Source organism: Parasteatoda tepidariorum, chromosome 8, assembly GCF_982258835.1.
Source record: "Parasteatoda tepidariorum strain Cologne lab strain chromosome 8, Ptep-v5.0, whole genome shotgun sequence".
Taxonomy (NCBI): Eukaryota; Metazoa; Arthropoda; class Arachnida; order Araneae; family Theridiidae; genus Parasteatoda; species Parasteatoda tepidariorum.
In genome coordinates, this window is record NC_141762.1 from 49,055,989 (window position 1) to 49,344,346 (window position 288,358).

At 29.0% G+C, this 288,358-nt stretch overlaps 6 protein-coding genes across 8 annotated transcripts in view; 4 read left to right on the forward strand and 2 right to left on the reverse strand.

Annotated features, from left to right (window-relative positions):
• Nucleotides 1-45,660: 45,660 nt before the first annotated feature.
• Nucleotides 45,661-144,002, reverse strand: LOC107446930 (cytochrome P450 2J4). The gene is made up of 8 exons (XM_016061714.5): nt 143,480-144,002; nt 118,257-118,384; nt 89,429-89,535; nt 81,481-81,782; nt 65,294-65,412; nt 56,696-56,951; nt 49,319-49,506; nt 45,661-46,088 (listed from the first exon to the last, which is right to left on the reverse strand). The coding sequence occupies exons 1-8, from the start codon at nt 143,725-143,727 to the stop codon at nt 45,910-45,912; spliced, it is 1,527 nt and encodes a 508-aa protein (XP_015917200.2). The 5' UTR covers nt 143,728-144,002; the 3' UTR covers nt 45,661-45,909.
• Nucleotides 144,003-148,210: 4,208 nt separating this feature from the next.
• Nucleotides 148,211-170,813, forward strand: LOC107446940 (cytochrome P450 2J6). The gene is made up of 8 exons (XM_016061725.5): nt 148,211-148,529; nt 149,020-149,147; nt 156,853-156,959; nt 158,273-158,574; nt 160,459-160,571; nt 162,839-163,094; nt 168,237-168,418; nt 170,380-170,813. Exons 1-8 carry the CDS (start codon nt 148,312-148,314, stop codon nt 170,553-170,555), a joined length of 1,482 nt encoding a protein of 493 aa, XP_015917211.2. The 5' UTR covers nt 148,211-148,311; the 3' UTR covers nt 170,556-170,813.
• Nucleotides 170,814-200,290: 29,477 nt separating this feature from the next.
• On the reverse strand, nt 200,291-275,202 carry LOC107446915 (ninein-like protein). Its single transcript, XM_087150270.1, has 16 exons — nt 274,908-275,202; nt 272,364-272,545; nt 270,596-270,695; nt 267,751-267,917; nt 267,318-267,605; nt 264,615-264,844; nt 240,430-240,502; nt 212,463-212,602; nt 211,516-211,656; nt 210,020-210,194; nt 208,963-209,079; nt 208,775-208,867; nt 205,792-205,966; nt 204,202-204,264; nt 201,636-201,685; nt 200,291-200,702 (listed from the first exon to the last, which is right to left on the reverse strand). The coding sequence occupies exons 1-16, from the start codon at nt 274,930-274,932 to the stop codon at nt 200,496-200,498; spliced, it is 2,226 nt and encodes a 741-aa protein (XP_087006396.1). The 5' UTR covers nt 274,933-275,202; the 3' UTR covers nt 200,291-200,495.
• On the forward strand, nt 240,393-259,553 carry LOC122268804 (XK-related protein 6). 2 transcript variants are annotated; one of them, XM_043039205.3, is made up of 4 exons: nt 240,393-240,533; nt 247,052-247,586; nt 257,030-257,262; nt 258,828-259,553. In XM_043039205.3, exons 2-4 carry the CDS (start codon nt 247,057-247,059, stop codon nt 259,430-259,432), a joined length of 1,368 nt encoding a protein of 455 aa, XP_042895139.1. In that variant the 5' UTR covers nt 240,393-240,533; nt 247,052-247,056; the 3' UTR covers nt 259,433-259,553. The 2 variants fall into 2 exon arrangements, with proteins under 2 accessions (XP_042895139.1, XP_071037520.1); XM_071181419.2 differs by lacking the exon at nt 240,393-240,533 and adding an exon at nt 240,633-240,705.
• A 198-nt stretch (nt 275,203-275,400) lies between the features above and the next one.
• Nucleotides 275,401-277,763, forward strand: LOC107446929 (transmembrane protein 209). Its single transcript, XM_016061713.4, has one exon. It carries the CDS (start codon nt 275,581-275,583, stop codon nt 277,339-277,341), a length of 1,761 nt encoding a protein of 586 aa, XP_015917199.3. The 5' UTR covers nt 275,401-275,580; the 3' UTR covers nt 277,342-277,763.
• A 5,162-nt stretch (nt 277,764-282,925) lies between these two features.
• LOC107446937 (uncharacterized) overlaps nt 282,926-288,358 on the forward strand; it is an 8,633-nt gene continuing 3,200 nt past the window's right edge. Inside the window, exons 1-2 of one of the 2 annotated variants that reach the window (XM_043039203.3) lie at nt 282,926-285,096; nt 288,165-288,358. The exon at nt 288,165-288,358 is cut by the window's right edge and continues 3,200 nt beyond it. In XM_043039203.3, coding sequence (XP_042895137.2) covers nt 288,339-288,358 — 20 coding nt within the window. In that variant the 5' untranslated portion in view covers nt 282,926-285,096; nt 288,165-288,338. Of the gene's footprint in view, nt 285,097-285,128; nt 285,289-288,164 lie in introns of those variants that run through there. The other variant, XM_016061723.5, reaches the window with a different exon arrangement.

The window sequence follows — 288,358 nt, forward strand, 5'->3', positions numbered from 1 at the left end:
TATATCTTCTGCATCTGAATCTATTTTTCAAACAGGGCTTCTGCGTTTGACATGAATTGGTATTTTCTTCCCATTTCATGCGGTATTCATAAAAAATATTCTCTAGTTTAAAATAGATTTAGGCTATAAGTTGATTCGCAGATAAAATGCATAAATAAAAACCAAAAACTAATCTTTTTCAACATGTAAGATTTGATTCGTATTCAATTTAATTCATTTCTTGGAAGTCGTGTAAGAATCTTATTACATTTCGTTGATAAATAGAATTCATATAAAAAAAATCATTGGTAGAACAGGTTTTTTTCAGTGTCGCTGAAATTCAATTGACTGTTTATTTGTGTATTCCAAAACTTATTTTCGAACTCTATATCACAAAAGTTAAAACCTTTTTTCTCCCATTTTGTGTCGAAGCTTCACGCATATCATCATTCATCGGGAGTATTGAGAATTATTTTTTTTTTTTTTGTTGATATTCCCGTTGAAAGTTTGAAAAGAAGATGAAAAATGTTTGAAATTCATGTTTGAGACTTTATATTTCTCAAAGCAGAAAAGAATATTTATGAAATAGTTTTCAAAATTGAAAATATTTCATATTATTTAAATAATACTATATTTTAGGAGCGTTCTCATTGATATTACAAACTATATAAAGTCGTTTACAATATTTCAGCAGTTAAATAATAACAATAACTTCATACATAACATAGTTTCAGGTCTCATTAGAGTTGGTAGGAACACTAAACACTATAGAAAAGTAAACCATCACTATAACTTTTACTATAAACAGTTCCATTTGAAAAATTGTTTTCAAACTTCCTTTCATTAAAATAATGGATTTAATTGAAATAACTAACGCTTTTCATTCAAACAATTGATTTTTTTCGAAGAATATTATACTACAAACTATATAAAATTGCTTACAACAGTTAAATAAAGCAAGATTTTGATAAGTATAGTTTCAAGACTCATTAGAAATTGGTATGAACACTAAACATTATAGAAAAGTAGACAACCACTATAACTGTTACTATAAACAGTTAAATTTCCAAAAAGGTTTTCAAGCAGGTTTTCTTTTAAATAATGTATTAATTTCAATAATTAACGCTTTTCCTTATTTAAATAATTTAAACAATGGATAACTGTTATTATAAACAGTTCTATTTCCAAAAAGGTTTTCATTTAAATAATGAATTTTATTTAAATGACCAACGCTTTTCTTTATATAAACAATTTAAATAATGGATTTTTTTCGAAAAAATTTCAGTTCCACACGAAGACTTAAAAAAAAGCGAAATAATATTGTTTATGATCTTGTAAACATGCAAATCGCAAAACGTTCTGAAGTTAAATAGTTTTAATATAAATTTGCTCGTATTGAGATTTGAAAACAGAATCATGTCATTCTTTACATAAAAAATATCTGCAATATCTTAGAATAAATGCGCAAACACTGGAACTCAAAAATTGCATTACTCGGCATGTCCGGGCATGTTTGTTTTTTCCTTCATGCCATGCTTCATCAGCTGCAATTTAAGATAAGTTTTTTTACACGAAAGAAAGTAGGCATGATGAAGGTCTTGCACTTGCTAGTAATGTCAAATACTTCTGATTACAATAGTTTGTTGTTGATAAAAATGAAGTTTATTAACTTCAACAAATGTTTATTCGAGCGAAGAAACTAATAAACAATGCAAAACAACCCATCAAAACTAATTTGTACTTAATACTTTTTCTTAATCAAACTTAAGGCTCATTTGTTCATAACACTAGTATATCTGATTTATACGAGATGTGATGTAATTATTGTCATTTTTATTAGCAGTTTAATAATAAATGCGTTTATATGCTTTTATAAATATGCATTCGAAAAATAATGTTTGGGCATTTAAAAGTTTCATTTGGGCTATTGGTTTTGGAATAATAATGTCAAACAGGGCATGAAAGAATTTTGAGATTTTTCGAGCTAAGGGGGGGGGATACGAGTTTTTAATTGCTGTTCTGTCCAACAAATGTTGAAATTCTTGAAAAACGCATTTTTATTTTGGTCGGATTTCAATTTTCACCATTTTCTAAAAATCGTTTTGAGCCAGTTAAAGAAGGAGGAAAATTATATTATTTTAAACAACTATAGATTGGTATTAATATAAAATGTTATTTTAACCGACAATGTTTCTATTTTGGAGATTAATAAGAAAAAAATCAGTTTTCCATCTATTTCAAAGGGAAAAAAATTCAAATGAGAAAAATGCTAATTTAACTGATTCAGAAATTAATTTACAAATCATTAAATAAAATAACGAAAATAGTGAAATTTTCAATAATTTTGTGTTTTTAATAAGACAAATATAAAATTATTGTCTTGATTATTTTTAAGTGTACCAAGTACACTTAAAAAAGACAACTGGTCTTTTTTAAGAACAACTGGTTTAAGGGTACAGTGCTCTTTTATTCCTCTTTGTGCTATATTTTAGTAAATATTATTGGAATTATTTATTTTAAATGGTTTTATAATTAGATTTTCGGATGGATATCTAACAAAACATACAGCAAAAATAGATGAATTATTTCAAAATAATAAACGAAAATTCTTAGAGAAAAATTATGTCGACTTTTGATTTCGTACCGGTTTATTCAGTAAATGAGGCTCATGCTTCTTTCTGGTAGAAAAAAAAGCACACAAGTTTTGATTTTCATTTATTTATGTTCTTTTTCAGAGAATAATTTAAGAACCACCTAAGTATTTTCAAAATAAATGCCATATTCCAGTTCATTGCCTCAAAATTTATAAATCATTTGATGCATAAGTTTTATATTACATTTCATGCTATTTCTTTTGTTTGATTTCTCTAAGTCAAAGTGAAACATAACAATAAACAGTAAATACCATTATCCAAAACATAAAATCAAAGCCACACAGATTAACATTCTTTATTTGAAGACTTGAAAGCATCGCGTTGCTTTTCCCTCACTTATAATTAAGAAATACATTAGGATAAAAGAGAATTAACCATCTAACTTCTATCAAATTAACTATACCGAAAGGCATAGTAAACAGACTCAATCATCATTCTAATTAGTAAAAGGAATTTTTATCAAAGCCCTAAAATTGCATAATCAATGGTAAAATAAATGATACGTACTATAGAATAATCTGATAATTTTATAGTGTTTTTTTTAAAAAAAAAGTAAAATATTGCGTGCAAAAAAAAAAATTTCCCTCTTAAATTTACTTTTAAGCGTTAGATTTTTAACCCTTTCGCTACCACCGAGACATATATGTCCCGCAGGCAGTTTCAAATGACCCTATGGGCTAAATATGCTTTGTATTATTGTGAATGCATGTCCCACTGGTATTCCTTGATATCACTGACAATTCAGGGTAATTTTCTCCCAATAGATGGCAGTACAGCCCTTTCCTAATACATTTTTCCCTCGCAAAAATACATTGCACGGTATTTTCTCCTGTCTGGCCGCCATTTTAGAGCACTGTGCGACTGAGTGAAGTCTCCAGCGCTTGTAATATTAAGTATTATTATCAAAATAAGAAGTTTAGTTGAAGTAAGTATATTTTCATTTGTTCATTCATTGTAACTATTATAGTAATAGAAAATACGGGACCTATGTGTCCCAGTGGTATGTTTTACTTGGACATAATTGTCCCACTGGATATGAGAATTTTACTGAAGCTCTTACCTCAATCATTATTTCAGTACCACTGGGACGCATGTGTCCCAAGAAAAAATACCAGTGGGACATATATATCCCACTCATCCTTCTCCCTCTGGTAAGTAATTTTTTCCCTTTTTCAGAACTTTATCGATATTTGCATTGTAACTGATGTTTTCAAGTACTTATTTCATTTTTTTCTCAGAAGAAAAATTGGTAGTGAAAGGGTTAAAATTAAAGTTTCTAATAAACTATTACCCTAACGAACAAAAATATTTTCAAATAACCTATATTAATACCGTGAATTTTCATATTTATTACAAGGATTCTCGTTTTGCTAATTAGAAATGTCTTTAAGCTAATATGGCATTTTTTGTAAGAAATTCTTTCTCGGTGCTGGGAGAAAAATTAATGTAGGAATGAGGACGTATGATATCAATTAATTAAGAAATTACCTAGCAGATCTTTTATTAGCGGAGGGAAAACTAATTATGATTTGGTCACATTTTTTTGTTTTAGTGTCTTTTCTCTTTTACAAATTGATTAGTACTGGAATTAATATTGATGAAATTTCATTTTTTTACATGGCAGTTGATACAGTTACGGATAATTCAATGAGACCGTTTAGAAACGTTATTAAAAGTTGGAATTGCGGTTTCAAAAAAAGTGTAAGTTACTATATTTCAAGGAGTAAATAAAATTTCTTCTGGGACTTTTTTTAAAACGTTCATGAAATAAATATTTTTTTTACTGCGTGAGTCTCAAAACTGCATAATTTAATACTGAAACAGGTGACAGAAATTTCTATAGGCTTTTAACAGTTCCATTTATAAACATTTTTATTAATATTACGTTATTTATTAAAGTAAATCACTCTAATTAAACACTCTAATTAAACATTAGAAATAGTTTTATCTTAAGAAAGAAAATTTTTTTGTAAGCACTATTATTACATCAAACTCAAAATTTTTATACTTTGGAGGTTGCCAATGTTCTACAACGAAAGTAATATGTTATATGCATGTAATATTCTAGTAGCTTTTGTATATTTCCATGATAATAAATGGTAATTTGTTGCTGTTTTGCTTTGTAGAATTTAACATGAACTGTATGGTGTGCAGTGTATTCTATTTTCAAATGTAAACATTTTGTACTGAAAGTTACTTACAATAAAACAAAATTGATCATTGATGGAAGGATAAATGGATATTATTCATTATTTTTTCTAGATTTTTTTCTCAAAGCAAATAATAATATGATTAATTTTCGTATTTAATTTTAAATTACTATAAAAAATTTTTTGACTGTATAAAAATATTAAAGACGTCAAAATGTGCATAGTTTTTTTTAAAAAAAAGGAAGAAAGAAATATCTTTCAGAACAATAGATATTTTATCATTAACTTATATAAACAAACTTCTTTTATAAAAACATTATGCGCAAATTTTACTTGTCCGCCGAAGTATTGTTAGACAAATATTATTATTTCATTAATTGGTTCCTAGCGAAATATAACGATTTAGCAACAAAACACTCTACATTGTAAAAAAATTTGCCTGTGTCTTGAAATTAAAAAGAATAGCTATTAATACTTTACACTAAAGCTGTGAAATGAAACAGTTTCGTCCAAATGAAATGAAATGAAACAGTTTCCAAGAACCAATGGTAGTTCTTAATATAGTACACTACTACTACACACTACTTGTTGTTAGGAAGCTTCCACCATTTTTATATTCAACAAATCTAAAATTTTTTAATTACAGTAAGATAAAAAAGATACATACAAGAGTCAGTTAAGATTCCACTAATTTAGTTATTATTGGTCACTAGATACAATAACAGACAATAAATGCCCACTTAAGAATATTTAAGGTAGCTTACATATTAGGTGGAGTCTGATAACTTACGAAACTTTCCCAGTTTCTGATGCTGACATAAATCTAGAACTCAAGTAAGCAGAAAGTGTATTTTATTTTTTATCAAAAAAGTTTGAAATTTTACAAAATATTTTTCTTGTTTAAAATACAAATTAAATTATTTTAAACAATACATGCTTTATCAAATCATTATTGTTGTAGATTTAAATTATTTGAGGCAAAGATGTAAATTTTTGTGTTCTAAATCCTTCCTTCCTTCCTCAATGGCACGACAGCCCCGGGTGGGCCCTGGCCTTCTCAATCAACTTCCTCCAGGCCTGTCTCTGCCTGGCAGTTGTCTTCCAGTTTGAGACTTTTAAGACTGAAAAGTCTCTTTCCACGCAGTCGGCCCATCTCAGCTTTGGTCGACCTCTGGGCCTTGATCCGATGGGCTGAGCCGAAAAGATTATGTTTGTCGGACGCTCTCTGTTCATCCGAATGATGTGACCAGCCCATTTAATTCTTTGAATTTTTACGTACTTGACAACTTCAGGCTCTCTAAGGGCCCGATAGAGTTGTGAGTTTGAACGTCTGTACCAAGTACCATCAACTTGTTTGCCCCCAAAAATGGATCTTAGGATCCGACGTTCGAAGATTCCCAAGGAATTCTCATCTTTCTGTGTTGTTGTCCAAGTTTCTGAGGCATATGTTAGGATAGGTCTGATCAAGCATTTATAAATTAACAGTTTAGTATCTCTTTTTAGTAGGTTTGAGTTTAAATATTTTTTTAATCCATAGAAACATTTACTTGCACTATTGATTCTTCTTTGTATTTCGGGTGCGATATTGCCATTAACGTTGACTTCAGAACCAAGATAAACAAAACTGTTTACTTTTTCAAACTTGTATTCACCAACTTGCAAGTGAGTTGTAGAATCAGTTATTTTGGTGCATTGCATGTACTTGGTTTTCTCCTGGTTAATAGTGAGATGCATTTTTTCTGCCTCTTTTTCCATGGATAGAAAGGCTTGCTTTAAGTCAGATTGTGTTCGAGCTATGATGTCAATGTCATCGGCAAAAGCGAAAATTTGGACAGACTTATGAAAGATATGTCCTCTAGTATTGATTCCTGAATCTCTGATAATTTTTTCTAATGCCAAATTGAAGAGTAGGCATGCCAAAGCATCGCCTTGCCTTACACCATTTTTTACCTCCATTGGTTCCGAGAAGTCATTTTGGATTTTAACTTTCTGCATGGTCTTACACAGTGTAAGTGTGGTGAGTCGTACAAGCTTGTCCGGGATATTGAATTCTCGCATAGCTTCAATGAGTCGCTTCCGGTTTACACTGTCGTAAGCAGTTTTGAAATCCACAAATAGGTGGTGGGTACCAATTCCAAATTCCCTGGTCTTTTCCAGAATCTGTCTTATGCAAAATATTTGGTCAGTTGTAGACCTGCCCCTCCTAAAGCCGCACTGGTAATCACCAATGATGTTTTCTACATAGGGGCTAAGTCTGTTAAATAGAATTTTTGAAAAGACTTTATATGCAGTGCAGAGCATGCTGATACCCCGGTAGTTTGAACATTCAAGAATGTCTCCTTTTTTGTGTATAAGACAAACAGTGCTGTGTTTCCATTCTTCCGGGAGTATCTCTTTTTCCCATACTGATGTTAGAATATTATGTATGGCCTTTAACCCATCTGGTCCTGAGTTTTTTAAGAATTCTGGTGATATCAAATCTGGGCCAGGAGCCTTGTTGTTCTTAATTTTGTGAACTGCTTCTTCAACCTCAATCATTGAAAGAGGTGCTATACACTCTTGGTTAACGTTTGGTGAACAGGACTCTGTCTGAACGCACTCTACATTAAGTAGGTTGTCGAAGTGTTCATTCCACCTATTGAGAATGTCTGTTTTATCGCTTAAAATATCTCCATCTTTATTTCTGCAAAGGTTAGTTCTAGGTTTGAACTCTTGACGACCAAAGTTAATGCCACGAAAGAAAGCTCTGCTCTCATTAGACCCTCGGAGATGTTCGACATCCTTAAAGAGGTCTTCGTGAAAAAACTTTTTCTTCAACCTATGAACTTTCTTTTCTTCTCTTCTTGCAGTTTTGTATTTCTCTACTGATGTTCTTGAGTGTTTTTTACTGAGCATCATATTATATGCATCGTTTTTTCTTTGGGTCGCGTTGCGACATTCTGTATCAAACCAATCCTTTTTCTCAGCTCTTTTTATTTTGCTTATTACATTATCACATGTGTCCAATAGGGCTTCTTTGAAAGAAGTCCACTTTCCATCTATGCAATCAATATTTTCGATTGCTTTTTCATCAAGCTTCATAGTTAGTTGTGACTGAAAGTCATCCCTGACTCTAGGGGTCTTTAATTGTTCGCAGTCAAATTTCTCAAGACGTTTCCCATGACATTTACGTGCATTAGATAGTTTGGCCTTGATCCTGCTCATTACCATGTAATGGTCTGAGTCAAAGTTGGCCCCACGATAGGTTCTAATATCTTGTATGTCCGTCATATGTCTGGAGTCTATCAATATATGGTCGATCTGGTTGGAGGTATCTCCATCTGGTGATCTCCAGGTCGTTTGGTGAATTCTCTTGTGTTGGAAAAAGGTGCTGGATATGACCATGCTATGTTCTGCAGCGAAGTGAATGAGCCTCTGTCCATTGTCATTTGTTGTTTCGTGCAGGCTGTATTTTCCAATAGTGGGCCTGTGCTCAGCTTCCTTTCCAATTTTAGCATTTAAGTCACCCAAAATAATTTTGATGTCGTTTTGTGGACAGGAGTTATATAGAGAATGCAGGTTCTCATAGAAAAGTTCTTTCTCGTCTTCATCCTTGTCTTCAGTAGGTGCGTGGGCATTTATAAGACTGTAATTAAAGAATTTTCCTCTTAGCCTAATTTTACATAACCTTGGAGACTTTGGCACGAAATCCACGACAAGATGACGAATGTGTTTGCCCACAACAAAACCCGTTCCAAAAAAATGCCTCTTCTTATCACAGCTATAGAAGATTGTGTGATTTCTCTTCTCGATTATTCCATCGTTAAGCCACCTCATCTCTTGCAGAGCCATTACATCAGCTCTGTAATTATCCAGCTGTTCCGTTAAGAGTTGCAGCCCTTTGCTTTTATACAAAGAGCGAATGTTCCAAGTTCCGATTCTCAGTTCCATGTAAGATTTGCCAGGTCGTCTTCTAAATTTCGGTCCGGATTCATTGACTTGAGACTTCGCAACAAGATTTTTTTACAGGGTAGAGTTGTTAGCCCTACGCCCAACCCCCAACTTGGAGGACCAGGGTGTTCCTCTTTGTCTGGTGTCTCCCCTCCGACCTGTCCGGCTTGGGTGACCCTGCCAGTAGCTAAGCTACCGCCGGCATAGCTCTCGGGATCGACAACACACACAAACCACACCACCACGATAAGGTGGGAACACCGACGGGCGGGTTCTAAATCCTTAACAAACAAAATTTACATTTAACCATATAAATCGAATCAGACACAATTTTCAGTAAAGGAGAAGATTTAATTATATTTTTAGAAAAAATTTGGCTTTCAGTTAAACGTAATTTGTATGTATAATTTGTAATTTATAAGTACATTTCATAAATATTATTTGTATTAAAAAGTAAACATCCATATATTTAAAAGCACCTTCACATGTAAAAAAACTATTTATAGAAATTAAAAGAAAACCTTGCTTTGTCCAAAACACTTAAAGTTCCAAATATATTATCACTAACACAGGGTGGAAAATTTACGTATGTTTCTTTTAGTTTTTTGCAATGTGGAATTCATTTGAAATTGATTTTATGCTTAAAAGTAATCGCCTATTTGTTTAAAAGAGCATACATATGTCAAGAAATTATAATAGAAATTTTTAAAAAGAAGTAGTTATTTTGCTAACATAAAGGTAACCACTTTGAGATTTTTTAAAAATAATTTTGCTATGCGAAAATCATTTGAAACTTATTCTGTATGAAAAAGTAAGTTTTAATTTGTTTGATAACATGTCAATAAATAATAATAAAAATTAAAAAAACGAACTAATTTTGTTCAAAACGCTCGAAGTTTAGAGTACGCATATCTGTTACATAAATGTGAATATTTAACGAAATTTTTCATAATTTTTTGAAAAGCAAAATTTAGTTGATATTGATTTTATATTAAAATGTGAACGTCAGTTCGTTTCAAAACACCTATTAATGTCAAAAAAAATTGCAGAAATTTTAAAAAGCGGTACTTGTTTTGTCCAAATTATGCACAGCTGAGAGTATGTATATCGTATATAAATGTGAACATTTTTCAGATTTTTTAATAATTTTTTTTTTGCAATGCGGTGTTAATTAGAAAATATGAGCTTGGATCCAAGTTAAATCGTTATTACTGATAGACTATTACTTTGTGAAATTCCTCATCAAAACGTAGTCTAAATTTGAAAAACATACTTGCTGTTGACATCTTTGATATATTAATTAAATAGCTTTAACATTAAAAGTGTTAGTAGAATTATAAGCAATTTAAGAATTAAAATATCACGTGGTACATAGCATTGTCTTGTAGGCGAAGAAAATTTTTATAATGCCCAAATGTTAAAAAAAATCCGATAAAAATTCTCACTGAAAAAACAACCTACTTTATTTCAATTCAGGATATGAATTTTTTGTGAATTTGTTTGCGTAATTAATGCTCAATATTTGCAACCCAAACGCTCCTACTTTAAAAAGAAAGAATATCTGTATTTTTTTACATCTCTGCAGTTTTTGTAGGATCATATTGCAGTACTTGTCAATATTTAATGCACCAAAATAGCATATTCTTTTAGTTGTACGAAATTATGCATTGTTAGTTTTTGATAATTTCTTATATTTTTTAAGTTACATTTTTATAAATTTTAATAAAAAACGCGAATTCTTGGTATATTAGGAACAATTTTCTTCGAGTTCATAATGTTTGGAAAAAGCATAGTAAACAATTGTAGCAACACTAATAAAATAGTACTAAAATAAAAATATATTTAAAAAAGCCTATTCATACCCATGTCAAAATTTTACTAAATAGTATCATAAATACTTAAAACATGAATTAATAAAACTTGAATTTAATCAAAACATATTAAACGCATGTCTTGTGATTAGTTTCGTAATATTGTCTGATCTTAACTATTATCTGAGCCAAACAAACATCTAAAATGTTTCATTAGTTTCCGTATTATTTAGCAACTGATAAATATTGATTTCGATTCACCGGTGCATTTTCGATAATAAATTGGGACTTGTAAACTAAGATACTTCATCTTCGTTTAATTCTTATTTTCTACAGCATAAAGGAAATCGGGTAGAAAATAATATTGATGTAGAGTATTGGAAGAACATTGTTTCCTTTAAATTTTGAATAGATTTTATTCAACTTTTTTTCACGTTTGTTAATTTATTTATTGCACGGAAAACCGGTGTTTTGTTTTTACTTTCTGCTCATGAAATTTTTTAACAGATTTTCGATACTTTCACGTCGTTCATTTTAAATCTGCAATCAGTTTTTCTCTCCAAGCTACAGTTTTTTTTAGATGACATTTCTAGTCTGTTTTTTCTCGAAATGTATTGTTTAAAAACGTGACACATAAAAAGAGATTCGCCTAAATGATGCGACAAACTTCTAAGCGATACATCATCAATATTAAAATTGCATAGGAACTCATGCCCGGAAATGTCGCCATACACCGGTAGGAGCACTGTCATGAACTTTTTCTTTATGTGCTTCTTAAGAGGTCCTAATAGGGGGAAAGGGAAACGCCTCTTGCAGCGTACGATGACATTTTATGACATAGGTTCTTATGCAATTTTAATTACGATGCTCCAAGCCTATCGTAACATTTATGCTTCCTTCTGTTACATACAACGCTTTTGAACTTCTACATTTCGACAAAAAAATAGACTAGAAATATAATTTAAAAAATCTCGAGCCTTATGAGTATAAGTTTGTGTATATATATATATATATATATATATATATATATATATATATATATATATATATATATATATATATATATATATATATATATATATATATATATATATATATATATATATATATATATATATATATATATATATATATATATATATATATATATATATATATATATATATATATATATATATATATATATATATATATATATATATATATATATATATTTCTTCTGAAATTTTAAAGTACAAATAAGAAGGGATTGCACCAAGAATAAATGCGTTGGTATTTCCACAGCCAAATATCGTAAATCTATCGAAAAGACGTTTGCTTTTAAATTTGAATCTAGTCGAAGAATCGAAAAATAGTTGCATAAAATTTGAATGATGAAAGGGAAATACAAAATGGTTCTAACAAAAATATCAAGACACTGGATACAAAATATCAATTCTCTCTCTCTTTTTTTTAAAGTTTGTATCTAGTTTAATTTTATTAGGGAAGTAAAAATAAATTATGAATACTTGGGCTATTTCCATTTTTCGCGTATTTATTTTTAAGTTTATCTCAAAAAGAAAACTCCGGTTGTGTATAAAAACTTTTTACTTAATTTTGATGCATTCATTCACTTTCATACATGTCATGAAAATTGCATACCAAATAATGCTAGTCAATAAATGCAAAACTAACATACATACACTGAAAGATATGCAAATTAGTTTAATATCTATTTCTACGTTTGTGCAAAAGTTAAAACTGGTAATGTAGGAAAACATTTTATTAGATATTCATGGATTCTTTTATCTTAAACATAACTAAAAAAATGCACTGCGTGAACTGATACTACTGTATAAATACTGTATCAACTTATCATAGTGAAAAAAATTTTAAAAAAAGTTTATATATGTACTATAAAACAGCCTCAAAATAGCCGACAGAAAAGGCTAGATTTTAAGAATTCACACCGAATTTTAAAGTACCTCTGGAATGGTCAATAAAATATTGTACAACTTGTATCAATCAAGTATTGCACATTCGCAAAATTTCTACGTCTTGTACCTCATTGTTAAAATTTCCTCCCAATCTTTAATCTTAATCTTTAATTTTAATCTTAATCTTTAATCTCAATTTTTAATTTTAATCTTTAATTTTAATCCTTAATCTTAATCTTTAATCTCAATCTTTAATTTCAATCTTTAATCTCAATCTTTAACCTCAATCTTTAATCTCAATTTTTAATCTCAATCTTTAATCTTAATCTGCAGATCTTAATCTGCAGTTCTTAATCTGTAATTCTAAATTAATTATTTACTTATTATTTTCCGTAAATTTAAAAGTGGTTACAAAATCAATAAAACTAATTTTATTTTCTCTCAGATATTAATTTAAACTACACTCTCAAATGAATTATTTATGACTTACGTGTAAACTTATTATAACCTTTCAAAATACTCTCTTCAATAAATAATAAAATCTTAAAAGTACCTCAGTTGTTACATCTCAGAGCATCTATGGGTGATTCTCACGAAACATGACAATTCGGACCGAAAAATTTCTTCAAATTTAAAGTCTTCAAAATAATCTAAATTTTTTTTGTATGCTTCTTTAGCTTCACTTATTAATATCTTATAGACAGCAGTGTAGTTTATTGACATTTGCTCGAGAAAAAAAATAAAATAGAAATTCACCAAATCTAGAATGCCTGGAAAATGACATATTACCTTAGAAGTTTAAAAAACAGTCATTTTAAGTTAATAGTACAAATATTACCTTTATTTTTGTAAGCATAAGATATAGCATACGAGTAAAAAATGTGAAAATTTATCACATAAAGCAGCAGTAGATAAACATTTAAATTCTGTAAACTGTTTCATATAAACTCATTAAATTGTAGGCCTTTGCCATCAGTAGATTTCAGAGATGCATTAAGCTGATTACAAAGAAATATATCTTTATTTTTTGAGCATAATGAAATCTTGAATGTTATATAAAAGTGAAAAAGTGAAATTTCTTTCACATAAATCAGTGCAATATAAGCATTTAAATGATTTATGATGCATCACACAAAGCCATTAAAATATAGTACATTTGTATTCAGAAGGTTTAAGAGAAGCATTATGCTCATTAAAAAGTAATTTTATTTTTTATTAAAAAGCAAAAATTATGAAATCTTAAATATTGCATAAAAGTGAAAACGTAAAAACTTTTTTCATAAATCAGTGCAAGATAAACATTTGAATGATTTATGATGTGTCACCTAAAGTCATTAAATTATATACATAACCATTTGTTGTCAGTAGGTTTAAGAGACACATTATGCTGATTAAGAAGAAATATTATTTTTATTTTTTTTTTAATATCATACAAACATAGATGTAGCGTACAAATAAAAAACGCGAAAATTTGTGACAAAATATTGCATAAGATAAGAAAAAATTAAATGATTTAAGCAATAGTTCATATAAATTTAATAAACAGTTCTTTCATTGAAATGTACAAATGGGAAATTTTTATTCACTTCTTTAAATTACAACACAACACTTTTATTCTTAAATATTTCCTTATTTTATACATTTTCTATAGATTTTTCATGACATGATTGAAAAAGTTATACGAGGTATAGTTGAATTTCAAAAACTTTAAACACAAAGAGAAACAGCAGAAAATGTAAAAGTTATAATGTTATATGCTTAACAAAAGTTCAAAAAAGTAGGAAAAAATAGTCTTTTCAAATAAAATGCATAATAATCACATATCTGCTATATTATACGCAATATTTATTCATTTTTTTAAGTTACTAATTATAGCTGGAATTTTAAAAATTATAAGCGGAAAAATTACACCAATTTAATTAAGACATAAAAGGCAAATTAGGTATGAAAGTTTAAAAAAGCTCTTTAGTAAGGAATGACTTAATATTCTTAACACATCATAACATTCTTTCCTTTAATTTTGACTCCATTTGAAAATTAAAATCTCTTTAATTTTTTTTTTTATATATTTCAATAAAGGTGAAATTTTTACGCCTTAAAACTTTCAACATGATGTAAATTTTAACATTTTTGACTTTTCAAAGACTAAAGTTTCGAAGTGCACATATTAGCTATGTTTGAAATCAAAATAAAATTAACGCTGATACTAGTTTCTCTACTAAAATGATTAAGAAGTTTGTATAGTAAAATAAAAATTTTCTGCAGCATGAATTTAATCAAAATCATATGAAATTTGTAAAAACTATATTGCTTAGTTATCGTTTGCGAACACTAAGATTAATTTAAAAAATTTAATAGAGAAATTAATCATTTTAATATCTACATTTAAAAAAAAACTATCAAAGATATCAACGCAAATTAATTTTTTATACAATATGAATTTAACTAGAAGTATATAAAAAAGTTTAAAAATCCTCATAGTTAGATTTGACTTTATTTATTGTTAGGTTTTCATATAACAAGAGTAAAAACTTCAATTTTCAAGGTTATTTCAAAGTTTACAACTTTTTCAATTTTTAAATTAGGTCATTGTGCGTAAATATCAATTTTGAGCAATACTTTTTAATTGTAACAATACATCTTAATTTCCTTTTAATGCTTTAAATTTTTAGTATAATCAAGCTTTACCAACACAGCACTATTTTTTCCTTTTTCTCCTACGTTGTAAAGATTTTATTACTTGTTCGGTATTGCCAAGTATGGATCCTAATCCTGCAGAAAGACCTGTGCCTATTAATCCAGCGTAAAGTCCTACACTATCCAAGTTTTCTTTGATTTCCTGTTGATTGAGTACTTCAACCAGTCTCGTTTCTTGTCTCGTTTCTTGTTCTAAATTTTCACCAAGTCTGTCAACCACGCCCCTTGAAGGCCCAGACTGTGATGCACCATAATGAATCAAGGAAAATATTAAGTATACAACTGTGACTGCTTTCATGATTAATGTCACAAATAATGGATCAAACGGATGAAATAAATCACTCACTGAAAATATTAAAAGTTGTACAATAAATAAAAAATTGAATCAAGTCAGAGAGATGAATCGCAAGTTGGATCAAGCCAGGGAGAGGAATCGCAAATTGGTTCAGGTCAGTGAGAGGAATCGCAAATTGGTTCAGGTCAGTGAGATGAATCGCAAATTGGGTCAAGCTGATGAAATCAATCAAAAGATAGGTCTAGTCAATTAAATGAATCGCAAGTAGGATCAAGTCAATTAAATGATTCCCAATTTGAATCAAGGAGATGGAATAACTCACATTGGATCAAGCTGATGCAATGATGAATCAGAAGATAGATCTAGTCAACCAAATGAATCACGAGTAGGATTAAGTCAATGAAATAAAATACACGTTTTATAAAGTCACTGAAGCAAATCATTTGTTGAAGCAAATCAACTTTATAAATCGCAAGTTGGAACAAGTCTGTCAAAATTATATGCTTTAGTAAGTCACTGTAATAAATCACTTGTTGGATCAAGTCAACTTAATAAATCACTTGTTGGATCAAGTCAACTTAATAAATCGCAAGTTGGATCGAGTCAATAAAATAAATCACGTTTCATCAAGTCACTGAAATACACCATTAGTTGGACTAAATGAAATAAATCTAAAGTTGGATTAATCCGATGGCATAAAGTGATATTGAATTTGATTCCGATATTTTCATTCAAAATAATTTCTTAAATGATAAAAAGAGTCCATAAACATATTAAGGAGTTTTTTCACTCAAAACTACTGAAAGAGGATTTTGAAATATTCAATTTACTTTTATACCATTTCCTAAATATATAGCTTTGCTTTAGTTCATTAAAATCCCTTAACAGAGTGGATATAGTAAAGCAATCAATTATATTAGACTGTCATTTCCAGTATGAATGCATAATGGAGGATATTGTATTCCTTATCCCGTTATTATTTAGTTGAGAGTATTATATTCCAGTTTGCCATTTTGGAGCGTCTTTGTTGACAAAATGGTCTAATTGAAATGCTCGCCATTGTATTATAAAGGGAAACGGATAGGAATAAAGAGTAATTATCTCTAAAAAGATGAATAGAGATTCAATTACAAAGAACTTCTGTATAAATGAAGATATTTACTTCTACGTAATATTCTATATTATAAAATACCATAATGACAACATTCATCCTACTCAAATTTTAAATACATTATTCTGATAGAATTTGATATAGTGTAATCACAATGTATGCGTGTGTACATTGCACAAAGCAAAGAGGAAAAGAAAACGAAGCATCTTTAATAGTTTCTGATTTAATGATTGGATTTTCTTGCACTAGGATTTAATCTTCATGATTCGAGAAGATTAGCTGATATATTCTAATTAGTTAATATGATAATTAGTTAATATTTAAAGTAACGAAATAAGACACAAAAATTTACCCCCTCAGAATAAATATGCCTTTTTTTCGACGGATTATGATCGTCAACTGAAATAAAGGATAATTCCTATCAGGAAAATATGATCCGAATCGTTTGATTAGGAGAGGAGTTGAAAGCTAGGACTCTTTACAGTTAATTTTGCTTTCCGCTTATTGCACCATACTTCGAAAACATTTCTAACGAATTGAAATATTTTGCACGCATCTATAAATTTCGCTTATCCAAAGATAATTTCATTCAAAAAGCAAATTTAATAACTGCTCATTATTTGTTATTTTTTATTATTATCTTTTAGTATTTTATTTAAAAATAATAAAAAAAAACTTTTAAATTGTAGTTTCCGGAATTGCAGTTGACGGAAAACTTTGGACACTTTTGTCCAAAGTTTTCCGTAATTTTGAAGATGGCAGTTTTAAATGATAAAATACGAAATTTAAATGAATAATAAATAGTTCCTAAGAAGTAAAATTTTAAATATGTGAGATTCTTAAAATTCAATTTCTCAGGCACTACTCGTACAATATCGTTATAATTTTGCATTTTGACATTTAAAATTACATTATATGATGTAAAAGTTCGTATACCTTTCAATTAAAAGCATTTTCGATTTTTGTATAAAATAAAAAAATAAATAACTATCAAAATTATTTTTTTCAATCTTTAAATCAATGAATTTTACTATTGAGTTCAAAAATTTTTTCAATTTAATTAAAAGTTTTCGAGATTGAAAATTTCTGAAGAAAAGTTCGGAACTGCCCTTAAGTCAGAAGAAATAAGCTGGAAGCTTACTAGTTTTAAATTGAGCTAGATATTACTTGCATGAACTCCCCAGTAAAACTAAATCCATTTTCTCTGAACTAAATCCAATAGCGGTCAAAGTGGAATCGGGCAGTTATTTAAACAAATCTTTTATTTTCATTTACCGGTAAGAATAAGAAATGAAATATCAAAGAAGTGCAGTATGTTAATTGAAAACATGTAAACTGATTCTAAATTTATGCTAACAATTACTTCTAATTTCTTGTGTACTTTCTAAAGCATCGTTTTTAAAATTTAAAAATTTAATCCAACAATATATATCTAATTTCAAAGCTGTTTAAGTTATGAACACAATTTCTGACGAATTTTTCTTCTCATTTTTCAAGAAACACTCTGTGACCCATGAATTTCAATACATATTTATTATTAATTTAATTTAATTCTACAAACTTGAATTTATATATGTATTTAAATACACTTTAGTACCCACAGATAATAATGCAGGTAAAATTACTGTATTTGATGGTAATGATATCTTTAGTAAAAGAAAAAAAATTTTAAAAAAAAACTAAAATTCTGATTAGCAAAACCAAAATATACGGTATTTAAACTATTCGTTTCGTTAATTTTTCCGTTCATATGGTAGCGATTTACCGGAAGCTAATTTACTTCTCAGAGGTGTTTTTTTTAAATGCCTAACAGGAGAGCCGGTCGTTTTGAAATCGCTTTCAGAAAATTTTAGTTTTCAAAATTATAGTTCTTGTTACCACTGTACAGTTAGTTAAAAATACATAACTGAAAAGCAAATTTAACTTATTGAAGTATTTTTATACCACGCTCTATGCAACATTTTAATGATAAGTTTACGGATTCAGTACTATAAATTTTGCACATTTGATACTTTCGACGAAACTTATTTTCTCAGCATGCTTTTATACTTCGTTTTAAAATTAATATTTCTATTTTAAAATATAATATATTTTCTATGTACGTGAAGAAGTTTTTTATCTATTGATTGAGATAGATTTCTTTTTATTTAATTTACAATAATAAATTTGTCAACAGATTATACTTATTGAATTTAATCTGTTTTCCAAATATTTCGGGTATTTTTCAATTAAATTTCTTTATTAAATTCTGACATTTCTTACTAAAAATTTTATATTTTAAATGAAATTTTTTGTTTTTAATGAAAGTAAATAATACTTCCTTTACTTCATACACACGATTAGGAACTAATATTATAATGAAACACTATTACAAATTAATTTATTTAAACAACTAAGGATATAAATTATTGTTGAGAGAAAGGCTAGCTGTTTAAGCTATTAGTTTTTCTGAGGCTTTTATAATGTATAAAAAATATTTAGTGGCAATTGCAATGTAAAAACAAAACTTTATAATTATATTTATCACTTCATTAGTTATAAAAATAGAACATTACAATTTTTTAATTAGAACACAAATTATATATTTTATAATATAATCTTAATATATAACAGTATAATATAACAGTTTTATATATTGTACAATATTATGAATGAAAGCAATTTTATGCGCATACAGAAACTTTCAAGTTAAATTTGCTAGTAATGTCTACATAGCAAGGAAAAACTAAATCTGATTAAATTTTTATTAAATATTTCTTTACATTAGCATTCATATATTCTTTAAATTAACATTATTACAGTCTTCGTGAATCTTGAGTATTTATTTCAGCACGGATTTAAATGTGAACATTTTATTAACTCATACAATAGCTAATAAAATTGTTTAAAAGAAGCATTGCAAAAAATAATTACTTCCAAAAAGTTTTTCAGTTAGTTAGATAATCTAGTAAGGCAATAGAAAAATAAAAGAAAATATTATGCTCATTAATAAGAATCTCAAAAAGGTAAAAAAAATTTACCATCTTTGACAATGTATTTCAAAATTTAGACAATTTCGAAACTATTATCGCTATCAAAAACTATAATTTTAACTTTTCAAATGTAAATAAATAACATATAATAAATGCAAATATATAACGTATGTTAATAAATAACACAGGAATATAGTGTTATTTACACTTGAATGTTTAAAAATAAAAATGCAAGAGGCGTAAGAAATGTAAGAGGTAATAAATAAGGAAAATAATCACTGTAACGTGATTTAACGAGAAAAAAGACAGAAAATGTAATATAAAATAAAGCAATAACTAATTATTTTTAACAGCTTAAAATTATTTAAACAATTTTGAATAATTAGTTTTAAATATCAATTAAAAATGCATGATTTTAACTAGTAATTAAATGGTTTGAGAAAGTGACTTTGTTGGTTAATGGCTCTACTGGTAAAATGATTTTGCTGGTTTGAGAAAACAACAAAAAATTTCTTTCCTTAATGTATGAAACAAAACAGTTTCACTTACTTTCATTCGAATTTCATTTACTTTCTTTTCTTTATTAAAAAGATTTCTTCTTTTCCAAACATTTTTAGTTGGTAGGTCATTAAGTTCTAAGAAAGATGTAGAGCATATTTAAATTTCATAAAAAAAGAGAAAAAAAAGTTAGCTTTGTGTTGTATTTTCCAATTATCATTTTAATTACCAATTATCAATTGTTCAGCATTTTGCTGTTTCAAAACTGCCATTAAAAATTGCATTTTTTTTAATGGAACAGTCACATCATTATTGCGAAGTTGTAATTTCAAATCCTGCAAATTTTTTATTATTTTTTATTTACAAAAGTAATAGTATTCTTTTTGATATCCATGTAATTATTGATTTTTATTTCCCTCATTAAATTAATGAGTGTAAAGTTTGACTGCAATAAAAATCAATACGAAAATTTGTAACTATATCAATTATAAAGTTTTTCAAAACCTAATTAGGATCTTGATATTTAGAATCAAAATTTTTTTTAATAAAATTAAAATCAAAATTTAAAGATTAAATTGAATTGAAATAATAATTTAAATAATAATTAAATATAAATTATATTAAGTAAATTTAGAACGAAAGTTTAATATTTAAAACCAGAAATTAATAATTAATAGTAATTCAAAATTTTAATAATATAATAATTAATTTAATTAATTGAATTATACGCTTAATTTTTAAATCTAAAATTTTTCAAAACGCATAATCAGTATTATTTTAAATTTTAAAACACTATTTTAGTGAGTTTTGCTCATTTCAGTGATAATTTAGGCAGGTAACACTTTGAATTCAAAATCAGATCGATACATATTCTGAAGCTTATTTCCGAAAATAAAATATATTTCCTGTAAAGGTCTTAAATTTGAGTGAATGTTTTTATTACTTTTAGAAAGAACCAAGAACCATAAAGGTTGCAAGACATTTTTTATGGTTGAAAGCATTTTAGTTTTACGTGAATTCAAAATATTTTAGATTCAACTCAATTTAATACAAACGAGTCGGGTTTTTTTTTGGACTTTTGTAGAAATCGTAAGTTTATGTTTTATTTTCTGGTCGTGATCTGTAACTATAATTATAAGAAAAATGATTGTATTTTTATAAAAATTAAATGTTTAATTGTTAGATCTTGAATAGATAAGAATAAAATTAAAAATTTTTCGATAATCATATTTCGTTTTGAAAAACTAAAAATCCTAAAAGGTTGAAAGTATAATTAGAAATAAAATCTAGCAGAAAAATTATAATATATTTTTAAAAAAATCTTCGCAGGTATCGCACAAGTAGATTAAATAATGCAGAATGCTGAAAACACTGCACAGAAAAATTTAGTTACCAGCAACATAGAGTAGCCAGGAACAGGATCTAGTTGGTTTTAGATAATTTCTTTCAGCTCTAGCTTGCGTTGGACAGCTGGTTTTAGATCTAGCTGGTTTATCTCTTATAAATTTATCTGGAACAGTCATCTGATAATGTATTTGTATCTTTTAATTTCACTGAACTATTGTTATTAAATTTCTCCTTAAAAATTTACAAAACTTCAAACCTTGCTTTCAAAAATAATTACACTGACAATTACTGACTTTTCAAAACTGCTTTACTTATGAAGCATGCTTATTGAACACATTATATATTATAACCAAACATATTATATATTGAATATAATACGATCTAGGCGGAACTGTAATTCTGCAATATATTTGCATCTGGAACTATCAATAATATATCTGGAGTTATCGATAATATATCGGCATCTGGAGCTACCATTTGATGATATATCTGTCTGTGTATGAAGTTGTTATTGTTTTGCTATTGATTGCGATGCATGGCTATCAATAAAATTCTCAGAACAATTTAAACTTATTGACTTTTAAAATTTGCTTTATCTCCGAACATTCAATTGCTGCTGTACGTAGCGGATTACGGAATGAACTAGGAAGAACAATCAATTTACAATATATTTGTATTTAAGCTTTCATCTGATAAAATAATTGTACCAGGAGTCATCCTTTGATATTATAGCTGTATTTGGAGCTATTATTTGGTAACATATTTTAATTTTTTAACGTCTTAGAATGATTAAAAATAATCATTGACTTCTGCAGATGAAATCATTTAATAGTAGCAATTTATTGAATATCGAAAAATAATGTGGCAATGTATTTGTATCTGATCTATTTCTGGGGCTGTCATATTATTATAATCTATTTCAGGTACTATTAAATTACATTGTATCTGTATCTAGAAATATCATCGGGCTACTATATGAAGCAAAAATCCAAACAAAATATGAACCAAAAAAAAATCAAATCTAAATTATTGATGATTTCCATATTCAAAAATTATTCCATTCAATTTCAGTATTTTTTTCTTGATTAAAGTAAGAGTTGGTTTTATAATTTTTAGCAAGAAAAATGTTTTAAGATACAAACAGGACACAGTTTTAACCTAGACGACCAGTTGCACCAACGAGAAGACGCCCAGCAGCGTTTCCCACATTAATAACTCCTCTTGCCACGCCACCGACTGTGTCTCCTACCAACCCAACAACACTGTCAACAAGTCCTGGTCTCGGTCGATTTCCGAATATTCCATTGTTGCTTCCAGGTAATAATCGAGATCCAAACGATCTGGAATTTTGATTAGAGCTTTGAGTTTCACCGCCACTCAACTGATAGAGAACTAACAGAACTAGCAAAAGTGAATGTCGCCAAATCATTATTTTGCCGTCACACGTGAACTATAGGCTATGCACAATAGCTGTGAGTCTGAATTGCATTACATTCTGATTTATATATAAGTGGGTGTTGTAAAGGGACAGAAGTGGTCCCGCGGTGAAGTAGCAGGTGTGGAAATCTAGTATGAATTGTTAGATCTACACGCTGGGAGTGTTTCCTGTTTTGTTAAAGGACAAGACACACATAAAAGCTATTACGGTTGTTTATATCATATTAACAAAATAGAAAATATGTCATATCTATAATCTAGCAATATTTTCCAATGAAGTATTTGTAAACCGTTTTGCACATGAAATTTTTACATAAATTTTTCTGTCAGCAAAATATCGTATATGTTATTTATCTCATTTTAAATCTATGTTATTTAGATTTATATGTTTAAAATGGCATTAAATTTGCTTTCTAAAAATAAAGATTTTTTTTAAGTTTTAGTTTTGACCTAATTTTTGAGAATAAATAATTTAAAATACAGCCGGAAGAGGGAATTTTTTTTTATTACGCTTAAAAGTAGTGTTATTTCGAGAGCCAATCTAATACCTTTTGTCCTATTAAAAATTTCAAACAACAAAATTTTTCATGAATAAGAAAGCGTAAAATTTGGAAAAGTGAAAAAGCTAATTTTTGGCATCAGAGGTATCTAATTTTTTTTAAAAACGCGTTTCATGCTTTCGTTCCATTGTAGATAAAAAACTGTACCTGATTATTATAATGAACCATTATGCTCATAAGCATAAGAAATTATGACATAACAAAGGAAGTATACAATTAAATATTGTCCTATTATCGTTATAAAACATATAAGCACAAATGCGAATAGTGCTAAAAAGAATGCTATCTCATACAAGAGTACTCTGCAATAAATTATGGATTAAAGTATGGTGAAAAAGAACCGGTACTTTGGAGGCCAGTAATTTTTACCGTAAAATCCATTTTTACCAGAACATGTTATGGAAGAAAAAATCTGATACACCGTACTTTTACAGTAATAATTATTGTAAAATCTTTGTCTCACTCTAATTAAATAAATATTACTGCAAAAATTGGGGTATAATATTTCACGGTAAAAATGGATTTTACGATAAAATAGATTTTATGTATGATACATCCAAAGTGCCAGCACTCTATACAGTAATTTGATCCAGAATTTCTTACAGTGTATAGCGTATATGGCTTGATAGAACCTCTTTTCTGGATATAATTTCTGTCTTTAGACGCATCAAAATATTTTCCTCTAAATAGGTTGTTCACTTTTTACACTATTATACTATCCTGTTATATTAATAGGACAGTTTTACAGAGGATAGAATAGGAGTGACATAAAAATTGTAGGATATTTTTAATATTTAATTGAAATTACGTCACATTTCAGTAATATAATCACAAAAAAATTAAGTAAGTTCAAAATGCCTGTAATGTGTTTGATCTCAACAAGGGCTCCCAGTGAAAGTGGGATAGTAAATGATAGGAAGACATGATAGGGAGTAATACTTTCTCTTTAAACTAAACGTTTATGAAAAGTACCAAACACTAAAAAATGACAATATTTATCAAGAATTCATAACTCTGTCATCTTACACGATCATTCAACTCACTCCATAATTTTGTTTTATTGTTGCAAAACTATGGGAAGAACAACCACGTTATTCTTTTACTAGCTAAATATTCATTTTTTGTGATATAAAAATATCGTTTATTTCCTCTTCAGTAGTTGTATTTTAAAGACACACGGCGTTTCAATACTGTCATGCAAGAGGGCAGAGCTAAGAATGTTTTAAAAATCGTTTTCACTCTCCTTCGTTCAGAGAGAGAAGAAATTTAATTTTTACTTCTATAAAACTATTAACTGCCATTCCTTCTTTAACCTAAATTTTTATCTATTCAATGATGTCAGAACTAAATATTCGTTTATAATTCTCGTATCAGAATTCGTTTATAAAAGTAAGTGAATGAGGTTTGAAATTTATTAAGCTATAAGTCGTGATCATGTTATTATGTAGAAATCTCTGTAAAAACTGATTTTAGCATTTCACAATTAAAAAAAAAGTTTTATACTTTTTAAGGAATTTTAGGATCGTGGGCTGAAATTACTCTTTTCACCCACTGTTTAAAAATCAGGATTCTTTCACAAATTGAGTAATAAAAGATTAACACAGACGAATATGCACTAAAGTAAAAAACAACGTGAATAAAAGCCAAACTGAAAGTATATAAATTGAAATACTATAGTTTCACTTCTATAAACAAGAGCCTTCTTTAGTATGTAAACGTCATTTTTGTCAAAGCCTCAATACCAGGGTATAAAGCGTTCGCCTTCCAGTGAGGTAAACTGGACTCGAATCCCAGGGATGGCTGGTCGATACGAATTCCGCATCCGGCATGCACCGACCACAGTGCTGAAGTGAAATATCCTCAGTGGTAGACGGATCAGGGGTTTGAGTCCCCTTGACGTCAGGCTAACCATGGGAGGTTCTCGTGGTCTCATTCTGTATATAACGCAAATGCAGGGTAGTTCCGTTAAAAAGTCCTCAACGAAGGCAGATTTCGCCCAACACTTGATCCAGGAGTTCCCTTGTCTTCTGGATTAGGTTCAAAATTACAAGGCTACGGAGTTGCACATTAATAGTCGTGAACCCAAAACATTGTGTAAGTTGTTCAACGACGGTTATATAATATAAAAAGAAACCTCAATAAATGCGTTTAGACATTGAAGAACGTCGATGTCGACACTGAGGAAGGTTCTTGTTTATAGAACTAAAACTACAGTATGTTAGTTTACATGCTTTCAACTATGTTTTATTCACGCTGTTTTTTTTTTTTTTTTTAGACTATATAGCACAAAGTATCGCATCTTTACTGTTAAAAATACATTCTTTTATTTTTACTTTCCTGCTATTTTTGCTGTTGCAATTAATTAATTCACAGCACTTTGTTAATTCAGAGAATGCAAAGACATTTTTACACATAACCGTGGTTTGTGATTAAAGCGTAGGAATGGTAATTAAAGTGGATTAATTTTAAACCACAAATTTGAAACTTCTACAATTTTTTTTAAATTTTATAACCGTTGTTGAATAGCCGACCCACTTTTTTAGGTTTACGACTACTCATATTCAACTCCGTAGCCTTGTAATTTTGAACTCAATTCAGAAGACGAGGGAACTCCTGTATCAAGTATTGGGAGATTTTTGACTTCGTGGAGAACTTTTGCCGCATTTGCGTTACACGGAGCGAGAGACCATGAGAACCCCCCACAGTTAATCTGACGACAAAGGGACTCTAACCCATTATCCGTCAACCACTGAGGATATTTTACGTCTGCACCGTGGGTGGTGCAAGTTAGATGCGGATTCGATTCGACCAGCTCCCGCTGGAGATTCGAATCCGGCTCACTTCATTAGAAGGCGGACGCTCTATCCACTGACCCATCGTAGGTCAAACTTCTACATTTGAAAAAAGATCTATATGATAGAAAATCTCAGTAAAATCTATTTATATCTTTGACTTCTAAAGATAGCTTTGAATTTGAAGAGCTTCGCCAAGATTGATAAAAAATTTTAAAAAAAGTGAAACATAATAAAGGTAAGTCCATTTGAATCCGCTACTCGACTTATAGATTTCGCTTTGTGTTTTGTTCTATATTTTCTGTTTTTTGCTTGATAAGTTTTATTTCGTATTTATTTTTTTGCTTAATGTTTTCCGTTTCGTTTTTTAAAAAACATGATAAGTTTTATTTCGTATTTATTTTTTTGCTAAATGTTTTCCGTTTCGTTTTTTAAGAAACATGATAAATTTTATTTCGTATTTATTTTTTTACTTAATGTTTTCCGTTTCGTTTTTTAAAAAAAACATGATAAGTTTTATTTCGTATTTATTTTTTTTACTCAATGTTTTCCGTTTCGTTTTTTGAAAAATATGGTAAGTTTTATTTCGTATTTATTTTTTTACTTAATGTTTTCCATTTCGTTTCTTAAAAAACATGATAAGTTTCATTATATCTGACCAAAAACGTATAAACTAAATACAATTAAACATTATAAGATGAAAAAGAAATATTTGAAAAATATTTAAATAGTTTAGAAGTATATGTGCTTCATTATCCTTAAAGAATATAAATTTTTTTTAGAATATGTTATGTTCGGAACATAATACGTAACTTTTTTTTGTAAAGTCACAAAAATAATAATTAGTAATAGATTAATAATACATTAAATACCTAATGTTTTCTGAAATCTAAAATTCAATTATGGATCGTTGATAGAGCATTGATACATTTTTCTACTAGGTTTCACGTATTCAACAATAATTATAAAAGTAATTTAATTTGAAATTCAAGATTATTAAAAAAGGAAAATAGAAAAAATTTTAATCGAACATTAAAAAAATGTTTAGTATATTAGAAAAAAATTTTTTTTACATATGCACATACATAAATAATTTTTAGGATATCCAGCCTGTTTTTAAACAAGCAATTATGAAAAGAAAATTAAGAAACTATTTTTATAACGTGAATTTAATAGCACAAAGAATTTTACTTCGAATAATCAATATGACTGCTTTTCTATTTAAGTCTAGACCAAATAAAATATTTTCTTAAGAAACTAAATTATATTACTTTCCATAAAGTAATAACAAATTCGACAAAATATTTTAGTTCATTAGAAAGTAGTGTTTATAATGCATTAAAACTTTTATTCAAAGTTGAAAATAGTTCTACGAATTTTTCGTATACATAACTAATTTATTGAAAGTCTAGTTATTGTTTAAATATTTTAATTTTATCCAAACACCGGAAAGTTGGATTTTTTACTAGAAGTTCCAGTAATGAGATTTAAGAAGTATTGCAATATTTGCTTAGCTGATAACGCAAGCATTGCATTATTTTGCAAATCTAATTACGAATATTTCTGCGTTCTGTTTTATTTTCGAATAATAATACTTTAAAAATGTCTCTAAAGTTTTATCTTTGCAACTATAAAGTTTTATTTATCATTATATCTGGCCAATTATGTATCAACTAAATATAATAAAAATAAGAATATGATTAGTAAAAAACATTTAAATAATATATAAGAAGTATATGTGCTTGATTACGCTTCAAAATTACATATTCTCATTCAGCATTTTTGTTTCATTTTTTCAGCTTCCAAATGATGCCGAATTTTGAAAAAAAAAAGCCAATTCAAAAATACACTTAAACATTTTTTGTTGCTGAATTCAAAATAATAATAATTAATAATATCTACATTAAATACATACACGGAGATAAGAAAAATTATTGTAAAATTATTATACTGTATGGTAATAACATTTCTGATAAAAAAAATTCTGGATAACAAAAACAAAACACACGGGATTTAAACCATTAACTTGGTAATTTTTTCTTTCGTATGGTAACGGTTTACCGTAAATTCTGATTTTTAAAAATATAGTTTATATCACCACACAGTTGGTAAAAAATGCAAAACTAAAATGTAAATTTAACATAATAAATGGATTTAATGCTATGTTCTAAGGTATTATCATAAAATTAATCAAAAATATTACCACAATTATCAAATTTTCTCACATATTAAATAGCCATATTCCATTTTTAATTTTATCGAAATCATTTAGGCACTTTGATAAATATTTCCGAGCTTTCTTGGTGCTCCAATTGAGCCGAAAACAAGGTAAATTTTACCATATTCTGATAGCCTTGACCTGTTTTCCGATACTTTTTTCTCAGTGTAATGTTTTCTGAAATACAAGAAAACTCGATGATGGATTGTTGACAGTCCATTAATAAATCGTTCCACCAGGTAGACGATTCATCATTGATAATAAATGTAATTTGGTTTGAAATTTCAAATTATTGAGAAAGGAATGTTGAAAAAATCGTTAATCGAACATTCAAAAACAAAAATGTCTAGCAAAATAATTTAAAAAAAAAAAAAAACATATAAGACATAACAAGCTATTTTTTTGTTACGTTTGCATGCATACATAAATGATTTTTATGCTGAACTTGTTTTTAAACAAACAATTACGAAAAGTATATTAAGAAACAATTTTTATGAAGTGAGTTTAACACTGCAAAGAATTGTATCTCGAATAATCAATGTGACTGCAATTCCATTTAGTCAAAACCAAAAAAATTATTTTCTTAGGAAACTAAATTCTAGGACTTTCCATAAAGTAATTACAAATTCGACGAAACATTTTAGTTCATTAGAAAGTGGTGTTTATAATGCATTAAAACTTTTATTCAAAGTTGAAAATAGTTCGACAAATTTTTCGTATATATAACTAATTTATTGAAAGTCTAGTTATTGTTTAAATGTTTTGATTTTATCTCAACACCGGAAAGTTGGATTTTATATTAGAAGTTCCAGTAATGAGATTTGAGAAGTATTGCAATATTTGCTTAGCTGATAACGCAAGCATTGCATTATTTTGCAAATCTAATTACGAATATTTCTGCTTTCTGTTTTATTTTCGAATAATAATACTTTAAAAATGTCTCTAAAGTTTTATCTTTGCAACTATAAAGTTTTACCTATCATCCTATCTAGTCAATTATCTATCAACTAAATATGATAAAAATAAGAAGATGATTTGTGAAAAACACTTAAATAATATATAAGAGAAGTATATGTGCTTGATTACGATTTAAGACAACATATTCCCATTTAACATTTTGTTCTATTTTTTAATTTCCAAATGATGCCAAATTTTGAAAAATAGCCCCTAATTAAAAATGTTCCTAAGCATTTTTTTACTGAATTCCAAATAATAATAATCAGTAATATCTACATTAAATACATACACAAAGATAAAAAATTCTAGTAAAATTATTATACCGTATGGTAATAACATTTCTGACGAAAAAATATTCTGGGTGACAAAACCAAAACATACGGTATTTTAACCATTAACTTGATAATTTTTTCTTTCGTATGGTAACGGTATGTCGTAAATTCTGGCTTTCAAATATATAGTTCATATCACCACACAGTAAGTTAAAAAAAAGCATATAAGACATAACAAGCTATTTTTTTTGTTGCGTTTGCATACATACATAAATGATTTTTATGCTAAACTTGTTTTTAAACTAGCAATTACGAAAAGTATATTAAGAAACAATTTTTATGAAGTAAGCTAACACTACAAAGAATTGTATCTCGAATAATCAATGTGACTGCAACTCTATTTAGTCAAAACCAAAAAGACTATTTTCTTAAGAAACTAAATCCTATGACTTTCCATAAAGTAATTACAAATTCGACGAAACGTTTTAGTTCATTAGAAAGGGGTGTTTATAATGCATTAAAACTTTTATTCAAAGTTGAAAATAGTTTTACAAATTTTTCGTATACTTAATTTATTGAAAGTCTAGTTATTGTTTAAATATTTTAATTTAATCCAAACACCGGAAAGTTGGATTTATTATTAGAAGTTCCAGTAATGAGATTTGAGAAGTATTGCAATATTTGCTTAACTGATAACGCAAGCATTGCATTATTTCGCAAATCTAATTATAAATATTTCTGCGTTCTGTTTTATTTTCAAATAATAATACTTTAAAAAGGCCTCTAAAGTTTTATCGTTGAAGTCAAGGTATTTATTTTTCTTAAATTTCAAAGCCAATACTTTTAAGAATTTCTGATATATTTATTTACGTTACTTTTTTTTCTTCAAAGTAAACAAACTGTAAATAATATGCAAAATTTGAATTTAAAGACGCTGACAACTTACTCAAAAATTATTTCAAATATTTTAACGGGATTCAAAGTTTAAACAAGGTAGATTCAATTTAGTCATCTTATTGAAAAGTTACATTTAATTATGAGAATGACAACGCGTAAGCTACGCATTTCTTATACAAACTATATGAGAATCTGTTAAGTTTACAGAAGAAAAAAAAAACTGTTAGCTAGTGTTCCAGCATAAAACCGTTTATCTCAAACGGACGCCTGTTTTTTAGAAGATAAGTATTGTTATTTCAACAAAAAGTTAGATAAATATTTATTATTTATTATTATCTTATTTAATAAAAGTTTGAATGGTACACAATTTTTAACATCACTTTGAAAAATGCAATTTTAAATGGCAAAATATAGAATTTAGCGAAATAGTTCATATAGTTCCCACGAAATCAAATTTCAAAATTATCACTTTTTCAAAATTTTATACCTCAGAAACTAATTGACCGATTTCTCTCAAATTTTGCATTTCGTCATTTAAAATTGCACTCTTTAAAATGACATAAAAAATTTTATACCTTATTATTTAAAAGTTTTTCGACTATTATTAAATAAAATGATAAACACTTACTGAGAGTTATGTTTTGCATGGAATTATCTTTGAATAAAAGAATTTTACATTTGAGTGTAAAAAAACTTTCAAGTTGTTTAAAACGATCTTGAGACAGCGTGAACTACGCAAAAAATAAAATTATCATTATAGGGTCCAAATTTTAGACTGTTCTCCCGACCAAACTATTGAGACCATACTTCTCAGATTACGTCTACCTCCTATATTTTGGGGGTCAGAAATCCGCATCCGTCAAAAAAAAGGTATGCTTATTCAGAGAAAGTACGTTTTTCTGTCTGATTTTGTAAATATCGTCTGCATTAACTGATTAGCATATTTGAGATCCCCTCTTCGAGCCATTAAGATTCAGTCCTAGAGCGGGAAGATTTGATCATTCGATCAAAAGTTATACAGGGTGGTTCGCTTTGTATTTTGCGCATTGTACACCCCCCCCTCCTGCAGGGAAAGTTAGGAAGCAATGACGCATCACGACATGCATTTCATTCACTTTAAAGTTTTTGTGATACAGCTAAAAAGCAAAATGTGAAGTTTAAATTACCGATCTCCTGTCCAAGCTATTGAGACCATATTTTCGAAATTGCAGCCTCTCGTACCATTGGAAATTGGAAGTTAGCATGTCGTGATGAGTCATTCTGGCTGTTACTATATAAAACGTTATATTCGCGCGCAGGTCGTTGGGCTACCGAAGCAGGGGTGCCATCCCCTCTGCAGAGGATCAAAATTGTGATGGCATGTCTTCGGATCATCCTCAGGGATGTTTCCCAGACCGTCGCCAATAGCCCATTGTGCAGCTCTAGTGCGACGTAAATCAACAACAACAACAACAACATATAAAACGTTACTGTTCCTGGACTGGGGTGTACAACTATGGTGGTAAGAACATCCTACTGAGAAGCTGGAGATCATTGGTTCGAATCATGCCGGAAGTCAACGAACATCACTCTGACACATTCCTCCCTGGACATTATACTATGACTTTTGCTGTAAAACGAGTATGTGCTGTTTCAATTTTAAATACATGGATTTTCAAATTCGACTATTATTTGTTTTGGAACTATTTTGATACATTTTTGCCCCATTTTAAGAAACACTTCTTTACAGTTTAGATTGAAACATAATTCGAATAATCAAATCAAAATAGTTCGAAAGTTATTGGTCCCGCAGTCGACTGATCGTTAAGACACGGTTCCCAGCAGATCACCGAAGTCAAGCATCACTGGTTGCTGTCTGTCTGCGGGTGGGTGACCACTTGGATTAGTCTGCTTAGGGACTGAGGGTGTACGGTATCGGTCCTCGTTAAATTGTTCTACAGTAAAGTGCTCGACTTCGCGTGCATGTCATCGGGCTAACGGAACGGGGGGGCCATCCTCTCTGCAAAGGATCAAAATTGTGATGGCGTGTCTTCGTATCATCCTCTGGGATGTTTCCCAGACCGTCGCCAATAGACCATTGTGCAGCTCTAGTGCGACGTAAATGAACTCCAAAAACCAACCAAATGAAAGGTTATAGAGTCCCGTTGTGGATTAATCGCAAAAACTCGGTTCCCAGTAGAACACCGAAGTCAAGCATCACTGACTGCTCTCAGCAAGCGGGGGGGGGGACCACTTTGATCAGCCTGTGTAGGGACCGATGGTGTACGGTATCAGTCCTTGTTAAATTGTTCTACCATAAATTGCTCAAATTCGTGCGCAGGTCGTAGACTACCAAAACAGGGGAGCCATCCCCTCTGCAGAGGATCGAAATTGCGATGGCATGTCTTCGAATCATCCTGTGGGATGTTTCTCAAACCGTCGCCAATAGCCCATTGTGCAGTTCTAGTGTGACGTAAATTAAGTGCCTACCTACTTACCAAAAGTTATTGAGGTTTGTCATTTTTTCACTGTGCATTTTTGTTTTTTTACTTTGCATTCATGTATTCTTTCATTTTTATCGCTCATTAAGATATATATATATTTAAGTTTTTCTCTCAGCTCTTGGCAAATTTGATGTGATGATGAAAATGAAGTATCATTTTATTTATTAAATTTACTACTGCTATTTGTAAATAATTCAAAACATCCTTTGTTAGCGTTTTGCAAACGTATTCGACTATGCTGGTTTAAAATTATGAAAAGCTCAACGTAAACAAAACTGAAACGTTCTTTTTCTCAGTCAATGATAATACGCCATTTTAAGGAACATTTGTTATTGGCTTTGTTTGATTCACAAAACGTGACATTGTATGGATGAATGTAACAGACCAGATAGTTTGAGCATCCTTCTATTCAAGAGGGTTCTTCTTTGTGATAGGTACAAAACAGTCATTGTGTGTTTCTGATTGGTGATAAACAGTGGGATGTTTTCCTGTACAAAACGGAAAAGATCGCAACGTGTCACTTGGGTAAATGAATTATTTGACCAAGGTTAATGTGATCTGCTCCATAATACAAGTTGTTCTTTTGTTCGCAGGAACAAGAAATGTACTTAACTTGTGACCCATGTTTCTGGCATGTGTATCAACAAACGGTTCCTGCTCTCTGCAGACAAAAGCAGGGGAAATGGAATTAAAAATAGCTTTTGGTTATGTTTTTATCAATAGGCTTTTAGCTGATTCCATGAATTTTGCTTTTGAGATTTCATTAAAGCAAAATGGAATGTTAACCTATGCATTTGAAAATTAAACGATCATGATGATAAGTAAAGAATATCAAAGAATAAAGTATAGTTAAATCTGTAAGATTTTAAGATTAAAGTTCATTTGAATGTTTTTTGAGCAACAGAAATAAATTGTAATGAAATAAAGTTATAAAAACTGCTTTCTTAAGTAGCATTAAAGGATGATGGAATGTTTTTTTTTGGCACAACTAAAATTAAAAAAGGTAAAGAGCAGCATTTGCTAAAAGCGTGAGGAATTTCGGGAGGTCGTAGAAGATAATTGTTTTGTGTCTCATGTTTTTTTTGTATTATTTTTATTTATTTAAACTTTCATTGCATTTTTGTCCTTTTAATCTTCTTTAAAAAAGTTACTTTTAAATATTTTGATTATTTTTATTTAGTTATATTTCTGTTAGTTTATTTGTGTGTGTATGTTGGATAATGGTGTATATTTTTATGATCGATAAATATTATTTGCAGATAATACGGTGATAAATTCTGCCTATAAGGATCGAACGATTGAAATTGTTTTAGCATCCAGTGCAGATCTCCAAAAAACTCTTAGTGGGAAAAAGGTTGAAATTTTGTGTGCAAACTCCCGTCCTGCTACACTAAAAGCGAGTTAATAAAAACGCTATATTTCCTAAAAACTATCTTTATGATCAGTGAAACTATTTTTTTTATTTTATTTTGCTGGATTGTATAAACTGGACAATGCTAATTTTATTTTTGAATTCCAATTTTGTATTACATTCTTTTAGAATGCATTAAAGTGTACATTTTAGAAAATTTAGTGAATAACTACTTTGTAACGCCTGTTTTTGGATTTTTTCATGAATTCTTGAAAAAATAAAGGGTGATACTAAAAAGAATTATATATAATGATTGCAATTTCTAGATAAATCTTTTGTATGCAAACACTACTTTGTTTCCAGAGGATTATTTAGCAAACTCATAATTTAAGAGAGAAACATAATTATTAACAAATTATGTATTTCTTTATGAAACGCAATCTATTTTTTTATCATGAATTATCAATTCCTAAGTTTCGATTGTTTAATTTAGTAACTTTTTATATTCAATTTCTAAACTAATATTATTTTTTTTAATATGAATTTAACTTAGGTTTGTGAAATTTTATGTAACATAAAAAACTACAGCTTCATAAAAGATTTGTAACACATTTTTTGTCAAATTTGTAAATCATTAAAAAATGTTTTTTTTTTTCTTATACAGATAAGCTTCAATTTTTAATATTTTTAGAACAAAATTGATCTTAGCTTTCACTTTTTAATTGAAAAAAATTTAAGTTCTAGTCATATAATTTTTTATTGCTTAAAATCATTTCAAATTTGTGTATTGCATTTTCATCCTTTTGAAAATAATAACTACATACATTCACTATTTATTAGCACATGAGAATCATTTCATTGCTTCTAATATTTGAATGTTGCCAAAACACTCAGAAACTAACTTCTTCTAACTTCTAACTTTAAAAAAGAAGAATGAAGTCCTAAAGTCAGTAATTTTCATAAATCATCAATGCTTTATATTTTCAACGCATAAGTTTTTAAACTAATCCAATACAATAGTAATATTTTGATAAAATTTATTAATCTGTTTAGGTTTTTATTACGAAAATAGGACATATATGACAAATTATAATGCTAATTAGAGTAATTTTATTACTAATTAGAGAGTACCAATTGTAGACAAAAATTGATCTATTTGGTACTTTTCAAATTAATTCGAGTGAATTGGCAGCTTTGTTCAGGTCATTTTTCTCTCATTCATAACAAAACTAATTTTTATAATGAATACTAAGCAAATTTGCATTTAAAATAACATAAAAGCTATTAAAAAACATAAAAGGTATTCAAAACTACAATATGAGAAATAATTTATTACATTCGATGTTCAATCCTTTATTATTATAAAATTTTAAGAAATTATGTTAACTTTTCGTAAAATTACGTATTTTTGGCAAAACGTGCTTCTTGTAATTTATTATTTCTTTCTTTATTTATAATGTAATATTTATTTATTATACAATTCAGTATGCACCGTACAGTTTAATATGTATTACTGTAAATTTCAAAATATGAAACGGATTGAATTTATAAGAAAAAAATTAAAACAATGACACAGTATCACAAGCTTCTTATTTTTCGATAATTTACTTGTATTCATAAAAATATATATTTCTCACTTAATTCAAATATTTAAATATTGATGCAAAAGGCTTTAAAAATCTTCCAAAATTAGGTTTTACTTCAAGGTATTTTAAAAATATTAAAGAAAATCTTAAAGTGTTTTCTACTGCCTAGCATTTCAATTTACATTTATCATTTGTTTCAGACAAATACTAAATAATTTTTATGCTTCAACAAACGCAAGATAAATACGATTATAGTTTTATTAATTTCTCGACATTAAACATGAAAAACATAGTTAATAAAAAAAGAGCTCAACGGATAACTCAAATTTGTATAGGTAAATTGCAATTTATAAACTACGAAAGTAATTAGTTAATATCATACAAAATAAGAGTTATAAAACAAAACAGAAAATTTTAATTTTCAATGAAGCATAAAAATAGAAATAATTTTCAGTTTTATTATTACATGTGTTAAAAAGAGCTTTCCTATATAAGAAGTTAATATTAATTTATTACCATAATTTTTCCTTTTTGTCTGAATTAATGTAATTTATCATAGTCTGAAGTTGTTAACATTTTCCATTAAATTCTAGTTAGTTGTGCAACTCCTAATCATAGTCTTTCATGAGTTTAAATTGCTAATTTTATCTTATCAAGTTTAAAGTTTAGGTTGCACAAATTTCGAAGGAAACTTTATAACTTAAGATTGTGGCTAGACGGTGGTTTTCGATCAAGTAGATGTTGGTGTGGTGGTACTAATTTATCAAAAGTTTTATCCGACATTTTGATGTGATCTCACTAAAAACATGTCCCTGGGAGAAAATGAATGTTTAATTAATTATAGACAAGATGTTGATTAATTAATTTTTAGAATCTTCGGAAGTGTAATGGAGGAGAATGTCAAATTACTCTTCAAACAATAATTAAAAAACAATTTTTTATTATTTCAGAAAATGTTGAACACTTTTTAAAATGAAGTATTTAAAATTATTGGATCACTTAATTACAGGTATAGTACAAATATTTTGAAACAATAGTCTCCTTACAAGACAGTAAATAGTATTTTTTCTTTCATAAGTTTAATTATTGAATTAAGTTTTACTTACTTACAGAAAAGTTATTGAATTAGCCACACAAAAAAAAAACAGATATTTATTAAAAATATTTGAAATGTGGTAAAAATACAATCTTCGTGGTTAATAAGAAATAAATTGTAACCGGGGAATTAAAACTTCTCCGCATGTATTTATTTTCCATCTTTTTATTGACTCCTAAAGTTTTAATAAAAACTTAAAATATAATATTCATAATCAATAAGAAATGTTAATAAGTAACCTGGTATTCGAAGCATCAACTCTATTATTGTTGTAACACACAGTTGGTAAAAAATGCAAAACTAAAATGTAAATTTAACATAATAAATGGATTTAATGCTATGTTCTAAGGTATTATCATAAAATTAATCAAAAATATTACCACAATTATCAAATTTTCTCACATATTAAATAGCCATATTCCATTTTTAATTTTATCGAAATCATCAAAAGCGCTTCGATAAATATTACCGAGATTTTTGGTTCCCGAATAGAGCCAAAAACAAGGTAAATTTTACCATATTCTGATAGCTTTGACCTGTTTTCCGATACTTTTTTCTCAGTGTAATGTTTTCTGAAATACAAGAAAACTCGATGATGGATTGTTGACAGTCCATTAATAAATCGTTCCACCAGGTAGACGATTCATCATTGATAATAAATGTAATTTGGTTTGAAATTTCAAATTATTGAGAAAGGAATGTTGAAAAAATCGTTAATCGAACATTCAAAAACAAAAATGTCTAGCAAAATAATTTTAAAAAAAACATATAAGACATAACAAGCTATTTTTTTGTTACGTTTGCATACATACATAAATGATTTTTATGCTAAACTTGTTTTTAAACTAGCAATTACGAAAAGTATATTAAGAAACAATTTTTATGAAGTAAGTTAACACTACAAAGAATTGTATCTCGAATAATCAATGTGACTGCAACTCTATTTAGTCAAAACCGAAAAGACTATTTTCTTAAGAAACTAAATCCTATGACTTTCCATAAAGTAATTACAAATTCGACGAAACGTTTTAGTTCATTAGAAAGGGGTGTTTATAATGCATTAAAACTTTTATTCAAAGTTGAAAATAGTTTTACAAATTTTTCGTATACTTAATTTATTGAAAGTCTAGTTATTGTTTAAATATTTTAATTTAATCCAAACACCGGAAAGTTGGATTTATTATTAGAAGTTCCAGTAATGAGATTTGAGAAGTATTGCAATATTTGCTTAACTGATAACGCAAGCATTGCATTATTTCGCAAATCTAATTATAAATATTTCTGCGTTCTGTTTTATTTTCAAATAATAATACTTTAAAAAGGCCTCTAAAGTTTTATCGTTGAAGTCAAGGTATTTATTTTTCTTAAATTTCAAAGCCAATACTTTTAAGAATTTCTGATATATTTATTTACGTTACTTTTTTTTCTTCAAAGTAAACAAACTGTAAATAATATGCAAAATTTGAATTTAAAGACGCTGACAACTTACTCAAAAATTATTTCAAATATTTTAACGGGATTCAAAGTTTAAACAAGGTAGATTCAATTTAGTCATCTTATTGAAAAGTTACATTTAATTATGAGAATGACAACGCGTAAGCTACGCATTTCTTATACAAACTATATGAGAATCTGTTAAGTTTACAGAAGAAAAAAAAAACTGTTAGCTGGTGCTCCAGCATAAAACCGTTTATCTCAAACGGACGCCTGTTTTTTAGAAGATAAGTATTGTTATTTCAACAAAAAGTTTGATAAATATTTATTATTTATTATTATCTTATTTAATAAAAGTTTGAAAAATTTTGAACTGGTACACAATTTTTAACATCACTTTGAAAAATGCAATTTTAAATGGCAAAATATGGAATTTAGCGAAATAGTTCATATAGTTCCCACGAAATCAAATTTCAAAATTATCACTTTTTCAAAATTTTATACCTCAGAAACTAATTGACCGATTTCTCTCAAATTTTGCATTTCGTCATTTGAAATTGCACTCTTTAAAATGACATAAAAAATTTTATACCTTATTATTTAAAAGTTTTTCGACTATTATTAAATAAAATGATAAACACTTACTGAGAGTTATGTTTTGCATGGCATTATCTTTGAATAAAAGAATTTTACATTTGAGTGTAAAAAAACTTTCAAGTTGTTTAAAACGATCTTGAGACAGCGTGAACTACGCAAAAAATAAAATTATCATTATAGGGTCCAAATTTTAGACTGTTCTCCCGACCAAACTATTGAGACCATACTTCTCAGATTACGTCTACCTCCTATATTTTGGGGGTCAGAAATCCGCATCTGTCAAAAAAAAGGTATGCTTATTCAGAGAAAGTACATTTTTCTGTCTGATTTTGTAAATATCGTCTGCATTAACTGATTAGCATATTTGAGGTCCCCTCTTCGAGCCATTAAGATTCAGTCCTAGAGCGGGAAGATTTGATCATTCGATCAAAAGTTATACAGGGTGGTTCGCTTTGTATTTTGCGCATTGTACACCCCCCCCTCCTGCAGGGAAAGTTAGGAAGCAATGACGCATCACGACATGCATTTCATTCACTTTAAAGTTTTTGTGATATAGCTAAAAAGCAAAATGTGAAGTTTAAATTACCGATCTCCTGTCTAAGCTATTGGGACCATATTTTCGAAATTGCAGCCTCTCGTACCATTGGAAATTGGAAGTTAGCATGTCGTGATGAGTCATTCTGCTGCTACTATATAAAACGTTACTGTTCCTGGACTGGGGTGTACAACTATGGTGGTAAGAACATCCTACTGAGAAGCTGGAGATCATTGCTTCGAATCGTGCCGGAAGTCGACGAACATCACTCTGACACATTCCTCCCTGGACATTATACTATGACTTTCGCTGTAAAACGAGTATATGCTGTCTCAATTTTAAATACATGGATTTTCAAATTCGACTATTATTTGTTTTGGAACTACTTTGATACATTTTTGCCCCATTTTAAGAAACACTTTTTTACAGTTTAGATTGAAACATAATTCGAGGAATCAAATCAAAATAGTTCGAAAGTTATTGGTCCCGCAGTGGACTGATCATTAAGACACGGTTCCCAGCAGATCACCGAAGTCAAGCATCACTGGTTGCTGTCTGTCTGCGGGTGGGTGACCACTTGGATTAGTCTGCTTAGGGACCGAGGGTGTACGGTATCGGTCCTCGTTAAATTGTTCTACAGTAAAGTGCTCGACTTCGCGTGCATGTCATCGGGCTAACGGAACGGGGGTGCCATCCTCTCTGCACAGGATCAAAATTGTGATGGCGTGTCTTCGTATCATCTTCTGGGATGTTTCCCAGACCGTCGCCAATAGACCATTGTGCAGCTCTAGTGCGACGTAAATGAACTCCAACAACCAACCAAATGAAAGGTTATAGAGTCCTGCTGTGGATTAATCGCAAAAACTCGGTTCCCAGTAGAACACCGAAGTCAAGCATCACTGACTGCTCTCAGCAAGCGGGGGGGGGGGACCACTTTGATCAGCCTGTGTAGGGATCGATGGTGTACGGTATCAGTCCTCGTTAAATTGTTCTACCATAAATTGCTCAAATTCGTGCGCAGGTCGTAGACTACCAAAGCAGGGGAGCCATCCCCTCTGCAGAGGATCGAAATTGCGATGGCATGTCTTCGAATCATCCTGTGGGATGTTTCTCAAACCGTCGCCAATAGCCCATTGTGCAGTTCTAGTGTGACGTAAATTAAGTGCCTACCTACTTACCAAAAGTTATTGAGGTTTGTCATTTTTTCACTGTGCATTTTTGCTTTTTTACTTTGCATTCATGTATTCTTTCATTTTTATCGCTCATTAAGATATATATATATATTTAAGTTTTTCCCTCAGCTCTTGGCAAATTTGATGTGATGATGAAAATGAAATATCATTTTATTTATTAAATTTACTACTGCTATTTGTAAATAATTCAAAACATCCTTTGTAAGCGTTTTGCAAACGTATTCGACTATGCTGGTTTAAAATTATGAAAAGCTCAACGTAAACAAAACTGAAACGTTCTTTTTCTCAGTCAATGATAATACGCCATTTTAAGGAACATTTGTTATTGGCTTTGTTTGATTCACAAAACGTGACATTGTATGGATGAATGTAACAGACCAGATAGTTTGAGCATCCTTCTATTCAAGAGGGTTCTTCTTTGTGATAGGTACAAAACAGTCATTGTGTGTTTCTGATTGGTGATAAACAGTGGGATGTTTTCCTGTACAAAACGGAAAAGATCGCAACGTGTCACTTGGGTAAATGAATTATTTGACCAAGGTTAATGTGATCAGCTCCATAATACAAGTTGTTCTTTTGTTCGCAGGAACAAGAAATGTACTTAACTTGTGACCCACGTTTCTGGCATGTGTATCAACAAATGGTTCCTGCTCTCTGCAGACAAAAGCTGGGGAAATGGAATTAAAAATAGCTTTTGGTTATGTTTTGATCAATAGGCTTTTAGCTGATTTCATGAATTTTGCTTTTGAGATTTCATTAAAGCAAAATGGAATGTTAACCTATGCATTTGAAAATTAAATGATCATGATGATAAGTAAAGAATATCAAAGAATAAAGTATAGTTAATTCTGTAAGGTTTTAAGATTAAAGTTTATTTGAATGTTTTTTGAGCAACAGAAATAAATTGTAATGAAATAAAGTTATAAAAACTGCTTTCTTAAGTAGCATTGAAGGATGATGGAATGTTTGTTTTTTTTTGGCACAACTAAAATTAAAAAAGGTGAAGAGCAGCATTTGCTAAAAGCGTGAGGAATTTCGGGAGGTCGTAGAAGATAATTGTTTTGTGTCTCATGTTTTTTTTTTTTTTTGTATTATTTTTATTTATTTAAACTTTCATTGCATTTTTGTCCTTTTAATCTTCTTTAAAAAAGTTACTTTTAAATATTTTGATTATTTTTATTTAGTTATATTTCTGTTAGTTTATTTGTGTGTGTATGTTGGATAATGGTGTATATTTTTATGATCGATAAATATTATTTGCAGATAATATGGTGATAAATTCTGCCTATAAGGATCGAACGATTGAAATTGTTTTAGCATCCAGTGCAGATCTCCAAAGAACTCTTAGTGGGAAAAAGGTTGAAATTTTGTGTGCAAACTCCCGTCCTGCTACACTAAAAGCGAGTTAATAAAAACGCTATATTTCCTAAAAACGATCTTTATGATCAGTGAAACTATTTTTTTTATTTTATTTTGCTGGATTGTATAAACTGGACAATGCTAATTTTATTTTTGAATTCCAATTTTGTATTACATTCTTTTAGAATGCATTAAAGTGTACATTTTAGAAAATTTAGTGAATAACTACTTTGTAACGCCTGTTTTTGGATGTTTTCATGAATTCTTGAAAAAATAAAGGGTGATACTAAAAAGAATTATATATAATGATTGCAATTTGTAGATAAATCTTTTGTATGCAAACACTACTTTGTTTCCAGAGGATTATTTAGCAAACTCATAATTTAAGAGAGAAACATAATTATTAATAAATTATGTATTTCTTTATGAAATGCAATCTATTTTTTAATCATGAATTATCAATTCCTAAGTTTCGATTGTTTAATTTAGTAACTTTTTATATTCAATTTCTAAATTAATATTATTTTTTTATAATATGAATTTAACTTAGATTTGTGAAATTGTATATAACATAAAAAAGTACACTTTTTTGAAAGATTTGTAACAAATTTTTTTGTTAAATTTATAAATCGGTAAAAAAAATTTTTTTTCTTATACAGATAAGCTTCAATTTTTAATTTTTTTAGAACAAAATTCATCTTAGCTTTTACTTTTTAATTGAAAAAGTTTTAAATTCTTGTCAGATAATTTTTTTTATTGCTTAAAATTATTTCAAATTTGTGTATTGCATTTTCATCCTTTTGAAAATAATAACTACATTCATTATTTATTAGCACATAAGAATTATTTCATTACTTCTAATATTAGAATATCGCCAAAACACTCAGAAACTAACTTCTTCTAACTTTAAAAAAGAAGAATGAAGTCATAAAGTCAGTAATTTTCATAAAGTCATCAGCGCATAAGTTTTTGAACTAATCCAATACAATAATAATATTTTGATAAAATGTATTTTTTAGGTTTTTATTACGAAAATAAGACATATATGACAAATTTTAATGCTAATTAGAGTAATTTTATTTTTTAATTTTCCCAATTTGAGACAAAAATTGATCTATTTGGTACCTTTTATTTTTTTATTTGTTAAATTATTTTTTTGACGTGAAAGAAAATATTATAAAACTCATACAATTCAAATAAGTTCAAGTGAATTGGCAGCTTTGTTCAGGTTATTTTGCTCTCATTCATAAAAAAAAACTAATTTTTACAATGAATGCTAAGCAAATTAGCATTTAAAATAACATAAAAGCTATTAAAAAACATAAAAAGTATTCAGAACTGAGAAATATGAGAAATAATTTAGTGTCTTTAATATTTAATCCCCTGTTATTATAAAAAGTTTAAGAAATTGGGTTAACTTATAGTAAAATTATGTATTTTTGGCAAAACGTGCTTCTTGTAATTTATTATTTATTTCCTTATTTATTGTGCAATATTTCATTTATTATACAATCCAGTATGCGGCATACAGTTTAATATGCTTAATTGTAAATTTCAAAATATGTAAAGGATTGAATTTAAAAGAAAAAAATTAAAACAATAAGACAGTACCACGAACTTCTTATTTTTCAACGAATTACTTGCCTTCATAAAAAAATATATTTCTCACTTGATTCAAATATTTAAATATTGATGCAAAAGGCTTTAAAAATCTTCCAAATTTAGGTTTTACTTTAAGGTATTTCAAAAATATTAATAAAAATCTTGAAGTGTTTCCTACTGCCTAGCTTTTCAATTTACATTTATCATTTGTTTCAGACAAGTACAGAATAGAATAATTTTTATGCATTAACAAATGCAAGAAAAATACGATTATAGTTTTATTAATTGCTAAGCATTAAACATGAATTCATAAAGAAGAGCTCAACAACTAACACAAATTTTTATAGGTAAATTTTAATTTAAAAACTACGAAAGTAATTAATTAATATCATGCAAAATAAGAATTATTAAACACAATAAAAAATTTCAATTTGAAATAAAGCATGAAAATACAAATAATTTTCTATTTCATTATTATATGTGTTAAAAAAAAACTATCTTATATAAAAAATTAATATTAATTTATTACCATAATTTTTCCTTTTTGTCTGAATTAATGTAATTTATCATAGTCTGAAGTTGTTAACATTTTCCATTAAATTCTAGTTAGTTGTGCAACTCCTAATCATAGTCTTTCAAGAGTTTAAATTGCTAATTTTATCTTATCAAGTTTAAAGTTTAGGTTGCACAAATTTCGAAGGAAACTTTATAACTTAAGATTGTGGCTAGACGGTGGTTTTCGATCAAGCAGATGTTGGTGTGGTGGTACTAATTTATCAAAAGTTTTATCCGACATTTTGATGTGATCTCACTAAAAACATGTCCCTGGGAGAAAATTAATGTTTAATTAATTATAGACAAGATGTTGATTAATTAATTTTTAGAATCTTCGGAAGTGTAATGGAGGAGAGTGTCAAATTAGTCTTCAAACAATAATTTAAAAATAATTTTTTATTATTTCAGAAAATGTTGAACGCTTTTTAAAATGAAACATTTAAAATTATTCGATCATTTAATTACAGGTGTATTACAAATATTTTGAAACAATAGTCTCCTTACAAGACAATAAATAGTATTTTTTCTTTCACAAGTTTAATTATTGAATTAAGTTTTAGTTACTTACAGAAAAGTTATTGAATCAGCAAAAAAAAAAAACATTTATTAAAAATAGTTGAAATGTGGTAAAAATACAATCTTCGTGGTTAATAAGAAATAAATTGTAACCGGGAATCAAAACTTCTTCGCATGTATTTATTTTCCATCTTTTTATTGAATCTTAAAGTTTTAATAAAAACTTAAAATATAATATTCATAATCAATAAGAAATGTTAATAAGTAACCTGGTACTCGAAGCATCAACTCTATCATTTGTTTCATCTTGTTATTGAATCTTAAACTTTTGTATTGCTGCATTTATGCTTTGTTAAACTTTAGATCATATGCTAATTACTAAACTATATTGTTAATCCTCCATTAAGGACTATGTACATTTACAGTTTTACTAACATTTATTACCATAATTTTCATTTTACAAGCATTCTAGTTCGAAATTTAATGTTTTAGTTGAAGCAAAATAACGATCTTGGGCAAGATGACATAGTGGTTAAGGTACTAGGCTCTCACTTTGAAAGACAGGGGTTCAATTCCCAGTAATAATATGAGGTTACCAAACTGGACAGATTTCAGCTAATCAAGGAGGAACGAGTGATCGGTACGCAATACTGACCACATTTCCAAGAGCAAGCTGTTGGTCATTAAATTGGGGAGTTTTAACCTTTATAATACCCTTGGTCGACTACTAGCTGCTGTGGGAGTGATTATATTTTCTTTTCCTTAATTAAGACTATTAACAAGAACTTTCTCTTAAGATTCATGAGCTTGAAGAAAAATTTCAAAATTTAAACCCTGTATTAAAATATTAAATACATAAGCAACGTACAAAGACTTTTTTATTTGTTAAGAAAAACATGGAAAAGTTCATTAACATACATGTGCATAATGGTTTCTTGAAAATGAATTTTAGATGAAAACAAAACTAGAAAAAGTAGAAAAAAAGGAAATAAAAACAAGTATTAAGCTCAAACGCCAACTGCTAAAATGGAGGAATATAAATGGTATGAAACATTAGAAGCGAGAGATTTTTTACAAAAAGTATTCTGAATATCAATTTAACTGCTCAACTATATTCTTGGAATCATGCAAAGTTCGTACGGTAAAGGCTCGAATGTCGCTCCAACTCTTCCTTGGAAATTGTGCCGCTTTCCTTCCGGAAATTTAATGTGAAATTTATGGAGAATGTTTGTCGCATAGAGGAAGACTTCTACGTTTGCCAATGTTTCTCCCGGACAAGCTCGTTTACCTAGAGATAAAATTAAAATATATTAAGAATTTTTGAAATTGCAATATTTATAAGTTTATATATACTTGTACTTCAAAACATATTTTTAAATCCCCTTCAATCCCTTTAACTTCTATATACATAAAGTTCAGATGAAAGTGATAATCAGTTCGTATATTCTCTTTATTGGGCAGTTAAATCGCATAATTTTATTTTTAGAAAGCTAAAAAAAGAACTTTTTGATCATTTTTTAAATGGTCACTTAACAAACTTTAATTAAGTAACCAATAAAACAAAGTTATGCAGCAACATTTTGTGTAAGGAAACAAGCTAACTTTATATCACACGCAAGAAAATTTAGTGCATAAAAAAAAAAAAAAAAAAAAAAAAAAAAAAAAAAAAAAAAAAAAAACGGTGCAAATACATTGTTTTTAAACACACAATAGGAGAAATCATACATAAATGAGCTTAGATGTTTATCCAATAATAACTCAATTTACAAAACGGAAAATATTTATTTTGAAAAGAAATTTAGAGTAAATCACCTTTTAAACAAAAAATAAATAAAATAAAATAAAAGGACATTACACAAAAGAGCCTTTTATGGAAAATAGCTTACTAAATGACAGTTTCGTCAGACAAGAGGATAAAAAATATTACACTATTCGTAGCAAAGTAATACTCCACGCCACTGGTATCAAACAGAAATGAATTGATACAGTTTTGAATACAACGATGGCAAGTGCTTCGCCTTTCATTTATCGTTTTCAGTTTCAAAACTGAAAACGATTTATATGGAATTGGGGGCGGTTTCTTCGAAGTTTCCGTCATAAAAGATTCAAACTGTCAAGAGAAAAATGCCTTCTGATTCATTGTGATACAATATTTTAATATTTATGACTTTTCCTCCCTCCCAGAAATTTGAGGCATAAACCTTTATCGTTACTCGGATTGTCGAAGAAAACGTTAAGATAATGCATAGAATGCTATTCTTAAAGAATTTGACAGAAGAATATAGATTTTTTGATATTTTTTGTCGGATAAGGAAAAAAGATTGAAAATGGTACTATAAATGTGATGTTTTGCTTTGAGCGATAAAGCTTCTTTCGTCGTAACATACTAAGAAAAGAGGTTGATATTTTATTTAATAAATCACCTTCGTTTAGATTTACAGAAGATGTTTTCGGAAAATAGTCAATTCCAGAATTTGACAGAAGAATATAGAAATCGGAAAATGGTCATTGTTTAAGAATTTATTCAACTTCCTTTAACAAATATGCAAATTTTTTAATTTGTGAGGTTGTTTTTTCTCCATTTAACAAGTCATCTCATAGATTAGTTGCACCGTTAAAAATTCCGGATCAAATGAAGTTAAAAAGTACCGGCACTTAAGGTGCCTGAACTTTTTACCGTAAAATCCATTTTTATCCGAACATGCTACGGAGTAAAAAATCAGATATGCCGCAATTTTTACAATAATAACTACCATAAAACCACTCACTCGAATTAAGTCAATATTACTTAAAGTATGGTATAATCATTTAAGGTAAAAATGGATTTTACGGTGAAAAATGGATTTCACGGTAAAAAGGATGTTACAGATGATACATCCAAAGTGCGGGTACTTTATACCGCATTTTTAATCTGGAATTTTTTTAAATACTATGTGTATAATTTTGGAGTTCTATTTAATTGATTTTAATTCTCAATTAATTGTTTTATTCTAAATTAATCGTTTTATTCTAACTCATTTGATACAGCATTTTAATGTTCATTACTTTTATCCCTTCTGGAAATTTGAGGCATAAAGTTTTATCGTTACTTGGATTATAGAAAACACATTAAGATAATGTTTAAGATGCAATTCTTAAGGAATTTGACAGGAGAATAAAGATTTTAATATTTCTTGTACAAATAAAAAAAAAGAAGTAAAGTGGTATTATAATTGCTTTACTTCGAAAAATAAAGCGTTTCTAATCCAAATCATACTAAAAAAAAGAATAGGCTGATATTTTATTTAATAAATCATCTTTCGCTTAGTTTTTAGTTTCTGGAAAGCAGTCAAATTCATAATCAGTATACTGGAAATTAGTCAGTCTTCAAGAATTTATTCAATTTCAGTTGACAAATATGCAAATGATTTAATTTAAAAGATAGCTCTTTTACTTCCGTTTAACAAGTCATCGAAAAGGACAGTTGTATATAATTTTGAAGTTCCATTGATTTAGTTTGAGTTATAAATCAATTATTTTATTTAAGCTCATTTGATACAATATTTTAATATTTATAACTTTTCCTCTCTTCCAGAAAGCTGAAGCATAAAACTTTATCACTACTCTGATTATCTAAGAAAATATTAATCATGTGCATAGAACTCAGTTTTTAAGGAATTCTTCGCAAAAATGTAAGATTTGACATTATTTGCCTTATTTGTTAAAATAAAAAAAAATTGAATTTTTTTGATAGATATGGAATGCAGCATTTTGCTTGAAAAAATCAAGCTTTTTTTGTAGTTAGTTAAAAAGAAGACTGTTATTTCATTCAGCATTAAACTTCTTAGAATTTGTTTAAAAATGAGTCAGTTTGATGTTCCTATAGAAAATTGAAATGATTTCTATGGAAATCATTTACTTAAAAATTAATGAGCTATCACTATCTTTATTTTAAGTTTACAGCTGTTATCTCTTATATTAGTATAGCTATTTCTTATATTAACGCAGTTATCTCTAATATTGGTTATTAAATTAGTATAGATTAACTCTGCATTCATATTTTATATTGTCTAATTACAGCCATTGTCTCCTCGTGTTAAAGAATAAACACTACATTTGCAACCTTATTTTCCATTTTAAGCAGTTGTCTCTAAGCATTAAAGTATAGGTAAACTAAGTGTTCATTCTTATATTCTCCATTAACTGCAGTTGTCTCCTAGCATTATAGCATAAGTAAAAACTGCACTTATATTCTTGTTTTCCATTGTCAGCTATTGTGATTAGTGTTAAAGTTTAAGTAAACACAGCATTCATATTTTTATTTTCCAATCTAAGATTAAACTATAAGTAAATTCTGCATTAATATTTTTATTCTTCATTTACGATTGCTGTCTCCTATTGTTAAAGTATATGAAAATATTACGTTCTCTTTTTTTTCCATTTACAACAGTTGCCTCTCCTAGTGTTAAAGTGTAGGTAAATACTGCTTTCGTATTTTTATTATATGCAAATAATTATGTAAAAATTATGCGTTCGAACCCAGGGTGAAGGGAATCCAAGATTCATGCTTAACCAGCTCTTTGCCATCATCTGTGAGAAAACGTTCTGACTTGAATTTATGAGGTTCATCCCAATACTCCGGGTCATTGTGTACGGCATTTAGATTGGCAATTACTGTCATACCTTCAGGAACATCATATCCACCGACTACTGCATCCTCAGTTGTACTGTAAATAAATTATTCAGTTTTATTACATACATATTTTGCGAAATTATTTATTTTTCATCCATGAAAATATAAAAAATATCGATTTCAGGTTAGTGTTTAATCTTTTTCAACAATTCGTTAATCTATAATTATAAAATGAAGACTTTGCGTGTTGTGTTTCTCTTATAACTCATGAATCATTTGTACTAAGATCCAGAAATTTAGACAATTAGTGAAAGAGGTAATTTCAGCCCTTTATACTAAAAATCATTCAAAAATTTGAATGGAATCACTTGGGAGTGACGCCTATTTTCATTGTCTTAGCATTAGCTATTTTCATAAATTAAACTGCAGACGATTTTTTTTAAATAGTTAGAAAATAACGCAAATGATGCTCACTAGCTTATAGCTCTTTTTAGTTTAAAAAAAGGAACTTAGTACAAATTCTTTAAAATTCAAATATTTTTATTCGTTATTTCAGGTAATCTCACTGATGAATCAGGAAGGCATGGTAGGGCTACGTCACTAAACTAGTATTTCTAAATTTATCTGTAATCACGTGTTTATTTCGCTTATAGTAACGCTTCTGCAATTTTTTGCAATGAAACTAAATAATTTAAAATCCACGATAATTTAAAGAAACTAAAGTTATGTCCTAAAAAGCGAAATTAATAGAGAAGAAGTACTCATTCGTTTCTGATACTCATTCGTAGTTCCAAACTGTTATGTATGCCAATAATTCATAATTAATTTTGGTAACTAGTTCTATTGGTATATAGGTACTGTTTTAATATGTACTAAGTATACAAATATGTATACCGTGGTAATACGTTTCTTATAGGCTCTCGAAAGGAATAAGTACCAGAAAAAATTACTTGATTGTGGTAAAGTTGAATTATCTTGAGTTTGGTTTTAAGCAATAGCATCATGCCAAATGGTGATGAACCTAGATAATCTTTATTTTGATGGAAAACTTCTAAATATGCGTTTTGCTCGTTTTGATAACAGAATGGCATCGGGAAGTTCAAAAATTATTATAAATAAAAAATATGGAATTATATTGTCAAAAATTCTTTGATTTGATCTACATATGCCTTTCACTTTCGGGAATGATTTCATATTGTTTTGTTTATTTATTGATAAATTGGTTTTCCTCCATGCGGAAAACGGGCATTGAGTATCTTTGAAACTGACGTCTAAATATGATTATTTTTAGTTTCTCATCTCTTAAATATTACATTATTATCGATATTTTCAAAATGTCAGTTTGAGCCGTGATGGCTCAGGATTCCAATACGGTGAACCGGGTTCGAATCCCAGTCGATACGAATTCCGCATCCGGTTTGCACCGACAGCAGTTCTGACGTGAAATATCCTCAGTGGTAGACGGATCATGGGTTAGAGTCCCCTTGCCGTCAGGCTAACCGTGGGAGGTTATCGTAATCTTCCTCACTATGTAACTCAAATGCGGACTAGCTTCATCAAAAAGTCCTCCACGGGGGCCAATTTCTTCCAATACCAGATCCAGGAGTTCCCTTGTCTTCTGGATTGGGTTCAAAATTACAAGGCTACGGAGTTGAACATAAGTAGTCGTAAACGAATAAAATTGGGTTGGCTGTTCAATGACGGTTATATATTTTTAAAAAAATGTCAATTTGTAAAAGTTTGCATAAGGAATAGTTTTATGCAATACTTCCTTTCTAACACTTACATATTTAGATTAAAATAATGTAATTAAGCATTACCACACCACAGACTAAGCTTTCAATCAAAAGGATACTCTGTTTGTTAATAAACATGAAAAGATGCTACAACAAATTAGACTACTTTTTATGGGGAATAATACTTTATTGCTACAGTGTAACTTTTTTAGTTTTCAAATTCCGAATTATCAGAGCCAGTTTTTTTTTTCGTGGATTGATTGTAAATCCATTCGCAGTTAATAAAAAATAAAATCAAATTAGGCTTCTTAAAAGTGGAGAAGGAAAAAAAAATCTTAAAAAAGATGAAGATTTTTTTTAGTAAATTTTTTTACAGAACGAATTTATTTGTTGGAGAGAAAAAAAGTTATTGATAAAGTAAAGAGACGCAATTGATTTATTCTTTTGTTTGTACTTCTTTATTCAATTTCAAATTTCTCTAATGCAGCTCTTTTTGTTCCTACATTAAAAAAAAATTAAGAAAAATCACCTAAGTAATTTATTAGAGACCTGATAATTTAAAATTTATAAAATTTAAAAATAATTTAAATTCATTCACTATAATAGTAAAAAAAAAGGAAACAAAGAAAAGAATTTAAAAAATTGCTATAACCTAAAGGCAATATCAGTGTTTTCATTTGCTGCAAATTGAACTATACAGAAAGTCTTATTATTGCTTAATGTAGTAAGCAATTCCCGCTAATACCACGCAAAATAGGCCCACAAATCTTTCTGCAGATTTTAAACATCACTGTTTAATTTTGCAGTAAAAATTCATTTGTTAGAGGCAAAATCTAGTTTGTTAATTTACAAATATTAACTATTAAAATATCAAAAAAAAAAAATAAAATAAAGATATAAAGATAGCTATTACACGAAGAAACAATTCCGGTAAAATTACCGTACTGTATAGTAATGACATTTCTGATAAAAAAAAACCGTAATTCCCGTTAATAAAACCAAAATATAAGATATTTTAATCATTTATTGATAATTTTTCCGTTCATACGGTAACGGTATACTAGAAATTCTAGTTTTCAAAACTATAGTTCTTATTACCACTTATTTAGAATAAAATACAAACCTAGAAAGTAAATTCAACCGAAAAAATGGTTTTAATATCATGCTCTAAGGTATTACATAAAAAATTACTAAATTCATATATAAAAAATATTTTATTTTCAATTTGACCAAAATCATTACCAAAGCAATTCGGAAGAAATTGCCAAGCTTTTTGGTGTTCCCATAGAGTCAGAAGCACGGTAAATATTACCATATTCTTATAGTTTTGACCATAATTTTTTCTAAGTGTAGCAACGAAAAATGCATTATGATTTAATATTTCTTAAAGCAATTATTTTAGAAATAGAACAATGTTATGAATTATTTTATTGATGTAATATGTCTTATAACTTCAATACCGTCAATGCTAGGATCGAGAAATTCTATAATAACAAAAGAAAAAGTTTATGTATCGATGCAAAAAAAATGAAAAAAGAAAAGAAAAAAGTTATACGAGTATCTTTACTTAAAAGTTTATGTAAAGATACTCTTATAACTTCAGTACCGTTAGTGCTAAGATCAAATACAAATTCTCATAGCGAGTGCAAACGATAATTTTAGTCTCCAATCCTAAAAATCATTAAAAGTTTTTAATTTTTCTGATTGGGAGATTCGAGTGAAAAACGAATTCTTTTAGACGAATTAACATTATGAATAATTGAAACTGCTGAACTTGTCTTTCAATTATTTAAAAGATTAAATTAATGGTATTTGAAGTCTTATATCCCTTTCAATCAAAAAAGAGTTTCCCTGAAAATTTTTTGAAAATCGCATAATAATCATTTTAACTTACTTTAGTTTCTTACGTCACGTAAGCAGACGTGAAATCAACGCGAATCTTATGGGGATGGTGGTGTTACTGAATTAGCATTTTGAAAACTATCTGAAGTCATTGTTCATTTTGTTTGCGTATGCCTTTCTGGAATATGTTTCGATAAAACAAAATTATTTTAAAGCAACAGTAATGGAATTTTTAAAAAAAAAATTTTTACACCTGAGTGAAAATTCAACCGGCTTTTGATTGTGCTAAATCGTGACAAAAGATATTGTCTGTTATTTAGTGAACAAATTAATTATAAGCGACGAAAAAGATGTTTTTGTTTGATATCAGTAATTAAACACTTTGTTAAAAATGTGAATTTCATCGTCTGAATTAAATCTTTTTAGATCACTTGTCACTCAAGACATCAAAAGCATAAAATTTATAAATTTTGCATTAACGAAAAATAAGTCATTCACCAAAATAATTTCATATTTCTTAAATTATTGATTTTTGATAAGTAACATCAATATAGATTGCAAAAACATTGATATATATATACCTAATATTAGAAATTAAATAATTTAAAATATTGTAAATACATGTACTTTTTGATACAGTATAACAGATAGAAACTTTTGATAAGAAGTTATACAGAATAATTAGTCAGACAAAATTTGATTTATGTCAAAAAGACCAATTTTTTTCAAGTGACTAAAAAACTATGGTTTTGTTTTAAATAAGGAATGCACATTCAATCTCTTGTTTCTAAAAATTCCTCCTAGATGGCGTGGGTTATATCATCCCAAACTTTTTGATATATATCTAAGAGTAACGATGAAATCTCACTGTGAGTCTTCTAATCAATATATTCCTCGTTCTTTCTTCCTTTTCCCTATTTCATTGCCTTTTCGAATCTTTCAAAGAACAAAATTAGGTTCCGCAAAGCAATGAAAAAATGAAATTCAACTATTTGGTATAAGACTAAAAGTACTATTCCTCCTATACGAGGGTGATTCGTAATCAAAGTTTTTTAAACTAATTTAAGATTTTCATCAAAAAAGGTCAAAAGTATACTGAGAAAAAAAGTGTGGTCAAAACCTCCGGAATATGGTAAAATTTACCATGTTTCTGGTCCTATGACTATACTAAAAAGCTCAATTTTTACTGAAGCGCTTTGGTTATGATTTGGGTTAAAATTAACAGTAAGATGTTTTTTATAATATGGGATGAAATTTATTAATTGAGGTAAAATTTGGTAATATAATCGTGATACTTTAGAGCATTGCTTAAAAACTGACCATTTATTCGGTTCAATTTAGTTTTCAGTTCTGCATATTTTACAAATTGCTTGGCTCTAAAAACTATAATTTTGAAAACCAGAATATCCGAAAAAAACGGAAATTGAACGGAAAAATTACCAAATGAATTAAAAAATATCGTATATTTTGGCTTTATAAGCTAGAATTATGTGTTTTTTTCCTTAACCAGAAACGTCATTGCCATACAGTAAAATAATTTTCTCCGTGTATTGATACATTAGGGACCGTAAAAATTGTAATATGTATAACATGTGGGACGTTATATCTATCTATCAGATACAGTGCACAGTGAAATCTATAAGTTAAATACTTCAGTAAGTTTACCACCTGTCTATGTAGATCTTATTGATAACGAACTAAATTTTCAAAAATAATTAAATTCCCTACTTAATAAATTAATCACTTGTTGAAATAACGCATTTAATTATAATTCCAAGAAAGCGCAACCTACACAGGTTTCTGTACTGACCAAAAAAGTGACAGCCAGAGGTATACAGTTATAGTCAGAGGTATACAGTAATAGGTTTGTGTAAATATTTAGCGAATTCGATTAAACTTGCGTAAGTTGACAACATGTGGCGCTACATTTTAATGGTCTACTTAAATAGGTAAGCAACTCATGAAGAGAAAATTTAAATGTTTTTGCCAATTTGGTTTGGTTGATTTAAATTGACCTAATCAGGTGACAAACATACAGAGGTGGTCAACTTAACAGCTTCACTGCATCTATAATTACAAATGAGATGTTTAGCAAAAGAACGAAATTTCGTGCTGCATTAGCTGAACTTGAGTCGAATTCTATTTCGGAAAACAAAAGTAAATAACAATAATGAATATTTCTTTGCTTTAATTTTCTGTATAATTAAAAAAATTTGAAATCAACCCTGCGTCGAATAAAATTCCTTGTCCAATAAGGGGTCCTAAATACCAAAATGTAAAGAAATGTAAATAATACTGTGAAACCTACGAACGTTAACCACTTATATACAAATCAAATCCTTAATATTAGAAATGTTAAAAATGCAGTGACACCTTTGTAAGTTGACCACTTGTCCAACCACAATTTTATGACTTACATAAGCAAGCCGTCTACTTATAGATGGGAAATTTGTTTTTGCCACTTCGGTATTTTGAATCACTGAAATCAACTTAGACAGGTGATAAACTTACGGAGGTGGTCATCTTAAATGACTTCATAGTATACATTTAAAATGTGTCAAATATTTTCGGCATTGTATTGTTAAACTATTTTTTATTTAAAAAACAACAGAACAATACAATCATACAACCACTACTCTATCTATGAGTGTGTAAGTGAATGCAAGGAATGGAACTATTTGTAATATTGTGAAATGGAGCTATAATGACAAAAGTAATTAAAAGTTTATCCCCATAATCTAAAGATCTCTCTTTATCTGTCAGAGTGTCATTAATTTCTTTAATTCTCAACCTCCTGACTCATTGCTTAAGAACCCTTCATCAATCATTCATTAGTTTGTTAAGTTTAGGATAGCGGCCAAGAGAAGGGCATTTGGATTTGATGATTTTGCAATATTTGTATGAGTTTAAGTTAAGTCGCTGTTCATTTCAGAAAAATTATATATATACATAAAGACTTGCTTATTTTGTGTAAATTGTTCACTTTTTAAAATGTGTAATACAACAACTGTATATTGAAGCTCATTTTAAAAGAAATAAAATTTTCAAATGTGCATTTTAGCAAAAGCGCAAGCATACGAATGCTAATTGTTAAAAAATATTGCAAATATTGAAAAAAAATATTTAATAAATTTACGTAAACTATTGAAACTAGAAAACTATTGTATTTATTGTATTATTGTATTTGTATACATTATATTTGTATTGTAAAATTATTATATTAAAAAAACTATTTATTTATAGCATAAACTATTGCGAAATAAGAGATTTATGACTAAAATGAAATACCTGAATCGTACAATAGTTCAATAATATTTTAAATTTGAAATTTCTAAGCATCAGTAGTTTTTATTCTTATATCTTTACATAGTAAAGCAAATTATAACTTAATCTGAAAACAAAAAAATTATATAATCAGTCTTGCTTTTAGCAATTGAATTATTACAAATTTTTGAGGCTGGACAGTTTTATCTCTTTGTGTTAACTAATCCAGTTTCTTCTTAAATTATCAGTATAAGACATTTTTTTCGATAACCTTCTTCGCGCGGAATTTTTTTATATTTTTATTTAAATTAATAATTTTTAACTATAACTTTTATCTATTTAGCAAATTAAGGAGCTTGAAGTTTCAAAGAGACTATTCAAAGAGTTTAGAAAAAAGCCCTCTTAAGCTTGACCACATGAACTGGTCAAATATAAACTTACTATCTGAGTAGGTTGATGGGTACAACAGTTTTCCATCGCTGTACTTCCATGAGTACAGCCTGTGTGTAGATTAGTTGTGTATTATCAGCCCAGCATGGCATTCTCTCTCGACCCACTACTTCATCTATTTCGGCTTGAATTCGCTTTTGTACGTCTTGGTACTCAGCCATAGTCAATAGAGTCCACTCTACAGTCGCCCTTACAGTCGTACTGCCTGCACCAATCAAAGATGGCGCGTTTCCTTTCAACATAGCTCCTATAAATTACCATTAATATATAAAAATAATAATAACAAATTCAATATCTATATAAATATACAGCTGTGCTTATACACCGAAAAGCCATTACATTGTGACCACCCTGCTAATAACATGTAGGACCACCTTTAGCCCTCAAAACTGTGGCATTGATTCCACAAAAAGCTGATAGGTAGTCTGAAGTATCTGGTACCAAGCGCTCCCCAACTGGTCCTGCAATTCCCTCACATTGCGAGGGGGTAGCGTGGCAGCACGAGTTTGGTTTTCCAAGTAGGACCACAAATGCTCTATTGGATTAAGGTCAGGTGAATTTAGGGGCCAAGACATGACTTGAAAGTCACTGGAATGTTCCTCGACGATTCGACCCTTATGATATGGAACAATGTTGGTAAACACCATCCCCCGCAGGAAAAACTGTTGCCATGAATGGATGAGCCTGGTCTGCAACTATGTTCAAGCAGCTTACAGACGTCAGGGATTGTTCTATGAGGATTATGGGTCCTAATTTTCCCCATGAAAACATTGTTCCTGTGCGAGAAACCGTGAAAGCCTGGGCGAGCCCATTTTTATAGATGGAGGGTGGTCAAAATGTAATGTTTCTTCGGTGTATATTGATGGTGTATTTTCCTTAAACATAATACACTGCTAGGGGTGTTTAGACTGTTGTGTTTACGGAAACGATTTTTTTTAAATTTACGGTTTTTAAGCCGTTTTTAACTAGTATGATTAAAAAATTATTAAAAAAAGCTCTGAGTGTTTTTTAACCATTTATAGCTAGCATGGTTTTAAAACAGAAGAAAAAGAAATTTAACTAGATATTGGAGTTAGGCTCCAATATGTAGTTTATAGGTACTAGGCATTCGAGTTAGGTAGTGGTTGAGTTGTGTTTTATCAAATGAATCGTGGAATGTGGTTTACTTAGTTCATCTGGTTGTTTTACCTATCGTCAGAGATTGGAAATACTAGACTTTTTAATACTAAGCAGCTTTATGATGCTTCCATCTATGGGTGGATGTAAGTATCGTTATCTAATAGTCCAGAGTCACAAATTGGAAAGTGCAGGACACTGGGAACTTTTCGTGAATTGAAGGGTCAGAGGAAATATTGTGGTGTCAGTGCTGGGGCTTAAACCTCCGTCTTGTCGATCATGAGAAGGGCAGATTAGCTCTCTCAGCTATAATATATACTTCCAGAAACTAAGTGGCTTCATTAGTCGAGCTTAACTGGTGTGATAAATTTTTGGCTGTTTAATCCTATTAGGTCTAAGCAGTTAATAAACGGTCTTCTGACAGTTAACAGTTTGAATACTATCTTATTTATGGTTATTTGACGGTTTTGTTCGAATATGGCAAAAGAGCAATTAAAGACATTGCTATTTAACCCTTTTTTCCAAGAAGTTTCTTACAGTGAACACGCCGAATATCATTTATATATGAAACTAAAATAAAAATTAATAACAAAACTATAATTTGAATTAATATGTAGTTACATATACGCAAAGACTATACACATTTTTTTTAATATAATCTCCGTGAAATAGTAGTAATTTAAGAAAATAAAAAAAAACACAAATTTACTCGCATACTCATCAAATATTCAGTTATAGAATTGATTGGGTACATTTCCGTTCAATGAAGATTGCGTAATTATTGTAGAAATGGTTTGTTAGGTAAATATTTTATTAAGCCTAAACATAGAACTGAAAAGATGCAAAAATGAAAGGAAACAGAAAGAAATGCTCAAAACTCTTGATCTAATGGTTGAGTTCGGATGTTTAACTTAGTCTTCTAAATTGCAATAAAAATTTCCACTCTCCAAATTTCTTAAATTAGTTTAAAACTTGTTCCATAAATATTGAGTTCTCGTTGAATTTAAATTCTTATAGAAGTTGTTAAGTTGTTAATGAAATAGAGTTTTATTTTATTTTATAAATTTTGTTGAACAGCCAATCTAGTTTTTTATGAGTTTAGAACTACTAACGCGTAATTACTTAGCCTTGTAATTTTTAACCCAATCCAGAAGCCAAGGAACTGCTGGAAGAAGTACTGTGAAACATTTGCCTTCGTGGAAGACTTTTTGAGGGAACTAACCCGCATTTGCGTTCCATGAAAAAGAAAACCACGAAATGGATAGGGACTCTAACCCATTATCCATCTACCACTTAAGATATTTTACGTCAGCACTATGGTCGGTGCGAGTCGCGTGAAGAGAATTTGAATTATTACGAAAGTTAGTGTGTTCTGAAATAATAATTGTTTCTTCGATGCTATGACGCGAAATACCACAAACTATCACTTTTATTTAATATTCAAGCAAATCATAAACAAAAAAATAGTAGAACCAACACGCGCGAATGAATTTTTAAAATATATTTTTTTAACGTAAAGTTATTCAAAGCTTGTAATATTTTAACGGAGGAAAGAAAAGCAATTTTTGAATGTCCCTTTTCAATATATTTCTAATTTCGTCCGTGCTCTAAAAAGCTATTTAAATCTTTTTCAAATAAAAAACCGTTTGCTGGAAAAAATGATATATGAAATATTCATTTAAACTTCGCTGACAGCAGTTGATTAATGACGTTTATAATAACTTATATGATTCAAATGACCCAGTCAGGCAAGATATAAGCGAAATCTTAATGGCAATGCGATTCATTCTAAATCTCATATTCTATTGAATTCAAAATTTCATTTTGAAAAACGCTTTATTAGTTTTCTTGATGATCTGAATACTTTACGCAAAGCGTATCATAATTTATTTAATTCAAAATTAGAAAACGCTTGTTTATCAAAAAAATTCAAAATTTATTGTGGCATGTTTTCAAGCTTTAATTGCATTTTTTAAATCATTAACGTAGCAATAACAAAATTTAGAAATATTCAAAAGACCATACCTTTTTTTCGTCATTGAAGTATGAAATTAAAGTAGAGTTTGAAAAAAATATTTTGAAATGATACATACAAATCACTGCGCTTTTACCCGTTAATTACAGAGCGAATTCTTCTAAGCTAAATCACATGGGCCGAGATAGCCTGGTTGGTAGGGCACTGGGCCCATGTCCAAAGGTTCAGGAGTTTGATGCCAGGTAGACCAGGTCGGTAAATGGTGACTGATGCACGCTAAATCTGTCAAGTCGCAAAGTCCTCTATGTTACCATAACAAATCAATACCTCTGGGGGTACTGATCCAGGAGTTTCCTTGTCTTCTGGATTGGTTCAAAATTTCAAGGCTACGGAGTTGAACATTAGTAGTCTTAAACCCAAAATTGGGTCGGCTGTTCAACGACGGATATAAAATAAGCTAAATCACGGACTTTTCAAAAGCCAGATACAATACATTTCTTAGTTTCTGCCCAGTGCAGCTGTTTGCCCTACAAAAAGTATCATTCCAAATTAATTGAAAGTTTTTTTTCACCACTAGGATAAAAAAGGGGATTTTATCTTATGAAAAATTCCAAATAACGTCAATGAAACTATAACTGTGAAAGCTGAATGAATGGTCTTTAATACTATTTTTGAATTCTTTGGTGTTCTCAATCAACCAGAGGACATAAGAGCAATAAAACCAAAGTGCAAAATAAAATTTCTTAAGGGTGAAAGAGTACATATGACCGTGGTGATCATATGTACCTTTTAACCGTTAGGGATCGACAATCAAATTTTATACTATATATTTAGCAATCGGTGATTGGTGAATAAACGCCAATCACCGATTGGGACTTGGATTACGAACTAAGCAATTTGTTTTGAGTTAAAGCAGTAAGTGCTTTAAACGATCTGTTGAATTAGATCTAAGATTGTCTAATCCTAATCAAGTTCTGCCTCGTTGAAGGAGCCACCAATTTTTCGCTAATCATCCGTCAAAGCATGTTTGAACTGCTTTCAACTGTATTTTATTTATGCATTTATTATTATTATTATTGTGTAAATTTCGAAGCATTTTATGATTGTGATTTTGTATCAATGGTTTTCAATATAAGTTCTGGTGTTTTCCGTCTTTATGTAAAAGGAACTCCTTTTGCCACAAAATGTTAAGCCGCTCTCTGCTATATAAACTGCTCGTTTCAATGAGGGGAGCTCGCAAATGACCGAAGAAAAATTATACCCTTTCTCTTGTTAAAATATTGATTGAGCATCCTTTCTTGAAATGAGTAAATCTCATAGCCATAATCATAGTCACCGCCACTGCTCTCGATGAATGACGAGGGAAGCTCTTTACATAGACAAACTATTGGAACTGAATGTAAGCTTCCATCCAGTAGAGAAGATCCTGTGGGTCGGGATGTTAGTGCTGTCCTTCTGCTGTCGACCCAAAATGTATCGGTCATCTACAATGTGTAGAACTTTGTCCACAAGTCCGAAATTCTCGGTGTTCTCGTGCTGCTGTTGTCGTGGCGCTGGGTTTTTATGCGTATAAACCGCTGGCCTGGGACAAGTTAAGAAAATTGCTCAATATCATTCTGGAGAGCATACCTTATAATACATTTAAACAGAATTTTATAATTATTATTTGAACGTTACTCTCACAAATGGCTCGTATGTTGGCAAAGTCATTTTACCCTCACTATTTATGAATAAATTTTATTATTTTAGAGCCTCTCATATTTTACAACTTATAGTTAGTATACAAAAACAATATGCCGTATTAATTTTAAGAAACAATATTGTTTCTTAAAATTAAGTCCTGAAAAACTAATTTGTCAAAACTGTTAGCATATTTTAACAATCAAGTAGTACCAATTGTATTTTATCAAGAGATTAACCATCTAATTAACAAAATTTCTTAACAAATATGCTGATAAATTTTACACACGATGCATATTGATTTAAGATGACGCTTATAAGCGTCACAGTTCGAGCATTTAGTGTGGTTATTTTTGTCTTCGCTTTCCACCGCTAAGACCGAGGTTCGATTCCCTGTAGCTTGGTGAATGAAAATACTGCACTTTTCTTCGATCGTATCTTAGTGGCTCGGAATGAATTTACGCCTAATATCGGTGGTCCCCTGTTCGAATCCCAACTTTTGCTGCTTGATATGAATTCTGCTCCCGCCTTGCAGTGCTGACACATAATATCCTCATGGGTAGATGGATCATGGGGTAGAATCCTCTTGCTGTTAGGATAATCATGGGAGATTTGTGATTTTTCCTCTCCATGGAGGGCAAATGCGGATTAGTTTCACTAAAAAGTCTTCCACTAAGACTAGCTTGTCCCAATGCTTGATCCAGGAATTCCCGTGTCTTCCGGATTGAGTTCAAAACTACAAGGATACGGAGAGGAGCGCTTTTTTTAAATGGCAAGCACTGAATTCTCGTTCTTTTCTATTGAAAATACCGGAAGTATTGTTCATTTAACGTTAGCTTACGTAGGACGAGCAACATTACTTACACCACAGACCCACCCATAGGGAGGATAACTTTCACATTTCACACAACAGAAAACACTGAAAGAGACATCCATACCCTGAGTGGGATTTGAACTCACAACCATTGGCTTCACAGCCAAGCACTCTAACTGCTCGGCCATCTTTGGCAGGACGGAGTTAACATTAATATTCGTAAACTCAGAATTAAATCGGCTATTCAACGCCGATTAAAAAATAAAATGAAATATCCCTGGTGGACGTACATGCAATGGTCTGGGAGCACGGTGAGAAAAACGGGTGATTACAATCATCGTCTGCTTTCCGATCTAAATTGTGGTAGTGTTGAGTCTAATATTGTCTACATGTCTAATGTAGTATATGTAATAGTGTGTAATATGTCTAATATTGTCTAGGAATCCATTATTAAGGATGAATCCCAGACCGTCACCAATAGCAAATTAACGTTGTTATAGTTAACAACCAAATCATTGATTTTTTACGATTTTTTTTTACTCCAAATGAAGAATGGGTATTCAGCTAGTCTTCCATAAAATTAAGAAGAATAAAGTAATCTTTTAAGAGAAAAACTACCGCATTATGCCATTATACAATTAATTACTAATTTAATGAATATTTTACAATAGTTTTAAATAAATAAAAATTGCATTGGACATGGAAAAAAGCATTCATTCGAAATTAAATCATATTAGCAATATTTCTTCTTCCTTTGGTAATTACTCCCCTTTGTTTCTTTAGAAATTTATTGAGTTTTTATTTTTATTTTTTTCTATTTTTTGTTGTTGCCATTCTTAAATTGACAACCTCAAGGGGGAATTTTCGATTAAGAGAAAAATCTTTTCAAAGGAAATTAAAAAAGAAAAAAAGATGGAGAGAGAAACACAAGAAACACTCTCCGACAATGATGTTGAAAACTTGATTATTAATTTGGACTCGTTCAAAATAAACGAATTACGAACCGAAAAAAAATGTCCAACTTCTTTTGGACAAAAAAAAAATACGATTCTTAAAGAAACTATGTTCACTGAAAGGGATTCATTTTTAATTTTAAAACAAAATAAACAAAACCGTTGAGTTGCAAGACGTGGGTTCATTTCTTAATTAAAGACAAGAAAATAAGTACAATTTATTTCACAACTGATTAAAATGCCTTGTTAAGTAAATATTTATCCATATTATCTTTTCTTAGTTTATTTTTATGCTATTTTTTACAGACATTATTAATATTAGACTATTCTCGTTGTTAGTATTCCTAAGACACTAATATTTTAAATTTTTTGTCGTGGATGGACGATTTTAAAAATACCATTGCCTTAATTTAAGTTTAATGAAATTAAACCTTATAAAGAGAGATAATATGAAATGTACAGTTTTTAATTATGTTTCAAAATTTAAAATAGCTATTTACTCATACCAGTAAAGAATATATCAATTAAGTGCAAATTAGTTCCATCATTTATTCAGACACAAAACGCATTTTCTATGCATAAACATACCTATTTTGACGAAATTATATTTTTAATGATAAAAGTGACAAAGGAGGACACAAAATTTCTAAAAAATATGGTTCACGTAGGTCCCTTTAATGTTTACAATACATTAAGGGGCCCAAAATTATTTACAGTGAGTCCATGTTTTTATAAATATAAAAACATGTTTTAAAACATTTAGAGCCAAATGATTTTTTCAATATTTTCCTATTTTGATTAATATAATAACAAGTTTTAAAACTTTAAATAGCTTAAATAGGTCAATATTTAATAGAAATAGGCTGAATTGCTTAATGTTGTAAAACTTAAATAGGTCAAGAGATCTGTCGAAAGTTTGAGCCACTAAAGTTTACAATACATTAAAGAGCTCAATAATGTTTATAATGTTTTCATGTTTCGAATAATTAATTATTAGTTTTTATTGTATATTTCAGTGATAAGAAGAAATTACTTGAAATGTAAGATATAAATGTTTTTTAACTATGCAAATTTAAATGTCAAATTACAAAATTTTTATGTAATAATTTTTAAACTGTAAAACTTTTGAAAAAATCCCGTTTTTTAATTTTACTTTTCGAAAACTATTTGACCAATTTCGTTCAAATTCAGCCAGTATATGAAAAGAACTCCTCTCGCCACAGGGTCTGAGATAGAGATGGCTAATATTTTCTGGTACAGGTATTTTGTACTTGTTATTGAATCATACCTGTTAAAAAAATAGCAGGTAACTACCAAAGGCCTGTTCCAGAGTACTAGGCAAAAATAGTAATTCAATTATCATGCCAAAAATTTATTTTTCTGTTTTTTTTAAATCATGTTTAAACTGTTTTTTAGCCATCTTTGTACAGTTTAAAATAAGAGGAAAAAGAGAAAAAATGACGTTTTATTTATGTCATTGCTACAGGGCCGTCGCCAGACATTGCGAGGGGCAGTGCACGTTTTCTACTTCTGCAAAGTCTCTAAGAAAGCAGATCTGAGATTGTATGTTGCTATGGAAACAAGAAGGAGCACATTTCAAAGAGGAGAGCTTTTGATATTCTTCTCGCTGACCCCTGTTAAAATCTTTCCCTAATGATCCCTTCCTGAAATAGTTCAAACTCGCAACAATAGTCACAGACGAAGCTCCAGATAACTATGAGAGGAACTCTTTTCATAGACAGATTGTATCAATTATAGTCTATCTATGGAAAGAACAACCCTCGCTATTCCTCTGGAGCAGGGGTGGTGACTATAGTTACGAGGTTTTACTATTTCATGTAGAGGAGTTGGTTCAAAATTTGAAACTGGTCTTTTGCTTGGGTGTGCAAAAGAAGAAAAATCAGGGGGGGGGGAACCTACCTTTTTTGAAATGTGTTTCTTTCTCGTTTTCATAGTAGCTGTCGGCAATAGACTTTCTGGGCAGGGAAGTTCTTTCCATAGACAAACTAAATGTTATTCAATGTGATTATATATATAAAAATTGACATTACTTGTGAAGGATGTGTTGGGCTCTCTGTATTCTCTCTGCTTTAACTGAAGAAGGAATCCATCCATGTAATCCTGGATTGAATTTGGGTCCAAGGATGCTTCGTGTTCATCAATTTCTTTGCTATGTAAACAATACAAAAAATAAGAGTATAAAGTTAAGATTTGAAAATGCAGATAATTTTTTTTGCATCCTCTACTGAGATATTTTCTGGATAAAAATATTTTGATTTTTGTATGTGCTTAATAATCGTTAAAATCTAAATTAAGTATCTAAATTAAATTCCAAAAAAAAAGAAGAAGAAGTTAATAGATTTGCTTTTTAAAATTTTAGTGTTACTGTTTGACAAGACACTCATATTTTCTTATTTTCAAATTTGTTTAAGAGTAATAACAGATTATTGTTGTTAAAACCCATATTTTAATGTAATTAAGCTTGTATTTTAACTGTATTATTTATTGTAAATCCAAATTATTTTTATTGTTAAGAAATTATTCTAAAAATAAATAGGAAATTTTGAAATTCTAATTTCTTTGCAAGTTTCTACATCTTATGTAAAAAGGGAGCACACATTTTTTGTTGGATTTCTACAACACAATCAATTGCTGTTTCCTGTTATCAGTTGTTTTATCTTTGGATTATACTCGTATGGTGTACAAAGCTTATATCTACAATGTACGAAATTTCAAATTAAATTTGTGACTTTATTTGAGGGACTTATTCGCTTGCTGAAGATGCTGTATTACTTATCTGATTTATATCAAATTTCGAGCTCGATATCTAAACTAGCATTCGTTTGTTGAATTGCTGCTATTCTATTACTGTAAATAAAATTCGCTTGATCAACAGCTGTTGGCATTGCATCATTGTAAACAACATTCACTAGTTCAATTGTTGTTGGCTTTGTATCGTATATCTCCATTGTATTAAAATTCAAAATTTGCTCCTGAACTTATAGTAAATAACATTCGCATGATCAATTTATGTGAAAATAAAGCTAAGAAAAATTGTGATGTAATAATGTCCCTTTTGGAAAAAGAGTGGCTTATCCCTATAATGCCACAAACGCTTCACGTATTTAAGACTCCAAATGTGGAAAGGATTATAAATTCTTTTGTTAACTGGAATTCTAAAAATTTATGGCGATGACGATTTATGCCGATATAAATAACATAAATTACTCATATTAAATTTAACTACTTACTAATTTGAAATATAAATTGGCAACAATTCTAGATCTTTTGATAAAACATGTGGTTCATACCGGTAAGTGACGAAGTGTGGTTATCCCTGCTTGGTTGTTGAAACGCGGTATTTGTTAACGTTAGCATCTGGTTTTTCCATTCTATTATGAGCAACACATTCTATATTCTTTCATAAAGATTCTTTTAGAAAGATTTCAATTCTTTTACTATATATTTCATACTTAACACAAAGGTAGGCACGAAACAATGCAGAACATAAACAAACTTATTATGCATTCAATTGCTGTTATTGCATTAATGTAAATAGCATTCGCTTGATCAACAGCTGTTGGCATTGCATCATTGTAAACAACATTCACTAGTTCAATTGCTGTTGGCTTTGTATCGCATATCTCCACTGTATTAAAATTAAAATTCTGTTCCTGAACTTAAAGTAAATAACATTCGCTTGATCCATGGCTGTTGAAATTGCATTATTAAAAATAACATTTATTTGTTCAATTGCTGTTGGCATGGTATTGTATATCTACATTGCGTTAAATTTCGAGTTTTATTTCTGAGTTTATTGTAAGTAACATTCCCTTGTAGGCGTTGTATATTGGATTACTTATTTAAATCTATATTGAATTACATTTCGAGTTCGAGACCTAAACTTTCAGTAAACTAGATTTTTTAGTTCGATTGCTGTAGTATTTAATGTTGTTTTAAGATGAAAGTAAAAAAATTACTATTATTAATTTTAATTTTTAAAAATTTTGCAATTGTAAAACGGAAAAAAAAATTAAAGGAAATTTTTGCGCCGTAACTGAAAAATTTCATCGGCCAAGTTGCCACAGTGCTTTGAATTTTTTCAGCTAATTTTAGAAATGCGCAAACTAATGATTTATCCATTTTAAATATGTATTATAATATACAAAAGCACATTAATAATAAAGAAAGAAAACAGGGAGGTTTCAAGCGAATAGCAAGAAGAATGCTGAGAATAACAAGAATAATGATATAAGAATAAAACGTAATGATATTTTTCAGTCAGGTCAAATAAAAGTTTAAGATATCCAGATGAAAATAAAACGAATAACTTTCTTGAGAAGTTAAAATCAATAAACAGTCTTTGGCAACAAAAGAATAAGACATCGCCCCTTTTGGTTGAAAGGTATCGTTGTTATGTCCCGAAATGACCTATTATCTGTACCTGTTTCCTTCTATTCATGCCTGTTTCCAGTTGCTGTACCTTAGGATTCGAAGTCCATTGTAAGACTTCTTTTGTTTGTAATCACTGAGTTTCCCCAATTGGAGCACATTTGTTACACATCTTTTCACTGGATCAAAGGAAACATTTTCCGAACAGAAGCCAATCGAGAAGACAAGTAACAATCACAATTGCTTTCAAGTATTTTCGAATTTTATACAACGTTCTATAATAGCTTACAAAGAAAATGTTGAAATGTAACGTCGCTGCAAAGGGTTATAAATGAAATGGAAGTTTATTTTATTGGGTTGCTGACTTAAATTCCATCATAAATTTTGGGCTTAGAATACACTTATGTGCATTTATCTTTTAGTAAGGCGTTTTTTAAAAACTAAAATTTTCCTTATTTTTTTTAAAAAACCAATTTATAAGAAAAAGTTTTTCTTAACATTTTTTTCCCCTCTTTTTGAAAATGAAAAGTAAAAATAGCTTATTTATAATAAAAAAAGTTATTTCAGTAAAAAAATTATTTTATTTCTTATTTGTTTTGGTTTAAAGGCAAATAATCAAAGTTGTTAATTTAAGCGAAAAAATGTCTATTTTAAGTTAAACCTTTAATGAGAGGGAAAAACTCAATTTTAGTTCACGTTTACTAATTCGACTTCGAAGGTTCGTCTATCGCAATGTAAAAGTCTTCATTAATCCGATAAAATACGCGAATCGATTAAAAAGTTGACGTTTAAAAGTAACAAGTAAGTACATACGCACTAGTTGTTAAATCTAAAAAAAATTTGCCTTCTGAATATTTGGTTTTGCACAGAGAGAACCTGTTTCCTTCTATTTCATGCCTGTTTCCAGTTGCTGTGTCTTAAGACCATTGTAAGACTTCTTTTGTTGGTAATTACTGAGTTTCCCCAATCAGCGCACATTTGTTACACACCTCTTCATTGGACTAACGGAAACATAAACAGGGTTATTATCATATCAGCTAAGTTTCATACCATATCTGCAAATTTCATTGAAACTTAATTTCTCTGTTTATTTTAAACTTTATTTAGTCATAACTTCCTTACAAGCAACCACAAAAAAAAACTGCGATTTAAATAGTTAAATTTTTTTTTCTTCATAAAAAGTACTTTTTTTTATGAGGTAAAATTTTTATTTCAAATTTTAACTGTAACTGGACTCTATTGTTTCCCAACTATATGATAATTGTCATCTTTGAATTGTTTGAAGATCATATTGTTTTTTCAAAAACTACTTTTTACGCTTTTTCAAAAGGTTCTGGGATTTTTTAGAGCACCCTGTACAATTTTTTTTGAAAGTGTAACTTTTGTGTACAAGAAAATTTTATTCCAATCATGAGATGTAGAAAAAGTAACTAATCATAAAATGTGAAGAAAGTTGCCTCAATAACAAATCGATAATATCGGTGTATTTTTTGTTTAAAGGTGAACGATCGTGAAGTCAAGGAATAATTATCTTGAATGATAATACGATTAAATTTGGTTGTGTATTAAGGTTACAGCAAATTTAATCGATATTATGGTTCAATGCATTGCAAAATTTTTAACAGAGCAAAAAATAAATAGTTATAAATGGAACAAATAGAACAAATTATTTTGTTTCATTTCTACAAATACTACATTTTGCCTAATTTAGGTGTGGTGATTTTGTTATCAATAAAATGTTTTGAAATTGTTTTTGCCAACTGTGCAATAATAACGAAAGAATATTAACAATGGGGAACAAATATTTCATGTTTTATATTGAACGGGATTTTTTTTTAACGGATCTTGATATTTTTAAGTCACTGATTCCAAACCTGCTATCGGTTTCTCCCTAAAAGTCAATTTTTTAAAAATAGCATTTTTACTCTCCTTTTTGTCGAAATGCACAAGTTTAAAAATATTATATTCAACAAAGGGTCGCATAAATGTTTTGATAAGCTTCTAGGGAAGTCAGCACACATCATCAGGATTCAAATTAAATAGGAACCCATGACAGGAAAAGTCATCATACGCTGCTATGCAATGCAGAATACGTATCTAAAAAAACCTTAACAAACGGTTATATTCGAATTTGTTTGTAATAAATCTGGTAAGATGGTACTTTTGCAGCCTGTTTCAGAAATCAGAAGAAACAGGAAGTGTATATATTTACACATCTCCCCATGTAAAATTAGAATTTCGAATTATATATATATATATATATATATATATATATATATATATATATATATATATATATATATATATATATATATATATATATATATATATATATATATATATATATATTCTTTCTCAGATTCATTGATGATCTATTAGTTATTAATTTTAATGATTTCGATATTCTAGCAAAACATATTTATCCAAATGAATTAATTCTTAATAAAACAAATAATAGTAATTCTTCAGCAAATTTTTTAGATTTGACTCTTAATATTAATGCAGATAAAAATATTACATTTAAACTTTTTGACAAAAGAAATGATTTTAAATTTCCAGTTAAAAAATGCATAGATTTCAACTCTAACTTAGCCAATAAGGTTTTTTCTAATATTATTGCCCATCAAATTCATAGATTTTACAGGAATAATTCTAACTATAACGAGTTTTTATTAGATACTGATATATATAAAAACGATTCAATTAATAGCCATTTTCCTAGTTCATTTCTTAATTTCTATTTTAAAAAAATCTTAAAAAACTTGGTACATTAATTTTTAATTTTTATTTAATTTTTCTGTTTTAAGAATAAGCTCTGATTTTTTCAAGGTAGGAACTAACTATGATAAACTATTCCTAAAGCCACTGGACGGAATAGTTTGGATGTATGACCTTTTATACTGGATTAGTTAAATATTTTTTAGTTACTTCTTAATATTTATAGCCTCTTAAAATTATTTAATTTTAATTGCCCAGTATAATAAACAGTTTATTTATTTATTTATTTATTTATTTATTTATTTATTTATTTATTTATTTATTTATTTATTTATTTATTTATTTATTTATTTAATTATTTATTATTTTTGTATAAGTGGAATGGGCTCTGGTTCGTAAAGAACCACCCCAAATGAATGCAGGTGATACGTGTATACTTTAAAATTATGTAAGGTTGTATGAATGAAGAATAAAACCTATAAACGGTTTTCTATTCCTGTATGCAGGCTCTGATTTTTAAATAAGTCACCCTATGAAAGATGGATATGTGTATTCTGTAAAATTATGTTAGATTTTATGAATGAAGGATAAGTCTATAAACGGCTTTCTATCCTGACAGACTGACTTTTAAATTAATTTCCCTATAAATGATTTTTTTTTAAGACTGCTAATTTATTCAATCAGTTAAACATTTTTATTATTATTTCAATTTTATTACCTTTTTACTAATTGTTTCTCACAGATGGCAGCACTAATATTTTACCTAAACATTTTTTTTCCTTCTTCTTCGATCAAATGTTTTTTTAATTTTATTATATTCGATTCAAGCTATAAGCAATATTTTACATCTTCGCGATTTTTGTTAACTGTTTTATTATTGTACTTTTAAACCTAAACCGCGTTTTAATTCACGCCGGTTAGTTTGATTTCCTTTTACATTTTTCTTTTATTTCATGATTTTTTACAACATAAGGTTTTTTGCGATATCGACACATATAAAGAATAATTTTTATCTTAGGATAATTATTCTTTATTCAGAAATATCGCATTTATAGCAATAGATGTGTCTTGACAACGACTATTTGCTTTTACCATTCTTGTTTCTCTACCATTTAGTTTTTTATTTTATTCATGTTTTTCATGTTAATTTGTGTTTATATATATATATATATATATATATATATATATATATATATATATATATATATATATATATATATATATATATATATATATATATATATATATATATATATATATATATATATATATATATATATATATATATATATATATATATATATTAGAAAAATGTGTTCCTAATTAAATAAACAAGAATCTTCTGCAGTGTCAAAACACAAAAAAAATATTTTATTACATTTTATTTTATTGTTTTACTACATTTATTTACATATATTTTTTTTTATATGTTTATCATATTTTTTACTTCAACATTGAGTAAGATACTTATTTCTATAACTGAAACTACAGTGAATTTTTTTTGCTTTATTTACATAACGTAACGTTAAAAAGCAAGGAATCACACCGATTATTTTATAATGATCTTCAATAAAGCTCATTTTCTTCCTCTAACACTTATCAGGATCGGAGGTTTACTGAGCTATTTTTCATTAGGGTAAGGAATGTTTATTAATTTTGTAAATAGTTCAATGTTTCTACTTTTAAAATTTATATGTTTGCACAATTTAAACTTTCCGAGATACTCTGAGTTTCGTTAGTAGTTGATATAAACGCGATCTGTTTACTGCATAAGCCCTAACTGGATGAAAGTGTACTATGTTGTACTGGTTTATTGTGGAAAATACGTAAGTAGTACGTAAAAGGAAATCATTATACGTATTTCAAATTTTTGTTAAGAAATAAGCTATTTTAATCATTTCAATTGAAAAAGACCTAAAGCTTTGCCTTTAATCGATTTAACTACTGATTGACGCTTGAAAAATGTTAATAAATTAAAACATGAATCTGATAATATTTAGATGAAAATATTTATTTTCTAAAACATTTTTTTCACACACGTTTTCAGATATCTAGTTCCAATCATATCATTTATCTCTATGAAGTCATATTTCTCCACTTAGATTATTATAATAAACATATGAAAGTACAATTGAGCAAAAAACTATGAAATATGTTTAATTAACAAGATTAAACTCGCGAATCTCAATGAAATTACATTTCCTCACTTATTATATAATTATAATAAACATATAAAAGTATAATTGAGCAAAAAATTATGAAAGGCGTTTAATTAACAAGATTAAACTCGCAAATGTTAATATCTCAATTTTTACATATTTTTCGATAAATTATTTGATCATTTACCTTGCAATTAATATTTGAACTTATAATTATTCTGTAGCGTCAGATATTACAAAAGGTATTTATTTATCAAGTTTCAAGAAAATTTTAGCTGATTTGGTAAGCGAAAAAATATAGTGCTTTTAGATAGTAAGTATAAGTTTAAAACTGATGGTCTACTGTGAAGACATTGTTTTAATCTTGTGTTCTGTATATACATTCAAAGAGCAGGCATTGTTTTAATTCAGGGAGACATTTATAAATTACAATAATCCTTGCAAATTAAGTATGAGAGCGACAGCGGAATTTGATAAATTTGCTAGATAAGCGAGACGTTGGGAATGACCATTAATTTGGTTGGTATAATTGCAATCAACTGGACCACCGATGTTTCAGTGGAAGAGTGTACTTCGCCTTCTGCACCAATAATTCACAATTTGTTCTGTCACAGAATTGTGCTACCATAGAACCTAATTAAGGTTAATTAACCCTTAAGAGTGATTGATTGTATGCTAACTCCATATAGAAGAGAACGCGATAGATATGAATAGAGGAATTACATATTGGTACTTATTTGGTGGAAAATATTAGAAGTAATATAAGGGAGAGTAAGAGGTATGTAAGTTGGTTTTCTTTAATTAAAACTAGTTTTGGTTTACTTGAAAATCGGTAAATATTTTTAACCATAAAACATGTTGCAAATATCATTATTAAGCGAGTTTATTATTTATATATATATATATATATATATATATATATATATATATATATATATATATATATATATATATATATATATATATATATATATATATATATATATATAGAGTGAGAGAGAGATAGAGAGATAGATAGATAAGAAACAATATAAAGATTAATTCTTACATTAGGATAATTATTCTTTATTCAGAAATATCGCATTAAATTGTAGCAAAAGATGTGTCCTGATGAAGATTTTTGCTTTTACTCATTAATAGTTTTCTATTTTATATTATAATACTATTATTATTTGTGTTTATATATATATATATATATATATATATATATATCGTATTTACCATGCAGAATAAGCAAAATACAAGAATACGCATGCCCATGTCCGGAAATGGCATATCATACGCTACTACGGCCAGCTTTCTTATTATGAACTGTTTCTTCGTATACTTCTGAGTAGGTCTTAATAAGAAAGTTCTCCAAGCTGCGTACGATGATATTTCTGGGCATTGATTCCTATGCAATATCAATAGTGATATTTTGCCCTAAATCCCATAGAAGTTTGTTGCAACACTTAAGTGATCTCCTGCTACATATAAAACGCTCTTAAATTTGTATATTTCGACCAAAAATAGACTATAAATGTCATTTTAAAAAAGTATGTTGCTTAAGAAGCAAATTGAATTTCGGATTTGAAATTCCTTCATCCGAATTAGGCAAGATTAAGTATTTGTATAAATGCAATAAAAATGTAATTATTAAATTTTGAATAGTAGGATAGAATCATTTGTTACATCATTTTAAACCAAATAATTTTAAAGGATAGTTTTGGAGAATTGTTTCGGAAATTTTTTCTTCAAATTTCGTATTTTGTCACCTAGATCTTTACAGTTTGAAATTATATATAAATGCCTCTTTAGCACTCAAAAGTATTTTGCATTGCTGTTTCTGTAGTGGTGAAAAAAAAACGATCAAAATGATTTATCATCACCCATCTACAAAAATAATAGCACATCAGAAAATGTACGGAATAATAGTTACATTTCGAATTTTTTTTTTTAAAAGAAAACTTAAGCCTAAAATGAGCAGCATATTTTTATTAAATTAATATAATATTTTTTCAAGCCATAAGCAAATTATTGTTTGTTAGAAACTCTAAAAATTTTCGAAAATTTTCCGCATTTAAAGTTTTATAAGCATTTAAATGTGATTTATTTGTTTTTGTGCAAAGTGCAAGACATCAAAAATATTTTGAAATGTAAATAAATATTCTGCTTTTCAAATATTAAGACCTTCTTCGAAGAAACTGTGGGACACGTTGCATTTATTTCAATTCATTTCTTTATTTAAGAATTTTTAACTGTAAAAACTATATGCTTGTTCGAATAAATTGAATTTACGAAACAAACGTCAACCTACTTAAACGAATATATATGTGACAGCCAGCGAAACTAAAATGAAATGTCCCGTGTCACTTAAATTGTTTTCTCTGTTTCGAATCAAGTAAGTTTTTTTTTTCTGTTCCAAGCCATTTAGAAAAGATACAAAAAAAAAAACTTTGTGAAAAAAATAATCAAGTTATAATCATCAGAGTCACGGTATTTTTCAGATTATATTAGAAGATTAGGCTATTTATTTTAATTTCTAACTTTGAGGAAGGATAGGGCAATGTGCAGATAATGTATTTAAAATTTTCCATCCACTTTTAATTGGCTTAGTTCAGTCTTCACCTTCGTTTTTTTTTCCAATTCTGATTTTTTTTGTGATATAGATATATATTTGGTCTTGGGCATTGTAAGCTACTTTTTTTCAAATTGATCTAGAAAAATTTCCTCACTGAAAAACACTACGGTTTCCAGATGATAGGATATTTCTTGCACAAGTAATGAAATATTCCAGAAAAATGTATAGAAACTACGTGAAAGCAAATCTGAGAAAAAGCGTGATGTAATAATGTCCCTTTTGGAAAAAGTGTGACTTAACACTATAATGTCACAAACGCTTCATGTATTTAGGACTCCAAATATGGAAAATATTATCAATTCCCTTATTAACAGGAATTCTAAAAATTTATGGCGATGACGATATTTAAAAAAAAATTCGATATTATTAATGAAGCAGAAAATTACGATAAATAACGTAAATTACTGATACAAAATTTAACTACGCATAAATTTGAAAGAATTGGCAGCAATTCTATCTTTTTGATAAAACATCTGGTTCTTAATTGGATACCTGTAAGTGACGTAGTATGTCTATCCTGCTTGGTTGCTGAAATGTGACATTTGTTTACGTTAAAAACTGTACTTTCCATTCTATTTTGAGTAAGTCAAGTCCGTCAAGCATCAATTCTCTTGAGTAACACATTCTATATTCTTTCACAAAGATTTAAATTTTTTTGCTTTATATATCTTGAGTAACACAAAGACAGGCACGAAACCATGTTGAACATGAACAAACTTTTTATGCATCGAAGTTGCCAAGTAAACAACCAAGTTGCTAGGCTTTGCACACTAAACAAAAATATATCACCGTTTCAATAAAATACGTGAACAAATAATAAATTTAAGTTAAGTAAAAGACGTAGAAGATAAAAAATTGAATTTCAACAAATTCTATGTACTATACGGTGCTGTATTTAATTAATTTCACATTAATTAATATTCCAATTCATGTGGGAAAGCTTAACTCAACTTTAACAAGTCATTTTGCTTGTAAACGACAGCTGGGGCTAACGTCATAGATCACATGTGTCGGTATCCGTGATCATCTTCTTGAAGTGCAAGTACTCAATTATAACGTTTTATTTAAATCTTCGTTTTTACTATTTGTATAGTTAAAACTAATTTTCAAGCAACTTAGTAAGTTCATTAGAGATTTGTCATTGTTTAAATATCGTTATTATTATAAAGAAACGTGCATTATTGCTGTAACTTTTACTTTATTGTTAAAATGTAATAAAATTATCAATAATTTCCTACATTTAAGAATGTAAATTTCAATATTTTATTGTATTTCAGCAATAAAAATTTAAATATTTTCTTTAAATGAAGGATTTGAAATTTTACTTTTTTCTGCCTTTTAATTAAGGAAAATTTCAAAATTTTTTTGGTATTTAAGTAAAAAAAAAAAAATTCAATATTTTCAAGTATTTTAAGCAACAAAATTTTAATTTTTCCAATATATAAATAAAGAAATTTAAAGTATTAAAATTATTGAAATTTCAAAATTTTCCTTTATCTGTTAACGTTTACCTATTTCAACTACTTTACCTATTTTAGTTTTCCTATTTTCGGTTTTTAAAATAAATTAGGCAATAAAAATTTAAATTTTTCTATCAACTTCCCTTAAATTTTGTTAACTATACTACAAAGAACATCATAATTAATAATCTTAATTATTCACTAAAGGATGAAACTAAGCAAATACATATGACATAATATCAATAAGAATACTAATTCGTAATTTTTAGTTGTATGCAATAAATATTATCTAATTTCCGTATTTCATCGAATACTAAACTCCAACACGAATGACAAAACTGTATTGCCACGGAACAAGTTTTCAGAATGCTCCCTATATAATATCGGAACACATAAAATCATTAAAAATTCATAACAATCAGAACGCCAATCTAAGGAAACAACCAGTAGCTCTTGGAACAAACACACTATGCAATTCTGAAGCACGATTCGAACAAATTATCTTCCTTCAAGTCAAAGATAATGATGCAGCCGAAGTTCCGGTATTTAACTTTAACATACCGTTCACTCACATGAGAGAGAAAACTATCTTGTTTGTTGAGAAAGATCCAACTAACATAGTGGAGATTTAAGATCTCCTTCTTGGCGAGCGCGTAAGGAAATTCGGAAGGCCAAACAGACGAATCCAGTGGGGATCTCAATCTTGTGTGTCAACAAAAGATCCCCTTCCCATGGAACTTAATCAAGCGAGTTCAAACTTAATGCTGTGTCAACAACAGGCTACGTCAGATCTTTCAGTAAAATGATTTCCATTAGATTCCTTCCATAAATTAACGTCCACAACCGAAACCTTGGCGATATATCTTCAGGCTTATGGATAGCATTTATGCTGCCTATAACTTTTCTGGAAGAAAGAATAAGTAGGGTTCATAGGGTTTATAGTATTTGAGGGAATTTGGAAGATTGAAGAGATTAGTCCATTAGATTTTAGTATAAGGAAAAGCTTATCTAATTGCTTGCATAATGAGCTTATCTCTAATTCACTTGCAAAGTTGAACTAGTTTTCATGGTTATAATAAGAGTGTCTTTAAAGTATTTACATTATCAACGATTTATTTGGAATTTAAGTTATGAAATTAATGGAATTGTAGCTTAATATTTCTTAAATGCAGAAATAAATTCATTATAATTTTGATGTTTAAATAGCGTGAATGCTGTTCTGAATTTGTAAAATACTTTCTTCAACTTAAAACTTTCAATGTTATGTTATGTTATGTTATGTTATGTTATGTTATGTTATGTTATGTTATGTTATGTTATGTTATGTTATGCTATGTTATGTTATGTTATGTTATGTTATGTTATGTTATGTTATGTTATGTTATGTTATGTTATGTTATGTAAGCAAAGATTTCCCTAATATAACGATTGAGCAATATTACTTTAAAAGTTTGAACTGAATAAATTTTGAGTACTTCAATTATCGTTTTGAACACAGAGCTTTTATTCTTGCAGAATTTTAAAATTTAATGATTTTTTTTAAATCAAATATAGTAAGATCCGTTCAGAAATAATAATAAAAAATGTGCTTTAATTGATATAAATTTGATATTATCATTTTTACCAAGAAATGTAAATATTTGTCGTTATCAGTTTGTATCACTTTCACTTCTGATTTCATTTTTTTAAAAATATTAAATAAGATTTTCTTGTTAGCAATTTTTGATCAGATAACATATTCAAATCATAAGAAATTTAATCTTTAAAAAGTTTATCGTTGTTTTCGTAGAAATTTTTTTACTTTAGATTGTTTTATTTTCGTTATTTTACGACTGATAGTGTCGGTACTTTACACCGTAATGGGATCCGGAATCTTTTAAAATGTAGTTGATCAAACACCTTAGAAAAACCTAATTCATAAAATATTGCGTAACATCTCTATTAACTTACTCGATAAACTTTAAAAGATGTTCGATGGCTTGTTGTAATTTATCGTAATCAAACAGTTTAAACTTGAAAAGTAAAGTTTTCAGCCAAGGGAACCAAGCGTGAAGACTACTTGTTAGGATCGTTGTTTTCGTAGACATTTTTTTACATTAGATTGCTTTATTTTCGTTATTTTACGACTGATAGCACCGGTACTTAACACCGTAATGTGATTCGGAATCTTTTAAAATGCAGTTGATCAAACACCTTAGAAAAACCTAATTCATAAAATATTGTGTAATATCTCTATTAACTTACTCGATAAACTTTAAAAGATGTTCGATGGCTTGTTGTAACTTATCGTAATCAAACAGTTTAAACTTGAAAAGTAAAGTTTTCAGCCAATGGAACCAAGCGTAAAGACTAGTTGGTAGGATCGTTGTTTTCGTAGACATTTTTTTACATTAAATTGTTTCATTTCCGTTATTTTACGACTGATAGCGCCGGTACTTAACACCGTAATGTGATTCGGAATTTTTTAAAATGTAGTTGATCAAACACATTAAAAAACCTAATTCATAAAATATTGAGTAACATCTCTATTAACTTACTCGATAAACTTTAAAAGATGTTCGATGGCTTGTTGTAACTTATCGTAATCAAACAGTTTAAACTTGAAAAGTAAAGTTTTCAGTCAAGGGAACCAAGCGTGAAGACTAGTTGGTAGGATCGTTGTTTTCGTAGACATTTTTTTACATTAGATTGTTTTATTTTCGTTATTTTACGACTGACAGTGACGGTACTTAACACCGTAATGTGATTCGGAATCTTTTAAAATGTAGTTGATCAAACACCTTAGAAAAACCTAATTCATAAAATATTGAGTAACATCTCTATTAACTTACTCGATAAACTTTAAAAGATGTTCGATGGCTTGTTGTAACTTATCGTAATCAAACAGTTTAAACTTGAAAAGTAAAGTTTTCAGCCAAGGGAACCAAGCGTGAAGACTAGTTGGTAGGATCGTTGTTTTCGTAGACATTTTTTTACATAAGATTGCTTTATTTTCGTTATTTTACGACTGATAGCACCGGTACTTAACACCGTAATGTGATTCGGAATCTTTTAAAATGTAGTTGATCAAACACCTTAGAAAAACCTAATTCATAAAATATTGCGTAACATCTCTATTAACTTACTCGATAAACTTTAAAAGATGTTCGATGGCTTGTTGTAACTTATCGTAATCAAACAGTTTAAACTTGAAAAGTAAAGTTTTCAGCCAAGGGAACCAAGCGTGAAGACTAGTTGGTAGGATCGTTGTTTTCGTAGACATTTTTTTACATTAGATTGCTTTATTTTCGTTATTTTACGACTGATAGCACCGGTACTTAACACCGTAATGTGATTCGGAATCTTTTAAAATGCAGTTGATCAAACACCTTAGAAAAACCTAATTCTTAAAATATTGCGTAACATCTCTATTAACTTACTCGATAAACTTTAAAAGATGTTCGATGGCTTGTTGTAACTTATCGTAATCAAACAGTTTAAACTTGAAAAGTAAAGTTTTCAGCCAAGGGAACCAAGCGTGAAGACTAGTTGGTAGGATCGTTGTTTTCGTAGACATTTTTTTACATTAGATTGCTTTATTTTCGTTATTTTACGACTGATAGCACCGGTACTTAACACCGTAATGTGGTTCGGAATCTTTTAAAATGCAGTTGATCAAACACCTTAGAAAAACCTAATTCTTAAAATATTGCGTAACATCTCTATTAACTTACTCGATAAACTTTAAAAGATGTTCGATGGCTTGTTGTAACTTATCGTAATCAAACAGTTTAAACTTGAAAAGTAAAGTTTTCAGCCAAGGGAACCAAGCGTGAAGACTAGTTGGTAGGATCGTTGTTTTCGTAGACATTTTTTTACATTAGATTGTTTTATTTTCGTTATTTTACGACTGATAGCACCGGTACTTAACACCGTAATGTGATTCGGTATCTTTTAAAATGTAGTTGATCAAACACCTTAGAAAAACCTAATTCATAAAATATTGAGTAACATCTCTATTAACTTACTCGATAAACTTTAAAAGATGTTCGATGGCTTGTTGTAACTTATCGTAATCAAACAGTTTAAACTTGAAAAGTAAAGTTTTCAGCCAAGGGAACCAAGCGTGAAGACTAGTTGGTAGGATCGTTGTTTTCGTAGACATTTTTTTACATTAGATTGCTTTATTTTCGTTATTTTACGACTGATAGCACCGGTACTTAACACCGTAATGTGATTCGGAATCTTTTAAAATGCAGTTGATCAAACACCTTAGAAAAACCTAATTCATAAAATATTGCGTAACATCTCTATTAACTTACTCGATAAACTTTAAAAGATGTTCGATGGCTTGTTGTAACTTATCGTAATCAAACAGTTTAAACTTGAAAAGTAAAGTTTTCAGCCAAGGGAACCAAGCGTGAAGACTAGTTGGTAGGATCGTTGTTTTCGTAGACATTTTTTTACATTAGATTGCTTTATTTTCGTTATTTTACGACTGATAGCACCGGTACTTAACACCGTAATGTGATTCGGAATCTTTTAAAATGCAGTTGATCAAACACCTTAGAAAAACCTAATTCTTAAAATATTGCGTAACATCTCTATTAACTTACTCGATAAACTTTAAAAGATGTTCGATGGCTTGTTGTAACTTATCGTAATCAAACAGTTTAAACTTGAAAAGTAAAGTTTTCAGCCAATGGAACCAAGCGTAAAGACTAGTTGGTAGGATCGTTGTTTTCGTAGACATTTTTTTACATTAGATTGTTTTATTTTCGTTATTTTACGACTGATAGCGCCGGTACTTAATACCGTAATGTGATTCGGAATCTTTTAAAATGTAGTTGATCAAACACATTAGAAAAACCTAATTCATAAAATATTACGTAACATCTCTATTAACTTACTCGATAAACTTTAAAAGATGTTCGATGGCTTGTTGTAACTTATCGTAATCAAACAGTTTAAACTTGAAAAGTAAAGTTTTCAGCCAAGGGAACCAAGCGTGAAGACTAGTTGGTCGGAAGAAGCGTATCAATTCAGTTATGGACGTGTCCAAATGAATACGCATTGGATCGTGATAATCCAGCCTTCTTCCAAATACTAAAGCAGAAATGTTATTGGATGTACTTGGAGCCAGGTAACGTCGAACATTAGCAGGCTTACCCTGAAATTCTTCAAGTTCATCTAATAAGTGTGCAACTTCTTCCTGCAATAGAATTAGATATTATTAAGAAATATAATGCACCCAGAAACTGTTTCAAGTGTTTATAACATTATATTTTTAATGTCCTGTGTGTAAGTATGCTACATTTATGGTGACTGGGCACCAACTCCTTTGTATTTAGGATAAATTGCAATATTTAAATTTGATCGCTTGAAGTTTTTTTTGAAATAGAATGATTTGCATTGAATGCAAAGCTTTATGGTTTCAAAAAAAAAAAAAAAATAAGAGTCAGTTTGGTGTAGAAAGAAATTTATAAAAATGCCTCTAGAACTTTATTTATTAAACGTTCGGACATTGTATAAAAAGGTTGGACACAGATTTATTGCCAGTATTAAATTATTTTCAAGAGTTACCGTTCATAGAATGTTTTACCCTAAAAAGCGGGAAAAGGTATAGAGGGAAGCCTAGTTAAAAATATTTCTCATGATGAAACTTATTATAGTGCCAATTTAATAGTGCCGTGATACCAATATGAATCTAATGAGCATACAAAATAATTGATTACATGCACTATAAAAAAATTTGATCAGTCTACAGAAAAAAACTGGCAACTGGTCTACCAGTGTAAAACCTTTTATTTCACAGATAAATACTGTTATTCAAAAGTGAATGCCTGTTAAACATATAAATAATGTTATTTTAATAAAGAAACTGTGTTATTTTAATAAAAACACTCTACAAAATAGCTATATCAGAACTGTTGAAGATGTAAAGCTAGAGCAGAATTCACACGACCTGTCATCGTCAGGATTCAAACCTATGTCAAATCATTGGAAGAGGAGAGCTTTGTCCTCTGGACCACTGCATTTCTAGTGTTTGGTAGTAAAGAAAATTCTTAAACTGTTTTTATAATCCAAGTATTTCTTTTCGATGTCATATTTTAGTGTAAATACGTTCAAAACTATAGGAGCAAACCCTTATAAATTATGATCAAATGTATTTATCTTTAAACAGTTTTTGCTGTAAAAAATATGTGTTTTTTTCTGTAAAATTTAGTTATTTTTTTCACTGTGATACTGTAGTTCAACTTGAAAATAAACGCTGCTGAACTTAACACTTTATTAAGGTTTTAGTACATTTTTACAACCGTGGGATCCAAATTACAATTACGTGGTTGACCAACCAGCCGATTTTCTTGAGAATCTGCAGAAAATAGCATTTGCTCCTTCTGTAAGTAGCATGTTATATTTAGCTTTCAAATTTTACATTGCTTATAAAATATAATTGTATGAATTTTTTTTACTCAAATAGAGTGTTATGTGTTTCTTTTATAAAAGAATAAAATTTCAAATTGAGAAAAGCAACGATTCATCATCGATTGCACATCTCTTGGAAAGTTTGCCTAATTTTCAATTTCTGTTTCGGTTGTCAAGTAAAATAACCCATAGTAATGCTTTCTTATCGTTAATGGTTCAATAAACGGATTCAATAAACTGCGAAACTTCGCAACTGATTTTAGCACAGCTCTTAAATAAAATATGAATACAGACTTTCTCTTCACATTGTCATTAACTAACAGCAACCTCTAAGAGATTACCCATTTTTTTATAATTCTGTATCTTTTCTTTAATTAAGAAAACATTTAAACATTTTCAATATTTGATATTTTTCAAATTTTGATTCGTTGAATCTTGTGTATACTAACACTTCCTTACATGTCTACTTATTCTGTAATCATTTCTAATACTTCAATATAAATCTATGCTTTTTGAAAAAAACAATTTTAATAACTGAGTATCTTTGGAATCATTTTTAAACATTCAAACAAAATTTTGGTCGCTTCATAAATGTGCCATGTTAGAACCTTTTAGTTTAACGAACTGTTCTACCACAAAAAATATGAAATTTGAAGCTTCAAAATTGTTTAACACAGCTCTTATAAAAAATAAGAATCAGGACTATATATCTACATTGCCATTAAGGGAAAATATCTATTTTATTAGTTATCAATTTATTATAAACCTTTATTCATTATGAGCTATTCCACTTACGAGAAATTGGAAACATTTTTACGGGTTAAATTTGAATACTCGAATACTTTTCTAACACTCTTTCCAGAAGAACTGCCAAACGATCATATTCGCCAATTCCTTTATTACAGAAATTTCCTTACATTTCTTTTTTATTCTGTAATCAATAATACGACTAATACTTAAGTATAAATCTAGATAATTTTTAAGAAAACGATTCTAATAATTGAGCATCTTATGTATCGTTTCTTTAATTTTCTAATTCAGCTTTTGGTTATCAAATGAAATAAGCTACTTTAAAAGTTTTTTCGTGTTACAAATTATTCTACGACAAAAAAATATAAACTGTAAGCCTTCAAAGATAATTTCAGCATAGTTCATATAGAAAATATAAATACAGATTTTATATCTTCATTGACATTAAGTGACAGCATACTCTAAGTGAAAATACCTATTCTATTAGTTACTCATTTATTATAAATCTATATCTTTTCTTTATCTGTCAAATTCCTCTTTTCTATTGGGTATTCCATTTATGAGAAGCTGGGAACATTTTCAATACTCAGCACTTGTCAAATTTTGATACGCCGAATCCCCTTTTCCGACACTCTTTCACTCAGAACTGCCAAACGATCATACTCGGCGAATTCTTTTTTACTAACATTTCATTACGTCTCTATTTATTCTGTAATCGTAATCGAACTAGACGACAGCTTCTCAGTTACGGTGCCGAGCAAATGCCGAGAAAGAAATAAAAAAGTTACTATGAGAAGCAGTCTGAGGAGTCTTTATCCATTAATTATTTCTTGCCGGAGTTTTCGATTTTCCGATAAATATGTTCCGGCCGCGTCTAAAGAACAATTTGTGGTGCTAATGGAGAAGTAGGAGAAAAGCAGACGATATTCGTGAAGTTGGTGATATTAATAATCCATGTCATTTGACGATTGATGGAATTAAAGAACAGCATATTGCGATAGCATATATCGAATATATGTACCATGCATTTTTCTTTACTGATGGTGATCTCTAAAATTACACCTGACAAAAATGATAAATTACTCTTTAAATATAAATAATTGTTTTAAATTTACGTTATGCCGCACTTACAATGGATGTATTGAGAACTTTCAAATGTTTAAGAAAACTCTATATTTTCTCCGTAGCTTAAAAATAAATAAATTTTATGTATACGTTTTTTTACTTGCTCAATAAAATTTAATAAGTAGGAATTATAATACGATGAGTGACAGTATAATGTTTATTATGTTATTATTCGAGTTGAACAGCTAGTGCACAAAGTGGATATTCACTTCTGTAGAAGATTTCTTTTATTGATAATGAATGTTTCACAAAAACTTTAAAGAATAGAAAAATCCTCATTTTCGCTTTCTATTAGGTATATACTAAAAATAATTCACTAACTTGCTGGAAACTTAATTCTTCATTCAAACAGTATTTTGATCTACGTTATTAAATTCAAAAATGATACTTTAAGGAAGAAACAAAAATCCTTATTGTTTTTTTAAGAAAACTGTCACATTTATTGACCGTGCTTCTATCCCAGGGGGGGGGGACATGAAGCTCACTCAACTGCAGATTAATGGGTACCAGCTACTTTGGAAAGTAAAGGCGACCAGTGAGTAATATTAACTAAATTGCAACAGCAGTGCAGTTGGTCTCTAATTTGTGGTTCCCTAACTTCCATAGCGATTCTTTGCGTTTTTGTTTGACATTTTGGGGAGTAAAATGAAAGGAATAAACTAACTAACTGATTTGAAAAATTCGACTATGGTTTTTTAACTATGGTTTTAACTATATAACTAATTCAAAGATAATATTTATCCATAACAATTTGTGTATTTTTTTGCATTGTCGTACATTTTTATTCTTATTTTAAAGACGAATATATGTCAACATTAAGAACGTAACAATGTCTTTTGAACCTTTTACAAGCAGGCAGGAGATAAGTGCTCGGGATCGCATCTAGAAGGCCCTAGCCTGAAAACTATAAATCCAAAGCTACCCATGTTTGAGATCGATAAGACTTTTGTTTGCGCGACTCCATTCGAGTCTGAAATTTTATTATGTTAGATAAAGATGAAAGTACACGAAAAAAATGGCCAACTAAAAAAATTTATTAACATTGCATGTTTACGAATCAAGATTTATAATATTTCTTAATTTTTTACACCTAAAAATTTTTAATTCCTTTTTAACAATCAAATCTATATTTGTAAATTTGTTTAGTTTAAAAAATAGCATGATATCAGCGATCATTAAACATTAAGCTATCAATTAAAAAATCAAGAATAATGACATTTAAGTAATAGAATTATAATACTAATTAATAATAATGTTATAATAATTTCTATTTTTTTTCTTTCTTTGTCACAAAATTCTCCTTTCTGGCCACTGTGAAAATATCAATTAGGAAATATTTGGTGTCAAGTGTTATCTTTTTAACTATTTTGGTTTGTCAAATAAAGTCTGCAACTGGATGTTCCATATTTATAAACCTTAATGCATATTTTTATAACTTAAAATCCTCAAATTATTCACATCGGGTGCTGTAAATTGATATTTAAGATATAAATAAGAAATTTAATCAAATTTTGATGAATTATTATCAAGACTGATCGGAGCAAAATTTTATGTTAAAACCATCAAAATCGTTTTTTTTTTTTTTTTTTTTTTTTTGCTGAAGACAGCTCCTAATAAAAAGTAAGCACTTTTCAGTCCCATGTAACAAAAAAAAATATTTTTCCTGATTTTAATTTCACTTTCGCTCTAATCGACTTCAATAAGGAGATATAACCAGACAATATCACTAACCAGAGTTTGATAATTTTTTTTTAGTTTTTGTTTATAAGTTGGGGATAATTTTTAAGATTAGACTACGTAAATAAAATAACTTGATAAAATAATGATAAAATAACTTGATGTAAGAAAATCCAAACGAGAGAAATAAGTCTTAGATTTCATACAATAATGTAAGAAATTCATTTTGTTCGGTCCATGTAATGTATGAATTAACTACAATTAACTTGATGACAATGTAATAAAACATAAACAAGCTTTAAAGCAATGATTAATTTATTTTAGATCCTTTCAGTCATTAATGTAAAAAAGCAAACATCTTAAAACTTCATCTATTACACAGATCATTTAAATAATAATATGAAGAAATTCTTCGTAACAGAAAATAGAACGATAAATATTATTAATTATCGTTTTATTTTCTGTTATTTCTACAAACGAAAAAATAAAAACCATTTTTCTTTTAAGAAGCTCGGAATAGTTTAAAAAATGGTTATTCTAAAGAAATAATTTTGAGTAAAAATGAGCAAATGAATCTTTATGATAAATGATACAACGATTTTCTTGGTGAAATATGATTTCTTATGAAACATAATCTTCCAAAGATCATCAATTATGCCTCATAGTGTAAGTTTTGGTGCACATATTATATTTGAATTATTCCTTTGTTTTCTGTTTTGTGAAGGTATTGATAGCATAAAGCATCCCCACTTTCTATATTTTTAGCTGGAGAATTTCTTTAGAAACGATAAAGCAATATATTAACGTGGAAGTTTTAGGATTCTTCGCAGTTTATACGGAGCTAACGTCATTTGAGCTGCGATGATTAATCACCATGACAGATAAAGGTGTTTTATTAGTGTTACCATGCTCGAATAAATTTAAACTTTGTTACTTTTAATGAATAAATTGCGTCAAGTTTTGCTCGTACTGTAAATTTCTTGTTTATTTAAGAGTATAACTAATTGTGACTCTCGATTAAATAATGTAATTCTCATAAAATCTGATTTTTAGAATAGTATTAAATTTAAAATACCATGCTCGCTATATGAAATATTGTCTGTTTATTGTAATATTGTAATACTGTGTTTGTTGTATTATTGTATTGTACATAAACTATTGTATTGTATATTGTATATAAACTAAACATCCTGATTGTCAATTTGAAGGAAGAAATTTAAAATATTTACTTAAAAAGAGGTTATTTCCAGAAAAGTATACCATTTACTATCGCTTACGTCGACGAATAATTATATATTCAAAACTCTAATTTTACTTTATATTTTAACTAAATTAAATTTAAAAAATGTGTTATTAAAATTTTATTCAATAGATTATGGATATATCTTGTAATATAAAATTGCTCTTATGCTCGATTTTATGGATTTCTAAAATCAGAAATAATCATTTAAAACCAATCATTTATCTTTATTATGATCATAAACATCATCATATTAACCTATCATTGAATTAAATTTCAAAAACGCAAAAAAAACTTAAGTACTGCTCATTAGTATGCATTATTATGAAAATACACAATATAACTCTCAAAATAATGTATAGAGCACCAAAAGAAACTGACTATCCTGAATAACTTTAGATCTAATGATCGGATTTTCACATTCTAGAGCTCAATCCTAATGGTTTAAGAGGATGACCTCAAATATGCTAATTAGTTGGCATATACGATATTTTAAATCATGAAATTGGACATTAAATTGCACTTTCGCAGAATAAACATCTTTTTTTAAATGATTTTGATTTTCTTACCCCAAAAATGTAGAGGATAGCCGCAATCTGGGAAAGATTAAGATTTCAGATTTTTTATTATTTTATTTAATAATGGCCGATAAATGCTTGAATTGTAAGGCAATGCAATTTTAGAACCATTTTTCTAAAATATGATTTTACATGGCAAAATGTCAAATTTGAACGAACTGATTCCAATAGTTTCTGAAAAATTGAATTTTAATAATACAACTTTTCAAAAATTCAATTTCTCTAGAACTATTCACCAGATCCTCGTATTGACGAGAACAGAAAAAGTATCTCACAACACTTGATAACATTTCTATTTAAATTATTTCTTACTTAACATTTAGCCAACGCTTAGTCAAATGAATTCTGTTAAATAGATTCCATTGTCAATTAATGAAATTTTCTAAATCCATCAAAATTGATGGTTAAATAAGTCAGATTTGCTTTAAAGAAATTAAAATCAAAGTGTTTGTCAAATTGTGTACCAACTGTGATATTTCCTATTTCAGCAAATAGTTAAAAATAGTATGTAATATAACAAATCAATTTCGTAAATAGCTTATGTTTCTGAGATTTGAATAATCATGGTATTTATGCTGTCTTAAACCAAGTACCATAACTTATTGCTATTTAAATAAAAGCGTTAAAAAAAACTATATATTTCTAAATTCAAGCACAAGCACCCACTACATGAAACAAATTTTTTAAATTCAAAGAAAATTATTTCAATCAAGAATATATTTAATTCTTCTAAATAAAATTGCATCACTAAAACATGCATATCTGATTACATGTAAAGATCGTTATAATAAAGTGGAAAAGTCTATTATGTAAATCCGAAAATTACACTCAAATTTTCGTGCTTAGGAATACTGAATTTTTAAATAGTTTAACGATATCGTCGACTGTAAGTACGGAACATTTCCTCCAAGAATATTTCAAATGACACTGATTCTTTAGATGAAAAACTACGTTTTTCAGACAATTTTTTTGATATTCTAATTCTGATTTCAACAAGTTCATGAAAATATTAACAAAAAGGTTATTTGACTAAGCTCTGAATTTTAGCAAAGCAAGACTTACTTTAATGTGCACTTCCATACGAGTTTTGCCAAATCCAAGATCCCTCATAACGTGCAATGCGAAACGTTTTTGTTCCTGCCATACGATTCCATTACTAACACTAAAACCTAAAAAAAAAAAAAAAAAAAAAAAATTAGAATTAACACAGTTCTTCAATATCAAAACAATGAGCATGTTTAGTATTAGTTTGTAATAAAACTACATACTGAACGGAGAAAACAAAATTTAGTAAGATAACCGTGAGGACGTTGGATGTCAATAAGCAAAGATGCATTTTTATTGGACTCAGTTTCTGTCTAGTTGCCAGTCAGTTCTGCCAGTCTGTCTAGTTGCAAAGTTCTCCATGTTTCCATAAGAAATCAATAACTCTGGGGGTACTGGATTGGAGATCGATCGTTCTCTGATTCAGGTCAAAATTACGATCTGTGGGTGAATGAATGGATGTATGAATGGGTCCGCCTTATAAACAGGTGTGACGAATGATGTGGCAGAAGTCGAATTCTTGGCTATAGATGGCGCCACTGAAAAACAAGAATCGCACCCTCTGCCTTAACTTTGCTCGCTTTCACCAAGCAGGATTTCCCGTGTGGCAAGTGGCATTAGAACCAACCAACCAACATTTGATACAGTTGTGAATTGTCATCATTAATAACATAGTTAGATAGCAATATAAATTCTCAAAAAAAATAATTTTAGAAACTATAGAAAGTTATTAAGTTAAAAATAAAAAGTTACATTTTTTTCTTCAAATTTATCTGAACTAACTAGCATTAAAAATACACAAATATTAATGATTCTTCACTGAATTTTTAGAACGAATTCCTAACTGTTTTATATAAAGTTTAAATATAGTATTATTAAACAAGTTAATCTGTAGAGAAATTTTTGAAATGCTATTATAGATGCTATTATAAACAGTATTTAGGAATGTTAATTTCATCACTGTAAACTGATAAAAACAGAACCTATTTTTCAAAAAAAAAAAATAAGCACTGATGAGTTTTTGATGACTACAAATAATAAAAAATAAACTTAATTTATTTATCGAATCAAATACATTCTACTGAACTAGACGTTTTCTGTAGAATTTCAAGTTAAATTAAGCATTAAATTTTATAATAAGATAATTATTTTTATGTAATCTGTAATACAGTATTTTAGATATTTTTGAGAGTTCTTTTAATCGCTTTTTTTGTTGAATACTTTAGACGCTTTAAAAAAATTACAACTTCAAACTATTTTTAAATGTAACAAATGTGTTTTAGTTTGCATTTTAGAAAAAAACTCCTGAAAGAAAATCCCTGAAGTCATATGCAACTAATTTATCTTCAGAAACTTGCATTCAGAATTGCCAATGAAATAACGCAACTTTAACATTACATGTTATGCATAAAAAATCTGCCAATTTCATTAAGAAAATAACTTCAAGTTTATTACCACTGTTTATTCATTTATTTAAAAAAAATTTACTTTTTGAAATAATTTAAACAGTTTGTATCTTAAAATTTAGTGAACCAAACGCAAAATGACCCAATGCTTATTGTATTAAAATTCTTTCCAGTATCATAAATGTTTATTGTGTAAAAATTATTTAAAATTCTGTATAAAATTAGTAATAAAACTTTATATCGAAATCTTGTAAAGTTTTGTCACTAAATAATATGATTTCTACAAAAATAAATTTCTTTTAAATATATTTTATTAATTCTTTTAAATATATTTTATTAATTCTTTTAAATATATTTTATTAATTCCTTTAAGTATGTTTTATTAATACTTTTTTAAATTTATTTAATTACACCAGTCTAAAAACCATATTTAACTCCATTAACTGAAATTAATTCTTAATTAAAATTAAAATCCATTTATCTAGACTGTTACAAATTCCGGTTGAAATTACGGTATGAAATACTGACAATTTGGGTGCATCATCGATAAAACAAATTTTACGGTAAAATCCATTTTTACCATAACATATACTGTAATTTTTGCAGTAATATTTATTTAATTGGAGTGTTTCGGATATTTACGGTAATTATTACTGTAAAAATTACAATGTATGAGATTTGTTTTGTTCTGCCTGCAGATCTTTGCCTTTATCAGTACTTCGGAGAAAATTGTTTTTAACTATTTTTAATAGTGTATAACGTCCTGTTTGGGAGGTTTAAATATTTTCAGTATTCGGTGCTATTAAATTCCGATGAAGTAACAAAGATTTTTAACAAAGAACCTTTTTCTCTGCATCTTTAAGAAATAATTATCATTTAATATTCGTTCCGGAATTTAAATTTCTCTCAACTATACTTTTTAACGTAATTTGATCCGGAATTCTTTAAAGTGTACAAAGCTCTTAATATTATTCCTTTAGATTCAACTGTTGTATAAAACCCAATAGAATCATACTTGTTGCCATTTAGACAGCAAATATTAGACAGGAGTAAACAGGAAATCAGTTTTAATCGAGCCAGTCATGTAGCATTAATTATGCATAAAAAGGAATGCGATTTCTTAAAAGCTAAGAGTTCACTAAAGCATATGTTTATGTTAGAAGATACTCTTGTTTCTGAAGTGCTAGTGATTAACGACAAAGGAATGCTTCTGCAACGATACTTAAGTATAGTTAAAGAAGCATTTGGAATAGTTAACAGAAAACAATTTATTCTCTAATGTTTTAAACTGATGTGTTTATCATGTACATAATATTAAACAAAAATAAAAATGCTATTCTGTTGGATATAAGAATTTTTTACCCGACTTCATATGGTCTTTTATTATCAGAAATGTTTTATAAATGCTGTTTATTTACTGACAAATTAGTGCAAAGAAATTTAATACGGTTTACAACATAAAATGTTGTTACGACTAAACGAACGGAGAAAAAATTTAGGTAAAAATTAGCGTACCGAATGGTAATGACATTTCTGGTAAAACAAACAATTCTGGTAATAAAAACCTAAATAAGCTGTATTTGAACTATTCATTTTGTAATTTGCCCCTTCATATGGTAATGGTTTACCAGAAATTCTAGTTTTCAAAATTAAAGCTTTTATTACCAAACATTTAGCAAAAATTACAAAACTGAAAAATACATTTAACGGAATAAATTATTTTTATACCATACTAAGGTATCATGCAAAAATTACTAAATTTTACCACAGTTACCAAACTTTATCGTAAAATCATATTTCATTGTTAACTTTACCAAAATTATCACCAAAACATGTCCGTAAGACGGCAAATTTTACTATATTCTGGTAAATTTTTACCATACTTTTTTCATAGTGCAACAAAACAAGTTATGTACAACAAACAGTGTTATGTACAACAAAAAAATGTCTTCAAAATGTCTTAGTTTATCAGGCAACGAAATTATTTTATTTATACACAATAATAATGTGATAAAACATTTAGTTATTTTGAAATGTGTATTAGAAATAAAATATTGTATCATTTTGATTCCTTTATCTCCTACTCTTAAACAGAATTCTTCCTTACTAATAATTAAATTTTCATTTTCTAGCAAAGAAAGAATTCTATTTCTGCTGCATTAACCTACGGAACATTATATGATCGTACTTTCATTAAAACAAGTCGGGTTCTGGAAAATATTTCGTTTTCATTTATTTATTGAAATGTGTTCTTTCGAGACTAGTTACAAAATTTGAAGAAAAAAAATTGAAGCTGTTAACATTTAAAGTTGAAGTTTTAGAGATATTTACAGCTGTAAAATTGAAAGATTGGCTACTAAATTCAGTAGAGCACATTTCAATGAAATAAATAAAACATATTCAAAAGCATCAATTAGTTAATTAACAAACACAAAAATTTTATTCATACCCCTAGTTTAACAAGGAATAAATAAAATTCCTTTAACTGAAGTGGAACTTTAAAGTAGCGAATTATATATAAATTTTTTTAGAAAACGTTTCCATAAATAACAGGGTATTAAAATAATTTTCTAATAAAAAAAAATTGAAACTTTTGTGTTAAATAAGTTTTGATACGATACTTCTTTCTCAAAAAAATATTTTAAAATGAATACCAATGAACCAATAGCTACGATTATATACTTGATCAGCATTCATATGAATAAAGCAAGATTCCAGGACATCAAGATAAGCTGATGTGGCTGAGGTGGAAATAATTTTAGTATATCCACGTTAAATGTGGTTGCATGTTATAATTCCAAGAAAAATCTTGTTTTTAGACATTTGTATGGCCTATAAATTCCTAAAACATATAAAAAATTTCACAAAATTAGGTGTTCATTAACAGGAAAATTTAGTGTTTATTTGCTGGTAAGAACTGTTTCTTCACTTGGTTATTTTGCTACTTATTTTGCTACCACCAAAAGAGTAATACAATATTATGTAAGTTCCCTAAAAAAATTACGTAATTCGATTTCAATAACAAATATGTTAACACTATTTGTTGACTCATTTAACAAAAATTACAAATTTTGAAATTATTGCGATTTTCTTACAGACAAACTAAACTTGAGTGTTCCTTCACTGGTTAGTTTACCCTATCGCAGTGTCCGATAAAAGCAAACTAGGACAAAATGCAATCCCATCCGCTATGGAGAAATGGAGCTAACAAGGAAACCGGGATTCATATGGAAGAAACAAGACTTCAGGGTTGAAGACTCGTGCAATGTTTGGGTGATAGATGAGACAATTTAAACTACGATTATATTTTAATGCAATTCCTTCCACTAATAATCATAAAAACAAAATAAAGATTTATCATATAAAAATTAAGAAACATGAGATTGTTAGTTTTAAAACCATAGAATGAAATAGAATAGAATAAAATAGATTTTTTATGAGGCCCATTTTTATCAATAAATTAAACGTGATAATGTATCAAATACTTTTTTTATTCCTTTAAAGATATGCTACAAGATTTACTTCGGGCATATTTTCAATTTCTTTTATATTTTTACAATATTATTTATTTTCCAAACGCTTGTTATATTTTTCAACATTTATTTTTGTTCAGTTTCAGATTCCAGTTTATCATCTTCATCATAAAGTAAGAAAAAGCTATTTCTGGCTTTCATGAGCCTAGGGCAAGTACAATTTTAAGGACCTTCGAAACCCTAAAGTTTAAAACTACTTATTTTCGCTTTTTCCTTGAGTGAAAATAAATACTTTGCGAAACTTGCGGTAAAAACCAGGCAATTTATTTTACCTGGTTTCTCCAATAAAAACTCTATATAAAACTCTAAACATTTTAACACATTTCAAAACTTATTTCTAGCATAGACATTTTGGTTTTCTTTCTTCACTTCTGATTTCTTCAATGATTAAATGGGGAAAAAGTCATGTAATCTTTAAATATAAATCTTTTCTAAAATTGACGCATTCGTAAATTTTAAAAAAATGCCCAACAATATTTTCCTTTTTAAAACATAATCTTAATCGTAATTTCCCGATAATTCTTATTCCACCCAGTGCACTTTTTTAATATTAATTTAATAATAGGTGAATATTAGTTTAATAACAATTTAAAACTGATATTTAAATAAAGATTTCACTAACAATTAACTAACAATTAACAATTAACTCTACAGTTTTTTAACCATTTACAACTAGCATAGTTTCAAAACCGCAAAAAAAAAGAAATTTAACTGGACTTTGGAGCTTATGGTTTTAATTAGTTCATCTGGTTGTTTAACTACCGTAAGATGGGGTAAATACTCTCATCCAATACAACATGCTATAGTTCTTGGACAACATGCACTGTTAGAAATTTCTCAGTAAATGCGGTTAAATAGCAATTTATTTCATTGTTATTTTACCATATTCAACCAAAACAGTCGATAATATTAAAAAAAGATGATATTCAAACTGTTAAGTGTGAGATAAAATGCTAATTGATTGTCTTTGCCTAATAAGGTTTAACAACCAGAATTCTATCCGTGCTACCTAGACCCAACATATTAAGCCATTTTGCTCCATGTAGCTCAATACATACTGTAACTGAGAGGATTAATCGGTCAACTTCATAACTGGATGAACAGGGGTTCTATTCCGAGTGTTGATACCACAATATGATCAATACATGAGAGATACCACATATCAATACACGTTGATCCCACAATATCAACTCAAGGTGACTTGGTGGCCCAGGGGATAGAGCGCTCACCTTCCAATGAGATGAACCGAGTTCGAATCCCAGGGATGGCTGATCGATACGAATTCCGAACCCGGCTCGCACCAACCACAGTGCTGACGCAAAATATCCTCAGTGTTAGATGCATCATAGACTAGAATTCCCTTGCCGTTAGGTTAACCGTGAGAGATTTTCGTAGTTTCCTCTCCGTATAACGCAAATGCAAGTTAGTTCTTTCAAAATGTCCTCCACGATGGCAAATGTTTGCCAATACTTGATCCAGCTGTTTCTTTGTCTTCTGTATTGGGTTCAAATTACAAGGCAACAATATTGAATTGGGCTCAATTGAATTGGGACAATATCAATATCAATGCATGAAAAGTTCAATGAGCTATTCATTATCAATACACGAAGAGTTCTAGTGCCCCGCGCAAGAGTTAAATCGGTGATTCTAGACCATTAAAATACGAAACTATCATTCACGCATAAATAGCGCAGTAGCCACATAGCTCATCTGTCAGCTTAAGTTTCGCTTCAACTGTTTGAGAACTATGCTAGATGTAAATGGCTGCAAAACCGTATAGTTTTGTATTTACAGTTTTCTTACCGCCCCAGTATTAAACGGTTTCAAAGTCGTAAAGGTGAAGAAATGTTTTTAACCATAAACTTTATGGTTAATCGGTTGGACAGACTGCTGCCGATTATTTTAACCGTAATTTTAGAATAAAAAATGTAACTACGTGCTAGATGATATTTTATCATTTTGAATATACTATCAATGTTTGGCACAGAAATTAATTAAAAATGTTTTGCAAAATTAAAACAGCTACTTGAATATAGTGCATAATATATGAATATATTGCATAAGTTCCGTATTCTGCTTGCTTTTGCTAAAGAAAGAGGAATATATATAAATTAATGATTGGTAGCGTATTTTATTTTTAAAAAAAATCAAAACACTTCTTGGGGAACAAAATGTTTTTCAGATATATTTTGTTCCCCTTCAAAACATATAATGACTAATTTTACCTTTTTGTTTTAAATTTAAATATAGTGTTTAAAAAGTTTTCTAGTATTTTACAAAGAGAAATTGAAAGTCTCAGAATCATTACGTATTCGAAATGGGCAGTACTTTGAACGCAAGAAACGTGATAGGGCCATGCTTATTTTCAGCATAGTAATCCCCACAAAGAAAATCAATCGCATCATTCCCACGTCAATAACTCCCCAGCTTAGATATCATAATTGATCCAATTCTATTAACAACCCACGATCCTTGGGGCCACGGAACCGTGAAATTCGAAACCCGAGCGCTAATGAAAAATCCATAGGCAAAATCTTCGCCAGTACCATAATTCTTATAAAGTAATAACGAGTATTTTAAACGCTTCACCACCTCTTTCAGCGATTAAGCTTCTTTTTTCCCGCCCAAAAAGCAAAAGATTGACAACGCAATAAAGTAAGCAGCATTCGATAACGATGACAAAATCATCCATAAATGACAGTTTGAGATAGGAAAATGTTTCTAAAAAAGGTTTTAAATCGATTATTGCCAAAGTTTTAGGTTCTGTTACATCCTCTTGGTGAGCGATTAACTATAAATCATTCTATCAAAGAATAAGATTATTTTTTTGGAAAGTGATTTCTTACAGCTGTGTCTTTAGCAAAACAGTTTGTCATTAGATAGGGCCATTGATAATTCGGATAATTGATGCACCATACGGCATAATTATAAGCTATCATTTTGCTCACTTTGTTTGTTCGATGCTTAAAGCAAAATACATACCTTCTCATTTATGTTTTTTAATAGCATTGATTATCCATAATTAACTTTAATGTAGTTAAAAAATTGCTAACAAACTGATTTATACACGCTTTATGAAAGATCGGTTATTAGTTTTAAAAATGTTCTTTGCTCATTTTATAATTAGCATTATTGAATCCCTCCTTTTTTTTATCTATACGCCAGCTTCAAAAAAATATTAATTATGTTTAAGTTTTGGGAAAGTAAACTCAAACAATAATTATTAACATAAATTAATTGAGTTTAGGATAAAAATTAAATAAATTTCGAAACTAAAAAGAAAAGAAAATTGATTTATTGATATGGTGGTAAACGCAAAAACTACTACTCTTAGAAAAATTGTATTGTTAGCGCATTATTTCGAAAGCATGAGATTAGCAGAATTTCTTAAAAATGAGATAGGAAATCCATCTACGTTCCTATAAGGAATTATAAATCTGAATCAATACATCTGTATCATGCAGTTTCGAAAAAAAATTGAGAAATGTTAAGACAATATTGCGAAGGAGTGATTGCGCTAGTTATCTTCAATTGACTAAAAATAGAGCCGTATCTTCAATTGATCCAAGGGGAAAACATATAGCAGTTAAAGAAGGATATTCGACACCAGTGATTGCAAAGAAAAATTGGTTGCAATCAATTGACAGTCTCGAAAGTGGTCCAATAAGAGCGAGAGTAGGTGATGTTTGGAGAAGGATCAATCGGTCTGAAAAAGGGTTAACACGAAATGTAATGATCGATATTTGAAACGGCAAGTGCTGCTGATTTAAAATTTGAATTTGAAAAGAAAATGTGCCTCATGTAACTCGGCCTGCATGCATATCGTCTCAGAAAAAAAAGCCTTCGGTAAAGGAAAATATAACGTAAAAGTGACAATCTTGGGCGAAAAAGCATTTCCCATAGACACAGTTGTACTCCGCACTTTTTTGAAGGAATCAAAATTCAATCTATATGGATCTGACGTAGTATATTCAGAGACGTATGTGAAGCATATCACACAAATTGCACCCTGAGCAATTTTGAAATTTCTGGCAAACCAAATGATCAAGAGGTACATATCACTCAAAAGTGTTGGACACAAAAAAGTATTAATGGCTGACTACTGTCAATGCATCAGTTTATAGCCAAATCTTGCAGAAATGTTTAGTTAATCCAGTTCTCCGGGCTCACTTTAAAAGATACAGAAAACTTCATTCTTCAACAAGACTCCGCTAGCTATCACACAGAAGAACCAGCATTGATGCCCTAACTGAATCTTGCACTATTTTATTATCTCAGTTGCAGGTTTTCAACTCTACAGTATTGCGAATACTATTAAAAAAGAAATGGTCTCCCTGTTACACATTTTAGGTGCAGGACGATATGAAAAAATTTATCATCAAGTTTTAGCCAGCCGAGAAATATCCTATATGTGAATTTTATTGTAAATTATTAACAAATATTGGGTATAAAAATTGCAGCCAGAAACCTGCAATTAAGAATAAGTTTCATGGTTGAACTGTCAGGATTTGGTTTCATAAAATTAACAAAAATTACATTCAGAATTTAATATCTTCTATGCGAGACAGCAGCAAGGCTGCCATATCGGCTCGTGTATTTTCCGCTAAACATTGAAAATATTTTTATAAGTGCGTATACTTTTAAGTACATGTAATGTGACAGCAGTCTGCTGCTTACTGAAATTTATATTAACTGCACAATTTGTCCCCCATCATTTCCCTCTTTTTTTCGGAGTAGTATTAAAGTGAAAATTACTTATTAATCGAAATAAAATTTGATGTAGATTTATTCTGCAATTTTTTTATCATGAAAATACTTGTGCTATCTTTAAACAAAACATATATTCGTGAAAAACAATATTTATATTACTTACGGTGTGGTGTTTTATTTTCCCTTTTTTGTTCTCTACTGTATTTTAGCTAAAATCTTAAATTTTTTTTCTATATATTAATCTATATGCAAATCGGTTATATTTAAATAGCCAATCATTTAGTTTTGCCCGTTAGTTATTATATCTGTAAAAATACAAGTGAAAAAGTAAATGGATGAAGGAAATATGCTATAAGAAGAAAGTTTTGAGATGGTTTACTCCATGAAATTGTTTTGAGTTGAAACAGTAAGAGTTATATGCTTCCATTCTATTAGCCTCTTCCGTTCTATTTAACCTCTTCCATTCTATTAGCCTCTTCCATGCATCAGTGCTCCTGTTAGTTTAAAGCTATGACTGATAGTATGTCTGCTAGTTAACCTCCTATAAATATACTGTTGTCGCATTCAAACAATGTCAACTCACAATTCCTCTGCAATAATAACTCAACTTTTTCCTTCAGACTAGTTTTTTTTTCTTTCAAGACGTTGCATACCTGCTTCTTTACGAGAAGATAAGAACAAAAGGAGGCATAATGTGGCGTTCTAAAAAAAACTCCTAATTTTATATTCAAATTCATGCTTTAGTCAGTTATAGAATTAAATTTTTTTTCTGTCAAGTCATTAAGCTAAGCATTTTAATATAGATGTGTTTCATTAAAAGCTCTTAATCGTTGATTCAGTTTCAAAACTGATGCTCTAAATTTACGTAGATGCCGTTTAAAAACTTGCTTACATCTGCTGCAAATCTGCCGTAATAAAGTCTGCAATCTGTTGTATAAATGTCCGATAAACATAGTTTGAAGAAACTTGACATTACTTGGAATCATATAATAATCTCGAAAGAACAGTGAACATAATTGGGCTTTGTGACACACTTTTTGGCTGTATGTGAAACTTAGTTTTGCGGAGGAACAATTACTAATAGCCCATTCAGATACAAAGGTTTCGAAAAGGGCGATGATTAGGTTGACTGTAGACTTAAGTGCTACTCCTAAAGTCTTCAAGCCGCTACTCCAATTCATAGCCGGTCGCTTACTCGGCGTAAATACTTTGTCCAGGTCAATAAACCTCACGCTATCTTCGACTGGCAAGCAAATGACCAAAGCTGCCGTTTTCCTTCGAATTTCTATAAACTCTGATTCATTTTACAAACGTATGTACTTTATGAATAAACTGGTTACAATGCTTTAATTCGATTTAGAGTTTTTTTTTAATAGTCCTTGAAACTGCTTGAAATGCTTGAAATTATGAAGCACGTATTATCTTAGTTTTTAAACTTGACTGCAAGATACCTTGCTTCAATCTGAATCAAAGTGGGGTTTAATTGAACATAAAACAATATATTCAGTCTTCTTAGAAAATATTTCTTCCAAACTTCGTTTAAGAAACAAGTTATAAACCGTATAAGGGTTATGAACCATATATATGCAAAAGGGTATAAAATGATTGAGTCTTCAGTTTCTCCTTAGACTAAACATAATCAAATAATCATTAACTCTTCCTAAAAACAGGAAAAGGATCTCTCGCCATAGGGATAAAACACCTCAGCAAGATTATCCCTCTTTATTATCCCTTTTCAGCCATTTTCGTGACACCATTTTCCCGCTAAAAGGGAAATTCGGCCGAATGCCTCTTTGGTGTCGTTGGTATGAAGTCAGCATTTCCCACCAAATCTAATGGTCATTAGGGAGCACTACGAATAGGGATTTGCCTGGAAGGGGTTAAAGTCACAGTCACATCAGAAATACGTTTCACGGGGTGCGAAAGGAAGGTCTGTCGAATCGGGGAATGATTAATTAGAAGGAATTTCGAAGCGACGACGCGTTAAATTGCTTAGTCCGTCTTTTTGTCGTTCTCCTAAAGTTGGGTGGGTCGAATTTGAGTGGGAGGTGGAATGGTTAAGAATAATTTGATCTCATGAAATGTGTAAAAGTGCCCCCCTGAGAATAGAACTAGGCCAATAGGAAGAGAGGAGGAACCACGTTGGATGGAGGGCAAAAGACTTTTCTATGATTTAAGAGTTGAGAAATAATGGGTTACTTTATTTTTTGGAGGTTTTTGCTGCCACTTCCATTTCGGCTCCTTTTGGCGAGAGATTTCATTTTTGACAGAGTGGAGATGGAAGAAGATGAAAAGATATGCTCATTTGAGCGGAAATGAAAATCATATATTTCGAGGAGAAGATCTTTTCAGGTTGATGGTTCAGAGAATTTATTGACAAGGAGGGGAAAGTAGTAACAAAATTGCTTATTTTGGTTATGTTTTTTTCTTCTTGCCCTTTTCTCAAGTGGTTCTTATAAAACAGTTTCTTTTTCTTTGTTACCCTGACAGCTTTTTATTTAACCAAAGGTTTTTATCCCAAAAGTATCTTTTCTACCTTTTTGCAGAAAAATGTTACAAGCTATACAATTTATAAAAATATTAATCATACACAAAATAAATAAATACAAGAAAACGCGAAGAAAGTTCTTTTTTTGCGGATATAATCGTGATGAAAAGATCATACTTTTTATTTTCCGGTTTTTTTTAAAAATTTCATCCCTTTTTTTTGTTTTTTTTAATAATCAGTTTTTTTTTCTTTGTTTTTTTTTTCTTTTTTTTTCATTATTATTTCTCCCCCCCCCCCATTTTTCATATGTCTATAATTTTCCTTTGTTTTATCTTCATTTCGAACTTTATGATGGAACTAACATGGAGAGAAAATCGCAAAAATCTCTAACGGTTAGCCCGATGGCAAGGGGATTTTAACCCATAATCTGGAAGGGGTGAGTATATTCTACGGTGGGGAGTTTATACCATAGGGATGAGTATATACCACTGAGTATATTCTGCGTCAACTTTGTGGTTGGTGCAAACCAGACGCAGAATTCGTATAAATCAGCATCCCCTGCGATTCGAATCTGGGTCACCTCATTGGGAGGCAGAGCTCTATACTCTGAGTCACCACCGCTCGCCCAAATCTATTTGTTTCTTGTGATTAAAAATATTTCTTTAGTTCGAGACGATAAGGTCAATTAACACGACATATAGTTGGCATCCATATTTTATATGACAGCTCTGGATGGGTCAAGGCCTTCTGTTGAAAATTCCACCTAGACGAATTATTCTATGACCTGCACTGCCAGGCTTTTATCCACATCTGATTCCGCAGAATAGTGCTATCGTTGTCTTTTTTAACCTTCTTCGTTTTGAACTCATGAGGGCTCTTTTTTTTCTTTTCTTTTCATGCATTCATTCCTCATTTGGACTCTTTTTTTTCTTTTCTTTTCATGCATTCATTCCTTTATTTCATCCCATTTCATTCTCTTAATTTTAATTCTTTTGATGATATTGGGCCAAAAGATTATAGAAAAAGAAAATAAATATCTTTTCAGTATTTTTTGTAAATACTTTCTTAAAATTTGCTCAATATAGAATAAAAAATGCTTATCGAAAGCAATATTACGGCTGATTAATCCGGATTTGAATATTATTAACGACATCGATCATAATACTGTCATAAAATATCACCAGCAGTACACTATCATGTGACAACACATGACCATCTATTGAAGTCAAGCTAAACATGAGAATACTTCCTACATACTTGAAAAGCAACGAGGTTTGTGGGGCCAATTTGTCCCAATAATTACCTCCGAACATTCTTTGACTTCTGAGGCAGGGAAAAATTTGCAATATTACAGAGGTAAACATAAGCTAATCTTTTCCTAACAAAAGCGAAGTAGTGGTAAAAAAAATAGTTTCGCTCATCATTATACATTAGAAAATATTTAAATAAAAACAATCGATATGGTCGACAAGTGGCAATTCTGGCATCTTGCACTATATACTCAAATTGCATTGCCTAAAGGCTTGGTTTCTTAGGACAGGACGCCGTCAGCTGGAAATCAGCGCTAACCTCTGATTGGTTCATTTGTGAGTTTGATAGTATACGTCATCGAACGCTCATCTTGAACTACAATTGCCGTCCAACTCAACTGCAGTTGGATTACAACGTGAAGGTCTGGTTTCTTAGGACTTGCGCCTTATCTGAGCGTCAGCGGGACGTCAACGTCGCGCTGATGCCAACAAAATACTGGTTTGTTAGTTCAAGACCTGGTATCTTAGAACTAGCGCCTTATCTGGGCGTCAGCGGAAAGTTGACGTAGAGCTGACGCCAAAAAAATACTTTTTTGTTAGCTCAGCCTGAGCAGTCGGTCCAACGCAGACATCATCTCTCATCGCGCATGCGTTAATAACGTAAACAAATATTTATTTTGAATTTGTATTGATTTTGTTATTGTCGACCAGTGTTTTAGAGTACAAATAATGATTTTGTCCAAGAAAAAACACATTATAGCTGAGCTAAATGAAGAGTGCTATGTTTAATGAAGAAGCTATGTTTAATGTCAAAATCAACATCTTGGCTGATTTCAATGTGCAGTTGGATGTTGTCCGCCATTGCTTCTGTGGTTAACGTCACGTTGTAATACAACTGCAGTTGAGTTGGACAGCAATTGTAGTTCAAGATGAGCGTTCGATGACGTATACTATCAAACTCACAAATGGACCAATCAGAGGTTAGCGCTGATTTCCAGCTGACGGCGTCCTGTCCTAAGAAACCAAGCCTTCAGCCTGAGCAGTCGGTCCAACGCAGACATCATCTCTCATCGCGCATGCGTTAATAACGTAAACAAATATTTATTTTGAATTTGTATTGATTTTGTTATTGTCGACCAGTGTTTTAGAGTACAAATAATGACTCTGTCCAAGAAAAAACACATTATAGCTGAGCTAAATGAAGAGTGCTATGTTTAATGAAGAAGCTATGTTTAATGTCAAAATCAAAATCTTGGCTGATTTCAATGTGCAGTTGGATGTTGTCCGCCATTGCTTCTGTGGTTAACGTCACGTTGTAATACAACTGCAGTTGAGTTGGACGGCAATTGCAGTTCAAGATGAGCGTTCGATGACGTATACTATCAAACTCACAAATGGACCAATCAGAGGTTAGCGCTGATTTCCAGCTGACGGCGTCCTGTCCTAAAGGTCTGGTTTCTTAGGACAAATGCCTTATCTAAGCGTCAGCGGGACGTCAACGGCCCGCTGACGCCAACAAAATATTGATTTGTTAGCTCAAGGCCTGGTTTCTTAGAACTAGCGCCTTATCTGGACGTCAGCAGAAAGTTGACGTAGAGCTGACGCCAAAAAAATACTTTTTTGTTAGCTCAGCTTGAGCAGTCGGTCCAACGCAGACATTATCTCTCATTGCGCATGCGTTAATAACGTAAACAAATATTTATATTAAATTTGTATTGATTCTGTTATTGTCCACTAGTGTTTTAGAGAACAAATAATGATTTTGTCCAAGAAAAAACACGTTATAGCTGAGTTAAATGAAGAGTGCTATGTTTAATGAAGAAGCTATGTTTAATGTCAAAATCAAAATCTTGGCTGATTTCAATGTGCTGTTGGGTGTTGTCCGCCATTGCTTCTGTGGTTAACGTCACGTTGTAATCCAACTGCAGTTGAGTTGGACGGCAATTGTAGTTCAAGATGAGCGTTCAATGACGTATACTATCAAACTCACAAATAGATCAATCAGAGGTTAACGCTGATTTCCAGCTGACGGCGTCCTATCCTAAGAAACCAGGCCTTAAGAAACCAAGCCTTGACGTTAACCACAGAAGCAATGGCGGACAACATCCAACAGCGCATTGAAATCAGCCAAGATTTTGATTTTGACATTAAACATAGCTTCTTCATTAAACATAGCACTCTTCATTTAGCTCAGCCGTAATGTGTTTTTTCTTGGACAAAGTCATTATTTGTTCTCTAAAACACTGGTCGACAATAACAAAATCAATACAAATTCAAAATAAATATTTGTTTACGTTATTAACGCAAGCGCAATGAGAGATAATGTCTGCGTTGGGCCGACTGCTCACGCTGAGCTAACAAAAAAGTATTTTTATGGCGTCAGCTCTACGTCAACTTTCCGCTGACGCCCAAATAAGGCGCTAGTTCTAAGAAACCAGGCCTTGAGCTAACAAACCAGTATTTTGTTGGCGTCAACGGGACGTTGACGTCCCGCTGACGCCCAGATAAGGCGCTTGTCCTAAGAAACCAGACCTTAACGTGTTTAGTTATCTAGAGCTTAGTTTCTCTATTTGATGATTCAAAATTGAAATGATTCAAAATCGATGATTCAAAATTGAAAAACAAATATTTAAAATAATTAAACAAAGTTGTTATTCAGTTTTAGTAATTAGTTCTAAGAAGGAGGATACTGAAAATGCTACTTGTCTGTCATATTGATTTTGTTTATTTAAATATTTTCTAGCATAATGATAAACGATTCTTTTCGTCTACTTTCCCTTTATTATGAAAATATTCGCATTCAAAGCTTTGTTTTCTCCTGTCAAAAAATGCTAACAACTTAATTTTGTGTCCAGTGAAATATGGTAGTAAACACCTTTCAGAATATAATATACTCATTTTTCTCGATTCAAAATATTTATCCTCAAGTTAACCTGCGCCTAAAAATTTTTATTCGAAATACCGCACCTCAAACATTTATCTATATTATGCAACATCAATCAATTTATCATCATAACTTATTTATCATTATCAATTTATCATCAATATACTATTCAGTAATCAATTTATCATCAATATACTAATCATTAATCAATTTATCATCAATATACTAATCATTAATCAATTTATCATCAAGTTGACTATATTTCATTTATCAGCTCAATAATTATTTTCAATCCATAAATATAAAAAAAACTGAATATAGTTAAGTACATAATTTCGACTGTTATTTAGAAAACATATTCAGTGATTAATTTCGATATTAATCATAACAAAAATTTCGTAGAAAACATTAACAGAAAATATATAGAATGAATGCAAAATATAAATAATCATCACTTATTTATCCAACATGACAAAATGTCTAAGCCCTCAAACCGGTTTATTTAAATATAGACAACTCCATATCCTAATGGAATGCATGGTTTAAAAAGAATTATCATATTTAATGAAGCCTTGAATTATTAGATGAAAGGGTTAATATCTAATTTTCTCTTGTCGAGTAATTGGGAATTAAAGAATTTCCTTCGAGGAATTTGTCGTCAAATAGATTTGGAATGCCAGGAAGTTAAAATCCAATGTTCTCGTAATAACTTGGAGTCATTAGACGGAGGTTTTCGAGATTGCCAATGTGTTTCTATGGCAACGGATCCGATAGCAGTATCGACGCGATACTGCGAACAGAAAGAGGACTCAGTTTCGATTTTATCGGAATTAGAGGACAATCAATTTACCTAGATGAACTGGGAACGGCTATGAGAAATTTGATACTAGTTTCTGTTATGGCTTATTTAGGTATTTTAGAACCATCATGAATGTAAAGATGAATCAGGAATTTTTTTTCGAACAAATGTATTAATTATTTAAAAATATGGGTAGACTATATTTAAGGGTGCCCCTTGATTCTCGCTAAGTTGTGATCGTGGTTGATCGCCAAGCTGGGCGATGTTGAAACCCAATCGTGTTTATGATTGGTTTAGATTTTAGCGTTATTTTTAAATGTTCAACGGTTGTAATTTCAGAGGTCCGTTAGTTCTACGTTGGATACCGGCTGGTAAGGTTACTTTTGAATCTGGTCAACAGGATTGAAGGTATGTGGGTTGTCATAAAAAGGGATTTAAGAAAAAAATGTCACCGCTAGTCCGGTATTACAGACGCCATTTTCGATTCGAATTTCGTCGAATTTATGTGGCGATGGAGGTACACAGATTCTATTCATGATAAATTTAGACAGTATCTAACTGTTATTAGATAATTCTGTGCACCTAAATCTGAGAATATTCAAGGTTAATGAAGAAGTGAGTTGTTTTTTTCCTTTTTTTTCTGCTCCTACCCCATTAATTCTTGCTTCGATTTAAAATCCTTTTTATTGGATTTATTAATTTTGCTTATATTGGGTTCATTGCAAGCTTTATCCGACATTTTGTTGAAATTTTCCAATGTTTTATTGAAATACCATTATGTTTTGGCAGCTATTCCTGTTACCACGGTGTTCCGCGCAAACAGGAATAGCGCCAAACATAAGTCGCCAATTTCGCTCTAAAGAATATTTTTCCCAAAAATATATATTTAGATTAATAAGTTGCTTTGTTGTAAAAACTAAGAAAACAATGCTCTTTGGAATACTTACTGCATTTGTATAAAATGGTGCATTCATGTTCTAAAATATTATGTTGCATTTCATTTGGCTAATGATTCGTTTTCTATAAAGCCGATACAGATCGAATTCGTAAAATAACTAATTTTCAACCTAGCAGCGTTCCGGTGGCGGAATCGGTTAAGGTGTTGCTCACAACCGCTGGTTGGAGACCTGGGGCAGTGAGTTCGATCCGGACAACCGACAAAATGACCGTATATGCAGCAAGGTGTGTGTTAAATCCGTAGTAGATAAAAAGTCCTCTCGTTGGCTTTGATGTGAATGCTTGGAGAGAGGTTTACCAGTTCAGGCGCTTTCCAAGTCGTAAGACCAGGATCTAAACTACGTGGCATTCGTACCATGGCAGTTAAAAGATAGAACCCAAAAATGGGGCTAGTTGCTTGGCCATTGTCCGTTGATGACAAAGTGTTCAACCTTGTAATTTTGAGCTCACTTTCTAATCTAGCTTTGGAACAGATTCATATTCATTGAGAATTTTTTGAGTGTAAACAATACCCGCATTTGTGTTAAAGAAAGGAGAAAATCTTCTCTGTTTGCTTGATATCAAAGAGAATCTAACCCAGGATCCAACTACGATGAAAATGATTTCACGTCTGAGATATAGTCTGTGCCTTCCGCTTGAAATCATCGTCAACCAGCCACCCACGAGATTTGAACTTGGGTCGTCCAATTGTTAAGAAAATCCTCTTTTAAAAGAGCCATCCTAGCTTTTATCTCTTTACAATAATTCTACCATTACATATCATCAAACTGAGATTTCGGTGATGTGTTTTTATAACTACTAAGATTGATTAAGAATAAAATCTCATGCCAAAGAATGGGACACTGACAAATTCTTTGAAAATGTTAACCAAACTTGGCGTCTACCTTGTCAAAACACCTACAGAATGCACTGTTGTAGTAAACTTTATCATAAAAGAAGCATATTGAAACAAACGTAACTTCACAGTTGATAAAACAATTGAATGGCTTGTGACAACATATTGATAACCCGCATTATACGGCAAAATTACGAAATTTTGCTAGTGACTACTGGTCAGCTATAGCATTTTTAAGAGTGACCATTTTCAAAAAACATGTTATCACTTTTTCTAAATTTGAAGTTTTTAAACGGTTAAAAAATAGGGTTGATATTAATAATTTGAGGCATTTCTTTTAAAGTATTTCTCAAAATATAGCAAACATTGCAAGGATCATTTCCAAAATAAAAAATAAAAAAATTAAGAAACAAGTGAGAAGTAGAGCAGTTTTCAGAATTATGTAAACCAATCATTACAATTCCATATTTATTAAAAATAGCAACAATTAAATGTATTTGTGGTACATTTTCTATAAAAATATGGGACTGGAAGACAATTTTTTCATTACCATTTGTTATACTTGTGGCCGGTGGTATCCGTTCATGTTGTCCTAAAGCCAAAATAAACCGTTTCTTAGTATTATTGCATACAAATACTTTGCAAGTTTCTAAAATTTCAATTTGTTAAGAGTGGTGTGCTCAGGGAATAGAGCATTCGCCTTCCAATGAAATGAATCGAATTCGAGCGATGGCTGATCGATAAAAATTTCGCACTTGGCTCGCACCGACCAAAGTGCTGACGTAAAATATCCTCAGTGGTAGACGGATCATGGGTTAGAATCCCCTACCCGTCAGGTTAACCTAATGAGATTTTCGTAGTTTTCCTCTCTGTGTAACGCAAATGCGGGTTAGTTCCATTAAAAAGTCCTCCACGAAGAGAATTTTTTTCCAATACTTGATCTAGGAGTTCTCTTGTCTTCTGGATTGCGTTCAAAATTTCGAGGCTTCAGAACATTAGTAGCCATAAATCCAATATTGAATCGGATGTTCAACGACGGTTATAAAGTAAAATAAAATTTGTAAAGAGTGAGCCGTGGTGGTTCAGAGGACAGAGCTTTCCCAATGAAGTACCCTGGATTCGAATCCCAAGGATGGCTGGTCGATACGAATTCCGCACCGATTACAGGGCTGACGTTATCCTTAGTAATATATCCGTGATTTACAGTCCCATTGGCATCAGGCTACTCGTGAGAGATTTTCAAATGCGGGTTAGTTCAATCAAAAAGACCTCCACGAAGATAAATTTCTCCCAATACTTGATTTAAAAGTTCCCTTGTTTTTTTTTTTGGTTGGATTTAAAATTACAAGGCTTTGGAATTGAACATTAGCAGTTGCAAACTCAAAGTCAACTGTTCAAAGACGGTTATCGAAAAATTTGTTATGAACGAGCTGCAGCATGGCTAAGGGAATAATAGAGTGTTCGCTTCCAGAAGAGGGGACTCAGGTTCGAATCTAAGCTGTGGCTGGTTGATGTGAATTGTGTTCCCGGTTTGCCCCGACCACAGTGCTGACGTAAAATATCCTCAGTGGTGGACGGATCATTGATTAAAATCACCTTTCCATCGGGTTAAACGTGACAGGTTTTCGTGGTTTTCTCTCTCCATTTTACGCAAATGTGGTTTGCGTAAAATAGAGAAGAAAACCATCAAAAAATCCTCCACAAAAGCTAGTTTCTCCGAATGCTTGATACAGGAGTTCCCTTCTCTTCTGGGTTGGGTTTAAAATTCAAAGGCTATGGAAAAATCTACATGGAAGTTGTGAGAAATGTATTTTTACCTATAGAATTTGAAAAAAATGGCTTATCCTTACATTTGAATTCAATTGATTTTACAATATATTAAACTCTCAACTGCTCAGTGCATTAAACTCATACTAAAACAAAATTCATTTACTAGAAATCACAAACAACTAAAGTGAATTCAAAAGGTATAAAATAATAACTTTTTCCCCATTAATTAATTGTTAAGGTGTAATGATCCTAAATCATCAAAATATCTATTAAATAACTTTTTTTCCCCATGATAAACTTTTATCTTAGAAGTAAGGCAGTTTAAAAAATGCTAATTCTTTTTCTACACAACCGTGATGGTTTCATTATTTAAATTTTATAAATGCTGTTTTAATAAAAAATTAATGAATTTTACATAAAAATGAGATTACCATACCTACTCAAAAACAATTGATAATTAAAAATAATAAAACTTTCGGAAACTTTAACACAGAATTTAATTTAGACTGATTTATTAAAGTTTGTAACCGTTAATTAAGTTTATTGATGAATAATGAATACATTAAGCTCAAACATTTTAAGACTTATCATTGACTTGCTAAAATTATTCTTCATAATTGAAAGTTAATGAATTGAAAAAAATTTTTGTTTAGTACATTTTTTTGACTGACGTGTTATCTTCATTTTATTACTTAATAGTTTTTATTTGATTTATTTTTGTTGGTTTTTTTTATTTGAATTTGTTCATTCAACAAAAATTTATTTCTCGGGAAACATTTAATTTTGTTTACTCAGCAACAATTTATTGATCAGAAAATATTCAATTTAGTTTTTAATTAATTATTAATTGAAAGAGTAAACAACAAAACAACCTGACTTATTTCACAAACTCGCAGTCTAATATATATCTATATCTATATCTATCCATCTATATATACATATATATATATATATATATATATATATATATATATATATATATATATATATATATATATATATATATATATATATATATATATATATATATATATATATATATATATATATATATATATATATATATATATATATATATATATATATATATATATATATATATATATATATATATATACGTTATTTAAGTAATTCATTTGGTTCTTTTCCTTTTTTTCATTTTTTCATATGGTTACGGTTTTTAACGCAAATTCTGGTTTTCAAAATCATAGTTCGTACTACCACATATTTAGTAGTATAACAAAACTGTAAACTAAATTTAAACCAATAAAGGGTGTATACGCAATGCTCCCGTCAGCCATGATAAAATTGTCAAATTTTACCACATTTACTAAATTTTATTACATATTATAAAACTACTAGTGGACTGCTAACGCTCGCCAACCCCCGAAAATTGCTACGCAATCTTATATGGTCTGCTTCGCAAACCAAGCTCTCTTCGCTCGCTACGAACTTAGGTTCATTGCAAATTCACAAAATTCTAAGAATTCAAGACAATCATTCAAATCCATATAAAAAAAAAATTTTTTTTAAAAATTACATCTTTTTACTAAATACTAAGTCATTAAAATAAATTTGAATTCAAATAAATGACATGTAATTCGTTAAACATATTATGAATGTGCCATAGTATAAAATCTTAAAGCGCAACAACACGACTGAGACTCATTTTTCAATGAATAACTAATAACAATAATAAAACAAATAAATTCGTGACATAAATCAAAAATCGTCAAATAAATTCGTAATATATAAACTCGTGAAAAAAAGCGCTTTCGACAAAACACTAAAATAAGGATCTATCGACAAGGACTACTCACTTCTGCCTAGTTATTCAGTTTCCGTTTTCAAAAGCACTATATGTTGAGCCACCTCAGCCAGATTTGGCATGTGACATTTTTAGCGGCAATCTTTGGTCGATTTTCTAGCGTTGCCATTCGGGGAGTTGTAATGAGCCTTTTTTTGTCGCCGTGTAAGAGAAATATATAGATACTTTAATGTTAATTTTACCAAAATCATTGCAAGCGCTTCGGTAAAATCACCGAGCTTTTTGGGGTTCTCATAGAGCCAGAAGCATGGTACATTTTACCGTATTCTATTAGTTTTTAATACATTTTTGGTCAGTGCACAATTTACAAAGAATTTTATTTATTTATTTATTTATTTATTTATTTATTTATTTATTTATTTATTTATTTATTTATTTATTTACTTATTTAGTTATTTATTTATTTGCGTACTTCTTGTTGCAAGCTAAAAACACATCATGTAGGAAGCAAACACAAAAAGAGAAATGTTTCTTTTCAAAAAAGAAATTTATAGCTTTCGAAGATGATCAGTGTTCATTCTAAAAAAGGAGCTTTTCTAAAAAAATTTAAAATGAACAATAACGTTGTGATCGCACAGTTTTTCGACAATTTTAACAACAACTTGAAGGAAAGCAAAGAGGGCACATTCACGCTTCTATTGCTAACAACAGAATGCTTTTAACTAGACAAAAAAAGTTAAAATTAAAGAAAGCGTGAAAATTGAAAGTATTTGATAAAATGACATCACAAGCTTTTCCTTTGTTATGTTAGCTAAAAAAAATTTTTAATTTTGAAGATTATAGCGCAAAACTAATGGTTTTGGAATCACTTTGATTCCAGCATATATTGTGACAAAGTAGCTCACAGGAAAGTGACAAAATTTATCTGTAACTTATAAAAGCACTACAATATTAAAAACAACTGGATTTTTTGCTGAAAGGATTTTTATAATCATATGACAGAAATATGATATTTAATTTTAAATGCAGTTTTTTAGATCAAATAAATTTTTTTTGAAATAAACTAATTAATCGCGAATTTGCAAGGAGGAAAAAATTTCTGGTAAAATTCTCATATTGTATGGAAATAATATTTCTAGTAATAAAATTCATTATTCTTATAATAAAATCACTAAAGTATAAGGCATTTAAACCCTTCATTTAGTAATTTTTCCGTTCATATGGTACCGATTTACCGGAAATTCTTGTTTTCAAAATTATGGCTTACCTCACATATAGTAGAAATTATTAAACTGAAGAGTAAATTTGACAGAATAATTAGGTTGCCATACTCTATGGTATCATGTTAAAATTACTGAATCTTATCACACTTACCAAATTTTATTTGGTATTATAAAACTTTATTTTATCGTTAATCTTGCCAAAATCATTACCAAAGCGCTTTGGTAAAAAATACCCAGCCTTTTGGTGTTTCCATAGAGCAAGAAACGAGATAAATGTTTACCATATTTTGGTAGTTTTGACCATACTTTTTTTCTTAAAGCGATGATAAATTAAGAAGCCATGAAAACCATGTTATATAACCATGATAAATTAAGGAACCATTTTACCAAAATTTTTTCCCCGTGCTGAAAATTATGGTCCAAAATCTCAAAGTTGGCAGAAGCTTGCTTGACAAATGCTGAAGAGAAAGTATGAGGATGATAAATTAAAGCTTAAAAAAAATAGAAGTGCATTTTTTTAAAAAAAAAATATCTTCTTTTTATTGTTTTCAAGGTTATGCGCAAAATATTGTAGTTTATAAAGAAAAAAAATTGAAAAATGTTTATGCATAATTTATAGATCCTGAACTGATATAATATCACAAAATGAAGTTAGTATTTATAACTAAAATTATTTAATTCTATAAAATGTCATAAAATCCTTTCAAAGAACACTTTATAGAAAAAACTGCAATTTTTATATCCAAGATGAGCTAAATTAAAATAATATCACTGAATTAATTTAACAACTTACAAAACTCAAACATCTAATTTAAATAAACTAATTAAACTTAAAGGATAATTTGAATTTAAAATCTGAAAAGTGCCTTTTGACACCATTTGTTAGAATACTCGTGTTAAAGAACTAAAAAAAAATTTTTCTGCACTGTCATTTCCTTCATTTATATGCACAAAAAAGGGATAATAATATTAAAACAGAATAAAGAATTAATAGACATATGCTGTTTAATTATCTTTCAATTCTTGACGAATTTAGTTTTTAAGTGTACAAGCAAATGGCAAGTGTTAGAAAGAACAAACCACTTGAACTAAGAGTAAAAAGAAATGCAAGATTTAATTTTTCGAGAAATTTAATTAATTTAATTAATACTTCTCATTTTTTATGACATCAAAGTAAATGTCAAAGATCATTTAAATTTAAAAGATCTTCTAATTGCGCAGCTAAGTTGAAAAATGCGGATGATAAGATAAGTATAAAAAGAACTTCGATTGTTAAGCTCTTATAACCGAAATTACTTGCTATTAATTGAATATACCCTAGAGCAGACATGGTTTCCTAATGCCTAAAATGAAAGGAAAATTGAGAGGCTTTGAATTAGCGATATGCCAAGTAACTATCGACTTTCATCTTCTCGTTATAATGTTTTAGTAATTAAGAAATTTAGAAAGCCAGTACTTAATTATGGAAGGATGTTTTTTTTTATTGTGATTAATGCTAAAGGTCTTAATGTTGATCAAAATAAAAATTCTATTACACTCATTAAGAAAAACTTATTAGAGTTCAAATTTAGTTTTTATCATGATGCTTAGTTTTCATCGTTTTAAAATGTAAGTTATTTTAATATTTCGTGAAAATTATTATGACGTTTTCTTTTAATAAATATTTCTGAAATAGTATTTAATAAATATTTAGAAATATAAGTTATTTGAGCTTATAAATAGGTAAAGTGTATTACAGTGCATATAGCAGTAGTCAATGTAAGTTTGTAAGTTTGAAGTGGATTCAAAATTGTATTTGTGTTCTTGGGGTTCAACAATTAATTTTAATGCAATATTTTATTTATAAATAAAGAATTGTGATTTCCAAAGTATTGACTACCAAAAAACTTCGCTTAGTTATCTTGAGGCCAAAATTATATTTTCTCAAAATCAACGTTCTATTTTTCAGTTAATAAAATTCTTCATTTCATATATATATATATATATATATATATATATATATATATATATATATATATATATATATATATATATATATATATATATATATATATATATATATATATATATATATGGGCTATTCCATGGTAACTTACGTTACATTCACAGAAACTTTATTGCACTGAGAACTTAGAAGCAAACAAATAATAATAATACACAATCTAAAATAAAGTGATTTCTTAAAATTTCAATCAAAACCAAAAGGAAACTAATTAGAATAATTAATTTTTTCAATTTAAGCAGTGTAAAAACCTAAAACTAGTGTGGTAACTTACGTTACTGAAAAAGGAATGGCATAAATTTGCAATATGCTTGAAGGCAAAATTCTGTTCTTATACAAATGTTAATTGATTAAGATTATATGTATCATTTTACTGACATGTTTAAATATTTATTATGCCTAGATTTAGGATTTTATTTCAAAAGTTAAATTAAATATAATTTTTTAAATGGGTAACTTACGTTACAGTAACTTACGTTACGAAATTCCCTTTGCATCAAACTTTTACTCCAGTAATGTACAAATGCAAATTAACATATTTAAACAGTATAGTGCAAGGGAGAAAAAGTGTACATGAAGTAAACTCAAAAAACTTTTGATTTACACACTTGATTCAGACATTACTATGCACACTTATAATGTCCTCTGTTATTAACTAGTATAGGGGCTCAATTCTTTTCACCATGCTTTTTTTCTGGTAGAATATTTCATCTCTTTTTCCTGGTCATTTCCAATAGATTCCCACAGCAGCCATTACATTGACTTCAAATTCTTGCTCTTCAACAGACATTATCACACCAGGATATTATATTTCCTCGTATCTAACCATATACCAATCTCCAGCTTTTATTTTGGATTCATCATTTTGTTTTTCAACATCTTTCACTTAAAAAACCCTTCTGGTATACCTTCTTGAACATTTAAATGGTGGATCTGCTTAATGTTTTTAATCTGTGGAGCTTTTGAGAATAGACTAGACAGATTAACTTTTTCTGACACTTCTTAATATCTTCTGGTGTGATTTCTACCGTATTTATTTTTGTTCAATGCTCTTGTGTTGCTACCCCAAACTCAGAAGCATTGATGACAATATGTTTTCTTTTCTATACGACATTTCTTACACTTCTTAGATCCACCTGTCCCATCAACAGGACTCTTGCCGTGTGACGTACCAAAATAATTCCACATCAATATTTTTCCATGATGAATCTCAAAAACAGGTAAGACCGGATCGATTCTTGAACTGACACTTCGATATATATCGATTCTTGAACTGACTCCTTGGCCCATCTGACCAGATGTGAACATTTTTGATATCCACCGGCACACATTCTCCAGACCAGCACTCATCTGTTTTTTCTGAACATAAAAATAATTTTCTGAAGTATTGCGTAAGATGGAACATTATGGAATTTTCTGAAGGCTTCAGTAGCTTATCCGAAGTTTTCGTGATACTTACAAAGACAAACATTTCTGGGAGGTTTGCTACTAAGCAAGACATGCTTTGGACGGAGCTCAAAGGACTTAGTCTTCCAATTTTGCATTCTGGATTTTTTTTCCATAAACATTTGGTACATTTCCCGAACTGAATGAAGAAGACCGAACTGAATGAAGAAGAATTGTACTTTCTTCTTGCCACCATTAGCTTGTAGAGAGATTTCGTCCAACTTTGAAAACATATGAATGCCAGCACCCAATAAAATGACTTAATGCAAAGATTTTCAATAAAATTAATATCCTAAGGCAGTGTTTATTTATTTAAACTTTGTTATTGTAGCTGGATACATCTTATTTAGTTTATATGCCAATTTTCAAAAGAAATGAACTCATTTCACATTGGTAACTTACATTACATGCAAGTCAGTAACTTACGTTACATATATTGAATAGTGCACAAAACAATAAATAAATAATATTTAAAAAAAACTATTGCTACTTATTTAGTGCTAGCCTTTAAGAAAGAAAAAATAATATTCTTACTTTTGTATCACATGTTTTTTTTTACACATAAAAACTTTTCCTAGTTTTTGGTAACTTACGTTACATGCATTAATGTTTAGATGAAATTTATATAATTAAGTGAATTTAACAACAAAAAATTATTTTAACACTGCACAATATTTCAACTAAGTGTAATAAACAATATTTATTCTTTGGAACATTTTGAAAGGAAGATAATGTTAAGTTACTGATTTTCAGAATCTGACTTTGTTCTTCACCCAAATCAGAACAAGCAAATGCCAATGTTCAATGGGCTACCAACACTAAAAAACTGAATTCTCAAAAAAAAATTTTATAAATTATCAAACTTCAAACCTTTTTAATTCAGAAAAAATCCAAAATAATAACATTATTCTTATTTGAATTTTCCGATGCTTTTCCCCTTTTTCATGGAATCGCCCATATATATATATATATATATATATATATATATATATATATATATATATATATATATATATATATATATATATATATATATATATATATATATATATATATATATATATATATATATATATATATATATATATATATATATATATATATATAGTCTTAATACGTGAATAAGATATACGTAAATGTTTCTTTACCTCAATGATGGTTAGGGTGGTAGGGACTTTATTTACGTCACACTAGATCTGCATAATGTGCTATTGGCGACGGTCGGGGAAACATCCCTAGGGATGATCCGAAGACATGTCATTACAATTTTGATCTTCTGCAGAGAGGATATCTTCCCCGTTTTGGTATCTTGACAACCAGCGCGTGAAGTCGAGTACTTAATGATAAAACAGCTTAATGAGGATCGATACCGTGCATCCTCAGTCCCTACGCTAACTGCTCAAAAGCGTCATCCACCTCCGTTCTGGTCGTAGACAGTGATGCTTGTCTTCAGTGTTCTGCTGGCGTCTTTACGTTCAGTCCATTGCGGTAATGAAGTTGTGATAAATCTAAGGCGGATTTTTATCCTATTCATTTAGTGTACAGAAAAAAAAACTACCATTCAGAAATGTGTAGGAAAAAAGACAGTCACATAAGCTTTTCTTCATCAAAAATTAATTTGTTAAAAATTTCGACAATCAGTATATATCTTATTCAATTTGGTCAAATATCATAATTTGAATGACACTATGTAAAAGGACAATATCAAATAATAATGAATTATGTTCAATTAAAATAAATAATTTAAGAATTCTTTTTTAAAAAAGTTTTCTTACTAGTAGCATCTTGCAGAAGATGGTTTGGAGGATTTGGCGGTCTTCCTAAGAAAGCTCTTTGCATAAATGCTTCTTTTACTGTCGGGAAATCGTTTAGAACTACAACAGAACGTTGTCCAAGTTTGAGTCTGCAATAAATAATAATATTTATCAACAAAACTTTTTAATTATACAATAAAAGTTATAATAAAACTATAAGATACGCATCATAACTTAATACCCGTAAATAGTTTCAATGTAACTTATTTATAAATATGATTATCATCCTTTTGCATGCATTGCATCCTATGCAAATTTAAAACATGAAATATCTATCATAACCAACCGTTAATTAATAACTTAGAAATAATGATAATATCTTTTCATATTTATCTTTATAATTATGAAGTTATTACAAACTCGCAAATTTGGAATTAAGCGATGAATATCGTAAACAAAAGTTGATTAGTATACGGTTCGCATGTGGCAACGCATTTTAATTATTTATCACCATACTTATCAAATCAATACAGGCTTGCAAATTTCGAACAGCAAGTAAGATACATATCTTAACCAAACGTCGATTAATAGTTTGCATGCGATGATAACCTAATTTTATTACTTATCAACATTTTTGCCATATTAAAGCATGCTTGCAAGCTTTGAACCTCATGTAAGATATACATCATAGCCAAAAGTTCATTAATACTTTGCATATGATAAGAACGTGTTTTAAGAGCAGTAACGTTTGCATTTCATTATTCTTCAAATCGCGCAAGATCATAACACGAAATTCTCTCGAGAGAAAAATAATTTTCTACAATAATTGAATAATTAAAGCAAAAAAGAAAAAGGAATCACGGAAAAATCACTTAAAATTGCAATAACTTTCGAACAAATAGGAATTTTGAAAAAGAAAAAGGAAGTTCGTGCTAAATTTATAAATGCAAATAGCCGTTTTAACACACTAAATTCCAACTTTGTTGCTGTATTTCAGCGGGTTGTAGATTGTCTCACTTGGTACGCTTTTACTACAAGTTTAACAGTTGATAATTTTTGAACTGAGAATCAAATTTTAACTATTTTTTCTTACTTCATCGTACTCCTTACTTATTTTCCTTAACTTCGTAATTTCTAGTTTTTAAATCTTATAGTTTTGTGTTGAGAAACAAAATTAAAGTAAAGCAAAAGAAAGTGCGAAGAAATTTGTAAAAAAAAAGTACTTAAAACTGCAATATTTTTTCTAACGAAGTGGAATTTCAAAAAAAAAAAATTTTGTTAAGTTTATAAACAAGAATGTCTCTTTCGGTTTTCTGTATAATGGCTTTTCTGCAGCCAACGGAGCGGTCCGCATGATATTTTTTACTTCGCATTTGACAATTAATTTCAAACTGATTTTCGAATCTTATTTTTTTCCATCGTACTTTCTGTTCATTATTCTAAGCTTTTTTGTGATTTCAAGTTCCAAGTTTTATAACTTTTAAGCAGCAAATCTAAATGTAACAAGTCGAACACCCGAAACAACAGCAGCAGCGCTTACGAGCTTGAACGCATCGTAAATGTTGGCACGTTATTAAGTAAATGGTTTTAAGGAAAATTTTCTTTCTTACAGTTTAAAACTTTATCACAAACCATTATCATATGAACGGAAAAATTACAAGGTGAATGGTTCGAAAACCGCATATTATAATTTTATTAACCAGAATTATGGTTTTTCTTTTTTACCAAAAATATTATTGCCATACATTGCGTTAATTTTACCAGGTACTGTTTCTCTGTGTGACAATGCCAAGGCAGGCTATATTAATTACTTAACTCTTACAATTCTGGGAGCCTCACTAATTCTGGGATATATGCCACTCACATATTCTTTAAGTACAACCCTATGACCACTTTACACAATCTATCATATTGTGAAAAAGAAAAAATCGTTGAAATGGGGTGAAAAATGGATAATTAATCATGTAGCAGAGAGCCTACCGGACTGTGTAGTGGCCAGGGAGCTGACCTCACCTCATTAAGGTCCTAGTTTCGAATCCCGGACAAAGCATGGATGTTCTTTCATTTTCAGCACAATCTATCCTTACTGTGGGAGAAACTTTCGTCCACCTAATATGATACCCCTGAAAGAATGACCAACAAATCTGCCCTACCAATTTCTGAATGACGAGGGTCAATCGGGTGGGCATTGGAGAAAAAAAACATGCAGCAGAAAAGTGTCATTTATTCACTGCTGGACATTTTAGAACATGCTGAACTATAATATCATTCAAATTTGTTACAACTATGCATGATGTGAAGTAGGACCATGTTATCTTATTTTTTACACTTTATTACATGATACCATTCAATTAAGAAGAAAAGGCGATTCAATAAAGCACCTAATTTAAGTTTATACTGATTTGCACCATATTATGGTTCTAGATACCGATACAGTTCTACGTTGATCCGATTTTTCTGAGAATATACGTGAAGTATGAGTAAAAAAACTTGTCTGTCTTACTACACTGGAAAAAAAAGCATGGTTAAAACTGCCAATATATGGTAAAGTTTACCTTGTTTCTGGGATGATAGAAGCAATAAAATTCTAGGTAATTTTTACCGAAGCGCTTTTGTTATGATTTTGGTAAAATTAGCAATGAAATATGATTTTACAATATGTAAAATCATATTCAAGTATTAATTCTCTTAAGTGATACATTCTATAACCCTTCACAATGATTTCAATTCTTTCACCATATATTTCTTACTTAACACTAAGACAGGCATGAAGCCATATAGAACATAAACAAACTAATTATGCATCGAAGTTGCCAGGTATACAAACAAAAATATATCATGTGTTACAATAAAATACATAAACAAATAATAAATCTAGGAAAGAATTATATTTCAACAAATTCAATGTGCGATACGGCTCTGAATTTAATTAACTTCACGTTAATTTACATTCTAACTTATGTGGAGATACTTAGCACAACTTTGGCACGCCATTTTCTTTATTGACGATCAGCTGGCGCTGACGTCATAGGTCACATGTGTGGATGTATTTGATCTTCTTCTCAAAGTGTAAGTATCCAATTATGTAAATACCGCATATTTTAGTTTTGTTAATCAGATTTATATTGTTGTTTCTTTTTTAAATAGAAATGCCGTAATTACACAGTACAGTAATTTCACTAGAATGTTTCCTCTGGTACAATGCTGATATTTACATATTTTTGAGTTCTAAGGGAAAGAAAAAAGTTCATTACAACTAGAACAAAAATCTAGAACAAAAAAAAATATGGAATTAGTTCTTAATAATACAGCCAATAAAATTAATACCTCATCTAATTAATTTCGAAATTTCCGATATGATAAAATTAATTCCGTTATTACTAGATAGAAAAATTTAGGTTTTTATGTGCTAAATATATCCGTATTTATACCCACTTTTATGAGCTATAACATAATGTCTCCAAAAACAAAAGATTGGAATGGAAAATCAGAAAACGATTCTTCATCATTTTAAAAATAGTTTGCTTTTTGTTTAGGGCAGATTATTTTTTTGTGTTCTTCATTTTGAAATTATATTATTTTAAGCAAGATAAGACATAAAAACATAAATTTTTAGAACAAAATTATTAACAAGAAAAGTTTATAATTTATTCATTATGCGAAAGCAAGATGAAACTTATTTCTTATTATTAAGCGTATTAAATATAAATTTAGAATTTTGAAATAGTAAAGAATGAAAAGAACAGCCTCTAGTTGCTAGGTAAGTTATTTTTTCCATTAACTGATCAAGATTCCGCAAGTAGATTTTTTTGAATACAGAGCTTCTTTTCCTAGGTATCTAACTTTGAATTTTGGTATCTAGGTAAACGACAAACTTTATTTTGTGTTATCATTGATTAACAATAGACAACAATGCAATGAAAAGAAAAAAAATGGCCAAACAGTATTCTCCTGTGAAAATATTCTTCTTTATCGCCGAAATATAGAGCACGGGTGAAAGTAGCTCAAAGAGGAGAAGAGCAACGAACTTTAAAAGACAGTTTTAAAATTTCACCTCTGTGCCTTCGCCATTTTGACTTTAAAAATCGATGGAAGTCATTATCGCTTCCAACTACGGTCGTTGACTCTGATGAATTATCAGGTTTCCTTTGGAAAAAAAGGCATTAGTTTTGTAAACAGTCATCTTGAGAAAATGTTGAAAGCTTATCTGACACGCCACGTGGAAGAATATTAGATAACATTACGGAATATGTAACATCGCAAAGTTTGGCTTGTTGACCATCAAGATCGACGATTTATCGCTTCCCAAGGTGTTATCTGTCTCCCTGTTTTATGGATTTTAATGCAGAACGCGGGGTTTTATGTTAATCATTAAAAGTTTCCTTGTTAAATATTTGATAAAAACAAAGAGTATATAGATGAAAATGATGCGACAAGCAGTTACTTACTGTTTAGATATTCAAAAATTAACAGCGAATAAATGCAGCAGAATTTTGTAATAAAATACCTATAATATTATTATTAGTTTAATTAGAAACATAACACTGAAAAATGAAAAAATATATTATTCTCCAAATATTTATTAAGTATTTAATATAAAAATACTGTAATCCAAAATATACATCTGTATTATTTTTAATACAGAGCTCTAGACAATTTAGATAAAACCAATAACATAGCATTTTTAAAAATGTATAATACTCAAATATAGGTGTTTAATATAAAAATATTTTAATTTAAAATATACTTCTATAATATATCAATCTAAACATACTAGATCAAATCTAGAACATTTTGAAAGTATATTATACTCAAAGTATATATCAGATTAGTGTTTATTAATCTGTATTATGGGTTTATTATTAAAACTTGTAACCTAAAATATATTTTTATGATATTTTGGAAATATCATCTAGGTAATTTAGATCAAATCTAGAATATTTTGAAAATATGCAAAACTCAAAAATATAAATCTTTAATACAAAAATATTGTAATCGAAAATATACTAATGTATAAAAATTATCCATCTAAAACATTTAGATCTCGAAAATGTAAGTTTTTAAATGTAAGTTTAAAACGTGTGTATGTTTTTTTTTCATAAATCAGAAGAATTAAAGAAATTAATTGAAAATATAAGACAAAAATAGGTAGATGCATTGAGAAAAACATTTTGCTAAAATTATCTTACTGTATCATAATTACATATCTGGTAAAAAATATAATTCTTATTAACAGAACCGAAAAAAAAATTAGAATTTCAACTATTCATTTGGTAATTTTTCCGTTCAAATGGTAATGGTTTACCGAAATATATGGTTTTTAAAAAATTATAGTTCTTATTTACCTACATTTAATAAAAAAAACTGAAAAGTAAATTTAACCGCATCAAAGGTTTACCTCATGCTCTAGCTCTAAGGTATCATGATAAAACTACCATATTTCATCATATATTATGTAACCATATTTTATTGTTAATTTTGCCTAAATCATTACTCAAGCGCTTCGGTAAAAAAAATTGGAACTTTTTGGTGTCTCCATAGAGCCATAAATACATTAAATTTTACCATATTCTGGCAGTTTTGACCATATTTTTTTCTCAGTGTGCAATGGTGGCTCGTGACGTTTATATAGAGTTGATTTAATGGAGAAATATGGTCATAAATCTGAAGATTTAAAGGAATTGATAGAAAACTATGGCCAGTCGCGGTGGTAGTCTTAAATTTGACAAGTGAGTTCGTTTAAATCGGAAGATTTAAAGGATATATTTAAAAATTATAGTTCGATGATGGTTTCTGACGTTTAAATATCACGGGTGAGTTGTTTTAAAAGTATGAAGATTTAAAGGTATTGGAGGATTTAAAAGAATTAATTTTAAAGTATAGAAAGGGAAAACGTGATAGTCGTAAGTAAATATAATGTGTGAATTCTTTTATAAATCAGAAAAATTAATAAAATTAACTAAAAGTTATAAGTCGATGTGTGACGCTTAAATGTGAAGTGAGTTAATTATAGATCAGAAAATTTAATTTAAATAAATTATCACCTTAACAATTTTAGAGCATGCTAAACATGCAAAAAAAACAATGTAAAAAAAATCTAAGAACATGTAAAAAAAATCTTTTCAAGTTTAATGCAAAAGTTGTATAAATAATAACGAAGACTGTTTAGAATGTGCTCATTTGTAAAACAGTGTCAATGCTATCGTTTATTTTATTTTTTTTACATAAAGTTAAAACATCACGTAAAAACAAAAACTATTTTTGAATCATTACAAAAGTAGACAAGTAAGGAAAATAAATAAAAATGAAATTCGCTTTCCAAGCGATAAAATATTACATAAGATAGTTTGTTTAGTCTGATAAACTGTTGTCGGGGAAAACTACAAACAAACAATTTCACCAAGAAATTAAAATGCCAACTTACTATTAGATGGTCTTTATGAAAGTGAGGCGTGCTTTTTATTATTTTAAGTATTATATAAAATTTCTTTTACTTAGGAAACAATTTGACAATGTTGAAAACCTTTTTTTTTTTTTTTCTTTTTGTTAAAACTGAACAAAGTTGTAAATTAACTTTGACATAAACTATTTTTCCAAAAATTAAAATCAAAAAAATAACTTTTTCAATATTTGATCTCCTCTCCTTTTTTTGTCTTTTTCTATCCATAAAAACTTGAATATTCAACAGCATAACTTTAAAAATTAAAAATTATCTATACTAAATGTTATTTAATAACAGGCGTTGTACAGCCGACCCAATTCTGAGTTTACGACTATCAATTTTCAACTCCGTAGCCTTGTAATTCTGAACTCGGCCCAGACGACGTGGAAACTCCTAGATAAAGCATTGGGACAAGATAGTCTTCGTGGAGAACATTTTGATGGAACTAACCCGCATTTGCTTTGCATGGAGTGGAAAACTACGAAAACCACCCCCGATCAGCCCGATAGCAAGGAAACTCTAACCCATGATCCGTCTGCCTCTGAAGATATTTTACGTCAGTACTGTGGTTGGATTGAGCCGGGAGCAGAATTTGTATCAATCAACCACCTCTGGAATTCGAACTTTTTTTCCTTATTGGGAGATGAGCGCTCTATCCTCTGAGCCACCTGCAGCTTTATTTATTATATTATATACTTTAATCTATTCATAGAAGTGATAACCATATACATGATAGCCATATATGTAATAGACATTTACGTGATAGCCATATACGCGTTATAACTTAAGCTTGATATCCAATCAGCGTATCAGTTTGTATCAATATACCATATCAGTGCATTGCCATAAGTTTCGATTAAAATGCATGCCTATTTTCTTCTTGTGTCATGCACAGATGCTTCATAGCTTCGAAAATATTTTTTTTTTAACGTCAAGCACTGAACACTCGTTCTTTGCCTTAGAAGACGCCGGAAGTGTTGCTCATTTAACACTCGGTAGGCACCTATAAATCCAAATCACGGAGGCGAGCAACATTACCCACGCCACACTACCAGAGATACCCGTAAATAGGGTGGGTCACATTCACACATTGAGCAACAGAGGACAACACACAAAGGGAAACAAACATACATGACCTCAACGGGATTCAACCCGCAACCATTGGCTTCACAATCAGGCATGCTAACCGTTTGACCATCTGGCCGGCTCTTCGGAAATATGAAGGACAAATTTCGGATGCAAAATGAAGGATATGAAGGACAAAATTTATGCAAATATAAAAGACAAAATTTATGCAAAATATTAATGCAAAATACAAAATGAAATATGCAAGTTAACTCCAAAGATATGTAACTACAAAATTGTCAAGTATGTACACTGTAACAAAATGAACACTCAAACATCACGAAATTTTCTTTGTTTTTGATGAAAACCGTTTTTTCGCATATACTCCGAACGAAACATTCGTCAAATTGACGAAATAAGTAGAGTCAATTCTTCGAGGAAACGAATTTCATCAAAATTCAAGAAATATTTCATCATTCATATTTTTCTTTTCAAAAAAAAAGGGGTACCGCCTGCCTAATGTATCGAACTTTTCTAATAATAATTTTATCATGGGCACCATATAGCTGGCGTGACACAACAAGAACAGATGGAACAGAGAGATAAGTCACACCCATACTTGAGGTGGGATTCGAACCCGGATCGAGGTCAACTCCTTCACCACCACACAACAGATCAGTTTAGTTCGATTGATATTCTTTATTCCAGTTTCGTCATTCTAGTTAAAAATCGTCCTCAATGCACTAGACGAGGTTTCGAGTTAACGAAACACTTTCTTCACATATTTCAGAGTTCGAATTTCGTCATAAATCGCTTGATTTTGTCACAAACCATGTGATTTATTCCTGAGAGTGTAGTTTACTTTACTATGGATTTACAGATACACAATTTACAAATTTCAGAAATATTAATTCGAATCTTTTAAGATTTCAAAGAAATAGGATGAAAACGAATTAGAAGCAAATCAAGATAACCACGAATCAGACACGAGAGTTGATGAGCGAAAAACCATAGTCATAAAAAGTTAATTTATTTTCAAACTAAAATCAGTTTTCATTATTACATATAAGTATTCATTAATATTAAACCGGAAAAAAACATTACTAGGAGATTAAACCAATGACGAAAATTAAAACATTAACAATTAAGGATTTCATTTTCAATTAATTAAAAACTCGAATATTTTCGATCATTATTCGAAAGAAATTTCCAAGTAAATTGTCAAAGGTTACTCGTTTCAGTCATTACTTTAATTGCGTTCAAAAAGTACATTTTCTCTTTGCTTAATGTTCGTGGTAATTAAAATTGATGAATATCCCCAATTGTTAAAAGTTTTCCTCTTAAATCGTATAACTTCAGAATAAGAGCAATTGCAGCTTTTAAGTACTAAAATGGATCAGGAAAAAAAATGCATAAATTATCTTCGTAATATATTATATTCTTTGCTTAAGAAGAAAGTAAATAATAAAAGCTCTAGTGGTTTTAATATTAATGTCTGTACTGTTTAAAGTTTAAGAATTTAGATTAAGGGCACACTTTTATTCTAACGAATGCTAAGAAGAGAGAAATAGTTATTTTTATCATAAACTTATTTATTGTATGTGTTTTTAGATCATAAATATTTAATATTCTTGCATCAAAAAAGACCGCATATATTTAAATAAATTATCCTGAGAAACAGAAACGGTAAGATATTAATTGTAACGGTAGAAGTTGATTAAAAACTTCATTCATTTCAAAAATAAGCGAAGTGGAACCAACAGTCAAGATGTTTGAAGCGCGCAAAAGTAGGCGCCCATTCTCAAGACTTGCCAGATGTAAATAAGAAAACACAAAAGTGATTTAAAATATAAATCGTTTTACATTCCAAATTAATTCTTTATTTTTGCTATTGGAATATGAAACTTTGGAATATATCATCTATCACTTTTGTTGTTAATATATAAAACTTTGGAATAGATCATATAGCACTTTTGTTGTTAATATATAAAACTTTGGAACAGATCATATAGCACTTTTGTTAATATATAAAACTTTGGAATAAATCATATAGCGCTTTTGTTGTTGGAATATAAAAGTTTCATACTCCAAGTAACTTTTACTTCTTCTCATTCACTCTGTCTAGCAAATCTTGACAATGGTCATTTAATTTTGTGTCCTTGAGACATAATTGACTAATATTTCCGATTTATATATTTTTAAAGCAAATGAAGTTTTTAATTAAACGTATATATTTATTGAAAATATCTCTAAAATTTTTATTGAATTTTCATTTCCTTTTTAAAAGTGAGAGCCGGAGTTTCGGTGACAAAAAATTAGGCTAGATTAAAAGTAAGTTAAATTAATTTGAATAAAAGAAATACATATAAATTAGCTGTAAATGTTTATGTTTCTCTAGATTTATTAACAGTGTAATACTTTCTTTTTATTCCTAAACTAGTTTTAAGTAAAATGCGTCCCTTTTATTTCAAATGCTTCTGTTAAAATTCCTAATCATTTTTATATTTGAACGAAAAGTTTTCTGTTTATGTTCTCGATTTAAACAGGATATGTAATTTAAAATTTCTCAAAAAATTAATTTTAAAAATGATTTGCGAGTACCGATAAGAAAAAAAATGTCAGTGTTGGATTTCTTTTGTAAAATCAGTTGATATATTGTAAGAAGTTGAACAGATTAAACTGGAATTATTTAAGCATATTTTTATCATAATCCAACAACTAATCTGGTTTAGTTACATTTTGATTGTCCTTTTTTAATATTTTTCTTGTAAGCAAAATTTTGTAACCTTTAGTATTTAGCTAAAAAAATTTAAATTATTGCACAGAGAAATTCCGGCTATATATCTGTACTGTCAGATAATATTTCTGGTAAAACAAAAAATAATAATTCTGGTCAAGAAAACCAAAACCATTCATTTAATGATGTTTCAGTTCATATGGTAAAGGTCCTCCGGAAATGCTGGTTTTCAGAATTATAGTTCTTATTACCACACATTTAATAAAAAATACAAAACAGAAACGTAAGTTCAACCGAATGAATGGTTTTTATTCCAAGTTCTAAGATATCATGATAAAATTACCACATTTTATCAGATTATTAAACCATATTTTATAGTTCATTTCACCAAAATCATTTTTATAGCGCATTTATTAAAATACCCAGCTTTTTGTTGATTCCATTGAGCCAAAAACATGGCAAAATTTACCATATTTTGGTAGTTTTGAGCATACTTTTTTCTCATTATATTAAATGTTCTAAAAACTGTGTATTAAAGAGGGTGTTATTATTTCTAGCAGTGTTTCAATGTTAGTAAATTTCTAATATTTATTCTTCATTTTAGAATAAGAATACTAAGCTGATATTTGTATATTTATTTAAAAGTAACCAGCAAATTTTAATTATCAATGAATATGCTTAATACTTTCTTGTTAATTTTTAAAATTTATAAGTACTCTGGACTCTTTAATAAGTATGAAGAGTTGAAATGTTATCATTTTCACTTTTATCGAATCAGATTTTTATGACATTTAAAAAATATGACAATACTTGTAACTCAATTGAATCTTGTGCATTTTTTTAAAAAAATATTTCCATTTCTCTTAATAGAATACGTTCATATTATTTTTATAAATATTTTCTTTTTGCATCGATAGCATAATTTTAAACTCAAGCATATCTTCAAATTCATTACAAAAAGTTTCCTACTTTTAAAAATCCCACATAATTGTTTTCAAAAGGTCTAATAAGAAGTTAGTTTTTTCATTCTTTTGTTTGGTTTTTACTTCATTTTATTTTTGGATTCTAATTAGAAAAGTCTAGCTGCAGCATAAAAAATATTAATTTACAATTCTTTTTATTCTTATTTAAGTACTTCTTGAATACATTTGGAAAATAAGAGACGAAACTTTTAAATAAAAAAAGAATAATTTTCACTTAGGTTTTTATTATTCTTTTTCAAATAATCTCCTCTGTTGAGAGCCCTTAAAATAAAATATATTTTTCTAGAAACAGAACAATAAATTTTTTTTAATTATTGAAGGTTTTGTTTTAAAAGTATACTATTTAAAAAATTTCTAATAAAACAATGACAGTCTAAATTATATTATGTTTGATATTTAAAAATTTGGTAAAATATCATTTTTAATAAATTATTTTCAAGATTTTAATATCATCATAAAAATATTCGTAATAGGGCAATTCCATATGTGACGGAATGACATTTTGACTTGCATGATGACAATTAATTGAAGTTTCTATGCATCTAATTTAAAATAAACATGATTTTTTCTCATGCATATCATTATTATTGGTATAATGTGATTCATAAACTAAAAAAAAAGAATTTTGTATTTTTTTTATTTTTAATTTTATGAACTTTTTACTTGTGTGACGGAATGACATTTTGGCAACCAAGCTTTCGGCATGCCGCTTAGAACTGGTAGTTTCTGTGAATTTTGCAACGATTATTTTCCTGAACTATTTTTTACTTTTAGTATAATGTGTAAGCAATGTAAATTGTGAATTTGGAAAATTAACCTCAGGTTGGTTAGCAGTTATTAACATCTATTTGCTGTGACGGAATGACCGTGACGGAATGACAAAAAGTTTAGTGGAGGAAAGTCTTCATTTAAAAAATGTTTTATTAATATGTAAATGATAAACAGAATGTAACAGATAAACAGAATTAATATTTACGTAAGAATCAGTTAAAATTTCAACAATTTGAAAATTAGGCTGTCTCAGAAGAGGTTTTATATCTAACTTGCCAATGTCACATCTTATCTTCGTTCTCAGGAAATTTATGCATAAATCAATTTTTGTCCCATGTTCTTTAAATACTTTAACATCTAAATCGTCTTTGTTTATCAAAGTAATTTACACTGCATATAAATGTGCCTTCTTTTTTTTCGCAGTATGGGACAATGATTAAAGAGCCGACCGCATACTCCTCAATCATATTTTCCATTTCCTCTTCAAAACAGTGGCTTTTCAAATCATACACTTGGTTTTGGTTAAAATTAGAAAGCATTCCAATTTTGATGATTCGCTTCTCAACTACATGAGCATCTAGTGTAGGTCTCTTGTTCCTGGCAATGCTAATGTAGCAAGTGTCTTTTGCCCTCTCTTAAATAGAATAGCTGGACAAAAACAAAACTTCAACGATTTGTTGCTTTGACTTTATGAAATCATAAAATTCTTTTACATATTATGTGCCGTTTTAGAGCAGCCAACATCTTGTTTGGCCTTTTAGAACAACATCACAATTACATGGTATTTATAGGTGCATGTGCTGTGAGGTATTAATGAAATACACTTAACAAAAATAAGAATAAGAACAAAAATGAGATAAGACACACTTTACATCAATATATGCTTCTTTATGAAAAGCCTCTTTTAAGGCCATAAGTATATATATTGCGTCTGCACTCTTCGTTACTCTGTCAGAGTTTGTATTATGACTGAATCCTTCATACTTGGGGGCTTGTAACTAACATCATCTTGACAGTAAAATTTTTTTAACCAAATTAAACAGCTCATCAACATTACTTTTCTCACTTAGTTTCTTTTGAGTTCGATGTTAAATACTTCTCAAATAAAGACTGAATTAATTTGTTTACCTCTATTGGTGATTTTGGAAGTGAGTGTACAATTTTTTTTATGGTGAGTGTACAATTTTTTTTATTGGCTTTACCAAGACTCTGCAGGAATTTGTATAGGGAATTTAAATTATTTGTATGTGAAGAGATTGGTAGAATTTGATTTTTTCTTTGTTTACACAATCTCTGCACAACAGCGTTTGCACGTCTGAGTTTTTTAAGTCCAACTTTTGTCGCGGAAGCTTTCTTCTCTGTTTTTTTTCTTCATCATATCATGGGGATCTTGGTCTTTTTCAACATTTTATCTGTCTTTCAACAGCTGTTTTAGCCATTAGGTTAATTGAAAAAAAAAATAATTCCCTAGTTTTTGACTAAGCTTCTCAAGGACTCGTTTTGTCATTCCATCGCCGAAGATGTGTCATTCCGTCACGCTAATTATTGGAAGTTAATAATCAAATGCATAGAATTTTACAATTTCTCATTGATTCTTATGCCACATCAGCTTTATATTCCAAAATATACACATTTTCATTCAAAAACGCAGTTGCTATTTAAAAAAATATACTAAAACATGTGACGGAATGACACAAAAAAAAGTTACTTTTATTTAATATATTAAACTTAAAATGACTTAAAGGCTATGTTTTAAATGTTTAAATTTTGTACTATATGCATATTTTTATCAAAATATTGCAAAAGAAAGATACATTTCTTTTATTTTATAAGTATTTTTCAAGAAAACAATTTGAGCACAAATGTGAAGAATTCACTTGTCAGCCATGTGATTACTTTAGAATGCTGCCAGATTCAAAAAACTTAAAATTATCAAAAATTTAACAGTAATATGTAGACTTTGGCTATTTTTGAACATATTTTTAAAATTAAAATATGCAATTCATAAAAAAAAAATTTCACTTAAAAGTTGACAATTTCGTGGAATTGCCCAATAAGTTATTGTAAGAAGACATGTAGTTTTTATCAGTATTTAAAACACAAAGTTTTGAAAATATGTGTTTAACTTTGAAATTACTGTTATATGGTACATAAAAATATATTTCAATGTGAGAAATAAATATCTATCAGTAGTTTTTTATTTGAGGAAATGTATAATACACGGGAAAAAAATCTGATAAAACTGACTATTCTGGTAAAAAAAAATCATATGTAAGGTTAATAAAACCAAAATATATGGTTAAAACCATAATATATTTAAACAATTCATTTGATAATTTTTCCGTTCAAGTAGTAATATTTCACAGGAAATTCTGCTTTTTCAAAATTATAGTTTTTATTACCATGCATTTGGTAAAAAATTCAAAACTGAAAAGCAAATTCAGTCTAATAAATGGTTTTTTAGACATACTCTAACGTATCATAAAAAATTACCAAATTTTATCACAAATCATGAAACCATATTTTATTGATAATCATGCCAAAACCATTATCAAAGCTCTTCGGTAAAATTACCGAGCTTTATGGTGTTCCCATAGAGCCAGAAGCATGATAAATTTTACCATATTCTGGTAGTTTTGACCATACTCAACTCAACTATTTGCCCGCATGCCACAACGATTTGATAGTTCTACTTAAATATCCCAGGCGGAATGAAAAAGTCTTCAGTAATTTTTAATCGGTCTACATTTTCAGGCTAATTGTATTAAGCCTTTCATAAAGCTGTTTACAATAAGCCTATCCTACTCTAAGCATATTGTAAACTATCTAAAATAAATCAGGCTAATTGAGCAAGGAATAGTACATTTTCTAATGAGTCTAAAGATACATAAGCTAATTGTAATAAGTCCATGAAAAATCAGGCTGATAAGAAAACAATGTAGCGCTTTATAAAATGGCAGTGACTATTTGCAAAGAGCCGCATTATTCACCTAATCTACGAAATACTTACCTTAAGTGCATACTATGCAACGAGCTAGCTTTCATATTTACTCAAAGTGTTAGAAAAATAATTACCAAAATATTTCATAGTAAAAAAAGTCCTTTCTCAAATTAAGATATAAAGTACCGGTACTTTTGGCTCATTATCCGTAAATCCATTTTACAATAAAATATTATACAGTAATTGTTACCATAAAGTAGTATACAGTAATACTTATTTAATCAGAGTGATTTTACGGTAATTATTAGTGTAAAATTACGACATATCAGTATTTTGTTCCAAAACATGTTACCGTAAAAATTGATTTTACGTAGAAAGTACCGGCACCCTGAGTGCCAGCACTTTTTTCCGTAAATTGTTCGGGAAGTATTTGCATTCACCCGTAGAGGAATTAATTGGAAACTCCCCGGGATAACTGGGAAATCCTTTAGATTTCCGATTCTACATAAAAAAAAACATATTTAAAACTTTCAAATTTTTCTCCATTTTGATTTTTTTAATTTAATGTATTAACTTATATTTAATGTACCCTTGTGTTCTTTCTTTCATTTATTTTACTTTTTCCCCTTTTATTCCTTGCGTCAAAATTGGTTAATAAAACGGTTTGATTTCATTAGATTGTGCACGTTATATTATTTGGCGCTTCGTAGTCGCTTCTGGCTTTCATGACAGTGATTTATAACTTCAATTACTTAATTCCTCTCCCTTACAAAATGCTAATAGTAACAAATGTAGCATATGTAGCATTTTAATATTTAACATATTTTACTTCATTTACATATTTTTAGCTTTACTTTATAAGTAAACAATAAAATGAAACATGCTTTTTAATAATAAATAAAATTGATAGAGTAAATGAAATATATCAACTCTCTTTTATCTTCTAATCAGAGTTCCACAGAAAATTTCTACGGACTCAGCAGAAACCTTATAATTCTTTGTGTAACTGCTTCCATATAACTGTAACTGTCACCTAGGGAAGCAATTCTTATTGTTGTGAGCTGCAAGTGCTGGTGCAACCGACAAATAATACTAGATTGACACGGTACTCAAGATCAACACAAGCTGTTCAATCAGAAAAACTTTGATGGCTACCGACAGTCCGAAAGTTCAATATTGTTCTGTTTATAGAAAAAGTTCCCCAGAATTTCTTGTGATAAAACGCCAGAGTAAATAGTTCCTATTATCCTCTGGTGGCACGTATTATTAGATAGGATGTTGAATGTGAACTGGAGGTAGAACACGTATTTGAGGATTTAGAAGAGGAAATTAAATTAGAAAGATTGTTTTTCGTTGATGGGACAAAGCATAGATTAGCTTTTTATTTATTTATGGGTTACTGTTCATTCTCTTAAATGTTTAACGTAGCTCGCTTTTGAATATTTTGCAAGCACTTTTAAAATGAAATTGGTTTGTTATGCACTTATCTAAATGTACAACGTAGCTTTTATAATATTTTATACCGCGTTTAATTTAATTTTATTTTATTTTAAAATAAAATTGATTTACTATCCATTTTCCTAATCTTTTGAATAAATTGTGCAAATTTTTAAAATGTTTACTATCCATGCACCTAAATTATCAGTTTAGCTTTTTATAAAATTTTTAACGTATGTAGTTTAATTAAATTTTATTTTAAAATGAAATTTATTTACTATTCGCTCACCTAAATGTTTAACGCAGTTCTAATAAATAACTTGTGCGTGTTTTTAAAAATAAAATCTTTTTACTATCCACTTACTTAAAAATTTAACGCAACTGTTAGAATATTTTATTGTATTTATTTTAATTAAAGTTTATTTCCAAATTAGATTTATTTACTATTCACTTAACTAAATGTTTAACGTAGCAATTTTGAATAATTTGTGCAAGTTTTTAAAATAAAATTGGTGTACTATCCACTCGCTTTAACGTAATTCTATTGAATAATATGCTCGTATTTTAATAATAAATTTGGTTCACTATTTACTCACCTAAATGTTTAACGTAGCTCTGATAATATTTTTAACGAATTTAGTTTTATTTTATTTTATTTTCTAATAAAATTTATTTACTATCTACTCATCTAACTACTTAAAGTAGCTCTGATAATATTTTTAACGTATTTAATTTAATTAAATTTCATTTTTAAAGCAAATTTATTTACTATCCATTCACCAAAATGTTTAACGTAGTTATATTGAATAATTTATGCGTACTTTTAATGTAAACGTACTTTTAATGTAAACGTACTTTTAATGTAAAAGCCCGCATTTCATGATATGACCATTTTTGTAAACAAGCATTTCGATCTGTGTCCATTTTTTAACACACATTTAAAGCTGCGTCTATTTTCGTAAGCGCGTATTTCGAGCTGTTTTCATTTTTGTAAACATGCATTTCGAGTAGTATGCATTTTCGTAAACACGCATTTCGAGCTGTGTTCTTTTTCGTAAACACGCATTTTGAGCTATGTTCTTTTTCGCAAACACGCATTTTGAGCTGTGTTATAAGCATATTCTAAGACGTGCATTTTGAGTTGGGTCCATTTCATTAAACACGCTTATCTAGCTGTGCTTCTTTTCTAAACATTTTTTTCCAATGCCCTCCTGTGTAAACATTTTTTCGTCAATCCAGGCATTTACAGGGCAGATTTGCTGGCCTCTCTTTCAGGGGCACCATATGAGGTTGTCCAATGTTGCTCCCACAGTAAGCACAGATAGTACAAAGAAGGAAAGAACATCCATGTCTTGCCCGGAATTCGAACCCAGAACCTTTCTGATGCAAGGGCAGTTCCCTAAACCCTCCACAGGCCGGTCGGCAATCTTTTCTAAACATGCATTTTGAAATGCATCCAATTTAATTTTGAGAAGTCACGTGATAACTTGGATTTGTCAAACAATCAAAATATTGATAGAAGTTCCATAAAAAAATTTTAAAAGTGTTTTGATAATGACTTAATTTACGTTAATGAAGCAGTGAGAACGTTAGGTTAAGAACGTTAAGTTAATAATTATAGAACATTTTTTTAACCGCTGTTTAACAGCCAACCTAAAACATTAATTCAGAAAGTAATGGTTTTGACTGCAATTTCTTTCACAAACAAATTTAACATCATACGTATCTCTTTCAGCACTTCATTATTGAAACTAATTAACAGACCGGAATTTATTTAATCGTTTCTTGTTTTATATTTTCTCGGTTACATCAATACTTAAAAATTTGATTAAATTCCCATATTATTGCAGTAATTCCTGTTTTGAAAAATATTCTTAATAATTAAAATGCTTTGCTTCATTAACATAATAAACTCATTTCAATTCTTGCATTTAAATATTCATGTTGAGTCTAATTAGGAAAATAGAATAAGTGAACTATAAAGTCAACCTTAACAACTGACTGAATTATGTTCTAAGTATTATTCGAAATTTCGACATATGCTTTTGTAGTAATTAAACTGAGGTATTCAAACATTATTTGATAGTTCTGGGGCTATTTAAATTAATTAATGAACATGGTTGTCGTATTTTAAAATAGATACTTTATTAAAAACTGGAAATATATGCTGTGTTAAAAATGATATCAATAGTGGATAATGAAATCATCAGAGCGTTTCGGGTTTTGGGCAACTTGTAAAAAAATTTCTCCTTAATACACAACTTTCTCCTTGAATAACAAGAGGGAAAACTGGCATTTCAGTAGGAAAAACAAACGGTGAAAGGTGGCTAAGTCTAAGTACATCGCCAAGTTTAAATTGATTAAAAAATAATAATGATAATTATAAGGTTACAAAGCTGATTTAGCGTAAACATTGGTGAGACAACTTTAAAATAATAATACATAATTATAACTCACAGAAAGTAAACTTTAAATCTTTATTTGGTACTTGTGTAATACCCCCGACGACCATTATCGCCAAAACCAAAACCGAAAGCCTTCTTGAAAATAAAAAATTTTGCTGTTTCTTATGACGATTGAACATACCAAGCCATTTGCCTTTGTGAATTAAGTGAGGAAGGTGCGCCTTTCGTTTGACAAGAGAGCACCGCAAAGGTAAAAGTTCGTCATCTCTCGGATGGATAGTAACATCACTCATTCAAGAGGCCACTTCAATTTTGACATAGATTTGAAGTGAACTGCTCACCTACCGACTACAGGACATTTGATTACACAGATTTTATGAGCACATACATCGCTGGTAAGCAGTGGATCTTAGCGGAGTCGTGGATTGAAACTAGGCCTTTCCGAAAAAGAACCCGATTCTCTTACCACTGGGCACACGACCTAAATAATAAGTTCTTCAAATAAATGGGGCCACAAGTTTTCAATCGTATGATCTAAATATACCCTTGTTACAATATGAAACGAGTTTTAGCTAAAGTGGTCGGTGGCATTTTGCACTAGTACCCTTTCTTTTAAATTTAGAAAAGAAAAATATTTTTATTTTGATGAATGATGATTAAAGCAACAACGACTATTATAATATATTTCAAAAAGTTGGGAGGTATTTTTTTTTACCACGTTTATATAAACTTGCCTTCGTGTATGTCTGTCCGTGTGGAATTTTGTAATCGATTTTAAACTAACTTCCCGACTAGCTACAAACTTCAAATTTGGCACATAGTTCAGAATCGGATGACAATGCATGAAAATGAAGAGAAAAAAGACATACAAAGTAAAATAAAATAAAAATTTAAAAAAAAAATTATTTTCGAGATTGTCTTTTGTTGTCGATTCCATTATTTCAAATTAGTATTACATGTCAGGTGAAAAGATTTTTATTGCTGGAGTATTTTTATTGGCTGAAAAATTACGTGGTAGGATCCAGTTTTTCCTCATTCATTTCCAGATTTTTTTGGTTGTCATCAGCATAAAACTAATGAAAGTCGTAAAGGTATTGTTTATCTATAAAGATTTTTGTATCCCTAATTTAAAATGAAAGTTGTATTATTTTAGTAGTGGTCTTGTAGTAGTCTTGACTACTCTTGACTAAGAAAAATAATCTAAATAAAAATCTATATTTTTAAAAACCACGTTCCTTGTAGTGAAGAATAATAATTAAAAAGTAATAACTTTTAAAAAATATAAAATAAAAATTAAAAAAATTATAATTTAAAATAAAAAATTCGAAGTAAAAAATAATATTTTTAAAAACCACGTTTTTGTAGTGGAGAATAATAATTAAAAAAAAATTGAAAAACGAAAAACGTGGGTAGCATGCAATACATAACAGTATATATACACATACATATACACATTTTTTTACTCATACACATGCACAGCCACATATACATCCACATACATATGCATATACACAAACATATTCCACATCCACATTCAGATACAATTACAATTACAGATATACCATACACATATTTTCAAGAGCACACATACACACACTAATATAATATTAATGTTATGTATTTCATGCGCCCCACGTTTTTCGTTTTTCAATTGTTTTTTAATTATTATTCTCCACTACAAAAACGTGGTTTTTAAAAATATTACTTTTTACTTCGAATTTTTTTTAAAATTATTTTCCTGAAAAAATATTGCATTAGGTGCTTTTATTTTGAGTATATTACATTGATTCGGAAACAACCCATTTATGCCCTATGCACCGACAACGCAACAATTTTAACTTTGAAAGTCAGAAAATGGCTGTTCTAGCTGATTAAATTTAGAACTTTTTTTTGTTCAATTACATAGCATATTCGTCAAATGTGTGAGTGATAATGTTTACACATACCAGTTTTTCTTGCATAATAAAAATATGCATAAAATATTATATTAATTAATAAAAATATAATAATTATTTATTGACGATAGTTATTATAAAAAAATAACTATTGATATTTTATTTAAAATATTAGTTTTTTATTATTACGTTTTATTATTATTAAAATTTAAATTCTAAAGATACAGTTAAAATTCTTATACGAATTTTTCTTATATTTCGGCCTTCAAAGAGCTAAAAAAAATGTTATCGCCGCTGGAATATTAATGTGGTAATGACCTTGTGAAACTTTTAAGATTGTTACATTTTGCCTCTTGTTATGTAAGAGAAAAACTTGTGGAATACGAAAAAAACACTCTGTTGTCCTTCAAAATGTGAAACTTTTGAAGGTCTTTTTATTGAATCGTTACGGAGTCAGATTTACCTTCTTTGTTAATTTACTTGTAATTAAATTTTTCTTAAATCATATAAGGCATCATTTTTCAAAAATATCTCACAAAATAATGCTATAGTATGTACACCTGGCTTGTGATTCAAAAGTGCACTTTTATAATTTAAAAAAAAAAAAAAACTTTTTCCCCAAAAATTAATAAAAATAAGGGATAAATAATAAATGAATTATCAAGATACTTTTCTTTCATAATTCATAAATATTAATTTTAGTGGTTAATAAAAAAGAATTCTGAATTGTGCTATTTTGTGTGAAAATTAGATGTTTTGGTTTTGTTTTGATTGCAAAAAAACAACATCTATTTTATTTTGCAAATAGTTTTAAATAATTTTTATACCGTTGATATTATTAACTTCAATTTTCACCGCTTTATTGTTAGTTTTTATACGTATTTATTAGCTGTAGTTTAACTAATAAAGAATGCTGACTCTTACTGCTTTGTGTGGTTTTAGTGATGCTTCAGTTATTTTAGTAAACAAACAGCATATATTTTATAAATAAATAAATAATTTTTAAACCGTATATTCCGGTGTATAAGTTGACTTATCGAACCCCCATAATTTTAGGAAAACCAGAAGGTTGATTATATACATCAGTAATAAAGTCGCAGATCCGTTGATTGTAAAATAACGATGTATTATAAACAATAATGAATACATCTGTATCAATTTACCCTTTTAAAAAACTATTTTTAATTTTCAATTTGAGTATGTTAAATACAATTAATTTTGCTTTTTCCCTCTTCTTATTTTCTTTACAAATAAAATTTTTTTTAGAGACAATGCTTTAAACTTTTTTTTAGAAAAAAATTGAAAGTAAGAAAAGTTAAGATAATTTATTCAAGAATTTTTAAAAATGAAAACTTTTAAAACATACCATAAAACTTCAAATTTTCAAATTCCAGAGCATCATTTGTGTTGGATTGAATAAAGTAAGCAGTGTTGTTATTTGGATCAGACTCTGAAATGGATTTTACTTCTTCTTCTGCTGATTTCTACAAAAAATCATCGTCAACCCCATCGAAAGAATCCAAAATTCAACACTTTGCTGTTGTTGCTCTTTCTAATGACACTTGCCAATACCAGCAAGCCTGCTTGGTTAAACCAAGCGAATTTAAGGCAGAGGGTGAGTTTCTTTATTTTCAGCGACGCAATCTATGGCCAAGAATACGATTTCAGTCACACACACCGGTCATAGTCCGTTTTAAAGGGCGGACCCATTCATACTTCCATTCATTCTTCCACAGATCGTAATTTTGACCCAAACCAGAGAACGATCAATCTCCAATTCAGTACCCCCAGAGGTATGGATTTGTTATGGGAACTTGGAGAATTTTGTAACTCGACTGGTTTAACGTGCCCCAGTCACCAATTAATAAACGGGGAGTCTTCTTTGGGGATCGAACTCAGGACAACCTCTTGTACATGGGCCAAACTTCCTACCAACCAAGCTTTCCCCGCCCCTATTCAACGCTTTCAATAATTTTACAATATAGATGTTTACAGATTTGGTTTTTTACAGCGGTCAACCGACATTCCAGAAATTCGTTATCTCGCAACCAAAAATAGGTAGTCAACTTCTACATCATATTGATTTATACACACGGGATATACGGTAATTTATGTTTAATAAAATGTATTTATATTTTTCAAGAGAATCCTGCTCATAAAAATCTTTAAGCATTTATGGTATCTTTTGACTTGAAAATAATGAAAATTCTTTTAAATGGCAAAAATATATGTATCATTTTATCGGGATAAAACTTAGAGACTAGATTCATTTTGTCCTACGTAAACTTCAAGCAAACACCCAACCTAAAATGCTTTTTCTCTTCAATCACTTTTTTTCTGCATTTTATTTTGTTTTAAACGATATATCTCAAAACCTATAAGGAATGACTGCGTGAAATTTGAAAGTCTTTATCTTTAAATTTTGTTGTGAAATTTGTAAAATATTTTCAAACTATTTTTGTAAATTTTTTTAACAAATAATTAGAAACGAAAAATAAGAAATTTTTTTTTTATTTTTTCAATCAGTAATAGCAAATAACGCTAAAAACTTTAAACTGGTAATATTTAAATTTTAAGCTAGTAATATTTAGTACTTTAATTAGTATTATGTTTTAAAATAATATTGATTATGATTAATTTATTTTATCAAAGACTTGTCAGGTGAAAAATTAATTAACATTTGGATATTTTTTATCGACATTTAATAATGAAGTACATACTTTCCGTTTTATTGAAAATTTCGTTTTAACATTTTTATTTATTTTATTATTTTAAAAATGTCTTATTAAGATCTATGAACCATTTTTTGTTTACTTTAGTAGTACATGGTAAAAAAATAATAAAATTCAAAACACTAAAAGCATTTGTTTTTTGAAAAAAAAAAGTTTTACAGATTTTATGATCTGTGTTCCTTTTAAAAAATACATGAAATTTAAACCGTAATTTCATTAGAAAAAACTCTTACAGTTAAAAATAAAATGTTTTAATTGTAATCGAAATAAGGGAAAAAGTTTAAATATTAGCAGAATATGACTTTCAAAATAACGTTTAAAAAAAAAAGTATGATCTGAAAAAGTATAAACAAACCAAATCTCAAATGCTACATTCCATGCAAACTGTATTTTAAATTTTTCGCTTAGTCATGCTTCAAGAACAAAATAGCAAAAAGGCGTAATAAATAGAAAAAATAGAAAAATAGATGCAGTGCTTAATGGATAGCTTGTCGATTCGTGAACCACATTTTTCTCATAACAAAATAGCTGATTTAAAACACTCGATTTAAATGGATCATGGATTCGAATCCCTTGCTGCAGTATAGCTATTTACGAGAGATTTTCATGTTTTTTCTGCCCATGTAACACAAATGCAGATGATTTCCTCGAACAAGCTGTTTAAGAAGGCGTTCTTTGCTCTAGTGTTTGAACGGAATCTACTTGCCTTCTGGACCGAGTTAAAAATTTCAACGCTACGCATATAAACATTAATAGCCCCAAGTATGATAAAAATCAGCTATTAAACGATGGTAAAAAAAGCTGCAAAATACAATTAAGAACAGTAGTGGCTCATGGAATAGAGCAGGGATGGCGAACCAATGGCACGCGTACCATTTATGGCACGGGACACAATAGGGCACGCCACCGATCACAATTGTTATTGCTCTATGAATTGTTATTACACAAATGTCACGCACTATGAAGCATATGTAACAATTAAATTAAAATTCACAAAAAACAAACAAAATAATAAACAATTATTAATAAAAAATTTAACAATTAATGCTAAAAGAACAATTAATAACCATAAAAAAACAAGCTAACAATAAGTAACTAGCAAAAAAATCAACAGTCCTGCTTAAACTAATATCTTACAACCTAATATAAGTTATTTGTAATTTAATCTGCAAAAACAGAAGTCCCACTGATGCTACTTTATGTTGAATTACGCGTATAACTGAGACATTGCGAAATGTATTTTCTTTTCAATGTAAATAAAGAGTTTGGAGTTGATAGTATTTAGTATTATTATTTTCCCAATAATCATGAAGTCAAAATTATTTGATGGCACGTCTGTGATTTCATTAAAAAAAATTTTAGAAAATAAAGGCACGTCTGTGATTTCATTAAAAAAATTTTAGAAAATAAAGGCACGTTGGTGTATAAAGGTTCGCCACCCCTGGTATAGAGCATTCGCCTCCAGATGAGGTACCCAGGTTCGAATCCCATCGGTGGATGGTTGCTATGAATTCTATACCCGGCTCGCACAGATCACAGTGCAGACATAAAATATCTCCAATGGTAGACGGATTATGATTTCTTATAATCCCCTTGTTGTTCAGTTTAACCTGGAAGAATTTCGTGGTTTTCCTCTCCGTGTAACGCAAATGCGGTCTCGTTCCCTCGAAAGTCTTCCACGAAGGTTAAATTGTCAATTTGTTTGATCCAGTAGTCTTTTGAATTGTGTTCAAAATTACAAGACTACCAAGTTGAACTTCGATAGTTATGAATTCAGAATAAGTCGGCTACAAAATAAAATAAAATACAACTTGGAAAATAAATAACATAACTTACCTAAAAATAGGTCCATATTTTTTTTGTAGTTTTGCGAATCCGCTGATGAAGTCTGAACCCAAAAACGGTAAATAGCCAACGAATGGTAAATTGAACCATGGTCCTGGTGCTAGTTTAAAGTTCTTTCTGGGTTTGTTGAAAATTCGATATAGAAAAAACCAGGCAGAGAAAGCTACTACCAAGGATGAAGTGGCAAGATGAGTTTTTGCCCAATGTAGAATAGACGCTAATATTATATCAGCATGCATCGTAGAAAATAACCGACTACTTCATTCAAAATATTATCCCTCTCTGTCAAATAATCAAGATGTTATCACAAAAAAATATACCTCTTTATCGAAAAAAGATGCTTGTCCTAAATAAACAAAAAAGGATGCTTCCGTAAAAGATAGGATGAAAACCCCAGTTTTCAAAAATATTTTCTAATAAATGAAAACTTTTTTTATTCCTGTGGGTTTCAAAAATATTTTAAGTCCCACTCGACCTTCGGCAACTAACTTCAGGCGTGATTTGTTTAATATATGTATTACAAGCAGGTATAGTTTTTATTTTTTGCCTTTAAATCAAGGTCTTTCTTATGAGTGATAGACGAGATACATTTTTGTTTTTAGTTGTTATATAAGCGAAAGCTAAGATGAAATTTCGTTCTTATTACTTAAATATATTCTTATACACATGTAGGAAAGTGTGGTAATAAATAAGAATTGCATTTTCAGACGATTTTTTGAATGCAACAAAGAGAAAATAAAATTCTTTTAAACAATATGCCCGCATTAGATTTTAATTGTTCTCATTTTTTATAGAATGCCTCAGTATTCGATGTAGAAAATGAAACGTGAAGTATGAATTCAAAGAGATATGGTTGGTAAATGTAAATATGCCGAAATTTCGCCATGACATTAAAGACGTAATAAGCTTTCGTAAATTTTAAATAACATTTTTTTTATAAAATAACATTTTTCATACTCATAGACTAATTTACTTTCAACAGTTTTTATCTCCAATTTGAAAAAACATTTAACAGTCGACAGCAATGACTCTCATGCGAATGGATATGACCTTCACAAAGTTTAGTTTGTATTTTTGCAAATTAACGTTTTCCATACAAATAGGCTCGTTAACGTTTGTCAAATTTCATTCCAACTTTGAAAAAACACTTAACAGCTTGTATATAGCTGTTAAAAGTTTCTTTGAAAGACTCTTTTATGGAGTGAATTGGCCTTCATAAGGTTAATATTACCTTTTCGCAAATAAACGTTTTCCATGCTAGTAGATTCGTTAAACGTTTTCAATTTCCATCCTAAATTTGAGAAAACATTTAACAATCTGTAAACAGCTGTTTCTTTCAATGAATCTCAAGCAAATGGAATTGCCCTTCACAAAGTTTAGATAACATTTTCTAAAAATTAACGTTTTGCAACTGGTACGTTCGTTAACTTTTGTTTCAGTTTTCAAACTTTACCATCAATTATATAGCTGTTAAAACTTTTTTACAACGACTCTCACGTTGATGAAGTTGGTTTTCACAAAGTTAAGATTGCATTTTTTTGAAAATAGCATCTTTCATTCTCTTAGGTTCTCTAACTTATTCTATTTTTACACTATTTAAATGCTTCCGATTTTTTTTCTCAACTGGGACACCTTTTCCCACCTTTTATAATTTTTTCACCTCTGTTCATCGTACATATTTATCCATTTTTATCGTTCACTCTAATTTCTAGAAAAATTCTGCCCTTCGTACTTTTGTTGTACTTGTATTTAACCTTTACTCCAATTCTTCCTGAAATTTCGAATTTAACTTTATCCACTCTCTTGCTGTGAAACTGAAATATTTAATCTTAAAGTCATCGCTGATACTCTTGCTGAAAATTTCAGCAAACTATCAAATCCTTCCAATTACGGGACAAAGTTTCAAGTACATAACAAAGTAAAAAAATACCTTTGAAGCCTTCTTTGTACCCATCACCCTTCTAGAGTTGATTCAGCTCTTACGAGACTCAAACGTCCTTCCTCTTCCAATTTTTAAAGTGAATTTACTCCATATTCTACAAAATAACTAATATCCTGTCCCGTTTTGATTTTAAAGTCAGTTACAGGCTTGTTAACAAAATTAAATTTAAATCCCTTGAAGATTCTGTCAGTATTGAATATCACTTAGGCATTTATAAAAATGCTAATTCCGTATTTACCATTGCAATCTTGACAACGTTAGGCAAATAAGAGGAGTTTTAAAACTTAAATTAAAGGAATACGACAGGCGTGTCCGTCAGCAAGAATTGAAGAAATCATCTGTTGCTGCAGATTAGTGGGACCTTGCGCGAAAATTTAATTCCGAAAACGCAAAAATTCTTTTCACTACAGTCACATCAGCCCAAAGTCTTTTCTCTTTCAGCCTTTTTTCACTTCTTTGTTGGCAACTTTCAGTTTCCTTTTTATCAAATTTGTTTTGTTTTCCTTATTTCCATGTGATGAGGCTAGAGAATGGACACCCGCTTTTGAAGGCGTGAAACATACCGGCTTTTTTTCCTTTAATAATTCTTGAAACTAGTAAAGTTTTTCCATTATCAAGCTCATTAAAGATTCTAAAATAAATATGTATGTCTAATATCATCAACTGGAGCTGAAGTGGTTCGAGGGATAGAGCACTCGCTTTCCAATGAGGTGAACCGGATTCGAATCCCAGCGATGGTTTAAAGTTAAAATCTTTCAAACACGGTTCACTTCAAAACACTAATTTTTCAACAGTGAACTTATTAGTAGTTATTTAAAGCTAAGAGTCATTATTAGAAATCTAAGTGTCATTAGAGAATCTAAGAACAGTCATTATTAAAATTTCGTTAATTTACAAAATTAACTATTGATAAATTTTTGAATATGATTGGGAAAAAAAATTCAAGCGACTGCTTTTAAATTATATATTAAAGTAAAACTTTAATTCTGATAACATACAGCTTTATTTAGATTACTATTAGATTGTTTTTTTATAATTAAAAGCATGAAAATATATTTTTGCTTGTAATTAGAGCGTCCGAAAAAAAAGTATATACAAGAGAGGTCGCATTTGAGTCAAAGGAATAGTCTTCCTTTTAATTTTTTAGGCTCTTAAATATATTCCAGATTATTTTCAACATTTTAGGTTTTGCTTGGTGTTAAACAATTTTAAGGGCACTTTCAAAAAAAATTTAAGTTGTCAAAATCTGGGTTCTAATTATTAAGCTTAACGAAAGCATCATTAAATATTTTGAAAAGCTTATTTGACTGATTTGAAGGCTGGTTAGATTGGCGATGATGCAAAATGTATAAGTTTATTTCCTTTTTAGTACGTGTTAGTTTCGCTTAATCTTCTATGACTATGTCCTCACACTCACAGATTATAGAAAAATGTAAAAACTGAAAAAGTTGATTATTTCATCACTTATAAAGCTATTTTCGATACTTTCTGATAAGAAAGGGTATAATGAACTTCAATTTTTAACTGATAACATCAAATTATTTACTTCCTGTTTGAATAAAAAAGAATAATAAACGAAGAACTATTTCAGAAGTTCAAAATGCGTATTCTAGAGGGGGAAAGTATGTCAATAAACTGGTATTTTTTTTATTCGTAATACGTTAGGAATATCGAAAAGTAATATCGTTTTATTTATCAGCTCATTGTGTACACAACTCAAAATAAATAAAAAATACCCTACATAACTTTTGTTCGAATATGATCGAAGTTTCACCAACTAAGAACGGATTATGATTTCTGTCCTTAAGGAAGGTGGTCCAAAGTTTGAAACTTCTTAGTGTTTAGTTTACTTTTTGCGTATTTCGAAAGATCTCGAGAACTTTTTTAAGCGAATTGGAAAAATTTTGGACATTATTACAAAATTCGCTTATTCAAAGAAAATTCTATGGAAAAACTTATTTTTAATTATTATTCATTACATTAAATAGTAGTCGAAAAGATTTTTGAAATGTTTTGAAATGTCAAATTTTTACACCATTTTAAAGAATGCAATTTTATATGGCAAAATACAATTTGAACGAAGTCGGTGGAATAGCTATTGAGAAATTGAATTTTAAATATCTGACTTCTTTAAAATTCGATTTCTCAGGAAATATTTGGCCGATTTCGTTGAAATTTGGTATTTTGCCATATAAAATCATAATCTTTAAAGTGATACAAAAATTTATATACCTAATAATTCTAATTTTTTCTATTATTATTAAATAAAATAATAAAAAATAATAAATTGAAAATTACTATTTGCCTGGACATGTTGACAAATGTTATATGTGAGAGCAAAAAATTTTCAATATGAATAAAAAGTTCTTAAAATCTAGTGAAATAAGCAAAAATTAACATTAAGTGGTCCGAACTTTAATAAACTGCTTCACAAAATTATGACATTTCCATTTGAATTTCTGCAGACAAATACAGCTTGTTGTGAATGGTTTTAAGTATCGAACTCAAGTCACAACTTCGAACTCTAATTTGACAGAAATAATCGTCGAAACTAATATTCATTAAAAAAACTTTCGATCCGGTCTTTTAATTTTAATTTAAACTGGGCTGCAAAAACCACAAAAGAACTAACTGTTTTTAATTTTGAAAAATGCGTCAAAAATTCAACAATGCATGTTATAAATAGTTGTATTATGAAATAGTTATCTTGTTAACCTACAACAGTTACGTTTTAAATTAATCATATTTTATCTGATAGATACACAGTTATTAATTTTCAATCTTATCATTTATTGTGCAAAATTTTTGGACGAGTGTTTTCGATGAATAAGTCGAGACAAATTTTTTTCTCCTTTCTTAACTATTTTGAATATTGAGTAATATGGAATTCTTGTTGATTCTATTAGACGAATTTAAAATTCAATTTTCATTATTAACTCTTCTGTTGATTACTTATTTGAGTTACTTATGGATAAAAAGAGAGAGAAACTTACCTCCTGGACCCTTGGGACTGCCTATAGTCGGTTATTTACCTTTTTTAGGACAAGAAGCATATCGTACACTTCACAACATGACAAATAAATATGGACCCATTTATAGGTTAGAATATTGTTCTAAATAACTTTTTTCTTTTTTTAATTATTTTCTAATCAAAATTAATTTTAATATTTAAAATATTTTAATACTTAAGATAAATTGCAATATTATTAATTAATATTTAAAACTTAGCAAAAAACGCTTTAAATCCCAAACATTGTTTTAAATTAAAATAGAGATTGTAGTTAGTTCTGATTAACATGTGAGCAGCGAAAGTTTTGCGAGATTAAGTATCTATAATTGTGTAATTTTTAGGAATTCTATTTCCTAAATCATCAATTTCATAAAAGATTTATGTTTCAAATAAGCTTTTAAATGCACTATATAGGTTCCAGTACCTAAATGCGCTATTAATATGGTATTAAAAACATATGTTATAAATTTTTTATAAATTCTAGATATTCCTCATTTTTTAGTTGTCATTGAATTCATAAATATTATTATTAAATCAGCAGATACATCTTTTAATCACACAAAGCATTTTTTTTTTCAGTTTGTATTTAGGTAGAAAGCTTGTGGTTGTCTTAGGGAATTTCGATGCAGTTAAAGAAGCTTTATCAAATAATAATATTATGGATCGTCCGAAAAATCCACCCAATCATCTGATGCCAAATAGCACAAGTAAGAAACACATCAATTATCTAACCAATGTGTGATGTACGGATAAACCTTGAAAACTCTAAAACTGCTGAAGTCTTAACTACAATAAGAAAATTTGGACAAGCTTTCAAACTTTAAAAATTCTAAAATTATTGAGTAATTAAATTTTATCAGTGAGTTTGGATTAAGCTTTATAACTTGCTTTATAAATTCTAAAACTGTTTATTGTTTATTTGAAGAAAAAATTAGGACAAGTTGTATAAATTCTAAAACTGCTTATGGCTTGATTGCAATAAATAAGTTTCAAAACGCTTTAAAAATTCTAAACTATTAAGAGCTTCAATTCAACGAATGAATTCGAATAAACTTTCTAAATTTTAAAACTGTCTATAGTTTAAATTTAGAGAAAAAATGTGGAGAAACTGTATAAATTCTGAAACTGTTTACGGTTTAATTACAATAAATAAGTTTTAACGATCTTTAAAAATTCTTCAATTTTTAAAGACATCAATTTAATATGCAATAAGTGATTATGAACACGCTTTGAAAATACTTTTAATCCCACGATGTGCATAAAAAAGCGATGTTTTCAATTTTCGATACAAATTCAAGCAATATAAAAAATTAAAAAAACTCAACGCTTTCATCAAAATTTAATGAAAAGACAATTCTTTACTTTCGCATTTTTTTTATTTATTTAATTCCAGTTTTATAATGTACCGCAACATTTGAAATAAAAGCCATTTTGTAAACATAGTAGCACATTTAATTCAATTCATACTATTTCATTAAGATAATTTTTTAAAACAATTTGTCCATTTAAGATAAATCATATTTCTGCTTAAGTTTGCAGCATGTTGTTATTCATAAGTTGGACCATGTTTCCATTAAAGCTGAACAATACTTTCATACAAACCTACGTGATGTTTCTATACTAATTTATTCATATTCAAATTCAACCCCTGTTTCCAACCAAGTTATATAAAATTTCTGATCAGGTTAAAGTTCATATTTCCATTTAAGTTTAAATCATGTTTCCGCAGTTATATCAAGCAACAAAATAAGGATAGCAAAGCTGAGTTGCTTCAGTAATATGATCATGCTTGATTATAAATCTCTAAGTTATTTTAAAAGTATAAATAATAATTATTCAGTTAAATATTATTAACTGAAACCGTTGCACCTCTTTACGTTCGAGTATCAATTGGTTAAATTCGGCGATTTACAATATAAATTAAACGATTGGGTAAATCAGACGATGTATTATTATATAAATATTATATAAATATAAAATATTTATTACATCAGGTATTATATTATCACATTATAATAATTCGATCAAATTGCTAGACGCATGGTAGTTTCTTTAATAATTACATGCTTTGCATGAGTTTATATGAAATACTTTTATATTTAAACATACGTGTAATGAGCTTTTATTCAGGAGATTTCTTACTTACTTCTTATTTGTATTTATTTGTAATGCATTGCATTACAATGTTAACCAATTGATACACGAACGTAAACAAGTGCAAACCGGTTTCAGCTGCATAAAAACAATAAAACTGTAGTATAGTATCACTTGATAATTAAGATTTTACATAGAATCTTATAGTGCGTCTAATAATTTGAACAAGAACTGCATATATATATATATATATATATATATATATATATATATATATATATATATATATATATATATATATATATATATATATATATATATATATATATATATATATATATACCCTCACAATTGCTTTACCACGGAGAAGAAATCCTCGAAAACCTTTCATGTTTTCATTTTATTAGTAAAATATTGAAGCATATTATACAGTGAGTTCGGAAATCTTTTCGATAATTGATATTAAGATTTTATGGCGAAACTTGAAGGATAATTCTTTTAAATAAAAATTGTTGATACTTTCTTCAAAAAACTACTTGAAATTACAATTGAGTAAAAATTGCGAAAATGTGGTATAATACTTATGGAAAAATAATAATGGAAAATAAGTAAAAGGATTATTTTAACATCACGTTACAGTATTTTATATATGTTAAGGAACCAAACTATTTCTAAAACTCAAAGTATAACTTAAATGCATCAACATTTTTAAAGAAACGTTATAAAGCTAACAACAAACTACTCATCAATAATGTAGAACAAAAAAAGAATTTAAGAATAGCTCAAATGTATCACAAAAGAAGTTGCTATTCAATTCTTTTTTCGAAAGAAAAATCTCCTCCTAGGATTTTTGTTGACAAATAGAATTGAACAAAACGGATAAAGAAGTAGATAAAAAAAACAGCATTTCTGAAGAAAAAAGAACTAATTCGATTTAAGTTGTGTTAAGGTCTAAGTTGTATTTGATGTGAAAAAAACGTGTCTTCTACTTCAACTGAGTTTTTAGAAGATAAGAATTTACGAAAGAATTTATAAAGGTGATTTTTTTAATGACATGATTGATAGTTTACATTACACAATCCAATCAATGTTTGAGAAACTCAGCTTTAAAAATGCTTTTAAAATCTAAAATATTGATTTCAATATTTATTAAAAAAATACAGCTTAGAAAAAATAATACTTAATACAATGCTTTAAGTATTATAAGAAAATATAAACTATACAATATATTTCTACGCTGAGAAAAAAAGTATGGGCAAAACTACCAGAATATGGTCAAATTTACCGTGTTTCTAGCTCTATGGAAACACCAAAAAACTCGGTAATTTTTACTGAAGTGCTTCGGTAATGATTTTGGTAAAATTATTAATAAAATATAGATTTATAATATGTGATAAAATTTGGGTAAATGTGCTAAAATGCGGTAATTACATCATAATACTTCAGCATGGAATAAAAACACTTTATTCTGTTAAATTTACTTTTCTTTCAGTTTTGTATTTTTTATTAAATATGGGATAAGAGTATAAAGATGTGATAAGATGTGTGATTAAAAAATACGAACTATAATTTTGAAAACCAGAATATCCAGTAAACCGTTACCATGTGAAGGAAAAAGTTATCAAAATGAATGGTTTAAATACCATATATTTTGGTTTTATAGTTATGTTTTCGTTTTACCAGAAATGTCATTATTATACAGCGCCATAATTTTACCAGAATTTTTTTTCGCAGTGTAAAGTTTATTTCATGCCCTTTTCAGAACTTAAAAATGAAAAAGAAATGGTTGAAAATTAAAGGACTTGAAAAGCTATTAAACACTCAAAGTATTTTTGCTTTTAATATTTTTCAATTTATTCAATTATATAATTTAGTTAAAAATCTTTTTAAATAAGCATAATTAGCCATGTAGTATCAAAAAATTCAAGAAAAAAATTTTAAAAATATTTTTATAACTGAATTAGCGATTAAACCAACAATGTTCATTACAGGCACCTATGCACATTTGTCCTGCGAGGACATTTTTGTGGTCCTGTTTACATAATAAATGTGATTATTATATGTTTACTACAATAAGTAATTTACAGTTATAAGCATGCAGAAAGATAAATTGCAAACAAAATTACAAATGTGTAATAACACCACATACTATCCATTTGTAAAAATTATATGTTACATAATATTGTAAAATGTATATAACATATTTACTTGACAATATACGACGAATTAATGCAAATAGTAAATGCCCTGATTGTAAATGTTAATAAGCTTTGAAGCTTTTTAATACGAATAGTAAGCTTGTTAATACAAATAGTACATTTCTTTGAAATAGTAGAAAAAATATAAGACCATTATTATCTTTAAACCTTTGGAATTCCTATGCGTAATCATGTGTAATTATAAAAACAAATATATATTTACGCTATATGTAGTTATTACTTAATTTAAGTAATCAAAAATGTTAATTGTCATCTACCATACCACAAATTACAGTTTTATAAGCATTTTACTTATTTAACTCGTCACTAATTCATTAGTTCTCTAAAAAACCGACTCCTCGATTTGCTAATCATTCATTGGTTGCATTTTCCCCTTGTTTTTTTCTGCCTTTATATGCTCGCTATATCAACAATCTTTCGTAAACATCAGTAGCAATATAGTTCTGAAGTAAAAGTAAAGAGTCTTAAAAATATTTATGAATTAAAAAGCGACCCCGTTTAAAATAGATTAACAAGAATAAAACTTTGACCAATACCATTTCAGATCCCTTCACGTGCATACACATGGCGTTCTATTGCAGCTTCGCATTCTCATGTGCGATAATTTCAAAATACTTAATCTTATTAAAAAGTATATAAAAATAACTCTCTCTAGCATTTGCAACAACCAATATTCTCTCTCTTTGAACAAATATAAATTTAAAAACCTATTATGAATTATGAATAAAAAAATTCTAAACTGAAAATTAGTTTATACTTTCAATTGTAACATTTATTGCAATAATTGTCATTCTCTCACATACTTCGAAATAACAGGCAACCATACGACAAACGTATTTTCATTTTCATGTGGCTGACATAGAAAGGTTGGCTAATTAATCCTTTTTTTAAACTTAGAAGAAATATTAGCATACCAAGCTTGTTTCCTTAAAGATTAAATAAAGGCTTGCAAAAAACTTCAGAAATTTTTTTTTATCTTTTACTGTAAACCTTCTTCTTTTTGCCTTTTATTCATTCCAGCTTTGTCTAGGTTGTTAAATGTAACATTTTGCTTGCGTTGAAAATTTGATGACCTACCTTCATTTTTGAAACCTAAAGAAAACCTAACAGAAAAAAGAACCTCTACAGAATTAGAACTATCACCTAACGAAAGTATACAACAAAAAAATCTGAGCAACCTTGCTTCACAGTGATGGTTATAAAATATAAAATAAACCTTGAGGGGATTTTATCCTAGGTTTGAGAACGCTTTCTTCTTTTAATGCACAAATGATAATTCATCCTCAATTTCAAAAAGTTTTTCTAGACTTTTTTTGTTAAGACATGTTTAATCTCGAAATAACAGGGTTGTTTATGCTAGTTTAGTGCGAACCTCATGGATCGTAAACTAACATACTTAAATTTAATATTGTTTCAGGCATCCATGTTTTATTTGCTAATCACTTATAAACTGAATCTTGCTAATCACTTTATAACTGAATTAGCGATTAAACCAACAATGTTCATTACAGGCACCTATGCACATTTGTCCTGCGAGGACATTTTTGTGGTCCTGTTTACATAATAAATGTGATTATTATATGTTTACTACAATAAGTAATTTACAGTTATAAGCATGCAGAAAGATAAATTGCAAACAAAATTACAAATGTGTAATAACACCACATACTATCCATTTGTAAAAATTATATGTTACATAATATTGTAAAATGTATATAACATATTTACTTGACAATATACGACGAATTAATGCAAATAGTAAATGCCCTGATTGTAAATGTTAATAAGCTTTGAAGCTTTTTAATACGAATAGTAAGCTTGTTAATACAAATAGTACATTTCTTTGAAATAGTAGAAAAAATATAAGACCATTATTATCTTTAAACCTTTGGAATTCCTATGCGTAATCATGTGTAATTATAAAAACAAATATATATTTACGCTATATGTAGTTATTACTTAATTTAAGTAATCAAAAATGTTAATTGTCATCTACCATACCACAAATTACAGTTTTATAAGCATTTTACTTATTTAACTCGTCACTAATTCATTAGTTCTCTAAAAAACCGACTCCTCGATTTGCTAATCATTCATTGGTTGCATTTTCCCCTTGTTTTTTTCTGCCTTTATATGCTCGCTATATCAACAATCTTTCGTAAACATCAGTAGCAATATAGTTCTGAAGTAAAAGTAAAGAGTCTTAAAAATATTTATGAATTAAAAAGCGACCCCGTTTAAAATAGATTAACAAGAATAAAACTTTGACCAATACCATTTCAGATCCCTTCACGTGCATACACATGGCGTTCTATTGCAGCTTCGCATTCTCATGTGCGATAATTTCAAAATACTTAATCTTATTAAAAAGTATATAAAAATAACTCTCTCTAGCATTTGCAACAACCAATATTCTCTCTCTTTGAACAAATATAAATTTAAAAACCTATTATGAATTATGAATAAAAAAATTCTAAACTGAAAATTAGTTTATACTTTCAATTGTAACATTTATTGCAATAATTGTCATTCTCTCACATACTTCGAAATAACAGGCAACCATACGACAAACGTATTTTCATTTTCATGTGGCTGACATAGAAAGGTTGGCTAATTAATCCTTTTTTTAAACTTAGAAGAAATATTAGCATACCAAGCTTGTTTCCTTAAAGATTAAATAAAGGCTTGCAAAAAACTTCAGAAATTTTTTTTTATCTTTTACTGTAAACCTTCTTCTTTTTGCCTTTTATTCATTCCAGCTTTGTCTAGGTTGTTAAATGTAACATTTTGCTTGCGTTGAAAATTTGATGACCTACCTTCATTTTTGAAACCTAAAGAAAACCTAACAGAAAAAAGAACCTCTACAGAATTAGAACTATCACCTAACGAAAGTATACAACAAAAAAATCTGAGCAACCTTGCTTCACAGTGATGGTTATAAAATATAAAATAAACCTTGAGGGGATTTTATCCTAGGTTTGAGAACGCTTTCTTCTTTTAATGCACAAATGATAATTCATCCTCAATTTCAAAAAGTTTTTCTAGACTTTTTTTGTTAAGACATGTTTAATCTCGAAATAACAGGGTTGTTTATGCTAGTTTAGTGCGAACCTCATGGATCGTAAACTAACATACTTAAATTTAATATTGTTTCAGGCATCCATGTTTTATTTGCTAATCACTTATAAACTGAGTTGGAGTTTGTGATAAAGGCTGTTGTTGACATTGAAATCAACCTTTTACACTGCTATCTGGGACAGTAATATCATGCTTGCAATTTTAACGCTGCTTTTGCAAAGATGTGCAAATAAGTTTAATATATATTGTACCTGAATGGAGGAGACAATAACTAAGTCCCTCTGTTTTATGAAGGCTCCGCTTTAATATGCTATTTTTAATAATATGCTATTTTTGTAACTGCAACTGTTACTCATGACTGTTAGCTCAAGTTTGACCTATCTAAAGCCAGCGCTGTCTACGCTTATTTCGAAAATGGCGCAAAATGTCAATATGGAACTTAGCCACAGTTTTACGAAAATGAAAAAAGTTTGTGGTCTTATTTTTTAATATTCAAAAAATTACTCCAATGCTGAATTACCTGGGCTCATAAAAATTTGAAAAAAACTGAAAATACGGCAGTGGTTTTGATAATTTTCCTCTTGGTGGGAAAATGTCGTTAAATTGGCTATTTTAAAACAGATTAATAACTTTTCAAATATTTAAGTTATTTGTCCGATCTAAAGCCCGGATAAATTATTCACGGCAAGATTATATAGATAGTTGAAAATCATCGCATTGCTTCAAGTGTAAGGCACTTAAATTCTGACTTTTTTATTTTCCTCTGTTACGGAGCGTTAAACCATACGAAAAACAGTGTTAACGCCTAAAATCTGCCATAAAACTATGAGTTTGGATTTGACCAACAAAAAGGAGAAAAATTAACTGCGCTTTAGATATTTACCAAGAAGCCTTCAATACCAATTGCATGCAAAATAAGCAAAATATATGCCGTAAAGAAGCTTTTATTCTGTAAAATAATTATTTTGCTATATTTTTTTTAAAATTTTTTTACTCTTAATACTTTTTACCTTTACATAAGATATGAGTGTCTCAAATGGAAATATATGGAAGGAACAAAGATATTTCTCAATTCAAGCTCTTCGAAAATTAGGAATGGCAAAGCAAGAAATGGAAGAACAACTTCAAGTAAGAGACATAAATTTATATTTAATAAAGAAGTTTTACATGTAAGATAAATAAAGTCATGCTTACATTTTTATTTTCATAAACGTACGAAAATATTGCATGCATAAGCAGTTGGGTCATAGTTGGGTAAGCTCTGCTATAGACTTATAATGGATTGGACGTAAATAGTTAGAAATGGAACTTAATGGCGTAGTCAGTGGTTGAAAGTATCTCGCTACAAGTAGCAAAACTACTTTAGTTGATACTTTTTTCGTAGTTTACAGTGTAGCATGCTACTTTTTTTTCTAAAGAGTAGTTCACTGAGTTGTGCACTGAATAATAATACAAAAAATAGCAGTTTGCAGCTTCACCTGGCAACTACTGTTATTGTTAGCTTAAAAAACAAAGTACAAACACAACAAATTTTTCGAATTTGATTGGTACAAATCTTCATGAGATCGTCAATGGAAGTAATAAGAATTCGACCAGAGGTAATAAAAATTACGTATTTATAATTACATATTGCGTAGCGAATTTATCACTTTGGCCACACCTTCAAATGCAAATGTGAACTCTTGAAACATTGATGTTAATTCAACCGATGAGAACATATTTTATCTGCAATTTTCGATGTACTTAATTTTTTAGAGACACTGCAAAATTGAAAATATTTGATAATTTCCCGAAATTCGCTGTTGAGAAAGGTATAAAAACTTGAAATTAAAAGAGGAAATTAGTAAAAAAAAATTTTAGAACAACAATCTTGCTCGTGTAAGCCCGAATAAATATTTCCTAATAATTCCTCCTTTTTAAATATACCAGTTTTTTTTATTCAAGACTATTTTGAATATGAGTATAAATTAAGTTCTTCAGCATAGTTCAGCTCCTAAAGTAGTGAAGCAGTGACTATATTTTGAAAGTAATTTGCAGTCACTACTTTTTAAAAAAAATAATTGTAGTGGTACTTAAATACATTTGTAATAAGATAGTTGTAGTTGTAATAAGTAAATATAGTAATATTATTAATATAGTAGTTAAATAATATTGTAGTTAATAAATAATATAGTAGTTAAATACATAATATAGTAGTAATGCCATAATATAGTAATGCCATAATATAGTTGATAATAAATATTTAGTTATTAAATATAGTTTTCCTCACTAATGAGACGAGTTACAAATAACTAAAAATGGTAAACAGATATCTGTGTCACCTGATAAGCCTAACAATCCAATATTACTTAAAAAAATTTGAAAATAATATCTTACTAAAAAAATAGGTTTAAAAAATATTACAAATCTAAATTCTTTTAGTAACCATATTGTTATTCTAGAGTGAAATCCATAAATTGGTGGAAGAAATCGATAAGAAAGGCGACGAGTGCATTAATTTGGATTCTTTTCTGTATTCAAGTGTTTCTAATAACATTCTGAAACTACTAATGGGCCGTTCTTTAGACTACGAAGATAAAGACAGAATCTTCTTGAACGATCTCCTGAAGACCATGACCATGTTCTTCAGACCAACGAGAATCCATGCTTACTTCCCATGGTTAAAGTCATGGATGATCAAGTGGAAGATATGGGGTTACGATAGAGCAGAGAACTTTATGGATAAACTTGGAAGATTCATTGAGTAATCATAATTTATATTTTTCAATTTTTAAAAAAAAATTTATTTATGTTGAAGTGTGCTGATAAAAACAATCTTATTTTGAGTTTATCTTATTTATTAAGTGGGAGAGATGGGGTTAAGATAAAGCAGAGTGCTTTATGGATAAACTTGGAAGATTCATTGAGTAATCATAATTTATATTTTTCAATTTTTAAAAGAAAATGTATTTATGTTGAAGTGTGCTGATAAAAACAATCTTATTTTGAGTTTATCTCATTTATTAAGTGAAAGAGATGGGGTTAAGATAAAGCAGAGTGCTTTATGGATAAACTTGAAAGATTCATTGAGTAATCATAATTTATATTTTTCTATTTTTAAACGAAATTTAACAACTATGAAGTGTGTTGATATAAATTATTAATTATTTTAAGAGACAGAGAGCCAGAAACACACTATATTTTATAATATTCTGATAGTCTTGACCATACTTTTTTCCTTGGTGCAGAAGTGGAATATTTTCAACTTGAAATGTAACGCCCAAGATTAAAAAAAAAAATGAAGGATTTTTTGAGTAATCACTACCATTTCCAAGAAGTACACAATACTTTAAAGTTTGGTTAGATATTTGTACTTATTTTTAGTATTCAATACGTTGGGAAATTATCTTTTCATTTATATAATATTTCCTCATAACATCTCCCTCCTGTTTCACCAGAAATCTTTCATTTCTATAAAATTATGCTAAAATATCAGTCTAGATTTAAAACAATAGTTAATGCAATATTGATACTGAATGCCTGCTGAACACCATTCTAAATATAGATTTTTAGAGTCTATGTCAAAACTCAAATTGAAAAATATATACATTACGAGTCCCAAGATAATATTCAAGCTAGGAAAAAAACAAAGACATTATCGAATTCCTACATATCACTTTTGAGAAAGAGGAGTGGGGTAAAAAAAATATCAATATTGCCTATCGAAACTTAAAGGTATATCCAGTGATTCGCATTTAAACTCTTTTCTGTTTTCTCATGCAATCAAGCAGATTTCGAAAGCGGTTCTGTTTTTCTTCACTCAAATATGTTATGTCTATTTTTTACTTAATTTCTTTCTTAAAATATACTTTAAGGGAAATGATTACAAAACACCCGGTATAAAATCCAGATCAGAAAAATCTTAGAATATAAGACATAACAATACATTTTCAATAAATAATTTTCACAAGCTGTTTATTTACTGAAAACAAATCCTTCTTTATTTATTGAAATTAATCCTTAAATATACACTGGAGAAAAGTATGGCCGAAACTACCAGAATATTGTAAAATTTGCCGTGTTTCCGTCTCTATGGAAAAGTCAAAAACGCTCTGTAATTTTCACCGAAGTGCTTTAGTAATGATTTTGGTAAAACCAACAATAAAATATGGTTTAAGAATACGTGATAACATTTTGTAAATGTCGTAAAATCGTAATTTTATCATAAATGTCGTAATTTTATCATAATACTTTAGAGCAAGGCATAAAAACCATTTATATGATTAAATTTACTTTTCCGTTTTATATTTTTTACTAAATGTGTGGTAATAAGAACTATAACTTTCAAAACAAAAATTTCCGGTAAGCCGTTACCATGTGAACGTAAAATATACCATATGAATGGTTTAAATATCATATATCTTGGTTTTATTAACTAGAATCATAAGGTTTTTAACCAAAACTTTCACTGATAACAATATGGTAGTCTTTACCATAATTTTTTTTCTCCAAGTATCACATTAGCTTTTAAGACCTTTTCGCGCCTGGTATTCTTTATCGTCTAATGATAATATTAGAAAATTATCTTTTTTAAAATGTTTGTGATTCAAATATAAATTATTTTGTAACAATAAACTTGTGATTTCAGAAAACAAATTGATAATCACAAGAGAACTTTGGATCAATACACGACACGTGACTACATTGATGCTTACCTACAATCTTTGGAATCAACTAAAATAGAAAACTCTTCATTTTCTGGTAAAAACAAACTTCAACTTTGAGTGTTCAGATATTTTAAGAGACATAAGTTTTAAGTGACAACTAATTAGTAATGAGTTTTAAAGTGTTTTAATGAGCTATAGCTTATGCTTATAATATAATTACATTAAAGCTATGTTTGCACCATAATTTTAATAAACATTATAAAATTTCAATATACTTAAACTCCTAAGCTTTTGTGCTGTCTCTTCATTTTTTGTTTTAAATAAAATCTCAGTAACTTTTAGATAAAAATCTAATATTTTTTTTCAAATTTAAATTAAGTTTTCAAATATGTCAAATTCTAAGAACTGAAAGTTTTTGCCGTATCTTTTATGAAACAAAATTTTGTTTAAAAATGGGATATATATAAAATCTGAAAAAAATTTAAAAAATGCCAATAGTCAAAAGTAAAATTTATTCAAAAATAAAATGCAAAATCTTTTTCAGAAAAATTATTGAATTTCTGTTAAAACTTATAAAATTTTAGGTCTATTTTGCTTCGCTATAAATCATTTATAAACTTACGATAAATGAATGTAATATTTAAAAAGCAACTTTTAAGCATAATTGAGAAATAGGAAAAATATTATATTTATGACTGTTCAAAAAGCGCTCAAAATTTTGAGCAAAGTTTGGAGCTCAAAAATTTTTGTTATCAACTGTTAACTTATGATATTATTTTTCTCTTAAAAGCATACATGGGAACGTTACTTTTAAAAAATAACGAGTAAAAGTACAAGTACTTTAAGCAGAAGTAACGAGTAAAAAGTGAGAAAGTTTTATTCGAAAAAGTAACGAGTAAAAGCATACTTTTTACTCAAAATTAATAATAATTGTGAAATAATCTTTGGGTTAGAATATAGAATGTGTCATTTAAGAGAATTGATACTTGACAGGCTTGGCCTACTCAAAATAGAATGGAAAAGAAAACTGCTAACGTTAACAAATGCCACGTTTCAATAACCAATCAGAATCGAGATACCCACACTACGTCACTTGCACGTATCCTACCGGTTTGAGTATAACATGCTGCTCAAATTCATTCTAGCACTTGAATGTTGGCAAATTATATATTTTTAAAGGGTCAAAATATTTTCATTTTTTACAAAAAACCGAAAAATTAAGTTCTTTTTAAATTTAAAAAATATTTCGTAAATTTTTAATTTCTTTGAGATTGTGCATTTTTAAAAAGAGCATATTTGACTGCATATTAAAAGTTATACCTTTTATCAAGCAAGCAAAACATCAACGTATCTCGCTTTTTTTCTTCAAGTTTTAGCTATCTATTTTTTAATAAATAGATAATAAATATATTCTGTTAATCTACTTTTATTATAAACTACTGTAACGTAATTTTTACAGTAATAATTACCGTAAAATCACTGAATCAGTCGAATTAACTAAATATTAGATTTTTGTTTCATAATATGCTCCGGTAACATGAATTTTACGATGAAAACTACCGGCACCCTAAGCCTTGTACAGTAATTTGATTCATAATTTTTTACGGTGTACTTCTGAGTAGAGTAATCAGAAATTATCAGTTTATTTGTCAAAACTAAATGAAGATAATTGAAGAACAAGTTATAATAACGATTTATGTCTATTTTTCACAAAAATGACATTTGGTTCTCCATCTGCTGCATTTTGAGGATTACAAAGTTTTGTCAAATCAATAGCATAGGAAATTTATTTTCCCCGAGAATTATTACACAGTGAAGATGGATCATGTTGGAGAAAATTGATTCGTGTCCACACGTGGACAAAAAGAACAAAGAAAAGTATAGTGAAAAAACAACAGGATTAGGAAAAAATTTTGAGAAAGAAACGATTCTTGCCAAACCCGTTTTTTTTCTTCAAACTTTACTTTCTTAAGCCCTAAAAAATTGCAAATTTTTTTGAAGTTTTTATCAGTTGTAAATAAATATTTGTGAAATTCATATATATTTTTATTTTTAAGATTTCAGTGGAATTCTAACTCCTGAAAATTCGCAAAACTAGAAATTCATTTTTTCTCTGAAATAGCTTTCATGGACATAAACCACCACCCCCTCCCCTGATCATCAACTAAAAACATTTTTAAAATTTTCCTTTAGCATTCCCTCCCCTCTTATGGTTTAGCTCAGATCATGCCATACGGTTTATATATGGTTGAGTTTATATCAAGTTATCATATCATAATTAAAGCAAAATAAATATTCTGAGAAAAAACTTAATCAGAGGAGTTTTAATTTACCAAAGTACCTATATTTTTCATAATTTAGAAAAAATGCTGAAGGGAAACTTCCAGTCACTTTTCAGTGCTGGTAGCACACCAAGTAGGGCTACTTTGGAATGGACGCTACTATCCATGATCCTATATCCCCAGATGCAGAAGAAAGTGCAAGAAGAGCTTGATTCAGTCATAGGAAGAGAGAGGCAACCAACATGGGCAGACCATGTTAATTTACCATATACATTAGCTGTCATTTACGAGGCTATGAGACAAAATAGCATTGTGCCCATTAGCATGCTTCGATGGTGAGGAATTATTTCAAATTGTTAAAAATTTCAAACATAATATAAAAAATAGTAGAGTTTGTCAATAATATGAATTCCAGCTTTTTATGACCTGAAAAACTCATAAAAGCGAGATAAAAAATCAAGAAAAAGTTCATAATAAAGCAGAAATTTTGATCAAATTTCAATTCTACGATGATGACATGCTACGATGGTGAGGAATTATTTCAATTCGTTAAAAATTGAAACGATAATATGAATTAATAATATGGATTCTCATTTTTTATGACCTAAATGACTCCTAAAAATGAGATAAAAAGTCCATAATTTTCCTATAATAAAGCAAAATTTCGATCTAATTTCAATTCTTTCCTAAGCTTATATGTAATTTATATATGCCACTTGCAAGATAAATAGTGTTGCAAAGTTCATTTAAGTTCGAAACAGATGTTGAATGAGAAAAACTTTTGCATAAAAAAAGCATTGAATTGAGAAAAAGATATTGATATTGAGAGAATTGAGAAAAAGCAAGAGATATTGAGATTTACAACGTAAAAGGCAAATATTGTTCAATGTATAGGCAATAAAGGCAAATATAGTATAAATTCCATATAAAAATATTTAAAAAATCCTAAAGTGTGAAAAAATGCCACAAAATGTTAAAAAATGTCCTGAACAAGGTAAAAGGGAAAAAATAATCTCACAGTCACTAAATCCGGTCCTAGCTCATATTTCCTAGTTTATATTATGCGTTTTTACTTTTATAAAGCTACTTAGTTAATTTTATAAACGTAAATTCCTATTTAAATAAATTAAAAGCTCATAAACTTAGTAAATTCTTTAAATATGGACCTTACACATACTGACAAAATTAGCTTAGAATTATAAAAGAATTATTTTTAGAACTTTTTAAAAGTTATGGTATTAGAAAAATAGCTATTTCTTAAGAATATTTTATTTGTATTTTATGCTAACATTAGAAAGACGGATGGAGCCAATTCGGCCCCTTTCGTTTTTCGTTACACTGTAATTCGAAAAATAGTTTATTGAAAGTGTTAAGTATTTCTACATTTTATAATTTGATTTTGTCATTCATGTGCTAGCCTTATAGAACGCTTATATAGAACCTTATACCTAGAACAAAAAGAGAGGCAAAAGTGACCCCTTATGTATTTTGATAGGTATCTCATAACCCCAATGAATTGAACCGATGTAACCCCAATGTAATTTTGAATATAAGGTCAGAGGTATTTCAATATATCTTATAATTATTATTTACAGAATTAAGGAAACATTTATCTAAGAAACTAATGTATATGTATAATTAAAAACCAGTGTCCCTCTTAATGAAATATTTTCGTTAACCAAAACGAATAACCACCATAGAATTTCGATGATCAAATTTATAATATGTTTTTATTAAATAAACTATGATTATAGTTCAGGATTTTGGATATCTAATTGATGTACGCAAATAATCTAAAAATGGGCCGAACTGGCCCTTTAGTCTTTTAAGGTATACGGCAATTTTCAGCCTCTTAGTGATTTTAATTTTAGTTTTTTAGTTTAAGTCATTTTAGTTTCATAAGACTTCATGTTTTATTTCCTCACCAAAATCAGTTATTTCTCCATAATATTTTATTTTATTCTCTAATTAAATGCAAAAATAATTATTCCAACATCGCTAAAAAATTATTAAAATTGATTTTTTAAAAAAAAGACACCGCGAAATCTTAAAAATTGATCCATAAAGAGAAAAAATCTTTTTAAAAATGAATAAAATCACCTAAATCCGGTTCTGCTATCATGCTGCTATTTCTTATAATTCACATTTTATATGCTGCGTATTTCATTTTAAAATGCTAGCTATTTTATGTTATCATTCCTTCATTTAAATAATTTAAAAAAATGTGAGATTCATAAATTCCTTAAAGAAAAATTTCCTCATTTAGAAAAAAATTTCAAAGGCATTCATAATTTTATTTTAAAAAACCATTTCTATTTAACATTTGATAGCTTTCAAAATTAAAATTAAATTGCACACAAGCAAAATTAACTTTTATAAAACATGCTTGGAAATTATTCTCAGTACATAGTTTCAGAAAAGATAAGGATTTATTGGAATTTGGTTAGCTATTATTTGATAACAAAGTAACAAAAGACATATCTAGGTTATCTTTTTTTTCCAAAAAAAATTTATGAAATACACACTATCACGCATTTTTAGCAAATGTCTAATGAGATATGTTTCGATTAGATAAAGTTCGAAATAAATGATCTTTTCGCTGTAAAACATAAATTAAAAGCATAACTTTCCTTTTAAAACAAATAGAATTTAGAAAACATATGATGTGTATTATAATATACGATATTTAAAAATTTATTTGCAACGTTGATTTGAAATTTCCTATTGAAATAAATAATTTTAAAATGAAATGCAGCCATTTTTATTTTTAAAATAAAACTAGGTATTGTATGATATTATTAAAAAAATTATAATTTTATTAAATTAAGAATGTTACTGATTAAATTTTAAATTCTGCATTCAAAACATGTTGTAAAACACTAAAACTAAATATCTTTTCTGTTTCCATATTAATAATGCATTTTTCGCAGAAAACGTAATTCTCGGATAATTCTGATAGTTTTTAAACTATAGTAATAATATAATATAACAGTTTATTGATAATTATTGAAATATTTTATTATAATAAACTATTAGTTTGTTACAAAATAAAAATGAGGCTTTTTTTTATAAAATTCTTTGAATTTTCCCATTTTTAATTCCTAAAATGTTTTTTTGTATTTCTGTAAGTCTTTGAGGCGGAATTTTTATTATACATATTTTTCATTAGTTTCCTTATTTTGTATTAATTTAGGCCAAACTAAGTGAAAAATAATACACTAAACATTTTAATCATTATTTTTTACGAAATACAGCATCGGTCACCGGTGTACATTTTTACTTTGAAAGTAAAATCTTCCAAACACGGCAGCTCACTTCCAAGCAATAATTTTTCAAGTTTGCACTTATTTGAAGTTATATAGATCTAAGAAAAACTGCAATTCATCATTGAAACTTTTTTAATTTATAAAATTAAATATTGATAATTTTTTAATATGAGTGAAAAAAAAATGGTTTTCGGGCTATTTTTTTATGAATTTTATAATTTAGAATAATTATAATTCCGAGAAACTGACAGATTTTTTTAGCTACTATTAGACGTTTCTTATAACTAAAAAATACCAAAATATTTTTTTTTTACTTTTAAAATAAAGCTGAAGAAAAAAATTTATAAAACTGTCCTATTTGCGTCAGAGGGTTAAAAAAAATACTAAATTTATAGTAGCTGTTGATGAGCATAAATCGCTACAGCTCCAATATAAAATTTTTAAACACATAATCACTCTCTAGTTATGCTAAATAAAGCAGAGTTAACCAAACTAACAATCACAATTTAATGTGTGGTTTAACTTACCAAAACAAAGAGCTTTTACCATAAAATATGGGTCGGAAAACAAAAGGCGGTTTATAAAAGATTCCCTACTTGGAAGAAAATGGCGAATGCAATAAAGATAAAAAATAAACGAAAAATAATCTTTACTATTAAAAGAAGTTAGCAACAAATGCTCAAATGAATGGCCAACTGGGAGCAAGTTTCATTAAAGAAGTGAATCACACATACGTTGAAAAATTACAGACTCTTCATGAAAGTCTGCAGTACCGACGATAATACGGGTGACATTGCCCTTGGGTTATTCAAACAGCATCTCTTAAAAAACGCTTTTATAGATGTCACCAGAAAAAAAAATCTAGGCAGGACAGATCTGGAAAATCAAAAGACGGTGATATTGCCCTTGGGTTATTCAAACAGCATCTCTTAAAAAACGCTTTTATAGATGTCACCAGAAAAAAAAATCTAGGCAGGACAGATCTGAAAAATCAAAAGACGGTGATATTGCCCTTGGGTTATTCAAACAGCATCTCTTAAAAAACGCTTTTATAGATGTCACCAGAAAAAAAATCTAGGCAGGACAGATCAGAAAATCTGAAAAAGCAAAAGACGGTGACATTGCTCTTGGGTTATTCAAACAGCATCTCTTAAAAAACGCTTTTATAGATGTCACCAGAAAAAAAAATCTAGGCAGGACAGATCTGAAAAATCAAAAGACGGTGATATTGCCCTTGGGTTATTCAAACAGCATCTCTTAAAAAACGCTTTTATAGATGTCACCAGAAAAAAAATCTAGGCAGGACAGATCAGAAAATCTGAAAAAGCAAAAGACGGTGACATTGCTCTTGGGTTATTCAAACAGCATCTCTTAAAAAACGCTTTTATAGATGTCACCAGAAAAAAAAAATCTAGGCAGGACAGATCAGAAAATCTGAAAAACCAAAAGACGGACGCTTCGTGACCAATCCATGCTTTCAGACCTTCACAAATCGAACGCCCTCTTACAGCTTGATATGACTCGTCTCTAAGGTTTCCATTGTAAGGTAAAAATTTTACTGCAGTAAGTAGTGGTACGTTATTTACGTCATATTAGAGCTGCACAATAGGCTATTGGCGACGATCTGGGAAACATCCCAAATGCTGATCCGAAAACATACCCTTACAATTTTGATTTTCTGAAGAGAGGATGGCTCCCTCACTTTAATAGCTTGACGAACAGTTTACTGCAGAACAGTTTAACAAGAACCGATACCGTGCATCATCAGTCTCTTTGCAAACTGATTGAAGTGGTAACCCACCCGCTCACTGTCTGCTGCCAGTGATGCTTGACATCGATGATCCGCTGGAAACTATGTCTTACGAGCAGTTCACTGTGGGGCTTGTTTTAATTGGTTCAACCCAAATTTTTAGCTGCAATAAATTCTATAGGAAGTCGTTTTATGTTGTGACTATTATTTTTGTTTGTCACGACGTTTATAGTAATCAAAAGGTTTTAAATTAAATTTTATGCATTGTTCGTAAAAAAAACGAAGGGAATAATTTTATTTCTTTATTTGCAACCGTGATTACAGGCTATAAAACTTAATATTTATTAAGTTTATCACTTTTCCTGTTTAATCTGTTTCTCTATATATTCTTTAATATTTTTAAGTTATTTTAAAGCTTTGTTTTTAACAAAAGTAAATAACTCCAATTTTTTTGATTTCAGCACTTCAACCAGAGTTAAGTTAGCTGGGTTTGATATACCAAAAGATACAATTATTATGACCAATATATGGGGTGTGCACCACGATCCAAAAAGTTGGGAAAACCCCTTTACTTTTAAACCGGAGCGTTTTATTCAAGATGGCAAAACGTTTAGACCACAGGAATTCATTGCATTTTCATACGGTAAGTTCAGTTAGATAAATTGCTATTTTTATATGTCGCATTATTATTTTATTATTGTACTATGTTGTATTGTTATGCTAATTTGTAAAGAATCCAATTCATTTAAACATAAAAATTTCAAAATTCTTAATTGAAATTAGTAATTGAAACTGACTACTGAAACTGATTGAATTGACTTGATTGATAAAACTAAAATAACTTTGACTATATATTCGCAGTAATGATTTTGATAAAATGCGTTTTTTTTCTATTTTATATTTAATTTCTCTTATAAATATTTCAATCTACGTACTTGTTTAATAAAACTCTTCGATTAATTATATACTTCATCAAACGTCATTAATCTTAATTACTTTATCAATTATAAATATTGTCTAAAATACTTTATTAATTGAAAATAATAATTTCAGCAGTTAATTATTAAAAATATTAGTGCAAGATAGTCCAAAGTAATATTTAAAGGAATTTCGGAACAATAGCTTCAAAAACATAACAGCAACAAGAAGATATTTATGAAGCAATTTTTCTCATTAAAAACAATCTTATTTAATTACCAACAAAAAAAAATAAGTTCCAAACATCTAACAAACCATAACATGTTTTTCAGCCCAGAATTCCCCACATTTTTTAAATATCACTTGATACTTTCTTCTACTAAAGAAGTAAAACATTCTCGCAACAGCCCGTTGTAGGCCTAGGGATCATGGAAGACAAGGCTCCCCAATTTCGTGACTAATGGCATGAATGTGGCAATGCGGTCCACAATGAGCACAGATCATCTTTACTTCCCAGACAGGCTGGTACCCATCGATCTGAAGCCTGGTGGGCTTCAAGCTTTCATTGGGGATCGAACCCCAGTTCTTCACAATGACAGTTCAGAGCCTTAGCCACTGGGAAATTACGGCTCACTTTCCTCTACTAATTTTTTCAATTACCAATGATGTTTTAAGCATTAAATATTTTTGTAAATTGCAAGGCTGTTTTATGTAATTTATCAATTCATAAAAGCATATCCAAAACAGACCATTGAGGAAAAGGGAGGTCATGAAGGTTAAAGCTTCACAATTTTGTGGTGTGATTAAAGCAAAACCAAGGCGTACTGCTATTTGAGATAGCAGAAGATAGATGTAGGTCTAGGGCAAGACACGGCTAGGAAGTTAAAGCCTTCTTAACTTACGTTTAACTTCCTAGACAAGGAAGGATGGGCTGCAAGCCGCCACTGATGACAAAAAGTCAGTCCTTCACAATGATAGGTCAATTATTTAATCGCTGAACCATCCTTTAACCACTGAACCATCCTATAACCACTGAACTCCAACCTTTTTACGCATATGGCACACTGTTGTCCCCATTATACAAGTATATATATTTTTAACACTCTAATCACAAGCAAAAACATATTTCGGTATTTTTTAATTATAAAAACCAGTCTAATACGTAGTGACTAAAAAAATCTATTAAATTATCAGATTTATATTTGTATCAAAATATAAAACTCGAAAAAAAGGAGTTTGAAATTTTTTTCATTCGTGTTTAATGATGAATAACTGTGTCTCTTAGATCTAAATAACAGCAAATAAGTAAAAATTTGAAAAATTATTGTTTGGAAGAGAACCGTGCTTGAAGATTTTACCTTTAACGCAGAAAGAAACATCTCTGCCTTACACTGCATTTTCTAACTATAAATTATTAAAATGCTAAATGTAATACTTTTCACTTATTTTGAACTAAATTAATTCAAAATACTAAATAATAAAAAAGTGTGAAAAATATGATAATAAATAAATGTTAATAAAAATTCTGCGTCGAAGGGATAATAGATTCAAAAGTTCAATGGTTTAATCATTTGCTTTACCTCTCTTTGCATCAAGAATTTACTACATTTAAGTAAGACAAACTTTGATTAATAATAAGTAAATTTTAAAATAATCTAAATTGTTTATCTTGTTTCACTTTTTTAGGGAAGCGAAACTGTTTTGGTGAAGATATGGCTATGATGACGGTATTTTTGTATTTTGCAACTCTAATGCAACGATATTCTATCTCATTACCTGATGAAAGCAAAGAGGTTCAACAGGTACTCGGTGTTGCAAGACTCGTTGTTTTGGATAACGTTCTCTTGAAGAGAAGAAAATGAACATTTTGATAGAAGTACTAAACATTACACAAAACACTATTTCATTTAACAAAATGTTAAAAGCAATAAAAATGATAACCATACAATATTTCTAAATGCTTAAATATCATTGAGTGCTTGGAGTGATATAGTTATAGGCCTAGTGATTAGCCACATTTCCCAAATGTGACGTTTTTACTTAAAAGTGTTCTTTAGTATTTTTCCCAGATAGGTACTATAAGAGTTTTCAGAATTCCAATAAATTGATTGGCATCGAAACTTACAGAATTTTTTATTGCTTACGTAGTTTTTGTGACATCAAAATCACATTCAAAGAAACACTTTCTTGAACCTTTTGAAAATGTAACTCACCATTATATTATTGCATTGTCCAAATCTTTTCACTATTACTTTCGTTATATTTCTGCGGTTTTCATGCTAAGCAAAGTAACTTATACGTTTTTTATTAATTCAATTATTTTCAAATCTGGTGCTCGCATAACATGCATTTTTATTTATAAAATCACTGGACCTGTGTACTGATTATTCCATGTGTTATGAAAAGTCTTAAAGCTTCAACTTTTTTCAACTTTTTCAACTTGAAAATTTCAGCTGCCTCATTTATATTTTTTCCTCAAAAAATATATAAAAGTGACATATTTTTTTTTTCAAATAAGATGTCAAGTAGAATTATTAAGACCTGCTGACACTTGACATTAAGATTTTTTTTTCTACAAGAAATATTGTTAAGATTTCCGGTTAAAAGTTCCAAGCAATGAAAATAAAAATAAAAAGTATGTACTTTCATTTTTACTAGGTTACTTTTAAAAACTATTTCTTCACTAGTACATTTTTTACAAGCTTAAGAAAAAATTACTGCTATTTTTTTTTTACGAAATTTTTTATTTTTTTTACTTCAAGCAATTTTCTAGTACTTAATTTCTTGTTTCTTATTTAACGGTTCCGTCTTACAAACTGGTTTGAAAATTTTAATGTTTGACTTTTGAGATGATATTATCATCAGACTCTACATATAAATAAACAAAAAAAGTGTTGTTAAAACATAACACTAAAGAACAAATCTTACGTTGAATTTATACAAATCTTGACAAATTTGGATGTAGGGATTTCAAACATGACATTAATTTTGTTCCTAAAGCTACAGATTTTTTTAAATGACATTTTTAGTACATATTTTGTCGAAATGTAGAAGTTTAAGAACCTTGTATATTACAGGGGGTAGCGTAAATGTTGCGCCGAACTTCTAGGGGAGTTAGGAAACATTGTCAGGATTAAAATTGTAGACGCACATACCCGGAAATGTCTTCGGATGCTGCTAGGGGCTCTTTCCAATTATGAAATGTTCAGAAGCACCTCTAACGAAATATGACATTTCCGGGCAAGGGTTCCTATGCAGTTTTAACCCTGATGGTTCGAACTAACTCCCTAAGAAGCTGGTTACAACATTTATGTAAACCCTTGTTTTATATAGCATTTAAAAACTTGAACATTTCGACAAAAAATAGACTAAAAAAGTCATACAAAAACCCGCTGCCTGGGAAGAGATAACCGATAGCAGATTTGAAATCAGTGACGCGAAAGTATCAAAGATCTATTAAAAAATCTCATGGAACTGAATTTCCATTGAGGTAAAAAAAGCAAATATTAGGAATAGAAATTAAAATTCTGCTAAATAACAATTTAAAGAGTAATTTTGAATACAACTTCTGTAGAACCATGAACAATAAACTCAACCATCAATTCCGAAAGAAGCAGCAACTAAAACTTAGTTGTAAGAGTTTTAAGAATTTAATGAAACCTCAACAAGCGAGAGATTAAATAATCGAATAAATCTATGAAATTGTACTTAGAAATCTGGAATTTATATACAAAATAATTGTTTATTCAATGAAAGAAAAGTAATTGTTTTAGTAATAACAAATGATTACTTTATTGAAATGAAAAGGCTTCAAAAGAATTATTATAAAATTAATCTCTTGTCTGTCCCGCTCTCGGTAACACTAATCTGATAATAATAAGCTCCTAAGTAGCTATTCATAAGCAGGAAAAATTTTTAACTGAGACTTTCAGAAACAATTTTTCGACATATATTTTCATGGAATGACTTTGAACATCGTATATAATAATTTCAGTAATCCCCAAATTAATAACAAAATCAAACTTTAATCTCTTTGTTTATGAAAAGTAAATTTATCTTTTTTTCGTTCCACAAAATGAGAAAATTCGTCATCATTTTAAACTCAGACTTAAGTTTTGCTTCCATTATCATAAGTAATGCGAGGAAAACTAATTTCTGACTGTAATAATGGCAAGAATTTTAGATAATAGATCCGTAACAGTTAAATTATCTATTGAATTCTTTTCCTCATTTTATATCCTAGAAATAACTTTTTGAGAGTGACTAATTTTGTCTTAGAATAAGTCTGCAGATTCCGAGTACTTTGAACAAGGAAAATATTTAATGCTAAATTGTTTTCCGATGCTCGTTTAATTCGCAGTATATATATATATATATATATATATATATATATATATATATATATATATATATATATATATATATATATATATATATATATATATATATATATATATATATATATATATATATATATATATATATATACATATATATATATATATATATATATATATATATATATATATATATATATATATATATATATATATATATATATATATATATATATATATATATATATATATATATATATATATATATATATATATATATATATATATATATATATATATATATATATATATATATATATATATATATATATATACAGTAAAACTTGTGTAAGTTGACCACTTGTGGTGCATTGTTTTAGTGGTCAACTTAGACAAGTGGTTAACTTATAGAGGGGGTGGGTCATTGTTTACTTTTTCGTTTCCTATATCATGTTGCTATATATTTATTTTTTTACTTGATTCAGAAAATATGCAAATGAATATCTTAAGAAATGTGTTTAAACCTGAATGAACTTCAATTTGATACATATAATTCTAATATTTAACTAATTTTTTTAAAAAAAAATTATTTCATTAGTTATGCATGTAAAGTTTTTAATAAATATAATTTCTTAAAATATCAGAACACGAAAACATGTAATTTGAAAACTTTAACAAAATAAAATTGTTTGAACACTTTAAAATTTATTTACTACACTTAAAGATCAAAGACCATAAATAAAGGATCAAAGCATATTTCAGAGCATTCATTTATTCAAATGCTCACTATTGCAACTGGAAGAGCAACTTTTCAACTAACACACCTGTTTTCAATGAACGGATGAAAGAAATGGTCAAAAGCTGACCCCTTACAGTTTCCCCTGATGGTCAATTCACAAAAGGGTTTAGATTAGCTTTTTACACTATTTCACCAAACAAGTGAAATTTTAACATGCATTGCCAAAATGGCAGAAAATTTTCTGAATTTTTTTTTCTGGTCAACTTATGAGGGTTTTAGAATAGAATTTCATAATACTCCTAGACAAAATTGACTTATTTCAGTGGTCAACATACAAGATAGACAGGTGGTCAAGTTACAAAGGTTTTGCTGCTTTATATTATATAAGAAAAATTCCGTTCTTGATAATTGAAGTCAACTTATGCAGGTGCCCAACTTACAAGGGTGGTCAACTTGGCAGGTTTCACTGTATAGAGAGAGAGAGAGAGAGAGAGTTGCAGGAAAGCTTACATAACAGCAGTAGAAATCTAATTCAAAAGAGGAACAAAAACGCATTAAACTCCATTGAATCACTAGTGAGGAGAGTCGGGAGAGAAACGTCAAAACCGATTTGATTGCCTGATGTAGCTTAGAGGAGTAACTAACGATAGATTTTCAACTGTGCTGTAATTGGCAATTTAACAGGTTTTTATGATTATAGCTCCACCCTCCTTAATAGTGATTCGTAAAACTGTAAAACTTCAATAGTGTCATTTTTTTGTCGATTTAATATTAATTTACCATTCCTAAAATTTTAATTTTTACAAGGATTCTAGCAATGTGTGCAAAATTGCAGGAGATTTATAATTTTACTGTGTTCTTGAAATGAGGAAGACTCCTTTAATTTATTTCAATAAAACTTTACAGAAAGTAAATTATTAAATGTAATTTGAGAAACCTTTCGAAAAGGAAATTTTTATAGAGCTCGCAAAAACTTTGTTGCTTTCTGATCTCTAGAGAATTTAATTGTGAATAAAAAGAATTGTTCGTTTCTTTTTACTCGTTAGCTATTATGTAATTAAACTCAAGCAATATAAAACAAAGCCATTTTTTTATGTAAAGAATATAGATAATATTTGAAGGAAAATCGTTTACAAAACAAACTTGCAGATAATTTAAATTATAATAGCTTTGAATGGTGCATTTGCTTCAGAAACTGAGTATCCAATTTAAACTGAACAAGAAAATATCTGCCTCCGACGTTCAAAACATCCTGTCTAGCTTCTATAATATTAGGTGAACTTTCTTAGACATTTATCTTAAAAAAGAAATGAAAACTCTTCTTAAAGATTAAAAAAAAATATTTTGACTTTGCGTAATAAGGAATAAACATAAAAATTTTGAAACATACTTCTGAGCTTTTTAAATTCCTTAAACGAGACATTATTAAGGGAAGCTTATACTAAAATACCTATTACATGAATATCAAAAGTAGTACCATTACGTCTCGAAAATATTTTCATCCTTTGCAACATTTCAAAAAACGAAACTCACTTATCAAATTAATGGCTGCTACTAAAATGTTAACTTTAAAGCAATTTTATATTTAATTAGAGAAATATGCTCAAAAAAAAATCAGACTTTATTACTGTGTTAAAAGCAATAATTAAGTGAATAAAATGATTATTTCCAAATAAATTACTTAAAAAATATCCAAGCAAGAAGAATTAATTTAATTTGCTTTATGTCAAGAATGAGAATTCAATTTCCAGTGATCATTGAACTTGTTAAAAATGTTCTTAAAAATGCAAAATTCTTTTAAATATCCGGAACAAAGATCAGAAAGAAGTTATTCAAGTACTTCTTTCCTCAAATTATCGATACAGAATCTTTTTATTTTAGGCCCTCAAATTTAATTAAGCGAATTCTTTTTATTTCAAAGAAGCTACTTTTAAATTACGAAAATCAATAAAATGAAAGAATATCCTAATTCCGAGCGACTTTTAGTACTTTTCCTTGCTCCTTTGGATTATATTTATAAATTGGGCAAAATACTCAGTTTTTTATTGCATTTTTAGTTCGTTTAATTTATTTTACGAATAATTTTAAATTAATGAATCGAAAAATTTGATCCTTATCCTCTATTTCTTTTTAAAGGGGGAAATAGTCAGTAGAAAAAAAAATATTCTATTTAAAATTTTATTTTAGGTTTATTATAACTAAGACCCGGGTTTTGATGATACATTGCAAATTTTAGACACGTTTGCACGTTTTGGACAAGTATTTTTTTTTTTTGCCTTTTTTTTGAGATTTAAGAAATTATTTTAATTTTTGGATATTTTTCTGTATTTTGTTTTTAATTTTACGACATTTTTTTAAATATTAGCTACCTTTCAGAATTTTTACATATCGTCGCTTTGAAACTAAACCGTAGTAACTCAAAAAAATCGAAAAATGAGATATTTGAGTCATTTTGTGTAAAAAAAAATCACCCTTTTAGAGATACAACGTGTTATCTTCATAGTTCCATAAAATTAATTTTAAGAGCAGATAAATCGTTATCGCATTGGCGCGATTCGCCATCTTGGTTTTAGGGAATAGTGTAGCAGTGTGCCAGTTGCAACAAAACCTTGGAGGAGATAACGTCACTTTAAAACTAAATCGTGGTAACTCAAAAAAGCAAGTTTTTCAGGAGAGCAATTTTTTTCCTACACCGTTGTATGTCAAAATTTGAAATGAAATATGTAATATTCGGAAGGATATTTTGAAGAACATCGTTGTATTTTGAAATAACTTTCTACTTTTAATAAAAGTTTTAGAGAAAAGGGTTGCAACTCAAAGTACTTTAACTTATTTCGAAATTACCACAAAATTAGAAATGCTACAAGAATCAGGCCTGGTTCATTGAAAAATGTAAGGAAACAGGATTTTTTTATTGTAAACTATTTTGCAATAGTCGTCATAGCTTCGAGTCAACCTGCGGTGGAAGTTCCTGAAAAGTTAGAAATCGCTCTACTGAGAAACTTGCTTTTTTGAGTTACCACGGTTTAGTTTCAAAGCCATGATATTTTAACTCTCACAGACAGTTCAAATCCCTTATAACTTGAAGAACTTTAGTTGATATACAGCTAGTACTGTGTTTTTTTTTAAAAATAAAAATACCTAAATCTGAACCATCTAAATTTGGTCACTTGTTGGAGTTTATTTCTTAGTTCGGTGAAAATAGTCAAAAACGCTCATTTACATTTAAAAATTTCAGCAAAGTGTTTAATAATCCAATGCAATCCTGATTTCTTTTAGTTTCATAAAATTGAAGTTTTGAAGTACTATATACATATTAAATCAGTGTGCATATATCAAAACTTCATTCTTTTCTTTATTCTTTTGTCAGTTTTGTATTTAACATTAATTTTAAATTTAAATTAAAATTTAAAAAAAACTCTATTTTTCTTAATATTGATATTTAATATAAATATATGCTATGTGAAATTTCAGGCAAAAAATAATGTTTCAGATTAAAATTCGCGTTGAATTACGAGCGAAATTTTCTGTTTTTAAGGGCCTTTTTCGGTGCTTTTAAAATCATTTTTGCTATTTTAAAAGATAATATTGGGGATTTTTTTGGTCATCAAAATCTAATTATAACAATTTATTACCTGGATAACTCAAAAAGCAAAAGCAATTTTATGTTTTCACAGGTATGTACCAAGAATAAACGTGTCTGAGCTCAAAAAATGCATATTTAGTTTGATGTGGAAATAAGAATAATCATCATTGCCTTCTTCTGACAAACGTAGCAAGGCAAAATAGGCACATTTAAAAAAAAATTCCGGATCAAATCACAGTATAAAGTACTGGCTGCTTTGGGTGTATCATCCGTAAATTCAATTTTTTTTTGTAAAACCCATTTTAGCAATGAAATCTCATAGCATAATTTTTTTAGCAATATTTACTTAATTATGATTTAGTGATTCTACGGCAAATACTACTGTAAAATTTACGATACATTATGTTCCGTAACATGTTCCGGTAAGAATGGATTTTGCGGTCGAAAGTACCGGCCCCGTAACTGGCGGTTCCTTTTTACCACAATTCAATCTGGAATTTTTTACAGTGCATATACAAAAACGAATGCACCTCTTACTCACATTCCTTGTCAAGAAATATCACGCCATTAAATGTAGCTCAAAAAGCCGAATTTAGGTTTCAAAAACATTTTTCATTACATAATATCTGTGTACTTTTAAAATGTTTTTGCAATAAAACATGCAAACACTATCGTTCAAAGTAATAAAACTTGTTTCAGTTAATTTACTTAGGGTGCAAGTGCAATAAACTTATTACTGGTTGGAGCAAAACTAATTCGTTAGTAGATAATATTAATTCAATATTAATTATTTCAAAATTAATCATTGCGCAAACAACACAATTTTCAACATTAATTTTTTCAAAATTAATATTGAAAATTATATTGTTTGCGTAATCATAACGAAACGACGTCCAGAAAACCAAGTTTGAATGCCCGTGTTTAAATTGCAGCGTATGGTGTGCATGAGTTTATCTATAAATAATAAGCAGTGTAAAGTAAAAATTTTATAATTATAATGCAATTTAGTTAATTTTTTGTTATTTTTAATGGGTGAAAAAGTTAAGTAAATAATATTAGCTGTAAAGCCAATTTTAATCAAAATTTCCTCACATAATTTTTTTTTCTCTCTAATTTTGATTAATTTTATCTCAAATACATAGGTGGCAGCGCAAAATAATCGGCATCTGATCATTTAAGACTCCTTTTAAAAATCTTTATGAGACATTTTAGTAAAGCAAATAAAAGGTTTTTAATAATGGTTACAGAAAATCTAACATTAGGGTGTATTTACGCGATAATGTTACATGTTTCCCGGAATAAGTTTTAGAATAAGTTACCGAGAATTTTTCCGAGAACAAAATCAGTTTCCAAGAAGTTTCTGACCGTTTTTGTTCTTGGTAAATATTTAATTGAGATATATTTGATACGTTTCTGCGAACATGTGTCCTATAATGAGATTTGTATTTCATCTTACAGTTCTTATGCTGTCAGATTAAATAGAACTACCAGATTTCCACTGTTAGCAATTAAGACAGTACGTAATAAGTACTGAAACTGGATTGATTATTTTGTTTGTACCAATCAGTTCGTAAATCTGCTTGAAAGAAGGGTACTATGAACCCGTTTTATAGCTCAAACAGTTTTAAAATCATTAACTCTAGATTGCCCAAGAAAGTCATTTTGACTGCTTTTTAATTTCAATTAGAAAAACAATGGTGTATATAATGACGCAATTTCTTAGAATTTTGTGACTTTTTGAACAACATATAATTTTTTTATTGTTAATATTTACTGATAACTTGTTATCTAACTGTAAATAATATTAAAAAAATATTAAAAACTAATTTTAAACAAATTTCTTTATTCTTTCACAATGCAGTCATTTTGACTGCATTGTATATACTAAATGACTGCAATGCAGGTATATACTAAGTTTCGGTCTTTCTAGTGTTAAAAAAAATGTTAGGAAACTTTCGGAATACACTGAGATGACATCAAAATGAGGAAGTGATTTCTTTGAACGTTTGAGCGTACACTTTTAGTTAGCAATCACGTCTTTTTGTGACGAAATGACTGTCAAAAATAACGACAAACAGCTGAAGGTTAGCTGAATTGTCAGAAATAGGTACTTCATTTCTGAGAGTATATCTGTTCTGATATCCTGACTCTGTAATTGCTTATTTTCTGATTTAGGTAAAAGATTACGATATTATAGAGTCAAATTCAACACTCGAATAGGCTCTTTTATTGAAGGCGATAAAATAAAATATATAACGAAATAACGATACATTTAAAAACAGCAATATTCTAACTAGCAATAAAGTTTGGGAATACTCGGAAAACTCTCATCAACAGCATTAATTACATTGATATACAGAAGCATCTTATTTCAAGACTTGTGTAGTTTCAAGAGTCCAAAATGAAGGGCTGCTAATGCATCGGGCATCTAAAAATGAATTGCTTATTCCTTTGCCAACAAACAAAGGGATTAAAATATTCATGGCTGGGTCGAATCTTCCGAAATTGACCTCATTAGTGTTATTCGCTTAGTATTTCACTCCGGGAACATATTTCTCCTCCTCTTCGTTGAAGCTCATTAAGTAGTTTTCCCATTCCTGACAATTAGTTCAGAGAGGAGAAGCTAATTGAACCCTCGCATGTACGGGACTCGCATGAAATTAAAATTTAAGTGTTATAGTTTGCTATTTATGAGCTAATAGCTATTAAAAGAAATGCCAAACGTTTCCAATACCAGGCCTCACCTCTCCCCTTCAAAAGGTTCAAATTTATGCCATTTTAAGTAATTTTTTGAAAATTTTTTCAGATTCATTCAAAAAATTTCATCTTTCTTAGGGGAAACAATTCTTATTAAAGGTTGGATAGGTTAAATAATGTTAATTCAAAAATTTGGCCTTCTATATAAGAAACAGTTCCTATTATACGCTGGATAAAGTAAGATTCATTTAAATGTTTCCACCTTTGAATATTTCTTATTATAAGAGCAAAATTTTATCTTCCATAAAAGAAACATTTTTAAGCATACACGGAATGGGTGGAATAAGATTTATTCAAAACTTTTATCTTCTATAGAGGAAGATTTTATCATTATACGCTATACAGATAAAGTATGGTTCATTCAAAAATTCAAGCATTTCTTATTATACGCTAAGTATTATATGCTAAGTTTTACCTTCTATGGAGGAAATATTTCTCATTATACGCTGAGGGGGTTAAGAAAGATTCATTCAGAAATTCAACAATCTATGGAGAAATCGTTTCTTATTATACGCTGAGTATTACATACTAAATTTTACCTTCTATGGAAGGAATATTTCTTAATATACGCTGAGTGGGTTAAGAAAAATTCATTCAGAAAATCAACAATTTATGGGGGAAACTTTTATTATTGTACGCTGAGTATTATACACTAAGTTTTACCTTCTATTGAGGAAAAATTTCCTATTACTCGCTGAGTGGGTTAAAAAAGATTCATTCAAAAATTGCATCTTCTATAGAGGAAATATTTATTACTACAAGATGCAGGGATAAGGTAAAATTCTTTTAAAATCATTCAAAAATCTACTTACTATAAGAGAAAAAAAATTTACTCTACGGTTGTATCAATTTTAAAATATTTAATTTGCTTAAAATATTAATTATTTTTCTAAATTACAAATGTGCCTTTCTTTTTATAAAAGCATGCTATTTTACAGAAAGTTTGATTCACAATCTATTCCTCCAAATTTTAAATAATGTTAGAAATTTCGGTGCGTATGGAACCATAATGTTTTTCAAATTGACTGCCTATTTAATGTACTGCAAAGTTAAACCATATTATTGTACTTCATAAACTTGCTTACGCGGTAATTACAACTTAAACAAAAGATTTAATTTAACTCCATATTTGCATCGCAATATTTTTCAAAGTACTGATATTAAGGTTCAATGATGTGCCAATTAATATGAGAGTGTACGATGGTGTTAGGTAAACCATTCTTTGCATGATTTTTTTTTTTTTTTTTTTTGTGAAATAAATCAGGGGGATATGATTCATGCTCTAGATTAAAGGAAAAATGTTTTTAAAAAAATTCTCATATGAATATATAACGTAAAATAATTGAAAAACAATATTATGCTAATTTCCATCATTTTGCAAATTTACATGTTAAATTTAGTACAAGAAAAAATAATATATCTTTGTATCACTTTTTTTTCCTGATTATAATTAAAAAGAAAAAAAACTATTATTATTCACCTCTTTCAACATTCTTATAATTTCATCTGCATGTACTTGGCGGCTGAATTTAAGTCATTAAAGCTATCTTCTGACCGCCTTTTAACTGATTCAAGTATAATCTTCAATTTCCCTCTCTTCTAAATTTCGCTACAAAAATAACAAAATAAACATACAGTAAAAAACATTTCCGTCATATATTAGAAGTGAAACAACTGCATAGTGATGTAGATTTCTGCCATGTGGTTTTGGGAAGATTATCTGGGTTAGTCGATAAAAATTTCCCAGAAAATAACAAAAACACAGAAAACAAACTTTTTTTCTACTCATTATCCTCTTTATTAACAACAAATATTCAAGAAATCGCAGGCTTCTTCCAGCCGGAGCAAGCAGCGGAATAACAAGTTCAAACCAGCTCTATAATGATTGTGATATTTGATTTTTTTCACAGCTTCATTCCTTATCACGCAATTGTCATGCAAGTTGTCAGCAACAACTAATTTACAGTACACCTGTTTTGAGTATTATTTTTTGTTCGCAAATTTCGTTCGATGGAAATTTTCGTCATCATGCAGAGAGTTAACACTAGGTTCTATTCCGGATTAGGTTCTACTCAGTATTTTCTGCTAATAGAATTTCAGAGATCTCCTTTAAATACTTATCAATGCACACAACCAGGAAAATCACTAATTAACTTGCATGAAATTACACCCCGATCCAGTCCCTCTATTAGAATTGCACTTTGGAATGCGCGTACGTAATGCATTCGATTACGATACTACTTATCGATAGATCTTGATTGCTTCAGCCTTTTACTGTTAATCCAATCTCTTTGGAACTCAGAAAATGAAAGCCCGGTCCTTACCAATCCCTTTCACCAAAAATACTCACTGTAATAAGAACCGACATTGCTGATTTCTTAGAATAATCCTTTTAAATTCTATAAGAAAGCAGTTTGAAGGGGATATAAAATTCGATAGCATTTTAGTTTAATTAAATCAAACCATGTCTCGGTTTTGGGAAGCCTAGTCGTTCGTCCAACTTCAACAAAAGGAGTTTCCATTTCCTATATTGATCTCCTTTACAATAACCTTCTCCCATTTTCTGGGAAAAGGCACTTGACTATGATTAATGATCTATCGATTCCGTCCATAGTCGTTGGCGGAACAGCGTAGAAAACTAATTGTTCTTTAACGGAAAAACCCACTGCAACTGGAGAATCTTGTGTTCAGGATGTATGTTTGGTAAGGAGGTCACACTGGAACTCAATAGAAGAAACATTATTCTAGTGTTTAAGAACAAAAATAATTTTTATTTAGTGCCACTGCTTCTTGTTCAGCTTTTTCTTTCTATTCTAAAACTCTACTGAGGCGTTTTATTTGTCAATCTCAAACATGGCTATTATTCACTCCAAGAGAAATTTATTACTTCAGTGGTAAGAAAGAAGCTGCAGTTTTTATAGCTCGACTAGTAAAGTTAAGAAGCCTTTTCTAATGTGATTTATCTTTCTATCTTAATTGAAAGGTTAAATAAGTTCAAAAACAAATTCTCTGTTAGGCATTCCAATTTTTCTAAAACATGAAACAGAACTTATGGGGTACCCCGAAAATGAATGACGATTTGAAAAAACAGTTAAAGAAAAACGGAAATAGGTAGAGAATTGTGGATTTCTAAGAAAAACAAGAAAAAATTTTCTCGACAAGTTACAAAATTATTCTCAAAGTTCTAGTTACCATATTTGCAGAATTAGTATAGTGCAATCTCAGAACAAAATTTACCAACATCCACACAAGAATATACCAAATGGTATGAAAAAGTCTGACATACGAAAACATTAACTGACAATTTTTCCAGCCAGCAGCGCCCCATCTATTGATGAGCTTAGTATTTAGTTTTAGTCTAGTTTAAAAATAAAACTCGTTTCAGGAGCCGAACGCAGCAAATAGTACGTTTCCCTCCTCTTTTGCCTTTATTTCGTTGATTTTTTTTTAAACCATCTGTCATTTTAGTGTTTGCTGTTTCATCTAATTAAAATCTTTAATTGACAAAAAAAATTTGATTTGAACTGCACTTACTTTATTACAACTCTCAGGAATTTAAACAAATCGGGATGACATATTTAAAGCATATAAAAGTTGAAGATGCGTATTATATTAAAGATATTTTGATTTTAAAAATATCTTGTAGATTAAATTATGAATTTTTCGATGTCATAAAAAGCAACGATAACAATTATGTCTATGCCAATTGATATCACATAGAAGATGTTTCGCATAAAACAATAATTCTTTGGTGAAAGCTAATATTCTCCCTATCAATACATTAACAATATTTATTATAATTTGAAGAGAGCATAACGAATCCTCAATTTAAATAACATTTTACTTACCTTAACACCTGGTATCTCTAAAGTCAAAAGGGAAGAGCATTAATTAATTAAAAACCTGTTGAAGATGTGAAATACGTTAAGGATACTGATTATTCATTTTTAAAATCAAGTCAAAGATATTTCGATCATTGAGTTTGTTTTTTATGACATATAAAACAATGATAAAAACTCAGTCGTTGTCCATATTCAAGATGTCACTCATTGCACGATAACCTGTGGGTAAAGCAAAAATTTTACTGACACCTCAACTCCTCTTGATATCTTCGAATCTTGTTTTCATTCATAAAAATTATATTTCTCTGATAAATGATCTCAATCATTTCTCATTTCTGCATTCCTCATTAAATATATTTTGCCTGCTTTGCCTTCTACAGCCACCGTCACCCCCTCGGTTACCACGGTTTCTCTTTTTTTTTCCTATTAATTTCTCATCTATTTTTTCGTTGAAGCATGTGCCTTTTCTTTTTATAACCTGCTCTTTTTCACCATCCACGAGTTGTTATTCTTAAAGACCTAACATCTAAACATTTCTTAAAGCACTGGATAAAGTAGCGACATGACGCCTTCGTGATGACTGCAACTTTCTTGCGTCCACAACTTTTAATGTGGAAATACTGAGTTTCTATTCTAAAACCTGACTTTTTATTGATTAATATATTCCTATTTTTAAAGATAATTTAAATATTTACTACTTCATCTTTCAATTCCTCTTTTATCTGAAATTATATATTTTGTTTTTATTCCATTCAGGGAAAATAATGCCTTATCTGTAAGTTAAAACTTTCTCCTTTCGTCTTTCATAATATGCTATAATTTCTTTTTCTAAACTTTTTGAAATCTTCTGTAGACGGTTTTTTATGTGGTTCAAAGGATTAAATATAGTTAGATATAATTAAAATAATATCAGTTTCTTTTAGATACTTTAAAATTAACGCATGTTATAAAAAAGTCAAGCATTAGTAAATGTGAACTTTGCCACATTTAATAGCAACATAGAGGGGTTCTGATTTATTCAAAAATTAATAAATATTTCGTTGAGAATTCCTTTTTAACTTCTGAATATTAAATATAACAAATTTGTTTTGCACTGTCTCAAAATTTTAATATTTAAAATAATAAAGCATGAAGAAGCTAAGAGTTCAAATAGGAATTAGATCATCGTATTAAAAGGTAGACATTTTAAATTTATTCATTTAAAAAATATTGTTACGCTAGTTTACTTTTATTCAGGCAACAAAACACTGAAATACTTAAATGCTATTAAAATTTATTTTTAAAGCTCTCTAACGAAAAGTTCGAAACAATAAGTTAAGAACAATATTGGTAGTCTATTTTCAGTTCTTTCAGGTGAATAAATTTAATGCAATTAAATTTCCTAAACCTCTAATTGAAAAAAAAATGGGAAGTATATTTGCTCTATATAGTTAATAAATAATATCATGTAAAATTTGTAACAAATGAATAAAGAAATTAATTTCAAACTTACGTTTTACAATCTACTGTCATCGTTTGGATTCCATTTATCTCTGCCGATTCTATTCAGCCATATTTTCCTTCCCTTTTTTTTTTTTTTTTTTTTTCTTCTCTTATTCCGATCTCCAACAGGTAAATAATATAATTTGAAGCCTAAATTTGTTTTATTTGAACACCCGAATGCGAAACAACCAGTCATTATAAATTTAAAAGTATGAAACAATAAAATTAAAGAGAAGAGCGAAAATAAAAAATACAGATTGGTCGCAATCATACTTCGCTGTTCAAACCAATCAACAAAATGTCGGCAGTTTACCCATGTGATCAGCGGCAACCAATTAAAATCGAAAGCGGCACAAAGGTTGTAAGGAAAAGACTTTATCCAAGGCGTTAGTTATTCTAACATAGATCGTCGTGTTTGAGCTCTCGATACAAGTCGACTTTTCACTTTAACTATGAAGCAAAAGTATTTTATTCATGGTATGAGGATCACTGCTTTAATAAATAGCATCTCAATCAACTCAACCTATAAATGAATGGGAAATGACCAATAAGCACAATAGGAGACTCCTCACTGACAACATAATAACAGACACATTTGGTTTAAGGTAACTGAGAATGAAAAGGTAACTTTTAGAACTGTGGCCAAAGTCCTGTTATATCCATTAAAAACAATGACCAGTGTTATAGTATGGTCAATTAGTACAAAGGGAATAACAGAAACATTCTTTATTACTTTTACTTATAGCGTTGTAGCATTTTTATTTGATGAAACCCTCAACCTCTCATCAGTAAAACACAATGCAGCCTGGCGCCAAAATTACGAAGCTCAATTATTAAATTCGACTTACAGTGTTATGCTTTCAGCGCCATCTAGTTTGACTCAGTTACTACATTTACTAGTTTTTCAATCAGCTCAACCTAGATTTTTATTTTATAACCGTCGTTGAACAGCCGACCTAATTTTTCGGTTTACGACTACTAATGTTCAACTACATAGCCTTGTAATTTTGAACGCGATCCAGAAGACAAGGAAACTCCAGGATCAAGTATTGGGAGAAACTTGCCTTCGTGGTGGACTTTTGTGATGGAACTAACCCGCATTTCCGTTACATGGAGAGGAAGACCACGAGAACCTCCCAGGGTTAGCCTGACAGCAAGGGACTCTAACATATGATCCGTCTACCACTGAGGATATTTCACGTCAGCACTGTGGTTAGTGCAAGCCGGATGCAAAATTCGTATCGACCAGCCATCTCTGAGATTTGTAGCTGGTTCACCTGATTGGAAGGAGCACTCTCTATCCCCTGAGCCATCGCGGTTCAACCTAGATTATTGGAAATTTATTAATAAGCACTCTAGCGAAATCAGGCGAATAGATTTAGTTAGATAATCGAGATTGGGAAGTGGCCTTTATGAACTTTGGCCAGACTTATGTTATGACCATCAAGAACAATAACCAGTGCTATATTATGGTCACTAAGAACAATGGCCATAACACAAACAATCACCTTGATCATTTTTGCTTGCAACGATATGATCAATGCGACTTTATTTTATGAAATCATAAATCCAGTCTAGTCTAGTAAAACACGATGCAGTGTCAAAATTACTCAGCTGAATTATTAAATCCGACATTACAGAGTTATGCTTTCAGGCCCGTCTTATTAGACTCAATGATTACCTCTATTAGTGACAAGCTTCTACTAAAATTGTAGTCGGTATTGCTTTAAGGGATGACTTAAATCACAGGAATTAGAACTAAATCAGTCATAATACCCGGCATGCAAAGGAAGGTCTTAGCTAATATTGAATTCTAAATTGGATGTTAATAAAATCACTAGCTGTTCAATTTAAGGTGAAAAATTCGAAAGTTGAATAATATTAATTGCACTAAAATGCTTTTTAAATTTACCAAATTTCAAAACTAATGCTTTAGAACACGAGATGGGAATAAATTTCGAACAAATGTAAAATATAAAAACATATTTTTTATAAATTTATACAAATATAAAAATAAAAATTTTAAAAAAACTGCCATTTTTGGAAGGAAAAAAAGAAATGTGGCGTGCTACCTCCAACTTTTCCAACACACTAAATAAATATAAAATGTTTTTAAAAAATGTATTTATAGACTGATTAAGGAATATTTTTATGTAAACAGGACGTATTTTTCTTTAAGTCTGAAAAAAAAAGATTTAAAAGTAATATATGAATTAACCCTTTCACGTAAATGGGACTCCTGCGCCCCTTTTATGTATTTTTTTTCTGGTGCTCTAATTACAAGTAAAAATTAATTTAGGTATTTCTTAAATGTAAAAAAAAAGTCTAATAGTTACTAAAAATGCATATTAGATTCTCGGAATTATATTTATTCGTTCTAAAATATAAAACCCAAAAAATATTAGTTCAAAAAAAAAAATTTCTCAGATTCAAAAATATATCAATAATTGATTTCATAAAATTAAAGAAATTTAAGTGATAAATATTTCTCTTATCTCCAAATAAGTGCAAATTTGAAAAATTATTGTTTGAAAAGGAGCCATGTGTGAAAAATTTCATCTTTAATGCAAAAAGGGACATCAGTGTCGGATGCTGTATTTCATAACTAAAAATTATTATAGAGATAAATATAATATTTTTTATCTTATTTTGACCTAATACAGTACAAAATAATGAAAAAAATATGAAAAGAGTTGGCCATCCATGAATTTATAAAATCAAATATTTTTTAGTTATCAAATAAAGCTCCTAATTTCAAAATTATTAGATATCCTTTTTTCATTTTTTAAAAAATGTTAGTGTGTCATGATTAAATTAGAGCCATTATGTGGCACACGTGCCTCCAGTAAGCCATTCATTAATTTACAAAACCAAATAAATTTTAGAGATCAAATAAAGTCTCTGAAGGCAAAGTTGTTATTTATTCTATTTTAATTTTTTAACAAATGTTAGTGTGCCATGCTTAAATTAGTGCCATTATGTGGCAGACATGCCATATGAGTTGGCCATCCATGAATTCATGTTTAATTTTCATCTTTGAATTTAAATCAAAATATTTTTAAAAATTAGCATGATATTTTAGAAAAATTGTGTTTTTAAGATTTAAAAAAAAATTATACGAACAAGTGTTTTTAGTGTAATAATGAATAAATTAAAAAAATATATTTATATAACATATCCCCTCAACTTATAAGATTAATTCAAACATTTATGTCATAAATATTTAGAGGTAATTAAATTTTTAAAAGATTTTTAGAAAAAGATGAGTACATAATCGTTAATAACTTTGTCGGCTTTTGTGATTAAATTTGTATGATTAAATTGGGAAATAGTCCCTTTTAAATCGATTATTCCTCCAATAAAATCAACTATAAAAGGTTTTAAATTTACATTTCCTTTCTGTTAACTCCTTGTGTTGTCAGAAATATAGAAAACGCGATAATTCAAGGCACTTTAAAGTAATCCATAAACAAACAAGAATTTAATTCGTCTCAAACAAAGTGAACATAAGTACTCCCTACTATGATTTAAAAAAACAATCATTAAATAACCTATTTAACATAATTATACATGCTTGTTGATTTAATTAATTGCTTTTAAACAAAAATTATTAACTTTGAACCCCCTTGTTTTACCTTGCGTCGTGACTTTTTAAACAAGCATTTTTAATTTTTTGGAATAAAAAATATGAAAGTTCATTAGTGATCTTCATTTAACGGAATCTAAATATAGAAAAAAGTTAGCTTCAGAACTTAAATATTTAAATTTGACTAATAAAATAATTACTTAAATGCATATTATGCTCGAACTTCTTCTCTAAGTGAATGAATTTAAATAAACTTCCATTATATTCTTAAGGAAAAATTATTTGATTATGTTAACTACGTAATGCATTTTAAATTATGAGTACTAAATTCATACAGAATAATATTCTTCACTTATAATTTATTTTGTGTGAACACAACACTCTGAAAGCTTTCAAAGAGCAGTTTAAAAAAATTTTAATTAATTAAGAAAAATAACTAAGATTAAACTAAGAAGAATCATCTCAAGTTAAACAACAATGCATTCATTTATTTGTAAAAGTATCTAAAAATTAAATATTTTTAAAAAATAAAACGTCCTTTATCACCTTTATTCACATATATACATATTCCTCTTCACTCCGAATCGGAGTATAGAGCTCCTGTCATATTTTATTTTACAATTTTATAGCCGTCGTTGAACAGCTGACCCAATTTTATGGGTTTACGACTACTAATGTTCAACTCCGTAGCCTTGTAATTTTGAACCCGATCCGGAAGACAAGGGAACTCCTGGATCGAGTATTGGGAGAAATTTGCCTTCGTGGAGGACTTTTTGATGGAGCTAACCAGCATTTGCGTTACATGGATAGGAAGACCACGAGAACCTCCCACGGTTAGCCTGACGGCAAGGGAGTTCTAACCCATGATCCGTCTACCACTGAGGATATTTCACGTCAGCACTGAGGTCGGTGCAAGCCGGATGAGGAATTCGTATCGACTGGGATTCGCCACATTGGAAGGCGAACACTCTATCCCCTGAGCCATCACGGTTCAAGCTTCTGTCAAAGGTTTACATCTCTATTTACATCTCTATTATCTATCTCTATCAATATCTTTCCTATTGTTTCCAATTCACTTACAACTGTTCTGCGTCAGTCTTCCACTTTTCCTATTTTCCTAAGAGTTCCAATCAAAAACTTATTTTTCCTTTAATTTTTCAGGTTTAGGTAGAACATGACTGATCCATTTACATTAACGTTTTTTAATTCCCAGTTTTTGTTTTGCTCTTCTGAGGATTTCTGCATTACAAATTTTCTGAAATCAATTGATACGTAAGATTCTTCTTAAGCTGTTATTAATAAATACTTCAAGTTTCTTCATATTATTTTTGTTACAGTGTCATGTCTCAAATCCATAAAGTAAATTTAACATGAGTATTCACAATTCTAATTTTTGTTCTATTTGTTATGCTTTTGTTTCTCCAGAATTTATTGAGAATATCGTAACTGCTTCGGGCTTTGTTTAGTCTATTTAATATATCTTCATCAGTCTCTTCTTTGCCGTTAATTATACCTCCAATATCAGTAAAACTGTTTACCTTCTCTAGTTTGTTATTTTCTAAGAATATGTCATTTTTTAGGATTATTGTTTTATTCGGCATTTTTTAGTCAAATGTTTAGGATTAATTTTCAAAAATTTTATTTTATTTCGGTTCATAATAAGCCAATTTTTTTTTTTACCTTTACATTCAAAATGTTTGTGTTTGTTTGCACGTCTTGAAGAGTGTTGGTCAGTAAACACAAGTCATCTGCAAAATCAAAGTCAGAAAGATATTCAGCAAGGTTTCGTCGTATACCCTTTTTATTCTATTATAATTTCATGTTTACTTATATTTTACATAAAATACAGATTGTGGTATTTAAAAGAGTATCGATACTTTTTTTGATATACAAGGTTTAAACTCACTGGTAACGATTCATTTGTTTGGTAATGTAAAAAATTATAGTTTTTTTCTCAAAAATATATATTAGTGTAAATATGTTCTAGAGAGATATTTTTCATTTACATTTGTTACTTTTATTTACATCAATTTATGAGTCCAATCAAAATATATAATCCTTAGACCTATGGCCCCTGAAGATTCTGGCCTGCAATGTTTGGAAACCAAACATAAATAGATAAAATAAACTGATAAACTTAATAGACTCACTTTAGCATCCAAATAGAGTCTCGGTGCTGCCATCTAGTATGGCAGAAACTAGACGTCCAAATTAACATGACCAACGGTATCTCACCCATTGTGGTAGTCCTGAAAGAGTGGATACCACCTCTGGAGAACGCACTAGGTCTGCTCATCGGCAAGACCGATTGTGCAGCTCATTGGAAATAAAAATGAAAAAAAAAATTAAATAGATAAATTCATTTAAAAAGTCCAAACTATATCAAGCAAAACTTACTATAGTTTAACAGACACTTCATTTAAACTATTGCTTTGGCTAACTGCAGTTGCTCACATGATTACTGAAATTGAAAATAGGGCGATTTAAATTCCAATCAATATGGATTATAATATTGTGGGGGTTTGAGTTGGGTACTTGCACTTCAAAAAGAAGATCAAACATACCCACACATGTGACTTATGACGTCAGAGCCAGCTGATCGTCAATAAACAAAATGCGTGTCAAAGTTGAGCTAAATTTTTCCACATGAGTTAGAATGTTAATTATCCTAAGATAATTAAATACAGGGACGTATCGCACATTAAATTTAATGAAATATAATTCTTTCTTAAATTTATTATTTGTTTGTGTATTTTATTGTAACACGTGATATATTTTTGTTACATATTCCTCACTTTCATTTCATACGCGCCTCCACTAAAACTCTCAATTCTAATATTCATTCTCAAAAGGAAATCACATTACTTTAGCCGTTGACGCTTTACGGATATTTTTAGTTGTCTCTGTCATCGTTTTGTTTATTTCTAAACGATTACATCAAAAAACTATTATTATATTTATAGCGTGAAGGATGAAATGCTTCTCTGAATGTGACTAGTTTTAAAGCTCTTTTTTCTTTTTTGCTTTATTCCAATAAAAATCCTCGAATAAAGATAGTATTGCCTGAACTTATGTTAGTATATTGAAATTGTTTCATATTGTGCATTAATGCAGAAGCATAAAAGTTACTACTTACCGTCATTCGGGGCTATTTGAGCAGGATTTTTTTCGGCAGTTTTTGAACTTTGACATGTAAAAAAACTATGTTAATTCAAACTTTAGGAAAATTTATCGATATTATATTCATAACTGGACTCAGACGAGTGAATTTGATCAATATTGGCATTATTTGCATGTAATTTTTGCGAACAATAAGTCAAAACATACCTTGCACAAAGTAGCCCCCAAATGGGGCTACTTTGTGCAGCGATAGGAATTCAATTTAATAATCATGTTTTTAGTAAAATATTCATATAAAATTATTAAAAAATTTAATTTGTTGACATTTTTAAAGACAAAAACATCAAGATATGTAAAGATATTAGTTTAAAAATAATTTCAGCGTTAAAAAACCATTTTTTTTTTTTTTTTGAAGAATTTCCAAATCTTTATTTTTGGTTTTATTTACGTAAAAAATCATATTTTATTGACTCTTGCTTAATTCATTATGTTATATTATTAAATTCTACTATAAAGTGAGAAGAAAAAAACATTAATAACACTTTACGGATTTTATTCTTTAAAGATATTAATGTTACCTATCATTCATGTAAAAAAGTATTTTATTAAACATTGAAATAAATGTAAGAACAAAAAAAATGGTGAGGAATTAAAATAAATAAATAATTTAAAATCATAAATTACTTTGCGAAATATCTTCATTAACTCACGACATCCTTAAAGAATTAACATCTAATAGAACCCTTTAAATTTATATTTTTTTTACGAAAATCTAATTTTCTCACAAGAAAAGGCAAAAATCCTGTACGTAAATTACAGATATTTCGAGAATTTTTCAAAGCACTACTTTAGTTACGATGTTTTTAAATTTAAAACAAAAGTTTAAGATCCCTTTAAAGTAAAATTCAATAAACTGTAATAACAAAAGCCATCTCAAAACAGATTTATTGATATCTATTAACCAACATAAATGAAAGAAAAATAAACATTTTTTACTTTGGAAACCGAAAGAAGTATCTAAACTAATACTTTTATAAGAAAAAATATAGTTAGGGTAAAAAAAAAAGAGTTTCTAGAAGGTCTCAATAAACATTTGTATTTAGTATAAAACAGGCTGTAAACATAATTACAGCTCTGAAAAACGTATAAACACTAAAATGAAACAAGAAACAAAAATACATATCTTATTAAAACATGTTTCTTAAAATTATTCTTTTCTTTTCCTATCTTTTTTTAATAACAATAACATAAAAATTTTACCAATTCTCGCTACTGCTATCGCATCCTATAATTTAAATCATGTTTTTTTTCAGGTTATTTTGAAAATTTTTAATTCATTTGAATCGTGAAATGAAATTCTGAAGCTATAATTTCACTTACACCTTAGAAAAAGCTAGAATTCGTTGTTTAAAGCTGCAATAACTGCGTCGATCGTCACAACACTGGCTGGAGAGCTAGATATAATGAGTTCAATCCTGGGAACTGATAAGACAACCTGCGAGTATATGCAACAAGATGCATGTTAAATCTGACGTGGATGAAAGTCCTCTTGTTGAATATAGTGAGAAAGTTTGGGAGGTACCAGCTCAATTACTGTCTACGCCGATTGACCAGGATCAAAATCACGAGTCATTCCTTCCATGGTCGTTAAATAAGCTCCGATATAATTAAGTAATAGGATTAAATAAGCCCTGAAATGGCACAAGGTGCTTGGCAATGATATTCGAAGATGGAGTGATAAAAAGAAGTTTCTAAAAAATTCTTCGAAATATAACTACTATAGGTACTAAAAAAAGGTACTATAAAATAAGTATATATATATGGCCGGGATAGCCTGGTCGGTAGGGCGCTGGGCCCCCTATCCAAGAGGTCGTGGGTTCGATCCTCGCCGGCCGAAGACTCCCCGTGTAGTAAATGGTGACTGATGCACGTTAAATCTGTCGAGTCTCAAAGTCCTCCATGTTCCCACAACAAATCAATACCTCTGGGGGTACTGATCCAGGAGTTTCCTTGTCTTCTGGATTGGGTTCAAAATTACAAGGCTACGGAGTTGAACTTTAGTCGTAAGCCCATGAAATTGGGTCGGCTGTTCAACGACGGTTATAAAATAAAATAAAATATAAAATAAGTATGATTAAAAACTCACTAAAAATGTCATACAAGTAAAATGTTTTGAAAACGTGCATGAACGACATTTCAGTGAATTTGAGTAAACTAAATTAGATTTATTCAATAAATAAAACTAATTTAGGTAATTTTAAAATTAAAGCTAATTTTAATTAGCTTCAGTTAAGTTGGGTAAAATCGTTGTGTAAATAAAATGAAGTTTGTGCATTACCATAGTTTCCGGACCGCTCACTTCTAAACAACAAAGAAAAAAAATTATATATATATATATATATATATATATATATATATATATATATATATATATATATATATATATATATATATATATATATATATATATATATATATATATATGGTCAAAATTGCCCATAGGTCGTTCTTTACAACCCAGATAAACTCGTACGAAATTTGACAGGGCATCAAGCAGGGGGGGGGGTAGGTACTAATTCACAATCCTGCAGCCTTTAACGAAAGGCTTTTCTTTTTGCAGATTTTCTTTTTGGCTGTAGTTAGTAGTAATTATAATGCAAGCTTTTATTTCTTTTAAAATTTGTTACCAAGAATTAAGTTTTCTTTAATTGAAGAAAATGTCAACGAAAAGAGATGGTCGTTAAAAGTCTTTGGATTGAAAAATCACCACCCGGGTTAGAACCCTTGTCCTACGCAGTTGCAGGTCAGTGCCTTAACAACTGTGCCATTGGGACTCAAAAACATGCACAGAAGATTTATAAGACAGTGATAGTTTCAAATATTAGCAAACTAGCTTAATTTTCAAAAATTTTTCTTTAATTCCGCTTAACAAAATCCTTCCGAAAAATCGGGCAAATTAGCATTTATAACCTTCTTCCACTCCGAAAACATTCTAAAACTGTAACTTTGCCCCGTCAACCATTGAAATCTCCAAAATTTAATGACTGAAAAAAGAACAAAGAAACATCTTTCCTAGGAAAACCTATTTTTAAAATTTTAAGAGATTTAATTTTTTTCCTCTACAAAGAATATCAAATATAAAAGATATATGTTAAATAGTGATTAAATAGAATATATTAACAGATATGTTAAATAGTAGATGTTAGTAGGAAGTAATACATTAAATAGTAAGTTCATACGACTTTAAAAACTGCCAAATAATTCAACTAAAAGTTTTTGATGGAATCTTTCTATGTGTATTTATTTTTCAATTCCATACATACAGTTTTAACCGAAATTCAAGGACTAATTTATAGGAAGTCATTTAGGGCAAATGAAAAAGTCCCCAACTTTTCAAATGATAAATCAATATAGAAAAAATATTTGATTTTAAACTTATATATATTTTTGGAAAAAACTTTACATGTAACCAATAAATAATTTGTACTTTTACAAATATGGCCGCAGATAGAGTGAAAAGCACACCGATTGATTAAATCAACAAAAAAAAATCAATCAATTCTGTAAAATCAACAATATTCCTATTTGAACTTTCTCCAAATATTATACATCTCCTTACAAAAAAATATTGTTAAAAAAATAAGTTTTTTAAAAAAAAAACTGAATAGTATTAAATAAAAACTCTTTTATATCTATAAAAAAACTACAATTTTTAATTAAGGGCATTAAAATTTCAAAAATTCTACAAAATAAGAAATTATTGCCGATCAGTCTGTGTAGGGGGCAGGGAACTGTCCTTGCATCAGAAAGGTTCTGGGTTCGAATCCCGGGCAAGGCATGGATGTTTCTTTCCCTCTATCTGTGTTCTATGTCCTTTCTCCTTTGTGTGTTGACTTGACTTGATATGAAGTGATGCGGAGTACCTGCCCGCGCAAGCGGGCATCTCACTCCTTCATCGGATTAGAATTTGCCCTAGGGCGACTGTGACTAAATGGCGTGATGATATGTATCACAGAAAAAATCTGTGATTTCATCTTGTAATTTCTCCACTCTAGACCTTGGTTGATGGGAGAAGGGATTGTATCAGGTTGACTAATTCAGAGTCCTTCAGTAGTTCTTGTAACTCCTTGACGATTCGAAGAAATCTAGAGGCAGAGTCGGCAGCACTCCTGTGTTGCCTGGTCTTGGGTGGTGTTTTCCTCCTTTTTCTGGCACCGCAGCCTGAAAAACAGGCCGGGTGATCGCCGTGGCAGTTGAAGCAGGTTGGAGGCTCGCTGATTGGTTTACTGCAGAGATATGTCCAATGTGCTCCTGCACATTTCATGCACGCTACTTGTCCGGTGCAGTCTTTCTGTGTGTGGCCGAAGCCTTGACATTTGTAGCACTGAATCTCGCGACGTCCGCCGCGAAATCTTTCAGCTCGCACGGGTGTGCCTAGCAGTCTGTCCGTGTGGAATATTTCCCTATGCTTGGGATCATCTGGGAGGATGGTCAGGAAGAGGGGGAGGAGCTTGTATTCAAGGCCACGCCTCTTCTTCAGTTGTTCAATTTTTATTGGCTGGTATCCAATAGTAGAAAGTTCTTTCTCGAGATTGGAAATCTCGGTATCTGTATCAAGTCCCCGGAAGAGAACTTTAATTTTCCCGCCGGCTCCTTTGTGTGTGAATGTGACCCGCCCTATAAACGATTTGTGGTAGTGTGACGTGGGCGACGCTGTTCCACCGCCGTGGCTTCGCCACAGGTGCCCACTGGGTAACGAAAAGAGAATTAGCAGTTCTGGCACTTTCTGTGGCCAATGGACAATAGCTCCAAGTGCCCGTCATTTAAAAAAAAAAAAAAATTATTTTTTGCATTTTACTGAAGGGAGCCACAATAAATTTTGTTCTGGGGCCCAGAAAATCTGTGGTGAGTCTTACTTGCATGAAGTTTTTACTTAGGAAACTGCATTTTAGAATAAATTATAACGTTTAAATGTTTTTCAAACGAAAAAGAGGGAATTTTATTAATGTACCCAATATACATAAAAGCTATAATTTTATTGCTCATTTTTGAAGACCTATTAGCAACAATAATAGAAAATTTAAATTTAAAAAATAATAGACCTTGAAAATTTGTCAAGCAATTTATTATTAAAAAATTTACATTAATAACAATTGCAACAAAAAAAGTTCAGATCATGAAATCAGAAGATCATTCTGAATTTTACGAAGTTTTTCACTAATAAAAAAAAATTTAAAAGTTTTAGATAAATATTTAAGTACATAATCAGTAATTTTCATAAAATACAAATAATGAGATTCAATCATCCAAATAATTCCATTATGTTTTATCAAACATACATCAAGATACCACACTTAATCTATCTGTTTTTGAACAAAACCATTTTTATTTAAAAGAAATGTAAAATAAAAAGGTAGATTTTATATAGGAATGTTTTTATGCTTCCCCTAGGATACAAAAATTATGTTACAAATAAACCATTTATCAACAAATTACTAAAAATTTAGAAATTAAAAGAACAAGCATTTTTAGAAATAATTAATAAAATTATTACTGATTTAATACTTATGACACCACAGGAAAGTCAACATCACCAGTTTTTCTACTTAAAACAAAATAGTATGCTTACAACAGACAACAGTAATCAAAATAAAATTTAAAAACATTTATTTCAAACATATGTCTTTAAATGCTATGATTCTTTTAAATTTTATTTCCTTTGTTATTTCACTGTAATTTTCGAAATTCATTTAATTTTTTTAAATGCAAAAATTTCTTTTTTAATGCCCCATTCAAACAAATAATATTGTAATGAAATAAATTAAAAAGCTTCAATTAACAAAATTATTATAATATTGACTAAAATTTTTTGGATTAATAAGTTTCAAAATTGATTTAATAAGTTTTAACATTGATTTAACAAGTTTTTATAATTATTAAATGCAACATGGCCTTAAGATCAACACTTAAAAAATGCATAAAAATACATAATGATGAAATAGGATTTTTAAGCTTACAACTATAAGCAAAAATTGCACCACCTTTACTACTTAATTTTTAGTACTAAGTAACTAATATTTAAGAACAACTAAGCATTTCATAACAATTAATTATGATGGGTTAAACTTTGTATTCCTAAATAGTTCAAATTTAACACAATCGTCAAAAAAATAATAACAGTTGTCTATAATAACTCTTTTAGTATAGTATATTTTCAATGTAAAAAATTTTGTGGCATCACCATCATCAAAAGTTAATTAAATTTGTTATCTCTATTTTTACCAAATTCATCCTTTGAAGATTAATTCAGTTATGGAAAATTGATAATTTATTGAGATTAAGTCTGATGAAATGATTGATAGAAAAAATAAAATCCTTTTTCTTAAGCTTTACCATCACAGTTTGCTTGAAGAGGAACAGAATTGGGCAATCTTTTAGTTAAAAAAAAAAAAGTAAAATCAAAAAAAAAAAAAAAAAAAAAAACATTACAGCATTAAAGCAAACATATTTATGAAGACCTTATACCTCATTCTACAACAATTATGAAATAGATCAATATTTTTCTTACAAAATGCATAATTTTCCAACCAATTTTATTTTAATAAATGCATCAGAAAAAAAATTCTATTTGCATTCTATATTATTGTAGAATTTCCAAATTTTCCTTACATAACAATTTTGTATCTCAATTCATCGTCCTCTAATTCCTTATTATTAGATAAAAATTCCATTGTTTTCAACAATGATAAATTTTATTTACATAACTAAAGTACATTTTATATAAAATATTCAGGTAATTCATTCAAAAATATATCACTATAAAAAGAAGCAATAATAATGCACTAGTTAAGTCATACACAGCTAATGTCAAGTAAATATATCAACAATAATAAAATACTTTTTATGAAAAGCAACAAGTATAAACTGTAATACTTGAAAAAAATTTTATAATGCACTGCTTTTAAATTGCAGAAATGCTCAACCAAAATCTACACTGAATAGAAACAGTATCAATTACATTATAGACATGAAGAAATGCTGCAATATGTTCTATTTAAAGTGTATTTATTTACAAATTCAAAAGTATATACATTCAGCAGAATATATATGCATAACATAGAAACTTATTTTTCACCCAATTATAGTGGATAAAAGATACTTAACAAAATAAATATATTTTAAAAATCATCAGTAAAGGCATTAAATTTTTTTTTTTTTAAATTTAAATCGTAACAGCAAATATTGAAAAAAAACAGTCATGCATTTAATGCAGTCAAAATTACACAGATATTGAACAAACTAATTCAAAATGTAATAAATTTTGATTCTTGTTAAATCTACTCGAAACAAATGAGTTATTTAAATGCAAAACTTCCATAAAATTCCTTGTAAACAAAAAAAAATGACATAATAAAAAATGAAAAATATAAAAAATGATGGATTAAAAATCTATTCATGAAGACTAGCTCAAATAAAAAAAAATGTGGCACTTTTTTAAGTTTTTTTATCGTGACTAGGCTAAGAATTTTTTTTTATTGATTCAAGTAAAATATGAACTAAAAATTTGAATGAATAACTTGCCCTTTCTCTGCAAGATATGCAAAACACAGAGAATTGATGTTGAAGCTATCATACACACAAAGACATATTTTTATAATCTATAAAAAAATTTCAGAATATTTAAACCACCAAGTATGGTCAGAGTAAACATAAAAAATGATTAAAAAAAATATTTGCATATGTTTGGAACACTGTTACTAGAACATTATTGGAACAAATACAAGGAAATTAGAAAAATACAAAACATACTAAGCATGAGAGATCAAGAAAAAATTAGTGAAATAAACTAACACTGTAATTTTTTGCTTAAATGCAAAAAAAAATGCACTTTTATAATTTTTCTTTAAAAAAAAAGAATTTTTTATCTTTTAATCAATGTTATTGATTTTTGAAATTGTTATTAATTTCTGCAATTAAAAAATAACATTTATTTTTCAATTTGAGAAATTCATTCATTTCAAATAATGTTAATAATTTTTGAATTTAATGTAAATTATTTATGGAATATTTTTTTTCAATTCTAAAAAACGTTAAAATTAAATTTCAAAAATTACTTCACAAAAATTTTTTTTTAAACAAAAAAAAAACTTTTTTTTAAAAAAAAATTTTAATATTTTTAATATAAGCATTAATAATTTTTGAAAAAATAATTTTTTTTTTTTTTTTAAAAATTCCAGAAACTTGTTTCTTATTGTTTCCATTGCATGGCTGTGATAATCAAGTACTTTTATAGTAACAATGTTCCAAACACCTCCGCTTACACTATGTATAAACCAGGCCATAATTAACATCTTCATTTCGATTCTAACCAAGTAGGCTGGATATCACCAGTATATTCTCGCAAAGCTCCCATCAGAAACTTATTTTTGTGTCGAGATTCTCTTAAAGCATTTTCTAAGTCAAAGTTCTTTTTTTCTATGACTTGCAACTTCCTCATCGAAATAGACTCAGACATTAACATCTTGTTTAACAAAATGTCAACAGAAGTTATTGAAGTATTCTGCAAAACAAATGCAAAACAAATAATAATAATAATTATTAACTTTCACTTTTAATGATAAAAATGTTTTAATATAAACATACAGAGCAGAACACAACCAATCAAAAAACCCATGTAATTTAAACTTATTGGGTGAAATTATGTAACAATATGATGTTAAAAATATGCTTGGTTGGTAATTTGTATTTGTGTTCATGAAATTAGAAATATTTGAAGTAATAAAACAACAATAATTTACTAATCAAATACATAACGAAAATAACTTGAATTTGCAAAATTATGTAGCAAAAGATGTTGAAATCTTATTCAAAAATTTTGTAAACATAATAATCCACGAAAAAAAAAATTTTTTTGGTAGTTAGTCAATTTTAAGTTGTTTTCTTCTGTAATATAGAAGAATAAACAGCTCTACATCTTAATCACTGCATTAATTTCACATGGATACCCAAGATATAGAGGATAATGAGGATTTTGTTTAGCTGGATAGCATATTATAAAATTTATTGATTTGTTAAGATGTTCAATCGATGCCTAAATTACACAATAAAACTAGTTTTTATAATAAATTTTAATAAATTCCTCTTCAAACACATTGTTTGGTTTTTACACAACTGTTACTTCTTTATAATAACACTGTTAAGGTGTATTTATTTTATAATTTGCTTGAAAGACATGTTTCAAATTATTTCTTAATTATCTTAGAATGTAGTTACTTTAATAATCCCATATTTGTAACTCTTGCAATTGGCCAAAACGTAAAAATAATTACGTCATTACCAAAAGAGCTTTGACTTCTTTTAAAGGTTGAATCAAAACTAAAATAATGTGCCTTGATTCAATAGAAAACATTCTTATATATTACTAATACAACTTTGATTTTTTAAACAAAGAAAACTCATAGCAAAATCAAACATAATTTATTTTAACTATTACCTTGAGATCAGTTGGATTAGTAGGAATGTCCATTATCATACCCTGCTTACCTATGAAACATAAAATTTTAAAAAACATAAAACATAAAATAAAAACATAAAATTTTTAAAAAAAATTGGTCACACATAAAACATATACAAAACATAAAAGTCTCAATATAAAAGAACATGAAACATACTTACAACAATATAACTATAATCAGACTAAATATGATATTAAAGAGTAATTAGTACAATAAAAAATAGATTGGTTTTTAAACTTTTAAATCTTGAACCATATAAATTATGAAGAAAGTATTTTAAAAGAAATAAAATTATATATACAAATTACTGTTAATTTTTAAAAAAATTACAGTAAATTAAAAAAATTACTGAAAAATTAAAAAAATTACTACAAATTAAAAAATTATTTTGTTCAAAACTTTATGGCATACATTAACCCCTCCCTTCTTGCACCCTTCAGAATGACAGGGTGAATTTTCACCCTTTATTTTTAGTGCCCATTACCAGACTGAAGTTTTCAAAAGTAACATGCCAAAAAGATTAAAACAATCTATTTCTTATGCCCAGAATCATGTATATTTTGCAATCTATACATCAGATGGCAGTACCAGATTATTTGTTCTCTGTTTAAAGATAGTTTAAACAGAAACTAGATGTTAGCACTCATCAAATATGCAAGCTAAAACCTAACTCAAAAATTAAAAATGAAGGCAGGGTATGCATGGTGTATATATACTTTGTTTTATATAATTTTCTTTTATTAAAAAAAAGGGAACTTAACCATAATAGTCCCAAATATATTGATTTAATAATTTTTTTTGTTTTAAAATTATAATAAATGACAGGAATACTTCATTCATGCTTTTAAGAATGAGTAAAAACTTTTTTTAGCAATAGCATTTTAATTGTAAAAAGAAAATAGAAGGAAAATAATGCATGCATATTTTTTTTAAGAAAATCTTCTGTTAAAATATCTGCATTTAATTTATTTACTACTTCCAATAATTTTAAAAGATGATATATTGAATAAAAAATGTTTTTAGTTTTAGAATTATAATAAAGTTCAGAAATTTTTTTTTAATCAATTAGTAACATTTATAACATTTACTGTAATTTTAAGAATATATTATAAATCTGTCATTATCTATAATTTTCTTTAAAATATAGTCCAAGGTTTTTCTGAAAAAAAGATATGGAACTAACTGAGTTAAATCTACATCCCATTCCTTTTGATTTTTAAATATGTTTAAATAATGTTTAAAACAAAATATATTATTAATCTGTTATTATCTATAATATTCTTTAAAATATAGTCCAAGATTTTTCTGGAGAAAAAAATATATAGATCTATCTGATATCTAGATCCCTATCCTTTTGATTTTTGAACAATGTTTTAAAAAAATCACTGCATACAAAGTTAGATATCTGATTAATAATAATTAATTTCCAATTTTAAAGCCAAATTAAACTTAACATGATTAAAATTGTTTATTTTTTCATTAAGATTTTGCATTAAGACATTGTATTAATATATTTGTGTTAAAGATCTTATTGTGTGAAAGCATGCATAAATAATAATTAATAAAATACTCTACAAATACAAATTACACAAAATAATTATAAGATAATGATGAACTTTCAAACAGATCTCTTGATAAAATTTAAAAATCAAAAATTCTATGAATTTGTGATGTTTCCTTGTCTAATAATGATCTTTGGATAAATTGAAATAACACAACACATTTAAACTTCAATATCCGATCCAAATTAAAATTCAATCCATTTCTCAAATCCAGAAAGAGAATATGGTAACTTTTATATAGTTTTATGGTTATGGTAATTTCTTACTCAGTTATTGTAGATTGTAGAAGAGTGCGACGAGCTCTTTGCATTAGCTTATAGCTTTGTATTTCCATTAATGTAGCTTAGGGTTGAGGCTTGATAGATAGCAGAAGGTTGCAGTAAAAAGTCAGAAGCTAGTTGTGTCTTGGAAGAATTTGTAGAGGGATTGGAGTTTGGTCCAAGGATGAAAGAAATCGGTACATGCTGGATTCTGAAGAGATAAGGACTGGTAAAGTGCTTAACGAGCATTTTGGAATGAGACACATTCCAGGAGGAAGTGATCGTTCATGTTGATACCTCTGCAGTACAGGCAGTTTGGGTTTTATATCAATTTACAATACTCAGTTATTCTTGTTGGGTTTTTTTTAATTTGATATTTTGTGCGATTTTTTAATGCTATCAATGCTTATGTTAGCCTGACTTTTTATGGCTCTAACATTTTTTTTATTTAGGATTATTCTGTTGAAGCTTATCTAGACGAAATGTGTACAAGCAAAAAAAAAAAAACCTACAACAATACCCATTTTTACAATTGGTTATATTTTCCAATAACATTAAATTTGATTGAAGCTCTTAACAAGTGATTAATATTTTACAATTAGATTGTCTATTTAAGCCTCAACAATACATACTTAGATTTATGCATATAAATAAATGAAACCAAAACTCCACTTAAAAACTTTAACTCAAAATAAATAAATATTGAAAAAAAAAAAATTTACCTGCTGGAAATATAGTTCTTCTCAGTTTTCCTATTGTAGGATTTTCTTCATCTGAATTTTCATCTAAAAAAAAGAAACAAAAATATTACTCAGAGATCAATTTAAATTATATACAACTAATGACCCAGGCGTAAGTTGTATAGGGTGATTAAAAAAATAACATGTGGTATTGCAAAGAAATAGCTGAGATTTTGAAAATTTTTAAATCATGGTGAAGAGGGTAAAAATTTTATTGTAATCATAAAAATTAAGACAGTGAAAAATCATGAAAGATTTTAATGGTGTGGAAATGCCTGAAAACTTTTTGTAATCAATTAAATTTTTATATATTTTTAAATAACAATCATAATTTTATTTATTTATAAATTTATCATTTCAAATGTTTTTGTTTATTTGTTTGCTTATTATTTTAAATGTTTTTATTTATTCACATATTTTAAATGTTTTATTGTAATGTAATTGTTATTTTAGTGTAAATGATTTTATTTATTCATTTTAAGAATAACTTTAATGGTACTAAAAGATTTTTGAACTCCTTATTTTATTAAATTAATTTAAACTTCTCAATAAACTGTCCATACATTATAATAATTACTTAATTATTTTTAAATTTTATTTATTTTTCTCCCAGAAATTTGAAACATAGTAGCAAAAAAGTAGAAGCTCCAAATTCTCAAGACCTGAATTCTCCTGAAAAGAATGACCAACAAAATCCTGGCAACTCTTATGAACATCTTAATTCTTTTTTAAAGGAAAATTCTAAAAATTTAAAAATTAATGCTTTAATCACATTAATATATACATAATTAAAATTTCAAAATATTAATAGAGTTATGCTTTATTTTATTAACTCTATCTCCCATGCCCTTAACCCTGCATAGATAGCTGTAAGTAGAATAGATATATTTTTCTGCAAAGTGCTTACAAAAGTTAATTCTTAAATTATATATAAAAAAAAAAAAAAAAAAAAAAAAAAAAAAAAAAAAAAATTTTTTTGCTTATATAAATTGATTTCTAAAAATTAACTAAATTGTAACTATGTTAAGTTAGTTTCTCACTTAATTCTTAAATTTTTTAATTAAAGTCTGGGAAAAAAATTTAAATTACAGTACAGAACCCGTTATCCGGAAATCAGAAAACCGGAAAACCAAAAAACCGGAACGAAATTCGATTAGTTTTCCCGTCATTTTTAAAAAAAAAATTTTTTTTTCCTCATAAGATTTTAGGATTTTTCGCTCTTTTTTGAAAGATGTTTACCTTACCATCATTTTGGAAATAATCATTAGTGTATTACTTCATCATTTTTTCTTCTTTTTAAGATTATTTCCATTTTTTTTTTTTTTTTAAGTTGGGTTTAACTATTAAAAAAACGGCTTTTTGTAGCGATTCAGAAAACCGGAAAAATCAGTTATCCGGAATATCGATGGTCCCGATCGTTCCGGATAATCGGTTCCCTACTGTATAATGATTAGGGATTTAAGTTTTTTTGAAAAACTTTTTAACAATTTTATTTGTAAGAACTTAAGGAGATATACCTCAAATAAAAATAAAAAAATTTAATTAATTTTATCTATGAGAACTAAGTCCAACCTGATGATGATTCACTGCCTCGTCTTTTAAGACCAGAAAGCTGAGCATCTTTCTTGTAATCAGAAAGCCAAGAATGAGTTCTGTTTATTTCATTCTGAGTTGTATGTTCCACAGCTGGATTTTGGTGCATATTTTCAATTTCAAGAGTCAACTCATCAATTTTGTCTTGCAGCTCCTGAAAATTACAAAATAATTTGTTTTATATCATTTTAGAACAAATTTAAAGATAAAGATATACTTAAAATGTTAAACAAAATATTTCTACAGTTAGTTCCTTTTTTTATTCAATTTAAGTATATATACACTAGAGGGCTCCGCCCCCTGCTCGCTACTGCTCGCCAACCCCAAATAATTGCTACGCAATTACATTTTTGTTTGCTTTGCGAACAAAATTAAAGTCGTTTTCTTGGAGATTAGCTGACAATTTTTCTTCACCAACATCACATAGAGAGAATATCATAGGATTGTAAAATCTCAGAGATGCTTATTATCAGCATTATAAACTTATATAAAGCAATATTATATAAAGCAATATTATTTAACACATTACTATAGGGCATTAGCCAGAGATTAATCTCCGGCTAATGCCCTATATCCAAAGAAATATCTCAAACATATAGGAACTGTTAATTAATATTTCCGGCTAAACGATTTTTTGAAAGTAAGTAAAAAACAACTAAAAGTAAGGAAAAATAGGAAATTTAAAAAGTAAGGAAAGTAAGGAAAGGAAAGTAAGGGAATTTTTGAAATCCGGTGTACACTCTAAATAATTCATATATATATATATATATATATATATATATATATATATATATATAATAAATAAAAAAAATACAAGAAAACACTAAGAAAGTTAAGAAAAACAATAAGTATCATTTATTGCGCTTAAGCTGCAAGTAAACAGCACTCATTAGATAAGTTCAAAATGAAGAATAAAACAAAGAAAAATTATAGACATATGAAAAAAAGGGGGGTGGGAAATAATAAGTAAAAAAATAACAAACAACAAATTATTTAAAAAAAAAAAAATGTGAAATTTTAATTAAAAAACCGGAAAAAAAGCCGGAAAAAAAAAGATATAATCTTTTCTTCAGCCCACACGATTATATCCGCAAAACAGAGTGCTTTCTGATATTGTATCAATAAAGCCAAAGCAAAATATATTAATACAATAGTGTGAGGAGCACTCAAAAATTTTTTTATAAAACAACAACATAAAATTAGATCATAAAAAGTAAAATTAACATGTAAAAACAGATAATAAAATAAAATAAAAAGAAATAACATAGAATAAATCATTCTTGAAAAATTTCTGTCCATGTAAGTTGTTATGATTTTGCTACTCACTTTATAGTCCCCCCTTTTTAATGTTTTTTCTTTTTATTTTATTTTATTATCTGTTTTTACATGTTATTTTTACTTTTTATGATCTAATTTTATGTTGTTGTTTTATAAAAAAATTTTTGAGTGCTCCTCACACTATTGTATTAATATATTTTGCTTTGGCTTTATTGATACAATATCAGAAAGCACTCTGTTTTGCGGATATAATCGTGTGGGCTGAAGAAAAGATTATATCTTTTTTTTTCCGGTTTTTTAATTAAAATTTCACACTTTTTTTTTTTTTTTTTTTTTTTTTTTTTTTTTTTTTTAAATAATTTGTTGTTTGTTATTTTTTTACTTATTATTTCCCACCCCCCTTTTTTTTCATATGTCTATAATTTTTCTTTGTTTTATTCTTCATTTTGAACTTATATATATATATATATATGAATTATTAAGAGTATACACCAGATTTCAAAATTTTTTTTACTAAACTTTCAAATATTTTAAACTTTTTTTTAACAAAATTTTTCATCTCAAAGTTTTTCTCTTCTCTTGATCCATTATTAAAAAAATACCAGAGTAATAGGGTCAGCATTTTAATTACAATATTTTTGTGATCTCACTTAGTAATATAAGTAATACATTTAGTATATTAACAATGCGAAAGAGTATATGTTAATAAGAAGAAAAGAAATTTGGTTCAGAATTGGAATTAGGTTCAGAATTCATCTCATTTTCCTCAGGGTTTTTTAATATGAATACACCATTTTTTTTAAATAATAATTTACTGAAAATAAAAATTTTAGAGCTACTTTTTTTTTTGTCTGTCAAGTCTTGAAAATGGGAGCCCATTTTTGAAGTGATTATCTATTGTGATTATCTATTGAATCTATTGTGATTATCTATGAAGTGATTATCTATTTGAAGTGATTATCTAATGTGAAGTATTTATCTATTTTTGAAGTGAATGAAGTTCTTAATCGTAATATCTTACCACTTCAGTGTCTTGGGATTATTTATTTAATTTAACCTGTATAAGTTTTTTTAATTTTCATTTCAATACCAACTTTTAAAACTTAAACAAAGTAAAAATATATTAAACTTTATTTACTGTCTGATCATTAAGATAGAAACATTAAAATTAACAAACTACACTTTTACAACAAAAAACAGTTAGTCAGTTAACCAAACCTAAAGGAAAGATACCAAAAAGAATAAGATTATGTAACAGAAGTTATTTACTCTCCCCTCCTAATTAAAAATATCTAAACTTATTTAAAGATAAATATTTGGATAATTCTGAATTAAAAATTAATCTAAGACAAATCCACTGACTTGAATATCTTAATTCTGTTCAATTAGAAATCTTATTTCAATTAAATAATAATTAAAATATTCGAGTTGATGACTACTTCATTTGGTAGTTAGTTAAGACACAATTATTTGCACAGTTTAATCTTTTTGAAATAAACAAACTGTACAACAAGAACAGTGTTCTTGTTGTACAACATTGTAATATAAACTACAGTTTGTGGCTGTGCTATTAATCAAAACTGATGAGTTAAAAAGGTTCAGGGGGAAAAAAAAGAAATCTTTAACATATATTTGCCTCTCCAATTATAAAATTAATAAATTAAATTATAAAAATATTACTTACTTGATTCGTATCTTTATAATTTTGCAAAGCTTGCAATAAATTCTGTGGATTCTGCTCTTGCATGATACTCAAATGAGATTCAAGGTCAGCAAGCTGAAAAATTAAAATGATATGTGAGCAAATTAAAATTAAATAACACAATCAAATCACTACATTTTGACTAGGTACATAATCAATAACAAACTCACTCTTTCTTTGAGTCCAGGCATTATGGAAAGTTCTTTTTGAAGAGCATCATTCAATTTTTCAATTTCTATACATTTTTCCGACTGCTCTTGCAAATCTTGTTCAAGGCGATTACTTTCCTATAAGATAAATAAAGAACAAAATTTACTTTACAAAGATAAGTTAATAGCCCTGCATGCAGACATTACTAAATTATTACAAATTTCACACACAACTTTCTGTAATTTTCCTTATGGACTGACTTAAATTTTAGAAGACTAAGCAAAAATGCAGTGCCAGCAAAATCTATTAAACAATTTAGTTTGTAGAAATAAATAAATGGCTAAAAACTTTAACGGAAACTAGAGTAAAAAAAAAGAGAGAAAATATGTTATTAACACCCACATTTTTTTTTCTTAACCTAAAGAAATCATTGCATAAGAAAAGAAAAACTTTTAAGAAAATAATATGTCTGCAAAATAAAATTGGTAGAGATTTGTTAAAAAAATAGTGTTGAAAATATTTCGTAGTTAAATGAAAAAAAAAAGTTTTGGAAATAAACATATAAAAATTGAATAATGCATTTAATTTTTATAGTTTTTTTAGAATGAAGTTTTAGGAATAATAGTCCACCTTTTTCCTACATAAGAATTAAAATATATATAACGAAATAAAGCATTTAATATTGTCAATAGTATCTGAGAAACTTGAAATAATTTTTTGTTCCGTTTTAAAATAAATCGTAAGTGTTAAAACAATATATAAATCGCTTAAACTAAGTTAATCGTTTTTCCACTCAAAATTTAAAATAAAAGCTTAGCAGAACAATTGAGTGAGATCTTGTATTTTAATGCTTAATAAATTCAGTTGTATTAAAGAAAATTAAATTAATGCAAGCAAAATGCAGGTTTGAAAGAATTAAAAATAAAATGAAACTCAAAAATATCACAAATTTATGAAAAAAACGATTGAATACATGCAATAAATATTACTCATCTTTATGACAGTAAATGCTCCTAGCCATTCTATTTCACATTTCAGATGTAACGAAACATAAAGACATTTATGAGTTAAACATACCTGTTCTAGTGAATTTAATCGGCCTTTCAGCTTTGTTTCTTCTTCCCGCATTGCACCAACATCATTTTGAAACTGCTGTCTCAATTTGTTACACTGTGCATTTAGAACCTCCCTTTCTTGTTGCAATTCTTCTACGAGAACTTTCGCTTGCTCTTGGTATTTTTTTTCAACTAGTCTAGAAAATATAAATGAAGAATATATAAAAAAGAAAATATAACAATGAGACATTATATTTATACTGACTAACTTCAAAGTTAAATAAAAAAAATAAATAAAGTTATGCTTAAATGCTTATTTATCTAAAAAGGCCACAAATGTAAGAAGTTCTTTATAGTATTAAATTAAAAATAAAAAGATTTAGGACAGCTTCATTATACGTTTCAATGAACATAACCTTGCTTGTTTGCAATTAATTGAAATGAATAAGTCGTTTTCTAATTCTCTAAAAATAAATATGAAAAAATTAGTTGTACCCAGAATAAGAAACAAATGAGATTATAGATATAATTTTAAAATATATTAACAAGTTTCATTTAAAATGATGAATTTCATTTAAAATGATTAATTTTAATAAATAATTATTAAAACTGATTTAATTTTAATGAACTTACCAAAATTATTTATATAAATAATTCATAAGGAGAAAATTTATATTTACTGTAGTAGATCAACCAAGAATTTCATTCAAAATTATATGAGGAATAATAATCTGGACATTTTAAAAAATATAGGAAATTTGTACAATAATATGGATAATTTCAGCAAAAAAGAATGTTTTAAAAGTTTACATTACTGTACACATTTTTTTTCTGGTTTGTTTGGAAAGAAAAAAGTTTTAAAGCTCATAGTTCTTCCCTTCAATTTTTTTTTTTTTCCCTTCTTCCTCCTATTTACCCATTTAATGGAAAAAAAATTTATAAATAAATGAATTCCATTTCCAGTTGGCATGATTTTGCTTCTTTTTATCCCTAACCTGACAATTGTAGTAAAAAGAATTTTTAAAGCAAATAAGCAGTTAAAGTAGTTAGCAGTAAAGCAACGTTCCCAGCGTGTTATTCTATCAATCTATCAATATTCTATTATGTGCTAATTCTATCAATCTTCTATTATGTGCTAATTCTATCAATCTTCTATTATGTGCTAATTCTATCAATCTATCAATCTTCTATTATGTGCTAATTCTATCAATCTTCTATTATGTGCTAATTCTATCAATCTATCAATCTTCTATTATGTGCTAATTCTATCAATCTTTCGCTCTCACCAAGGCAATTTTTTTTTTAAAAATCGATCAAAAGTTTATTGATTAAAAACAGTCCCAAGAGTCTGAAAGGGTTAATTAGAATAAATGTTTGTCTACGCACCCTCCTAAATATACAAATAATTCATAAAATATCATAGGTTACGGTTTAGCAATGTTTTTAACAATGGCTAAAATAATACACAAAACATTCAAATATTAAATTAAATAAATATAAATAAAAAAAAAGACTTACATCAACTTTTTTTGAAGAGAATTCTCCAATTTTGCATGATTGTCATCAACTTCTTGGGCAAGTAGAGCTGCTCGCGTATTTGCTTCCTCCACATTGAACCTTAATTTATTTCTCTCACTTTGCATCTGATCCACAGTTTGTCTAAATTAAACAATTATTCAAAATATTTTTACAATAATATTGTTTAACAAACACTGCAAATTTCGGTATTTATATGCTTAGTTAAGACAAATTTTTTGAATAATAGAAAAAGTTTTATCCGGAGTGATATATCTCAGTAACATTGATTGTATAAATCTTAAACTTGATATCAATTTTTTTCTCTTTAGTTATTTAGATGATTAAAGAAGAATTTTATTCCATAATTCCTCTAAGAATTACTAGTTAGTTTTTAAATGAAATTTATAGAATTTTATCTACTATTTTCAAATTTAAATTTTACTATAACTTTGGACAAACTTTATTTCATTATTAGTCTCCACTTAATTGTGTTTGAATCGTAAACAAATTTCGATCAATGAAGATGGTGTTGAAGGATAGCTCAGAGAATTCTGTCACCAGGCAAATACCAAAACATAAAGCAAAAAACAAAATTTTCTGACAACTTGAAATATAATAACAAAAATCAATATGAAGTTTCAAAGAAAAGTAAATGAAAATAAAAGGAGATCTCTTTCGGAGGTTTTAATGAATCAAGCTTTTAAGAATGTTGCACTTTAATGAATTAAGCATCAACCATAGAAAACATAACTTCAGCTTTGAAAGAAAAAAATTTCCTTATTAAAAACCATCTTATTAAACGAACTAGCAACAATTCGGTTCTTTACATACAACTGACCATAACATATTTTCAAACACAACATTTAGCTCTTGTTAAAAATGTCACTTGACACCTCTATTCAACAATTCGAAAAAGACAAAACTAAGCATTATTAGCTCTTACTTACCGAAGATATTGCAATTCATTTTGAAAAGTAATAAAAGCTAATTGCAAAATTGGTCTGTTGAGAGCATTGCAAAGGACCTCTTCAAGAACTGAGGATAAATCTGCTAAGTTAATTTTGGAACTTGTGTTAAATCCCAATTCCTGAAAAAAAATCAAGATAAAAAAAAAATAAGAGGAATTTTTAAAACAAAAGATAATTTTCACAAGATATAATATACTATATAATGCTATATAATACTATATAATGCTATATAATACTATATAATGCTATTCAAAAACATTTTATTGATTTAAATTGTACAAACTATAAAATTGATGAAATTTTTAAGTCAGCTTAACTGGGTCAATGAAACAAAGGAATGCTTATTGAATTACTCATAGTTCTTTTAGGGTAGAATTTTTTAAAGGGGATTTGAGTGTTCTATATTATATCAACCCATTTTGAAATTTCTAGCTTTGATGGAGATTTTTATTTTAAACTACTAACCCTTAAAGCATATTTCTTTTTGATTCCTTACTCTTTTACAAGAGATTTAAAAAACATTGAAGAACCTTTGAAACTGAAAATTCCAATATAAGAAATTTCTGATCAAAAACTCACTTTAAAACGTAAATAAAACAAAATAAAAAGTTGATAAATTTACTCTTCAAAAAGATTTTGAAAATAGATTCAATAGTTTCTCAGAAAAACTAAATTAAAATATTCAATAAAAATACTGTATTTAAATGTTAATTTTAAAAAAAACGAAAAACAATTTTTAAAAAAACTTTTAAAATGTGCAAAAGTAATACTTAAAAAATAATAATAAATTGTTTTTGGAACTTTAACCAGTAATTTCTCAGAAAAATTAAACCAATTTCAAAAAAATTTAAACTGGAAAAACACTAAAACCATATCAAATTTTCAAAACTTGGATTATCCAAAACACAATAAAAAACAGCATTATATTTTTATAGACCTATCATTAAAAAGAATATAATACTAAAGTATATTTCGTACAAAATTAGTCCAGACCTCATTTTATTACAATGGAAATGACCATCTTTTTTTCTTTCTTTCTTTTTTTTTTGTGAATCACATTAATTCCAATATTAAGAATTACCTACAATTGACATTTTTTCCGTAAAAAAAAGGAAAGGTTTTGATGAGATTAGGAAAAAATGAGTTTTTAAATGCGAGCTTTACAAAAAAAAAATTTAAAAGTCAAAAAGTCGTTTTGAAACTTTAATTCGGCATTATTAATTAATTTCAAAAATCGGCCAAAAGTTCTAAGTTACCCTAATATGGCAACACATTTTTATAAAGCTTGTTTTAACCGTTAATTGGCCGTTCTCTTATTTTTAGAATGAAAGGACCACAAAAACGTCAATTTAGCTACTTGCTAAACTTTAGACTAGCCAGTACATTCTAAACTAATTTTTCAACGCTATGTACAATCACGACTATATTCAGCTAACACAGCACCCCAAAAGTACATATTTTTATTACGTGTAACTTCAACTTTAACACAATGCAATTTTCGCTATTTTTCAAACTCGCCACTTAAACTAACAGATTATCCACCGACTTCCCAACAATATAATCATTTTTATTCACCATTTTTAACTCTTAAAACGATTCAGCAATGAGCGACCTACAACTTTAGATAAGATGGAATGTGCATAACAAACTTGGCATTTAACACAGGGTGTTCCGTAATCACCAACCTTAATAAATGAAATTATGAATTCCTTGTTAAATAAAGAAGTGTAATTAATGGAAAATGCAATTAAAAATAACAAAACCAATTTGATTCACCTTCCACAACCACTCAATCACTCCAGGCTATTGAACAGATTTTAATCTCAGATTTAATAATGTTTTAAATCTCACGTCCGTTGTTAACAATTCGTTGGATTTCGATAAATGTTTTTTTTTCACCCTTTGCACTACGAGTACTTTAAAATAATATTTGAACTAATATAAGCAGTAAATCATGTAAAATACATTATACAATATATTTATGTAACATGTAATAATCATAAATAATGTGCCTACTAAATATTAAAATATAAAAAAATTTAAATTTTTGAGTGGTGACTTTTGGTGTCACCATTCTGTGATGGGTCATAGGAGACATCCGAGTTTTAAAAAATAAATTTTAGACTTTTTTAGTTATATTTTTTTACTTCATTTTTTACAGGAATTTGTAAAAATAAATATTACAAGCGGTCATTACGAAGCACCCTGCATAACACAATATCAGACAATAACCAAATGAAGTTTTAATCACACATTTTTATTGAACTTGAACACTACTATTCAGTTATAATTAAGATCATATATATACACTTGATTCACAGCTACGACACATAAAAAATAATCAAAAGTTCAGTTTCATAACACTTAGTTCGCTAAGTACTGAATGTTAAGCTACATTTATATATTTTACGCTACGCATTAGTTATTTATATTTTTTTTAAAAAAGAAAGAAAGAAAGAAAGATTCTTTTACATTGGTTTTGTTCAAGATTTTTTTATCCTCTAATCATGTAACCAAAGACACGAGTCCTCGTAAGCACTTTTTGTCAGAATATTAAGTTCATGATGAATGACGTCAGCATTTTTTTTTTCTGTCTTTATACGTTAATTGCATTTTAAATACTTGATTTATAGCTAAAATTTATCAAAAATAATTAATTTAAAAGAAAACTGCAGCCATTGCTTGACTTTTTTTGTTCCTTTTCTCACAGCCTGCTTTAGTCAATTTACATATTTATTTTTTTTTCATTCAACGAATTTTCGTGAAACACTTTTTATTTATGTCACAAATGATCTTACGCTTTTGAGAAAGGGGAAAAAATATCTTTTTTCTTCCTTAAGAATTTAAAGATAGTTTTTTTTTGTAATTTAATGGGGAAAGAAAGAAAAAAAATTTCTTCATTAAATTATTATTTAACAAATTCATACCAATAAGATTTAGATGAGGTTAATTGAAAATTGTTTTATCTAAAGAGAAACCGTGACTTAATTTATTATGTCTTTTAGCTTGCAGTAAAGACAAGCATATGATACATAAATTTTAAAATGTTTTAATTTCAAAACATATGCTTCTCTACCTTCTTTTGTTTAATTCTAATTGAAAATTTCAATCGTATTAAAGAATATATTTAAATCTAAAGGCATCATTAAACTACTACAGGAGTTACCTTAGAAGTAAAACTAAAATTAAAATAAGGTGGATAGTTTTTATGATTTTTAATGATAGCCTAATCAATCAGTTAATGTCAGTTAGCAATATGATTGTAACTCAGACGGAACAAAATTATTATGACCTTAATGAACCTCTTGAGCACGTGAAAAGTTTAGGAAAATTCTTGTTTACGGTATGTAAAATTTAGTAAAAAGAATAATAATTAAAATAATTAAAAAGAATAGTTTAAGATACTTTGTTCCAATTTTTTCCTCAAATTACCGCCAGGTTATTTCTTTTTGTTGGTGCAAACTTAGTTGCACTACATAGAAATAGGCCACTTCTCCAAAAGTGAGAACAATAATGTTAACTAAAGCTAATTTAAATTCTCACTTAATACTTGCGTTATATACACTGTAAAATAAAAGCACACAACTTAAACAAAATACCTTTCGATATATAAAAAAAATTAACACTATATTACATATACACTATATATAAAATTAACTTATATATAATTAACATTATGTATAAAATTAACTTATATCATCTAAGTTTAGGATATTAAATTATCTAAAACAATAAAATTAATGTGAAAAAACAAACAATCGTAACGCGATTTAAACTATTCGATATTTCATGTGATAAGGAAAATGGCAATTGGTTGCAAAAATATTGAAAGAGAAAAAGAAAATATTTTCACATATTTAAATAAAAAATTGTAAGAATAGATAACAAAGTTTAAAGCACTTTCTTAACATATTTTCTTATAAAATGATTTAGTTGTTTCAATAGTTACGTTTGGACATGCATAACCTTACAGTGCTGCCATTTGTTAAAGTAATCGTTCATTCGAAACTTAAATTCGCTCATTTTCATTTTGAAATATCTAGAAACTAGCCACACAAAAAAAATATTTATTTATTTATTTACGCAGTTAGCAATGGGAATATTCAAAATTGACTCTCATGGTTAAATATTCTTAACACTTTCGTCGCCTATCATGCGATATCTTGAGACGAAATTCTTCCCTGTGCCAATAAAACAGATCATAATGGTAGCAAGAGGCACATTAATCGCCCAACCAGTTTTGCACTAAATATGACGTTTCTTCAAGACGATAATATATTGCTTATTAAAATAAACTTATTGTAAAATCTAATGGTTGCTAAAACACGAAAATTTAACCTTCATTTTAGCATAATAGAATACCATTCTTCAATGATAGATATAGTCTAACCACCAGTACTAGACTGGCAGTGAACGTGTTAAGACATGTATAGAAATATTAATTAATGCCACGATTCAGAATTATAAACTTACTTTATAGATTTAAACTTACTTAGTAATATCAGTTTTGTATTTTGATTAGTTATGTAGTTAGTTTTACATTGATATCAGTTAGCTTCAGTTTAGCCTTGCTGTCGGAAATTTAGATCAATGTTATGATCCCACTCATTAAGAATTGCTTTGGTGTCATTTATTTTCAGATAAAACGACCGTCCATTTATTAAAGGGTGAAAACCTTATTTTTTTATTTCAAAACTTTATCTGCATAAATATTAAACAGCTCATTACAGCTGAAAGACTTATCAATAAATATAAACCAATATTCCGCAAGATTATCAAATCTAATTTATACGCTAATCTCTTGAAATAAGAAAATCTTAATATCGATCCGAAATCCAAACCCAAAGTGAATTCTCTGAGGGGGGAAAAAGGGTCTTAAGTTTTTAATTAAAAAAAAACTTTAAAAGAAAAATAAAACTTCGCACGAGGCAGGATTATTTATCGAATCATAGACCAAAAAAAAGAAGAAAAAAGGTTAGTACATGTTTCACAACTTAATTCTTGAACTTGTCGCAGCTTTTTAATGGCTGATTAACTAAGAGAACAAGCCATCACAGATAAAATTTAAATATTTAAGCGAAAGTAACCTTAATTACAAGCAAAGATAATCACCGGAATGAAAGAAGCAACACAAAAAATTACCCAACGCAGAATTATATCAAAACAATGACGTGGTAATCACACCAATTAGCATTTTAATTAAACAAGACGTTTATTGTATTAAGGAAAAAATAGACTTACGGCGATTCATTATAAATTGGTTCCCTTGGTAACAGATTTTCTCGTATATCAGCATTCAATTTAATATAATACTATATGCGTCACAGTTGTTTAACTAAAACAAAGAGCTTGAGGCAATATAATACGCCACATTTCCTAATACTTGAAGAAATTGTTTTCTGTGAAAAATTACATAATTCCCACATGAAAATTTTTCTGTGTATTGTGCTGTAAGTCATTGAAAATAGCGGAAAGTAGAAAAGTACTTATCTTGATTAACAGTTTGATGCAAAAATATCATCTTTCGAAAATTTGAGGCGAATGACTAAATTACCTCCAAATATATTATAATGACTTTGAGTCTAGTGGGGGGAGGGAAACACTTTTAATAGATTCTATTCTTAATATTAATAATATGCAATAGTAGATATTAATCAACAACTTTTCGAAATTAATTTCATTCCTTTCTGTGATACAAACATAGATCTACAAAAAAGATAAGGCACACTTTGTGCTATGTAGACTAAATCAAAAAAAAAAAAAAACACGAATGAAAGTATAGAAATTGACATACTATAGTTTCGGTTCTATATACGAAAACCTTTCTCAGTGTCTAAACACCAAATGATTGTATATATGTAGAGAGAAACAAACGTCTGCAAAACGGTTTAACTAATAGAGACTGAGGAGCCAGTTTGAGCAAGATAATAAAAAAGGGAGATAAGAAAAGGGAATAAGATGGAGATAAAGTGAATATCTTGTTGAAATTTGTTATTGCGTCCCTATTGGTTAAACCTCTTTGCCTATTGTCCTATTGGCAAAGAGGTTACTCTTTACTTCTCTATCATTTGACGGTTAGATACTAAGGAGGGTTCTTGTTTATAGAACAGAAACTATAGTATGGCCACTTCCGCACTTTAATTTTGATTTATTCACGTTTATTTTTTTCTTCAATTTACAAAATCAAAAGTCAACGGACTAATTTTTCAAAATTCCTTTTTTAATAAACTATGATTTCTTTCCCTTTCGCCTGCATCGATTCAAATGTTTTAAAACTTTTGTATTTTAATCCTCAGCGTATAGGACCGTAATCCGTAGACTAATGGACTTGGAATCCGTAGACTAATGAAAATAATCTATTTTTAAATTACAGATTACATCTGATTTTTTTTTTTTTTTTTTAAATAATTTTCAAGTTTAAGAAAAAATTAAGTTCGCAATTTTTACAGCTCTCTTAAGCTCATAGAGATAACCATGCTTGCATGTCGGTTTGTTGAAAATTCATAAAGTGAATATCAAATTTGATCATAAAACAACTTTGACGAAAAATGCCAATGCCATCTTTCTTTCTTAAAAAAAATCACACGTATATGATCAAAATATTATGAAAAATTACATTTCGCGTGCAAAATTATTATAACTAGCATTGATACCATAGTAAATGAGCGTTGGTGCTTTTTACGTCATTAATTCATTTTTTTTTAAAATAAAAAAAACTAATTTAAAAACAGAAAATCTATGCACAAAGAATGTTTCTAAATAGCACTGGGGAAAATATGATCCATATAGACTAAATGGCCTAACATCGCATAAGGAGTGTAATAAAGTGTCATCAAATTTGGAAAAAGGAACGCCCAGCAACTATTTGAACGCTAAGAAACTAGAAAGAAACCCATTTGAAGAGAGTGGCAAGTAGCAGCGCATAGAAACCGTTTAAGCCAACCCGTTTTCAACACACAAAACTGGATTATGAATAATGCAGCGATATGAAAACAAACTCCGAAATAAACTGGATGCCAGATTTAATTAAATGGTCTCTAGCCAACAGAAAAAAAGGGATTCTTAAGACTCCGCTGTTCTTTGTGTTCCACCGAAAGTGTGAAAAGAATAAACGACTAACTCTTTACCCCATCACCAGCGGGATTAAATACGAAAGGGGAAAAGGTAAAAGAATAAATAAATAAAAGACTATAATTTTTTCCCTCTTTTCATCCCTCGTTTTCCCCGCATAGAAAAAGGGAAAAAAAGATGGCTATAGGGAACATTTTCTTTCCCGAATCAATGAGAAAGGAAGTCGGATGTATGGGGGACCGTAATTTCGTTACGGCTTCTGTATATGCATACATGTATTTGTGCCCATTTAAAGAGAAACTAGGAACGGCCGCGACCGGATAGATTGCCGGATTCCCCACTGGGGATAACCAATGTGTATGAGCAGGCAAAGGGCGAGATAAGGATGGAGTGGGTGGGGAGGGCAGATATTGCCAACTCGGCGTAAAAATCCAATGCAAAAATGTAGCAGACGTGAATGCAGAAAGCGTGCTGTAAATGTAAAATATTTTTCCTAGGCAGGTCATTCGCAGAGAAGTTGTGTTAGGAAACATTTCGTTGGGGAACACTAGTATATAGACTCCACGGAGAACAATGGGAATTTATTCTGTTTATCTATAGACATTGAATCTAAGTTTTCTGGAAAATATTCTTTGTAGCTGGTTCACTTTGAAAGTATGAGTTGTTTTACTCTCCAGGTAATTGCTTTATTTACATGACTATTTTATGCTTGAAAGAGATAGTGTTGCATTTTGCAATTTGTGAACGAACTATAAGTGTGTAGACATATTTTATAACAGGCGATGAACAACCAATATGCATATCGGATATGCAGATTTTAATATTCAACATCACTAGTCTTGTAATTTCAACCAAACTCATTTGGACTCTTAAATTAGAAGTGTAGCAAAAAAAAATTTCTCATGGTGTTAAATCAAGCCCAGCGAAACTCTTGTTATGTCGATTTTACTGTTCATTACAAATATACTCATATTTCAGGTTTTCTAATTTTGGAGTAGCCTATAACCTCTTTATAGCCTCCTCAAATTTTTGATAATTTTTTCTAATTAGATTGATAATTTTTTCTAATTAGAAAAAATAATGTTTTTCTAATTTTTTCTAATTAGAAAAACATTATTAATTTAAGTGATAATGTAAATAAAGTATCATTCAGAATTATATTGAGTTTAGATAGAATTATATGAGTTTTTTGCAGAACCCTAGGGTTCCGTGGAAATATTGAAGGGGTTCCGTGAATTAGGACATTCTTCTTTTTTTTTTTTTTTTTTCAATATAGAAACTATTTCTGAAACTTGTAATAGGTTTGTATCGAACCAATGAACGATTATTTATTTAATATTTAGGTTATTTTTATTAATAAAATTTCCATAAAAAAAAAATTTAAAAATACATTTTTTCCCAATAACAATAGATTGAATAAATTACTAAAAAGATATTCATTTACAAATGATTGCATCAGTATTTCCCATCGAATTTTAAAATTCGAAATAATATAACCAAATTCTAGAATAAAGAATAGTTTTTCACCGATAACCAATCTTGCAGTTTATAACAGTTCTTATTGAAACACCACGATTCGGCTTATTTTATTTTATTTGATATATGTTGTACGCCAAAAACTACAGGTCTAAAAAGAGCTGCATATTTGAGAATTCTATTGCCAAATTCAAGACCTAATTTTAAGATTATTGATGAAACGATTAAAAAATTTCATTCTTAGCATTAAATGTTTCTAAATTTATTTAATTAATTTGTAATTTTTTTTCCTGGTTAGCACATTTACGCCTGCTAATAAATTCTGTTAAAAGTCAGGATTCTACCAAAAGAAGTTCGATCGTTTAGTGTCCCGCAGCTGAAAAATATTGGGAAGCGCTGGTCTTATCAGTCCTCTAATAATTCCATGCATAAAAAGTCACACTTCTATCCACTATCTTATCCGCAAATCCGCAGCTCTATTCTTAATCCGCATACCAATATTATTACAGAGAGAAAAACGGAATGGTATATCGAAAAGGAACATTCTCTCAAATATCATTCTCTTCAATAGCACTGAGAGATGTTTGTCAAGAAAAGGTAGGCTTTTTCCTGTGCACACTATTGCCATTGCGTTGAGTAAAATATAAGCGGGAAAGTTGAAGTGCTAGTCAAGGCAAAAATTCGCATTTCCACTCGATTTCATTCTTCTCAGCATCAAAAATCAGCTGTTCTCCCCATGGTGTTGGATATGGAAACAGTGTATCATAGATAATAAACATCTGCAGAAGATAATTTTTTACGTAACACGCAATTTCTAGCATTTTATTTCTTACTGTGTTACGGAAAGTAAAAAATATGTATAGAAGTATGCTTACATGGGCTTCAAAATCGGGCTTTTTATAATTTTTATCAAGATTTTAATTTTGAAAACTTAAAGCAATGGTCTTTGTGCCAATGATTGAGGTACAATCGATCCAGTCGATATGCATCGCTACGGACGTATATATTCCAAAACTATTAAAAGTTCCCGAATTTTAAATTATTACTTAAAAAGAAATATTGATCAGCGATGACTCTGAGTTCAGAGTACTGGGTTGTCATTGTAAATGACCAAGAGCCAATCATCTATAGCGACCTGTAACCACCAAATTTCAGATCAATGGGTATTAGCTTGTTGGAGAAGTGAATGCTGCTGACGCACAATGATGGCAATAATGCCGTCAGCATGCCTTTGGTTTCAAAATTGTGAAGCCTCAAACTCCACAATTTTACTGGCTCATAACTGTTGAGGGAGTCATCATTTTTATTTGAAAACATATACATTTACAAATTATATGGGGAATTAATAGATTAAAATAGCGATACATATATATATATATATATATATACAGGGTGGTCCCGAATTCATGGTACAAACTTTAATGGTAGGTACAGGACATTGTAACAAAGATTTATTGTATAGGAATGTATAGTCGCAAGTGACGCGGTGAGGCGTAATCAGGAGAAATAACGGCCGAAAGGAAAAACAAAGATTTTATTGAAAGCGTTGTTGACAAGTGTCATGTTTACAGTAAGTGTTCAAAATTGCGTCCACCAGAAGCGATACATTCTTGACAGCGTCGGTGGAGCGATTGGCGTACACGTTCAAAGATGCCTGGTATTTCACGCACACCTGCAGCAGCTACAGATATGCGAGCGACGAGATCCTCATCTGAGTCAACTGGAGTCTCATAAACAAGATGCTTTAGATTTCCCCATAAAAAGTAATCGAGGCTCGATAAATCGGGAGATCGGGGTGGCCAAGGGATTGGTCCACCACGCCCAATCCATTGAGCACCAAACGTGGCATTCAGGTAATTCCGTACATCAATGCTGAAGTGTGCTGGCGCCCCATCGTGCTGAAGCCACATGCGGTTACGAATGGCGATAGGAACATCATGCAGCAGTTGTGGTAACACTTCTTTCAGAAAAATAAGATAGCTTCCGCCACTGAGTCGCGTGGGTAAAAAGTATGGGCCAATCAAAAAGTCGTTCACAATACCAGCCCACACATTAATACAGAAACGTTGTTGAAACGCATGTGGACGCGTTGCATATGGATTATCGGTTGCTCACACATGGGAATTGTGCGCATTAAAGACACCCTCGCGTGAAAATGTCGCTTCATCTGTAAATAGCACATCAGCTACGAAATCCGGCTGAAACGCACATTGCTGCATCACCCACAGGCAGAAGTTCACGCGGAGAGGATAATCTGCCGGATTCAATGCTTGTACTTTTTGAAAATGGAAGGGGTGTAAGCGTATTTCGTTTAACACTCTGCATACAGTCTGATGACTCACACCTACGTCACGCGCAACAGTTCTTGTGCTTGACTCGGGTCTATCAGCCACAATGTTCAAGATGCTTTCTTCCAGCCTTGGAGTGCGTACAGCTCTTAACCAACCAGCGTCATGTCTGCTGATGTCGAACGCACCTGTTTCACAAAGTTGACGATGTAACCGTTGAAAAATTCTATGATCCGGCATTCCTCGATCAGGATACTCTGCGCGATACATTCGTAACGCAGCTCTGCCGTTACCATTTGCACGGCCGTACATGTATTGCATGTCTGCTTTTTCTGCACACGTAAAGTCACCCATCGTCTGCGGCAGCACAATTGTGAATGGCGCTTTTCCCTACTGCGATGCATCATTTTCAACGGCGGCTAGACATTTACTGCCCTCTACCGGCAATGATACCAGCCGATCACTCCATTTCTCTTTCCTTTTATTTCCCCTGTTTAAGCCTCACCGCGTCACTTGCGACTATACATTCCTATACAATAAATCATTGTTACAATGTCCTGTACCTACCATTAAAGTTTGTACCATGAATTCGGGACCACCCTGTATATATATATATATATATATATATATATATATATATATATATATATATATATATATATATATATATATATATTGTAACATCTAAAATACTAGTTTAATAAAATTAAAAGGATCTTTTGAAACTAAACTTAAAAAGAATTATATCTTATCTGCAGAAAAGCTTAGTTGGTTTATGAGAACATTAAATAATCTCTTTCACATACTTAACTTAGCTCTTCGCGTATATTTTAAGTTTCACTGAATAGCGATGAAATCTTTATTTATAAAATGAGTCCATACCGCGCAGCAAAATATCTTAAAGAAGCCGAATTCCCATTAAAATCAAGAACTATGTTGAGACATTAATTCATCTCCATCTGGTCTTAAGATCTTACGGCTCCGGGGTTCTAACAAAGAAGGTCTGGATTTTATAGATCACATGACATGAACGAATAATTATGTGTTACACTTAAAAAAGTGTCTTTATCTTTTGGAAATGGAAGTATAAAGTTGTGTCCCGGAGCTTTGCTCCACTTGTATATAATTTGTAATAGATTTTCTTCATCCTTTTCCTCAATAAAATCCTAGAAAAATTAGTATGTTGTCATCCTTATAAAAAAGGATATTCAAAAAATGACTGCAAATTAATAATCAGAAGAACTGTTATTAGAAAACTAATTTTAATCTATTATGATTAAATAAAACTCGGCTCGAAAGTTATGCAGAAAAAATAGAGAGGGAGCACTACATATATATATAACGTCGTTGTCGAGTTGAAGGATTATAACAGGTCTTAGGCAGGAAAGGAGGGTAGTACAAAATGTATTTATTAATTATTAGACAGAGAACGTTTATCAAAGTGGTCACGAAATGTTGTGCTCCTCAATATAAGTTAGGGAAAATCTTGCAAAGTAAATCCGTAAAATGTTTCATTTTAGGGAATAAGGGAAATCTTAGTAATTGGTTTATTAAATAGGTCGCGCGATTCCCACAAAGAGCAAAGTGGGAAATGTCTTACTTTTAATTTATGCATACTTGAGCCAAAAATAGATTAAAGGACAGGTAGTGAATTTAAAAGTGTGAGAAAGCGTTTCGTTTTGAATAATAAATTAAAAAAAGGAATAACATAAAAAGATTAATTGAAGTTTTCTATGTTACAAATATACTTGAAATCATTTTTCTAATTTTTTTATTTTCTAATTCCTTTTTTATACACAATAGAAAACGCAAAAATCGTTGGATATTCGTTCGATAATCAATACTTAAATGGTTGAGTATTAAATTGCCGATTTAAATTTTAATGTAACCGCTTAAAAATATTTTGACATCGAGACGGGAAGGAAAGAAAAGAAATATACATGTAAACAAGCAGTATAATAACGCCTTAGTCAAAATTATTTATTTCCTTATTAGTTTTCTACAAATTTTTCAATGCCTAGAAGTGTTTCAGTTTCTTTTATGAACAACCATTTATATCTTATACCAATTTTTCCCCTCCTTAGTCACGTCATTTCGACAAAATAAATTACACATCCTACTTTTTGTACCAATTTTTTTTTACCTTTTTCTCATTGAAAAATGGGAAGAAGCTTCGGAGGGTTTTTCCTTTTTTCCCTCTTTTATCCAGTTTCGAAATCGATTTGAGATTACATAGAGTAAGAAAATGAGGGGAGAAAAAAAGTCACTGAAAGAAGTATTCCATTAGAAAGATAAAAACAAGGCTCAGAAAATAATCGCTGAATTCTCTGAACACTAGTTAGAGCGATCATTCTAAAACAGACTACTAGTATATTTTTTAGAGTCTAGACAGGAAACCCTGGGGGGAAAAAAACATCAAACAATATTTCAACAGAAATAAAAGTTTTTCGAGATGATAATCTTGATTGAACTTAAAAATGAATTTCAAAAACAAATTAAATTCACCGAACTTCAAAACATTCTCTTTTTTTTTATTCTGCAGTTAGATTAACTTTTCTAAAATACGACACTAAAGAAAACATTAAATTTGCTTACCTATCTGATGGTTTTCATTATTTTTATTTTTTAAATGTTGATAAAAAAAATTCTAGAGAAAAATTATCTTCACTGTCATAATATTTTTGACTCAATCTGGAAAATGAATAAATTTAACGCTATTTCTAACGCGATTTTGTACATAACTATTTGGCAAAAATATCTTTTAACACCTTTGCATTTAAACACAAATAATTAAAAATACTAATTTTTAATTATGGATCTATTAGTTTATTATAATTAATAGCATAATACAATAATAGTATTATATAATAGTATTATATAATAATTTATATAATAATAGTTGAAATACTATTTTTTCATTTGGAGAAATTACTAAGTTAACCGACTTTTTTATAAGGCCAAGACGCAAAATATTTGCTTTAATCTTGTTCAACATCAAAAGAACCATTTTCTACAACTGGGTAGGGACTGAGATTTTTTTCATTGCACGCGAAAAAGCAAAATTCTTAAGGTAATAGAAGCAGTTAAATTCTTAAGGTAATAGAAGCAGTTTAAGCTTTCTCCCGGCTACGAAGATTGAGGCTATGCTTATATTGAAACTGAAGCAATTAAGAGGCTCAGGTCATCACGTGTTGTCTATTGCTAAAACTGTTATCCATACCTTTTAACACTACAAGCGTATTGCCGTTACACTTTTACTTAAGCAATACTATAATTGGCCTTTTTTTTTTCTTTTATTTATTTGGTGTAGTTTACAGATTGAAATTTCTGAGCCTCCTCGACGTTTTTTAAGTTTCACTGCAAGTTCCCAAAACTAAAATAAGAAATATTTACGAGATAATTTTTTCACGAAAGAAAACTATAAGTAGTAGTAAGAAAAGCACGTGAACTGAAAATAAATCGTTTGCATTTTATACTTTGTCTAGTGATGCAAGACTCGAACTAAACTGAAGGGTCAAGTATACCTCATGGTCATGGTCACACTTTTTTTTTATTTATTCCTTAAGAACTAATTGGAAGACTTTTTATGCAAAATTTAAATTTAAGCATGGCATAAAAATTATTTTTTCGAATTTCAATTTAGTGACTGGTAAGTAATTAGTATAATATAAAGGAAAAAATTGTTCTTTTCCAAAATATTTTATTATGGCTAACTCAGCCGTCGTTTTTCCCCCAAGAAAAAAAAATTCTTTAAAAAAATGCAAATTCAAGTGTCATTTAATGTGTTTGTCTATAAGTTCTTTAAATTAAAGTAATAAAAATGAAAATTATTTTTTGGCAAAATCTTTCGCTTTCATTATTTTCAAAACAACAATCAATCGAGTTTTATAATTTTTTTCATGAAGTCGCTTTTTTCACTGCAGCCAACTAGCACAATCTTCATCGAGAAACGCTTCTCAGTATGATGCTAGTGTTAGAGACTTTTTTTTTCATTACATGAACAAAAACAATTTTATTAAAGAAAATTGCAGATAAACGTTTTGCAATGACTGGAGGTAGTGCGAAAAGAAGATTCAATCCTTGAGCACACGAGTTAAAACTAAAAATCATTCCGTTTCATTAAGTACTCCATCGGTAAAAATAGAAAGGTTATTCTAATAAAGAAGCAATACATCGTGTCGAGTCTAATAGCCATACTCCGAAATCAAGATAAAGCTAGAAAAGACATGAGCTATTACATGAACGGGCATTTAAGTCCGAGAATCAAATCAGACCACTTATGTGTGAACGAGATTTCGAAGTCATTAAGGCCTTCGCTTCGAAATCTCGCATCACATAAATGACTGACTTATTCTAATCCATGGCCATAAAAGAAGAAAAAATATAAATCCATAGAGAGGACGTTGTCACAATCCAAAATTCACGACCCACGTCCATTTTAATGGCTTCTTTCCCGAGCAATTTCCCTCTTCCCTTGCCTCATTTGACAGATTTTGAGCCAGACCTGCCAAGGAGTTTACGAAATAGTATTAATGAAACCCAGGGCCTTTCTCTTTCTGGCGTGAAATATTTGGCGTCGTTAATTTGTTCAAGAGTGAGAGAGATAGAAGAGGCAAACATGGTGGGGCTGGAAGTTAGCAAATGAACTTAACAGTATTACTCTCCTAATTAATTAAAGTCTGGCTAGTCTTGTCACTGGAAGTGAGATATATTCCACCTTTGCTGATGTAAGCCACTGGAGAAAGTTAGTTAGCCGTTTTCTATCCTATCGGTCTCTCTCTCACTTCTGAACAAACACTTATTTCGAAAACAAGTACTACACTATTAAGAGATGAGGATGAATGAGGAGATGCAGCAAATGGAAAGGGAAATTGTGCTGGTAAATACAACTACGAAGATCTCAGTAATTAAATTAGAGGGCGCTGCAAATCTATTTGTTTTTAGAAATTAGAATCTGCAGCAGTCTCATCAACTACCTAAATCATTCTAATGAGTATCCCAAGAAATTATGACAGAAAAGACCTGGGATATGTTCTTCTCCCATTTTGTTCTATTTATGGTATCCACAATCTTCTCCTTGGAGAAATACCGTTAAGTAGTATAGTAATATGAATTAACGGAATAATTTTCAGAGATTTTACTGCTTTCGTTAATATTAGTCAGAAATTAAATGTACTATTTGTGCAATGCATAATAAATATTGGTAAAATCTAAGAGATTCCATTATATATCTGACGCAGCTCAGTAGCAATGTTAAAAAAAAAAAAAAAAAAAAAATTACAAATTAAAAAAAATAGCGCACATGGAGCCACTTGTCTGTATCCCACAAGATTCGAATCTCGCATTATTTTCAAGACTAATACACTCTTAAATGCAATTTGGCGTATAGTCTGCGAGAAGTGTTATTTATGCAACGATTTAAAAGCAAGCAATAAGTTATTTCTTTTAAAATACATGAGTACATAATTATTACATATATTTGAGTAAATAAATGTAAGGTAACAAATCAGGTATTTCAAAGTTATATAAAATAGAATATGAGTTATCTATAATTTAAAATATAATTAAAACCCATTTGCAAAAATGATTTTCGATTCAGAGAATAAAATAGTTATTTAGTTTTCTAATGCTTAACAGAGTAACATTTGTTGCCTTACTTTGAACGCATCTAAAAAAATACTGTGCAAGTTATGGTAACATTTAAAACAGCTGTTTAATGTTTAAAAAGAATAAGCTAACGTAATGAGGACAATTAAAGGAAATGGATTGAGATACATACAACTATTTCGATACTATAAACACAGGGATCATCTTTAGTGCAACAGAGAATCATTCCTTCTCTGAAAATTGTCTCCAACCTTCTCTTGACAAAAAGATGAAGCTTATTTATAGCATCGAAACAGCTGTATGTCTTCAATTTATTTTTGTTTTTTTATTTGCACACATTAACACTAGATTGCCTAAGGAAGTCATTTTGACTGCTTTTAATTTCAATTAGAAAAACAATGATGCATATAATGACACAATTTCTTAGAATTTTGCACAACATATAATTTTTTTATTGTTAATATTTACTAATAACTTGTTATGTAACTGTAAATAATATAAAAAATATTAAAAATTAATTTTAAACAAATTTCTTTACACATTATTTATTCTTTTACAATCCAGTCAGTTTGACTGCTTTAGGGCATTATAGGTATACACTAAATTTCAGTCTTTCTAGTGAACTTTTTGTTTCATTCCATTAAACATTAAGATAACAATCATTTTTTACAAATTTATTTCAGCATAATGTGATAAATAATTAAACTGCATGACATCTGTTTGAAATTTTAATAAATGCATAGGAATATGATTATTTCACAGAGACTACAGACGGTGAACAAACCTGCCTAATCCAAGATATTTTATTTCCTTTTATAAAGGGAGAATAAGAAACGAAGAACAGAATTTTATCCTAATAAAAGTATATTGCAACGCAGTTTATTTTAATTTCAAATAAGGTCTTATCACGCCTCTGAAACTCTATTTTTCAAAACCATAAAAAAAGGATAAGCTCGGCAGCTAGAATGCACTTCGATTTCTCACATATTGTTATTCCTTTTCCCATAAATACGTAACAACAACAACAACAAAAAATTCCATTTTAGCAAAACCCCTATTGATTTAAGGCTTCAACCAGATTCATTCTCGGCAGCTAACTTCAAATCCCCCAAAAGCGGAGAGAAACAAACAACGAGGAAGATAGGAAATCTCGATACCCAAGTTGCATGAAGCGAGCAAACTTACTCCGAAATTTTCACAAACAAAAATCGAATTTTCAGAAGCTTTTAGAGAACTATCTATCTCTGCATAAAGAGAGAAGGAAGAAAAAAAAAATTTAAATCCAATGTAGCGAGAACTTGACACTCCAGATACATAGCTTGTTTACCGCCACTCAAGAAAGGAAAGCTGTTGCAAAAATGATATATAGCTAACAATTTTCTTTGGAATGCTTTTTTCACCACCTCCACTTTGCTATCGAAGAACCCGTGAAAAAGGAATCTCACGACACGGTCAGAGCGGGGGTGGGGGAACAGGAAAAACATAGCATCCTTTTCACGGAATTTATCTTCTCACATTGGGAGGCATTTTTCTCCTAGTAGTCCGGCCAAACACTCTTCATGGAGAAAACGACGAAATTTAAGGCTGAAAGCGACCTAGTGACATGGAAGAAAAAATAGGATAGGAAAGAAAGAAAAAAAAAAAAAACTTTTCAACTCTCTTTTTCGATGGAAAACTATTTTTATCTTCGTCCCCCACTAATCAATCCAGGAAAGGAAAATGACGATGCCTTTTTTTCTTCCTTTTTTTTATATATATTTTATTTCTTGCTTGAAATTTTTACTTCATTTCTGATTTGTAGATATTAGGGTTCTTTTCAGGAATCGATGCGATATATCTTTCATCGTCTCATTTAAAAAAAGGAAGTTTTTCACTGAGACCGTACCTTCTGGGAATCGATGGCTCTCGTTAGATTTCGCTATTTTTTTTCTTTTCCTCTCGTCTCCCGTGCCAGCAAGTAATAAAAGAAAGCTATAACGCAGCAAAACCAAAATAAAGGAAAATACATACACAAAAAAAAGAGTAATTTAAAAGTAAATAAAAAGAGAATAATTTTATTTTCAATTTAGAAATTCTACTCGAAAGGATTTTAAACTGAACTAATTTTAATGGATAAAAAGAAAGTTTCAGTTTTCATTCAAAATCATTTAATTGAATGCAAATATTTGGAGAAGTGATACTTTTCTTTTATTAATTCACTTTTTAATTATCTACTTTTCGATAAAAGAAAAATAAAAAGCCTATATCCAATGTTTAAAAATAGCATTTCGGACTGTTTTCAAAAAGTGCTATTCATATTTTTGTTACACTTTTACATCTAACTTTCCATTAAAACTATTACAAAAGCATTTTTCTTTCAATAAGAATAGTATATAATACAAAATAAATTAGAATAAAACTTAGAAATGTTAATGCTCTAATTTTCTTATTTTATGATGTACTTAGCCTTTTAATTTAATTATATTGATTATTTAAGCGGTTATTTTATTTAATAATTCCATAAACAATATATTAATAAGACCGCTCCTTTAAATATAACTTCTTTATGAATTTTATTAATGACAATGCATTGCTAAAAAAAGAAATAGCTGTATAGCATGCTTCTTTATTTGATCTAAATTAATATTTCTCTTTTCTTTTTCTTTTTTGTAACAAACGAAACGCATTTTTTGTATATTTTTTGCGATACCCCAAAAATTTAAAATAATGAAAATATTTAATAATAAATTCTGCCCCATTATGTCAGAATCATAATAATATTGAGAAAATAACGGTATAATTTGTAATACAATAAAAAAAGCTACATAAATATAAAAAAAACATAAATGGTACTACCATATTTAAGAAGTAAATTATTTGCTTAGAATTTATTTTTAAAAAATGCTTTAATACTTACCTAAAATTGCTCAACCTATCTAGAATTGCTGTTTACCTGCATCAGACCAATTTTACATTTATTAGCTTTTCAAAACTTGCCTAAATTATTTGGCTTTCTAATCACGAGTAACTCAGGCAATTTGCTTAAGTAAGATTTCGTCATAAAGATTTGGCAGCGTCGTAAATAAAACGAAGTACTTTTACAGACATCAGAGGGAGAAGAAAATTAAAAAAATTTAACATTATTTTTATTACTAAGAAAAAAATTTATGTAGGAGCAAAAATAATTTTTTTCTTAATAACTTCTACATACAAGGATAAGAATGCAAATTCGAATGAGCCGACTCTTCAAGAAAAATTTAGTTCAACAAAAATAAATAATTTACACTTCATAAATACATAAACTTCAATAAAACTGAAAATGCACCAAGTTTTCTAAAAATATTAAAAATAAAAAAAAAAAACACTTAATAATTACTAACTGTTAAGGATCTTTGAAACATATTTCGCCTCATTATAGATTCACCCTTGAGCTCATTACGAAAAAAACAATTAAGATAAACACAAAAGCATAATTTAAATTTTATAAATTCTTAGCCAAAATTGAAAAATATTTGTTTTTGGCTAAGGAAATAGTTTCAATGGTTATTAAACAGTTCATTTTTATTTATTACTCCACAAAAAAAAAAAAACCAGACAGTAAAGAAAATATTAAACCAATAGAAGAATGAATAACGCTGGTTAAATTTAAATGGGAAAAACAGTACTCGATCAATAAAGGAATAGAAAAAGACAGTAGGAACTTTTGAAACAGCAATTAATCATTTTAACTATAGCCTATTAATAAAAAAAAATTAAGCTAGCAAGAGAAATATTTTATTTATATTCACGGAGAAAAACAGAGGATTAAAGGATATTCCTCCGCAGAAAATTTTTAATTTAGTCTATAGGTTTATTTCTATTAATTAATTATATTAATTAGATAACTAATTAACTGGTAGCTGAAAATAATTTAGAATAAAACTATACAAGTTCTCCAACAAAAGTTGGTTTCTCTTTTTGACGGAAGTAAAGCATTAATAATCAACTTAAAGCACAAATAAGCATTTACGAGAAAGAGACGGCCATTTTGATGCTATTGGGTGCATAAATATTACAGTGTACCTAAATAATGAATGAAAACAAAATACCTGATAATTGCATCTACACATAACAAATGACAGTATTTGCCCATCTTTCAAATAATAAACGAATTTCACAATTATTTTAAGTCATGATTATTATAATTAAGTTAATTTGTCTTGTAGGAATCAAGCTTATTGCGGGTCAGGGCAACTCGCCATTGTAGGAAACAAAAAGTTGTCTGACAAAGTAACATCTAGTGGATATGCTGGGTGGGACAAAATTTACAATCAGAAAGATTATAAAGTTTCTTTTTAACTGGTATGGCAAAAAGTATAAAGTTGAAAAACAACTTAGTCATGTCTTTTGTCACATTCTAGGTGTTGTTTCCTCAATACTTTGTTCAAATTGATCATCAGCTGCTTGTATCGTTTACCATTAACAGTTAGATCGGTTTGCAAAAATGTATTTTAAACTATGCACTCACGGTACCACATGTTACACATCTTAACCTTCTACTATGAATGAAGAACAGATAGGAACGCTTTCAGTTGCTAAGATTATCGTATTGATTCATACGAAATACTTAGGATTTAAAAAAAAATCATGTTTCCGAAGATGCAATTTTTAACCTCCTGTGATCGTTTTCTTCAATTGAAAAGGAGTCTGATTTCTTTGCTTCTAAAGCTTGCCAATTGCAGGCAGAGATTGTGAAATGCATGATTGAGTAACACTAAATGCAACAGCTAATTCCTATTGTTTTTTTGGTAAGAATCTTCAGCTAGCAATGCTTCCAAATCAGGATTTTCGACTTTTTATATATATAAAAAATTTGTTGCATCTTTTTGTAAGCAGAAAGGTATTTTTCTTCTTTTGCTACACTTAAAATAAATAAAAAATGCAAAACCAATGGACATTGACACAATGCGAAATAAACTTTTCGAAAACGTCAACGTTTCGAAAAGTTTATTTCGTTTTATAGATTATTCGTTTCTAAAAGTTTATTAAACGTTTCGAAACAAACTTCTGTTTTTTTTTTTTGTTTTTAATATTTCATTCATTCTAATGTTTGAAATCTGTTAGTGATTAGATAATTGGGAAATAAATTACAACATTGCTTCAGCTTTCATTTTGTGTTTTCTTAAAGTAAGAAATAGTATTTAAAATATTAAATATGCAACTTTAAATCTTTACAGCTTTACGGGGAAAAAAGCTCGAATTTGGCCAAAGTAAATAAGTAAACATAATACAAATCATTCTGATTTTCTAAACCCATTAATGACTACGTAACGACGAATCAATATCAATCTAGCTATATCATTTGAATTTTTTAGACCGAAATACTCGTATTTGACACAATATTTTAAATTTGCAGAGTTTTACGAAAATTGTGTGCTATCTGAAATCTAGTCAAAATAACAAAATAAAAACAATACACAAATCGTTCCAATTTCTGGATTTCATTAACAATTAGGTTAAGGTATCTATTTTTTTTTTTTTTTTTTTTTTTTGTTTTTTTTTTTTTTTATTTTTTATATATATATATGAAGCAAAATTCGAGCATTTAAAATTAAATAATAAATTCTAAATTTACACAACTTTATGAAAAATGCGCACTGGAATCTGGCCAAAACGAAAACATAAACAATAAAAACACGACAAATGATAAATACTAAACGCCATTTTCAGTAAAATTAAGAAAACATTATTTCGGGCCATGCTTATTATTTCAAGGGAATACATAATGCTAATGAGAGTAAAATCGCAACTCGCTTTTGTCATTTAAAAGAACCAAGTCAAATCTTTGCCCCCATTTAAAAAGAGAAGCGGCGAGAAAAGAGATAAAATCCAATGCCATTTCCCTCGCACAGAATAAAGCACAGTTAAAAGAATAAGAGAACAATGAGAATAATTATTACGCCTTAGAAAAATTCGAAAGCGAAAACGCTAATTAGACTACTTTCCATATATTTAGAAATCACAAAACTTTGTCCATTTCATCAGTCATTTCATTTATAAAAGGATAAGAATACTTTAGAAAAGTTTATTTTTCAACTTTCATTATTTATGCTCAAATATTTATGGTGAAATAATTTTATTTTTCACGTGAACCTAGAAATTCATTTCAACAATAACATTTAGAGTTATTTATATAGAGAAAAACTATAAATTACACGAGCCTTATTACAAGAAATAAATGATATAATGAAAATAATTCCTTCAATTACACGTTAAGTTGCTGTGATAAGTAAAAGGCTTTTTTTTACCAAAAATGTTTTTTTTTCTTACTGTTTCTCTTGGTGCAAATAATAAAAAGTAAACCTTCGAATTTTCAATTCAAGTTATCAACTGAATTAAAACTCGAGTTTAAGATTGGCTTCAAAGGAATTTAATCTTTCAGCCCAACACTTGTTTAATTTATCTTCATAGATAAACCAACGATCGATTCAGGTAGTGGTTTCGCGAAATTTCTGTTATAACTGCATCCATGGTCATGCAATTTTATTCAGGCCTAGTCTTCTTACAGACCTCAGAAGATAGAGAAATTTCCCCCACTTTAAGTTATAAGTTTTTTTTTTTCTTTCTTTTCAAGAGAGAGTTCAAAACATACCAGAAAGTGCAAATAAAAACGTAATTTCTGGGTAAAAATGTTAGGGGATCGAAAACAATTACACAGCTGATTCGATTTAGAAGGACAAATGCAAATTTAGAACCAAAACGCAGTTGAAATAGTCTCATCTTCAAATGAGTAAATTGTACAACAAATAATGATTTTTTTAAAAAAAAAATTATTTTCTTTTAATTTTTACTATTAGTTTTTGATGAAACCTAAGTATGTATATGGAGCTTACTTAGTAAATGAAGATCTGTATAGTACAGGGGTGGCGAACCTTTATACACCAACGTGCCATTTTTTCTAAAAAAAATTTTATGAAATCACAGACGTGCCGTCAATTAATTTTGACTTCATGATTATTGGGAAAATAATAATACTAAATACTATCAACTCGAAACTCTTTATTTACATTGAAAAGAAAATACATTTTGCAATGTCTCAGTTATACGCGTAATTCAACTTAAAGTAGCATTAGTGGGACTTCTGTTTTTGCAGATTAAATTACAAATAACTTATATTAGGTTGTAAGATATTAGTTTAAGCAGGACTGTTGATTTTTTTGCTAGTTATTTATTGTTAGCTTGTTTTTTTATGGTTATTAATTGTTCTTTTAGCATTAATTGTTAAATTTTTTATTAATAATTGTTTATTATTTTGTTTGTTTTTTGTGAATTTTAATTTAATTGTAACATATGCTTCATAGTGTGTGACATTTGTGTAATAACAATTCATAGTGCAATAACAATTGTGATCGGTGGCGTGCCCAAAATATTGCGTCGCGTGCCATAAGTGGCACGCGTGCCATTGGTTCGCCATCCCTGGTATAGTAGTTTAAAAAGATCTCCTTAAAATGGGGCATGGAAGAAACTTTGACACCCACCCGATTATTCATTCAAAAGACTTCGCCAAACAAATTATTCATACAGTTTCTTTGAATACTGATTTATTTGTAAAACAAACACAAAACAATCGTGCAAGTTAAAAAGTAGTAGTAAATGTTTGATTATGCGGCAGGAAACGTTATCCATTAGGGAAAAAAGATATTACTGGTAACTAAATTAATTCTTTAGCAGTTTATTTGCGGGCATTACTATAATAGTTTAGTATAGGCCGGATAGCCTGTTTGGTAGGGTACTGGATCCACATCCAAGAGGTCATGGGTTTGATCCCCGCTGGCCGAAGTGTAAATGGTGACTGATGCACGGTAAATCTGTCGAGTCAGAAAGTCCTCCATCCTATAACAAATCATACCTTTGGGGGTACTGATTCAGGAGTTTCCTTGTCTTCTATATTGGTTCAAAATTACAAGGCTACGGAGTTGAACAACAGTAGTCGTAAACACAAAATTGGGTCGGCTGTTCAACGACGGTCATAAAATAAAAAATAATAAAATAAAATAGTTTAAAATGAGCCATGGTGACTCAGGGGATAGAGCGTTCGCTTTCCAGCTAGGTGAATCGGGTTCAAATCCCAGCCATTGCTGGTCGATACGAGTTCCGCACTCGGCTCACACCTACCACAATCCTGATGTAAAATATCCTCAGTGGTAGACAGATCATGGGTTAGAGCAGGGGTTGCCAAACTTTTTTGATCATCGACCCCTACATAATTTTTCGAAATCTCCACCGACCCCCATAAATTAATTTTCTGTTAATTAAAATAAAACTCTATTAAATACTGTGTTTGTACACTTATTTTATGATTTTGAACATTTATTAAAGCAATAGTACATAGTGTAACAATAGTTTTATGAAAAATATATTAATGTTGAAATATAAATACCTTAATATTTATGAAATAATAAGTAATTATAAGTAAGTAGAAATAATAAGTAAAGTAACTACGGATTTATCGCTTCTTAATCAATCACATGGGTGTGCCTGTCTTTTTTTTTTTTTTTTTTTTTTTTGCAAGGTTCGTTATATTGGGTTCAAAATTGATCAATTTTAATCTTAAATCCCCTCGAAACTCCACATTTAATTTATTTCGGTTTTTAGTTAAGATTGAATTTACGTGACTGAAACCGGCTTCAACCATATAGGAACTTGGAAATGCTATCATAAATGGCTGAGCTATTTCGTAAAGTCTTACATATATTTGAATTACATTTATATTTGTCCTAAATTTGCTTATTGCTAAGTTTTTAAAAAGCGTCTTTGCTTCAAATCCCCATAATAATTCAGCAAGCTCATCTTGCAGGTTGATGTCCACGTTTTCAATTTGAGCAGAAAATGGCACAATAATCCAATCAGGGATGTCAATGTTTTCCAAATCAACAAAGCGCAGTTTAAAATCGTCGCTCAATTTTTGAAGATTACCTGTATATATTTCCAAGTCTTCTTCTTTTATTTCTAATTGTCACATATCTGAAAAATACTGATAATCCTTCGATCAATCGACTCTTCCGGTTCGGATCGACCCCCTGGCTCAGATCGACCCCAGCTTATGTTAAATAGACCCCTGGGGGTCTATATAGACCACTTTGGCGACCTCTGGGTTAGAGAGTCCCCTTGCCGTCAGGCTAACTGGGAAAGGTTTTGTGGCTCTCTCCATGTAACGCAAATGCTTGTTAATTCCATCAATAAAGAAGGCAATTATTTACAAAAGCAAATTTCATCCAATACTTGATCCAGGAGTTCCCTTGTATTCTGGATTGGATTCAAAACTACAGGGCTACGGAGTAGAACATTAGTAGACGTAAACCCAAAATTGAGTCGGCTGTTCAACGACGGATACAAAATAATATAAAAAATAAAATAGTTCAATATACTTAATTCACCACTACATAATCCAAAATAAAACCACTTTGAACTAACATAGATATGTGATTAGCAGATCAACACTGATCAAAATGAAAATAAAATAAATCTTTCAAATAAGCCAGTGTTTCCCAAACTTATGACTTTAGTGTACCCTTTCTAAATTTTTCGTAACGTTGTGTACCACTAATAAAAAAATTTATGTATTTTTTTTAAATTTGTTTATTTTTATTTTTTTGTACAAAATTTTGTTAATAAGTTTATTTGCATCAGTGAAAAGGATGATATTATTTTTGCTCTGATAAAAAAATTGCACAAAAGTTTAAAATCACAACTGACTGTTGACACCACTAATTATTAACTGTTAACTCAACAAAAAATAGTCAATACAAAAATCGTAAATTTTCTCTCTTTGTTTTTTTATTAAAATTTTTTGAGATTTTTGTTTGTTGTAAGATATTTCGCGTAAGAACGCCTGCACCCGCTAAACTATCCCCATACCCCTGGGGGTACGCGTACTACACTTTGGGAAACACTGAAATAAGCCATGCCCATATTTAAAATATCACTTCCAAATTTATTTATTTTTCCAATCCTGATTTTGATTTTGCTTTTATGAATCGCCCATCTCAAAGGGGTTAAAAACGATGGAAAATGGACGATGACTGTACTCTAAATATAATGTTCTTTCTATGAGGGGATAGTTATGAATGCATTATTGTTTTGAGAATAAGAATAATAACGAAATGTGTTGCCATTGCTTTTCACTAATATTTGAGTTAATATTTTAATTTACGTTAATATTTTTAAAAAAATAAATGTATGCGAAAAGTCAGAGGTATCGAATGTCAAATACACGCAAAAGGCTAAGTAACATATAAATCAAAAATGTTATACTTATGGGGGGGGGGGTGTTAAATCATTTTCATCTGATAAGCGTCGACTTTGTAAATAGAAAATAGAAAACTCATCATCTACTTCAAGCTTTGAAGCCAGAAGCAGAATTCAAACAAATAAAAAAAAAGAGTCTATTTCAACTTTCAGTGTTTCGTAAGAGTAAGGGCAAGAAAAAGCGAAAAAAAAAAACTCTTTTCGTTTCCATCAACTTGAATATTATTCTCCGCCAAGAAAAATAAACTTTCGTTCTAACATAACGCTTCTACCATTGATTATCACATGCTTGAAATTCCATTCACACGATAGGGGTGCAATCACGGCCGTACACGCACGAAAGGAAAGGTTGGGAACGCTAACGAACTAAGCATTCTCCGAATTTTCTATCGACCTAGAAGAACAGATATATCTACATTCGAACTGAAATAAGGGGAAAAAGAGAGAGAGATTCCCAAAATCAATTCCCCCTCCGGCTTCCCTCATTCGATCAAACATTCCTTCGCACTAAAAACAAAAAAGACGTTTGGGCCAGTGGAAATTAAAAATGTGCCTTCTTCATTTTGAGCATCACTGAGTACTCCAGCACACCCCTATAAGACCCCCCTCACATCCACCTCCCAAGGGAAAAGCACTTTCTGAGAGAACGACCACAGACGCCTTGGAACAAAAAAATAGAATAAAAACGGGAGGATGAGGATGGATATATACACAGTCCGCACACTTACACATCCACCATAGCTCCCTCGTCCACCCCTCCAAGTTATCGAGATATCGATTCTCTTTGTCAAAATTGACGGAAAGAGGAAATTTTCCTTCGAAAGGAGGGGGGTGAGGCAATTGCGAACTTGCGCCCTCCTCGGGTTCATTCAGTGATAGCCCAATGGGTAAAACAACCGAAGCTCCATGTAAAAAAGAATGGCAAAAAATACATATAATATATATATATAACACGAAAGAAACGAAACTGGCTCTGAGAGTTCAATGCAGATCAAGCTATGAATGATCTGTGAAAAAAATCGATGTCCGAGTTGCATTGGGTCTTTCTTGGCGTTTGGGATGGAGGAAAGCTTGGGGCGGCGCAAGGGGAGAAAAAGGGGGCGCCGCGCGCGTCAGAAAGGCAGGCACACACACACAGAGGGCGGCACAGAGCCGGCTGTGGTGGTGGTGTTGGTAACAACACGCTCGGGTAGCCCGTCTTGAGGAGACTGAAAACATACAACTAAAATCGTACTTACTTCCAGCAACTGTGGCGTACAAGGCACTTCCAGAGATTCCCAAAGTTCTAGAATGGTGGAGATGTCCGCATACCTGTAAAAGAAAGAAAAGAATATCTCAGAAGGTGAGTTCTTTTCTTTTTCCATCATCATCAACAGAGAGAGAGAGTTGGGACTTTAAAAACTGGTGCGCGTGCGCGACACAAAAGCATCATCGACAGAAAGCGGCTGTATACCTTTAGGTCTGTTTGGGGGACCCGCTTTATTAACCAGGTGTGGGTAGGGAGTACATAACAGGTGAGATCATTGGTATGAATGAGAACAAACACGCGAGAAGAGCATCGGTTTTTGAAAGTTTAGTTCGGGCAGAAGGATTCGAATGCGTTGAGGGAGATGTGCCAAAAATTCTAGAGATGCGCTTGCGCAAAACAAGATCATCTTTGCTTCCATGGAGAATTTTCAACCATCAGTTTGAAAAAGTTTGCCTTCAAATTAGAATTGATGTACTTGAGAGGCTATAATTAAAATGGACGTGTTTGAATGAACAATTTTTGTTAACTACGGATCCTAACTCTACTAGATTCAGTTGTTATACATTTTCGACACTAGAAAAACTTTTCTTTATGTTATACCATTTTAGAATTTTTCACAAATACTTATAACAAATGAAGTTGCAAAATATTAAAAAAAAAAAAAAAAGACAATAAGCTTAATCTTTTGAAGCAGAAAATTGTATTACTAAACATATCTTTTATACTATTTTGTATCAATTTAGGTCAAAATAAGTGAAAAATATTATATTTAGCTTTTAATAATTTACGGTTATGAAATTTAGCATAAAATACTAGTGAGTGTGTGTGTGTGTTTTTTTTCCTGCACAAAAGGTAAGTTTTTCCAAACAAAGTTTGCACTTATTCGCAGTTATTTAGATATAAGAGAAACAGTTCATCATTGAAATTTCCTTATTTTAAAAAATCAATTATTGAAAAAGTTTTGAATAGGAATGACAAAAAATTTAAAACTGCTCTTTTTGGACTAAATATTTTAGTACAAATATAATTTCAATAATCTAACACATTTTTTTCATAACTATAGGACTGCCTTTTATCATTAAAAAATACCTAAATATATTTTTACTAGTAATTAGAGAGTCAGAAAAAAGAATACATAAATATATAAGGGTCACCGGTGTCCCATATGCGTCAAAGGGTTGACATAAAACTACATAATCCACAATTACTGCAATTTATAAAGTAATATAATATTTATTTTTAAATACTTTTAGTTTTTCTCTAAAAACATTAACAATGCGGGGTTTTTTTCTAAAATTAACAAATATTCTTTGCAAGACAATATACTCCGAATAACGATACTTAAAAAAATAATATAAACTAAAATAAATAGGATTAATAATAAAAATAATCAAGTGATTAGAAAATTAACGTTCGTTCTCTGATAGTGCGAAAAATGGAATAATCTTATTTTATGCAAGGTTACAAAAAGGCCCAGAAACAGAATTATATCGAATGTTCTATAACACGACTTAATAATTACAAATGTTCTACGGATAACATCAAAACTAAACAATACGAAATAGCTAAACATTTACAATTTTTTTTAATGAAATTTTATTTTGTAAAATAAATTTAGTTGGAAAAAAAAGGAAACTTGATTAGTTAAGTAAAACATTATGAAATGCCTACATAATGAAATGAAAATTACTAACAGCATATTATATTTTCATAAAACTTGGACAAAAATTGTTCTGCGAGAAAGTGGACATGAATAATTCTCTAAACATAAATTGCTCTGCGACGTACGTCCCGATTTTGAGCACTTTCCGCTTTTGGTCAAAAAGATAACTAGTGAAATGAAATATAACAACATCTTGAGGTAACAAACAGATGATCTTTTACTTATTTATTTTCCTAAAACTCAGATTTCTTAAAAGAAAAAGAAAAAACCTCAACCTTCCTCAGTCAATAGGCATTATATAAGTTCGTCACTTAAGATGTGAAAACATAGAGTTAATGGTTTTAATAATATTATGTGGGATAGTTAGTGTAGTTTCATCGTGCAGCAATGATTGGAAAATATATGATGCTCTGTAATTATTGTCCTTATTACATATCTTGTTAAAAATCTTTATCTAACACGAAATAAAGCCTCGCACATTAAGTTGCAAATTAATATTTTTAAAGTAAAAAAAATTATGGAGCAAAGAGACAATTAAACTCCCACAAAACAAGTTTATTTGAGTAATAAAACTTCAAAGATAATCAATGTCAAGATTTTAATATTTTCGATTTTTATTTCCCCTTAAATCATTCACTTGCGTCCAATACTTGGTTCAATAATGATTAGTTTTTTTGAGAAGGTTTCTAAAAATATAGAGTAAGAGCGGAGATTATAAAATACCCGGTATATAGTAAACATCTACTAACTACACAAGAAGTGTTTTAATAAGAATTGTTTTGACTGAGAAAAAAAGGAAACGAAACGAATTACATATATCTTTTTATTTATTAATTAAAACTAACCTAATAATAATTATAATTTATTGTCATAATTTAACTAAATAATAATAATTTATTAATTAAAAATCATAAATTATTAATTCAATAATTTATATTGACATATGTATAAGGTATTTATCAAAATAGTTTATAAAGTTGAAAATAACAGACATTTCTTATCACTCTTTATCTTTTTTCCTGTTTAACAAGACAAATGAGAATTATAAGATAGAATTTAACACGCAATGATAACTAAAAACAAAATTTCATGGTTGCTAAGTTATATTACTAATCTATTAAGTAAAAAAAGAGGGTAAGAAAGAAAGATAAAAAGACTAATTTTTAATAACCTTTCTTCTGATTTTTACGTACAAAGATGCAATCGTTATTTTCGAGATGGACCGCTTAAATAGGCTAATTAATTAAGCCATCCTTATTAGACCCGAAATAATGCCTCTTTCAACCCTGACATTCTTTTCAACACTTAAATTTTAGGGTGCTTTTTTATCCAGTAAATGTGGCACCAAAATGATTAGTTAAGAGAGCGATTGGAAGTACAGGTCTCTAATTTGTACTTCTTGAGATTTTATTCAAAAGGATGAAACCTAATAACAAAAATAGTAAAATGTTTGCACATATAAATATAAAACTCGCTAAAAGGAACATTTTTTCAAAAAATCAACGAATTAATTTGATAGAGAATAATTTTCTGAATCAATTATAACAAAATGTGTTTATGTTTTTGATTTTGAAATAAAAAAATATCTTTATTAATTGAGATTCAATTGAAAAAAAAATCGTAATATTTTGACATATGATTGCAAATTTCTACATTTTTGTTAAAAAAAAGAAAAATTAGGACTACTTGAAAGAATTATTTTAATCTACTTTCAAATAAATTTAAATTAAATAATACAACTTCAACATACCTGTCACAAAGTATACCGATATATTCATATATATTATTTATATTCATATGCTCATGAGTCACTATCATAAAAAGCAGTTAATTTTTTAATTTTTTACATATATTTAAGTTGGTTATCATTTTTTTATTACGTTAATTCACGTATTTATATTCATTATTTATATTCATTTAATTTTACGTCAATTCTTTACGTTAAAAGTTTTTACATTTTTTTTAATTTTTTACACACATAAAAATAGACCATTCTCTTTCAGTTTTTGAAATTTTTTTAAAAAACTGTTTATTGTTTGATTCCTTAACTAATCGACTTTTCACACTAAAAATGAAACGAAAAGACAAGATCTTAGTTTATAAAACGTTGCATTTTTACTATTAGATAACTTTAGTTAGTCTAACTACGGAATAAAATGATTTTATAAAATTCAGAACAGAGAATATGCATGATGAAATAAATTCTTTACATAAATAATAATTCAATCAATCGTTATTCATTAACTTAATTCTATTTATTTGTTTGATTGTTTAATTTTCATTAATATTATTTGTCTTCCTTTGTCAGTAGAATAATTTGTAAATCAAAAAGTGGATAGCTACAACATTTAAGTTAACAAGAAGTTTAAAATTTAAAATTGGAACGAGATTCCAAAATTTCGCATTTCAGGATGTTTTCTCAAAAAAATATGCTCCTTTTCTCATTTTAAACTATTCTTTTTGAATGAGATAAAACAAATAAATTTTCTAGTGACAAACTGTTCTAACCAACAGATTGTAGTAAGTTTTATTATTATCTTATAATTTTTAAGAATTTTATTACCATAGCTAAGTTCTCTATGCTTTATCAATCAGTGCCAGCATTAAGAAATAAATAAACTCTTAATACTAGCTAATGATTAAAAAACTATTTTAAATGTTACCTTTAATTTTATTGAGAAATTATTGCTTGCAATTACTATTTCACAAATTTGATTACTTACATTATTATAAGCAGTTTATTCTCTATTAATTACTGCATTCTGACTTCTAACCAAAACATTATCTCATATGAAATGGAAAAATCGTCTGCGTTTCTATAAAATTAAAATTTTATACTGTACATTACTGTTGAAGTTGGAATTAAACTTTTGTTTTAATAATAGCATTTTTTCTTATTTTTTTACGAATGTCTGCGTAATATTTAGGAAAATAATTATTTATTTACTTAAGAAATGAAAGAGTAAAAATATATGTTACAAAAGCAGTGAAACATTTTTTGTTACAGATTTTTAACAAAAAAAAATCGTTTGCAATTTTAAAAAATAGTCAGACATAAAATTGACACTTTATTATATAAATGGGATACTAAAAAAATTAAAATTTTATACTGTACATTACTGTTGAAGTTGGAATTAAACTTTTGTTTTAATAATAGCATTTTTTCTTATTTTTTTACGAATGTCTGCGTAATATTTAGGAAAATAATTATTTATTTACTTAAGAAATGAAAGAGTAAAAATATATGTTACAAAAGCAGTGAAACATTTTTTGTTACAGATTTTTAACAAAAAAAAATCGTTTGCAATTTTAAAAAATAGTCAGACATAAAATTGACACTTTATTATATAAATGGGATACTAAAAAAATTAATCTGAATTTAGAAAACTTATGATTTCCTTTTCAAGAATCGTTAACATGCAAGAAATATTTGTTAAAAAAAATTTATTTTCCTCCTTTCATTCTAATAAAATTGTATCACAAAAAAATTTAAAAAATATAAATAGGTTTTTGAAAGTTGTAACGAAAAGCATAACGAGCTAAATTAAAATGTTTACAAGCTTGGTCAGTTGAACATAGAATTTAATGGTACAAGACAGCATTTGCGGCGACAAACACAGATATTTTTACATACATGATGCAAAGAAATCAAATGGTGTTATAAATTATTTCTGCAAAAAAATAAAAGTTGGAAAGATCGCGGGTGTTGTGGGACCCATTAACCTGAAGTGTGTAATCTTCCTAGGAGACTCAAAAACTTGGGTTGTTCCTATGGACACCTCACTTTTTCTCACAATTGTGCAAGAATTTTTTTTTCGGTATTTTGACACATTCCATAAAAACCATTACGAAATATCACGACCCTTTTATGGACTAACACAAATGACATACATTAAATATAATAAATATCTACTACAGGGCGTCATTCCCTGCTAGATGTGCAGCCGAAAATGCTTTTTCTTAGGTTTTTATACATTTTACAAGAGAACTATAAAATTTTTAAATTCTCTCGATATATATACACTCATGAACAAAAAAATTAGTGCATCAAGAAGGAGTCGTCAAAATGAAACGAAATTTTACATACGTAATGACTACTTTGATATAAGTAAATGATTAGAAAATCAAAAAAAAAAAAAACGATAATCTTTGATTTTCTAATCATTTACTTACATCAAAGTAGTCATTACGTATGTTAAATTTCGTTTCACTTTGACGACTCCTTCTTGGTGTGCTAAATTTTTTGTCCATGAGTGTTTATATATATATATATACAAACACATTTTACAGTTCTCTCGTAAAATGTATTAAAAAAAAAGAAAAAGATTAGAAAATGACCGATAAATGACCACTCTTTATCAATAAAACACATAATAAAGCTAATTAAAATAAATATATATTTTGTTGATATTAATTTTTCGCTTCGAACTTTTCATTTCTGCTAATAAGAATCGGAGCTTTCAAAGTAAAAGAAAAAACTTCTCATGGGGAAAATGAAATAAACTTTTTTCTTCAGCGGGAAAACGAACATTGACTGGTAGATTTTGTGAGCTAAGGATAGTTTTAGAGATGATGGGTTGTTCCTATGGACTAGATATGTTGTTCGTGTGATCTGTTGCCGTGTATTTTGATTTTTAATATGTGTATTAAATTTGTCTTGCGTTTGTCAACAGTGTTTTCACGGGCTATCTATTTAAGTGTTTCACATTAAAATCCCCAGTCTGCCCAACTTATAGCTCAGTTTGTTTCAGCTTTTCGTGACCCAAGCAAGCAAAGAATTGTTATTCAGAAATTTGTAAACATCTACGTTAAAGCTTATGACTGCTCACTCGCTTGCTATTTCAATTTTCAGTACTTTATTGCCAAAGTAAAGACGAAATTTCTTTGGTCGCTTAATAATATGCATGCGCATTCGTGTTTTACAAAATATTTACTCATTTTATTACAGGGGTCATGATAAACGAAGTGGAACTCTTGGAAGAGCTTCCCTACTATCGGACGCTACAGAAACCACCACACCACCATTCCCAACACCATGGCCCTACACTGTCATCAGCACCTCACTACCCAACAGCCCCCAGAGGACTACGTCTTGACCCTAGCTACGACGAGACAGCCATTGCCATCATCGCCCCAGACATCAGAGTACCACAGAACAATCCTCTGTCCATCTCAACACTTGAGTATTGCGAACAATATTCCCCTCTCGGTTGTCTGGACATCCTTTTGTCCATCGTGGGATATGTCGGAGACCTGGGTTCGGATTTGGTAGTTTGTTATGTCCTACTGGCCGAGAAGCGAGTGCTTTGGGCAGCCCTGACGGCCACTTTCGTCCTTCTTTCTGTTATAGTAGTCAATGTCCTCAGTATTTACTGGTACATACGAAATCAAAGAAACTCTGCCTCCATCTACACATCAGTCAGCAAGACCACGTGGGTCATCCGCGCTCTCTTCCACGTTTTCTGCATTGGTCTTCTGTACAGGTAAGACAAACTTAAACTATAATTACAATTCAACACTTTTAAATTAAAATTATTCTTTACATTGTTTTCTATATACCTGCAAAATTTTAGAGCTGTACGACAAATATTTATGTAGCAAAAACAATTCTTACGGATGAACCTATGCTATCGTAGTCCTAATGTGTTCCTAAAAACTTTGAATTTAATTTTCTCTATACTATAATTCTGCAATTTTAAATCCCTATAAAACACTAAGACTTTTCATTCAAAGCTTCAAGTGCTTAGGTATTTCAGACATGTTAATAATAATATCATAATTTTAATAAAAAAGTATTTCTGGAAAAAAATTGTGAGACTTGGAATTTTCAAAAATTTTTCGTAACTTTTTATAATGTCTCGAAATTAATATTTTTTTTAAAATTTCAGATTATTCCTCACTTTAACGAGCACTATCGATTATTCCGCAAAATATAAAGATTACATAGTAAAATTAATTTTAAAAAAATGTTCAAAATTGGAAGATGTGCAGCATTTTAAAATTTAGGCTAAAAATTAAACTTAAGAAAAAGCGAAACAATTTTATCCCATTTTTTAAACTGGTTGTTTATATAACTTAAGAATATATTATAGTAATATAAAATTGCACCTGAGACCATAAAAAGTTTTATTTAAAAATAAAAGATACCGCATACTCTAAAAATTAACTTTAAGAGAAAAACATTAGTAATTTTATATTAAAAAAAAAACAAAAAGCGTAAGTATTTAGTGAAAAATATGAGAAATTTAAATGTCTATAATATTTAAGTGCTGTACTACATAAACTCGTTTAGTAGCAGAAATAATCTACAGTATATATTCGATTTTTTTACCAAGTATTTTTTAACATTTGCAGACTATCACAGATTATGTTCTATTTTTTTAAACTTTTTTCCTCCTAATGGGCGAAGCAAATGCAAACTTGGAATTTCATATCATTTCGTAAAAAAACATTCAAAAATTCAGAAATTAAATGCTAGCACAATTAACCATACTCTACTAAAGAGTAATTTGTAACCCAAGACATATATTAATTTACCACAAATTATTAGTAAATGATACTTAAAATACTTTGTCAAAGTGAAAAAAAATAAACAATTTCAAATAAAATGGAGACTTTTTAGAATTGTTTTTTAATATTCAAATTTAAAATTTATTTCTTGAATAAAATAACACACATAATAGAAAGCTCATTTTTAACAATTCTATTACACACTATGCAGGGACTGCCAACATGAACAGAGAAACCTTTTGAATCGGCCCGAAAACAATCTTTGATAAAGAAGAAAAATTATGAAGTAAAAAATTAAAAGAAAAACAATTCAAATAAAGTTTTTTACATCCGAAAAAAAACTAATCTATATATAAGTTCAAAATGTAGAGAAAAACTACAGAACAATGAAAAAAGGGGGGAAAGAAAAATAATAATAAAAATAACAAAAAAAAGGAAAAAAACCGGGGGGTGGGGGAAATGTTCAAAAAATTTTAACAAATTTTTATTTTTATTATTCTTTTTCCCCTTTTTTCATCGTTCTATAATTTTTCCCTTGTTTTTCTCTACATTTTGAACTTATTTTATGAGTTCTATTTACTTGCAGCTCATAAGCAATAAATAAAACTTATTGTTTTTCTTAATTTTCTTCGTGCTTTTTTGTTTCTATTTATAATGCTATATATATATATATATATATATCGAACTACTGTAATCGAATAAAAATATTAATTTGTTTAAAAAAATTTATTTTAACATAATTTTGAAGATCGATTTAAATATTTTTTTTTTCTAGTGCAAAAAATCATTCACCAAAACAAAATTTTATCCACCAAATTTACGATTTTATCGCATATGATATTTAATCAATTACTCAAAAACATACTCTTTCTGAATATACATTTTAGAAGGATTTAAATTTTTGACCATCAAAATAGGGGTGAGGTAGCCGCAATCTGGAAAATATGATCTCAATAGTTTAGCCAGGGGAGCGGTCGATATTAAGGGCCCGTAAGCATTTATTTTTATTTTATTTTTTTGTATTTCAGCATCTGTGAAATTAAGCGAATCAAAAGTTTAGCACACAATTATAAAATTCGTAAATCCAAAGTTGTAAAAATGTAAAAAAAATAATCAATTAATTATTATTTTTAGCATTTTATTTAAGAATAATCGAAAAATTTTGTGAATCGTTAAACAAATTTTTACTTCATTTAAAACATAGCAATTTTGAATGACAAAATATTAAATATAAATGAAATGATCGAACGGTTTCTGAGCAATAAAATTTCAAAAAAGTCATATATTTAAACATTTTCGAGAAAAAAAAAATGCAATTTTTTTAGTTTCGCTTGCTTGAAACGCGAAACGTATAAAAAAAATTTAGATTCTATTCGCTCCGAAATCTAGTTTCGCAAAACTGACATGAAAGTTTACTAAACGGTTGCAACTTATAAGAAAAAGAAGAAAAAAAAAAGATTCTTTTTTTTTTTCTTGTTTCTTTCAATTTTATTGCACTCTTTGAAAAAGTTTAATTTACAAAAACCGAAGCAATTAAAGGTTTAGAATCCAATAAAAACAGTGTAATAAAGTGAAGGGGAAAAAATTAAATTCATCGGTTGAACGCTTACGCCGAAACTAATCGGCCACTTCTAAAAAAGTGATTTCGAAAAAAAACGCAATGAGATATCTAGGAAAAGAGCATATGCAGAGTTAGAGATTTAAAAATTTCTTTTGGTAGATGATATTTCAAAGTAAGCATTTCAAAAGATGTGGAAAATTGAAAGGGAAAAAATCGTGAAATTGTGACCATTTATTCCAATTTACCGTTAGATTTATTTATTTTCTTCAATTTCCTTTATTTATTTTTATTTTGAACCAGTACTTTGAGGGAAATTTAAGAGTTGAATTTATTTTAAAGTAAAGAAAATTTTCCCTTCTATCTATTCCAAATTAATAAATAATGTAATGTTATAATAATTTATTTAATTATTTATTAATGTTTTTAATTTCTATGGGTTTGTACGAAAAAGCAACAAATAAAATATCGTGCGTGATTTATAAGAATTTATGTTCGTATTATTATGTTCGTTTTATATAAAGTTTATCTTAAAATGTATTGCAAGAATTTCTTATAAAATTTTTTTAGAAAGCATATGTAAAGTCATTGGTTTATTTAGATTTATAATTGTTATTCAACCTTTCATCTTTTTTTTTCTATGTAAGAAATTCTTGCAACACATTTTAAGGTAAACTTCAAATAAAATGAACAATTATAATATCTGGAAAATTAACCGAGACTACATCAACTCGATTTTTATACGTTACATGCAATATTTTATTTATTACTTTTTTACGCAGATCCATAGAAAAGTTGTTTTTTAATTATTTTATATTATAATTTTTCGTCTTAAGATTCATTAAGTCTTCGGATAAAAAATTGCACCTTTTTTTCAAAGAAACACGCTTTAAAAGCTTATTAACTATAAACAACATCATAGATTTCAGATAACTTTAAGAGCACTAATTCGGTGACATAACACTGATACACATGTCATTCAAGTTGATAAGGGAAATATAAAAAATAATTATTAAAGAGACTGCGATAAACCTTAAACTGAATCGTTTACATTTCAATTTATAATAATGGCTAATGTTAAACTAATGCGAAAAAAATAAATAATAAAAATTTAAAAAATTTTTCCCAACCGAAATAATTAAAGTTTTTAAACGATTTTTTCGGTTTCCAAGTTCAAGTACCCTAACGCCAACAGTTCTGGAGTTTAAAGAGATTCACAACAGCATTCCGCAACAATGAGATAAAATACAGAGTAAACAAAGAAAAGTTGAAAAGGAACACATTTAATTAAATTTCTTTAGTCATACCTTCAGAAAAATCGGTTAACGTTAAATCATAACATTTATAACTTCACATTTATAACATAATTAGGTGCTAATTTGCAGCAACTATAAGAAGGTGGTAAATTGCACCAGATTTCCTATCAAGTTTAACCACAGTATCGAGTAATCAAGTTTAAGAAATACAATAATATGGTTCAGCTATGCACCACATGGGTGCAAAAAATTTCACTATTTCTAACATTTTTTTTTTTCCTTTTTTTTCCAATGGCAGGCACTGAATTTGAATCTTTGCCTATACTATGCCAGAATTGTTGCTCATTTCGCGTTACCAGTGGGCACGTGTGAACCAAAGTCACGGAGGCGAGCAACATTGCCCACGCCACACTGCCACAAACCCGTTTATAGGGTGGGCCACATTCACACATCATACTCACACACAACAGAGGACAGCACAAAGAGAGAGAGAAACATCCATGCCCAGAGCGAGATTCGAACCCGCAGCCTATGGCTTCGCAGTCAGGCACGCTAACCGCTCGGCTGGCCGGACTCTAACAATGTAATAACAGGAATATGTAAATTATGGATATACGGTTTCATGCAATTTACAGCCTAATTTCTTTCTTATTGAAAAGTGAAAAAGTCCTAATTTTAGACATAGATCTGAAGGGGAAGAAAATTTTCTTTATATCCCTGTATCCGTGGTGTAGCTCAGCAACCGACCACAGGACTTACGATTCCGCAGACTTTGCGATCAGGTATATCGCATGTACTCGGTGGGTCTTAGCGGAGTCAAGGATCAAACCCCAGATCCCTCCGGACGAAAGTCCGATTCCCGAACCACTGGGCTACCACGACTCTTGTGGTACATAATAACATTTATATTATTTAATGGTGGCTGGGTGGCGCAGTTGGTTTGTCGTCGGCCTTCTGAGCCCAAGTCTGCGGGTTCGATCCCCGGCCCAGACACTGGATTTCCGGAAGAAAATCCTCAGCAGAAAATCCTTTCTGCAGAAAATCCTCAGCGGTCATGTCGTTGTTGTTGTTGTTAATTTACGTCGCACTAGAGCTGCACAATGGGCTATTGGCGACGGTCTGGGAAACATCTCGGAGGATGATCCGAAGACATGCCATCACAATTTTGATCCTCTGCGGAGGGGATGGCACCCCCGCTTCGATAGCCCGACGACCTGCGCGCGAAGTCGAGTACTTTACGGTAGCACAGTTTAACGAGGACCAATACCGCGCACCCTCGGTCCCTACGCAGACTGATCCAAGTGGTCACCCACCCGCACACTGACCGTAGCCAGTGATGCTTGACTTCGGTGATCTGCTGGGAACCGTGTCTTGGGAATGCCTTATTGGCTCTTGGCATTCCCGGCAAAATTAAATTCCTAGTGCACTTTAGCATCCAAATAGAGTCTCGGTGCTGCTATCTAGTGTGGCAGAAACTAGACGTCAAAATTAACATAACCAACGGTATCTCACCCATTGTGGTGGTCCTGAAAGAGTGGATACCACCTCTGGAGAACGCACTAGGTCTGCTCATCGGGAAAAACTGATTGTGCAGCTCATTGGAAATAAAATAAAAAAATAATTCAATCAATGTATACTAAAATTTAAACGCGCTACATTTTAACTGCCTTCAAAGCATAAAACACATTCAATTTTAATATGACTCTGAGTTTTTTCTTTAAAAAACAAATAAACACAACATGTCCTAACACAATATACAATTGAATATGTAACAAATGAGTAAAAATCGCATCTGGGAGCATAACAATGACAAATGAGAGAAGAAAGCAGATAAAAAATAGATGGCTGAATCCATTACGCCCAGCACCAAAACTATTATCGAAATCTTACTTATTATCGACAACAAGCACTTAAGCCTCGACTAGTCACGTCGCTTTTATTATTCATAACATGGGTCACGTAATCAAGTCTTCATCTTCCTAATGGATTAGAACCATGCACGTTCTATGCATTTTGCACAAACTGATAAGCCTCTTGGGCTTCAAGTAAACACTCCGTGTACGAAAAGTTAGTCTAATATATCTTTGAAAGCGTATGAATTATTCGATTACGAACTAAAGCAAGAATTCGTGATTAGTTTAAAGAATAAAGCTATCAAATTATAAGTAAGGTACATTATTACACGTAAAAATTTACTCACTTTTAAAAAAATAATAATAATAAATTGTTATTACGATATTTATGCACCAAGCCTTTTAAATCAAGTTAGTAGTTTTAGGGTTAATATCAAGCACCATATTATAGGAATTTTCGGAATAAGGATATTGTTTTCGTTAAAAACTAAGGGAATAAATGAAAATTTTTAATGAAGATTCTTCGTGATACAACCTGTGAACTGCAAATGTAAATTTTTCCAAAGCAATAGAAAATAAAATAGGTGCTGTATAGCAGTGGTGCGCAAACTAGGGGTCGCGACCCCTGTGGGGGTCACCAGAAGTTTTTTGGGGGTCGACAAATTTTTATGAAATGCATTATCCCTGCATGCTACATACTATACAGTGTACATATAAAGAGTGAAGCGCCGTCACTCACTGTCTAATTGCAATTTCATGCTGTCCACTCTTTCTTTGAGTATGTATTTTCGTAATGTATTCTCCATCTGGCTATCCGTGGAAAAACAATATCCCGTTTTATGCAAGAATGCCATCAGAGTGTTAATACAATTTGCATCAACGTATTTATGTGAAACTGGATTTAGCAAACTAGTTTCAATAAAAACTAAATACCTCTCGCGTTTAAACCCTGAAGATGATATGCGAATTGCAATTAGCAACATACATCCAAACATCGATGAGATAATTAGAAACTTGCAGCCACATACATCTCATTAAAGGGCAATTACTGATTTTTGTGTTATACAAAAAGTATTTTTCTTAACATTATAAATAAAATTAATATGAGTCAAATATGATGATGTTTTTATTCGATGAAACGAAAGAAATGCGCGAAATATACATCGTATTTGTGAACATTTATCTCTAGGGGTCGCCAAAAATTTTCTCTCTGCAAAAGGGGTCGCAGTCGAAAAAAGTTTGCGCACCACTGCTGTATAGCACTCTTTTTTTTTTGTCATGAATGTTTGTTTTTTTTTTCTTTTTGAAGGAGGCATTGGCCGCTTGCAATTTTTAAGTAAAGATGAAGAGGGCTAAGTTACAAATATATATATATGTATATATATATAACTATTTATGCATGCAAAAATGATAAAATAATGTGTTTTTTAAATCAAAAATTCCAAAAAAATATTATATAACAAAAAACAGTGCAAAAAAATAAATATTAATCATACGTACTTCAGTTAATATTTTCATTTGAAAGGCCCTGTTTAAATACGAATTCAATCGGTGAAAATTAAGTAAGGTAATTCAAGTTATGAGTCTAGCAGACTTGAAAAATATAGTTTGTAGAAAAACAGTTTTAAAAGTTGTCCTCGATTTAAGCGGGCTGTGCAAAATTCAAAATTCCAGTACTTAAATATTTTTCCTGCACATAAGCTTAAGGGTAGAACATTTTAAAATACTAAAGTAAGTACCTAACTTTCATTCAAAAAAGGAATAAAAAGTAAGAAAAGCATTTTTCCAAAATCCTAGATTGACCTAGAATTCCTAATAATCCTAGAGCTCCTTCCAATACTGCACCCTTTTTCAGAAAAGTTGTTCATTCAGTTTTTTTTCCCCCATTAAACATAATCAGCTGAAAAATGTTTTATATTTATAACATATACAAAAAAAAAATTTATTTCCTCCATATTAATTAAATCATTCATTATTTAATTGATTAATGATTTAATCAAATAATCATGATTTAATTCTTTTCAAAAATAGTATTGATGAAGGTTCCGTGGAAACTTTTGAAACATGCTAAAAGTGTAAGGAGAGTCGGATGATCTATTCCAATCTATGTTGAAATTGCCAATTTTTACCTCTTCCCAGAAATATTGAATTGATTTTGAAAAGCTCATTTTGCTTAGTGCTATTTGATATGATGCATATTTCAAATAAGGAGTTTTTTGAAGTATGCAAATTTTGGATTTTTCAAATTGAAATTTTAAATGTAGAATATTTTTGTTAAACAAATAATTTTAAAAATCAATAAAAATCTACTATTGAAAATTTTAAGTAGTTTCATTTAATTCAGGTAATTTATTGACTACATATAAAAATTGAGACAATTATTCTTAAAAAAATTTTTCCTTTTTTTTTTCAAATTTTATTTAATAAGAAAACGAATTGCTACACATTTCAAGCCCCAAACTGTACAGCAATAATAACTAACAGGGGTTAGTTATAAGGAACAACAGACCATAGCTGCAACTTGGGATCAGCACAAGAATATTTATGCCCAAAGAGGCATAAACTCCTAACAAGGCCGTCAGAAGTATAATTCCCCTCAAACCTCTTTAATTTTTATGTGTCGACGAGAAGATATTTTCTCACCTATGATTTGTGCGCCATCTGCTGATAACTGCAGAAAAAAATGTAGGGCTTTGTTTACATAAATGAGCACAGTAAAGGTTATCGAGGGATCAAGAAGAGAGGCCAACACTGGGAGCTATTTCACTCGTGCGTTATGCGTTCGTTAATTTGTTCATTTCACATCAAGTTAATTTGTAGTTATAAACATAGAACTTATTATTTCTTTTATTTTCAAGCAAATACGTTCAATTATAAGTCCAATTCTTTACAGTGGGTAAAATTTTGAAGAATTCCATCCACTTTTCTACCAAAAACAATGGTCTTAAAAAAAAGTAATTTTAGCTAATAAGCTGAATGATTTTTCTTTAATCTAAATCAATCACAAAATATTTTTTAACATAACACTAATATTAAAAAAATGGTTCTATAAAGAGCTAAACATCTAATCTTTCTGATAATTTTTTTTATTTTCATTTGTTTCCTGGTATTATAAAGAAATCTACAGCGTTCTTGACAATAAAAACTTTTGAGCTTAGAATTTAGAGTGCAAAACATACTCTAGAATCTCACTCATAATATCTAAAAATGATTTACAAAATTTCGATTAAGTTAAAGGCCTAACTAATTGTGTTCAATAGGGTTGATTAAATTTCTAAACGTTGAGTATTGTAAATGTGCTATTAAATTAAGTTTTGTAAATAACTCATTAAATTTTAATTGCTGAACGTTTTTAGTACATATAAAATTGAAATTTCATTCATTTGTGCTTAACTGAGAAATTCTCAGATGACCGAATTAAAATATACTTGGATCTTAAAATCATGTCATTACCTGCCATGGATCACCTGCCTTGGATCTTAAAATCATGTCATTAGCATGGATACCTGCAAGTGACGTCATCATAGGTAAATCGTTGCATTTGTCGATTCAGAAGCCAATCAGGATCGACACCCACGCGTTACGTTGCTTACAAGTATCCAATTGAAACTGGTTTAAATCACTTGGTCAGGTATAATCACTTCACTTCTTCTTGAGTTGCAAAATTGTTAAATGCAAATATACATAATTATTTGATTCATCAATTTAAGAGTTAAAATACTAAAAGTTTATTTTAATTTTCATAATAGATATATCCACATGCTGTGCAAGTGCCTCTGCAAAGAACGACTAGAGGATAGAGAACACAGAAGTGTGATGGAAGCGCGGAAGAGGAAAAATGCAATACTTCAAATGACTATAAAAGATGACAAACAGACAGCCACCCTCTGTCTTTTGCATAGTTTTTTAGAATCAGCTCCACAACTAATACTTCAGCTATATACGCTGGCCCAGAGAACAGATGAAGATAAGCAAGTCATAAGTAAGTTCTTTCTTTTTTTTTTTGTTTTTTTCAATTATTTAATCTACGAGTCAAAATGTGTGAAATATGGAACATATTGTTTGGACTTTTCACACGATGATATGTTGAAATAGCGAAGTAAAAAAAATTGGTAGTTGTTTATCATAGCAAAATACAATGGCCCACTATTGTACAGTGAAAATAAACAGTCTGAATAACTTTTGATCTAGTTATTGGATTTTCACGTGCTTTAGTTCGCGAGAAATAAAATTTTAAATATCACCTTTTTAGAATTCCTGAATTTTTAATTCTGAAGTTTTTTAGAATACAATAGCCCATTATTGTACAGTACGCAAAATAAATAAACAGCTTGAATAACTTTTGATCTAATGATCGGATTTTCACGACTATATAGTTCGGAGAAATCAAATTTTAAATATCTGATTTTTTTTTAGAATTCTTTTCTCAACTATTTCAAACTTATTCGTCCTAATCCGATCAAACTTTGTATTTTGCCATATAAAATTAAATTTTTTATATCTTTCAGGACTTTTCCAACTATAATTAAATAAAATAATGAATAGCTGTTAAAAATTATTTTTCGTGAGAATTATTTTTGGATAAACGAATTTTATAATTACGTGCAAACATTTTTCAACTCGCTAGAAAATTTTCTCGGGATATAGCAAAATATGCAAAAAGTAAAATTAACTAAAAGGTAAAAGGGGACCAAACTTTGGACCGGCCTCATGATTAAACTATTGGGACCATATTTCCGAGATTAAGGCAAATTCCTATACTTTGGGTGACAGAAATCATAATCCCTCAACAACAAAAAAAGAAGAAAAGGAATATTTACTCAGAGAAAGTACGCATTTATGTATATCGTCTGCACTAGCTTATTAGCATATTTGAGGTCGCCCCCTTGAACCTTTGAATCGTAGTATGGGAAAATATTATAATTTGATCAAAAGTTACTCAGGCTATTTTGTTTATTTTTGCGCGCTGTACAGCACACAGGCAAAAAAAAAAAAAAAAAAAAAAAAAAACTATGCTGAATAACTTATCTAATGATCGAATTTTCACGTTCTAGGACTCAATCTTAATAGCTCGAGGAGGTGATCTCGAATATGCTAATTAATAAATGCAGACGATATTCTAAGTTACGAAATAAGGCACAAAAACGTACTTTCTCTAAAAAAAACATACCTTTTTATCGGCGCATTCGGATATCTGACCCCCCAAATATAGGGGGTTGCCACAATATGGGATTTAAGGGCCCAATACTTTGGTCAAGAAAGCACTCCAAAGTTTGGACTCCCTAATGTTAATTTCACTTTTTGCGTATTTCACTATATCTCAAGAACTTTTTAAGCGAATTGAAAAACTTTAAATTTATTATTAAATAAAGTAATGAATATTTTCTAAAATTTATTTTTTTGCAAGGAATTATTTTTGGATAAACAAATTTTATAATTGTGCACCAGTGTAGCCGTCCATCACTTATCTAGTCAACTAATCTTATGGATTTAAAAACTTAATTTCTCTAAAGCTTGTATTTTTAACTGCATGTTATTTCTTTCCAGTTTTTATACAAGGTGCCTGTGCTGCTTCATCCCTTTTCCAACTAGCTTTGTCCATCACATCATACAACAGCACACTCCATCGCACCATGATGGGTAAGAAGAAGCCCAACAGCATCGGCAAGTTGCTTCAGTTCCTCTGGCATTTCTGCACTATAGGGTCTAGAGCTTGCACCCTCGCCCTCTTCACCAAGGAATACCACTTCTGGCTCTTTCCATTCTGCATTGGACACTGGGGCATCATGACCATCTGGGTGATGCACCAACAAACCCGTTTCTGCAGAAAAAACGGAGAGCTCCACCAGTGCAAGGAATACATGTGCAACATGGTCATTGGAGTTGCCTATGTGATATACTACTTAAATGTCAAAGCAGAGCCCACTCGTTATAAATACTCAGCGTATTATGCAATAGTTTTTGCTGAGAACTGTACCCTTATGACTCTATGGTTTCTAAGAAATGATCCTGGCGTTTGGTACCACATACCAGCCCTTGTAGCAGTATTTTCTAGTTTTGCAAGTGGAATTGTTTTTATGTTGTTTTATTATGGGTTCTGTCACCGAACGTTAAAACAGACAAATGAAAAACGGGCAGCCCATTGTTGTTGAAGTTTGCAGTATTGTTCTTCTTTTATACTCCGACAGCGTCGGGTTTAAAGATGACGCTCTGAAGTTGTAATCTGCTTAGTTTGTTAATAAATTTTCATAATTAGATGAGATTTAAACAGAACAGTTTGGGTTTTTTTTTCTGCAGTAATCTCTCATTTTAAACAATTTTAAATAGTTAGTATTCAATGTCCATCGGAGAAAGTTTAGAAACCAACTGATACATTTTAAATCGAAAAATGAAAATTTGATATAAAATAAAAACTAAAAAATAGAATGGTAAATTGTCTCTGACAACAAAGATAACATAAACTGAATAGTCTATAATTTTTTTAAAAAATACTGTTGCACTGTAGATACACTTATAAAAATTCACATTGCATCCCTCTACCCCTCTACCAAGTGAACCAAAAAAAAGCAGTAGTCAAGTTACTTATTTTTCAGCTTTTTTATAAAAATTAGTACGAAGATTAAGTTATATAAGACAGGGCATGAAATTTTAGTCTCAAATTTTTGATCGCTACTACTTTCAGGAAAAATATAAATAATTTTTAAAATTTAAACACATGCAGTAAAAAAAAAAAAAATTCTGATGACCAAAACTGTAAAAGAAGGTTTAAATTGTTTCAATATCATTCACAAAATAAGAAAACATCCAAAAATTAAAATATTAAAAATGTTTCCACATTTTTAAAACTTAATGTTTTTATACCGCTGAATTACAGCACTAAAATATTATCTGTTAATTACAGCCCTAGCATCTAACTCAGAAACTTTTAGACTCTGTTACACTGGAGTCAAACTTTCTTTTTGATAATTATTTCTTTTAATAATTTTTTTCTTTTAATTTTTCAATACTGAAATCTAAAATTTGACTATTCTAGAACTATTTATGGACACCATATTTTCCTATTATTTCTTTATATTTTTATTTTTTTCAATTTTGTAATCAAGTTATACATCCTATACAGAAAAAGCATCCAGAATAACCTTTGGCTAAGTACTAAGAGGCAGTCTTTATGGTATGAAGTGTTACTAAAAGCATGTTGATTAATTTACTCATTTACAAGTAGTTGCAAAGATGCATTTTTTCTCTGCAATGCCTTTTGTTTTCTCATTAACAAATTCAAAACATGAAAGATAATAGTAATTTGCCATATTTTAAAAACTAATTGTGATTAAAATTAAATAATATTTAGATGCTAAACATTCTAAACTTTTTTGGCTTTTTTGGAATATGAATATCCTGAAATAAAGATACGCTTATTTAGTTAAAGTACGTCTTGTGTCGAGGTTTATAATAATTAAAAAATCCCAAAACAGCAAATTGTTGGCCATGGCCATTAAATTGTGGAGGTCAAGGCTCCACAATTTTATTATGTGCTTGATTGCAGCAATATGGTCGGCATTGCACACAAATAGCCTTTACTTCACAAACAATGTGGTACTCATCAAACTGAAACTGGTCGGTCTTCAAGTCACTACTGATGATCAAACCCCAGCTACCTCATTGACAGCTCACAGCGTTTAGCTGAGCCATCAAGACTCTACTTATTAATTAATTAAAATTAATTAATCAGCATACCCTAAGTAGACTTCTTGAAGCATTAAGATTCATCTCAGAATGTGAAAATCCAACCATAAAGTAAAATATATATAAAATATTTTGGTAGAACATACCGTTTGTACAAATATTCCATCTGTTTCAAGCAATATTTTTAAATAAATACATTTTATAAATAATTGAACTATCATGTAACTTTGTATGTTTTATAAAAAAACTCTTTTAAAACTAAATATAACCAGTAATATCTAAGGTTTATGATTTTTGTTTTATTTTTAATTCTCTACATATGTGGGAACTGCTAAGTTTTATAAAATTTTAATGTGATCTTGCAGTGTAAAAAATTATACCTCTATTTTAAAGACGTTAAAATCTACCTTGAAATTTATGAAACATTACCTGAATTACATAATTTTGTTAACATATTAACAGTGACTATCAAATAAGAAATACATAGGAATTATGTAGGTCAGATAATCAGTGAAAAAGACAATTAGCAATTATTTAAATCTAAGAACCAAAGTATTTTGCAATTAGAAACGAGCTACAATCTAAATTAAGCGTATTACATATCTTTTCTTTGATCTTCTCCTATGATTTATACATAACAACATAGACATAACCGATTTTAAAAATTGGAGTGAAATGTTTACACAGCTAATCTGCTAAAAAATTACTAACATATATGTAATGGAAACTGATTTTTTTTAATACATAAATAAGATATATTAAAAATTGGACTATGAAAAAATATGTTATCTAAGGAGAACTTAGTAAAATAAAAAAAAGATTAGAACTTTAATAGCAAAAATTTAACCAAACTGCTGCTAAAAGACAAAGCACCTCAAAGTGAAAACACCAGAATGAAAGGTACAGATTTATTTTAAGTCAAACTACAAATTTTTTTAAATAAGATTAAACATATCTAAAGAACTATCTAAAACAGAAAGCAATAATTAAAGGACAAAAAAAGTTAAAGCAATTTGACACTGGTAGTTAAAGTTCAGCATTTTAAAAATATCAAAGAGTTAAAACTTAATCTTGATATGTTTCAATAAATAGTGGAAGAAATTTATGTTTTCCAACAAATGGGTAATATTGCGATAACCATATTAAAAGTTATTTCTTGCTTTTGCTATTAATAATATTAAAGAGAAATCAGTATTAATTAATTTATGAATAAAATATTTTGATAGTCATATTAAAAATTATTACTTGTTATTATTGATGTTGAATTAAAATCAGAAACCTGCATTAATTATTTTATTAAGCTTTTAATTATTTCCCTACCACTTTTAAAGTTTTGGAAAAACGTCCCAAGAAATAAAAACAGTTAGGCAACCATGCAAACATAAACTAAGAAAATGAAAAGAAAAAAATAGAATGAAAATATTATTATATTAATCTAATACTAGCAATAATGGAGGTATATAAATGTTTATTTTAACATTTTAAACAGTTATAAAGTTAGATTTCCGGAAATAAACCTTTTTTTTTAAATTGAAATGTACAAAAAACCACTTTTAATTTTATATAAGAAAATTTTACATTACATTTTGTAAAAATTTAAAAGTATTTGAAAATTTTTACATTTTAAGTTTCAATTCTAGCACACATCCTAACCCATTTATGATAAACTCTAACATAAGAAAAGCTATACCAATGCAACAAAAGCCAAAAAGTATTTCTACAGATAGATAAGGCTGATTACTACAAGTGAGTAAAAACATTAATAGTTTGATAAATAAAACCTTTTAATATTAGCATATATCCCAACCCATTTCTATATACCCATACCATATCTTGGACAAATGAAAAGTTATACAAAGGCAACAGAAGTCATAAATTAGTTTCTAAACATAGATAGGGCTGATTAATAAAAGCGAGTCAAAACTTAATTGGTTTAATAAAACCTATTAATATTAGCATATATTATTAGGTATATGCTACCCCCATTTATGATAATCATTGACATAAGAAAAGACAACAGACAGAAGAACAAAAGCTATAAATTAATGACAACAGAAGCCATAAATTGTTTCTAAACAGAGATAGTACTCATTAATGCAAGTAAGTCAAAACTCAATTAATTTAATAGATAAAACCTATTAAGATAGAACCCAAACCATTTATGATGATCTTTGACATTAAAAAGTTATATAAATGCAACAGAAACTATAAATTATTTCTTAACATAGATAGGACTGATTAGAGCAAAGGAGTCAAAACTTGATCAATTTGATAAATAAAGACTAGTGACATTAGCATATATCCCTCCACATTTATGATAATCTTTGATGTAAGAAAAGTGATAGAAATACAATAGAAGACATAAATTATTTCTAAGAGTAGATAGGGCTGATTATTAGTGAATGAAAACTTAATTTTGTTGATAGATAAAACTATTGATAAAAATTACACAAGTGCAACAAAAGTATAAATTATTTCTAAACATAGATAAGGCTGATTAATACAAGTTAGTCAAAACATCAGTTTGATAGGGAGGGAAAAACATATTTCAAAGTTGCCTTGATTTTACTATATTTTTAATGAACTTTCAGAGAAGCATTAAAGTAAAAGTTATGACACTAGCATAACATTGTTTTACAAAACACTGAAGAAAAAAAATTGAACTTGAAAGCTAACTGTGAACTAAAATCATGCATGAACAAAAAATATCTAAAAACTTAGCATAAAAATGTTAATAATTAGAGCAAATTCGCTTAAGAAGAAACACACAAAAGAGAACAAAATTTCAGAATCTCATATATCTGGGCTAGAAAGTTACACAATGATATAGAAAAGAAGAATGCAAAACAAACAATAAAAAAGGAAAAATCACCAGGACACCACAGGATTGTGAAACATCTTTCTTTATTAAGAAAATAAACTCCCTAAGTCAGGAGTTTGTCATAGGAAAAGGTTTAGAATTGCACTAGCTTTTGTAGCTATATCTTTATAAAATAGTTTATATAATAGAATCTTCTAATAAATAACTAATTTGTTTATTTAAAATAATTCATAAATTAAAGAAACTTTATAGTTTACTTAGGTGATTAGAATTAGGTGATATCATTTTTAATCTAAATTTTTAATGAACTAATATCAGAATGAAAATCTATTTCTACAATTTCCAAGGACTTTTAAAGGGCTTGTTTCTTATATTTACATAAAATCACTTTTAAACTCAGTGTACTTTTCAGTGTCCTTCTGCACATTTCATAACAGTTGTAAACAGCTTTGTAATAAAGTTTTATAAGGCAAATTTTTTTATAACAATCTACAACAAAAAATCTAGACTGGGCAATTTTCAAGAGAAAAAGAGGGATGACATATTTTCAAAAATAAAAACTCATCTACGATGCATTTAGATGCAAATCAGTATGAATTAGTAATGAAAAAAAAATATTATAACAATAAATTTATATTAAAATTGCTTCATGTATTAAAAGTTATGAAAATATTAAATGCACAAAATTAATCAGTTTATTAATTGAATGCAATGCAAGTCATTTTTTTTAAAAAAACTAAATATTTATTTCATAAAATGAAATAAAAATATTTTGAATGTAATGAAACAAATTAGTATTTTTAAAAATAAATGTAACCTTAAATACATACCCAGAATTGTTGGGATCTATGCAGGAGAATATACCAGAGATATTAGTATTAGTAATTTGATGGTCATCTCTTGATCCATCATTGTAGAGTGATTTCGAAGATTCAATTTTTCTGATGGGAGAATCGCAACTCTGCGGGTCACCATGTTGAAAAAGTCCCTGCAAAAACTCATCAAAGCTTATCTGTCCATCTTGATCACAATCAAGTTTCTCAAACAGTTGAGCCACGACCTGAAAAATGTAAAACATTTCACTTTGGTAAAAATGTAGAGTTTAATGGTACAAGAGTCAGAATCAAATGCAAATTGTATGTCATTCAGAAGAGGACAATCGGACACCTCTGGGTTATTGGAACTATTTGTACCTTAAAAATTTATTTCCTAAGAGGAGATAATATTTAAGAAATGGTTATAATAGTAAAAACAAGTAAATAAAGTACAAGTGAAAAATCAGAAATTAACATATTGTAGTTTTGGTTCAAACAAGAACCTCCCTCAATCACGAAATGGTGTTTAGACATAGTTGGCTATATAAACTGAGGAAAGCTCTTGTTTATAGAACCGAAACTATAGTATGTCCATTTCTGTACTTTCATTTGTATTTTATTTGCATTTCGTTTTGCTTTAATCTACATAGCACAAAGTATATCATATACTTCCTAGAAAGTGTTATTAATAATAAATATTACAAATTGTGACAAGAAATAACTTGAACAGAGTTGAATACCAAATATTTAAATCCAAACACACTGCAAATTCATCTTGGAGGATTCTATGCTTCCTTGGTCAAAAAGTTCTCTAGAAAGCAGAAATGGACTTTTACAGTATTTCTGACTTTTTTACAGTACACCACCGAACTTGAACTAGCCTTTGTGAAAGACTTTTCCAAGGAATAAACCTATATGGGTCTTACATGGAGAGAATAACCATGGAAAACTTTCCGTGGTTAGCCTGATAGCAAGAGGATTCTAATCCATGATCTGTCTACCAGCGAGAACATTTTATTTCAACACTGTGGTCGGTATGAGTCAATAGCAGAATTCGTTTTAACCAACCACCACTGGGATTTGAGCCTAAGTGACAACATTGAGACCTGAAGGCTCTATCCCCTGAGCTGCCGCAACTCCTGGTAAAATTTTAGTTTTTATTCACAACTCAATAAAACTCCGTTAAAACTACATAAATATAACTCCATTTAAAGTTACATGCGTAAAACACTTGTGGATAAATTAATAAGTTGGATTCCGAGAAAAATGAGGGTATTTGTTGACACAACAGTAATCCATGAACAACTAAAGAAGCTGTTTTTAGTTTCCTTTCAAATTCCACACTATTCAAAGATAAAATAAATAAAATTTCCAATAAAAGTTGTAAACAAATAAAAAAAAATACATTTAAAGCAAATAAAATACATAGATTAAAGAAAGCTATCAAATTGTGATTTGGAAAAATTGTAATTTCTCATTTTTAAGAAAAATATAAAATCTGTTCAAATTGATGATCATATTTTTAAGTTATATCATTTTAACTTTGCAAAAAAACTAAAAATTATTATAATCTTAAATTTACTTAACAAAAAAAAAACCTTTTTGTTAATAAAAGGTAAAAGTAATTGGTCTGCAATTAATTTCAAATTAAATAGAAAATAACTTAATCTGAAATAAATATTTGTATTCATTAAATTAAATTTTAAATAAATTTATAATGTTTAGAACAATTAACCCATCAGAACTACAGCAGTGACATGAAGACGCGTGTATGCCTGAAGGGAGCTCGTCAACTAGAAAAATGTAATAAAAAAATAAAAATTGCCCTGATAAAAAATTAAACACGGTTTAAAAAAAAACAATGTAATAAAAATAATGACATTGAAATAATATATATTTATAAAATGTGGCCAAAAATAATTCTAAGGTAAAAAGAACTTTTAATTTTTCATAAATTTAAAAATATATTTAAATTTTAACCATCTAAAACTTTTAAATTTGGTTGAAAATCATTCTTTATGCTTCATTGAATACTTTCTTAATTGAATAATTATAATTTCTCTTAATTAAAGAAGAGAAATTATACCCAATAATATATATGTATCCCTTAGTATGTGGTTTTTACAAAGATTTTTGTAAAACTTTTTATGAAATTATAACACAATCATTGAGCAAATTAACTTACAATAGAATTCAACATGAAAATTGAAGTAAGTACAATGATAATAACATGAATAATAAGAAATTAATCCTTGAACCCAGACAATAAAAAACACATCCTTGATTGTCTGGAATTTTCCTTGGATCACATTCTCCTCCGTTTTAGTGTGTGACTTTGCCAGAGCGTTTGGCCTCATGGATTTGATATAGCCGAGGCTATATTGTGAAGGATTCGAAACAACAACACAATAAATTAATAATAAAAACAATAATTATCAATATTACATAATAAAATAAAAACATATAACTAACTAACTCAGTGGCGCGACAGCCCATTAAGAGGGCCAAGGCCGACTGTGCCCATCTCAGTTTAAAAACATATAACATGATTGAATATTTAACTTTCTAGAAAATAAACATATGTATGCAAATATTTCAATATTCCTCTGAAATTAAATTTTCGTTTGAACCTGTAACACATACACTGCATTGAAAGCATTTTTAATACTAATAATAAATAGTAAACACAAAAAAATGCAAAATGAGAAAAAAACTAACTTCTTCAGTCATATCCATCCCAATATGTTCACAAACAAGCGCCAACTCTTCAACATTCAAATAACCACTCTGACCTATATTAAGTTTTTTCCATGTATCTTGAAGATACTGAACAGGATTACTTTCAAATGACAATGTCATATCTGTGTCAGAATCTGATGTTTGTTGAAGTGAACTACAAGCTTCTTGTGATGTACTTTGCTTGTCATCGGACATTCGCCCAGATTTAACAGGTGGCTGTTGTGTAGTAACTGGACTCAAACGACGCTTTCCTTGTAAGCTTTCAGGCTGCAATAGGTAAAAAATAATTCCTTATAAACATAGTATAAAATTAATAGACTTCAACAGCCAGAATGACAAAAAATTAGAAAAAAAAGCAAGAAAACAGCTAAACATAATATGTAATCTTTCATAGACAGTTAATAATACTCACCATTGGCCCTCTACCATCTTGGTCACATGATGATGATTGATCAACTGATGTTTGTGGACTGAGAACTGGGGATGTGGCCGAACTGTCATCATCTACAATAGAAGCCGGCCTTGAACGGCGACCATATTTTTTTCGTCCTAATGTGAATTTAGGTGATACTTCTCTATCTATAAACAAAGAAAAAATGAGAAATGTAATTTTTATGACCAATAAAGAGTAAACAATTCAAATTTTCATGAAGCAAAATGAATTCAAAACTATTAAAAAATACAAATAGCTCAAACACTAAAAATTCAAGCGGAAAAAAAAGTTTAACAAAACAAAAATAGGTATAAGAATTAGAAAAACAACATTTTTCAATAGAATAAAAAGTAGAAAATAATTTTAATTTTATGAGGTCTAAAAACAAAAACATAGGGTACATGACTGTAAAAAAACTGCAGGGCAAGTTCTAGAGAGGGATAGAAGTTTATTCTGATGCGCCTCTTAATTTTTGTTTAAAGTGCAACAAAAATTAAATTATTTTATTATCCGGAACGATCGGGACCATCGCTATTCCGGATAACTGATTTTTCAGGTTTTCTGAATCGCTACTAAAAGCCGTTTTTTTTTATTGTTAAACCCAACTAAAAAAAATAAATTTTTTTGGAAATAATCTTAAAAAGAAGAAAATACTATGAAGTAATACACTAATGATTATTTCCAAAATGATGGTAAGGTAAACATCTTTTAAAAAAGAAAGAAAAATCCTAAAATCTTATGAGTAAAAAAAATTTTTTTTTTAAAAAATGGCGGGAAAATTCATCAAAATTTTTTTCCGGTTTTTTGATTTCCGGATAACGGGTTCTGTACTGTACTAAAAATTTTGATATTTTAAAATGTTTTTTTTTTTCAATTTTGTTAATAATTTTAGCAAGTCAGAAAGCAACACAAATTTTAATAGTTGATAATATTTTGGCAAATGTATGGAGAAAAAAAAATGCTGACTATATCAGTTAGGAGACAATTAAAACTTGTATTGTAATCCATTTGAAAATTTCCTTCTCTATTTTGTTAGAAAGAGGACCAAATTTATACTTATGATAAGCTCTATTTGTTAATAAAATTTTGATTAATTCTGCTAATAGGAAACAATTAAAAACAGTATTTTCATCAGGCACAGTGATCCAGTTGAGATTTGAGTGCTCTAGCTAGTTGGAAATTATATTCTTTCAAAATCTAATTGGATAGGGAACTCTTAACTGAAACACCAATTCAGTAGAGAATGTCAGAATTTGTTAAAAATATATCAATGCAAACTTCTTTTTGATGTTAAAAAAATATCCAAAATATTTTAGAAAAATATCCAAAATGTGAATTATCCAAAAAGACTACAAAGGTTTCAATATTTCTTTCAATTATAAGTAAATAATTTTTAAAATTTCCAAAGTAATTTCTTTTTTTTAAAGTAGCAACTTATAAACAACTTAACATTAGATAAAAAATAAAAACTATTTTTAGATATAAATTAAAATGCATATTGCAATCAGGGTTGGCTTTTTGCCGGCAGAAACTGGTTCTTGCCATGCCAGTGGCAGAAACTGGTTTTAACCGGTAAAAACTGGCAGAAACGAAAAAAAAAACTTTAATATTAGTTCTAGTAATTGTTTAATGACATTTCGTTTAAGTAAACTGAAAAATTTAACTCTATGTAACTGTAACAAACTTTTTAATTCATTGTTTGTAAATATATATTATTTTGTTTATATTAAATATAAAGAGTGCAGTATATCAAATATTTATATAAAATAAAGAAGAAAGTAATGTAATAATAAATATAAATACTAGATTTTAGTTTATTATATTAAATTCTGAAATTCAGTAATTATTATCATTTAACTCTTAACGTAACTGAATAGAGCTATTTTCAAATAGTTTTTTTTCTTTTCAAGACATAATTTGCATGGCAACAATCCAATTATTATAACAGTAACAGTTTTAATCTTTTGTGGATGGCAATGTCTGCGAGTTTTGTTAGACTTGAGAGAATCTTCAAAATTCTCGCTCGTGCATAGCAAATTGAGAAATTCTTTAGATTTAGAAACTGCATCAAAACTTATCTTTTGTTATATATTACTGCAGAGTGCAAACAATGTAATATTTGATCTTGAATGGTGATAATTTTGTAAATAAATCGTACTTTGTTTAACATTTAATTGTATTTCTATTAATTATCCATTATATGTCAATCTCAGTTCTTACTTTTATGTCATTTTCTGAATTTCTGCCAGTTTCTGCCACAAATGTGGCAAAAAAGGGTTTTTGCCATGCCGGTTTTAATGGGTTTCTACCAGTGGTTTTAACCACCTCGGCAGAAACTTGCCAACCTTGATTGCTATGCACATTCACAGTAAGAATTGTATAGGAGAAATATAAAGCCATTTTTATAGACACTAAAAACTATTTATTGCATAATTTATAAAAAAATAAATAAATAAATAAATAAAAATGCAATATTTAATTTAAGCAAATTTTCTTTCCAGAAGAATGAGGTTCAAATGTATATGAGTTATCAATTCCATGCATTTTTAATAAATTAGCAGCTAGCACTCCACTTTATAGATGACTAATTTCACTCAAGATCAATCTAGCATAACATTTCCAAAAAAAAAAAAAATCTTTAAATTGAAACCTTATTATTTTTAAAAACTGCGTGGACATTTTGCTAAACAGCTTTGGGGTTCTGTTTAGCATCAGGAGAGCATTACTTATTAAAGCTTTTCATGCAATAAATCATCTCTTACTAAATTGATACTAAGCTAAGATAAACTTTTTTTTATTTATTGAAAAAGAAAAATACAAGTACCAGTCATATCTTCATCTTTACTTTCTTCAGGAATGTCTTCATTTGGTATTGTTTGCATTAAGACAGCAACAAAACATTCTTTAAAATCTTCAAAGCTCACCTGCAATGAATATGAATATTAACTAACTGAAATTTATAGTTAAATCATCAACTCGTAAGTACTGCTACAAAAAAAAAATTTAAATTTACAAAAAATTTTTATTTATCATAAATGACTATCTAGTTTTATGAGCAGATATATTCCCACTCATGTTTTAGGATTATTTAATTAAATGATGTAGAAATTTCATGTCATTAAAAATAACTAAAATTAAATCAGAAATCAGAAGGAAAAAAAACATTAGAGTGCAAAATTAATGGTCACACCAGCCACAGGGCAACTAAGTAAATCAAATGGCAGTTAAAAAAAATTTGCCAAATGATTGTTAGTTTTAGCTGAAAATGAACCCCATGTGCATTTCATTATTATTTTTTTCCTAATAAATATGCGTTTATTATAAATATTTCAAAATATTCTAAAAATTAATTTTATACACATTTTTCTGAAGATATTTCTTCATTTTAGAAATGAACCTGTTGAAGATTTTCCATATTTTAACAAACACCTTACATTAAAAAAATCAACAGTTTTTTTTTTAATTAAACATTTAAAAATTCCAATTTTTGAAAAAGAGAGTAATGCTAAAAAAGACACAACTGACCAAAAGTTAGTAGCAACCATTCCGAATTTTGCCCTAAACAAACCATTGTTTTTAGATTTTCAGTAAATAATGCAGCTAGATGGTTTAAATTCCTGTACTAAAGTATGTTCTTATAAACTTATACATTTTAGGAGCATATTTATTAGTAATATTTTTTAATAAGCAGTTTTTAACTTAAGACTAAAAATAAAATGTTCACAAAACATGCAGCCAACGAGCTAGTCCTATCATATTGACACTCAAATAAGTCTTAAAAAAACTTAAAAGCTTTTTAGCTCATGTTGTGTAATAGTCACTAGTATTTACCATTAGTTAGAATAAATTTAAGTTAATTTTGCCAATATTTATTAAGAAAACACTGACATGAAATTCATATAACTGTTTTAACACTGACATGAATTTCGTTTAGACAATAATTTTTCATCATTACCTAATTGAATAATAATAAAAAAATTTTGGATTGTAACATATAAAAAATATTATGTCTTTTTAATGATAAAACCAAAAATTTCATACACGTTTATATAGCATCTAAAGGATATTAATTTAAAAAAGATTAATATTTTTGTTTCTGAAACTACTCTTATTTAATCTATTATTTCAAAGTTTGGATTCCAAAACTATGGTGAAATAGACAAAAAAATTCAAATATCGTAAGAGGCCAAAACATTCCACTGCACTATTGAGGCTATATCTTACAAATTGCAGTTATTTAAAATAATATTCAGAGTAATTTTATTTTGTTTTTTTGTTTGTTTTTTTTAAATACAGATCATTCAGAAAAAAACAGATCCTAAGCCTGAATGTGCAACTTAAAATTAGCATAATTCACACATTTTAGATAGGTTTTTACAAAAATGAAGATGCTATCTTAGTATATAAAAATCTTGTCGCATTAAATCATAATAAATTTTTGAAAAGTTATTAAAGGTAAAAAGCTTTTTATTTTTAACACGATACAAATAAAAATTAACAGAAGTAATTTATGTTAATGTAAAAAAGTAAAAATATGTCTATTCCCAGAACATTAAAATTTTTACGCTTTTCAAAAGAAAGAAAATTATTACCTCGGACTGATTTCCAAGAAGATGATCTTCTAGAGTTTCTGCATGCTCAAGCAAATGAAGTTTTTCGCATAACACTTGTAATTCAACCTTATCTAGACAACCACTTCCTGTTGTATCACAGCTATCAAACACGTCTTTCAGTTGGGAAACATATGTATCCTTCTCTTCACAACCTTCCATAGCTGAAAATATTATAGAAAAAAATGTTTTATTCTTATAATTATATATATTTCACTAAATACACAAATTTAAGAAAAATAGATTTTAGAGTCACTCTCTTTCTAAATGGAAATATTTTATTTAGCGTAGCTTCCAACTGGGCTGATTACTCTGCTAAACACAAAATATTGAAATGAAACTTCTTAGTTTTTATATTTATCTTATAAAAAACATATGGAATGAATTTGAGACTTTCATCATGATAAAAATGGGTTATTTATGATCACTGTCAATTAGGCTAATAATCCTGATAATTACAAAATATCGAAATAAAACTGTTTTAATTTTTTTATTTATCTCACAAAGAGCATATGGTCCAAATTTTAGGTTTCTAACTTCATGAGAAGTAGGAGAATCAATGATGAGTGAGTTCTTTTATTTCTAGCTGTTAAAAAATGCTAAATTAATGCATAATAAATCAAGAAGCATTAAAAGTTTTCCTTTCCACTAGAGATTTAAAATTTTAAAAAAGCAAAATTGAAATGGGGAGATTTCCGTAACGTGATCTGTGGCAGAATAATTACCTAGTCTTGGCAACTTCCGTGCAGCGGCCAGCGAGAAATTTAAAAAAAAACATCACAAAACGGGACCAACTCGAAATGTATAACTCGTACCCACCCCCGGGCAAACATCTATACGTTTTTTTCTTCAAAATTTGCGAGTTTAAAATCTATTTGGCACCTTGGCGATTGTAGTTGGCGCGACAGATCATGATATGGAAATATCCCCATTGAAATAAGCAAAGCAAAATTGAACTATAACTTTTCCTCTCTTTAGCTCCTCTATTGAAGTACCTGCACATAGCAAGATGCAAAAAATAAATAATAACAAATCCAGATAAATAAATTTTTAAAATATTCATATTATACCCCTTTTCAATGTCTTGAATATCTGTTTTCTACATTCTATAAACTTAAGAATTTTTAAAGCAAGCTCCAATATAATCCATAGTTACCCCACAAAAACAATCGATAAAGTTAAAAGAAAAGTGGAGTGAATCCATACTTTTCTTTTTGATATACTAAACATATAATTTTGTGTTGGATCAAAATGTTTTGAAAACAATTTTATTTAACAATTCAACCTTAATATAAAATATTTCTTAATGCTGCACCTACTATATTTATTATTGCAACTTTTACATCAAAATGAAAACTCATACAATATAACATTTGCAAATTGAAAATCTGATTGGTGCATTTTACAGTTCAGTTCAACCAAACTCAGTAGGAATATACCCTAAGTTTTTGAAAATTGTGAATTTAATTTTACGATTTAAGATTTTAACGCCTTTGGTTATTGTTTTCTTTTCTGACAAAATCATTTAAAATATTGATAAACAATTATTACTAAAAAAAAAAGAATTATGACATCACATGAAAATTATGAAGTAGATTGCTTGCAAAGTTAGCAGTCAAAGAGTTGCTCAGATTGAATAATTTAAAGAAATTTGGAACACACTTTTAAAACCCTATTTCTCAAAACTCCTTCATTTTCGACAGCATTTCCAATCTCTGTATACTGCATGATGCCAGATTTGCTGGTCCAAGTTAAAAATAAAAATATTTAGCAAATACTAGAATTGCAATTACAAGTGATCCCAATTAGCACAATCAGGATCTTATAAGAGAATATCACCTGTTTAACATTTATGATGTGAAACAAAACAAACAATGAAATATATATCTCACTTATACGTTGATGGTAGTTTTATAAGCAGCCATTTGAATTCCTTACTTGGATAGTTTACATTAAAATTCTATATTAATATAAAATATCCATCATGCATAGTAGTTGTTTTAATCAAATGGTAAGAATAAATGTGTACACTCTCCCAATAGGTTTAACTTCAACCTTTATATGAGCCATAATTTAACACAGCAAATTCTTTGAAATTAGATGACAGTATAAAGCATCTTTACAACAGCTCGCATAAGTGACAAATCAATAACAAAAAATTGAAAAATGTAAGAGAATGAGCATTGTTTTCAACAATCTTGCCAGCAGTTTTATCTATCAAAAAATAATGTATATACAAACATCAAAATAGTACTTAGTACCTAAAACACTGTCTAGGAGTCTAAGCAACAATGCAATTTACAGACATTTACGATATTATTAGGAAGAAATATTAAGATATTATTAAGAAGCCGAGTGTATCAAAATTTGATTATCTTTAAAAATTAATTTTGATGAACTTCTATGCTAGTTGTAGAACGATATGACCTATTTAGAAAAAAAATATTAAAAGATAATTCTAAATTTAAACTGCTAACGCCACATTTTTTTGAAATAGTAGAATTTTTCAAAATGTGCAAAATTTACCCATTTCATGTGGAGAAGAGTTCATTACCCCACAGTTACTATTTCAAAACATAAGCACATGTAAGTGCCCCAGCTAATTTATACAAATAATTTAACACAAGACATAGCTTTTAAGCTGTATAGATGTATATCATGACACTTTTCAAAACAAAAATGCCACTGTTAGTGTTTTAAAGTTAATTAACATTAGGATCTTCCAAACAGCAATCACATATAAATAGATTTGTGTTTGTTGTCAAATTATATAAACATGTAGTGCATGTAGTTGTTGTCAAATATCGTATCCTTTAATCGTATCGTAATATCAAACAATTGATCGATAATTGTAATATTTTTTTCTAATAACATTATAGCCTAATGATGCAGTATATTATTTAGTTTCTAAAAAATGCTTTCAAAATTTATAAAGAAGTACATTTTAAATTTTATTTACTTAAAAATTTACTTATGCAAAATTTAACTCAACTATACTCAACTCAACTTTACTTCTCATTCAGAAATCGACCAATGACAAAGCTGCTCATAATATTTTGAAACTGGCTGTATCAGAAATTGCCATGAAATTGTTTATCTTGCTGCTAGAACCCTCGTGCTTTTGTCATTTCTTAAATTAAAGCAAAAAAAGAAATGTTCCTTTGATAAATAATTGATTGTTTTATTATTATTACTCAAAATGGCATCATTAAGTTACAGAACAGTTCAGAGACAGATTTTTGAAATTACATGTGAAGTTTTACAAATGTTGAGATGTTATTGTTTACTCGTTTTGTGGCGTCTGTACCGCAATTTTAAGACATGTTATATCATTGAAATTCTCCAATTCTTGTACTATAGCCTTTTTTGCAACGATCGTAAAATGGAATGGAAAACGCATTGGCAAAGTCCAGTATGTAGGCATATTTTGAAGCGCAAAAGTTTGATAAGTCAGTCCAAATCATCCTTAACATGGGCAGCTTGCTCATTTCTTCTAACATTCATTATATATCTTGATTTAAAAAGTGCTCTTTTTGCCAGCTTCTTTGGTTACTACTCATCTGTTGTATGGACTGTAGAGACAGTTATTTGTGCATTGTTTGTTGTTAATGGATTTGCAGCCGTGTTTTTTTACATAAGGTCAGTAGTTACTAAGCCACTAGCATTATCCCCAATGCAACAAAAACTTTTTCGTGTTACTCTGGATGAACCTGGTTTTGAGATGAAACAACCAGAATTAAATGTTACAGATTCTAAACCTGAATCTATCAGATTCTCCTCTTTCCGTGATTCATTTGACTACTCGCCATCTTTGTTATCAGCAACTCCTACTAATTACTCCATGAATAGCTGGTATAGTTCATCACCTAGTTACACCGGCCTTGACACCACTAGTTCTTCTTGGAGTTTTCGTCGCATGTCATCACCATTGAGTTATTCTACACCAAAGTCTCCAGACAGAGTTTCTTTAAGAAGATTAGATAAGACAGCAGATCTTGAATCAAGTTATGACCACCCTATAAAGAATCTAAAACAGTTGGGTGAGTTTTTAAAAGTCCAAGAGGAAGAAAGACAAAAATCGATGTCACATGAAGATTCTAAGCATTTTTATTCTGGAGTGACCTCGGTTGAGAACAGCCCAATGTCTGTCTTGGGTAAATGTTTGTACCAAAGAGCATACCGGTTACCCAATGCTGAATCCACAGAAGACAGCTCTTCAGAAGTTCACTGCGGCGATAACGTGTTGAATAAGTTGAAAATATCGGATCGGGTGTTAACGGTTTGGTGTGAACGTATCCGGAAATGGATTTGCCAAACCATACTTGTAAAAATCGTGCAAGAAATTGATGAGATCAACAACACCTTAACTGAAATCGGTTTGCCGGAGCTTCAAATTGGAAATGTGAGTTTACTCACTTTAAATCAACTTGCTATGTCAAAATCTCAGAACTTACCTACTCTTTCTGCTCTTCTCCCTTATCTTGACATACACTTGAATCAAGAATACTTGGTTAAACGGTTAAAAACCCTGGCACGGGGGGGTTGCATGGGTCATTTTAAATGGAATTCTGGCGGTTCTTTTAATGATAAGTCGTGGTGTGAAGATATGCCGACTGATTCTGCATTGATAATGCACGTTTTATGCTGTTACTTAGATGCACAGTTGCCGCTACAGCCGCATTTTCCTGAGGGAAAACCATTTTCGTCCAAGTATTTTAGGAAAACGCCTGAAAAGCCGATTCTTTCCAAAGACTCTTATTACATCTATCAATCTTGTGTAAATCCTCCTCATTTCAAAGTTGCATTATATGAAGACATTTATTCACTTCCTAAAGGCCGCAATAATTTATTTTGTACCATTGCTGTTTTATTACATCACATCAAGACTAAAGAATGTGGAATGCTTGGACGTGTTAATCTCGGAAGATCTGGTTTAAATTTATTATGGGTAGTTGATTGAGCTGGTGTGTTAAACCAGTATGTTTTATTTTTTCTTATAAGAGTCTGAGCAACTTCATCTGCGTACATCATTTGATTCATATGTATTTTTTTGTAAATAGGTTGTATCATGTATGACAGATAGTATTTTTTAACACATCTTTTGTGATTTCCATCATTATTCTATGTCTCATTATTCACGCCATTGACAATTGCTAACATCTTGATATTGTATAATTTGCCAGTAGGTCTTCTGATTGCTGTGGAATTAAAACTCATATTACTGGCCTTTGATTTGTTACAAAATTTTAACTATGCAATTGAATATACTCTTGATTGTTATCTTTAGAGACTTGTGCGCAAATTAACTTGTCTGAGTTCAAAATGTACTGTGTAAACTAAATTTTAGTTAAGAAATGAATATTAAATTTGATATTATTGAAATATGTGTCACTTTATTTAGGCAATCAAATTTTGGTTCTGAAATAATTTAATGCTTTATGGCGAGTTATTTTAATAGATTGATTTTGTTTGAATTCAATATCAGAAAGTTAAGAAATGTGTTGCTAAACGTTAAAACCTTTAGCATTTATCAATAATTAAAATTTATTTTGGTATTAAGCCACAATTATACCTGAAATGTCTATTTTTTGCCATAATTTTAACTAAATTAATCTTAATTTAAATATTAGCTGTGACCATTTTTTCTTTTTTTTTACTAAATATTTCCAAATATGACCAAATATTTCACTTTTGTTTAAATATCTCGATATTTTTATTTCTAAAAATTTTATTTGCAATTCTATTATTCAATGAGAAATATTATTTTGATTTACTTATAAATCAACTTCTATTAACTTATGGCTTCCAAGGGTCAAGAAAACACTGGAATTGTCAGCGAATTTTATTTTGACTCTAATACGCAGGGAAAGTTGCCCTTTTGTACAACTGCCGAGCCTGGAAAATAACCAATCTTAGAATTGTTAGTAACAGAAATCAATTATTGAGATTTGAGTTAGTAACTTCTATTGCAATAATTTGTTGTAAAAATTCCATGCTTTCATTTATGTTTGTTATCCATTCATGTTATTTTTTTGTCTGAAATTCTAGTATTTGACATGACAAAGTGATAGTTTTTATGGTATAGATATAACATAGTTTGAATTTCCTAGAAAAGTCAGGGTATTCTTTTTTTTTTAATTAATTGGGAACCCTGTTATTACTGATACAGTTGGTGTCCAAAATAGCCTGATTAGTTTTTTAAAAAAAACTGCATCCAAAAGGTGTTATAAGTATTTTAACTAAAGCTACCTTAAATGAATTTTTTTCAAATATATAACCACTGAAAATTGTTTTTAGTACTTAAGCTTCTAATAGCCATGTTTTTCTGAATGATACCTTTTTACTATGATTTGTTATAGAACTTGGATTTTCTTGGTAAAAGACCCTTACAAAGCTTGATGAAAATCTAGCAGCTTTACTTACGACGAGCACGGAAAAGATTGATTTGAGTTTATCGAAAAAATAGAAGCCTTGAAAGCTATAAATATAAAAAAAATTCCCAAACTGAAATAACTAATCAAGTTTCGAGGATAAAATAAAAAAGGTCTAAAAGCATTCAAAAGGAATATGCTAGTCTTAATAGAGAGAAAATCAAATTTTGATTAACTGACAAATTAAATGGGTATCAAAATTGTCTTAGGAAGAAATAAGAAAGAAATAAAAGGAAACTATACTTTTGGAAGAAATAAAATATTATAGTACTAGCTATATTATACTTTTCGTTAGTATAAATTTATTTTTATAGAACTTTAAGGGACATTTATATTTTATGACACTAACACTGACAGCTTTAATTATAATCATCGTATTATTGATCAAAACATTATACTGTACATTAGATACCATTAAAAAGTGTAATTTTGAAAAAAAATAATTTATCATTTAAAATTGAATAAATTCACTCCCCTTTTAATTGAATAACCCACTTACAATTACCTTTTACATCATCTGATAATATGTATTAATAATACTTAATATTATTTTAATCCTCCATTAGTGCAACACTACGATTGCTATATAAAGTCTCCATTACTGTTCCATAGATTCAATGTTATTTAGAACAGATGTAAGACATTTTAATACTTTTAAAACTAACATTTTTCCACTGACAACAAATCAATTAATTACAAAAGTTCCAATAAAACTAAACAAACCACTATTTCTTTTGAAGTTACTGCTCAAAAACATGTAACATCTTAAGTTCTCTATAAATTAAGAATGGGTGATTATTCCATTTATTCTTAACCTAAGAGATCTATATATGGAGATGTGATATATGGGTTACTTACCATTATTGAGAATTTGAAGAGTATATTGCATCTTCATTTAGAAATTGTAGTTTCCTGTATAATCATAAATAGAGCCCAGATTTTGATGACCTAAAAATCCCAATTAATGCCCTTAAAAATGCGAATATTGCGCTAAAAATGACTTATGACATGACTTAAATAAAGTAAAAATATTGAACTAAAACAATGTTTTCCTCTTTAAAATTATTATGAGTCATTTCAAAAAATATAAAGCAATGCAATACTTGTTCTACATTCATTAAAGTTTGAAAAATATGGTTTATATCCTAAAATAACAAAAAAAAGGAAAATATATTGACTTCAAAACATTTTCATTTTGTATAGAAACTTTAATCCATCTTCCATCTCATAATATTACTAAATATCAGAATTGCATTGGATTATTAAATTTTTTTTGATATTTTGAAATGTAACCGAGTGTCTCTTATCTGAAAGTAAATTTTTATACCTGGAGAAGCTTCTACTGGTGTTATTGGTGCGTACTTGAAAAAGGCGGTCTCACTTACTGACAATTCTTCAATTTGAAAAGATGTTGCTTCATCTGTTAATATCCTAGAGATTATCCACGTGTTATTTAGCAAAAATGGCTGCTCATAATCAGTGTAACGCGATAAGTTTAGAGTGGAAATTAAAAATTTTAAAGGTATTAATCGTAATGTAATTTTAAAGCTAGAAGAACAAAAGTGTGCTAATTTCATGACATCGCTGAAGTTAAAGCCCAATATTATAAAAACTTTATGTATTTTTAACCTTTAATTGACCATATTGAATAATATTTGTACTTTAATAACAAAAAAAATTGGGTATAAGTCAGTTTCATATTTCCATTATAAGTTTTCCAATATTAATGAAAAACAAGTAAATATTTGCTTGAATTTTATGTAGTCAGGGTATACCGACCTCATGTTATAAAGTCCACATTTCGTTTGAACTACCAGCTAATTTAAAAGTATCATGCCACTCATTATCCACTTTTATAGTTTTTCTCTTGCCTTTTTTTTTTTTTATAAGTTTATTTTGGAATATAAAAATTTACATACATCCCCCTTCCATCATTTTGTTGGATAAAACTTTCTTTGCCAATGAGAACAAACTTTTAAAAAATCACAACATAAAATATATAATTCATTGTATAATATATTTTCAACTTATTTATTTTAAAAAATACATCTGTTTAAATCAATTAATTTTTTTTTTATGAAACAAAATAAAGTATAAAAGTTTTAAGTAACTTCCATCTACTTTTATAATTTCTTCTTAGTACTGTTTGTAAACCAGAGTGTACAGCATTCCCTGACTTTTCTTATTTTTTGTGCTAAAATTTCCAAAATCATTTTTTCATAATATTTTCTTAAATTCAATAGTTAGAAGAACACTTAACAGTATAATTTCTCTGACACTTTAGGTTATGCAAATCACTAGATATCCAGATTAATGTACATGCCAACGTTTTTTTTTTTTTGTTTGTTTTTTTTTTCCTTTTCCTCCCAGATTTTGCCAAAAATTTCTTATAGCAAGGAATTATTAAAAATGTTTAGAGAAATTTTACAGTTTACTAAAATTATTTATAAAGCATTATTCGTAAAAAATAAAACGTATGTCAATAAAGGAGTTTATTATATTTCTAAATTTTTTACAAAAATATAATAAATTTACTTAAAAAAAAACACAATTGTTATTGAGAGAATATGCATTTCGGATAAAAATGAGTAGTTTAAAAAAAAAGTATTGGTTTTAATTTTTATTATTTTTTTCCTCTGAAAAAAAATCAATCAATTTGAAAATATTCTTATCTTACTTTTTTTTTTTGTCATTTAATTTTTTAACATGTGTAGTAAACCTAATGCAAGTATGTCACTAGAAAGGTGTGTGACAGTTATTTGGTGGCACATGCGAATTACATTAATTAATTAAAAATATTAAGAGAAATAAAAACCCAGTGCAAGGAGTCATCATTGGCGGGTAAGATCTATGGTTATTTTGGTTCTGATTATGAAATGGTCTGGATCAGAGAAGGCGAAACTATGACACTAGGTGGCATGTGACAAGTGTTTTGGTGGCACAAGAGAAGTGAGATACAGTACAAGGTCCCATTTTTTGGACGTCCATTTACCAGAAGAGAAGGGTATTTGTTAAAAGTGACACTTTTTAACAAAATAGTGACAAAAGAACTTTCCTTTTTCAAAAAGAAAATATTTTTTTTTTTGCACTTTTTACCTGTTAAAAAATATAAAGGGATGAGAGTCCTCCAGTTTTTTATGATTTTTACCCAACTTTCAATTTTTGTTCAATATGGTATGGTTCGATAATTTTTGTTTGAATTTGTATATGGAAGGAAAAGATTTATATCACGGAAACGAATTCTATGAAATCACAACACTGCCAAAAAAAATAAAAAATCATAAATTGTGTCTTGCTTTAAAAACATAATTATCACCAAGAATCATGCACAAAAAAATCAAAATTTGCAGGTCATAAAGTGATTATCTAAAAGTACGAATAGGAATTATATTAAAAATGAAAATAAAAATTTAAAAACTATGTGGAAATCCCAAACTGTGGGAAATGCAAATGATCAAAACCATGTGGTCAATAAAATCATCACAAATTGAGTGCATCAAAAAGTAATTCTTCAAATGTGCTTTCGAAATTTCCCATATATGATAATGTAGCATTAAAAAACAATGAAAATCCAAAGCATTAACTGACTAAAATCATAAATCCATGTGGGATGTGGTTGAATGAAAGACTGTATTAAGACACAGAGATTTTTAAAACCAAGTGCAAATATGTTTTAGTACAGTACAGAACCCGTTATCCGGAAATCGGAAAACCAAAAAACCGGAATGAAATTCGATAAATTTTCCCGCCATTTAAAAAAAAAAAATTTTTTTCCTCATAAGATTTTAGGATTTTTTTTTCTTTTTTGAAAGATGTTCACCTTACCATCATTTTGGAAATAATCATTAGTGTATTACTTCATCGTTTTTTCTTGTTTTCAAGATTGTTTCCAAAAATTTTTATTTTTTAATTGGGTTTAACAATAAAAAAACGGCTTTTTCTAGCGATTCAGAAAACCGGAAAAATCAGTTATCCGGAATAGCGATGGTCCCGATCGTTCCGGATAATCGGTTCCCTACTGTAATTACTGAAAAACCGATAAACAAAACCACACGAATACACTGTGTAATCCTAACTAATCAAGTGAAAATAATGCGACCACGTAGGTTTAAACATTGTTCATTGAAATTTCCATTAATTATGGAGTATATGTTATTTTTATTGAAGAAAATAAAATAAAAACATCTCCAAGACTAGCCAACATTACGGGCCTATTCAAAAACAAGTATGAATTTAAATGCCTTTTCTTTTTTTTAAACCAGAGACGAGCTCTTACTGCTTCTTGAGAGAATCGTTTAACACCCTGTGTCCCAAGAAACCTCCTTGGGACCATCAGGGTTTTGTGTTTCAGGCTACTGACTGGGCAACTCTATACAGGCACATTTACACTGTATTGGACTTGCTGACTCCATTCCGTATGGGGAACTTGTTGCAAAGCATGGCGAGCATTTTTGAACTGTTCTGCCCTTCAAGAGTCCTGCACTTCTTCATATTTTATGACACTCTCCATCAACCGCTGGAGAAACATTTTTGTTTTGGACTGGAAAACTTATCATTCTTAGTAAAGAAAATATAAAGATGTAATTTAAAAAAAGCAATGCAATTATGACATTTTGTAGGATGACTATAGTACCCTTTCACTATGAAAATCCATGTTGTAGGAAGAACTAACAACTTCTTAGGGGGTACATGAATGGGATGAGATCAAAAGAGAGAACACAAACTAAATTGCAAATTATGTAAAGATTTGCAATAGTAAATTTGCATAATGTTGTAAGCAAATGTTTTAACAATGAGTTCTATATAACTGATTGTAAATGCACTTTTACATGCACTTTTTTTAAACAACAAGTTGTGATCCAAGCAAGTATATGTTGTGAACTAATTTGAAAATTTGGCTTGACCCACATCACTTTGAAATGTGCCCACAGAGCTCACTACAAAAATAAGTCCAATAAATTATATCAGTAGTTTGCAGGTTAAAAGCCAGATTTTCAATTTAGCCTACGACATATACAACTTATGACACGAGTAACAAGGTCAAGCAACAAGAATAACACTGAATGGATTAAAATCTATGAAGTTTTTCATTTTAATTTTGTTACATATGTTTATAATATTATATGAATATACTATGTTGTTTTAAAATCTTATTTAGTGTAACATTTTTAACGAGGACAACATTCTTGGTCATTAAATTAGTTCTGTATATTGTTATTCATATAAATAGATTTTATGGTTTTTATATTTATTAAAAATAATAATGTATGTTAAACTTTTTAAAATATAGAGGTAATTTATTGATACAAAATAAATGAAAACATAATAATGGAAACTTAGGAACAACAAAGATATGACTAATAAATTGGGTTTGAATTAATTCAATGAATTAAAAAATTTATCCTCTACAAAAATAAGCATTCGAGCTTAATTTGCAAATTTTACATTTTTGAAATAAACATATGCATAATTTCATATTGTTATAATAGCTGTAGAAATTAATAAATAAGATCTTCGTAACACAATTTTTTTGTTATAAGTTTCTAGGAGAAAGCATATGCGATAGTACTTCAATACTCATTCCAACAAGCAAAACCCACAAGGGCATCATAATGTAGAACCAGTTCATCAGATTGTTATATTGCAGTCGAACGCATAGCATTATCTGAAATGCAACTTTCAGAATAACACAAATTAAATACCAACATTTTCGTCGCATTGTAACATATGAGCGATCATGTCCATTTCTACAATGCGTGGCAATTCGCAAAGTTACGAAAATAAAGAGTTTAAAGTCGAAGATCCATATCGGTATAAATATCAAAAACCAATCCCAATCAGTTTCTTCATCAAGTCTTAATGTTAACAAAATTAAAAATATCGCAACTAAAAACCATGTTAAAAGAGCTCTGTGTAGAACTGCCATGTTAATCTGCGTAGCAACATTCGATTCACACGGTATACAAATATATTACTGAATGAAGACTTTAAATTACAAACATAGAATCTGAAGTTAATCTAGAGCCTAACTTTGAAATTTCTTAATCAAAATGATATTTGCATGCTTTTGATGTTTCATTTTATACTAAACACATGCATTGCTTGATATCAGTAAATAATACACAATTTATGTATAATCAATAAACAGAAAGACACATTTAATAGTCATATCTGTCAGAGTGAAATGTTTGTTTACAACTTTCAGCAATTTTCTAGATAGGTTCTAACTACCTATTTCCTCGAAAAACGAGATCTGCACATATTACTTAACTTATAATTTAGATGTAAGTTACAAGCTTGTACTTTCTGAGAGTTAAGACATTGAAATGTACTCCGTTAGCTTTGTTTGAATTTGGAACTTATTACAAATGAAGAGAATTCAATTTTAATATTTCTGATAAAAATAAAATTTAGCTAATATATCCCAGATAACTTTCACAATTTTGGGAGCCTTCATTATGGGCAAAAATTCCCAGGTATAAATTTTTCTATATTTGTCTTCAATTAGTAACTTTAGATCTATAAAATGATGCCTGTCAAACTGTGTTTTTAAAAATTTATAATAGAAATATGTGCGCTATATTTATTCAATAGATTCTTTTCTTTCAAATTTTAATTATTATTCTCTATGGTGCATATCGGTAATTATTACCTTCCACAGGCTCTATGAATTTTCAAAATGATTGGATAAAAAATGGTTTTATTTGAAAGTTATGGCAATGTAGAACTATGCAGTTTTATTTCTTCATTTATTTTATTTTGATTGTGTATTGGAATAAAAAAGTTATGTCAACTTTCATTATAAAAACAAATTAAAGGAGCATAAGTATTTTATATCCTTCATAAGTGACTCCATCTAAATTTTGTGATTGTAGTCTATCATTTTATTACCTTTTTGTGTTGTCTTATGCATAATTTTATTCGCTTGTTTAATGCATGATTTTATTATGTTTAATGTGGTTCTCAATTTTTTCAGCTATGGGACCCTAAATGATCAACCTTCTTTTGGTGAAACCTGACTTTTTAAATTAAGTTCATTACCATTTGTGAACATATTAACCAAAGAGCGCTGATCACTAATTATTTTGAAGATAATGTATAAAAAGAAAATTTTCATTGCTTTTTATTAAGCTGAATACTTGTTCTTTTTTATGTGTTGAAAAAAGTAAACAATTGATATATTAGTACTGAACAACACTACAAAATCATTTTTTCTACACTTTTGTTCTTTCTGGTGGCTTTATGTTATTAGATTTAGTTTAACAGTTTTTAGTAGTTAATCCCATTAGAATACAGAGTAACTGTATTCAATATCATTTGACATGATGCTGTTTCTTGACGCCAATTCAGGATAGTCAAAGTTTGCGAAAATCATGTAATTTTCTTGGGCTTTTATTCCTTTAGAGAAGCCACAAAAATCCTCTTTCTACAGTATTCATTTTAAAGCTTCCAAGTATTGATGCAGTTTTAATAGGTGCCAAATATACTACGTATATACATAGCCAACTATAATGAGAAGATGGTCATGACTGGATTGATCACAGAAGTTTGACAATAGAAAAAAATTTCTATGAAAAAAGGCTATATTTGACTTATAAATATCTTGACTTATAAATATTTCTCATTAATTTTTAAAAGGCATTGTCAATTTTCTTTTAGTTTTACTGTGCTAACTAATGAATATTATTTTTAAATCTAAAAATGCATTAGTCTTATTGCAGCCAGACTCAGATAAGGTGAAATACAACTTTCTACAAATACAAAATATCAAATAAGAAACTTCCTGCAAGCAATTTATTGACTCTTAACTAAATTCGACCCTTTCATCTCCACCTAATTGTGACGAAATTTGTCAGAAAATAAGGTACTGATTCTTTTTAAAAGTGTTTTAATTTTTATAAAACTTTCACTATACATATACTATCATACAACTCTTTAAATTTAGTAGATTTGTCAGAAATGAAACTGGAGGATTAAAAACATGTGATAAATCTATCACATGAAGATCTTCAAATCTAATTTTTTTCTCAACCTTTTTTATCCCCGAGCGGCATTCATGTATATAAGGCATATCGAATTACAGCTATGCTTGTTTTATAATTACATATATCTAGCTATTCAGGGTGATGCAGTACAGTTATTTCAATCTTGGAAAAGAGGTCGATGATAAAAATTGAGGATTGTGTAGGAACCCATTAGCCAGAAGTGTCAATGTGTATCTTTATGGGCCCTTCCTTCTTATAGACTGGTATCTGTACCTGTTTAGACTAGTAATTTCTTTTATTTAAATTTTTTTAACTTTATATAACTTTTATGTTTAATAATAATTATTGTCAAAAATTTCATTCAAATGGGCCCAAAAGTACTAGATTTGTTGTAATTTAATGATTTAGCATTAAATTGCTGATCTCTGCTAGTTAGTTCCCAATTCAATAAAAAAAAACTTGATCTGGACCCATATAAATTTAATTTTTTACAAAACATAAAATCATGATAATCTAGATAAAAAGTACTAGTGAAAATATGTTTAAACAACCTGTCATTAACAATTGTGGGTTGACATCCCTGTGGCAGAATTTTTTTGGGCTTTCTGTGACATACCTCTCTAATACTAATATCTTTCTGCAAGATACTTTTAAAAGTAACAAATACACATGTTACTAAATTAAAGTAACGAAAGGATCATATTTTCGTATCAAATAAAATAATTTTTTAATAAAATATATAATATTTTTTTATTCTAATATTATGGGCTATATTCTCGCATTTTTTAGGGGGAAAACACACTATTTTTCTTTATCGCATTTTGTAAGTAATCATCTCTTTAAAAAATCGTGAAATCCGTAGCAGTAAATCAGACTCTTCAAAAAAGGGTTATTGAATGCTCGTTTTCATTTCGCGATTCAAATGTTGTAATAAAAATTAGAATTTTTCTGCAGAAAAGAAAACCAAATTTTTTATTCCATTAATCTTTATTTTGCATTGTTCTCAAATGAGAGTAGAAAAAGCATTTTTATCCACATGGATGGGCGAGAAAGGTATTTTTTCAATATATTTCTGAAGAAAAGATAAAATCTTTCGAAATTTTCTCCAGTAAGAAAAAAAACTTTACTTTCCAAAAGAAAAATCTTTCTGCAAGACATTCATGTGTAACATTCTGTGACAATCTCGCCGTGTCGCCACGATTCTGCCGTGGGAGTTGACATTTTCGGTTATGGGATGTTATGCAATTCTCGATCCTTATAATGTGTTCTACCTCCCCTCCAAGTTTTCAACCACTGTACTGAATTACTCTGTGTATTTCTATTTAATAATAATTTATATTGTTAATTTGTTTTTTAATTCTTTTTAGAAGAAGGATGTCAAAAGAGCTCGCCAAACTTCATATAAATCTGGCCAAGCTCTAAGAAACAGCTTACAAGGCAGAAAAAGATCTGTCAGAAAAGAAGAAAAATTATCAACCTGTGCATCTTCTGCGGAACAATACTTCGATATTGCGAGCAATTGTTACAGTCTATTAAATGATATGTGTGTACATGCAGCATT

What these genes read in the sequence shown, in the direction of transcription:
- LOC107446930 (XM_016061714.5), bottom strand. Translation starts at nt 143,727, where the DNA reads ATGCATGCTGATATAATATTAGCGTCTATTCTACATTGGGCAAAAACT. An exon ending in AAATATGGACCTATTTTTAG is followed by an intron (nt 118,385 to 143,479) that starts GTAAGTTATGTT and finishes TATTTATTGCAG; the next exon opens with ACTCAAACTTGGACAACGTT. An exon ending in CATCTTTTAAAGTTTATCGA is followed by an intron (nt 65,413 to 81,480) that starts GTAAGTTAATAG and finishes TTGTTTACATAG; the next exon opens with CAAAGAAATTGATGAACACG.
- LOC107446940 (XM_016061725.5), top strand. Translation starts at nt 148,312, where the DNA reads ATGGAATTCTTGTTGATTCTATTAGACGAATTTAAAATTCAATTTTCA. An exon ending in AAACTTGGAAGATTCATTGA is followed by an intron (nt 158,575 to 160,458) that starts GTAATCATAATT and finishes TTGTGATTTCAG; the next exon opens with AAAACAAATTGATAATCACA. An exon ending in CCCATTAGCATGCTTCGATG is followed by an intron (nt 163,095 to 168,236) that starts GTGAGGAATTAT and finishes TTTTGATTTCAG; the next exon opens with CACTTCAACCAGAGTTAAGT.
- LOC122268804 (XM_043039205.3), top strand. Translation starts at nt 247,057, where the DNA reads ATGATAAACGAAGTGGAACTCTTGGAAGAGCTTCCCTACTATCGGACG. An exon ending in TGCATTGGTCTTCTGTACAG is followed by an intron (nt 247,587 to 257,029) that starts GTAAGACAAACT and finishes TTTTCATAATAG; the next exon opens with ATATATCCACATGCTGTGCA. An exon ending in TGAAGATAAGCAAGTCATAA is followed by an intron (nt 257,263 to 258,827) that starts GTAAGTTCTTTC and finishes ATTTCTTTCCAG; the next exon opens with TTTTTATACAAGGTGCCTGT.
- LOC107446915 (XM_087150270.1), bottom strand. Translation starts at nt 274,932, where the DNA reads ATGAACTCTTCTCCACATGAAATGG. An exon ending in TAAAGATGAAGATATGACTG is followed by an intron (nt 267,918 to 270,595) that starts GTACTTGTATTT and finishes CTTTGTTTATAG; the next exon opens with ATAGAGAAGTATCACCTAAA. An exon ending in ATAGATCCCAACAATTCTGG is followed by an intron (nt 240,503 to 264,614) that starts GTATGTATTTAA and finishes TTTCTTTTACAG; the next exon opens with GTATGCGGACATCTCCACCA.
- LOC107446929 (XM_016061713.4), top strand. Translation starts at nt 275,581, where the DNA reads ATGGCATCATTAAGTTACAGAACAGTTCAGAGACAGATTTTTGAAATT.